Source organism: Eretmochelys imbricata, chromosome 6, assembly GCF_965152235.1.
Source record: "Eretmochelys imbricata isolate rEreImb1 chromosome 6, rEreImb1.hap1, whole genome shotgun sequence".
NCBI lineage: Eukaryota > Metazoa > Chordata > Testudines > Cheloniidae > Eretmochelys > Eretmochelys imbricata.
The window spans coordinates 67849559-68093351 of record NC_135577.1 but is presented as its reverse complement, the minus strand read 5'-3'; the positions used below and the strand labels follow the sequence as shown (position 1 = coordinate 68093351).

The following is a 243793-nucleotide window of genomic DNA, read 5'->3' as shown; positions in this document are numbered from 1 at the left end:
CTTATTTCACGCCTTAATTATGTCTCATGTGGGTTCCTATAATTGGTTTTGACAGATTCTCTAAATTAAAATGAAAGGATGCTTTAAAAATGTGTTTTTATGGGAATCTAGTTTGAAGAAATTATTCCTTTGGGAAATAAGAGGGTTTTAAACATCTCTTTAAAACAAGATTCTTGTTCTTTAAATACTGAAGCTAAAATCTGCAGTGTTTAGGCATCCAACACAAGTTTAATGTTTAATATAATCATATTGAAACCACGACAATCAGCAAAGTTAGGATCCATGCATTCTTTATTTTAATGATTAGACAAAGGAAAATTTGCAATAATCTATCAAAACTGTATCTTATCAAGAACTGGAAAGGTGTTTAAAAAACTTATTCACATTCAATTCAGATTATGTACAAACCAGTGTCTGTAAAAAAGAAAACAGCAAATGCTTGAGTGTAAAATAATCCAATTCTAGTTCATATTCCAGCATTCCCAATGACCAAACTTATGCTGTAAAACAAGATACTACCGTAGTGCAGACATGTTCCACAGTCTTCATTATACTGGTCTCAACAGCATAGCTGTCAAAAACAGTTTCCCCACCCCCTTTTATTTATTTATTTAAAGTTTTTTTGAGAAGTTTCCTAACACTTCTTCATCCGTCCTGAAATTCCACTCAGATGTAGTCCAGGATAATTCTTCCTCGCTGTGGCAATGGCAGAACGAGTTGCCATGTACAGTACCAGAGTCCAAACAACAAACACACGGTCTGCTTTTTACTCCAAGGAGGTTAGCCATTTTCAGCAGAGTTCAGCCCTTGAGTATTTGGCTTAAAATCAGGATTTGCTCCCAGGACAGTTTGAACATGGTGCTCTACACAAGCACATAGACCTCCAGACTCACCCTACACTGACTGCATCTGAATGCAGATACACCACAGTCAGAAGGAGCTTCCAGTTATTTATAGTAGCAGCATTCAGTATAGCCATGAAAATAATTCCCCCATTTACAAATATCTGTTATAACCATCTGCTCCGGACTAAATCTGAAAATAAAAGCAATGAGGAAGAAAACATATGGTATAAATCCAAGCAGACATTTTTAAGCACGCCTACAACTCAATGACGTTTTGGTTTAAGATATTTTGCAGATGAGTAGCCATTAAAAGAGAATAATCACTTATGAAAATTTGAAAAGTAGGGAAACTATCAGAGATGACAGAATTTAGTCTTGAAACCACAACACTTACTGGTTAATCAAATGTGATAGACATGTTTGGAACACAGAGGAGAAAGATCCACAGCTACTGGGATAACACAATAAGAGCTTCTGCAGACTAAGGTGTTGTCAACAGTGTTCTAATTTAGGAATCAATAACCCCCTCAAAGAGCTATAAAATATACCAGAAATCTCTGGATTATACAAAGTAGACCAGATTGAAATAATCCAACAACAAATTAGATTTGTATTTTTATGGAAGGCTAGAAGGGAAATTATGACAGGACTTAACTTCATACTTGTGCATTAAACTCCCAAATGCCAAGAAATGCAGAATGAACACTATTCTTAATTAACCCTTCTGGACCAAGTACTGAAGTGGTCTAGCATCACAAGATCGTATTCAGCACGTGTGCTACCGTACTTCAGTGTAAAAGGGCAAATCAAGGAAAGAGTTTCAATCTTACTTTTGTATCTCCAGGCTTTAGCAAGTGTACTCAAGGCTTAATGTTATTATATTGGTGTATAATCTCCACCACAACCTTCTGTAACATAGCTAGAAGTTAAAACTCCAGGATGGCAGAATTTTAGGCAGTGGAAGACTCGAAATTTAAATGTTTTGAAGATTCTGAGTTGTTCTTTAAGGGCCAGATTCAACACTCACTGAAGTAAATGGAAAGGTTCCTATTTACTTCAAACAGGCATTAGATTAGGCCTTAAGGGAGTCAGAGTTCCAGCAGGGACTATTTCAAACAAAAGATAACCTCTGCATTTTACTAATAACTCTGTTAACTGAGACTTGGCTCAGATGTACAAATTGATGACAGTGATACCAACTTTTGGCAATCCTTTTCTATATAAAAACGACAAGCAATAGTTAGAATGCCCAACCAAAAAAAAACAGCTGAATTTCTCAGAGATTAATGCTGATGAAAGGATCAAGCAACAACAGTAAAGAACACTCAAACTGCAGAAAACTTTGTACTAAAAATCCCATTTAAATGAAGTTCCACTCAAGTAATATCTGGGACAGTGAACTAGTCCTTACAATTACACAGGCAGTTCTGACCTAGACAGCCAGAATGAGGTACCGAGATGTGGTTACTTTATTAATGCTATCCATAATGAATTCAACAGGCAAATGCAGCCACTACCTAGAATGCAAATACTTTCAGATTAGAAGAGTGTGCGCACCTTATTTGATGTAACTGCCCTGATTTGCAGATGCCAACATTCTGTGGCTAGTAGAGGTCACACTGAGCAATATACAGAAGTTCCCAGGACATTAAAGATGAGGCAGTTAAAGAAAGCAAAGCGTTCTTGGTATGCAACACAAATGCAAACACCTCACCATATTACCTAGTACTCAAACAACAACTTGAGAATGTGCATGAAGTCTCAGTCCTACTACTACTCCATGTTTCTGAAGTTGAGCTCTTTCTGGAGGGGAAAAAGTTTGCTTCAGAGGCTCTGTTTATACTGGTTTTGTCCATTAGGTGTTTAGAAAGGACTCCAATATTAAACTTATGTAAGCTGCAATGCCATCAACAGTCAGACCTTTCCATTCACCCTATGCTTCATTGAGGTCAGCTGCACCAAAACCAGACTCTTCGCTTGCACAAAAAGTTTTTCTCCAATCTCATCCTCCCAAAAATGTCCTATTCTAAAAAAACGTTCACCAAACACCAAATCATGTTAGTTTTAAATAAACAACAACAACAAAACAAATTAAGGTGGGGTTATTAAGTTTAGTTTCAATTTTTCACTTTGTATAAAGGCAAACAACCCATGGGCCTCCTTTCAGCTCTTCTGGGACTCTCTTCTCCCTCAAGCTTCTCCAGGTTTTGCCAATCTCCTATTCCATCACGCCTCATTATAACTGGGAAAAAAGGCCATACTTTTTATTCCCAGGCAACACTAAGTGATGGCTCACTTGACTAATGAATATTCATTTATTAATACATTATATAAAATAAAATCACTCAGTGTTAGGTGTTAGCCTGAAATAAGCTTGAGCGGCTGATCCTAAAGCTTAACATGTAACAGAGAAGTCAACTGAATGTTACTTAGGAAAAACATTGCCCTTCATTTTAATTTGCTGTAATCCAGAGCCTTTCAACTATATGTTTTTGGAGAGAAAGGTTTGAAGGAAATAGCGGAATGCTACTAAAAATAACCCTCCATTTCTCTACACCTGACAACAGAAGGTTAAAATCCTGGAATGCTTTGGACAGAGATGCTGCTGCAAATGTCTGCCTATTTCATATGCCCAAAGATCCAGTGACGGAGAACGGGAACTTAGAGCAATGCAGTCCAGTGTGGCAAATGGCCATCTAAAGGCAGAGTTTGAATTGATGTTATTCTAGCAAAGATTAGCGAGACGACAAAAATAAATCCAGAAATTGTCATGTAATTTTAGTAAAGAAAATTTTAGAGTATTAGTCCTCCAACTTTTTATAAGGATCCATGTTAGGACCTCATGATTGACTTGTTCCAAACTATTCAGTCCAATCCTTGGTAGCTACATAAGAAATTGGCGGCAGCAGTACAGGATGCACGCTCTATGCTTGAGAATGCAAAGCGTTAGTAAATTTGAGTACAGGCTATTGTTCCAGTGTGAAAATAAGCTTTTAGATTTATCAAAACCAAGTAAACTTAGGCACAGAGGCTATTAAGGGGTGGAACTCTCTTTAGGAGAGACTATTCTTTCTCCTTCGGTCCCATTGCTGCAATACCTGGCCCTTTCCTACTGACCCAAAGTGGGGTCAGGACTCAACTGGTGAAAAACATTGCTTTAAAGGTTTATTTTGGATTGACTCTCTTCAAATGGTTTACATGTCAAATCAAACAACTTTGCTAACTTCTTTTGTTTAATCTCATGGCAGTCCTGAGTGCCTTCAGCGTTGGGAAAATATCAACCTGTACCCAGGGCTCACGTTGCTGGTAGAAGCATTAGCAACTTTTACACAGGTGGTCCTTATTACATGTTTACAATTCAGAAATTGCTTGTGACTTAATGGCATCCAAGTTAGTCCATCAATTGAGAAAAAACCCTTTTTACACAGAAGAATCATATGCTACCCAGTGCAGTAGCTCAGGAAAACATGGGAGGAAGTTGCAATGATTCAGGCCAGAAATCTTGAGCATTGAACTTCACTGTCATGTGAGGACCAAGTAAAAAATCCCTTTTTCCTCCCAGATTTTCTAGAGTCAATATAAACGTCCGTAGAATATCAACTTCAAGTGTGCTAGATATAAAACTGATGGAATGCTAGCTGGTCCATAAAGGGCTGCACCAAGTTATCTGTGGCAAAGTAGAAAACGAGCCCAAAGGTTATGGAGATTGGAAGAGCTGGTAAAGCCTTCTTAAAGATGGCAAGAAGCAGTAGAGTAAGGCACAGACCCTGGAAAGAAGGACAAGGAGACGTTACATGGTAAAACTCATGACAGCAAAAATATGTATTACAGAACACATCAAGATGAACGGCGCACAAAAGGGTTGGTAAATTACATTTTTTGCTTTTCCACACTGAGTGCTATTAATGTCAGGATTAACACTTACTACGCAAAGTAACTCACTAATGAGCCCACTCAGTAAAGCGCTGAAGCATATATTTAAAATCCCACTGAAATCAATAGGACATAAACATGAACTTAAGTGCTGTGCTGAATTGAAGCTTAAGTGACTGATCCTGCTCCAACTGAAATCCACAGCAAAACTTGCAGTTTAAGTCCATGATGGTAAGATCAGGCACTGAATAACCAATATGCAAAATCCCAAAGGAAAATATACAACAGCAGCCCCCTTGGCCACTGAAGAATGCACTGAAATATCACCACCACCACCACATTACATTATACTCACAATTAGTATAGCTACAAAACAGGCTAAAGTTGTGTTCCAGTCTCCACTTGCTGTTGCTGAGGCCTTGCCAACCAGAACACTGTAGAAAATGAAATCTCCTAAACCAAGCTTTACTCCCCCTGCAATGGTAAAAATATGGAAGCGTTACATAAAGACCCAAAACAACTCCCACAGCAAATGACTTCCATTGCACGTATCAGACAGAATAATCCAAGGAACCCAAACGAAATTAGCAGATTCTTCTTGACCCTCCTGCTGCAGAGCTGTTCCAGTCTCCAATACACATGAATATGTCATGTTGCAGTTTGTCAGTACACTTCATTGTATCAAGTTATAAACAGATTAACTGTCACAAATCAAACACAAGAGACATTTTTTTTACACATACCCCCTTTTTAGAATTAAGTTAGCAAGGAGTCAAAATGGGACGCTTGGAATCAATGAGAAGTAGAATTTTTTCAGAAGCTGTTTTAAAGCAACAAGGGAAGAAGCACTTATCTGCATGACTATCTCTTCCAGATAAACACGGACATCAGAAAATGGAATTTAAAAGGGAAAAATGAATAGAATACTCAAACATAAAATGTTTTGGGAAAAACGGATAGCCAAAACGCAGTTCACAGAGTTCTACAATGTAGCTGATTTCATCTTTCGTACAGAGGTGTGGCTAGGTCCCAACAGAGTACTCCATTTTGACACAAACGGGTCATTTCTAACATTTCTAGAGTAAAAAGGAGGACCTCTGCCCATTTGCTCCACTTTATGCAAATCAGAGGAGGTCTTCAGACTCCTAATAATTGCCAACGTGACTCTGAATTGAGCAAGTTTGGATGTTCCTGTTATTTTTGTTATAGATCTAAGCCACTTTCAGTTGTTTCATTTTACAGCAACATTTTGCCAAAAGACTATTGCTATTATCTGGCCTAGTGGGCAGATGAGTCACTTGTCATTTTGGAGTTTCCACTTACATACCTTCCAGCTTACATATTACCAACACCCAGCAAAACATTCCAGTGACCTCTTGTGTCTTCTACAGAATCCTTATTCTGATAGCTCTGAAAGGCTCTTTGTGTAATTATGATGCATCTTTCAGATTAAATGGATGTTTGTGGTTCTGCAGTACGTGGACCCTTCAAAAGTGCATGAGCCAATGTGCTCGTTTTTATGGTAATTACCACCTTGGCAGGGACTTTAGTAGCATAATATCCAATTAACAGCATTTCTGTAAAACAGAAGTAAAGAAGATTTCCTGTATATTTGTTCCACTACATAAGGCTCAGACAGCGCCATAGCTTTTTCAAAGCCTCTAAGTCAAGGCTGTCAAACACCCGGATGGTGGGCAAGATCCAGCCCCTTGGATACTCTCATCTAGCCCACAGCTCCCTTTCTCACAACAGTGCAATCCAGCTCTAGGCTCGTTCTGCAGGAACCAAGGGAGAGCTGGTGATTGAATGGGCACCTGCTGAAGAGAAAGAGCTGAGGAGTGGGCTTATGCCTGATTGGCCACATGCAAGGAAGCCCCAGCCCCTTCCACCTCTCCTCTGCATTCCTCCTCCTGCTATGGCAGCTGCCTCTGCATCTTCTGCCACCAGGACTGAGGCCCGTTGCTTCTGAACTTCCCTTGCCCCTCAAATTGTTTCTGTTCATCCTGGCCTAGTGGGAAGGGCCCCAGAGCTCTGCTACCCCAGATGAGGCACAGAAATCTAGGACTCCTCTTCTCCACAGCAGCTCCTCTCTCCTTCTCTCTTCTCCCTGTCTTTGTCCCCTTCTTCCCTCGCCCTCTCCTCATCTTTCCGTCAGGGTTCCTGATAACCCCATCAAGCCCTGCAGCACCAGGTTTATGGGAGTGGGTCCTCCTCTTCCCACCATGTTTTTCTTGCCACTGCTGCCTCCACCAACCAACCCAGCCGTCTGTTACTTTTCAGACAAGGGGAAAGGAAGAATTAACGTAGCTAAACAGATGCACTCTACAGTCAGAGGAGGCTGGAAAACATGCTCCTTAGCGGTGAGGTTTGTTTCTCTGGCCCACAAACCCCAAGTCAAAGTACACTTTGGCCCTCACCTCAGACTTAGTTTGACCCTCCTACTCTAAGTTAGAATTATTGGGTTTTTCTAGAGAGGTCCTCAACAGTTCCCTTCTGAACTCAAAGGAGTCCCCATATCTTAACCATTCCCCACATTTATTTTTCAGCCTAGGTCTACACTGAACAATTAGATCAACCTAGCTACATCGCTCAGGGCTGTGAAAAATTTTGCACACTGTGTGACGTAGACAGGTTGACCTAACTCCCCCGTGTAGACGCAGCTGGGTCAACAGAACAATTCTTCCATCAACCTATCTGCTGCCTGGATGGATTATCTACATCGAAGGAAAAACCCCTTCCATAAAGGTAGGAAGGGTCTACACTAGAGCGGCACAGCTGCAGCGCCATAGCTGTGCTGCTGTAGTGTAGACATACTTCATTCGTATGAGGCTATGACCATTAGCTGGATGAAACGCTCTGCATCCCATCTGATCTTTGATTTGCAAGGTGGTTCCCCGTTTTGCAGGGACTCAGCATGGTTGCCCCTGAGCCTCTGCTAGCACAGGAACGGGGTGTGACTGTACATCCCTTCCACTCAGTTCTTGTCCATGTTCACTAGAAATTTCCTGTGAATCTGGGAGGACTGCAGCTCAGGCTGCAACAAGTGTGGGGAGAAAACTCCTAGTCTGCCTTTAGACAGACAGTCCCATGAAGGACAGACTCCAGAAACCCTTTTCTTTACTACCTCTTAAACCTCTACAGTGGTTTCAGCTCTTTCAAACAGAGAGAGACAGTCCCAAAACCACAGGGTTTGTAGTAAATCAAGATTACTGGCGAGGGGAGGGGAGGGAAGGGGAGGGGAAAAGAGATCGATTAAAACAAAAGAAACAGTCTGCATAAAATAGCTAGTCTTCAACCAGGCAAAAGCCAACTTAGGTCACTACTGGAAATCAGAAGCACCTTACACTTCTCATCTCCCTGGAGTCCCTCAGTACCACCGCTCAGGTTACTCTGATCTGTTCACTGTGATCTTCCCTAAGACTTAACCATTATGTGTTTCCTAAATTCATTCAGGATCATGTTCACTACTTTGGACCAACTCTTTTGGTTCTTGTTTATCCTGTAAGAACTTTTACCGTTTGAAGCCTTTTGAACATGTACACACACAATAGTCTCCCAGCCCCACTCCAACGTCTCATTTACAAAGATAGTTTCCCATACTCCTAAAGGCCATGCTTTCACATGCTGATTGTCTTGACTGGAGATGCCAATCTAACCCTAACTAAATCTGTCTTTAAAGAGACAGGTTGTTTTGTTTTATAAGTCACCCTTCACTTTATTGTACTCTATCAGCTATGAAGCACTTTCAAATTAACACTGATCTGTCACAGAAGATACCAAGCTAGAGGCCAAGTGAAGCACTGCATGGCAGCACATTCCAATCTCACTAGATTACCAGGCTCCAAGAATATTAACAACTTTTTTTTTTTTAACTCCTGGTGGAAAGGTTCATTGTTAAAACTAAAAAGTCATTTTGGAAACAACTTCCGAATATCTAAAACATCTAGAATTGCAGCTACTATTCAAAATTTAATTTCTCATCATATTGAGGTCTAATTTAATGGAAAAGGAAGTATTTGAAAACTAAAAGAATTATGCAGAGTTAGGACTAGCAGTTGTCCTGATCTCAGTTCTAAAGGGCTTTCAAGAGACAGCTGTAGAAGGAAATTAATGCCTTACCGTTACTTATCACTGACTACAGTGATTAATAATCCAAGCTCCAGAGACACATGCTAAACTTTAAGGGAAAAATTCAGTAGGAACCTTACTGCATGGATCCAGTACAGAATTTGTTTACTTACCTTTATTAGCAAAGTGACATTAAAAAAAAATACTTACAACATCCCAACTTACTCTTAAAAAACACAAAACTAGTGGGTTGCAGTAACAGACTGTATCACGGCTTGCTCTGCACAGTGATCACTGCATGCTAAAACAATTCTCTCTCAAGTCAAGTTGTGTTGAACAGTAACTTGATGAAAAGGGGAGTGTTGAGAATGCTGTCTTACCATGCTGAGATATTAAACATTTAAATACTGTTGCAGTGTATTAAACGCTCAGTGATCAGTGCAATGGCTACAAAGCTACTGCCACACAACGTGAATTTCCCAACATACTTCTAACAAGTTATTGCTGGCTGACAAGTATGACCAGCAGCACTGTAAATATGCTACTAGAACTACTGATTGTAGAAATAGAGGGAGGAAGACACACATCTTGGAACAATTTGTTATTTTCTTCATTTAAAATACCCACATGGGCAGGGAGAAAAAGTGCCTACAGCTGGGACAGGAGTCTAACACTTACTTTAAATAACAATCCATTCAGAAAACTATAACTGTCTACCAACACAGCCAGTCTACACATAAAAGAATTAGGTCAGTTGTTAAAAGACTAAAAATACACTCCACCCCACTCCCAAGATCCCTGTGCCCCTAAGTGTCCTTCCCAAAAGCTCTGGCAAAGAAAGAGGCTTTGCAGTTCACTCTGAAGGTCAACAGAGATTTGGGTTATTTTGGAGAAATGCAGGCAGTAAACTCCAAAGATGCGGTTATGAAATACACCCTACTAACATCCTACCACTTTCAACAAGTGCCTTCACAACTATGGCAGTAACGCACGGGGGGAGTCTGCCAGACAGGCAGGTCTGAAAATGCTTAGTGCTCTACAGGTCCAACACCACCTTAAATTCCACCTGGAAACGAAAAGCCTGCCTGTGCAGATCCCTGACTCCTGATGTTATGTGCTCACAGCGAGACACTGCATTTAACAAGCAGGCTGCTACAGGGGGAAAAAACAAAAACCAAGCAAGCTGCAACATCCTGCATTGAACTTTGGTTTCTAATTAGACTTAACATTGAGTTTTGTGCAGAGTGTACTACGGTATTCTAATCTTGAGGTGACGAAAGGCATGGATCGCCGTTGCAAGGTCTGTATCCAAATGGATGATCATCTCTGACCATCAGCAGACTGAAAAAAGCCATTCAGGTCATTACTGTTAAATGACAGTTTAAGCAGATAGGGAGCTAACACAGTTGATCAATAGCAAAATAAGAACAATTATCTCAATATCTCCCCTCTGCAGCGTCTCAAACGAAAACGAACAAAGACACCTAAATGGAGCTCCATCCAGTCCTGTGAAGGTCATCAGGTGGATCAACATGTCCTCATCATTAGGGACTTTTCAGCCCGTCCTTGCAATACAGCGTACTATGTAAGTAACATATGAATGAACAGACACATTATCTTTAGCTGACTGAAAACCAAATGTACATTTATTCAGTCTTGGAACAATACTTACTCTCTTCTGGGTCCTCGCTGGCTTGGGAGTTACTAGGGAGAGCCTGAACAGCAGCCCGGGATTCAGGAGTTGATTCAAGTGGCCCTATTCGGGTATCCCTTTGTTGCTCCCATTCCGGATTGAAACCTCCGTCATCCATGTCAGCATCTTCATTCTGAGTCTGGTTCGGTGCGGCTCAAGGGAAGAAAACAATAGTATAAAACCTATTTCAAAAGTGTTTCTCATACAAAGACACTCCTGTTAATACAGTCAGACACATGGGGTAACTGTCCTCCTCTAGTCGGCACTGGTGAGACCTCAGCTGAAGTACTGTGTCCAAGGTCAGGTGCCACACTTTAGGAAAGATATGGACAAATTGGAGAGAGTCCAGAGGAAAGCAACAAAAATGATGATGAAAAAATGATGAAAGAATGGCCATAGTGGGGCAGACCAGTATCCTGTCTTCTAACAGTGGCTGATGCCAGATGTGTTAGAGGAAATGAACAGAACAGGGCAATTTATCAAGTAATCCAGTTCCATCTTCGGTGGTCAGAGGTTTAGGGACACCCAGAGCACGGGGTTGCATCCCTGACAATCTTGGCTAACAGCCATTGACGGATTTATTCTCCGTGAATTTGCCTAATTCTTTACTAAGCCCAGTTCTACTTTTGGCCTTCATAACATCCCCTAGCAGCAAGTTCCTATGTTGTGTGAAGAACACTTCCTTATGTTAGTTTTAAAACTGCTGCCTATTAATTTCATTGGGTGACCCCTGGGTCTTATGCTACGTGAAGGAATAAATAACACTGTCATTCATTTTCTCCACACCAGTTAAAATTTTACAGACCTCTATCATATCCCCGCTTAGTTATCCCTTTTCTGAACTAAAAAGTTCCAGTTTTTTTAATCTCTCCTCAGATGGAAACTAATAATTTTTGCTGCCTTTCTCTGTACTTTTTCCAATGTAATATATCTTTTTTAAGATGGAGTGACGTGAATGGCAGGCAGTATTCAACGTGTGGGCATACCATGGATTTATATAGTGACATTAAGATATTTTCTGTCTTATTATCTATCCCTTTTCTAATGGTTCCAAACATTTTGTTTGCTTTTTTGACTGCTGCTTCACATTGAACTGATGTTTTTAGAGAACTATCTACAATGACTCCAAGATTTCTTTCTTGAGTGGTAACAGCTGAGTTAGACTCAGTCATTTTATATGTATAGTTGGTATTGTGTTTTCCAGTGTGGATTACTCTGCACTTATCAACAGTGAATTTCATCTGCCATTTTTGTTGCCCAGTCACCCAGTTTTGTGCAATCCCTTTGTAACTCTTCTCAGTCAGCTTTGGACTTAACTATTCTGAGTAAATTTGTATCATCTGCAAATGTTGCCACCTCACTGTTTACCCCTTTTCCAGATCATTTATGAATATGTTGAAAAGAACTGGTTGCAGTTCAGATCCTTGGGGGCAGTCCGCTATTTACTGTGAAAACTGATAATTTATTCTTACTCTTTGTTTCCTATCTTTTAACCAGTTACAGTGAGATTGTTGATGCAATATGAGGTTACAGCAAAATGTCATCCCATTATATCATGATCTGACATGACAACATGAGGACATTTTGTCAGCAGAATGTCTTTGACTCTCTCCAGTGAGACAACAGCTCTATACCACATGCTCACTGGATGGGAGCCCTTAGAAAAGGGAAGAAAGCAGAACCACTCAGTGTTGTACAGAAATCTGTGAATGGACTATCAGGAAACCTGATCAAATCCTGCCCTTTCAATGTGGCCTTATTCTTTAAACTCTCATTTTATAAACTTTGCCTTTCCCTGCACATGGATGTTGCCTTACCACAACTATCCTCTGCACTGAACTGAGCTCAGTCAGTACAGGAACTCCTCACTTAACATTGTAGTTATGGTCCTGAAAAATGCAACTTTAAGCGAAACGATGTTAAGCGAATCCAATTTCCCCATAAGATAATGTAAATGAGGAGGTTAGATTCCAGGGAAATTTTTTTCACCAGACAGAAGACTGTATACCTTTTTTATATATATATATATATATATATATACATACACACACACACACACACACACACAGAGTATAAGTTTTAAACAATTTAATACTGGTACACAGTGATGATGATTATGAAGTTTGGTTGAGGTGGAGGAGTCAGAGGGTGGGATATTTCCCAGGGAATGCCTTAGTGTTAAATGATGAACTAGCAATTGGCTGAGCCCTCAAGGGTTAACTCTCACACTCTACAAGGCAGCAGGAAAGGAGGGAGGGCAGACAGAGAGAGACAGAGACACACACCCTGTGTGTGTTTGAGAGATAGAGATGTGCATTTCCCCTTTAATTATGAAGAGTGGGGTCAGAAGTACACTGCCTTGTTAATTAGATCAGGAAGCTGAGAGGGACCACAGCTGCTGCTGCCTAAGGCAGCAGCTCCCTCATCCGTGTGTCCCCCCCTGCTCTATGGAAGATGGGGTAAGCAGGGTGCAGGAGCTGGGGGGGAGAGGGACACCTTGACATTAGCCTCCCTCTTCTTCCCCTCCCCCCCCACGGCAAGCAGGAGTCTCGGGGAGCAGCTCCAAGACAGGGGGCAGGAGCAGCACATGGCAGTGGGGGGAGGGACAGCTGAACTACGGCAATTGATAGCCTGCTGAGCAGCTGCTGCACAGGGAATTCAAGGGAGCAGGGAGCTGATAGGGGTCTGCCGATCCACCCTGGTTCCAAGCCCCCACCAGCTAGCTACAACGGGCTGCTCTCCCTGCAAGCAGTGGACAAAGCAGGCGGCTGCCAAACGGCATTATAAGGGAGCATTGCACAGCTTTAAACGAGCAGGTTCCCTAATTGATCAGCAAGGTAACCATGTTAACCGGGACAACTTTAAGTGAAGAGTTCCTGTACTTGTTGAGACAAGTCTCTTAAATAGAAACCAAGAGTTCCATAATAATGAATAGCTGCAAGAATATTAATTGCATATTAACTGAACATCATTTGCAGTCAAGACAGATTATTTCTAGTGGGGCTTTCACTCTTAGGGAGTGGAGAACCATTTGTTGCCCGGTCTGTGCAAAAAGTGTGTTTAAAAAGCTCCATCTGAAAGCAGGGACAGTTCTCTGTGAAGATGTTCTATAGTAAGAAAACATGCAAAAGAAATCCTCACCTTGTTTATCGTAAGTGGAGCTTTTGGAAGCTTTCCGTTGGGCTTCCGGGTCTTCCTCAGCCATGTTCACTAGCCATATCATCGTTGCTATTGAAGAAAACACGCTGGTCAATATGTGCCAGCAGACAAACTCTGGTCTCAGCATTGGGCTATCGTTTCTCTACTACCTTTTTTGCTGCAACTATCTTCTGTCACAGGCAGTTTTACTTCCTTTTAAACTACTTAAAGGCATACTAATAGATGGGATTAAGTCAGTTTCAGCTACAACACATCTTCTAGATCTGACTGGATACAGACTGGTCATAATAAATGTTATAAAAATGGTAAGTTGCAGCTGCCTTAGAGATACAGTTTCCTTTTAAGAGTACACATTGAAAAACTGAACTGAACTGATGATTCTCCTCCTACTCTCCTTTACAGAAGCAACCAGATTTTCATTTGGAAGTAGAATGACTGGTATTGAAGTAGCACCAGTTTACACAGGCAGTGCTGGTAACTGAATCTATAGAAGTTATTTTTCTTTTTAAAAGGCTTGTCACTTCTTCTATTCTTTTACAATTCAATTGTATTCAATTTAAGTTGTTTATTTTAAGTTCAAGTTTGTTGTTTCCCAGCCCTAACTTCCACTTCTTGGGCATACAGAAGGGCCGAGCCAGCTATTGGCGGATGTTACTAGTACAACAGAACTAAGATGCATCCGATGACGTGAGCTGTAGCTCACGAAAGCTTATGCTCAAATAAATTGGTTAGTCTCTAAGGTGCCACAAGTACTCCTTTTCTTTTTGCGACTACAGACTAACACAGCTGCTACTCTGAGAACTAAGATTGACAGATAAGTCAACCCTCACTCCACCCAACTCTCTCCCCCCACCACACTTCTCTCCTAAGCAGCCAAATGGAGTCTACAACATAAGACATTTCTACTGTGCTTGACATTTTAATAAGTTTTCTGAATCAACATGATATTTGCTAGGTTTTCAGGACATCATAGTATCTCAAAGCTAGTATGTATGGAAAATGTCAGTGGTGGATACCCTAACAAATCAGATCTCCAAGTAACAATCTGTCTGATGAGTTGGACATCACCACATTCACCCACCCTTCTATATCTGAGATGGCAATACCTAGGTAATAAACTGCATTTATCCTGTACTTCTGGCCAGCTTTTAAAACACTGATCTTTAATGTCGATTTTTTTTATTTTGGATAAAAACATGGCAATTCCTCTTAAACAACTAGAGTCTTCCATTCAATGTCAAAGTATTTTGGATTTTTTATAGCTTGCCTTCTATAGAGCCTTTCAGATGATCTCAAACAGTCCCCCGTCGTCTCCCCCCCCCCGGGCACAAAACAAGCCTCACAACTCCCCTGCGAGATAGGTATTGGCCCCATTTTATACAAGACAACTGAGGCAGGGGGATGATCAGATAGCGAGTTAATGTCAGAGCTAGGAAAAAGACAACTCCTGACTCCCTGTCATCCCACAAGACCACAGTCCCTCTCCCAATTGTAAGGTCTTACCCAGTCAGCTTTCTTGTAGTGTTAAAATATGTAAGCAGTTTAACCAGATGTTCTGAATTTATCCAGTCTGAATGAACAGTGCTTAAAAAGCTCTATACACTCCCAGTAGCCAGAAATCAATATGCAAGATAAGCAGGAATCCCCAATAGTGAGCTCCATGGATGATGCCCTGGTGAGAAGACCAGTTGCTGGTAAGGGAGAGGAAGCTGGCATTACCATAGTGGACCTCACTAGGGGGCTCAGGTTTTTTTAATCAGTTTCCGGCTGCTGGGTACCTGATTAGTCTAAAATATGGCTGCTGGAAGGGAGAAATAACTCTCTTTCCACTATCTGAGAGACTCTTAGCTGCTGGAGGTGAAAGTGTGTGTCTGGTACTTTATCTTCACCTGGCATTTTAGTTTCAGTTCTCCTCCTCTTTCATCCCAGAGTTTTCCTGAGCAGCAGCAAAGTAAAATTGGTTGATTCTTGACAATTTCACTGCTGCTCCCAGGATTACCAACAGCAGCAGTGAAACTGATCAGATTTGTGCTAGTTTTACATTGCTGCTGCTTACTAGAGCTGGGCAAATAACTGATTTTTTTTTGGTTCTACTTGAGCCAAATCTAAAAATTTGGAAAAAACGTTGGTGAATTTCAACCCAAAAAGGTCTTGTTTCCAGGCATTTTTAAAGGCCAGATTCACAAAACTGCCAGAGGTAGTTGTGGTCCTTACCTTATAACTTTTAGCTCAATGGTTAAGACATTCACCCAGTATGGGGGGGACCTGGGCTCAATTCCCCCATTTGCCTGATATGGAGCCAGGACTTGAACTTGTGTCTTCCCCCACTCTGAGGAGAGTGCCTGGAACATCCTGAGACAGGTCTCTCTCCTATTGAAGCTATCCCACTTTGTATAAAATACTTGAATAGTTATTGGAACATAGAGAGAAAGTAAGAACCACTCTATAGCTCAGTGGTTAGGGCACTCACCTGGGACGTGGGAAACCCAAGTTCAAATCTTTGCTCCAATGCATAATTATGTATACAAGGTAGAACAGTTTCAACAGGAGAGACTGAGAAAGATCATAACACAATATCCCAGAATACACCAAAATATATGTGATTAGATGGGGGGATGAGGAGAGACCCAAGTTCAAGTCCCTGCTCCATATCAGCTGGGGGACGGATTGAACTAGGTCTCCCACTTACTGGGTGAGTGCTCTAAACACTGAACTAAAAGTTACAAGGTGGGCACACCCCACATATACTTTGTGAATATAGCCTAAACATGTTTTTGGGTTAAAACTAGTCTGCAGATTTGTGTCAAAATTGCAAATAATTTCAGGTCGACAAACTATGAGCAACACCAGAAGCAGACACACACAGAGAACACAGAAACAGTTCACATTTAATAAGGTATTCCTTGCAACCATAAGCTAGAAACATAATTTTTAAAAGTCTGAAGAAAATTGGTTTCTTGCAGGAATACATGGGATAGGATCCCCTCGCTCTGTGGTGAGTAGATTGTTTAAGCCCTGCAAATGGATATATATTTCTAAACAGAAACAAAGCCTATCCTAAGCATGCTACAGTCACATTCTACTGATGCTGTTTTGGCCAGACCAAGATCCTTTACCATTTTTTACCATTTTAATTTAAAAAGAACAATGTGTGCTGTTTTTATCTTGGAATATCTTATAAAGAACATATTTCAGGTTTCTGAGTAAATAGCAAATTAAGAATTGAGGCCCAAGGAAATGAAATGTGATCTCCAGCTGCACATGCAACAGAACATATTAAAGCAAAGGAAGCCAATGGGATGATTACATCTCCTTTCCTCAAGGTCAGGCAAGAGATTACAAATCTAAAAGCTTTAACGAAACATACTTACAGGAATAAATAAGTGCTGGGAAGAGTGTTTCATTTCTCTCTTGAGCTGTTTCAACCAACATACGAAGAGGACCTTTAGGACATAGGACAGCAACCAGATCTGCAGGGGAGAGCACACAGAAAAGATCCTGTACTACAGTATTACAGACTTGGTTTGTAAAAAGTTTTTATGTGAGAGTGGCTGCAGGGATATGGTAATGGGATACCCTCTAAGATGCTGCCTGGAATATAGACCAGGTTAATGAGTTTGTCCCAGTCCTGTTTTCAGTGATAAGATACAAGTCCAGTGGATGTAGATATTGATGGTAAATAGAGTTGATAGTTTATTATATCTAAATTATGTGGCAGGGACCCACCCCCCGTCAAGCCCTCTCCCCTATTCACTATATCCCTCAATTCTACTGCCACTTTTAATGTCTGGCATACAGCAGTGTCAGTGCATGCCGCACACTTGCTCACTGTAGGAGGTGCAAGAGTGGAAGACTGACTGGTCAGAGGTCTGGGCCTTTGGCATAAACACATATGTTTTCCATGTTTAACTTCTATGATATGCAAGTGCATGGTTCTCTTTGGTTCCTTCATGTTCCCCAGGGTCTGTTGCGCTCCATCCATTTTAGGTACTTACATGATCCCCCCCCCCCCCCATCACTGCAGTAATTGAGTGCTTCTTTAATGTATTTATCCCCACACCACCCCTATGAAGCAGGGCGTTATTATTATTCCTGCTTCACAGACTGAGAATTTATGCACACATGCTGAGTGACATGCCCTTGGTCACACAGAAACTCTGTGGAATTGAACCCAGGGAACTGAGTCCCAAAACAGCGCCATAAACCACTGAGCCATCCCTGCTGGCTCCAGTCATCAGGGCACACAGGGAGAAGAGCCCTACTCCCAAGAACTTTAGGAGTAAAGACACTTATAACTCTGTGGCCAGCTGGACTTAAACCCTGCAGCAGGGCTCCCTGGTTTCTCCAAGAAACTGGAAATTATGGCAAATTCAGATAAACTCAAATATTGGAAATTTTAATAAATTAAATAAGAATGCAAATACAGTGGAGTTGCATCTTACGCGGGGGTTAGGTTCTAAAGTCAGCGTGTAAGGCTAAAATAGTGTATAATCAAAATTACCCTTGAAAATCCCTTAAATCGCCCATAAAGTACAGTATACTGTACATGGTTTTGTGTATACAACCCTGTACAGTAATATGTATAAATGTATAATGTATACAGTAATGCACAATGTATAAGAGTACATATGCAAAATATAATTTTACAGTACTGTATTTTTAATTACAGGGGGGTAATTACAGGGGGTCACTGGGACTTGATGTCGAGCCAGGTGACAGAGAGCTTGGGTGACGGAGAGCGAGTCGTAGACGAAGTGGTTGGCTCTGGTTCAGCTCAAGAAGTTGATTGCGTTGACTCATCTGATGCTGGTTGTTTTTCCTTGAAAAAACATGGTGATCGGCAACTGTCGCTGTTGTTTTTTGAGCTGCTCATACATTTCTTGATACAGTCTCAAATCGTCCGTAATACAACGTGTGATTTTGAGGCTGTGTTCCATAGAGGGATCGTATTCAAACATTAAATCATTCTTCATTGACAGATGCAGCTTCACCAGTAGTCTGCACGTTTTTGAGGTTGAAGAGGTTCCTAAAATTGTTAAGCCAACCTTGGCTGGCTTTGAATTCCTTCTCATCAGAAGGCTGTCCCTCTTCGGCGGGAGGTTTGAACAGCGCGTAGAGGCTAAGAGCCTTTTCTTGCAACATGTTGGCATCGATTGGCACACATTTACGGTTCATGTCTTCCAGCCATAAGTTTAATGCCTTTTCAGTCTTCATTAAAGTCTTATCATGCACCTGGCTCATCACTTGAGCAGTTATTGGAGCATTTGATGCCACAGCTTGATGAATTTCTCTCTCTAATCTTGATGGCATGGATGCTAGATTCATTGCAGCCATATTTACATGCCACGTTGGAGACTGACATACCGTCTCTCAGTAAGTCCAGCACAGCCAGCTTTTCCTCCAGCGTTGGAACAGATCGCTGTTTCTTCAGTTGAGCACCAGATGAAGTAGTTGGCTTGCGTTTAGGGGCCATGTTGTATGAAAAATACGTATCTTTAAACTCTAGAATCACACTCAGCACGGCGAGATGCTCACACTCTGAGAGGCACGCGGGAACTGAGACAGACTGAGGGAACAGCAGATTCACATCTACTATCTCACCCTCACTCTGGGGCATACGCTCATTGAGCGGAATGGTGGGCAGAATCGCCTGCACTATTTACAGGTATCTTGTTATGTTTCTTTTTTTTTTTTGCCGAGAGCATATAGTTGAATTTGCGTAAGTTAAATACGCATATGATGCGACTCACCTGTACACTAATTAACATATCTGGAGCTATTCTGACATTACTTTTGACGAGATATTACTTTTTCATGCTGTCCCCAAACTGTTGTTTTTCAGCATGCTGTATATTTTTAAACTCAGACCATGTAGTTTCATCACAGAAGCTGGTAGAGGCACGCTTGGGGTTTTGATGACTGGGTAGTAAACAATACAGCATCTGACAATTTTGGCAACCAGGAAGCAGCTGAAGCTTTGTGTACTGGGGAGGTTGTGAATTCCTCTCCCTCCCTTGTAGGCAGGGATGGGTGTAACTTCAAATTTGAAGCAGGATTTCATTCCAAATTCCTCATTCCACACCCTTGCTGCCCCACTGCACTCCATCACAATACCTATGGAATATCCACCTCAGCATTTGGGGATAAGCACTCAGTCTTGAGGTTTCTGCTAAAATTATAATAAACTGACAACTCTGAAACCTAATGATGACATTGTTGATGTTTGGATTGTTAACAGTCCATTGCGTACACATTGTAAAACATCTGGTAGATCAATAAAGAAAGGTTAATCACTTTATGATAACGGGAGTCCTTTGAGATGCATGGTCCCTATGGCTATTCACTGCTCCCACAACCAGAAATTCTTCATTAGCAGTGTCTGTTGGTCCACACCAATGCACTGTGTCTCCTCGTGCTGCAAAGAGAGGGTGTGAGGGGTGGGGCAAACCAACTGCCTCTCCAATTCCGACTCTGCTGTGAATCACGTGAGAATCCAAAGCAGAAGGGAAGGAAGGTGGATTGTGAATACCCATAGGAACCACACATTTCAAAGAACTCCTGTTACTATAATGTAAGTAACTTCCCTTTCTTTGAGTGCTAGTCTCTATGGGTATTCACTATGAGTGACTCCCAAGCAATGCCTATTGAGAAGGCAAGTGCGAGGAAGAGCTTTGCACCATGGGTGGTGCGCAATGAAGGCTGCGGGAGGCTAAGCCTCCCCAAACCTCACGCCACTGGGGGAGGAGGAATGGTGGATTTGGGGCCCCCAGAAAAACTGCCCCACCCCACCACAGCCCTGGGATCAGGGCAGGGGCACAGACCTTTTTTGCTCTCACAGCCACAACAGGGAGAAGGAGGGGGGTGAAGCAGTGAGTGGGGGCAGGGCCTCGCGGGGGGAGAGAAGAGGCAGAGTGGGGGCAGGGCTGCAGGTGGAAGGGGCAGAATAGGGGAAGGGGTCCAGACTCTCAGCCCCAGCCAGAGCCAAGAGCTGTGTGCAGTACCAGCCAAGGCTGAGAGCTTGACTTCAGCTGGGGACGAGCTCTTAGCCCCCATCCTCATAGCTCTGACTGAGCCCCAACCCAACCCACCCCACCCCCTGGTCAGGGCTGTGGGGGGGCTGAGAGCAGCAAGCGGGGGTGTGGCCTTGGAGGAAAGAGGCAGGGCTGGGGGCGAGCCTCTCCAAGGGGAAGCTTCAACCGCCACCCACGCTTTGCACCACAGTTAGCAAGATTGGAGAAACGAAGGAAGCCTCCTCAGCTGAGGCTTGAATCAGGGAATAGTGCCTGGTAACATGCCAACAGAGCCAATCTGCCAGTCTATAGGTTTCCAAGAGTGGGACTCCTTGAAAGGATGCCACCGAGGCAGCTTGCACTCTGGTAGAGTGAGCCCTGACAGACTGGGAAGGAGGGACTACTGCCCTCTCACAGCAGAGAAAGATTCAGAATGGATTTCCAGCTGTGAGTCCCTGGAAAGACATCGCCTCTCCCTTCATCCTCTCAGATATGGAGACAAATAGTCATGGAGATCTTCTAGAGTGCTTTGTCCTATCCAGACTGCATGCCCCCAGGGCTCCAGCATTCCATTTCCTGCCTCTATATTCTCTAGGTCTTCAGTTAAAAAGAAAAAAGAAGTGAAGTGGAGTGTCCAGTTCAAATGAAAGTCAGATGGAACCTCAAGGATGAATTCGCAGTCCAGTCTGAGGGATACTCTGTCCCTGTGAAAGACAATATAAGGCAAGGGCCCTGAGGGCCCCTAAGCTCAACTACTCTCTTGGCTGAGGTGATGCTGTGAGGATGGCTACCTTCATTGATAAAAGTAAGAGGCAGCACGAAGCCAAGAGTTCAAAGGGCAGTTTCATGAATTGGGAAAGCTGTAGGTTCAGGTTCCAAAACAGAGTAGGTCTTGATACCAGTGGGAACATTCTGACGGTGCCTTTTAAGAACTTGACTGTTGTGGAATGGGTGAAAACCCTCTACCAGAGGGTAAAAGGCATTGATAGCTGCTAAACAAACCCTTAATTTACTAATGGATAGGCCTGTGACTTCCAATGAGAGGAGACAGTCCAGGATAAGAGGAATGCCAGATTCCTCTAGAAGCAAATTGCGCCTGACACCACAGGGAGAACCACTCCCACTTGGCAGTGTAACACTTTCCCACAGAAGGTTTTTTGCTTTTGGAAACGATGAACAGGACTTTCTTCAAGCAGGATCTCTCTAATTCTGTCATCCATCCAAAAACAAGGCTGTCAGGTGAAGGGCTGCCAGTTTGGGATACCTGGTGCCGCCCTTGTTCTGTGATCATAGGTCTGGAAATGGGTACAGGTGACTGCATGGGTGGGAGGCCACCTGTAGGGCCATAGAGAACCAGAACTGCTGGGGCTGGTCTTTTGGAGGACTCATGTTAGGAACGGAATGGGAAGGAAGGTGTGCATCTACAGGTCTGACCAGTGCATAAGGAATGCATCCTCTCTGGAGCAGTTCTGTGAGCATCCAGAGAGCAATAAGTTGAGCACCTTCTGTTGTCCTGGGTTGCAAAAAGTTGGAAGATGGGGATCCCCAATGGGAAAAGATTCATTGGGTGACAGACAGGTAGAGCTCCCACTTGTGAAAATGCCTGCTGAGGCTATCTGCTAGGGAATTCATTACCCCAGGCAGATGCACTGCAGAGGATGATCTGGTGCTGGATGCACCAGTTTCAGAGGTGTACCACCTCCCTGCAGAGCGATGCAAACCTTGATCCTCTCTGTGTGTTTATATACTAAGCAGTGGTCACACTGTCTGATCTTACCTGGACCCGAATGGATTGAATGAAGGGGAGGAATTGTTTGCATGCTTCGTGGACTGCTTGAAGCTTGAGTCGGTTGACCTGGTGTATGCACTTTTAAGAAGTCCAGGAGCCCTGAGCTATCTGGTCACCCAGGTATGCCACCCCAGCCTCAGAGGGACACATCTGTCACGGTGTCTTTGTGGGTGGGGCAGAAGCAAAGGGAAACCCCATCACACACAAACACTCTCTCTCTCTATTCCCATCAGCTGAGAGATATCCAGACACTGGGAGGAAGCGCGACTCTCTTATCCAAGGAATCTCTTTGGGACAGACCTTACTCAGCCAAACTTGGAGCCTGCATAGGTGAAGCCTGGTGAAAGGGGTCACATGGACGCATGCAGCCACGTGGCCTAGAAGTACCAAGCAAGATCAGACTGCCATCTGAGGACCGAGACAGATTGGCTACCAAGCTCTCATTGCAAAGAATCTGTACTGTGGCTACACATGAGTCTACGACCGCTACAATAATATCTATAGTCATTATGGGTGTTAAAGTGGACACTCCTGTATTTACTTGAAGTTCCAAGGAGTGGCATATGTATAGCAGGGCAGCAATTGCTATTCGTACTCCTGATATGATTGCCCAGCCAGTGACATAGACTCACAGGGTTGGTGCTATAGCCCCAGCTTTGGAACAGTCGGTTTGGATTCTCTAAAGTAACATTACAATTTAAGAGAATAGGTAAGTGGAGCGTACAGAGGTATTGTATAGAACGTGCAAGTCTCACACAGGCTGCCAACCTGCCTGCTCCCCCTTGAACAAGAGAAAGCATGAATATTTATATATGGAGAGTTTGAAAAAACTAGGATTATTAATCTTGGAAAAAAGGAGTATTTGCAAGGATTTGACTAAGGTATTCAAAGTGATGAGCAGCATAATGAAATATGAGCAGCCCCCTTTTTCATCAAGTCCTCTGGTTCTTGTACATGGGACAATGAATGAAACTAAAAGAAGTAAATATAAAATCAAAGGAAGTCACTGAACCAGACATATCAATAAAGGTGGTCATAAGAGTATAGCAGTAGGAATACACTACCGACCACTTGACCAGGATGGGCATTGTATTATGCTCAGGGAGATTATAAAGGCTACATAAAAAGAAAAGCCAATAATAATGGGGGATTTCAACTATCCCCATATTGACTGGGAACACATCACCTTGGGATGGGATGCAGAGATAAAATCTCTGGACATCATTAATGACTGCTTCTTGGAGCAGTTAGTCCTAGACCCCTCAAGGGGAGGGGCAATTCTTCATTTAGTCCTAATAGAGCACAAGATCTAGTCCAAGAGGTGAATATAGCTGAACTGCTCAGTAACAGCCATCATAATGTAATTGAAGATAACATCCTCATGGGGGGCGGGGGGAGAGAAGAAACCCATCACAGTCGCTTTTAACTTCAAAGAAGGGGAATTACATAAAAATGAGGAAGCTAGTTAAACGGAAATTAAAAGGAACAGTCACAAGAGTGAAATGTCTGCAAACAGCATGGAAATTTAAAACATCAGAATAGAGACTCAAACTAAATGTATACCCCAAATAAAAAAAACCAAACAAACTGAAAGAGGACCAAAAAAAAAGTCACCATGGCTAAACAGCAGAATAAAAGAGGTGGTTTAGAGACATCCTTTAAAATTAGAAGACACATCCTACTGAAAACAGAAAGGAACATAAATTCTGGCAAGTCAAGTGTAAAAATATAATTATGCAGGCCAAAAAAATTTTAAAGAGCAACTACCAAAAAGACATAAAAACTAACAGCACAATTTTTTTTGAAAAGCAGCAGAAGCAGGAAGCCTGACAGAAAAATCAGTGCAGCCACTGGACGATCAAGGTGCCAAAGCAGCACTTCAGGAAGACAAGACCGTTGCAGAGAATCTAAATCAATTCTTTGCACCAGTTTTCACTGCAGAGGACATGAAGGAGATTCCCATACCTGAGCCGCTCTTTTTTAGGTGACAAATCTGAGTAACTGTCCTAGTCTGAGGTGTCAATAGAAGAGGTTTTGAAACAAACTGATAAATTAAATAGTAGTAAGTCACCAGGACCAGAATGTATTCACCCAAGAGTTCTGAAGGAACTCAAATATGAAATTGCAGAACTACTACCTGTGGTATGTAACCTATTGCTTAAATCAGTTTCTATACCAGATGACTGGAAGAAAGCTAATGTAACACCAATTTAAAAAAAACCAAAAACTCCAGGGGTGATCCTGGCAATGACATGCCATTAAGCCTAACTTCAGCACAAGGCCAATTGTTTGAAACTAAAATAAAAAACAGAATTATCAGACACCTAGATGAACTTGATTTGTTGGGGAAGAGTCAACACAGCTTCTGTAAAGGGAAATCATGCCTAACCAAAATATTAGAATTATTTGAGGGAGTTCAAAGCATGCGGACAAGGGTGATTCAGTTGATTAGTGTACATGGACTTTCAGGTTTCAGAGTAGCAGCCATGTTAGTCTGTATCCGCAAAAAGAAAAGGAGTACTTGTGGACTTTCAGAAAGCCTTTAACAAGTACCCTCACCAAAGGCTCTTAAGCAAAATAAGAAGTCAGGGGATAAGAGGGAAGGTCCTCTCATGTATCAGTAACTGGTTAAAAAATAGGAAACAAAGGGTAGGAATAAATTATCAGTTTTCACAATGGAGAGAAGTAAACACCGGGTCACCCAAGGATCTATGCTGGGACCTGTGCTATCCAACTTATTCATATATGATCTGGAAAAGAGGATAGGATATAAAATTACTGAAGATAGTTAAATCCAAAGCTGATTGAGAAGAGTTACAAAGGGATCTATCTAAACTGGGTGACTGAGCAACAAAATGGCGGATAAAATTCAATGTTGCTAGGAGCAAAGTAATGCACAATGGAAAAAATAATCCCAACTATACACACAAAGCGATAAGAACCATTAGCAAAGGGATCGATAAGATGACAAAATATCATAATGCCACTATCTAAATCCATAGTATGCCCACACCTTGAATACTGTGTGCATTTCTGGTCACCCCATCTCAAAAAAGATATATTAGAATTGAAAAAGATACAGAGAAGGGCAAAATCAATGATGAGAAGTATGGAACAGCTTCCATCTGAGGAGAGATTAAAAAGACTGGGACTGTTCACTTTACAGAAGAGAAGAGTAAGGAGGGAGATGACAGAGGTCTATAAAATCATGACTGGTGTGGAGAAAGTGAATAGGGAAGTGTTATTTACCCCTTCACATAACACAAGAACCAGGGGCACCCAATAAAATTAACAGGCAGCAGTTTTAAAACAAACATAAGGAAGTACTTCTTCACACAATGCAGTCATCCTTTGGAACTCATTGTTATGGGATGTTGTGAGGGTCAAAAGTACAACCGGGTTCAAAAAAGAATTAGATAAGCATCTGATAACCGTGGAATTCACCCCTACCAGGTTGAAAATAGTCCAAATGTGGTGACCTTCAGGTCACGCTGTGAAGCCTGTGTTCCTTGGGCTAGCACTCAGGGAAGGATAAGGTGCTCCGAGTGTGGGGTTTCTTTGGGGAATCCGAGGGGTGGGGATTATTATTATTATTGGGTAACTGCCTATTTTATATTGGACAGGAATTGCTGCTGTTTGTTATTGTTATGGAGTGTATTTCACATGGATGGGACAGTCTTGTCTAAACATCTATGTTTAAAGTGAAATAAATGAAATCTTATGACTACTAACCCTTGGGTTCATGCCAGCTGTGATACAAGGGCTTAATAAGCAGTTGACCTATGAAAGCCAAGGAAGACTCTCCCTACCTCATTCATAAACTGGGTCAACCAGCTAGTGCTATGTGCATAAGGAACATTTTCACCTTCTTCTGAGGCATCAGATACCTAAGGACAATACTGGCCTAAGATGGACAAAGGGCCAATCAAGTCTGATTAATCCTGTATTTCTACAAATATGGAGAAAAAAAACAAACCAGACGCTCACCTTTCCTGCTATCAGGGAATTTCAGACTCTGTGTCCATCTGCAGTTAAAATTCACTTCTGCGCTTCCAAATTAATTCAAACTCTTTATGAGCAAGTTTGCACTGATACTCCTCTTTGCTATAAGAAATTTCGATTATACACTAGGAGCTAGATTATACACAAACACATGCTTGCGCTAGCTCTTGTCTTGGTCACGTGAGTATCAATAGAAGTGTAGCATGGCTAGCGGAGGTATGGCTGAGCCACGCCAAGTACAAACACACCCAAAACCAGGGGTTAGGTACTCAGCACAGCTCAGCCTCTGTTGCCACGATCCATGCTACCACCGCTTCATTGCTACTTATTCTCGCGCTAGCTCTCATCAAGCTAGCGTGAGCATGTGTACACAAGCAGGGGAAATCATACTCCTAGCTTGTCATGTAGACGTAACCTTAGCTATTCTGGCCTATTATGTAAACCAAATCAGTCTTTGAGACACATCTGCCCTTATAGCAAGATCATGAATAGCATAAAATACAGAGTACCATTCCTACTGAAGGGTTTCAGTGCCCTTTAAAAGTGTATGATAACTGTCTGAGACAGGTTATGTGATCTCTAGATATAGTTTATTGCAGCCTTCTCTGGGATGAAACAGAATATGTGATAATCTAGAAAAGGAAATGAGTACTATAGCAATTTGAACTGTGGGAGAGTGTTTAACCATGCCATGACTAGATCCTCCTGTGTGAAGGGACTTTTCCCTAAGGAAAACTCCTAGAGGAATTTCTGAGATTACCCCCTTCTTGTCAGGAGATGGATTGGCCCCCTTGGTATTTGGAGGACCCTAGGGAGGCCACAGCTACCCACGTCAAGCCCTTGTACCCAGGATGTGGCTCCAGCTTCCCAAGGAACTGCTTCACTCTGGAAATGCAATAGCTCCCAAGGGCCCTTGAGGGAGTGGGAGACACAAGAGTTATTTTCAATGAGACCAGAAGGAGGACTACAATATGGGTCACATGCCTATCCTCTCCTCCCTTGTACTACCCCAATTCCAATCCCATCTGCACTTCCTGCACACCCGGAGAGGGCCCCTCATAAGGTCCAGGGTATGTGGACAGAGACAGTATTGCAGAGGCACTCAGAGGTAACAGCCATTTGAGGGGGACTTACCCATGGGTTAGATGTAAGGGAACACAGTCTGGTCCCTGGAATTTGAGTAAGACATTGCAGCAAAACCCTTGCCCTGCCTGTGTTTGGACCCTGGGTTTTATGTCTGGTCAAACAGATGGAAGAAGTGAAAGTAGGAAGAGGGCATGCCATCATCATTGCTGGTATTATGCTTTTTTCAGGATCTTACCATATACTGAAATCACAGCTAGGATAAGCCATGCAGTCCATTCAGGAAGGTATTTAATGAATACCAGCGCCATGAGAGCACTGATCATAATGAGATATGCTTGCTGGAGCCGGAGCGGGCCTTTCCAGTGAATGCAGATCATTCCCACCACACCAAAGTTCCAGATCATGAGCGCGAGTGTGATGTAGTCCATGGCAACGTTATAGGTTTTAAAAACCTCACTAAAACATTTAAGAAAAGGAGATTAGATAAAGAAAACAGGCAACTGTTTCTCTAAAGCAATGGCAAAAAACAAAGAAGGCAAACTTGAGAATTAGATTTTAAAACTCTACACTCCATGTATTTTAACAAACAAAGTTGTTCTTTTATTAGATCTTAATTAGATCTGACAATGACTCAAAGAAACAGTTTGCTTTTTGAGGAAGAGCTAGTTTTACAGGGTGTGTTTCATTTAAACTATTTCAGGTTTACTAATTCAGTTTTCTGCAGTACAATCCTCCATTGACCCTCGTTTCCTTCTCAGTCACAGATCAAAAAGCTGCCAGCACAGGACATCAATGCAAAGTAGTTACCTTGATTAACCTATAGATGGTCCTCCATTTTGTAAGTAAAATTTCCAAAAAATAATTTCCTGGCATACAAATGGCTCTGTTAGTTACCTGCATGGAATGTCAACTAGACACATAGCACCACTGTGTCAACCATGCAAGGGAAGGAGGATGTAGTGTGAATGCTTCAGCTGATCAGACATTGTCCTGGGCCCTAATGAACTGATTTTTTTAAACTAAAGAGAACAAAATATTCTGTGAAATAAATATATCTAAGAAATTTAAAGTTATGACGGCTCTCCAGGAATATAAGCCTGGGGTTCTTCATTCATTTTTGTCCTATTAGATGAAATCATAGTGCTAACTCAGGGGTAAGAAATGCATGCTGACTGTAACAGAGTGTTTGGGGTCTGCATCACCATTATAGCTGCCCACCGTTCCTAGAAAGTAAAAATCTCCCTTTGAGGATGGAGCTATGTTTCTCAATCAGATATGAGAGATTACTGAATACAATGAATGGAAAAACTACTTCGCAGGGAACAAGTGTATTTTCTCCAAGTCATAGGTAACTTCCACTGGCCTGTGAAAAATCAGTGCTTGAGCTTGCTGAACGGCCATTCCTGATGAGGTGGTGAAGTGCTGCTTCAGGATTTGACTTACAAGACAAGTACAAAGCCTTGAAACACAGGTCTATTCTGCTGTAGATGCAAGCGCATAACTTTCATTAGATATAATAGAAGTGTGTATCGGTGACAGAACAGATTCCTTTCAGTAGATTAAGTCTTTGAGACTGTTCCCAAATAAATACCCTTTGCATGGCTGACCCTTACCAATTACCACGGTGACATGAGGACAACTGTTTATGTATGCTTATGGTGAAGAGACAAAGATTGGCTGGAAGGCAAATTCTGAAGTTGAAACTCTTGTAGACTTACCCCAAGTAGATGAATGAGAAAAAGAAAAGCAGCAATAGAGAAGAAATGATAAGCCAGCCATGGATCACCTGAAAGAGAAAGACACAACAATAAACATCTCCATTTCAAACTGGACATTTTAAAGTTAATTACATCTTTATCAAAAATGCCTTTTTAAGGTTCAATTTCATAAGCAGAAGATATAGTAATATCTGAGCCAGTTTTCAGAGTACCACTCACAGCCCCCAGCCATATTAATATCTTGTGGTTAGAGCAAGGGAATGAGATTCAGAAGTCTTTGGCTCCATACCATACTCTATACTGATACATTGATTTTTGGCTAGTCCCTTGACTTCTGTGCCTGAGTTTACTCATCTATAAAATGGGGCACTACTTAACCAACCATTGTAAATTGCTTTGGAATCCTTGAATAAAAGGTGCTCTATAAGTGCAAAGTATTTTTAGCATATTAACTTACAGCACTTTGATAATGTTGGCTTGATGTCAAAGCAGAATATACTGCATTGTAAAATACATGGAAAACATCTATTAATTTTTCTATTATTTAAAGAAATGAACAGCCCAGTTTCCAAATCAATAGCAGAATCTATGTGTAACCTTATGGATGAAGTACAATGTTAAAGTGTTATATTTATGAATTCTAGCATATTAAAATCAACTAGAATTAGCATAAGGCATCACGTAAGGAATGAATGAATAACGAATGTAAGCACCTTTTTATTGCATATGAAGAGCAAATACTAACACACCTAATAGTGTGATCTATACACATCACACAATTTGATAGCAAAATACATCACCATGTATATCAAGATGACAACCGTGTTTTGAGATTAAAGTCTAGCAAGACATACATGAATTTTACAAAAAAAAGTTACATTAGAAAATATCATCAAACCTTGTTTTAAGGAGTGAGCATACTTTGGGACAAGTCCTTCATACTAATGTCCCAGACTAAAAACAAAGATTGAAGAGAATTTGGAAAGCCCTCTAACTATGATCATGTCTGAACTGACAGGCTGCAAGATGACAAAATGCTAGATTTCCTAAGTACCCGATTACAAAAAACAAAGCTCTGAAATGCTACATCAAACTGGAAGAAAATCATCCAAAACCCAGGGAAAAAAGCAATAGAAGATATCTTTCAAAAACAACGGAAGGAGGGGAACGGACAATCTCTTCAGAAAAACAGATTCCTAGAATTGTAAGTCAAAAACTCCAACCTGTTAAAGACTTTGGGCAAGTTCTGGCCTTAAGAAGAGTACCTTTGAGGTGCAATGAGGTATGAAAAATGTGAAATATAAAGAAATATTTTTTTCTTCTAGACAAGGAACCTCACACACAAGCTAAGACATGGACCCCACAACTAGTTTAAAGTTCTTTATAGATAAAGAAGTCAGAAGCAGTAATTTAGTACTTGCTTGAACTGGTTAAAATGGCACAAGGAATCCTACCTGTGTTGAAGCCAGATTCAGAGCAGAATTTACTATTCAAAACAACTATACATCCAAGAGAACTCAATCTTTCTGATCTGGAGTTTTGTTTTTCCTCCTTATTTCCCTCCTTGCAAATGGTTTATATTGGATTTTAAACATTTTTAAAAACAATAAAAACTTATGAAATTTAATGTTTTACCTTGTAGAGATTATTTCTGTTTCACTAGTATTTATTTGACTTACATGAAACAGCAACAACCTTCTAACAAACAAAAGAGTGTCAAGTTTCATATAGGTTTTAAATGTATTTTCTTAAGTGTGTTCAGAGTCCTCTGCAGGATCTCTTCCACTTTCTATCTCTTCCTCTGGGCCATCCTTCATGATGTATCCCAGTTTACAAAAAAACCTCAATGTAACAAGACTTGTTGGCAAGCCTGGGTAACCTCACAGGTTAGCCTCTCTCTATATCTGACAGAGCCGTCTCAAAAAATAAAGGATGCGCAGCTTTCTCCTTTGCATTAAACATTCGGTTTTTAAATGCTGTTGGCAGGGAAGACGTCAAATTTCTGTCACCAACAACTGTTACAAGGAGAAGAACTCTGAAGCTGGGGATCAGCTTTACAAATAATGTGTAAGGCTACACATATATTCTGATAGAGTGAAAGACTGGATTTTGTTTTTAAAAACAAAATCTTTTCAGGTCACTTTGATGGACAAGATGACATAACTTTATGGTTAAATGAAAGACATATTAGCAATAAGAAAACCCCAAAGAAAACTGTCCTACTGCCTAGGAAGAGAAGAGACCTAGCAGTCCAGTGTGCCTGAATACTAATGTCCCATTCTAGCAAAGAGCAGATCTGCTCTACTGAACAAATGCCAAAAAGTGCATAACTAAGGGAGCGGTTCTCAACCAGTGGTACACAGAGGTCTTCTAGGGGGTACATCAATTAACCTAGATATTTGTCTAGTTTTACAACAGGCTACATAAAAAGCACTAGTGAAGTCAGTACAAACTAAAATTTCATACAATGACTTGTTTATACTGCCCTATATACTATACACTGAAATGTACGTATAATACTTATATTCCAATTGATTTATTTTATAATTATATGGTAAAAAGGAGAAAGCAAGCAATTTTTCAGTAATAGTGCACTGAGACACTTTTGTATTTTTAATGTCTGATTTTGTAAGCAAGTAGTTTTTAAGTGAGGTGAAACTTGGGGGTATGCAGGACAAATCAGACTCCTGAAGGGGATATAGTAGTCTGGAAAGGTTGAGAGCCACTGCTCTAACGCCCCAATCCTGCAATACTTACATGTGCTTAACTACCGTGAGTAGCCTCACTGATACCTAACTGAAACAATTTGGTGTATCACACCACTTTCCACACCAGTAATGTGTGTTCTTCACATTACATGGCTTTTCAAATATTAAATCATTTTCAAAACCACCTGTCCTTTTCTCATAGAAGTTTCTCAACACACTACATGTGAAAGATAAGTGTTATCCAAAATATTTCGTAACATGTCATGGCAAGTTTCTAGACTTCTGATTAAAACATTTCCACGTCTCACCTGACAATGACTCCTAACTGATTTGTTGGTACAGAGTCAGCTTGCCTGCTAAAAACCTGAATAAAAGGGACTTGCCACGGTTTGCAAAATACAGGGAATTAAATCTGGAGCTCTGGCAGTAAAAGAATTTGCTTAGACAGACTAAAAATATGGGGGAATTAAGGCAAAAATAAAAATACATGAAAGAATAAGAGAAACTACTCAGACAAGCTGAGAAGGCTTGATTTCTGGTGGTTAGAGTTAGAATCTGAAATCACGACCAGCTCTACTATTGATTTGCTCTGTAACCTCATGTAAGACGCTTCACATTTGGGCCTCAATTACTCCAGTTGGAAAATTGGGACAATACTTTCCCTACCTCAAAGGCATTTTCCCAGACATAATGCCTGAATGATAGGCACTACAAATGAGCAAAGTAGATAGCATACTGCCACCACTTGGGATGTCAAATATTCTTTTGCTAAAAGTTTGTTTCTGTTCACTGAAATGTAAACCAACAGTGATTCTCTACATACCCAGCAGAAAATCAGATTTATGTTCAGCAACTGGGTGCCTGGATTTTTCAGCACTTCAGTGCAGCGGCTTGGAGATACTGTGTTAGCTTCATTAAAATTCAAAAAGTTCAACATTTTTCATGAAGTAAGCATGAAAATAAATACAATCACTACCAAAGCTCCAATATTTATTTTGTCATTGAATTTAGTTTTATGCAGTCTACATATTCACTTTCTGATGTGCCAAAGATCTTTGTAATGACAGTGCACAACTGCACTGTAGAAATGATCAAGGGGAAGCTAGAGGTTTTGGCAGCTTGGTAAGCACAGGTGAGGCTTCTGGCATCTGGAGAGGCCCAAAGGACAGTTTGGGATTGCGGGTTTAAGCACATCAGTTGGCCAGTTCTACTAAAATGATCAGCAGTGAATTAATTTAAATATCTATTTTAAACCATCATTGTTTGGGGTATTAATTCAATACCCCATTGTGATAAATGGGGAAGTTAACACCTCATAAATCTTTTTCCAGAGTGTCTGCAGACTCAGGCAGATGTCATTGCATCCATCACAATGTGGTGACATTTTCAAAAGGCTTTTTTTCATTGCATCCATGCAGGTTAGAAACTCCCCTCAAAAATCTAAGAAGCTGGAACTAAATTTTGAGGCAAGTTTGATAGCAAATTATGTGACTGTAAAACACATATATTCAAGGGTCTGACTAAAAAAGACAGTATATCATTTTGTTATTCCACATCCTGCTTTATTAAGCATTAAAGGAAAAAAACACAATCACTGGGCCAAAAGTAGCCCACACCCACAGCTTTAACATGGAGCTTTGACATATGGAGACTGTAAGTTCTAGCAAGTTGATGCAACCCTCATCTAGATTAAGTTTGAGCTCCCATCAATAATACCATTATGTATTTTTGAGTCCTGATCTCAGGTGACATACTGTCACACACAAACATTGCTGTTGAAGTGCATTTTATTATTGGCAATGCCAAGATCATGCCTTGTCCACTTTTACTCCATGAAAGACTATGTACTATCTGATCCAATAAATTGTCCATTCCCCCCCAATATGGGGAACAAGGCTCCAAAAACTAAAGCAGCGAACATCCAACTGGTGCTGCCAGTTTAGTTAATCATGATTGCTCTTTCCCTGATAATACATTTTAGTAAATAAAAGAAGGTTAACAGAACTAATTACCAAGGTTAACATTTGTGCTCACCTTATAGCACCTGTATTTGTAAAGCACAACCAGGAGTATGGTCATGACAATGATGACACTGATCATGATGGCAGCATTGAGAATAGAGTTCAGAGCTCTCTGTCCCACGGTGTCTGTGTCTTCAGTGAACGGAGTGTAGATACTACAATACAGACCAAAAAAAGAAATGAAATTCCAATACATATTCCACATAAAAGTTTTCTAGATAAAAGCTCAGGATTAATATGTAGATATTTAAAGCCAATTTCCCTCTTGACATCTCAGTACTTATCTTTCAAATCAAAGTTACAAAAGTGAGAGTTATTTTCTGCTTAGTAAGAGAGCAACCAACATTTAAAAACTATTTTATTTATAGCAGCAGTTCTCAAACTGTAGGTTGTGACCCCAAAGTGGGTTGTGACCCCATTTTAATGAGATCACCAGGGCTGGCGTTAGACTTGCTGGGACCCGGGGCCAAAGCCCTCAGGCTTCAGACTTGTGTGGTAGGGCTCAGGTTACAGGCCCCCCACCTGGGGGCTGAGCCCTTGGGCTTCAGCTTTGGTCCCCCCACCCAGGGCAGTGGGGTTCGGGTAGGCTCAGGTTTCAGTCCCAACTCCTTGGGTCGCGTAGTAATTTTTGTTGTCAGAAGGGGGTCGCATGCAATGAAGTTTCAGAACTTCTGATTTATAGCATGCAAGTAAATGTGAATTAGGTCACACTAAATACATTTGAGCCTTTGTACATACACCATCTAGTGGATATTCAATAAAACGCAACCTGAAGATAAAAATGAGTAGTGCAGGGGAGGAATTAGATTTTCTGTTCTGTGGGAAATTCCACGAGTTTAAAAAACACCTGTTCCAAAAACAGAATAAAACCAAAATTTTAAGACTTCCTAAATCAATGTAATTCAAAAACAGTAATTTCAGATCAATGTTTCATTCTGATCTTAACATTTTAAAAAATTGAATTTTTTTGCAATATCTATTTTGAAGCCACAAACCAAACATGTTCTGACATTATCAAAAAGTTGTGTGTCAGTTTTTTTCCTCCAAAAATGCATTTTTGTTAAATTCAACATGTTTCCACAAAATGTTTCTCCATTGGACAATGCAGATCTGTTGAAATTGAAAAATTTAGTTGGAAAATTTCTTGACAGCTCTTGCTAACGTATTTATTTCTTTGTCAACAAGCAACATAAACAAACCCGAACCCTGCATACATATTGATGTTCTTTAAGCTCTCATTTTTCACCACTAAGGAAGCTTTAATTTTTAATGGAGTGCAACTTTCATGGCCTGTGCTCAGAATTAAGTCCATATCACGTAAACATCACACAAGAGGCACAAACTATTCAGTTAAAGGCCAAGATTCAGACGAAAGCAATGGTGAACAAATTATCTTGAGAGAGATGCTTCTACAAGGGAGACTTGAAATTATTGGCAAAGCTGCAAAGAGAAACTTCCGGTTTCATCGTGGTAAGTCCTTTAACTTATGCAAGCACAAGAAAAATTGGGTTGATCTGATAGGAAAAACCAGTCTGGATCAGTCTCCAGGCTGACAGGAGCTGGGAACAATGTTGAAAGTAGGGCTGCTGGACTCCAGAAGGACCAGCATCAAACCAGGGCTTGAGGAAAGTTCATTGTATAACATAGGCACTTGAAGATGCGCAGACACATAGTAAAGGAAAGGATCCCCAGCAGATCCAAACCAACAAAGACAATAAAAAAAAAAATTAGAAGATTTGATACATACAGCTGTCCATCCTTGCGTGTATAAAAGCTGACAGACTTGATGGTTGCAACAACTACCACCATGCAAAGTGTGACAGGTGCAAAGAGCATAATCACATGCTTTGCCCCATATTTCAATGTCAACTCCTCATCTTCTTCGTCCTGTTCCACCACTTGCTGCATGCTATTCTGTGGCTGCCCATTAGTCTCTGATTCAGGGTTGTCATTGCGCCTTCGCTCGCTATTATCATGGCGTCGCCTCTCGCTGTTGTCATTCTGCAAGATAAGTAATCCCATTTCCATAAGCATCTATTTGCCACGTGTTCTGTATGCTACGCCAAGGAGGCTGTGGAGTGGGGAATATACACTGTACTATTGACTGTCATATAGTTTCAGCAGCAAGGACCTAAACAACAGCATTTACAATACACTGCATGAAAACTGTGGATAGAATGGAAGTATATAAAGTAGGGCTGTCAAGCAATTAAAAAAAATTAATCATGATTAATCGCTCTGTTAAACAATAATAGAATACCATTTATTTAAATATTTTTGGATTTTTCTATATTTTCAAATATATTGATTTCAATTACAACACAGAATACAAAGTCTACAGTGCTCACCGTATATTTATTTTTGATGAAATATTTGTGCTGTAAAAAAAAAAATTAGTATTTTTCAATTCACCTCATACAAGTACTGTAATGCAATCTCTTAATCATGAAAGTTGAATTTACAAATGTATAATTAGGTACAAAAAAATAACTGCATTCAAAAATAAAACAATGTAAAACTTTAGAGCCTACGAGTTCACTCAGTCCTACTTTTGTTCAGCTAATCATTCAGACAAACAAGTTTGGTTACATTTTGCAGGAGATAATGCTGCCCGCTTGTTGTTTACGTCACCTGAAAATGAGAACAGGCGTTCTCATGGCATTGTTGTAGCCAGCGTTGCAAGATATTTATGTGCCAGATGCGCAAAAGATTCATATGTCCCTTCATCTTCAACCACCATTCCAGAGGACATGTGTCCATGCTGAAGACGGGTTCCACTCGATAACGACCCAAAGCAGTGCAGACCGACGCATGTTCACTTTCATCATCTGAGTCAGATACCACCTGCAGAAGGTTGATTTTCTTTTTTGATGTCTCAGGTTCTGTAGTTTCCACATCAAAGTGTTGCTCTTTTAAGATTTCTGAAAGCATACTCCACACCTTGTCCCTCTCAGATTTTGGAAGGAGTTTCAGATTCTTAAACCTTGGATTGAGTGCTGTAGCTATCTTTAGAAATCTCACATCGGTACCTTCTTTGCGTTTTGTCAAATCTGAAGTGAAAGTGTTCTTAAAATGAACAATATGTGCTGGGGTCATCATCCAAGACTGCTATAATATGAAATACATGCCAGAATAAGGGTAAAACAGAACAGAAGACATACTATTCATCCCCAATGTCTATTCATCCCCAATGAGTTCAGTCAAAATTTAATGAACGCTTTTTTTTTTTTTTTTTTTAAATGAGCGTCATCAGCATGGAAGCATGTCCCCTGGAATGGTAGCCAAAGCATGAAGTGCCATACAAATGTTTAGCATATCTAGCACGTAAACGTTGCTATGCTGGCTACAAAAGTGCCATACAAATGGCTGCTCACACTTTCAGGTGACTTTGTAAATAAGAAGCTGGCAGCATTATCTCCTGTAAATGTAAACAAACTTGTCTGCAAGGTGAATTTGATTTAGATCACTAGTCAGGAAGACTCAATTTAATCATGGATTTCTACTTAAAAGTGCATTCTTGTTTGTTGTTATAACCTTAATACATATTCTTCACAACTCAAGAGATAGATGTAGGTTTCATTTGTAGAAGATATACACTATACATTTTTGAAGTGATTTATTCTGAAAACTTTTCAGATTAGTGTTATAGCTATATCAGAAAACGAATGATTGTTTGGTTATTTCATTTACCAAAGGTAATTGAAGCAGACATTTATGAAGTCATTGGGAGGTGAACTATCTCCAATTCTACAGGTTAATTATTAATATTTGGAGGATTTTCTTGTCATGCTGTATTAGGAGGAGAACATCACCAGACAGACATTTAAATTGTTTTAACTAAAATAACGTTATGTATTCCGGATTATTTTCTTCAACAGCGAACATATAATATTTTAACAAAACAAGCATATGAATTTTTGAATTTAGTTAAACATTCAAGTTTTTTAAATCAGGTTTGTTTTTGTTAAAATTGTTTTTAAACTAAAATAGTTAAATGAATTTTTTTTAAACATAAACCAAAAATTAAATGGACTATGTCAGCCAGGTCAACATGAGAAACTTAAAATATTGGCTTCTGCAGCTAACTCAGTCGTCTTCACCTTCATTTTCCCATTTGTTCATAATCTGGAAAAGAAAAACAAGCTTTCCTGCTTTTTCAAGTCCCAAACGGTTTCTCAATTTGGAATGAAATAGTCCAAAGGAAGAAAATATTCTTTCTACACCAGCAGAAGAAGCTACTGCTGTTAAAAGTGAGATTATCACTTCAACAGTCTCTGAATCCAAGTGCTTAAGTGACTTCTACCAGTTCACTTCTTTAAAACATCATCAGCAAACATATATTTCTTGAATGGTTCTTACTCCCAAACTGGGTCTCCTTTACGGCCTGCCGCCATTATAGGTTTTCCCTTCTCGTGAGAGAATGGTATGGTAGGTCTCAAATCAATGACGGATACACTCAGAAAGACCTCAAGACTTCTGGAATATGCTGCTCAGACAGTTTCACTTATGTTTCTACTGTCTGTCCCTCCCTTCTCACATTTATCTCCAGACCTCCTCCTCCTCCAGATTAATTCCGTCCCCAACAATCTTCTATTCATTGAACTTTTTGAAACTTTGCACTTTTAGAGAGAGGTAAGGGATTGACTCTGTGTACACAAATATTCAGAGGGACAATTGGGTTGAGGTCTGTTATTTCTCACCTCTATATATTAGTTATTTTAAAACATTTTTGCTGTTAACAAGCATGTTATCTCTGCAAAACTAAGTATCCACAGTTTGAGAACTGCAAAACTAAGCATCTCTGATGGTATCTTCTAGACTGAGCACTGAGTTCCATTTCGTAGATAGAAAGATTAACCTAAATAATCTATACAGAAGCCCCTGCAACTCCGTAAAATTGGGTCCCTAATCCATGAACTACTGGAACTCATTTACAAAACTTTTCTTAAACATTACATGAATATATTGTCTCATACTATAGAATTAGAATTTATAATCCCTATTCCATGATGAGATATCTTTGAGCTGTAATGTATCTTAATTAAAGCTATCTTTAGATAGGTTTTTTCCTCAAAAAGCATTTTATCAAAAAAATCCAATTTAAATAATAAAAATCCAATTTTTAAAAATTTTTTTTAAAAAAAAGTCATTGATTTTTATCCACCCTGCTTGTTTGTGTTAGCGACTGGCTGAATAAGGAGCAGGACTGAGTAGACTTGTAGGCTCTACAGTTTTACATTTGTTTTGTTTTTTAATTCACTTATGTAACAAAAAAAATCTACACTTGTAAATTGCACTTTCACAATAAAGAGATTGCATTATGGTACTTGTATCAGGTGAACAGAAAAATACTATTTCTTTTATCATTTTACAGTGAAAATATCTGTAATAAAAATATAAAGTGAGCACTGTACGCTTTGTATTCTGTATTGTAATTTAAATCAATATATTTGAAAATGTAGAAAAGCATCCAAAAATAGTTAATAAATTTCAACTGGTATTCTATTGTTTAAGAGTGTGATTAATTGTGATTAAATTTTTTAAACGTGATTAATTTTTTTGAGTTAACTGAGTGAGTGAACTGCGATTAATCCACAACGCTAATATAAAGCAATATTAGGAACTCTAAAACAAGACAAGTTGTTAAAATTGATGTTGCTTTTGTCCAACAGCATGGATGTGTCTTCTACATAAACTGAAATTACACAAATTGAAGGGCCTATTTTTTTTCCTTGAGTGGAGATACTGTCGAGGCATGAGCATCTGAAAGCAGATGTTAGCGCAAAGTTTGTAACAATTGTAACTTCTTACACAGTTATTGAAGATGGTGATAATGTGACATTTATGACACTTGTTGCATGAAAGCCCCATGAAAATTATTCTGAAACCAATCTTCATGCGGTTCACATTCACTACACTACACTGAGCAATTTCTACCATTATTAAAGCTGGAAAAAACTCTACAAATTGGTCTGGCATTGCATTTCCACAGTTTTACAAGCAAGAAAACTGACATGAGTTTTTAAAAACTCGGATAATTCTCACATTTTTAAAATTAAAAAGACAATTCCCATGCGGAACAAACAAACTTGTGGCGTGAGTATATCAATTTTTCCTCCCTACAAAAAGGGATTTAGTTTAGATCAGCAGTCCTCAAATTTTATAACACCCTTTCCCTAACAGACCTTTCCATAACTAGACCATCCCTGACAGGTGTTTGTCTCACCTGCTCTTAAAAACCTCCAATGACAGAGATTCCCCAACCTCCCTAGGCAATTTGTTCCAGTGCTTAAGCACCCTAACAGGAAGTTTTCCCTAATAACCAACCTAAATCTCCCCTGCTGAAATTTAAGCCAATTGCTTCTTGCTCATCCTCAGAAGTTAATGAGAACAATTTTTCACCCTCCTCCTTGTAATAACCTTATATGTACTTGAAAACTTATGTCCCCACTCAGTCCTCTCTTCCAGACTAAACAAACATTTTTTTTCAATCTTTCCTCACAAGTCATGTTTTCTAAACCTTTATTCATTTTTGCTGCTGTTCTCTGGATTTTCTCCAGTTTGTCCACATAATGGGGCACCCAGAACTGGATGCAATACTCCAGCTGAGGCCTAATCAGTGCGGAGTAGAATGGAAGAATTTTTTTGTGTCTTGCTTACAACACTCCTGCTAATATACCCCAGAGTGATGGTTTTTTTGTTTTTTTTTGCAACAGTGTTACACTGTTGACTCATATGTAGCTTGTGATCCGCTATGGCCCCCAGATCCCTTTCTGCAGTACTCCTTCCTAGGCAGTCACTTCCCATTTTGCATGTGTGTAACTCATTGTTCCTTCCTAAGTGGAGTACTTTGCATTTGTCCTTATTGAATTTCAGCCTATTTACTTCAGACCATTTCTCCAGATCATTCTGAATTTTAATCCTATCCTCCAAAGCACCTGCAACCCCTCCCAGCTTGGTATCGTCCACAAACTTTATAAGTGTACTCTCTGCCATTATCTAAATCACTGACGAAAATATTGAACAGAACTGGATCCAGAACTGATCCCTGGGGGACCCCACTCATTATGCCCTTCCAGCATGACTGTGAACCACTGATAACTACTCTCTGGGAACGGTTTTCCAACCAGTTATGCACCTACCTTATAGTAGCTCCATCTAGGTTGTATTTCCCTAGTTTGTTTATGATAAGGACATGTGAGACAGTAGCAAAAGCCTTACTACAGTCAAGATATACTACATCTACTGATTTCCTCCTATACCCAAGGTTTGTTATCCTGTCAAAGAAAGCTATTAGGTTGGTTTGACACAATTTGCTCTTGACAAATCCATGTTAACTGTTACTTATCACCTTATTATCTTCTAGGTGTTTGCAAGCTGACTGCCTGATGAAGTAGTTTCTTACTTACAGCATTGCTCAGGTGGTTGTCAGGGAAGTTTTCTGTCAGCTGCCCATGCTGGAACTGAGGTAGGTGTGCAGACAGCTCTGTCATTGGGACAGCTCTGTGTAAACCAATTATTGCTACACAAAACAGAACTTTCCTCTTGAGACACTGCAAGGAAAAGCAGATGTGTTAAGATTCCATATTCACCAACTCTTTTTAAAAAAAAAATTCATAACTCATGTAGATCAAGGATAACCATTTCCCCTTCTTCTCTTTGGTGATGTACAACCATGCTACATTTTCATGAAAATCTACCCGATGGGGATTTCCCAGCACAAAAATAAAAAATTATCAGAAAAGTTAGTCAGCCATGAGAGTAAACAAAAGAAGTGCCAAGTTTAGGATTCTATAAATTATTGAGAAAGAAGATAAATTCTTTATCCCACCTTGAGCAATTATGCAAACATTCATTGCACATTTGTTCAAAATGTAAACGATATACTTCTATTTTTAATTAGACTGCAGAACATCCTCCTATAACTTTCCTTAGCCTCATTACCTCACACCATACCCCACAGCCAAGTAATGGTAAACCAGATGCAGGATTCTTCTCTCTTGGCTCACTCATTCTCAGGTTGGAGATCTCTCAGCTTCTGGGTACAAGTTTATAGTTTTAAATCTTGACATTTGAAAAACTGAAGTTTGACGTATAGCATTTAGTATCTTTAATGCTCTGGCAGTTGCCTGGAGTTACACAGAACAATACTTCCATTCAATTACTAAGCACAAAAACCTTCAGCAGGCCTTCAAGTATTAAGGCATATTCACACCCACTAATGGATATCACTTGGGCAAATTTATTCAAACGTGCCATGCATAATATACGTGATAGCCCCAGTTATTACTTAAAAACTATGCAAGCTCTAATGTAAAAACAATAAGATACATATGAATGAATCTCTCCCCCTCCCCTCCCACTTCCCCACCCAACAGCTAAGTACGTGAAGCAGAAAACACGACTGTAAAAGCCAGGACACAGGAAAATAATTCAGTGCGAGTTTTAGAGAAAACCAAGTGACAAACGTGGGGGTGCTGTTTAATAAATAATATTGTATCTGGATCTCTCACTAGCTGAGTGTTTCCATACCATACATGGAAATTGATATTTCTCCCTAGAGGTCTGTCTGGGTAGCAGAGTCTATCCACCTCAGGAAAGAGACAGGAAACTCTTTCTAATAATGACTTCCACTTAATGGGCATTAAGAGACAATGCCAGAGTGATCAGCTCTAATGGCTCCAGCCTGCTCTAGTAACATAAGTGGTAAGTCCATCTAAGGTAGAAGTCAACAACCAGTCGATCACTACTGACTGGTCGATCCTAGAGGATCTCCCAGTGTGTGGAGCCACATGCTCCCTGCCCCAAGGGGCGCACTGGCCCCTTCCGGGAGCGGTGTGGGCCCGGGTTGCCGGAAAGCTGCCTTAGCCTCGCTGCGCCCACTGCTGACTGGGAGCCGTCAGAGGTAAGTGCTGCCCAGCGGGAGGCCGCACCCAAACCCCCATCCCTGAGCCCCCTCCCAGAGCCAGCACCCCAACCCCCAGCCCCTTCCTGGAGCCCCCTCCCAGAGCAAGCACCCCAAACCCATTCCTGCACCCCAACACTCTACTCCAGCCCTGATCCCCCTCCCAGAGCCAGCACCCCATACCCCCTTCTGTACCTCCTCCCAGAGCCAGCACCCCAAGTGCATTCCTGCACCCCAACCCCCAATCCCTTCCTAGAACCAGCATCCCATACCCCTCCAGCACCCCAACACCCTGCCCCCTCCCAGAGCCAGCACCCTGTGCCCCCTCCTGAACCGCAACACTCTGCTCCAGCCCTGATCCCCCTCCCAGAGCCAGCACGCTCTCCTGCACCCCAACCCGCTGTCCTGACCCCCCTCCCAGAGCCAGCACCCTGTACCCTGTCCTGCATCCCAACACACGGCCCCAGCCTGGAGCCCCCTTCTGCACCCAAACTCCCTCCTAGAGCTTGCACCCCAAACCCTCTCCTGAACCCCAACTCCCAGGCTCAACCCAGAGCCACCTCCCACACTGCGAACTTCTCGACCCCAGCCCAGAGCCCGCACCCCCTCCTGAACCCCAACTCCCTACCCCAGCCCTGTGAGAGTGAGTGAGGGGGGCAGGGATATGGAGTGACCGGGGCAAGGCTTTGGGGACAGGGCGGGGCAGATCCTGGGTTGCCCTTAGATTCAAAAAGTGATCTTGGGCATAAAAAGTTTGGAGACCACTGCACTAAGGCTATGTCTACACTAGTACTTTTGTCAGTAAAACTTTTATGAAGGTGGGGGGGAGGTTTTATGAAAAATACACCCTCCTGAGTGACAAGTTTCACTGACAGAAATGCTGGTGTGGACAGTGCTATGTCAGCGGGAGACGCTCTCCCACTGACACTGCTACCGCCGCTCGCTGGTGATGGTTGAATTATGCCAACAGGAGAGCTCTCTCCCATCAGCATAGAGCAGCTACACGGGAGACCTTAGAGGCGCAGCTGCAGTGGTACAGTTCTGTCGCTGTAAGGTCTCTAGTGTAGACGTAGCCTAACTGAGGCTTGGTCTACATTGGGAACTTAGCGTAGCATAGCTGCGTCTCTCAGGGGTGTGAATGTTCCATGCTCCTGAGAGGTGCAGCTATGCAGACCTAACCCCCAGCATAGACAGAGCTAGGTTGTTGGAAGAATTTGTCCATTAACCTAACTACCACCACTCAGCGAGGTGGATTAACTATAAGGACAGGAGAACCCCTCCCTCCCATCAGCAATGGTAGTGTCTAGCTGTGCCACGGTAGCTTTTTAAATGGAGACAAACCCTAATGTGCACCTAGGCTCCTGGTTTTAAAATCTTTTCCTCAAGGGTCATCTCTCCACTACAAAATTATGTCAACCTACGTTATGGCAGCATACAGTCCCCGCACTTATTACATCGTTTGTGCGTGTCCACCCTACCCTCCTTGTGTCAGCGGTGCGCATCCTCACCAGGAGTGCTTGTATCAATGCAGAGTGCAATGCACCCTGGGCAGCTATCCCACTGTGCAATCGCATCACCATCCAGCACAGGATGTTTTGGGAAGTTTCTGCAATGCCTCTTGGGAAAAATGAGTCATGCAGGGGTGAATGGGAGCATGGATTCAAATTCCCATAATGCAGTGTTCTTCAGCCCATAATATTTAGTGCCTCTCTTCAAAAATCCCTGCAAATCCCCACGTCCCTCCTTGCTGTTTACCATCTGTGACAGAAGCATGGATCCTACACAGCTCTGCACTATTGTGATGAGCTTTGCAAGAATGGGCCGCCTGATCCTGCAGTATTTGCAGAGCTGCAAGAACAGGACGATTCCCTGGAGGCTAGATTTCTGTGGGATATAGAAAGAAACAATTCAAGGTTGTTAGCAGCATTCAGGGAGCAGCTGCAAATGGTTGAGTGTTGGTTCTGGGCTCAAGAAACAAGCACTGACTGGTGGGATCGCATTGGCATGCAAGTTTGGGATGACAAGCAGAGGCTACAGAACTTTTGGACACGCAAGGCCACATTCCTGGATTTGCATGCCGAACTTGCCCTAGCCCTTCAGCACAGGGAGACCAAAATGAGAGCCGCACTAATAGCTGAGAAGCAAGTAGTGATTGCACTGTGGAAACTTGCAATGCTGATTGCTATTGGTCAGCTGGAAATCAATTTGGAGTTGGGATACACGGGGGCTGTTTTGATGCAAGTGTACAGGGCCATTAAGCGCCTGCTACAGAGGACTGTGACTCTGGGCAATCTGCAGGACATAATGGATGGTTTTGCAGCAATGGGCTTCCTGAACTGCAGTGGGGCGACAGATGGCACACATATCCCTATATTAGCACCAGACCACCTTGCCACAGAGTGTATCAATAGAAAGGACTACTTTTCTATGGTTATGCAAGTGCTGGCGGATCACCAGGGATGCTTTACCAGCATCAGTGCGGCTGGTCAGGGAAGATGCATGACGTGAGCATATTTAAGAACACAGGGATGTTCAGAAAGAGGCAAGCAGGGACTTTCTTTCCCGACTGACAGATTACCATTGGGGATGTTGAAATGCCAATTGTGATCCTGGCAGACTCAGCCTACCCCTTTCCCCCATGGCTCATGAAGCCGTACACTGGTCACCTCAACAGCACCAAGGAACACTTCAACTACAGGCTCAACAGGTGCGGAATAACAGCTGAATGTACCTTTAGCCCAGAGGTGGGCAAACAATGGCCCGTGGGACCATTCTGCCCGGCCCCTGAGCTCCTGACCCAGGAGGCTAGCCCCCGGCCCCTCCCCCACTGTGTCCCCCCCACACACACACACAGCGCCACGCTGCTGAGCGGGTAGCACTCTCAGCAGCACTCTGGGCAGCGTATCTGGCTCCGGTTGGGCGGCGGCCAGATATGCTGCTCTGAGTGGCATGGTAAGGGGGCTGGGACCAGGGCATTGGATAAGGGGCAAGGGATCCCAGGGGGGCAGTCACGGGACAGGAGGCAGTTGGATGGGGCGGAGGTTCGGGGGGGGGCGGGGTGGTCAGGGGATGGGGAACAGGGGGCAGTTGGATAGGGCAGAGGTTCTGGGGGGAGCAGTCAGGGGACAGGGAGCGGGGGGAGTTGGGTCCGGGGGAGGGAGGGCGGTTGGGGCGAGGGTCTCGGGAGGGGGTAGTCAGGGGACAAGGAGCAGGGGGTGGAATGTGGGAGGGGCAGATAGGGGGCAGGGGCCAGGCTGTTTGGGGAGGCACAGCCTTCGCTACCCGGCCCTCCATACCATTTTATACCCCCATGTGGCCCTTGGGCCAAAAAGTTTGCCCACTCCTGCTTTAACCATTTGATGGTTCACTGGCATTGTCTACTTATGAGATTGGACCTCAGTGGAAAAAAAAATCCCAATGGCAATAGCGGCCTGATGCGTCCTGCATAACATCTTCGAAGCCAAGGTGGGAAGTTTCTGCTGGGGTAGAGGGCGGAGATGGAGCAGCTGTCTGCCGAATCTGAACAGCCAGATACAAGGGCTATAAGAAGAGCTCAATGAAGAGCTATATGGCTCAGTGAGGCTTTGAAAGACTGTTTTAATAGTGAGGCAGAGAGGTGTGTGCAGCTGTAGCATGCTCTGCCTGGCTTTGCTCTTTTGCTTACTGAAGTAATCGCTGAATGGCATGGGAAAGCGTCCTAGTGCAGTGGAAGAAATAAGGCAGCCCTCCCCAAAAGTCTTCGGCAAAGGATTTCAGACTACCCCCACTAAAGTTTAATCAAGATTTCTATTCAGGATTCACAGGACCTCCTGGTGCATGTAAACAAACTGCTCCACACAGCCCTATGCACCTAACTCTAGAGGGAAATGAAATGCAGATAGTAACTCTACCTCTCTTGATTGTTTCACTACCTCTTCTAACACAAGTAAAAAGAGTAAATCAACAGATTTGTCCTGCTACTTTGGGGGTTCCATCCCTGTAATTTCAAAGCAAACCAAGTACTTACCAGAGGTTCCTTCCTCTGCATCAGTGCTCGACTGTCGGGACTGGCTGGACTGCGGTGAAGTAAAACACATGTCCTGGCTCTCACAGCTGGATACCCCAGCTGCCTGTCCCCCCAGCTGCCTCTCCCCCATACTCTTCCTCCACTTCTTTGTCCACTTCCTCCTCCTTGCTGGTCATGGCAGGGGCCTGTGACTCGGGCTCCTCCTAAGCATCCACAGGGCTGTTGGAGGTGGTGGTGGGGTCTCTGCTTATGGCACGAAGCTCTTTGTAAAAGTGGCAGGTCTGTAGCTCTGCACCAGACCGATTGCTGGCCTCCCCTGCCTTTTGGTTCAAGTCTTTGGCTTTCACGTAGTACCGAGGCTGGTCCCTCTTGTAGCCCTTCCCCTACATGCCCCCAGGCAGTCTACTCATAGATGTAGAGGTTTCTACAGCTGGATTGGAGCTGTGCCTGCACAGCCTCTTCTCCCCACAGACCCAACCTAACTATGTAGTGCAGACCAGGCCTAACGCTTTGTTCAAGCTACTAAATAAAAATACTTGGTTTTAAGAAGGCTCTTGGTCAATATTACTGATCACAGGTTCCTGAAGGGAAGAAATGCACTTGGACCTGCTGGGCAATAAGAGGTTGATATAGCGTACTAAGTCCCAGTCTAACCATCGCAAGATTCCACCCCAAGACAGATAAGGGCAAAAGACCAAACATGAGATGGGGTGCACTCAGAAAGACCTGAACATCAACAATGATACAAAGCCGTGATGGCAACAGTGATACAAAATATCAAAGAAAAAGAAAAGAGTGGCAAGGAATCCATAATAAAAGGGCACCGTCTCATCTGGGTCAAACTCATAAAAATAATCTTTAATAAAATCTAAATCCACTACAAATGCTTCAAAAATTTTTAGCAACAAATGAAAATAAAATTGCTTTAAAAACCAATCAACATAACCTGAAATGAATCACTTGACTAGGTAAAGTGGTATAGGGTTTGAGTTTTGAGTAACACTGGTCTAACTTCTATAGGAAGAGGCGGCTGTATAGTGTGGATGGCCTCCACCCCAGTAAAAGAGGAAATCATCTCTTGGGAATAGGTTAGCTAGAAATGTCAGGAGGACATTAAATTGACAACAAAAGGGGAGGGTAAAAAGAGGGAAGATGTGATCGTTCACTGAGGATAAAATCAAGATGTCGAGAACAGCATTAATTAAGGAAACAAAGGGTAAGGAGAAAAGAAATTATTTAATTGCCTCAACACCAATACTAGGAACCTGGATAATAAACAAAAGGAATGGGAATTGCTCATTTATAAGCATAAATTTGATCTATTTGGTATTACTGAAACCCACTGGGATAATTTGCACTATTGGAATGTTAAAATCAATGGTTACAACCTATTTAGGAAGGACTGAGTGGACAAAAGAGGAGCAGGAGTGCCACTCTATGTCAAAAATGGCATTATCTGTTTCTGAGTCACTGATAACTCAGAAGAAAATTACCTTGAATGCTTATGGATCAATGTCCTAACACAACGAAGATGGGGTATTAGCTGGTGTCTGTTATAGAGCATCAAACCACACTAGGGAACAGGATGAACACTTCTATCTATAATGTGTAAAGAATAAAAGAGATGCATGATCATGGGGGACTTCAATTCCATGACTTGCTGGAGATCTCATGCTGCCAGTACTAAAACATCCTATTACAGATAACGTCCAACTAGTCTTGACGGGACAAAGGGAAACTGATCACAGAACTAAAAATTAATGGTAGCTTAGGTACAAATCTTCATGACTTGATCACATTTATAATGGGCAAACAGAATAAAGTCCAAACCAGTGGAACATATACTTGGTGCTTTAAAAGGGCCAGTTTCACAAAGCTGAAAGCAATTATGAGTGAAATCAGCTGGGAAAACGAATTTAATCAGAAAAATATGAATGATAATTGGGAATTGTTTAACAACACTTTAGTTGATGCCCAAAAAGCCGCAACTGAGGAAGGATATATAGGTTAAAAAACCCACCTGGTTTAAAGGGGAAGTGAAGGCAGCTATAAACTATATATAACAAATGGAAAAAAGGGACATTGACAGTAATGAATATAAATCAGAGGCAAGAAATTGTCGAAAATTTATAAGGGAAGCAAAGGGACACAAGGAGAAATTATGTCCAGAAGAGTTAGGACAATAAGAAGGAGTTTTCTAAATATATTAGGAAGAAAAAGAATCCTAACAATGTTACGGTTCATTACTCGCTGGAAACGGTAGAATAATGCAGAAAAGGCAGAAATATTTATTGAACATGCCTGTTCTGCATTTGGGGAAAAAACAAACAAAAACCAGATGATGTAGTCTCATCATACGATAACACGCTTTACATTCCACCAGTATTACTGGAGATTAACCAGTAGCTACTAAAGTCTAACATTTTTTTAAATCAGCAGGCTCAGATAGCCTGTATTTAAGTTTTAAAAGAGCAGGCTGAGAAGCTCACTGGACCATTAATGTTGATTTTCAATAAACCTTGGAACATTGGGGAAGTTCCAGAAGACTGGAAGTAAGCTAATATTGTGCCAATATTTAAATATAGTAAATAGGATGACCTGGGTAAGTATAGGCCTGTCAGTCTGACATTGATCACTGTCAAGATAATGGAGTGGCTGATATGGGACTTGATTGATAAAGAAATAAAACGGGGTAATATAACTAACCCTAATGAAGATGGGCTTATGGAAAATTGACCCTGTCAAACTAACTTGATATTTTTTGATGAGATTATAAATTTGACTGATAAAAGTAATGGTATTGATATAACAGACTTATTTCTGTAAGGCATTTGATTTGGTACTGCACAACATTTTGTTTAAAAAAAAATGATAACATTAACATGGCACACATTAAATGGATTAAAAACTGCCTGATAGCTCTCAAAATGTAATTATAAACAGGAAATCATCATTGACCAGGTGTGTTTCTAGTGGTGTCCCACAGCGACCTGCTCTTGGCCCTATGCTATTTAACATTTTTATTAATGACCTGGAAAAAATCACTGATACAATTTGCAGAAGATACAAAAATTGGGGGAGTGGTAAATAAGAAGAGGACAAGTCACTGATACAGAGTGATCTGAATTGCTAGGTAAACTGGGCACAAACAAACAAGATGTGGCTAAGTGTAAATGTATACATCTAGGAAGAAAGAACATAGGCCATACTTACAGGATGGGGGATTCCTTCCCGGGAAGCAGACACTCTAAAAAAGATTTAGGGATTATTGTGGATAATGAGCTGGACATGAGCTGCCAGTGCGACACTGTAGCCAAAACAGCTAATACAATCCTCAGATGTATAAATAGGGGAGTCTTGCGTAGGAAATTATGTTACCTCTATATTTGACACAAGTGTTGGATGTTAGGAAAAACTTTTTCACTAGGAAGGTAGTGAAGCACTGGAATGCGTTACCTCGGGAGGTGGTGGAATCTCCTTCCTTTGAGGTTTTTAAGGTCAGGCTTGACAAAGCCCTGGCTGGGATGATTTAGTTGGGAACTGGTCCTGCTTTGAGCAGGGGGTTGGACTAGATGACCTCCTGAGGTCCCTTCCAACCCTGATATTCTATGATTCTATGTGACTGCCTGCTGCCGAAATACTGTGTCCAGTTCTGGTGCCCACAATTCAAGAAGGATGTTGATGTATTGGAGACGGTTCAGAGAAGAGCCATGATATGACATACAGGATAAACTCAAGGAGTTCAGACTAACAGAGAGAAGGCTAAGGAGCGACCTGATCACAGCCCATAAGTACCTACGTGGGAAATTAGTATTGAATAATGGGTTCTTCAATCTAGTAGAGAAAGGTATAACATGATCCAATGGTTGGAAGTTGAAGCTATCCAAATTCAGACTCGAAATAAGTAGGGCCCTACCAAGCCACAGCCCATTTCGGTCAATTTCATGGTCATAAGATTTTAAAAATAGTCAATTTCACAGTTTCAGATGTTTACATGTGAAATTTCAAGGTATTATAACTGTGGGGGTTGTGACCCATAAGGGTGTCCTAAAGCTATTGTAGGCGGGAGGTCACAGCGTATGCAGGGTCATCACTTTTCGGGGAGCAGGGCTGGCCTTATTGGTGGGCAACCACCAGCCCCATGGTCAGGGGGTGCCGTGGTCTGTACCCTCCCCAGGCAGCCAAAGAACTCTTTAGGTCTTGAACATTGGGCCTGGAGTGGGTGAGGGGCAGGGCTTGGGACGTTTCAGCCAGGGCCTCATACCGCACATTGGGCTCCATCTGCTAGTCTTAGCAGGGCTGGGAAGGGACAGGACTTCCTCTTCCCCTGCAGGGGCTGCTCCCAGGTCAAATCCACCTCCAAGAACCTTCCCCAGCTGCAGCAGGGGACGAGGAAGTCCCATCGCTGCCCAGCCTGGCCATGATTAGCAGCTAGATAGGAGTCATTGGCTGGGGCACCCCCAGCTCTGCCCCTCTCCTACACTAGCCAGATTTCACGGTCCACAATGCATTTTTCATGGTTGTTAACTTGGTAGGGCCCTAGAAATAAGACTCTTTTTTAAAAAAAAAAAAAAAAAAGAGCAACTAACCATTGGAACAATTTACCAAGGGTTGTGGTGGATTCTCCATCACTCTCAATTTTTAAATCAAAATGGGGTGTTTTTCTAAAAGATATGCTTTAAGAATTATTCTGGGGAAGTTCTATGGCCCCTCTGTTATACAAGATGCCAGACTAGATAACAACAACAACGGTCCCTTCTGCCCTTGGAATCTATGACCCTAAAATTTCTGAAGCCAAAATATTACAGTACTGAGAAGAACCTAGAAGTGAATGAGTATAAGCAAACTGACTATTTTCCCCATCAAAATGAAAAAGGAAACAGAGCAGTGAGTTACAGTCATGGTAAATTTAATTTTAAAAACTTTACATTTAATCATCTAAGTTATTAGTAATGTGTAAACAAATGTGTTTCTTTCTAACACTATTAAGTCAAGTGTCTCTTTAAATTAGGAACAGAAAGGGAAGTGTACTTTACCCAACCAGAAGGCAATTGTTTTAATTACCAAACACTCCAGAGTCTATTACAAACTTCATAACAGGACATCATCTGTTTTAGCAGTATTGTATGTTCCTTCTAAATTTGACAAAGCAATTTTGCTATAGACATTTCAACCTGCAAACTTATCTTGTAAAAATATTTCTCAGTCTAAAAACCACAGAAAGGTAAACCTTGCATTATTTAACAAATTACTTGAACTGGGATTTTGTTTTAATTGCTAGCATAACCTCAGTGTTGATCTAGAAGTTAGAGATATTACTTTACCATCAGCAGCGGCCTGACAAGGGATTCTGAACAATGCTATCACCAGTAACATTTCCTGGCAGTTTCAGCCCTGGTGGTAAGATCAGTGGGTAGTCAGATGTGGTCAATACTCTCCCTTCTCCCACTATTCACAATGAAGGAACCTGCAGGACTGAATTGGCTATTGTCACTTAGAGGACAGTGAACATCTGATTATATGATCTGGTAACTTCAATAATCCCACGGTTTGGCCTACCATGGCACTTGCTGTGGCAGAATTCATTGGATTCTTAACCCTACACTGAAATAGCATCAAACAAGTCACCCAGTTTCACTCCTCCCTATAAATCAGTCTGCTCAATGCTTTAGTTTCTTGTATGTCCAATTCACTGTGATCCTCTTAACCCCACTTTAAAGTAATTGCCACAACATGCATCTAACAAATAAGTCATCCCTCGGAACAGTAATGCAATGTGGAATTCAGTTACATTGTTAGGGCTTCTTATTTCCTGAAGTTGCAGATATATAGCTAACAATGCTATGGAAGCAACGGTAGGATTCGGAACTACACATCACTGCTTGGTGACCTGTTGATTTAGAAGAGGCATAGACAGACTGCAAAGGAAGTCCTTTCAAAGGGGGTTTGTAACCATAAAGTAGTATCTGAGAGGTGCAATGCTTAGCAGAGGCCTCATTATCAGAAATGCTCAAAATCCCAACAATAAGACACTCTTCCTTGAGAGCCCAGTAGATCTGCCTCTGCAGCACTCCTCAGAATCAGAGGCAAGCACTAAACTCAGTTCCTCCAGGCACTGAGATCTGGATCTCTTTACTTTGATTGCAAAAGAAATCAGTGTTGACCAATAAGATGACAGTCCCACAGTTAACAAAACAGCTGTAGGATAAAGCTAAATTACAGGAAATACATAACCTAGATATGTCAATAATTAGTGTAATATAAATCCCTATATTAAAAGGACCCAGGAATCCCTACTACACTCTTCTTCAGGATAAATTCTGTTTCCATCAATGGCTATGGCCAATTGGTCAGCCACTTCACAAGCATTTGCTAGAAAGGAACCTCCTCTCTCCATCTAATCATTTTAATGTTGTCAGAATAGACTGTCACTGTGGTACTGGACAGTTTCACACTCCAAAAACGTCTTCATTTCTTACCACACATTCTAAATTTTGTTTCAAGAGCAAGCATAACTCAAACCTTCCATCAACCACACTACTAAACTGGCTTCTACATAGTAAAGCCCAGAAAACTACAGAATAAGAACTAAATACTTAGGTCTTGCATTAATGAATTAAAAGCTTCCCTCCAGTCTCAAGTCAGATGCTTAAAAGGTGGGAGCACCTTGGTTAGTCTCTAAGGTGCCACAAGTACTCCTTTTCTTTTTGCGAATACAGACTAACACGGCTGTTACTCTGAAAGCAGACATGATGCAACTTCAAGTAGCTGCTGCCCTGAAGAATTTTTATTGAAGTCTAAAGAAGATAAAAATAGATACATATGATTCTGCACCTAAAGTCAAACCCCTCCTGTACAAGCGATCCTTGCCAGAGCTTTTGTTTGTTTGACGTGTAAGAATATTTGGTGCAGGTTAAAGATGTCAGAGTTACGGCCTGGCTACAGGGGGGTGAGCGGCAGCAGCAGCGCCTCCAACCTGCCCAGCAGCGCCCCTCACCCCCTCAGATTGTAAAGCTCTTTGGGGGCAGGCACCATCTTTTTGTTCCGGCCTGGGCAGCGCCTGGCACAAGGGGGCCCCTGGGTCAGGGCTGGGCTCTGGCGCTCCGGTAACACAATCAACTCGGGTGTGGAGGAAGGAAGCACTTGGAGGAGGAGCCCGTGTCCGTCCCTTCAACCCCCTCCGCTCTGGCCGTGGGCCTCCTACCGGCCCTGCTGCCCCGGAACACAAGCAGGGACCGTCCGGGCGCCAGCCCCTCCCTAGGCCCTGCGGGGTCAGCGGCTCCCGGAGCCCAGCAGCGCTCAGCGAGCGGGGCCCAGGCCCGTACAAGGCGCACCCAGCCCGGGCTCCGGGGTCGGCGCAGCGCCGGGAGTCACAGGGGCCGGAGCCGCCCCCGCCGGGACTCACCCGAGACTCCAGGCCCCTCAGAGCACGCGGCCCCCTTCCCCCGCCACTCACCGCTGCTGGTTTCTTGTTTCCCTTCCGAGCGTCCGGCCCCAGCTGCTTCCGCCCCGGGCCCCGCCCCCACCCGATGACCTCACTTCCGCTTCCCGTGTAGCTGTTCCGGTGACCCCCGCGCCAGTAGCGGGGCGGGGTCCGGCGGCCAGAGGGCGAAGAGGGCGGGAATTGAGCGCGGCCTTTGCATTGACGCCAGCCCGCCAGAGCCCGCAGCCAGCGCAGGGGAGCGGCCGGAAGGACGCTGCGCACTTGTCGTGCTGGGTATGCGGTGCGGGAAAGGGGCTGGGGGCAGTCCCCGCAACTGTGGAGTCACCGTCCTGCCCTCCCGTCCCGTCCTGCAGCCCGCACAACCTCGGCGCCCCGTGCTGAGCTGCTCGGGGCGGGCGCGGGGAATGACTTAGGAGTTGCTGTGGCGGATGGTGATCACTCAGCCTGGAACTGCACCTCCGCGACCAGGAAAAAACTGAGCCATAGCAGCCGAGGAGAGGTGTAGCCCTGGCGTTGGAATAGAGCCTACATCACGGCAGAGCCTTTGTAAACTAGTTGAACCTTTTCCTCAAACAAGCACCTCCACGTGTCGTTATCTGCTAAACAACTTTAAATATTACAAAAAATGACAGGAAGGACTTGGCTTTCACAAGGTAGAGCGTAAAAAGAAAAGGAGCACTTGAGGCACCTTAGAGACTAACAAATTTATTTGAGCATAAGCTTTTGTGAGCTCACTTCAGCGGATGCATGAAAGCTTATGCTCAAATAAATTGGTTAGTCTCTAAGGTGCCCCAAGTACTCCTTTTCTTTTTGTGAATACAGACTAACACGGTTGCTACTCTGAAACCAGGTAGATCGTGATACTAAAAACCTAGGGTCGAAAAGAGTCTGTTCTTGAATAGGAAGGGCTTCTTATTCACCTCAATTTTAGAGAAAGCGATCACCTATTAACAAGGTGGAAGACTTTAGGCTCTTACATAGTATACAGTAAAAGTACTATGGTGGAGGCTCTTAGGAGATCTTGTCCTTAAGTCACTTGATGGTAACTTCTTTGCAATCCAGAAAACAAGGCTAGAAGTGTTCTAAAAATAACTAAGTTCATAGCAGGATGAAAAGGTAAAATAATTGGAAAGTGAGAAACCTCCCACAGCATGCACAGAAATTTCTCACCCTGAAATTCTTCAGGCTCATTATTGACATCAAGCAGCATGAAGTAGCATAGTCCAAGGAAAGCAGCCAAGTAAATTAAGAAAAAAAATAAACGCACAAAATCTTTGCACAAATCCAAGTTTGGCAGAAAACCAGAAAGTCTGCTGCAGATTCAGCTAATAGACCATATCCCATCTTCACATATGTCATTTCTGGTCTACTTACCCTAAATATGGGATCACTAAAAGTCATCCCACCCAACCCTTCATAAGAAAAAGGCCCAAATCACTCAAATGTTAGCATTCTGCCCTAGTTCCACTACACTGTCAAGGGAGCTGTCAAGACAAAAGAGATAAAGCAAGACCAGCTTTCCTCAGAGGAAGACAAGCTCAGGTAGGGGTTAAAAAAAATACCATTGACAAAAATTGGAAAGCATTGATCATCAGTTAGACTAGAACAATCTCCCACAGAACTGGGAAGCCTGTTTAAGATGTTCAGAATTGAAGTAAACAAAACACTCAATATAAGCAACAATCCTGCAATTACCAAGAGATGGACTAGGTCTTAAAATTATAGGAAGAAGCTGAGTGGACAAAATGTGTGAAACAGGCTATTGCCCAAGTTAGCTATTTTATCTGAAACTTTGCCTGAGTGTTACTCTGTCAGGCGAGTCTAGCTCTCAAATCAACTTTTCTTGGTGTTGCAGTTTTAGTAAACTAATATGAAAATTTTCACCTCTAGTAAGTTGCTATTGGGCCTTGAGCGTTGAGGTTGTGCATTGTGGGCCTGACGGGCTTCTCTGTTTGACCAGGGTAGTTGCATCTGTTCACAGTGTTCGAGTTAGGAGCTGCTAGAGGGTTTTCTTTGGATTGATATAGGCTACTGCCTCACAATCATCTTTGCTTTTTCTACCAAGGTAGGTTGGTTCAGTGGGGTACTCTGAATACAAAAAAGGTGTTTGGTAGTTGGTATGCCACAAGTTACAGTCTTCATGCTGCCTTTAAATAACCCATACAAAACAGACGGCCGTCTACATAGCTGCGTTCTTCATCTTCCTGTTGTAAATTAGTAGTAATGAGCTTGTCCTGTTTGATCAGTCACCAGGTGGAGGGAGGACTAGGGGAGGGGAATGTTTGAAGAACAGGGAGCCATTGCCCTATGACTCATCATCTGACTGACACTTAAAAATATTCCCCAAATTGAGGGGTATATCTCCTCACTTCAAGATTTTAATTTTTTTTAAATCAGTGTAAAAAAAATCTAAGCTTCATGTAAAGTCAGTAAGCCTGCTTTAGTAAGAATACAGTAATTGGGACTTTGTGGGGATGGAGGCAAATTCAGGTTTGAAAAGGACTAACTTACCTTATTATATTTGAAGGATGATCCTGAATTCCATTTTCAAAAAGCCGAAAACCCTATTTGAGATGGCTATACACCCTATAAAATAAATGGGATTTCTTTAAAATCTAGTATAGACACTTTAGACAATCTTGAATTTTACACTGGGAAGGATTCTGTATTTCTCTGTTTAACTGTCTAGTGCTGGGGGGTACAAATGGTTATCTAAATGAGAGAATTCAAATCAGACCACCACAAATTCCTTCAAACAAAACACTGTATTTTCAAACTGAAGTTAAGTGAACAACGCTGAGTAGCCACTATAAATCAGCCAAAATTAAATCAGACTTATACTTTGGTACATGTGTCAGCTTTCTATGGGGTCGTGTGGACATGCTGAGTGTTTTACAGTACAATAGTCAGTCATAAATTGTGAGACAAATTGAGTCAAACTGGTGCCTGTAAAAATAAGGCTAGTCAGTAAGGTTATCAACTAGGGCTGTCAAGTGATTAAAAAAATTAATTGCACGATTAATCATGCTGTTAAACAATAGAATACCATTCATTTAAATATTTTGGATGTTTTCTACATTTTCAAATATATTGATTTCAATTACAACACCGACTACGAAGCATACAGTGCTCACTTTATTTTTTATTACAAAAATTTGCGCTGTAAAAAAAAATGTTTCAGTTCACCTCATACAAGTACTGTAGTGCAATCTCTTTTTCATGAAAGTTGAACTTAAAAATGTACAAAAATAACTGCATTCAAAAATAAAACAAAATGTAAAACTTTAGAGCCTACAAGTCCACTCAGTCTTACTTCTTGTTCAGCCAATCGCACAGACAAAGACATTTGTTTACATTTGCTGGAGATAATGCTGCCTGCTTCTTGTTTACAGTGTCACCTAAAAGTGAGAACAGGCATTCGCATGGCACAGTTGTACCCTGTGTCGCAAGATATTTACGTGCCAGATGCGCTAAAGATTCATATGTCCCTTCATGCTTCAACCACCATTTCAGAGGACGTGTCCATGCTGATGACAGGTTCTGCTCGATAACGATCCAAAGCATTACAGACCAACATGTTCATCATCTGAGTCAGATGCCATCAGCAGAAGGCTGATTTTCTTTTTTGGTGGCATCAGAGTGTTGCTCTTTTAAGACTTCTGAAAGCAAGCTCCATACCTCGTCCCTCTCAGATTTTGGAAAGCGCTTCAGATTCTTAAACCTTGGGTCAAATGCTGTAGCTATCTTTAGAAATCTCACATTGGTACCTTCTTTGCATTTTGTCAAATCTGCAGTGAAAGTGTTCTTAAAACGAACAACATGTGCTGGGTCATCTGAGACTGCTATAACAAAATATATGGGAGAATTCGGGTAAAACAGCAGGAGGCATACAATTCTCCCCCAAGGAGTTCAGTCACAAATTTAATTAACGCATTATTTTTTTAAACGAGCATCATCAGCATGGAAACATGTCCTCTGGAATTGTGGCCAAAGCGTGAAGGGGCATATGAATGTTTAGCATATCTGGCACGTAAATACCTTGCAATGCCAACTACAAAAGTGCCATACAAAAACCTGTTTCACTTTTGGGTTACATTGTAAATAAGAAGCAGGCAGCATTATCTCCTGTAAATGTAAGCAAACTTGTTTATCTTAGCAATTGGCTGAACAAGACGTAGTACCAAGTGGGCTTGTAGGCGCTAAAGTTTTACATTGTTTTGTTTGAGTGCAGTTATTTTACAAAAAAAATTAGTAAGTTGCAGTTTCACGCTAGAGATTGCACTATAGTACTTGTATGAGGTGAACTGAAAAATATTATTTCTTTTATTATTTTTACAGTGCAAATATTTGTAATCAAAATAATATAAATTGAGCACTCTGCACTTTGTATTGTGTTGTAATTTAAATCAATATATTTGAAAATGTAGAAAGCATCCAAAAATATTAAATTTCAGTTGATATTCTGTTGTTTAACAGTGTGATTAAAACTGCAATCAATCAAGATTAATTTTTTAATCAAGATTAATTCTGAGTTAATCGTGTGAGTTAACTGCAATTCAACAGGCCTATTATCAACATGAAAACCAACACAGAGAAGACACCTTGTTGGACATTTCTGCTGCTCATATTACTGACACTTAGATTCCAAGGTGGTAGCCCCCTTAGCATTTCTTTACATTGACAGCTTTACAAGTCTGCCTGCTAAGTCATGACTTGCCCCATTTGACAGATCCTACCCCTTTATACACAAAGGTGAAATCCTGGCCCCCTTGAAGTCAATGGCAAAACTACCACTGACTTCAGTAAAGCCAGGATTTCACTTCAAGTGTCAACTACGTGGTCCAAAATTATGTCACCTAAAGTAAGTTGATAGCTGCATGAAAGTATCAAGTATTAATCTGTCTTTATGACACCTGTATACAAAGTTAAGTATTTTCCTTATCTGTAAAATGGAGAAGAGGGCCAAATTCATCCATGGTATTACTCTTGAAATTAATGGAGTTACAGCAGGGATGAATCTGACTCAGAGGTTAAGCAAGAGGCTTAAGGTTACTAAGGGAGCTGTGTCAGCAAAGGCTTTACAACAACTCAAGAGTTCCTGGCTGTAAGACCCTGAGCTCAGTCTATCAGACCATTCAAGATTACAAACAGAAAGGTATCCACCCTTATTTAAGCTATGAGAAATCCTTCTGGCCCTTACCTGTATCACGGTGAAACAGTGAACTACTTAAGGCATTTCTGAGGCAGAGTTCTAGTCCTCCCAGAGAAACTAGAGAGCAAACGCTACTAAATATGCTTAAGTGGCATATAGTGTCAGTTTCTCCCTTTTTAAAGAAAAGGTGGGGCACCATAAACATGAACCATTTCTAATCTCGCAATATTAAAAGCTTTCCCAAATCTTCATAGTTTAGTATCTCAACACTTGTGTCATAAATATAAAGGGAAGGGTAAACACTTTTAAATCCCTTCTGGCCAGAGGAAAAACCCTTTCACCTGTAAAGGGTTAAGAAGCTAAGATAACCTCGCTGGCACCTGACCAAAATGACCAATGAGGAGACAAGTTACTTTCAGAGCTGGAGGGGGGGGGGAACAAAGGGTCCTCTCTGTCTGTGTGATGCTTTTGCCGGGACCAGAGCAGGAATGCAGGTCAGAACTCCTGTAAAGAGTTAGTAAGCCATCTAGTTAGATATGCGTTAGATTCTGTTTTGTTTAAATGGCTGATAAAATAAGTTGTGCTGAATGGAATGTATATTCCTGTTTTTGTGTCTTTTTGTAACTTAAGGTTTTGCCTAGAAGGATTCTCTATGTTCTGAATCTGACTACTCTGTAAGGTATTTCCCTTCCTGATTTTACAGAGGTTTTTCTTTTACTTTTTCTTTAATTAAATTCTCTTTTAAGAACCTGATTGCTTTTTCATTGTTCTTAAGATCCAAGGGTTTGGGTCTGTGTTCACTTATGCAGATTGGTGAGGATTTTTATCAAGCCTTCCCCAGGAAAGGGGGTGTAGTGCTTGGGGGGATTTTTGGGGGGGGGGGGGTGTTTCCAAGTGGGCACTTCCCCTGTTATTTTTGTTAGGCACTTTGGTGGTGGCAGCATAAAGGTTCAAGGACAAAACATAAAAGTTTGAACCTTGGGGAAGTTTTAACCTAAGCTGGTAAAAATAAGCTTAGGGGGTCTTTCATGCAGGTCCCAATATCTGTACCCTAGAGTTCAGAGTGGGGAAGGAACCTTGACAACTTGCAGTTCACTGGAAGACATGAAAGCAAGCTAAAATCGTTCAGAAAAAGACTTAATACTCAATAGCTGTTTCATTCTGAGAAATTAAAAGTGTGAAGTTCTTTAGTGAAATGTAGTAACTCTGCTTACAGACACCTGAAAATTGGAAGCAGTAATTTACTAAAATACAAAATATTACCCCGAGTAAATGTTTGCCATCTCAATTTTTTTTAAATGAGGTTTTTATATCTCCTAATTTCATATGTTTAACTCCCATTAATGGGAATGTGAATATATCAAAAGAATAGGATCCCATCAGTGAGAACTTCTGTCCTCATTACGGCAACAAAAAAATGAGCTAGTATTGAACAGAATCACTGGTATTTCTAATTTTTTGTGTTTGGAGATGGTGGAAGAGGGATTAAGGAGGAAAAAAAGCCATAAATTAGCAACACAAAAGGAGACATTGTGACAGTATCAACTACCCCAAACCACAGACTTGACAAAGAATCTTCAACCCTGGATTCCAGATTGACCTAGGGGATTCAGCTACAGCTGTAAGGTCAGTAGAGAAGACATACTTGGGTAGCAGTGTCACACCTTCACTTATCCACATCAGACGTGTATCAGCTCCAGAAAGTCTTCAGGAGTGTAGACTCTACAATGTTGAAACAGTTACTAATGAACAGTGGGCTGAAGATGCCCAGCTGTAAGTATAATACAGCATCTGAAAGGAATGGCTCAGCTGTATAAAGTGGAATCTTTGAATACTTCAGGAATGATAGTGTAGTTCTTGTAAAGTAATCTCTTCAAAGAAACCATTTATCTGCCCAGTGCCATCAGACTGCTGCAATAAAAATCCAACAAAACAGGACCTTCCTTGTCATTTTATGTGCATTTTATGTGCTAAGCATCTTATTTGTGGTTCCCCTTTCATTTCATTATACGTACTAATGAAAAATGAAGGTTACTTGGAACCCAAGTTGAGAAGACTCTACACTGCCTGGTGGCACCTAACAGTAAACCCTCCTCCAAGAAGTGCCCCTTAGAACACGTGCACTGCCTTCTCCTTACATCAGCATTTCCAAACATTCCCAAAGAAAGGCTAATCTGAGCCTTATTTTTCTTAACATAGGAAACAAAAAAAATCTAGATGAACTCCTAACACTCTGATTTCAATTTTAATAATATGCAAGACCCATTCTAGCACCTGATGTAAGTAATGCAGATTCCCCTTTACTGGCATGAGGTTTTGGGGGAAACTGTAAATTTATTTTCTGATTGATGTGAAACTCATAATATGTTTGGTAAAAGCCTGGGATCAGGTCTCAGAACCACCTCATCTTTATGAAAATTTGTAAATGGCAAGTCAGCCATCAACCAGAAGGGTGAATGAATCGCACACCCTCATGTTATAGCAATAGGAGACCACTTTAATAGACAAATAAGGAACATTCCACCAGAAGCTCAAAAGGTAGCCTCATAAGCATAGACAAAAGTCAGATTAAGGAACTGTATCCCTTGGAGGATACATGTTAGAAAGTTTACAAATGGGTTATCTAAACAATGGTAGAAAGAGAGATCTACCATCAGCCAAAATATGATAAGCTGAAATAGCTGCCAGGTAAACTTTTGACGAATAAGGTGACCTTTCAGATTTTAAGTACATTAAATGTTTCAAAGTACAGGGTATGGAAGCAGAAACCGGAGAATCAGATTTTACCTGCATCTAAGCAACAAATCTAGACATTTTAAATGGTAACACTTTCTAGTAGATAGTTTTCTAGAATTAAGCAGTATATTCCGTACTAATGTGGATCATAACTATTCAAGACTAGTCAAAGTCTGATAGCCCAAACAGTCAGATGAAGAGAGACTAAGGATCGAGATGAACTATACTGCCCTGTTTCTGTGACAAGATATCCTGAGACAGAGGAAGACACATATAAAGACTGTCTGACACCTCAGCAAGTCTGTATACCACTGGGGAAATCAATATAGTTTTTGCCCTGTCCTGATTAATCTTCACCACTTTCTGAATTAATGGGGGGGGGGACATACAAAAGACCCCTTCCCCAATATAGAAAGAAGGCATCCGAGATGGACTCACTGTCCCTCCCCACTCTTGAACATAAGCGAGGACACTTTTTATTGATCCTTGTAGCAAACAGACCTACATCAAGCCAGACCCAACAGGAGAATGTCTTGTGCTACTTGATCCTTCAAGGACCACCTGTGAATCTGAAAACTGTCTCTGCTGAGACAATCTGCTAAGCACATTGCTCTCCTCTGCTAAATGCAGGATAGATATTCTGAAGAATGCACCCATCCCATAATCTGACAACTTTGGCATATAACTGGAAAGAATGAGGACCCCCTTTTTTGTCCATGTAAAACAGAGCGGTTGAATTGTCTGTCACTAACTGAACAACTTTTCCTTTTATACAAAGAAGGACAGATATGAGGGGCAAATGAATGGCTCTTAATTTCAAATACATCTATTGCAAGGTCTGTTCTTGAGAAATGCAGTAATCTCAGATTGTAAATTGACATTAATGGGCTCCCCATCCACTGTTTAATGCATCTGATGTTATAATGACCAGCGGCAAAGTGGGACTGAACAGATTGCCTCTGGGAACATTTGATCTCTCCATTTACCACCGTGGTGAATTTAGAACATCCTGAACCATGGGGACAGGACATTTTAAAGACTTTCCAGGTAAATTGTGTTGATTTGAGACATCCAATGCTGCATCAGTCTCATTCTGAGATGAGCAAATGGAGTTAGTTAAGTGGTAGCTGCCTTCAAACCCAAGAGATCCAGGAAGAGCATAACTTCCCAGGATTGGCAGGCTCAAATTAGCAAAACCACTTGCTCTACTTCTAGAAATACGTCCTCTGGAAGAAAAGCTTTCCCTGCTATTGAGAACCTATTTATAGAACCTATAAAAAGAATTCTCTGAGTTGGACAGAGATTTTATTTTTTGACATTTAGAAGCAGACCCAGAGCTGAAAAGAGGGACACAGTTAACATGATGTGAAGTGACAGATCCTTGCTTGCAGCAGCTTTTGGCAACCTATAATATGGGTAAACAAAAATACCCTGTTTTCTCATGTGCGCTGTTACCACAGAAAGGCACTTTGAAAACACACTTGGTGCTATGGTCCCAGTGGACAGGCACCTTGTACTGGAAATTGCATCCCACCACCATGAAACACAGGTAATTTCAATGACCATGTCAGGTAGAGATATGAAAGTAAGCATCCTTTAAAATAGAGAATGGCAAACCAATCCATAGGTGCAAACAAGAGAATTACAGAGGCCAGGGTTAACATACGAAATTGGAACTTCTAGATGCATCTGTCCATTTTTAATTTTAAGAAAATTGTACAGACATACACACCCATTTTTCTTCTGCACCAGTAAGTATCTTGAATAGAACCTCTGACCCCACAGATATTGGGAACCACCTTGACTGCTCCTATCTGGAGCAGTTTGTGTAGTTCTGTAAGTAGAATAGCCTCATGGCAGGGTTCTCTGAAAAGAGGAGGGTAGGGGGAACTGAAACAGGATAGTCTTTCAAACTGAATGACATAGCCTCTCAATTTCTAGTGCCCGTAAGTTGGATGTAATCAGTCTCCATTTGTTGATGAATTGGGCTAGCATTAAATTAAAAAGGACAGATGCTCACTGATTGGTCCACAATTCTCACATCAAATCTGAGGCCTGGTGTTCAAAGACGACAAAGAAAAGGGAGCAGATGTTTCATCTTAGGTCTGGATCTGAAAGACCTCTTTTTATGCTGGGTTTGAAATGAAGCTGGGGCTTGCTGTTGCTGACATCTCATATTTGAGGAAAAATAAGCAGACAATTGAGGGTAATATTGCTCCAATATCAAAAAGGTGTAGACTGTCCTTTCTGAGCCAGGGTTAAAGATCCAGAGAGTTAGCAGTGGATCTAATTTCCTTTAATTTCTCCAACAAGTTGTCAGTCTTATTGCTGAAAATATCTGCCTTTCAAAGGGGATGGTCTTTCACCTTAACTGTAGTGTTTGCAGCCAGAGAAGACGAAGGGAGTTAAGCATGCCTCCTCAAGTTAACTGTGGATGCAAGTGCTATGGTGAAAGAGTCTGAAACATCAAAAGATGCTCTGAGGGCATGCTTTCCCATGTTCTGTCCTACCAAAATAGAATTAAGCCAGCATTTTATCATCTGGCAAATCTTGGACAAAGAAAGCCAAGCTTTCCCACAAGTGGAATTGGTAATGGGTCACCACAATTAAACTCCCAAAAGCAGAGTGAGTTCTGCCAGACCTAAACCTATTACTGGCAGTACACAACCAGGAAATTTGGCACAGGACGCGTATGAAAGTAAGAAAATCCTTCAGGGGGAATCTGATACTGTTAGCCTATTTCCAAGAAAGCAGACAGACAGGAAGCAAGAGATAACCAGCCTTAGGCTGCAAAAGACTATCCAAGAATAGGAAACATCACCTTATTCGTGGACGTAGCACCAAGAATGTCAAAAACTCAATGAGTGGTTTTCCTCCACAGCCACAATGGAACTTTTGAGCATCCTCCGAAAGGGAGAAAGCAGAAGCTACACTCACGTGCTCATCAGGTGACAAATCACATTCAATATAGATATCCATTTGTTCCTGCTCAAAAAAAGGGAGTAGTCTCCTTATCCTCTTCTTCGGAAAGCATATCAGGTACAACTGTCGAAGCTGCCAATGGGTCCAGAGGAACTAGATCTGAGGACTGTTAACTGGATCCATATCAGATGAAACACCAACATCTCTCCATCCATAAATGATCCAAAAATTCATGAAGACCACAACTGCCAATCTCCAGTAGCGGAGATTCAGAAACACACAGGAGGAGCAAAAGGATCATGGGGCATGCCCCAGGATGAATCAGGTTTCTTAATTCTTCCTTTGTCCTCCTCTTAAGTAGGATCCAACCTCAGATCCATTATGAACCACACCAGAGACAGCAATGGAACCATATGGTGGAGAGAGATAAAAGGTAAGAAAGATCTCCCTAGAGATCCCATACGAGTCTTAGAAAGTGGTGGCATAGATAGATCTGGAGAAAGGAGAAAAGCAGAGGAAATTTAGTCTCTTTTCAGAAGCAGCAGATTGTTTCTTCATCACCAACTTCGTGTCAGATCTAAGGAACACTCAAACACAAGAAGGTGCACATCAGTCACCACTGTTAACATCCTCTTTGGATCTGAGGATAGTCCTGGAACAGGAGTGAAGGATGGAACTGGTGCCATAAGCCTGGAGAGTATCAGACCAGAGAAATACACAGGTCCACAACTTTGGACTTTGAAGTGGAACCCAGAACCGATTTGGGTTTCAAAATCAGAAGCACAGAGGCTGTGTCAGAATTGGGTGGCTCCAATAAGTTGGACATTTAGGATCTTGCACTGCTAACGCTAGCCACGTTCACCCTCAGCTTTTTCAGAACCAATACAGTTGGAACTGAGATGGCTCTAGGTTCCTTAGCAGGCAGTCAGCTCTTTTCTACCAACGGTGCCTTTGAAGCCTTGAAAGCTTTAGTCAAAGGATCAGGACCGACAAAGATCCCAGGACCGACAAAGATCCCAACAACCTGGAACCCTTACACAACTTAGCCTTGCTATATGGAAGTAACCAGAGCTGAAACAGGGTTCTTGGTCTTTGGATCCCATGAACCTTCAGAACAAGACAGTGTAAGCAGCAAGAGCTTCTTAAAGCAGCAGTTTTAGTCTGTTCCGCCAGTTCTTGCATGCTCTGGGTGTGAAAAATCTGGTAAGCAGTACACCCGAAAAGAGAGTAGGAAGGCAGCTGGGAATGAAGCACATCTCATGAAGCCCAGCTACTGCTTCTGCTGTTCCACCATCACTGGACCCAACCATATGTACTATCTAAAGGGCCTTACCAATTTCACGGTCATCGGATTTTAAAAATAATAAATTTCATGATTTCAGCTATTTAAATCTGAATTTTCAGTGTTGTAATTGTAGGGGTCCTAACCCAAAAAGTAGTTTTTGGGGGGGAGGAAGAGGAGGAGGATTGAAAGGTTATTGTAGAGGGGGTTGGGGTACTGCTATCCTTACTTCTGCGTTGCTGCTGTTGGTGGCACTGCCTTCAGAGCTGGCCAGCTGGAGTGTGGCGGCTGCTGGCCAGCTGGAGTGTGGCGGCTGCTGGCCAGGAACGCAGCTCTAAAGGCAGAACTGCTGCCAGCAGCAGCGCAGAACTAAGGATGACATGGTATGGTATGTTGCCACCCTTACTTCTGTGCCGCTGCTGGTGGGGCACTGTCTTCAGAGCTGGGCACCCAGCCAACAGCCACTGCTTTCCGGCTGCCCAGCTCAGTAAGGGTGGTAACACCGTGACCCCCCCAACCCCTAAAATAACCTTGCAACCCCCCTGCAACTTCCTTTTGGGTCAGGGCCCCCAATTTGAGAAACGCTGGTCTCCCCCATGAAATCTGTACAGTATAGAGTAAAAGCACACAAAAGACCAGATTTCACGGGGAAGACCAGGTTTCATAGTCCCTGACACGTTTTTCATGGCCGTGAATTTGGTAGTGTCCTAACTATCTATACGTAAAACTACCTTAATATTAAAAGCTATACTAAGAACTTCTGTCTGGTGCAGCAGTTGGAAGGAACTGAGGTGGTAGCGGGTGCAGTGCCCCCTTATATAGCCTCCCTCTCGGAAATGCTAAGGGAAGGGGTAGGAGGGGGCACATGTGTGCTCTAATAGGCACTACATTTGAAGAAGGTTCTACTGTTAGGCACCACCTGGTGGTGCAACACTCATCAGTGGGAATATGAACCTGATATTTCAAGGGAAATTGTGCTATATTTGTATATTGGTATTAATGCTGCTGGGTTATTCTCAGAATATTCAGAGCATCTGTATGGCTTTTTGTTTTTAAACCAAAGTTAAATTGTAGTGCTCTGCACAATGGGGCCCTGATCCATGACTAGGGCCCCTTATTGCTTCCAAAACAGATACATATTTTTCCTTTAATTTGTACCACAGTGAAATGTATCCCATAATAAGAACAAAAGTATTTTATGTGCTGTTATAGCACACCACACCAAATTTCCACCAAAGTTTATGGGACAGTTAACCAAAAGATCTCATGACCAATATATAGTTAATCCACTTCCTCACTGTACTGACATGTCAATAGTATGTATTCAACAAGCCCAAGTTTCCACATGTTCAGAGAATAAAATAATTCAGAATGGTCAGAGAATGTCAAATATGCATCAAAATAGTTTATGCGCTGTAGTCATGTTGGTCCCAAGATATTAGAGAGAGAAGGTGGGCAAGGTGAAGAAGAGCTCTGAGTAAGCTTGAAAGCTTGTCTCTCTCACCAACAGAAGTCAGTCCAATAAAAGATATTACCTCACCCACCTTGTCTCTCAAAATAGTTTACACAATCAACTGTAGCAACTCTTTTCTAACTGTATTTTGAAATAACCCTGTTCTTGTATGTTGAAAGAAAAAAACACTTAAGGAAGAGACATTCTATATTAAGAATTCTGCAGCGCTATTAGGGATTACTTTATTCTGAAATCCATTCCAGCAAATAGCATTTCTTCCTTTTCTGTATACTAGTGACGTCAATTCCATGTAATGCTTTGAGATTTAAAAAGCCTAGAAACATCAGAAATATAAGTTTTCAAACACTAACTGATTGTTTTAATAAATATGTTTACAGGAATCCAAGGGGAAAAGACTTAAGTTCATAAGCACAACACAACCATAACCAGAGAACATCCTAGAGGATATTGATCTTTGTATATTCACAAAAACTAGAATCATCCTCCTCTAAGTGGGTGGAAAACAGCTCAGTAAAACTAGTCTCAATGGTAAACCACATTAATAACTTAAGTAACATGTGCAACAAGAAACAGGCAACACTAGCATAAAAACTTTACAGTCAGTGTTGCATTCTGAAAGGGGGGGGGAATCAGTTATGAACCTGCAGATATCCAATCTTGTGCACTCACTACCAAACATACATGAGTGATATAAATTCTCAACTTCCTTAAAACCAATTTCCAAATAAATCACTAATCCAATAATTTACACACTTAAGTACTGTTTACCCAACTAATCCATATTTGCTTAACATTCCAATTTAAATTTTACCAAAGTCTTGTCCACCCAGATCTTCATTCAACTCAGTTTCTCTAGGAAGCAAGTGCACAAGCATTCATCAAATCCATTATCATTTAATAGGCAGGTATGTAGAGCAATCCTACTGGCTGAGTGCGTTCTGCTAAGCAGAGATCTAGCTTCAGTTTCATAATCTGTTGGGGTGTTGAGCAAAATACCAAGTGCGGAGAGCAGTTTGTGTCTCAGTGACATTTGCTTGGCATTAAAGATCAGTTCAACTTGCTCTGCTACAATATCATTAGGGACAGAGATGGGAAGACTGTATTAGAGGGAACAAATAAGGCCTTGAATTTTTAAGTTCAACCAGCTCTCCTTCCCCCCCTTCTCTCTTCACTCCCACCCTGGAGTTCATAGCATCAAATTTCATCAGCAACTGGAAGAGCCCACGAAGAAGGTGGTGGAGGAGGGGCAAAGGGTGCCATTGGGGTAGTATCAAGCGGCAGTCACACACGTTGAGCAAAAACTAGTCTGGAGGAGGTTGGAGTGTGCGTGGGTGTGCGCAAAAAACCAAAACCCAAACTAAACCACAACATAAAATAATATTAGATCTCAACCCAAATAAAGAAAAGCACACTTTAAACATACAAACTCAAAGGGATGAAAAAGGGCAAGTTAGGAGTCGGACCACATCTGCACTCTTCCGTTAAGCCCATATAGAGGAGTTAAAAAGCCTCTGTGGACATTTGTTCTGGTTCCTGTCCCGGAACAGATATGTTTAATAAAATGGCATGCTGTATGAAACTCCAAAAGAATTTGAGCCCCCAAATCAAATATATACATTTTTAATATTTGAAATATTTACATGGCGGAACCTTTACACGATCCCATTTGTTAAGAACAGTGTTTTCAAATGTCCTCTTAAGATGCAAGAATCTAATAACTCAAGGTCACAGTTATGCTTTCTAAACAGGTCAACCTGTATCCTTCAGTTAAATACAGTTACACAGATACTTGAACAGCTGTACTTAATTTGTTTGCTATTAAGAATTGTGTTTAAAAATTAAAAATGTTTGAGATTTTGTTTTGCTCCCTGGAAAACGTTCATCCTGCAATCAAGACGGCTCATCGCACATCATCAGTGCCTTTTTACCTGGGTATGAGATAAAAAATGCAGTGTACAGTACATCTCATCATTTATACCGCATCAGCTTGTTTATAAAAATCCCATACAGACAAGGCAGGAAAATATCACCCTCTTTCAATGACGATACAGACTGCTTACAGTACAAAAAATGAAGGAAAACAAAACCAGGGCTGGTTTGATAGTAGACATAAAAACAGACTTCTACATTGTTTGAAAAAGTATGATTTAGTTTTACAAACGGCTATGGTTAATTATATCCTTCAACCTTTTCTTTCCCAAAATGTCCTAAACTGGCATATTAATTTCTCTGCTAAATTCTAAAAAAAGGTGTTTTAAAAGTAATTTCTTAAAAATCAGATTTTTGGAGGTAGGAAGGGCTAGCAGAGAAGGGCTAAAATGAAATAATCGTGCACAAAACATCTGAGGTAAAAAAGCATTAAATAGTGCTCACTGAAGTCCTGTCGTCAACATAACAGAATAAGAAGCATCCTGCAATCTACTCCCTTTATGGGAAGGTTGAGCATCTGCAGGAGGGATTCTGGCCAGTTTCACAAGGAATTCTAAATTGGCAAACCACCACCATTTTTCCTGCAGGTTCACATACAATGAAAAGCTTAAGGCCACTCCTCTCCCTAAGTCAGATGGGGGGGACAAATCAACAGTCGCAGGCACGCTCACACGCATACTGTGAAAGCCAAGAAAGTCGCTCCATCCACTTATTCTATTTTTACAATTCTAATTTCAATCCTATTATGATCGTTCTTTAAATTAAACGGGGGAGGGGGGGAGAGGATGATACACTTTCAGTAAAATCAATTATCTTGGTCTGTATGATATAGTTCCACATTAAGTGCAAATGTTTTGCAAAACAAGGGAGTCTTTTTAATATTTACAAGGAACAGATTTGCCGAACAAGATCACCAGAGACTTGTACAGTAGCTGCATCTTATAAAACATACCAATAATTGTACCTGGTGAATTATAAAGAGAACCAATGCAGGATTCATATAACCATAACCGAGAGGGGGCAGAGTGGCCTCAACAGAGCAGAGGACAAATTTTTTTTTCACATTTTCTACATAAAAAAATACAGGTCTCACAAGTGTCTCCGAGGACAGAGAAAATTCAAAGTTCTTGAATGATGGAAAAGGAAAACAAAAACAAATGGAACCCTAAAAGCAAGGAGAGTGCTTTACTTCACTAGACCGATTTTCTTGGCTTCTGTTTCGTATATCAATAGCCTCCACATTTTGACTATAAACACTTCCGCTTCTTCATCTAGTACCTACAGGTGGGGGAAAAATATATATTAGGTTATGGTGGGTTTCTAGGTAGTGACACTACAGTTAAACTTAGCAGAAAGACTTATTACTTTGGTAGTGTTCATAGGAAAGAAACGTCTGGGGAGCAAAATAAATCGAGTTATAAAGTTATTTTCCATCATTAAGCAGCAATATTAAGTTGTTCCTGGAAAAAGTTGTATGTATTATTGTCAAATGGTGGGTGATATGATCCTAGTACGCAAAACTAAAAAGCTTTTGAATTTTTCAGTAATGCATTATATAAAGTTTAACGAGTATGGCTAGGGTCCTCTGATTTGCACAAGCAGATTGCAATCACTTCACATATTTTAGTTTGAAAGTGAAGTGAACCCAAGGTATCTTATTTCATTAAGTTGACTTCATGTCGTATGTACTTATTTTTATTATAACTCCAAGTAATCAGTGCTACATTTAGTCATCTAGGGAAGGCCATATTTTATTCACAAATTAGGGATAGGGCCAACTGAAACTCTGGATATGAACCCTAAAGTTTGGGAGGATGGGAGTGGAAGTGTCAAAAGTTCTGATCCATATCTAAACTTTGTGGCTGACTCCTATATCTTTAGGATGGGCCAAACCAAAATATATGTTTTTCTGAGCCTCCCTCTGAAATTTGGAAATGTTGTAATCTGGATCCAAATTTTGTGACTAAGGGTTCTCTCTGCAAGCTATACAAGCAGTGGCACAGATAGTTCGTATTGGAACCTCTCTTTCACACTGTGTGTTCTATCGCTATTAAATATCCGTGCATCATGGTCCCCAACCACTCCTTCCACCATCAACAGTTGTTTTACAGAATAGCAACTGAGCAATTTTAAGTTTCAGAAACATGACTGCATGACAACGATCCAACAGGCTGAACTGCAAAGCAGTGTTATCCTCTTATCCCATTCTCCAGCACAAGTGACCATGCAGCTATCCTCCCTAGCACAGAGATCTGCAATCTGGAGGTCACTGCCAGCTCTTCCTTTTTCCTACACAATATGCCCAAAACTCAAGCTTTCTTCTCTGTGTAAAGCATTAGTCCCAATCTGGGTACTACAGCCACCTGCGGTCTGGTCTTCCCCACATCCCACCTGCCCCCTTTTAATGTGAACAAAACACAGCCAGTAAGGTCAGAATCTGACCTCCCTATTGCTTCTTTGGATTCTTCCAGTGGATCTGTTTCACCACATCAAACCAAGTTTCTCAAAATCATCCCCTATGTAACTCTGCCCCTTCCTACTTACTCTCCCATGCATTTGTTGCCCCATTGCATCACCTTGATGCTGTTTGTCTGCTCCTCCAACTGCCTCATAATTTATTCCATGCTGCTCCCTATCCTTCCATAGGATGCCCTTCCTGAGGTGACTCACATGGCCACCACCCTCTCTTTTAAATCCCTTCTGAAGACTCACTTCTTCTGCAACACCTACAAGAAACTAGCTAAGTCATCTATTTATCTTTTCCTTTATCTATCTTATGAATGAACTGTTATTTATGTGGAAGGGGAAGACAATGTTGGGAGGGCATAGTGAAGCTTGCAGTTGCATTTGCTTCTCCCATCTCTGTAATGGAGCTGAACTGTAGGAGGTGGTTAGGGGTGGGGAATTTCATGTGTAACTTAAAAATCCCAAACTAAGATGCAACTGAAGATGTGATCCCTCCCATCCCCCAGTGATCACTTTGCTTGTATGCTGTACTTATGTCTTAACACAGCTTGCCCATCTAGAATCTACACAGGTAGAAACCATGTATTCCTCTATATTTAGAAAGTGCCTAGCATATTTTGGGCTCTATCACAATCTAAACAACAAACAGTATGAATTTTGCCTAGCATCAATACTGTTATTAGTTTAACAAACAAATATGAACTGCCTAGGTGCTTTCTCCAGGAGGAAGAAGTTGACTTGTGCATGCTTGACAAGATACCTTTTCCACCAAAGGAACAAAACCCTTCTCTCCAGTACCAAAGAAATTTGCAGTTTTAGATTTTACATATGTCAAATCATAAAGGCAAGGATGTGGAGCCAGTCTACTTGTAAGTGGACTGATTTGAGGTATGTAAAACCTAAAAGATGACTATTTTGGAAATGTACATCCATTTCCAGTTTCCTTCTGAACATTAAACATACTACACTATCCCAATTAAGAAAGTCCATCACCAATGACTGCATAATGCTATCATAGTGTATCAAACTTCATCCTAAGTTTGCTGTCAATTGCTATACCCAAACTGCTGCAGAGAAAGGGTCCATAACTGATGAATGCCGGCAGAGATTCAAAAAAATTCAAAGTTAGAAATTCTGAGTTTGTAATTATTAGCTTCTACATAATGTATACGAGGCAACAAAACCAACCCATCTGAATTGAAAGGTATGAATGGGCCAGGGGGAAGCATGAGGGGGGAAAAATAGAAGATAATTGATATTCAATTTCAGCTTACCATGGCAACATCGTCCAATATGCTCTGCGGTGAACTATGAGCCATAACCTGAAACAAATAAATGGTTTTCAGTCTACAAACTGAGAACCAAAGAACTGTACTCATACTAAAGATCTCTGAAAAATGAACCTAAATTTGAAATTGCTATAGCGAGCAGCCCACTGTTTCTCCACAGCAAGTTAAGAATTCTTAAAGACTGCATCTACTTTCACAGTAGTGTTAGTATCAAGGTCAACATGTGGGACAAGCACCAGCACTGACTAGCTCCAACAAGCCACAAGGGACTCATTCAACTAACTGCTCCTACACTTCGAGCCTGGCTGTGCTAATTTGGGGAGTGAGGGGGAGGGAATTCCCCCTCCTCCAACCTGGATCTGCTACTGGGAGAGGATAGGGGGAGAATAGTGAGTGGGTGGGTATCAATCATCCCCCATCACTTTGTTTTATTTGTTAGAGATTTGAATGGATTTATTTTAACATATCTGAAATTGTTTTTCAGAGCTCAAAGTCCTTTTCCAGGAAAGGGTGGCATTATATATAAAATTTAATAAAGTTTAAACAAATAAATTAAAACTTTGCTAAAATTAATACCTCCTGTCAGAACTGTGCTCCAGAAGCCAGGCTTTTATTTAAAAAAAAATAAATGTTTCTAGCCCTGTGGCTGTGAAGAAACCTTTTTAAAAAAAGTGAACCAAATGTAAAATCAGTCCAGTGGTCTCTGCCTGAATCTGCAAACAGCTTGTTCCAAAGCTGTTGCAAGTATCAACTGCCACATTCATTTCAATGATCTATTAATTTTGAAATCTAACTATGCAAATACCAATATCACCATGGTTAAATATTTCAAACACATTCATTTTATATCCACCTAACGTGCTTATTCCACACTCCCAAAGTGTCTCCCACATTCCTCTCAGATGTCAAAAGTCTTCTGAACCAAAAAAGCAAAACCTCCCGCTTCCCTCCAAGAACTTCTAATAGTTATGGATTTTCAATAAAACACTAAAAATTGAGACCTATGGGGCAAGGTAAAAAACTGAATTAAGTATGAAAGTGAACAGGGATAACATACTGATTATTAATTATATAAACATCTCTTTTTTAATTCATCTGAAGTTTCTGCAAAATCTCATCTGCTGCCCTGGAGGGTCTCACTACAGAAATCCAGTTAAGTGTGCACCAGACTGCAAAGAGCCTTGGATATATGCATACTACGAGTAAGTAAGTATTAAAGGAGCTGTCTTGTAATTGGGTACATGCACTAAATCAGTGTTGGCTGCTTGCTGCTGGTCAACATTGCAAACTGGTAGTATCGTCAAACGGTTATTCTCCGGCCATTGTCTTTTTAAACTGGAAAAAAACCCCAGATGTTTAGAAAGTTATTCGGAGGAAAATTATATTAACCTTTGAACAAACAAAATCAACTAGTGTGGCTTCTTCTTCACCAATATATTCTATTATTTTCTTGTTGATCCATGGTCTAATTCGACGTTCCATTAATGTCTGAAAAGGAAAGAGAACACCATTTACGTCAGACTTATCATCCTTACTGACCATCAGTAGTACCCAGAAGCCAGCTACTAACAGTGATGTAGAGGATCTAACACACAAATAGCTAGTGAAAGATCCAACATTATATAAATGTCAGATCAATATTTTAATTCAATTAATACCTGCCCAACACACATGCAGACCAGTTTTCTGCAAAAAAACTGGTTAGAACTTGTTAGAAATCAAAAGCTATTCCTTAGGGACCTTGTGACACAGTAAATTAAATGTCCCTAATTCTCACCTATGGTTTAAATCAAAAGTTTTGTAAGTTTCTAGTGGACTTTTGGTTCTATCATAAAACCATTCTGTAACTTGCATCATCAGCTGGGGAGAGGCCCAGGAGCTAAAATAAGCAGGCATGGCATGATGCAGAGTAGATGCTATCTGTGGACAGGAAGTACAGCATCAGCTGTCATGTTTGATTCGAGTCAGCGCTATTGATCTGACTCATGGTGACAAATGTTTTGTCTTTTAGTCAATACCATGGTGCATCACTTGGCAGATTATGCTTTCCGATCAAAATTAGCTTTATTTTTTTTAAATTACAGGAACGGTTACTCACTGAATCCACAATAGACCAATCAAGAGGATAAGCAAAGAGCTCTGGTTTGGCCGTGGGAATTTTCTCAATAAGACTCTTAATATGTTTGCGCTTTTCTTCTGTATTGACATTGCCCTTGGAGGAGCCTTTATCTTCTTCACCATAATCCAAGGGGACCAATTTCCTTTTCCGGGGCACATCATCACTGTCTTCATCCTCAAATTTATTGAACACACTGTCCACGGGGAGCTTCTTTCTCTTCACAGCATTGGGCTGGCTCGGACTATTGCAGGCACCTACAAAAAAGGCAGGAGAGAATAATAAAATATTTGCAATTTACTACTGAAGGTAGTTTTGTTTGTCTTCACAGTAAAATTCACACCCCTAAATAAGGAACAGGGATATAAAAATTGTTCTCTAGTGCTCAGAGCAGAGAAAATGGGAGTCAAGACTCTTGTTCTATTCTGGATTGTCACCAGTTTACTGTGCTGCTCTGGGAAAGTCAGCCTCTCTATCCCTTATTTTTCTGGTTTTTGTGTTATGAATAAATGTTTGCAAAGCATTTCAGACCAGAGCCTACTGAAGTCAATGAACAGATTTCAATGGGCTTTTGGTCTGATGCTTAAAATATCTTTTGTCAGAAGACCTGTAAGTGCAAAGTATTATCAGCTCACTAGCAGAGCACTCTTTAGGAAACCACTCATTTAGCATGCCAAACCTGTTTTCTTCTGCCCAGATTTTAGACAAATTAGATAATATTTTAAGATACCTGTGAGCAGGAAGAGCATCCTAGGTATTGGCAATTTAGCATATCAAGTTGCTCGGTTTTGCTCCCAAATCTACAATGTAATTTGGAAAATTGAATTGCTTCTCAACTTCCTATGTTTCTTCTCTCTCCAAACCCTCAAGGAAAATTTAAATGAAATGCCAACTTGCCCAATTTGAGGCTAAGTCCTATTTTAGGCCTATGCTCCTCTGGCTGTTGCTGATCAGGCGAGTTTTCATGAGGGATGATGATGCCACAGGGAGATTCATCACCAGGGGTGTTAGGGGTTGCATTGCCACTAGCAGATGAAACAGATGGGGCAGAGCTGATGGGTCGTAGGGTTGGTTTAAGGCAAGGCTTCTGTTCCGGTTCCTCCTCCTCTTCCTCTGGTTCTTCCTTTTTTTCCTCTTTTTCTGGCTTTTCCTCCTCTTCTTCCTCAGATTCTGGCTCCTGTTTAATTTGTGGCTGTCGGCGCCTTTCAGCCTCTTGTTCCATCTGCAAATAAACAGCCAATTAGAGAACATAAAAACCTCTCAAAACCAAAATTGTGCTATTTGGGAAAATTCTGATAAAGGACCTACTTAAATGTCCTGCCCTCTACCCCATGAAATGTGCACTATATAATCTGTTATTAAGGACTAAAATATACACAAACCCTACTACTGTCTTCATAATCGGATAATCCTGGTAAATCCAAATAATCTTTTAAACTCCATTTTATTTGGATTTTTAAAAAAATCCAGATTAACAATTTTATGATACTTACATAAAGACTGGAAACCAAAAAAGCTTTCCATATCTACATTTGGATGAACAAAGCATATATTACCACCAGATCAGCTATAAACCTCTAATTTATTAAATATGTACTCAAACATTTAACTTTGCCTAATACTATAAAGATATCTATGCATTTTCCTTTGTCAGACCAGTTGCTGCTTACCCTCTGGAGTTCTGCATCTGGATCCGGATGTCCTTCTGCCAGAAGGCGCTGCCTGATTTCTTCCAACTCTTCTTTCTCCCTCTTCCTATCTCGTTCATCTCCTTCCATTTCTTTTTCCCTATCTCGCAATCTCTTTTGAAGAGCACTACCCCTGAAGAAGATACAAACTTTGTGTTTAAAAGTTAAGATCTAATGAAAGCCATCTAAGACACAACTGCTTGCATTAATTTTTCCATTAAGTAAAACCACAAGATGTATAAGTGCACCTTGAACCCTCTTTTCTCATGATGGGAGATGCTAAAATGTCAATTCCCATTCTATACACACTCCAAAGAATCAGCATCATCATGCTCAGCAGATAATGAGACATGCTGAGAGACAAGTGCTCTTTCTGAAATCCTGAATGAAAAAATTATAGTTAGAGTGGGATCACTTATAAAGCTAGCAAAAGAATAGTAAGTGTTCTATAGACCTTAGTGAACCTGTACTTGATAAGAACTCCTCCCCATTTTAATTCATCAGTTAAGTTTTTTGGGTATTCCCATAAGAAGGATCCTCACCACCCAGACTTAAAATTTTTCTGAATGTAATTCACAGCCCTAGCATAAAGAGCAGAGAAATAAGTTTATATAAAGGTCCACTCTTCCCTTCCTTTCCCAGTTTTGGGACTACTTTGATGTCATGTTCTGCCTCACTTTAATGCAATACCTTCGTCCCTGTTAAAGGAGTGGGAAGGAGAGATGCTCCATGAATCAGTAAGTGTTACCCAGTTCCCTCATTTTTAATGTATGGACTCCATGAGGTAATCTAGGTTCTTATGATCCCTATCTCCAGAGTATTTGAGTGCCAAGTTCCCTGTACACTCATGCCTCTTATTTTCTACCAGTAACTATGACAATTTTATTACACAACTAGATAACGAGGATTGGATTATACCGCTTGGTTGCTTACTCAAACATACCTGTAATATTTTGGATCATCTCGGTCATCATCATAATCTTCTAAAAATTCTTTTAGCCGTTTGGCTTCTTTTGCCTGTAGCAAGTAGAGACATCAACATTACTGTAAAGGTTTTCTACTCCTTCCTCTCAGATAAAATATATCCAGTTTCATTCTATCCCTGTTTAAACTACTAAATACAGATTCTCCCTGCCAGCAGATGGAGAGCTTTTGGAGTGGCATCACCCCCCTCCTCCCATATAAGTGTGTGACAACTCACTAATGTTTGTCCATCTCTGACTGGTAGGATAAATGTCCCTCACTGGCAAGCACTGAAGTTCTCATTATCTAACATCTTGAAGCTTTTTCATATGGTCAATATTCTTGTGTCCTAAATAAGAAAACCACAATAGGGTTCTTCAAATAACCTCGTTAAAAGTCAGTTTAATGGATTTGAAAGTGTCAGTTTAAATGGGCACTATCAGTTCCATTTAGTCTTGAAATTTAGATTTTAAAAAAACCAAAAGTCTAATCAACATAAATAATTCTAATGAATAATTTTAGCTATAAATACTCCTTTGCAATGTGCTGCAGCATTGAGCTCATCCACGAGCCAAAACGTGACAGAGGAACAGAATCTTAACAAAACAAAAAAAACCCCAAAACCCTCATTCTGCAGAATCTGAACATGCCAAGCATATCACAGGAGTACATCCAGCAGACTAGATCTGACCTATGTCCTATATGTCAGAAAACAGACTACGTTTACACTGAAAACTTGACAGGTATGTTGGTCACAGCTGTAACATTTCATACTGAAGGTGCAATTCTCTGTAAGACAACTAGAGTATTTTGCAGCTGCCTGCCTCTCTCCCTGTTTTGCTTCTGCTAGACCAAGGCAAACAAGCTTTATTTTTCCAGGATCTCTCACCTAACGCTTCTGCTTTAGGTTTTAAAAGCCAACTATCACAATTATGTGGCTAGTTAGCTTTAAGCTATTGTATACAAAAATCCATGTGTTCTGTTGATGTAAGTAGGACAATAAAATTACAGTATATTTCACAGTAGCCCTTTATGTGACGAAAATTACAGAATCTGCCTCAGTTCTAATTCAGACACAGGAAAAAAAAATCAAATCCAATTGCAAATAGCAAATCTTACCATTTCCCTTCGTCTTTCTTCTTCCCTCTCAGATTCTTTTTCATATTCTCTAGTTTTCTTCCGTTCTCTGATCTCCCAGTTTTTAAGACGCTGCAATAAAAGTATATGAAATACTCTCCAATCTCATGAGCATTAAAAACAACTAAAAAACAAAACCAGTTTCTACACACTTAGAAATAATTAGGTCAAGATATACAAATTCGCTACTTCTAGTTTAAGCCCTTGGAAGAAATGGGCCAGAAATTCCCCTCCAGACGGATTTAATTTTGTAGAACATTGTGTTCTGAATAGTGTCATCCAGTGCCAAAGGGTTAGATATGGGGTTGGGAAAAAAGCGGACTGTTGTGCAGTAAGACAACCACCAAGAAACACACGATTAAAAAGAAGACATCAGAAGTGACTTTCCAAGGTAACTTGAAAGGTTTGAAGAGCAAATCGACTACAAAACTACCTCTTGATAAGCAGCTTCCTTCTCACGCAGTTTCCTTTCCAGCTTTCGCCGTTCATAGGCGTCCTCTTCATCTTCTTCTCGGTCCCTTTTCTTGTCCTTTTCTCGCTCACGCTCCCGTTCTCTCTCCCTTTCCCGCTCTCGTTCTCTCTCCCTTTCCCGCTCTCGTTCTCTCTCCCTTTCCCGCTCTCGTTCACGTTCTCTGTCTCTGCTTTTCTCTCTAAGGACAAGGACCAATATAGTTAAGCACACAACCAGATAGCTTATCTCCTCTACCAAACAAGAACAAACAAGTATTGGATGTAATTTCAAACACATAACACAGTATTGATACCTTCTCTCAGGGTGGATTTGATTTAAATCATTAGTCAGGAAGACTCGATTTAATCATGGATTTCTACATAAAAGTGCATTCTTGTTGGTTGTTATAACCTTAATACATATTCTTCACAACTCAGAGATAGAGGAGACCCAAACTGGGTCTCATCTACTGCCTGCTGCCATTATAGGTTTTCCCTTCTCGTGAGAGAATGATATGGTAGATCTCAAATCAATGAAGGACACACTCAGAAAGACCTCAAGACTTCTGGAATATACTATTCAGACAGTTTCACTTTTGTTTCTACCGCCTGTCCCTCCCTTCTCACATTTATCTCCAGACCTCTTCTCCTTGTCCAGATCTATTCTGCCCCCAACAATCGACTATTCATTGAACATTTGAAACTTTGCACTTTTAGAGAGAGGTAAGGGATTGATTCTGTGTACACAAATATTCAGAGGGACAACTGGGTTGAGGTCTGTTCTTTCTCACCTCTATATATTAGTTATTTATTTAAAATCATTTTTGGTGTTAACAAGCATGCTATCTCTGGAGACACGAATCCACAGTTTGAGAACTGCAAAACTAAGCATCTCTGATGGTATCTTCTAGACTGAGCACTGAGTTCCATTTGGTAGATAGAAAGATTAACCTAAATCTATACGGAAGCCCTTGCAACCCTATAAAATTGGGTCCCTAATCCATGAACTATTGGAACTCATTTACAAAACTTTTCTTAACATTACATGAATATATTGTCTCATACTATAGAATTAGTATTTATAATCCCTATTCCATGATGAGATAGTTTTAAGTAAGATACATTATAGCTCAAAGATATCTTTAGATCGGATTTTTTTGATAAAATGCTTTTTGAGGAAAAAACCTATTTTAAATTTTTTTTTTTTAAATCATTTATTTTTATCCACCCTGTCTTCTCTGGAGTTATTCCTCTTGTTATTGTACAGAATGATTAAATAAAGTGATGGTGTTGATTATGTAAATCTGTATTTAATTTTTGCTGTTTTTTTTAAACCTATTACAAACCTATTACTTAGTCAGCCCAACCATAAACACTGGGAATCACTAAGCACATATGGCAGTAGCTAGTATTCAAGGGTCAATGTTCTCTAGTAGTTTTCCACATACATGTCCCAAAGCTATTAGTCCCCTTTATTTTCCAGGCCATCGTTTTACAGTTTAAATAACTCTTAAGGTTTGTGCTACTTGCAGAAATCTCAGTTTGAACTGCAAGCTCAGTCCCTCATTCTTCAGGCTACCAGGAACAGAGGTATGTCAGGTTAATCTTGGTGACAGGGAGAGCAGGTCTTGCTGAGCAGAAGTTGGTTTCTTTTTATTTATTTATATTTATATATGAAACTTTCCCTTATCCTCTTAAGAGAGGGTATCACCTTGCTGCAGGATTATTACAGGGAGAGAAAAGGAACACCTCAGGACGGAGGGCAGATGCTCTGTCTGAAGAGGCATAAAGGGATCTTTGGTGGGGATATAGTGGGTGTAATGCAACCAGTTATGAAAAAAATAACCCTCAAACCTAGTCTGTATGAAAGACTCACATCCAGCTGCCTCACCCAGCCCTATAAGGATTCTTCTTTTCTTTCTCCCTACCCACCACAAAAGCAGAAGACAATAAGAAAGCCAGATAGTTGTGCAAGGTATGAAGGATCATCTTTCCATAACCCCCCCCCAAAAGTCAGACTGGACAAATGCCTTAGGTATGAATACTGCCCCGCTCTATTTTTTATATAGGACATAAAAAATAAGTTTACTTCTGGCCTGAAAAGCCTTGTATACAAAGCTTCAATCTTAAATGAATTTTAAGGGTATGTTACCACCTACTGAGAGATATTCACATTTATTATCTTTCACATTATTTTTAACCCTCGACTGCCCCATAAGCATTCAAATTCTGACACTCCGTAATACCTCTATCTGGCTCTACCTTCACAAGACAGGGGCCTCAAAAGCATTTAGTCAGTCCCTTAAATTTAAGGTGCAGACACTGAGTGTCAAGGCTAATATATGTACACCTCCTTGAAACAAACACTCTCCCCTCTTCCCATTTGGCTCACAACCTGCATACAGACTTTGCATCACCATGTTTAGCCACTAGCTTCCTTGCAGTTTAGCTCTTTTCATACTGCCAATTAGCTAGGATGACAGGTTGAGCAATAAGGCTTCACCTTTTGTGAGAACGGTCACATGCTTTGTGTGCTTTTGATGTACAAAATAAAAGTTTTTTAAAATCATATTTCCTATTCTACATGGACCTTTTTTTTAAACCTAGGATTGAGAGCTGTCTTTTTTCTAAGTGAAAAAACCCAACAATATATTGAACTATATTCACTTGCGTAACTAGAGTTCTATTTCAGCAACTCAAACTTTTATTTACCTTGATCTGCTTCGATCCTTGTTGCGGTCTGAGCTCCTTTCACGGTCTCTGTCACGGTCTCGATCCCGGTCTCTGTCTCGGTCTTTAGTCCGGTCACGATCCCTATCCCGCTCTCGTTCACGCTCCCGTTCTTTCTCCTTCTCTCGTTCACGCTCCCGTTCCCTCTCTCTTTCGCGCTCCCTCCTTTCTCGTTCACGCTCCCGTTCCCTCTCTCTTTCTCTCCGTTCTTTTTCAATTTCCTGTCTCTCTTTCTCTTTTTTGCCTTTTTCCTCCTCCAGTTTCTAAAAACCAACAAGAGAACTTTCACAGTTAATTCCATAATTGCAGGAATCTGATAATCCCGGCGCAACATGTAAGGCTGGTAATGGATGTACCAAAACCGCCAGTGATTTAACATTTAATGTATTAAATAGTTTGTTTGGAACTCATAAGTATGAAATCAAAATGCAACAATCACAAGACTAGATTTCGTGCAAAAGCATAGATCTACACAGACCAGCAATCTCCAACCTTGGATGGCAGGGTAGGGCTGGCCTTGGATTGTTGTATAATGACTGGGTGCACATACACCGTGCACTCCCAATCATGGTTCACAGCAGAGCCACAGACTCCACAGGTGCAATGAACCACTTGGGTACAAACAAAATGAACTTTTAGCTAACAAAATTCATTCTGCTCAGCTGGACAAACAGGATTCAGTTGATGCCCATTGGGACAGAGTTGTTTCCCCATGGTCTCAGCAGACCACGTCAACCCTATCTGAAAATTTGGGGTAAAGAAATTCATCCATTTGCACACTGGTGCACATGCCTCAACAGTGAGCAGGGAGCTGGACCCCTCCCACTTTGCCCTTCCTAAAGAGCTCTAACTCTTCACTGGTAAAAAGTGAATTCTGCCGAACGGAATCCTCAACTTTCATCCCTACATAATGGAAAGATTAAAAAAGGTTGGAAATCACTCATTTGAAATATAGAAACTAAAGGGTTATCTGCTACTGTTTTACTAAAATTGTATACAGTTGCAACGTTTCCATTTAAAAACAGTATCTATAACCAGAACTCCTATAAGACAATAGAAAATACATCAATAGAATGATAGATAAATCCATCCTTGGAAGCAATTGTTGTGTGTTAACTTACAGATGCTGTGCTAGGACATGGATCGCCAACACTGGATTAACTTTGCCTATAAGCTATGTTTCTGGGAGGAAGAGCAAGTACACGGTTCACAAAAATACCAAACAACAAAGACAGACCAAGATTGTCAGCCTGACAGATGCCAGAACCCCACATGGTTTTTACACATACTGAGCAGAAAAAACAGGTTTTATCCCCTTTGGCTCCACGTTTACCACCACTGAAAAGAAATTAAAAACCGAAACAATAAAATGTGCATTTTCTTTTCTTTTTTTCTTTCTTTAAACAATGCATTTAAGACAACTTTAAAAAGCAATCTTACCTGGTAAATATTCTTCTGTCATGTGCCCATGGACCAGAGAACTGACAAAGGGTTACAGAAATAAAGCTAATTCACAAGAGATCAATATATCCAGCCACCATACCACACTGTATTGATAGTAAAATACAGGCATGCTAGTGTTGGATACATTGAAATCACAAAAGGAAAAAGGGATTAAAAAAATGGTAGGAAACTGATACTATGAAAAAAACAAAACTTAAATTCTACCAAATAGAGGGGTGAAAACTTAGAAACTAAGTGAAATTCTTTTATAGATGTCTTAAAATGTAACAAACTAATACAGTAAGATGTTAGATTATGCTATGTCAACTTTCAAAATCAAACTTACCTCAATTTCATATACTTTTAAAGAAAAGTTTATATACTGAAATAGTTGATACTTACAGATTATTTTAGATGTTCCAATAGAAATTTCTTTGCCTGAATTCCTGGATTTCCCCTCAAATACTTTGTTCATAGCAAAAAATTGTCTCAGAGACATCTTTTCTCTGTACGAGTTTTGGTCTCTTATGACCTATTTTATAAATTTGGTTCCTTAAAAAATCCAATTAAAAAAAATGAACTGGTCTATCTAGTTCATATCAAAACCGCATTTAACCAACTGCTACCAGTGTAAACAAGAGAGTCTGAAGGGATAATGGGATGGAGAAAGCATCATAGATACACTGAAGTAATGAACAGAAAAGGGCAGGTAGAAGAATCATAAATCTTACCTTGAGCTCTCTTCAGACTCGTCCGTGCTGTAAATGGACGCCCCCTGCAAGGCTGATACCCTGACAGTCTGTGGTTATTGTTTTATAAACTCATACTAAAAACATGCAAAGGTTCACTGTGCTCATTAGCCAGCTGCTATGGATTCAACAGCCCTTTTAAATCATTCCACCCAATATATGCAATGGCCACTTATAATTAAAGTTGATTTTAAAAGTTAAGAAATCCAAAATATCCCCCCAATAAAATAGATCAAAGGCAGTAAAATGCCTGACAGCTTCTGAAACAGTGAAGCATATTTTAATTTTTTTAAACCACGTGATTTGTTTATATTTTGTACTAGTGACTTGATAGGGCCTGGAATTAAACACAACTCTGCTATGTCTCACCATTGACCAGTTTCGTATTTAATTACTGAAATTCACCAGAAGATCTCTTCTGGAATTCTTTTCTTTAGGCTTTCATTCCCAAATTGAGTGGAGAGGAAAATGCAGTATTTACATTGCCAGCAGTGTTCCTTTTGCTTTATGTTGATAAAGTTGTGTGAAAAAGTACAGCCCAACAACTGCACAAGGTAAAGCTGAATAACAGGGGGTACACTTCACCTTACTGCACCTTCAACCTTTTCATCAATGTCAACTTCAGGTATTCAGAAAAGTGTTTGCTCAAATTGTGAACACTGGTTAATACTTCAGTGGGTCATGGACCACCTCCACTCTTGCTGGGGAAAATTAATACTGCCTTATAAGCTAAACATTGAAATATATTACATGCACAGTTTGCATTTCACTATCCATTAGTACCACCTTCCAAACCAGAAACATTCATAAATGCACTGACATTAACAGAAACTTCTGTAGGTTGGAACCCTGAAGTGGGATTTGCTGTGCACAACATTTCCAAGCCAGTTACCCCTTTGCATATTTTTCTGAGGGGGCATCCATAAATATAATAAAAAACAGAAGCTCATACTTACATCCTATTCCATGTTACTTTCCAAGCTGAGAGTTTCATCTTGCATTAGTCACCATATGATCTCTATCATAATGGTGGGGGTCAATGAATAGATTAGCTTTATGGGAATTTACAATTCTTCCATGCATCTAAATTTTGGTAATTCTGGTAACCACTGACCTATTTTTAATTTTCCCCCACTCAACTTAGAACTATTAAAATAAAAAAGTCTTAAATTTAAAATTAAAGTTTCAGCTCTCCATAAAAAGTTTCCTTGGATTACGTTATAACTGTCTACAGAAACACACTCAAGTGTATGTCTTACATTGCAGCCTGTTTAGTCTTTAGTTATAAATATATCTAACTTAATGTATGTGTAGAAACTTAAGTTGTGTCTATCCATGATAAAGTGAGAAGACTGCAAAGCAATCAATAGCACCAAAAAGTCTTACAAATGCCAAGGACAACTTAACGTGGTATGTGTCTTTTGCTGGCTTTTAAATAGCTCTCTCTCTCTCCATATATATATATATTATACCTCATTATAAACAGTATTTTAAGTGATATTGTAATGTATTGGAAATTTTATAAAAGTGGGTTTTTTTGGGATTCTGTAAAAGCCTAATTTTGTATCAAGTGCAAAAACAAGAATACTACCTTGTGTGTGTCTCTGAATTTACTGATCTCTCTTGATATCAGGTCTCTTTTGTCTTCCTCCATTTCTATAGCATTTATATCCTCCTAAAAAACAAGGGGGACAGGAGGAAAAGCATTAAGAGCCATCTGTACATACACAGAAGAACAAGAGAAAAGTTTTTAAGGTTAGAAGTTTTGTACCAGTCTTGTAAGAGATAAATATACCCCTTCTGCAGTACCAAACCTGACAGTCTGATGTTAATGAGTGAAAAATCAGATGGACAAGAGTCACAAATCTGGCAACTAGCAGTAAACATAGTCATTGTCAAAGCCTACAATGTAAACGAACCTTGGTGATGAGTGGATAAGGTATCAGTGGGGCCACTGGAAATCTGCGGAAAATCTGCGGAAAAATCCACGGAGATTTTTTTTTTTAAAAATAGATTGCACACTACTCTGAAAAACAATGTTTTGTATGTTTGAACTATAAGCAATATTGTATTGCTGTGATCTTATTTTTTTGACTCAACAAAATTACAGAAGAACCTCGCTAATTCTCCCTTCACTGATCTTTTTCTCAGCAAAGATTTAACAGATGTTATAGTGAGGTCTCATATTAGTAAGACATCACAGAATTACAAAGCGTACTTCAGGACATTAGTACACTATAATAATTTCATCATCAAGAAGACTAAACTACACTTGTCAAAATAAGTGATCAATACATTGTGGTGAATAAATCTTGCTTCATTTACTCGCTAATTCGCAAAATTTAGTCATCTGTAATGGATCTCCTGGTAGTTAGTGCGAATTAGCGAGGTTCCCCCATGCTTGAAATTCAAAAACAGATTCCACTCACTCGCCACTCCTCCCACACACCCTCATCTCCCCCACATCATCCATCATTCCTTCATCCAGTGGAACTAGTGAAGGACTCAGCTGCTATCCGCAGCAGTTTTCTTCCCATCCCCTTCAGGGGGACAGAAGCCCCAGAACAAGCAGTTTTTTTTCATATGGCACCTGCCCCCATCTTCCTTTCCCGCCACCCACAGATTCTTCTCTTCCCCCTCCTTAAAAGTCAAAGGAGTGATGAACTTGGATCATCTCCCTGCTCCCTCCTGCACCCCCACAGGCCAAAGATGGTAGCCTCCAAGATTCTTGTTTTCCTACCCATCAGGGAGAGAAGACAAAGTGCAATTTCAAGCCAACAGCTGCTGTGTCTTTGGCAGAACATATTAATCTGCTCTGCTAGCTCAGACTGGTCTAAAACTAGATCATGCAGAAATAGCAGAGTTCCAAAAAGTACACTTAGCACTCAGTTTTTGCAAGATTATGGTGGCATGGCAATGTGATAGTATAGTCATCTGTCATTATCCATGACCATAAATAGCCACAGCACAATAAACATTTTACAGTCTTTTTTGTTTGCATAAAATACAGCCCACAGCATTAGACAATGACTTCATTCTTAGATTCTCATCCAAAAAGTTTTGCCCCAAAGAAAGGGTGAGGAAGGAAATCTAAATTCTCAACTCAGGACTCCTATACCTCCGGTTATTTTAGACTAAGAATGATGTGGGGATGATATACTCCCAGAGGGAGAGGTGTTGCTTCTTGCACTGCTCTTTCACACCCCATCAGCAGCTGAAGCTGCATTACTGCCTTGGAATGGGAATTATACAGTAGATTTAAGCAGGTAAAAATCTCAGTCCAACTAGATTCTGATTTCTTGCAACATTGGGTGGAGGTTGAGAGGTGTCAAGAGCCCATTTTCACATGGTTAGAGACTCAATTGCAAAAGGAAAGTCTTAGTTTGCTAATTGTAAATTCTTGGTTTTCCCCTCTTCTCCAGAGTTTATTTTAGTACACTGACAGGATCACCCATGAAGGAGGTTTGCATCAGAACACTTCTGCCAAACACTAGATTTTTCTTGTGTCACAAAGCATAGGAAAGCCAGCTGGTCAAACAGCCACACTAAAACATTTTTATAATAGTAAATTATAGTAAAAATAATAAAATTATAACATGCCTTTCATCCCTGGAGGATCCCAAAGCGTTTCAAAACTATACACATATACCACCACTGAAATGCACCCATCTCTGGGGTGTAAAGTAGCAACAATCAGCTGACTCATGGCATGCTATCGAACAGTGGGGAGAAGAGGAATTTTTGGCAAAGGACACCAGAGCAAACCACTACGCTTACAAAGTGTTCTGGGATCTTTAGCTGTTAACACAGAAAAGGCAAGACCTTGTTTTTTAAGGTCTCATCTGAAAGACCTATAGACACGCAATAAACTGCACTGAATTCAACGTATCTACCTCAGAGGGATGAAAGGCTGAGTCAAACCTGCCAGGATTCAAACCTGTAGTTCCAGGAAGTCTAGGTGCTCAGACCCCCTAAGCCATCCAGAGGGGATGGCATCTAAAACTGACTAGATTTCAATTTAATACATGAAACTGCTGCTGACATCAACGCTTGTCGATTTGTTTTCTCATCAGAAGTTTTGGGTTAAAGTATTTGCACAGGGTTTGCCCATTATATAAAGGTGAGTTGAAGAAAAATCTGTTTTGTCCAAAATCAAAACACATACGTCCTCCTTCTTTTCCTTTTTCTTCTTCCTGGGGTGAGAGTCAGATTCCTGGGAAGGGGCATTGAGCTCGCTGGAATATTCTCGTATTAATACTTCAATGGCCCCTTTAATTAACTGATCTCTTCTCTTTGTTTCCTCATCCAGTGCTTCATCATCATCATTTGTAGACTCTGGTCTGGAGTTCTAGGGAAAGTGGCAAATTTAGAGAAATCAGCAAACTGTCACACTAAATCCCACTCACGTGAGAGGAAGAATTTTGTCCCAAATGTTCATTTTTTATAATCCTGCTAGTGCCTCCACTGTGTTTACCAAAGTTTAAGAGCAGCTCTCAACTGCATCCTATTGCTCAGACCTCCTCACACCAGCAGTGCCAGAGAGGGACCGCATTCCAGGGTTTTACAAGTGGAACAGCTGTAGACTGCAACAGTAGGATTGTGATAAGACTGACAGATCAAGAGACAGAGGGAGCAAATGGAGTATAAACAGCTGTGGCCCCATTGTTGATCTACCATAGCTTCTGATTTCTCTCTCTCAGGAACTGTGGGCCACTTCAGTAGCTCACCTCTAACCCTTTTTTTTTTTGGAAGCCCATGAGACTATCATACAATAAAAATGTTTTCCTTTTCTAATTAACTTTAAAGCAGTGAGCTATGGGGAAAGAGCTATTTTAAAGCAACATTTCTAGAAAGAAAATATCCCTACCATACAAGAAGTTTCCTTATTGTTGATCATATATTTATCAACACTTTTTTCTCTTCTCCCAGTGGGGAAGCAGGACTAAGGGAAACTCTGGGAAAAATCTCCTTACACCAATGTTATATAGAAGTTTATGAATACTTTGGATAAAGAATATCTTGCCCATTTACTGGCCCCTCTCCCCCATTTTGTAAAAAAATGGAATCTCACCTGAGAATCCAGCTGGGTGTCCCATCAAGCGATAGGTGGTGGGTAAAAGAGGGATAGCGGGAGGGAGGGAAGGGTCTGATGGAGCAGCAGCTAAGAATGAGGGGGGAAGAAGGGTTTACTTGGAGCTGAAGGGGCTGCCAGGTCAAGGAGGAGTAGACTGAGAAGAGCTAGAAAGCAGTGACAGGGAATGGAGCTGAAGAGGTCCAGGGAGAAGAGGTGATCATGAAGAGGAGCTAATTAGATTAAAGTGTTGCTTGGTTTATCTCCCTCATATTAGAAATTAAGTGTTGCAATGTACATTAATACAAAAAAAAAAAAAATCAAGAAAATGAGTTCTGAGAAGAGCACTGCAACTTTCTGATCTGACAGTGGCCCTTGCATGCCATGGAAGACATGAAGGGGTTAATAAAAAGAACTGCAAGCACTTTGATAAACTTGTAATGCATTTACAATAACTCATACTCGTGTTTCAGTGGAGGTAGTATTTCATAACTTCTTACATCAATATTCCTCAGCAATTCACATTTCCTTCAACCACCAATAATGAGAACATACCAGGGTCTAATTTGTCTAGATCATTAGAAAGATGCCAGTCAAAACTATATGAAATCAGGGTGCAGAGCTTTTCTACATGGCGATCAACAGGTTACTAAAAGAATATATCCTAAAAAGAATTAGGAATTTTCACTATATATTAGTGATTAAATTTATTTTCATCAGAAAGCTTCACAATGTCACAACTGACCATCTCTGCCTTCCTACACAAAAAACCCCACAAAAATTCACAGAAAGCACAATCCTTCCTGTTCATGTCCTACAGCTGCACTACAGTCTTAAGGTTACTTACAATCCCAGTCGTAAAGCATAGAAGTTACAGCTGCTGCCAGAGGGGAAAAGGAAAGCTTTGACAGGAGTGAGTGCTCGAGTCAAACTTTCCTCCCTTAATCTAGGTTAGCAACTAGAGTACTTGTGCCATATGGATTTCACATGGTTAGCACTTTGTTGTTCTGAGCAATAGTCTTGTGACCCCCATATGCTAGACAGACAGTCAAATTATGTTAAAAACCTGAGGTCATATTTATGCCGTGGGTCTGACTGGACAAAAAGTATTCATATTTCCTGCATATTCTGTGTAGCTTTCTGAGCTACTACAAAACGCTGACTGCAAAAGTTTACCAACCTTTTTGTGTTCATTATCTATAAAATGAAACTGAAAAATCTACTTTGGCCAGCTAGAACTATGAACAGTTGTTGCTTCAAGGAGCGAGCGTCCATTGGTACATGCCTTTGCTTGGGGCAATTAGAGAAAAAGTGCAGGTATTTTAAATGAATGAACACGCTCTATTACCCTTGCTAAAGAGAAGCATTAGCAAAAAATGGGCTGCATTAATCTTTGGTATAACTACTAGTTTCAAGCAAGTTACACCAGTGATGAATTGGCCCAGTAAATGCAGCACACTAAACTACCCCAGAAAGACAATTAAATAATTAAACTAGAAAATTCAGAATGAGTTAGATGGACAGTGACCCTGGTTTGATCCCCAACAGGTGTTCCGTCAAGTCAAAGATGGGGGGGGAAAAATACCCCACATGCTTAATGTTATATCTGCTTGTGATCTGTTCACAGCCTTATAACAGCACAGAAATAAATCTACTTCTTGGTCTTGCATGAATTTTAAACAATTGTGAAGAGAAACTTAATTCAGCTGTAAGAGAAACTTAATTCAGCTCCCTCAGTCGGCTCATAAATTTTGTAACAAACATTTCTATAGGTCACTTTTTAAACAACATTCAAATCTTTAATTAAACATTAAGTTTCAGAACAGGTAAGGTACAGTATAATATGTATTACTCCTCTTTAGAATGGATATAAACTGAGAATCATAGTTTCAGGCCTGGCTGATATACAGTGATGCATCAATTTAAAGCTGTGATTTTGAACAAATTTAGTGCAACTTTGCATGGAGACACCCTTAAATCAATTTAAGCCTATCTTATAATTGTAAATGTAAATTTGTAAATGTACAAAAACAAGCTAAACTGACAAACAGTTGTTTGCATTGGTTAAATATGCAAATTTATGTGCAGACAAGCCCTAACGGTAAAATTCTCAAAAATGCTTAAGTAAATTAGGCTCCCAAGTCCCACAAACTTTCAAATGGGATTTAGGAGCCACAGTCTAGCCAAAGTCATGGAGTGAGTTAAGAGCTGAGACAGGAATAGAAACTAAGAGCCCTGGCTTCCAGACCTATTTAACTACTAGATAACCCTGTTCCGCCCCTCATTACATAGTGCAGGTCACACGTCGCATACCTACCCCATTGGAAGCCCTTTTCTTTGCTTTCCATTCATCTAGCTGAGCTTTTGTCTTGGCATCTACTTTAACTAGCAGCTTCTTCTCTCCAATCTGGAGGTCGTGTAGTAGTCTCAGTGCTCGTAGAGTGGATTCTGGTTCTTTGTACTCACAAAACCCGAAAGCTGGAGGTTGATGATCAAGATGAAAAAGCAAAAAAACCATGTCTTCAGGTAAATATTTAACAGCTTTTCCCTTACAGATCATTAAGTAAGTTACATATTGGGAACTTAGAACTAATAGGTTCTCAAACTTTTTAAAAATATTTCAGAAATATGCATCATAAAAGGGAAAATATTTACTCTGCAAATTTACAAAAACATTTCACTGCATTATTATGAAAGAATTACAAAATTTAAGATTTTGACCTTGTTCCTTTTTTGTAAAGATTTAACAGGAAAAATTGTCATAAGCAACTCAATTTAAATGCAAAATATTAGAGTTATATTAATTTGTCAGTATATACTTTAAAAGCTGTCTGATAATCAAAATAAATCAATCAATCTGATCAGGATGCCAAAAAGCAACACTTACCTTGAAGTTTTCCAGATGCTCCTTGCACTCTCTTCCAACTCAAAACCAAGCCACACTTCTTGAAGGCAAAATTAAGAAAAGAATGTTATCATTTAATAAATTTAACGGTTGCTCACACAATATATAAGCAAATGTACCATTCTGAGAAAGAATCAAAACAGTAAGGGTTAATTTTGCTAAAACTCTTCTGTATTCCTATTTGGTACTAGCTAAAAGAAAGCTATTCTGGTCAAACTGATTGTTTGCTTTAAACACAAGTCTAATGAACATGTCATTACTGCACCATTACAACTTCACCGCTTGTGAATTAATCCCACCACGTTTACAGTGATGACAGAATATTTACATTACACACCAGCTGAGGACGAAGTCTAACAAACCAATCACTACACTTACAGCTAGGAGCTGTCTTATAAGCATATCTGATGCCTTCTCAGAAATGTTGCCCACAAAGACAGTGGTAGTGGGACCGCTGTTTTCATCATTTTCTTTATTCTTTAGGCCCGGGTGCTCTTTTCTGGCTCCCAAGTGCTTTCCAACCATGGACACTGTGGTAGGAACTAAGACCTATGGAGGAAAAACAAGATGTCTGTATCTATTTTATAACCTACCAGAAAATGGTTTAGAGTCTTAAAACAAGGAAGAGTTGGAGATATAAAAGGTGTTTCACTACTAAGTTTCCAGCATAGCATGGTAATCGCAAGCCAATACAGCAGGACAGTAGTTTTAAGATTCTACACAGAATATAACAGATATTGCCTATTAGATTCAAAAGTATGAAATTGTTATTTTAAAATCATTGCTGGAAATGCAAGGCAGAAAGAGGTACATTTGTGCAAATAAATCACTTTTGGATAAGATGTTATGAGTCATCTTTAGCTCAGTACCTGCTCCAAAAATGAACAATGAGCCTGCCATCCTTTGATATATTTTGGTACACCTTAACATCTTATGAGAAACCGATTCTTAACAGTTATAACTGTAAATAGAAGATTAATTCTGGCTCAAAAACACACTTATAGCATCAAGTACCATGTCCTAATACTTCCAGATTTTACACAGAAACCAATGTTTTACTTTATCAATCCACACCCCTCCTCTACGATAGCCTCTTTTCTTGAATGTGAAGAAGAAATGGTTTTGGAACTGGAGAATATGTAGTTAGGTATGGGGCATTCATGTGTGTGCACATCTTCCAGTCATGTTATAAAGAGGGGTTTAAAAAAAGAAAATTCATTGTGTACATGTGCTTATTTCCTCCTCATCAATTCTTTAAGGCCAGGAGCAGAACCTTATTTCTTCCAGGATACTGAATAATGCATTTGTTCTAGCATCTTACTGCTATAAAATACATAATTTAGCATGAATATATTCCTCTTAGAGACATTAGGTTTTGGACTGATTTCTTCAGTAGATTCCACTTTTGCAAGATTTTAGAAACAGCAGTCCCATTAGTTTAGATGGAAAAACAGCTAGGAAATGGCTTTAATACCTAGAATGAACCCAGATTTTATAGTCAGAAAACAACCCTACCTGCCAGTAGGGATCCATGTGTATAGATAAAACCACTAAAAGCTGTTTTTCCCTCAAGGTTTCCCTAAGTCCTGAGCATCTTTCCCCTCCCACAGCATTGTAGCCAAAAAGGACTTGTCAGAACTTCCTCAGTAGCTTGTCAGCACTGACTCTTCTGGTCAGTTTTGGTGAGTGCATCCCCCAACACTGCTTCTATATGGGCTACGGAATACCTCATGGCACCCCGCAGGCCTATTGATCTGGTAAGCAAGAGACGAGCCAGCCAACCCTGGTGTTTTGCACGGCAGTGCAGAGTATTATCATGAGGCCATTTCTAAATTATTTCATTTGAGATATAAATAAAAGTTGAACTTTCTATTTTCAAACAATAGCTGTTTCAATTTCTTGCAGTTAGCAATTCCAGTTATGTCCTTTTAAAACCTTGCCCAAGTCAGAGTTTAATATATCAGTTAACATTTAACACCAAGCTTTTCCTTTCATGGTTGTGAATGTTAATGAATTGGGGGCAAATTACATATAGAGTAGTTTCAATCAATAAAGCATGTTTTGTGCACATTACTTTGCCTCTACTCCCAGTACTACTTACCGTTGGAGCAGGAGCCATAATGCCCATTGGTACAGGAATCATGGGGGTCCCTGAGGGAGACAGAGAGAATATATCAATGTTACCCACAAATACTCTAGAACAACAAAAACAGAATACACCTGAGCCAATCACGTATCATTGTATGCAAGGAAAAAGTAGCAAGTAACACTGGTATGCTACTGTGCAGACATGCCTGCAAATCAGAGAACAAATTCAGAGCAAATATGAAGTTCACAATGCATAGAATGGACTGTGCTCACTGTATGGATAGCCAGTCAACATTTTCCTATTGTTTCTGTTTATTCAGATCATACCATGGAACAACATGTATACTGCACAACATCCAAATCTTGCACTGAAAACAGAATTTATTTCCTCCTGGATATCTCTGATATTTTGTCATATCTTAGTTCTTTAAAAACATTAATGAATTTATGTTCACAATACCCCTGAACCACAAGACCATTCTCTCTCTTCATGAAGTTCCCTGGCTCATTCACCACACTTTCCAACCTCTCCAACAAACGAGGCCTTATAGACAACAGCCTCATTCTCCAGGCAGGGGGTCCGGGGGGGCGGGGGGGGGGGAGTATGTGGTCATATAATTAAAGACAGTATCATAATGCATTTGTACAAGAGGGCCAAATTAGGGTTGCATGGGCAACTTTAATTCAGGCATTTCCTAATTTGTGAGAGCTTGAGTTTGCAACCTTGATGTTCTTTTAACGTAGTAGATTACATAAGAAACCTTCAGTTTTTTAAAAACAAAAACTGAAAAACACAAAAACCAGTTAATCAGGTGAAACTATACGGATGCTTCTCTCCTCCTTCCTCGCCACCCCAAAAATGGGTCACTGGGAACTTTAAACCCGCAGCACCCCACTATTACCTGACCTAATGGAGTAACTGTAAGCAAAAGGTTGTTATCTCCGATGGCAGGTCCACAGAGAAGAAGGATGGAGACACTTGGCCAGTGAGTGCTAATCGTTAGACAGCAAAGTAGTATTAAGACTCCAGAACAAAGGATTCAGAATTCAGATTCTGTAGGGGACTGTTCTCTAGTGGTTACAGATCCAAGTTCTGCCCATCCTACCCACTCACTCATTTCCCAGATACACTCCCCTCCTCCTCTTGTCCTCATATCTTTCTCTTCTTCCTGCTTGCATTTTTGTACCCCCCTGCTCCTGTCCCTTTCTTCCCTTCCCAGTTCCTGCTCCATTTCCTCATCTGCTGCTATTTTCCTCCACCCACATTCCATGCCCCTCACCCTCAAATCCTCCCCACCCCCCACCAAATCCTGCTCCTAACCTCCCCCCCCAACTGCCCTGCATCTCCTCCCCCACACCCACTCCCATTCAGGTCAGGCTGCTTCCTCCTCCTCCTCCAAACTGCCTGGGCATCAGCAGAGGGAGCACAGAGAGGACAAGAGAGAAAGTCTGCTCGCTCTCAGATATAGTGCCTGGCACCACAATTGCCCCCTGCAGCCACAAAGACCAATTGCATGAAAAGTCTCTCTCAACATTTGAAGCCCTGGGATGGACCATGCACAGTCTACTCCTGGGGAAATTCTGTGCCCCCAAAATTAAAAATTATGTGCACAATATTTTAAAATTCTGCATATTTTATTTGTTAAAAACAATATAATCACACCACTTTCATTTATTTTGGTAATTTATTTTAGAATCTCTCTCAGTAAGTACATCCGCAACAATACAGACAACAAAAAAGATTCAGAAAGAGTTTTGACAAAGATTCCATACTAGGCATATTAGCACATCTATATGGTGCCACAAAGTGAATGGTAATACTAATATTTCCATGTATATCAAGCACAGAAGACTTTAAGGGTACGTCTACATAGCAAAAAACAAACAAACAAACAAACCACACACACACGGCTGGTCGGTGCCAGCTGACTCTGGCATATGGGGTTCAGGCTGTGGGGCTGTTTCAATACTGTGCAGACTTCCAGGCCCAGGCTGGAGCTGAGCTTTGGGACCCTTCAACCCTGCAGGGTCCTAGAGCCTGGTTCCAGCCCCAGTCTGGAAGTCTACACAGTGATGAAATAGCCCCGCAACCAAAGCTCTGCAAGCCCTGCTTGTGCCAGCCAATTCAGCCACAGGTTTTTCTTTGCTGTGTAAACATATAAAAAGGGCAGTACATCCTTAGGAGTAAAGTTAGACCGTGATTTGGCACAGCACTTAAATATGTGCATAAAGTTCAGCACCTGAGTTTCCCCAATTAAACTAGTGTTTTGCCAGATTGGGGCCTTCGTGAATGGCATGGCTAAGTAGTACTCAGCAAGTCACGTACAGTCACTGGTATGTACAGTCACTGGTCTAGAACTGAAATTGTTGAAGATAATAAGTTAGAAGGGCAATGGAAGTGGAAGATCCAGGACGGCAGTGGGGAGCACAGGCCACTGGCTGCACAGAGGTGGAGGATCACCCTGAAGCCTCCCCCTCCCCTAGACACAGACCTGACCCTGACACAGCACAAGAGTCGGGCCTGCTCCACCCTAAGGCCTTTTCTCTCCCCAGCTCCAGGCACTCTGCAATAGCGAGCAAGAGGAACAGAATCTTGCTCGCACCCCCAGCCCTGCTACCCAATCCAGGTGTGGGGTAAGCAGGCTCAGCCCAATCCAGCTGTGTGGTGATAGGGTTGTGTGTGGGGCAATCTGGATGCCAGCAGCTTGGTTGGGGGTCTGGAGGATTTCAATGCATGGGGCTTGCTGGGGGGTGCTGAGTGCAGTGGGAATGGGACTCTGCAGGTGGGGATCCAGGTGAAAGTGCTGGGGCTCAGCAATAGAAGGGGAAGCCTAGGTACTGGGGGAGTGGGGGTCCAGGTGCAGCTCATTGGGGCTCAGTGGGGTGGGGGTCTGGGTGCAAGGGGATTAGCGGAGTGATCCAGGTGCAGGGAGGGTGGGGCTTGGCAGGGGGTCTGGGTGTATCGGGGGCAGCTCCCCACACAGTGAACCCTCCCTCCACAGCTGGGGAGCGATGGGGACAGGAAGTGGGAGTGCTGAGCTTCCTGCAGCTGGGGGAGGTTCCCAGGGATGGGTCTGAGCCAGCCACTGGAGCAGCACATGCAGGGGAAGAGATGGCAATTTGTATCTCCCCAGGCTGCTCCCCATGCCCAAACCAGACGTGCCTACTTGGGACTGCTGCCCAGGATGGGCGCATGCATCAATTGTTCTTCAAGGAAAGAGTAAAATCTCCAGGGGACATTAATTCTGCACTTGCACAGAATTCCCTCAGGAGTAGCAGTCTGGTCAACTCAAAGGAGTTGTCTGTGTATGGAGTATACCCAACGCTGATAATCAAGACAATTTAGCTGCTAAACTAAGAAATCTATACTGAGCATACAGAAACTGTAATTTTTCAGATGCTTATAACTTGGTCATATTTAGGTGAATTTTCATAGGTAGAGCAAAAATTCACATTCCTGACACCATGACGAGACACACACACACACACCCCCTTGCCAAAATTTCACCCCGTGTCCCATTGTAAAGTATGAAGGTGCTAGCGCTTGTCATTGAATCAGTTGTAAGATTTTTTTTAAATGCACAAAATAACCTTTTCCCCACAAACTTGTTTCCAGAAACCACCAAACTGTTTTAGTTGAAACTCTCCAAAAAAAAAAAAAAAATTCACCCAGAGGTAGACACTCGGCATAGGAAATTTCAGCCCAAACAGTTAAAGTCTGGCAAAACAACTGAAAACAAGGTCTTGTACAGAAAAGTATACGGCAATCTTAACTACAAGTGTCACTATTTGCCTGTAGTATTAGTCACAGAAGAGTAGAGAAGTGAGAAACCAGTGCCCCCTCTTTAGGGAAATAGGTGTTATCCCCACAGACTAGTACATTAGCGATGCAGATCATGCTTTCCAGTTGCAAGAAAGACTATGATATTTTCAAAATCCTTCTCTCTTCCTGTTTATATCCCATATGGATTGCTAGTACTGAAACAATTAATTTGTTTTGTATAAGGTCAGACTTTGGAAGAGGAAAGTTCTTCTTCCTCTTATGTGGTAATAAGGAAACCTTCAAATAACAGAAGCTTACATGTATCAAGCATATACACCAAACACTTTAGAATAGATTCTTTAAAATGCCATTGGGAAAGAAGAGAGATGGTACTCAGGTAATACTACAAAAAATATAGGCTTTATAAAGTCTTGCAATAGCACGGAAACATGTATACACACTCAGGACATAGTAATGGCAAACAGGGTTACAGTTTTAAATTTCACTACAAAGTTTTCAGTGGCAGAACATGTCTATTTAATCAAAGAAGTGCAGCTTTAGCAGAAAAAAGATAATAGCCTGTTGATCTCAAAAACTTCTATTTAAGTTTTAAATAACGTAATGCAAGAAGGGATTGGTGGGGGTGTGTGTGGTGGGGGAGAGGAGATGAATGTTTTTATATTCTACAAACCATTCCAGAATTACCCACTAGGACAAAACTGTGTTAACATTTATAGCCATATATGCAGTAGTTCAGCCACATGGCTTCTGAAAATATTTTACTCTACAAGACACCAGTGGATAACCCATACAGCCACACACAGGGTCAGCAAGGTATTTTCTGTAGCCCATATGCTGTGCAGCATTTTGCAGCAGTTTACTTAACTGCAACATAATACAACAGCTGCTCTCACCCTTCTCTCCTGCTCCACTAGCCTCCAACTACTCCCTGCTCCCAGCTACAGTGCAGAAAGAAGAATGTGCTGTTAGCCTGAAAAAGTAAAGCTTCTGTCTCTAGACTGAGGCTAGCCTGTGCACTGGGAATGCAAAGAAAGAATGAGCAATCAATATAAGAGAAACTAGAATGACAGCCCAATGATTAAGCACTAGGAGCAGAGGAAGAAGAGACACTGGAAGGGGAGTAGAATGGAAACAGAGGGAGAGATTTAAAAATGGAAGAAGGGAGACCGGGAAGTACAATATGTATAAGGAAACAACAATAGAAAATCAGAAGGAAAGGAATGAGAGAGAAATTTTAATGTTACAACAGACAGGTTTAGCAGAGGATTTTAACTTGCTTTTTGCATTAAATGTGCTTATGAGAGTCCAGTCAAAGCAAGTCCTCCCCCCCCCACAAAAAACAGGTCTAAAAATTAGGCATCATGAGGTACTAATAGGTGTGTCTTCACCATGTAACAATGCCAGAAAGGGCACACACATTCCCATATGAAGCAGTATTGGGATAGTTATCCATATAGCCTGCTGACATCCTGTTAAAATACAGAACAGGATATCTAAGTTGTATCTCTTGGAGGAGAAACATGGTCCACAGAGTTCTGTTTTATTTTAGGCAATTATATATGTTCTTAGAAAGTTATTCCAAACCAAAATGTGCAGCAAGTAATATCTTCAATCCCAGGGATCCACCTTGTTCCTTATGAAATCTCAGAACACTCCCCATGCCTCCAGAACATTTTGCTTGCTTAGAAAGTTAGAGACAGAAATAAACTCAGGGCTCCCAAGCTTCAATACAGAGAACAACAACTTCTTCTATGTTAGGGGATCTCATGGTCCCAAAAGTTGCCAACCTTGATAGGAAATATTTAGATTTGATAACAAGAATTAAAATAAAACCTGTATTTGTAAATTGGACTAGATTGTAAACTCCTTAAACTATAAGCCATGTCTTCACACAGTGCTTAGCATAAAAGAGCCCCATCTTGACTGGGGCCTCTTAGTATTACAGGCAGTCCTCGACTTTACGACGTTTAACTTACAACAAACGGCACTTACGACATTTCTGAATTGACACCCTGATTCGATTTACGACAATTGGTTTTGACTTTAAGACGCTTGGTCCCGCAATGGAGCGTATTGTGGTTCTGAGTTATGGCGTTTCGACTTACAACGCAATTTTCAGGAACCAATTGTGTCGTAAGTTTGAGGACTGCCTGTACTGTAATATAAACAACAAGGAAGGGTCCTCAGTGTGCAAATGAAACCATGGCCAAGGGACTGCTAATGGACTCTGTAGCCCTTCACCTATGGGTTCAAATTGAAAACAGGCTAGCAGCTACCAAAAGTTGCTGCTATATTTTCCTAGCACACATTCCCAGGGTATCCAAGTGCCTTCCATGGTGTTTGGGTTACCATCCCCAAAGGCTGTTACAGTAGCCTATTTGAAAAATGTTGAAAGCTGCAGTCCATTGCCAAATAGGTAGGTGTCATAAAACCCATCACCACAAACAAATGACGTTAGGAGCCAATCTCAATGGAGAGGATGAGGAATAATTAGACACAGAAACTGAGCTATTCTCACTCTAGAAGCTTTAATTTCTGTTCAGAGAAACATTGGGCATACCAGCAGGAAGCTTACTCATATTGTACATCTCTATGGATAAATAGGGTCTTCAACCTTAAAATACATGTATGCAATTGCGTAAGTGCAAGAGTGAATACAAAACGTTTAAAATTTAGTACAGGAAAAATTACTTAGTTCCGTAGTAGTTCTACTTGCTAACATCACTTACCAGGAGGTACAGGTGGAGGAAAACCAGGAAATTGTGGAGGTGGAATCCCAGGTGGAAGTGTTGGGATTCCCATAGGAGGGCGATTCAAGTGAGGTGGAAAAGACATTCTTGCAGCAGCAATCTGGGGTGGGGGGGGAGAAAAAAAAGATAGCCTCAAAACATCTATTCAAAGTGGAGTGAACTGACAATCACCATACTAACTCTGATTTTCGTCCTTCTAGGGACTGCCTGTTGAAATGCAAACTTTAGTTCATGTTTCCTTTCCCCAATTAAGCAATAACAAAGCAGTAGTGGAAGACTTATTTTCTAATAGTGCTGTTATTAAACATGAAAGTCTTGCCTTTTAGGATGGACTGATGCAAGAGATTAAGCTAATTCTTTATGCAAAACATTTCACAAAGAACTGTTCGTAGATAACGAGCTCAGAGAAAATACAATATGCCCACAGGAGATACTTTTCCAATATCTAAAATCAGAAATAAATTCAGAATAAAGTTTTGCAATAAGCCAACTAGCTCTCCTGCACAGATGAAGTAGTAATGCATTAGATGTTTGTGAATCAAGTTACAAAGGGTCAGAATCAGCTAAAAGCAATATCTATTAATGGGACAAACACAAGGAAAATTTCTAACTTCAAACACAGAGTTGATAAGCATGCAGAGGGTTCTCCAGTCTATTTTTAACTTGCCAGTTCCCATGTCTGTTGGTTCAACTTGGCTGGTAGCTGATGAGCTGAAGAGTCAGCATGCTACCTACCCATAATAAAGAACATTCTAAAATGCACTCACTATCTATATATACACTTACAAGAGACCACTTACAATTTGAAAAGTGCACACAGCTCCTACCAGAACAGAAGGGAGGCATATACTCTTAGTTTCAGCACCATCATAGCAATTATATTCACAACTATCTAAAAAGTAATCTAGCTTGTCATTCAAATATCTGGTCTTTACAGACGAAACTGGTGTTAAAAAAACAAACCAAAAAAACCCATATGCTCATCAGCCTTACTCAAGCAGATAACATGCACATACAGTCTCATACATTAATGCATCGGTAACTATTACCATGCAGATATCCTACCGTGAGCTTATATTCTTAAGTAAATGGGGTACCACTAAGTCAGAATGCCAGACTCAGCCACTATCCCTGAATCAACAGGGTTCCAATCCCTGCTGGAGGTGTTTTTTGTCCAGTTTTAAAAATGGGTTTCATTTAGCAAGAGCTGATTAGAGAGCGATAATTTGGGGAGGGAAGGTGCACCCCAAGTGCAGGAGCCAGAATGAGCAGGAAATAGGTCTGCATGTGGATGGTGCAAGAGCTAGATAGATGAGGAACAAAAACATTATCATTACCCCACTCGTGCTGGAGCAGGGAGGAGCAAGAAACGAGAGCCACTGGGCCTAGGAGTACTATACCTTCCATACATGGGAGCAAGCAGGAAACATGGTAGTGCTGTGATGTCAGCACTAAAAGCTAATACCACTATCCTACCATGATAACAGATAAAGAGAGACCTCGGTGTCTAGAGGAAGGAGTTACATGTGATTTTAGAATTCAGAACCAGGATTATTTTCAGAGTCTGGGAGAACTATGGAAATAAGCAGGCATGTACACCAGGGGCAGTGAGTCCAAGCATATTTGGTGGTGTTACTCCTGAGCTCACATCAAATATACCTCTAAGTAGGAGCAGAAAAAGCAGCTATTTTTTAAAGTTCAGTTCCTACTATTTAAAATGGAGCAATATGCAAGTTTAGCTTTTTTTTTTTTTTTTTTTTTAAGTTAGCCAATTAACAAAAGATTAAAGTAGAGACAATGTCCCTTTAACTGGCCCAAGGGCATCCAGCTCTTCCCACCAAAAGTAAAGGTAAAATGTATCTGATACAAGGCCTGAGGTGGAGGAGTAAACCAGGTAGCAAACAGAAGACTTCTCACATTTATGAGATCTAAGCTATACTTACATCACACAAAATAGACAAACTTTTCTACTGTTCAATATTTTTTAGCATGCCTCGCCTTTCTATGGCTCTCTTTTTGCTGTCCCTTTCACCATTAAGCTTTGAGAATCAAAAATCTACTGCCACACACAAGACAGTTTAAAGTAGCTGAAATACTAACATCTACAACTTTTGGGGTGGGAGAACGAGGAGATTCCCTTCTCCACCTAGGTATTTCTGTTGTGTACTTTCCTAACCAAAAGTCAAATGCACCCTGCCAAGCAATCACTCCCCGGGGTCCCAGGAAAGGAGAGATCTGAACAAAGGGACTCCTCCAAATGTGGATACATAAAGACAGTTTTGGGGAAGAATGGCAGGAAAGAACTATTGGACCCAGACTTGTTCCAAATGAGCTGGAGGCTCATATGTCCATATAGGCTAAGGTTTGTTTTTGATCAAAATCAAAGCAAAACCTAGCATTCAGTGGAATAACCTTTAGCCCTCAAGATGAATAAAAAAAAGAGTTGGTACAGAACGGACAGGGTTTACAACCTTTCACGTCTAGGCCTACAGTGAATAAAATGTGTTGCTATGTACACAGCTTGAAAAATTCACCAATTTAAACTTGTTTAAAAAAGGAACAAGTTTCTAGCCTTTGAAAAGATCTTACTAATGTGAATCAATTCAATGATATAGTCCTAAGTGAGTAGAGAGAGCTTCAGTACCTCTGCTATCCATAGCTTTCACATGCAACAGCAAAATTAAGTTAAAAGGAATAGGATATGTTTTTCTGCTGCTGTGTAAAATTCTCTTGGAAGAGTGAAACTGACAAAGATGTCAGTTTCATTCTCTGGCTATTAAGGAGAGCTCTGAAGAGCAGCAGTAGATACAGATATTGAAGCTATTCTCTGTGAAGGGAAGGTAGGGGAGAGACACCTTGTAGAAGCCAGGAGGTTGTTTTGGGTTTGTTTGTTTGTTTTGGGGGTGAGGGGGAGAGGCAGGAACCAGAAAGAAGAAGGAATTGATTAGCAGGATTTCTCCAATGACAATTAGTAAACTCATAGATAAGGGAGAGAAGAGGGCATGTGCTCCTTCTCCCTTCCATCAGTCAGAAGGGCCTTGGTGGTTCAAGCTAATCGCCAGGGTTGCCAACCCTCCTGGTTTCGCCGGGAGTCTCCTGGAATTACGCCCTATCTCCCGGAAGCTACTGAAGCCAAACTGGGAGATTTTAGGCACTGAAAGTCTGGTGGTGCAGTGGGGCTAAAGCAGACTCCCTGCCTGCCCTAGCTTCACGCCGCTTCCAAAAGTGGCTGGCACATCTCTGCAGCTCCTGGGCAGTTCTCCACGCGCTGCCCCTGCCCCGAGCACCAACTCCGCAGCTCCCATTGGCAGGAAACTGCAGCCAATGGGAGCTGTGGGGGTGGTGCTTGTGGGCACAGGAAGAGCCCCCAGCTCCCCCCAGGGGACGCAGAGACATGCCAGCCACTTCTGGGAGTAGCAGAGGACCAGGACAGGCAGGGAGTGTGCCTTAGTCCCGCTGCACCACCAACCGGGAGCCACCCAAGGTAAGCGCCTCCAGGCCAGAGCCTGCACTCCATACCCCCTCCTGCATCCACCCCTACCCCAGCCTGGAGCCCGATCCTTCACCGAAACGCCCTCCCAGAGCTTGCACCCTGCACTCCCTCCTGCACCCCACACCCTGCCCCAGGCTCAGTCCAGAGCCCCCTCCCACACTTCAAACCCCTCAGCCCCAGCCCAGATCCCACCCCCCACTCTAACTGCCTACCCCAGCCCAGTGAGAGTGAGTGAGGGTTGGGGAGAGCAAGCGATGGAGGGAGGGGGGGATGGTGTGAGTGGGGTGGGGCCTTAGGGAAGGGGCGGGGCATGGGGGAAGGGGTATTTGGGTTTGTGTGATTAGACAATTGGCAACCCTATTGGTCACCCACAAACCAAAGGCTAATACAGAAAGATATGAGCATCCAAGCACAGTCCAGAGAGAACACCCTCGTAGGCATCCTGGCAGTTGGGGTACGGAGCTTCTCACCAGGTGCTGCCCTTTCATACTGGCCAACAATTAGTAGGGTTAGCTTTCTAGATCTGATAAATTTTTCAAGCTCTGTCCACTCAATAGGTATATGGTAAACTTCAGATTTCTCCAGAGTTTTAAGAAAATGTGTGAAGTAATCACTTAAATGATATAGATATATTTTCACAAGTGAGAAGAGTTTACAAGTGTATATTATAGTTCTTGTTTTTATATTACCTTACGCAAAGTTACAGATGGCTTTCACTAATGCATTAACATAGTAGGACTTTAAATGAAACTGAGCCTACACAAAATGTGTCAGTGATTAGAGTTCAACACCTGGAGAATAGGTATCTAAAACACACAAGTCACCATCACAAGTGATGTCATTCCAAATACTGAAAAAACATGGAGTCTGTACTACTGTCTCATTATGAAGCACTTCCACTGCATCACACTTCCGGCATATTAGCAAGAAAGTGTGGAAAGCTTGCACTGCTGATGCCATGTTCACATTCTGTGGCTAAAGAAACTAAAATTTCAATTACTCAGAGTACTTCTAAACTTTAAATATATAGAATATATTTTTAATAATGGTGGGTGAACAGACAGGGCTGTAAGTAGATCATGAATTTCTCATTACTAGAATCAGTAATGTAATTAAAACAATCAAGGACATCTTTAATTTTTTATTATATTGGCAACTAAGCCTCCTTGCAGAAGTAACATCTCGATGACAATAACTTTGGACCCTATTAGCATTAGCCCCCAGAATAATTTTCCATTTGTTTTAATATTGGTCTTTTCAAAACCTGGTTGAGCAAAATGTGTAATTTCCTTTCCAAAGGTAACTAAAAGGTTGTTTTAAAAACCTATAAAAAACAGCATTCAGAAGTCTGTATTCCTCATGCAACAGTTAATTACAACACTGTTAAACTGAGGCTGCACTACACAAGGTGTTAGTAATATCAATTGTAGCACAGGAATTACAGAACCTTCAACTCTTGCGAGCTGTGTGAATAAGTGCTTATTTTTTTAAAATATATATTTGAAGGTAAAGATACATATTATGTTATCATAGTAGCGATGCTATGGTCAAGGCTCTTCTGACTATTTCCATTTTAACTCTGATTTTACCTCACCTCCAAAATTCCTCCAATACTGTCCTTTTTCATTTCAAAGTCTGTATATTTAGTCTACAGTAAGGAGATATTTTTGCCAAAACATGAGGCAAACAAGAAAACAGTTTCTGAAATAAGGGAATGCTGTTGGTGCAATTCACTTTTGGAAAATTCTTCTATTACTGTTTGGTTAACCAATCCCCAAAACAGCTTTGTCTAGATTAGAAATTTAAGCTTGGTTTGTTCAAATCTTAGGCAAAATCTGGTGCACATGCAGATATATTCCAATACTTATTTTAGTAGTGTTTTTTTGTCTGGAGTGGAATGCTTTATTGAAAGTCTAATTTTATATACAGCTGGTTGCAGAATTATGCTGGGTAGGCTTGTCAATTACATAATCAGAATTGCTCAAATTAAAAGGATGTTACAAATATTCTGCTGGTGATTTGAATACTATGTTACCTTGTATTTTGTTAAAAATGTGCAGTATTTTCACCACATCAGTGTTTTAAATACTTTCTAAAACAAGCAAAATTCCTAGGGTGAAAAACATTAGACAATTCTGACAGTACATGAGTCTTCAAAGGCTAGTCCTCCTAAGTAGTACCACACCCAAGAATGAATAAATGCCCATTTATATGTTGTCCTCAAATAATTTGTACATTTTTCATTTCACTTAACAGCACAGGTTTGCAAGAAAAATATCCAAAAAATTTCAGAACAGGATGACCTCTGGAAGAAGAAACAACTGAATAAGAAAATTGTTCCGGTCAGTATTGCCATTGAGTTCAATGTATGCAGAATCAGGGTCTAAATTAGGTCAATACAATCCTCATTATAGAATTTTAAGCTATTTTGAAGTAGAAAACAGCTAAAACTCCAGTTTGCCATCATTCTGAGGTTCTGTTATTGTATTCTTGGCACACTGGGATTTCGCTCAATACAGCTGCATAATTCAGGGGTGTGGATTTTTACCTTCTATGCACGCAAAGGCTGCCCAAGAGGCAGCACACTCAACCAAAATAGCAGACAGCCATTATCCTTCCCATTACTCTTCCCTGCATGCCCTGCCTCTCACTGCAACACACTTTACTGTTTAGCCCCCGATTCTGTAACTTCTTGTGCCCACACAAAGCTCCACTGTCAATGCAGGGGCTGCCTGTACCTCAATCCTGAGAATGGGAAGAGGATTCCTCAGCAACATGATTAGATCTCCGCTGTGTGGCCAGGGCTACGGCATCCAATGAGCCTCCTTTCTCAGGAAATCTTTAGAGAGGAGCATGAAGAACCAGAAAACTGTTTGCAAAGCAACTACTGCGGGGGTGTCTGACCCCCATAAAAAGTGCAAAAGATTATCATTTGGGCTTCTCTCTCTCAAGGCCTGACTGGGCCTAGAACCTAAACTTCCACACTTATTGCACTGCACTACACTAGTGGTGGTGGCTTATCTCGGGGTGGGCAAACTTTTTGGCCCAAGGGCCACATCTGGATGGGAAAATTGCACGCAGGGCCATGAATGTAAGGCTGGGTCAGGGGACTGGCGGCTCAGGGCAGGGGGTTGGGGTGCAGGATGAGGTGTGGAGTGCAGGAGGGGGCTCAAGGCAGGGGGTTGGGGTGCGGCAGGGGGTTCAGGGCAGGGGGTGTGGGCTCTGGGTAGCAGCAGCGTACAGCAGGGCTAAGGTAGGCTCCATACCTGCCCTGGCCCTGCGCTGCTCCTCTTCTGCACCACATCCCTGCGACCCCTAGAGGAAGGGGGGAGCAGTAGGCTCCACACACTACCCTCACCTGTGGGTACCTCCCCCAAAGTTCCCATTGGCTGCAATTCCCCGTTCCCAACCAATGGGAGCTGCAGGGGGCAGTGTCTGCAGGCAAGGGCAGCGCATTGAGCCCTCTGCCCCCTCTCCCCTAGGGGCCGCAGTGCCAGCAGCTTCCAGTGCAGCCACGGGGCTGGCAATCCCACGGGCCAGATCCATAGCCCTGACAGGCCAGATGCGGCCCATGGGCCATAGTTTGCCCACCCCAGCTTATCTTCACCTCACAAAGTGATGAAGACAGAGAGCATGCATGTGTGGAGGAAGTTGTTAGAGACTCCCCATTTTTAACTAAAATGAAGGGAAGACTATTCCCCTCTAACAGAGAAAGCTTCCATCTCTTTCTCAGAGCTTGTGTAGACATATCTGGGGAAATGAGAGTTGTTTAAAAATATTCTTATCAACACTTTTAAAACACTTGACTCCCTAGAATCAGGTTTAAAGTTTTGTTAATCACAACCAACTAACATATTTTTGAATATAATTGTCCTTGTCCATATTTCACATTTCAAAAATCACATTTCACATCATGTTAGTTAAAATGTTCTCTTGCAATACATTTTACCAGTGTAGACATGATCAAAACGAATACAGTTTAAAAGCAAAATAGCTCGTCTTGCTCAATCCTAGTGGGATCCACAGCCAGCTAGCATGTTCTTAAACACCATGGGTTTTGGCCAAAGTAGGCGCTAAGTCGCCTTCACTGACACATGTAACTACCACCACTCACTCACCACTGGACCTACACAGGGCTAGGCAGTGTGGACGAAGAGGTGCCCCCCCCATGGGGGGGATGGCTACGCTCCGCGTTTCCAAGCTAGAGTATGGCAGGTGGCCCCCACCCCTCAGCGAAGGGACGTCCCCGCCTCCTCCGCTCATAGGGCAGAGACTCTCCGCTTGCTGGGGGAGGGGGAGGGGATGCACCAATATACACCCCAGGGCGCGACTCGCCCCCACCCCCGGCGCTGGGCAGCCCCCTCGTAGTCCTCGGTGGAGGGGGCGGGTTCTCCCAGGAGGGGGAGCGGGGGGGGAGGGAATTCTCCCCGTCCCGCCGCCGGGGATTACGTCTCCTCCGCGGGCGGGTGGCTGGGCGCCGATGGCGGCTTCTCTCCCCACCTGCCCTCGGGACTCACCCTCCTTCCCTGAGGGGCAGGAGCCGCGTCCGGGGCACCGCCTCAGCCTCTCCCGCACACGTCAGCCGGGGATGGGGAAGGCCTGTCCCGCTCGCCGCCTCCGCCGGGCTTGGAGGCCTCTAGGCCGCGAACACACCGCACAGAACCAGGCGCGCCGCCGTGCTGTGCTGGGTGTCACGTGAGCCGCCCCTTCCGCCAGCGTCCCGGCCTGCACCGCGCCGCCCGATCATAGAGGCAGCCTGGGAGTTCTGATAGAAAGTCCGCGCTATACGCACAGAGACACAAAGCGCGTCTTACCATAGAGCGGTGATGTCTAGAAGGGCGTAGGGAGAAAAGGGTGTACGGCGCCATCTTTTCTGGGGGCAACCAGGAGCGGTAACCACTTGATTGACCCTTACTAGAGTCGCCATCTTGAGGTCAAGTGGCCGAGGCTGCTGGCGTCTCACCAGCCTAACACAAAAGCTTCACGGGGTAGGCATCCCCCTCCCCCCCCGAGCCATCGCGGCTCAGTGCAGCCGTACCCCATCCTCAGCCCTGGCATCGCCCCATTGCCCTCAAGGCCATGAGCCGCCCAGGACACACTGGTGTAACTTACAGTAGCTACTGTTGGTGGGGGCACACAGGGCGACCTGGGTGCCTGCCGCTGGCTTCCCTTGCCCGCAGCGAAAGCGCGTTAAATGACATTTAAAAATACAGAACGCTGCCCCTTCCCCAGACTACTCTCCCCTCTAGGCAATTACTGTGGTTACCAGGAAATTGCCAGTGGAAAGAGGAAGTCGCTGTGAGCGTGAAGGGGAGGAAAGAGCTTGTCTTGTGTAGACCATTAAAAGCTGGGCCACAGTAAGCGTAAGTTTGAGACTTTGTTTTACACAATAATTCAGCTCATGTCACATATATCAGAAAAGGCATAAGCTACCTCACTATTTCTTTTTTAAGCTTTCCATGGATTATAGACACAGTACATAAAGATAAGTCTTTGCAGGATCAGGGCCTAAAGATGGATGCATTAGTGTTTAGTAAAAAGAAAAGGAGTACTTGTGGCACCTTAGAGACTAACCAATTTATTTGAGCATGAGCTTTCGTGAGCTACAGCTCACTTCATCAGATGCATACCGTGGAAACTGCAGCAGACTTTATTTATACACAGAGAATATGAAACAATACCTCCTCCCACCCCACTGTCCTGCTGGTAATAGCTTAGTAGTGAGCCTAGCTGCTTTCTAAGGAGTTGACTCGGGTTTGATTCCTGGATCCCAATAAGGCAAGGAGGCATTTTCTAACAAATACCTACAGTAGTGCAACTGGTTAGTGTGTGTGTGGGGGGGGGGGGGGGAGTACTCCTGGGGTTGTGAGTTCAAGCCTCACTCAGAGCTTTGGTTTAGGTTGGACATTAGGAAAAACTTCCTAACTGTCGGAGTGGTTAAGCACTGGAATAAATTGTCTAGGGAGGTTGTGGAATCTCCATCACTGTGGACTTTTAAGAGCAGGTTGGACAAACACCTGTCCGGGATGGTCTAGATAATACTTAGTCCTGCCTTCAGTGTAGGGGACTGGACTAGATGATCTCTCAAGGTCCCTTCCAGTTCTGTGATTCTATGGCCAATCCAGTCCACCCACTTTCAAGTCAAGAGGGCAGTGTTCATAGCAAGTGTTGTATATACAACAGCTTAGTGCCTCAAGTCAAAGAGAGCAGAGGGTGCTCACACTACAAATGTACAGCTGCTTTGTAGTGGTCAGTTTACTCAATGTTGCAATAGTGAGAAGGGAGGCTCCAAGACAATTTTCAGGAGAGTATGGGACAATGTAATACAGACAAGTAATGAAGAGAGCAATGCGTGGGATAAAGTTACTGTCCTATGAAGAAATCTATTTAATATATTTTGTTACAAATACAATGCTGGAGAAATTTGCCAGATGTTCTAGATAAACAATAGCCTTCACAGAGAGCCTGCCAGTTTTTGTTGGCCTGCCTTGTAGAGGCTGAGACAATATTTCAGTTGCGATAGCACATTTACTCCTTGACTTCTGCTAACAAAATTGTCAATTGTGGCAGCGGGTTGGAACATTCAGCAATGAGGGACCAAACTGAGTCCACTAACTTGTTTCACACATACTCCTGAGCAACCAGCAGGCCAGTGAAAACATCAGTCTAGCACACCATTTCCCTTTAAGCTGTTTCCATTAGATTTGTATAAATTATTAGCAAAGAGAATGACAGATTTGCATATGTACAAGGATGAACAATTTTGGCAGTAGTACACTGTTTTATGAATACCTGACTCTTCTAGAAGTAACATTTCTTTATTATAGGCTGTTAACTTAAATAGGATAATACATAGATTAGCTACAGTTATTTCTCCATACAGTAGCTACAATTTATACTTCCCCATAACTAATAAATAAGGCTATGTTTTAGTCACAGGTATTTTTAGTAAAAGTCATGGATAGGTCACGGGCAGTAAACAAAAATTCATGGTCAATGACTTATCCATGACTTGTACTATATACCCTTGACTAAATCTTGGGTGCTCTGGGGCAGAGGGTGGCCCAGGGGTGGCACAGATGCTCTCGGGGGGAGATGGCCGGGGGCACCACAGGTGTTTGGGGCGGGGCAGCAGTGGACAGCCCAAGACCCGCGTTGATGCAGGGGGCAGTGGCCTGTGATCTGGTACCCCCACTGCTGCTGGGGGGAGCAAGTGTCAGTGCGTGGCCCGGGATCCCCGCTGGTGCTGGATGGGCGCTGCAATGAACCGAGACTGTCCCAGCAGCGAACAGTGTGGCTGGCCCCAGGCCAGATGCACTGGCTGCTGCAGAAGTCTCAGAGGTACCGGAAAGTCACGGAATCCGTGACCTCTGTGACAGACTTGCAGCCTTACTAATAAATATAAATGTAAAACAATTGCAGTATCTAGCACTATTAGTCATGAAAATGTTTTATGAACATTAATTTATCCATGCAGGAGACCTGAGAGGCAGACAAATCTTCATTTTACAGATGGGGAAAGCTGAAGAAGAAAGAGAGGCAGGATTGAGAAACGTAAAATTCCTGGCTCCCATCTCCTGTTCTCACATCACAGCTTGTTGCTTACTCCTTTTGAGACTATAGTCTTTCTGAAAAAAACAGTACCACTTCCAGAGATACTAATAATTCACAAGACAATTGTAATTTTTCCCCATTTTGAACCTTATTAAGAAATCCATAGTATTTTGGTACTTTGACTCACACAGACACCAGTTCACCCATTCATTATTAGGTATAGACATCTACCTATTGCGCTTTACTTTACCCTAAATATTTAGACACCAGACTCCACCCTCCCCCTTCCCAACTAGTCTCTCCAATCAAGAAATCATGTAAATTGTCCAAGTATAGAGATCAGCAACAACACTTCCTTCCCACATCCACCTGCTCACCCATTATTCCAATATTATAAAAATTATCTTTCTCAAACCTAGCCAAATATGTTGGCTAGTCAGAGACCCCACTTTCCAGATGCCAATCACATATTCGGTTTATCCCAATCCACTTTATGTTTACTTGCTATGGGCCCCAGAATACTTTGCTCAACACAGCCTAGTACATTACTTAGTTACAAAAGAAAAGAAAAGAGAGTTAACTTATCTGCAGAATGTATTGAATTTTTAATTCCATTTTTGAAATTGTGGTTGTTATACATATACTAGTATCTGTTATGTACATGGTGGGCAGCTATACAGAGTGCAGAGTTAAAGTGGTTTCTGAAATATGCAATGTAACATTTTCCAAATTTAAAGTCAGCTCTAGAACTCAAGTCCTTAGCTCTAAAATCCTTGAATTAAAGGGAAAGTCTTTGTTTTGGTGGTGAAATATAAGTGAATCCTTATGTTCTTTCTAAGCTGCAGCCAACAAAGGGTAGATTGCACTCTCTCACACACATTATAAATAAATAATTATTTACAACAATCATTAACTGTTTACAGTTAAAGCACATTTCCTTATTTGTAGCATAGATGTGACCTTGTGTGCTTCCAAAACATCCCTGAATTGTACTAAAGTCTTGGACACATCCAAGGCTTTAGCGTGATTCAAGAACACTGTTAAGGTCTCATGTGTTGCAACATGGACTCCTGACACAGTTCTGGTTATCATGCAGATGATCTCATAGGTGAGTTAGACATCACTGAAGCCAACCCATTTATGCAATTCAGTATCATCTGGATGATGTTTGTATATAATCAAACCAGGGAGGCTAATTAGCAGAGCACTTCTTAACTGCATTTGAGAGAGAGTAGGCTTTTCACAGACATGGATGCTGAAAGTGTTTGTGAACACCACTTTGAAGATGGAGAGTACGTCTCTTTCCAGTTGTGACTAAAGTTCACTACAAGAAGTGCAAAGGTAAGACAATCCATCTCTCTATGCAAACCAAGGATTAAAAATTGATCTGTGGTTAAGGCAAGGGACTGAGAGTTTGGGGACCAGGATTCTATTTTCCAGCTCTCCTGGAGCCTCTCTGTGGGACACTGGGCAAATCACTTACCCTATCTGTACCTCAGTTTGCTCATATGAAAAGTGGGAGGAATAACTACCTACCTACCTCATGACGGTGCTGAGGCTAAACTAGGTTTGCCAACCTTCTAATCGCACAAAACCGAACACCCTGTCCCGCCCCTTCCCTGTGGCCCTCCCCCTTGCTCACTACATTTCCCCTCGCTCACTGCATTTCGCCTCCCTCGGTGCCTTGCTCTCCCTCACCCTCTCTCACTTTCACTGGGCTGGGGCAGGGGTTTGGGGTGTGAAAGAGGGTGAGGGTGCGGGCTCTAACTGGGGGTGTGGGCTCCAGGGTGGAGTCAGAAATGAGGGGTTCAGAGTGCGGGAGGGGACTCTGGGACGGGGCAGGGAGTTGGGGTGCGGAAGGGCGTGAGGGCTCCAGCTGGGGGTGCGGGCTCTGGGGTGGGGTTGGGCATGAGGGGTTTGGGGTGCAGGAGGGGGATCCAGGTTGGGGGGTGAGGCTGAGGGATTTGGAATGTGGGAGGGGGCTGTGGGTTGAGGCAGGAGCTATGGGCTCTGGGCTAGGGGTGTGGGCTCTGGGCTGAGGCTGGGGATGAGGATGCAGGAGGGGCTACAGGTTTGGGGGAGTCTCAGGGCTGGGGCAGTGGGTTGGGGCATGGGCTTACCTTGGGCAGCTCCCGGTCAGTGGCACAGTGGGGCTAAGCAGGCTCCCTGCCTATCCTGGCTCTGTGCTGTGCCCCAGAAGTGTACAGCAGGTCCAGGTCCTACACAGGGGGTAGCAACCAATGGGAGTGCGGAGCCAATGCTTGGGCAGAGGCAATGTGCAGAGCCCAATGGCCCCCTGACCTAGGAGCCGGACCTGCTGGCCACTTCCAGGGCGCAGCACGGTGCCAGGACAGGTAGGGACTAGCCTGCCTTAGCCCTGCAGCACCGCTGACCGGACTTTTAATGGCCTGGTCGGCGGTGCTGACCAGAGCAGCCAGGGTCCCTTTTCGACCTGGCAATCCTTGGCTAAATTAATACAGATTTCTAAAATCTTTTGAAATGCTTGAGTTGAAAATGCTTTAAGAAAAAAAAAAGTGGAATGCATTAAAGAGGCCCAGTACCATGAAGATGGATAAGATATATCAGTTACTTTAGTAACATGCATGTTACCAGATTGCCAAAACTCAGCAACAGAGCTAGGCCCAACCACTTAGCAAGAGTTTCTTGTTCCCCACAAACACAAAGAAAGAGGGAAGAGTTCATTATTGAGAACATTCACATCACTGTTCAGCAGCCACTCTACTGAGAAGCATTGGCAGGCTCAGAGAGAACTGCATCCAGTGCTCCTCAGATGGTCATTAGGACAGAATCATAGGACTGGAAGGGATCTCGAGAGGTCTGCTAGTCCAGTCTCTTGCTCTCAAGGCGGGATTAATTATTATCTAGACCATCCCTGATGGATGTTTGTCTAACCTGCTTTTAAAAATCTCCAATGGTGGAGATTCCACAACCTCCGTAGGCAATTTATTCCAGTGCTTAACTCCTTGACAGCTAGGAAGTTTTTTCTAATGTCCAACCTAAACCATTCTTGCTGCAATTTAAGCCCATTGCTTCTTGTTCTATCCTCAGTGGTAAATTAGAACAATTTTTCTCCCTCCTCCTTGTAACAACCTTTTGTGTACTTAAAAACTGTTATTATTTCTCCTCTCACTCTTCTCTTCTCCAGAGTAAACAAATCCAATATTCCCTTATAGGTCATGTTCTCTAGACCTTTAATCATTTTTGTTGCTCTTCTCTGAACTTTCTCCAATTTATCTACGGGCATGGCTACACTTGCAGATGTAGAGTGCTGTGAGTTAAACCAGTCCTCAGAGAGTGCAGTAGAGAAAGCACTGCAGTGTGTTCACACTGTCAGCTGCAAGCGTACTGGCGTGGCCACACTTGCAGCGGCATTGGGGGCGGTGCATTATGGGCAGCTATCCCACAGAGCACCTTTTCCCATTCTGGCGCTGTGGCTTGTGGGAAGGGGGCGGAGGGGTGTGGGGCATTCTGGGTCCTGTCCCAACACCCAGTGATGCATCGGTTCGCATCCCAGCAATCCCTGTGCTTCCGACCACATTTGGCGCCATCTTTCAATGATTTTTATACTGCATGCTCTGTCTTCCCTTTCGGTCTGTGGGAATGGATCCCAAAGTGCTGAGGAATATGCTGATGGGTCTTGCCAGCATGCTGGGATGCGAACGGTCGACTTTTCCACTCCAAACTGGTTAGTGACCGATTGGTAGCTGTCTGGAGTTGCTGGCTTCCAGATTGCAATAGCCACCCGCTTCTCCATCATCAGAGCAGCTCTCAATCTTGTGTCCTTGCACCACAGAGTGGGGGCGAGCTCATCACACAGTCCCATGAAAGTGGCTTTTCTCATCCAAAAGTTCTGCAGCCACTGCTCGTCATCCCAGATTTGCATGACAATGTGATCCCACCACTCAGTGCTTGTTTCCCAAGCCCAAAAGCCGCATTCCATGGTGGTAAGCATGTCCGTGAATGCCACAAGCAATCTTGTGTCATATGCATTATACAAGTCGACATCTTCGTCAGACTCCTCACTGTCAGTTTGTAGCTTAAGGAGTAACTGGCTGGCTAAAATGCATGGTGATGGGGGTTGAGTGCAGTGGGTAAGGGTAGTAGTTTGCAGGGCTGGGTGGTGAAGCTACAGGTGTTGGAGGCAGCTGGTGGCGATAAGAACCTGGATGTTGGGGAAAGTGGATTGGAGGTGACATGGGGTCACAAGGGAAAGAGTTTTGGGACAAGGGCTGCAGGGCGGGGCAGGTGTGGAATTGCTCTGCCTACATTGCTACGAGCACCTGTATTGAGTCCGCTTGGCATTCCATAATGCTTAGCAGCCGCTCTGTGCTTGGGTGCGAGGGATCCGCATTCTGCTGGCAGACCCTCCTTTCACTCTCCCATCACTCCTGCGCTTTTTGATTTTCATTAAGGGTAATCATTACTTCATGCAGCATGTTCTCTTTGCTTCTACATGGCCGCTTCCTAATTCTTTGGAGTCTTTCGTCCTTTGATAACAAGGACGGCTGAGATCTCAAGGTTGCATCTGTAAAGCCAAAATGCAACACTTAACAGAGGCAGCATTGTTCACACCAGACAGAGCAATGATTCGCCCATACTTAAAGAGAAGCACAGTCTACACAATAGCAGAAATTGCCCATCCCAAAGCGAGCACACATACCTCACAGGAGCCCCAAAATGGTAAGTAAGCACAGGGGCAAGGAGGACTGATTGTTTCACGGCTGTACTGTGATTCTGTGCCTTGGGGAGAGCCAACAGCAGCAGGGGGCCCCTATACTGAACACTGTCCCCACATTTTCCACAGAAGTTCGTCCTGGAAGATATCTCGTTGCTGAGGGTGACCTGGGAAGCAAGGGAGGGTCTTCTGCCACAATGCAGCTTCTGCCCTGGTCCATATGCAGCTTGCCTGTGTGCAGCAATGGTCCCCCCGCTCCCCAAGACACAGTGATGCGGACATGTTAGCCTGACTGGGACAAGGAGCAAGTAGCTCTGCCAAGGAACCTATGCAAGACGTTTGCCCAGCTTCTGCATGAGACCTTTGAAGAGATCACTGAGGCCGATTACTGTGATGTGAGAGAGCACATCAACACCCTATTCCGCATCTAGGAATGCATGCAGCCCTAACCCTCCTCGCCCCAAGAGCCCGCACCGAACAACTTCCTTCCCAAAATAAAAGCCGCTTACCGGGCACCTCCTCTGGTGTTTGTTCTTCCCCAAGCACCAGCCGCTGCAACTGGCTACTTTCCTCCTGGCTTAAGAACAGCTCCTGGCTGCATGCATCTAGGGATGCCAGGCTGTCCTCCTCAGTATCCTTGCTCCTGCTTTCCTCCTCCTCCTGCCTTGTTGAATTGGGCTCTGAAGTGTCCATGGTGGTCTTCGGAGTGGAGGTGGGGTCACCCCCAAGTATTGCATCCAGCTCTTTGTAGAAACGGCAGGTTGTGGGGGCAGCACCGGAGTGGCGGTTTGCCTCACGGGCTTTGTGGTAGCCATTCTGCAGCTTCTTCCCTTTAACCCTGCACTGCTGTGCGTCCCGGTCATGGCCCCTTTCCATCATGTCCCTTGATGTCTGCCCGAAGGTATTGTAATTCCTACGGCTGGAGCGCAGCTGGGACTGAACAGCTTCCTGCCCCCAAACACTGATGAGATCCAGCACCTCGCCATTGCTCCATACTGGGGATCGCCTGGCGCTTGGAGGCATGGTCACCTGGAAAGATTTGCTGAGAGCACTCCATGCCTTGTTGAGCAAACAGGAAGGGGATTTTCAAAATTCCCAGAGCGTTTAAAGGTCTGACGGTTGGTCACCTGAGGGCAGGGCAGCAGAGTTCAAAGTGATGACCAGAGTGGCTAGAACTGGTATTGTGGGACACTTCTGGAGGCCGATCAGAGCGCATTAATAGACCAGGGCATCCACACTGGCCACACAGCGCTCCAGCCAGGGCACATCAAGCGTTATGCTTCTCGTCAAGGTGGATTACCAGGAATGTTCCAGCCGCAGAGTCTGGGTGCTCTACGTGCCTTCTCAGTGTGGATGTGTCATGAGTTAGGGTGCCTGGGGCTGCTTTAAAGCGCTCTAACTTGCAAGTGTAGTCATGCCCTGAATCTTTCCTGAAATGTGGCACCCTGAACGGGACACAATACTCCAGTTGAGGCCTAATCAGAGCGGAGTAGAGTGGAAGAATTACTTCTTGTGTGTTGCTTACAAGACCCCTACTAATACATCACAGAATGATGTTCACTTTTTTTGCAACAGTGTTATACTGTTGACTCATATTTAGTTTGTGATTCACTATACCCCCGGATCCCTTTCCGCAGTACTCCTTCTGACCCCCAGATCCATAGGCGCCGACTCCATGGGAGCTTCAGGGCTGGAGCACCCACAGGGAAAAAATGGTGGGTGCTGAGCACCCACTGGCAGTCCTCCTATCAGCTCCCTCCCATCTCCCTATGCCTTGTGCCCGCCGGCGGGCCCTGCAGATCAGCGCCTTCCCCTTCCTCCCCCCTCCCCGTGCCTCCCACCCACCACGAACAGCTGTTTCACAGTGTGCAGGAGGCTGAGCAGGGGAGTGGGGAGGAGCGAGGATGCGGCACGCTCAGGGGACGGGGCAGAACTGGGCGCAAAGAGGCAGGGTGGGGGTGGAACGGGGGCAGGAAGAGTCGGGGCATGGATGGGGCCTTGGGGAAAGGGGTGGAGTGGGGACGGGTCCTGGGGTCGAGCAGCCCCTGGGACTTTGAAAAGTTGGCGCCTGTGCCCAGATCCCTTTCTGCAGTACTCCTTCCTAGGCAGTCATTTCCCATTTTGTATGTGTGCAACTCATCGTTCCTTCCTAAGTCGAGTACTTTGCATTTGTCCTTATTGAATTTCATCCTTTTTATGTCAGACCATTTCTCCAGTTTGTCCAGATCATTTTGAATATTAACCCTATCCTCCAAAGCACTTGCAGCCCCCCTCCCATCTTGGTAACATAAGGGTCCATCTAGCCCAGTATGCTGTCTTCCGACAGTGGCCAATGCCAGGTGCCCCAGAGGGAATGAACAGAACAGATAATCATAGATTCATAGATATTTAGGTCAGAAGGGACCATTATGATCATCTAGTCTGAACTCCTGCACAACGCAGGCCACAGAATTTCACCCCCACTCCTGCAAAAAACTTCACACCTATATCTGTGCTATTGAAGTCCTCAAATAGTAGTTTAAAGACTTCAGGGAGCAGAGAATCCTCCAGCAAGTGACCCGTGCCCCATGTGACAGAGGAAGGCGAAAAACCTCCAGGGCCTCTTCCAATCTGCCCTGGAAGAAAATTCCTTCCTGACCCCAAATATGCCGATCAGCTAAACCCTGAGCATATGGGCAAGATTCACCAGCCAGATACTACAGAAAATTCTTTCCTGGGTAACTCAGATCCCACCCCATCTAATATCCCATCACAGGCCATTGGGCCTATTTACCATGAATATTTAATTACCAAAACCATGTTATCCCGTCATACCATCTCCTCCATAAACTTATCGAGTTTAATCTTAAAGCCAGATAGATCTTTTGCCCCCACTGCTTCCCTTGGAAGGCTATTCCAAAACTTCACTCCTCTGATGGTTAGAAACCTTCGTCTAATTTCTAGTCTAAATTTCCTGATGGCCAGTTTATATCCATTTGTTCTTGTGTCCACATTGGTACTGAACTTAAATAATTCCTCTCCCTCTCCGGTATTTATCCCTCTGATATATTTATAGAGAGCAATCCTATCTCCCCTCAACCTTCTTTTAGTTAGGCTAAACAAGCCAAGCTCCTTGAGTCTCCTTTCATAAAACAAATTTTCCATTCCTCGGATCATCCTAGTAGCCCTTCTCTGTACCTGTTCCAGTTTGAATTCATCCTTCTTAAACATGGGAGACCAGAACTGCACACAGTGTTCTAGGTGAGGTCTCACCAGTGCCTTGTATAACAGTACTAAAACCTCCTTATCCCTACTGGAAATACCTCTCCTGATGCATCCCAAGACCGCATTAGCTTTTTTCACGGCTATATCACATTGGCGGCTCATAGTCATCCTATGATCAACCAATACTCCAAGGTCCTTTTCCTCCTCCGTTACTTCTAATTGATGTGTCCCTAGTTTATAACTAAAATTCTTGTTATTAATCCCTAAATACATGACCTTACACTTCTCACTATTAAATTTCATCCTATTAGTATTACTCCAGTTTACAAGGTCACCCAGATCCTCCTGTAGGATATCCCTGTCCTTCTCTAAATTGGCAATACCTCCCAGCTTTGTATCATCCGCAAACTTCATTAGCACACTCCCACTTTTTGTGCCGAGGTCAGTAATAAAAAGATTAAATAAGATTGGTCCCAAAACCGATCCTTGAGGAACTCCACTGGTAACCTCCTTCCAGCCTGACAGTTCACCTTTCAGTAGGACCCGTTGTAGTCTCCCCTTTAACCAATTCCTTATCCACCTTTCAATTTTTCTATTGATCCCCATCTTATCCAATTTAACTAATAATTCCCATGTGGCACGGTATCAAACGCCTTACTGAAATCTAGGTAAATTAGATCCACTGTGTTTCCTTTGTCTAAAAAATCTGTTACTTTCTCAAAGAAGGAGATCAGGTTGATTTGGCACGATCTACCTTTTGTAAAACCATGTTGTATTTTGTCCCATTTACCATTGACTTCAATGTCCTTAACTACCTTCTCCTTCAAAATTTTTTCCAAGACCTTGCATACTACAGATGTCAAACTAACAGGCCTATAATTACCCGGATCACTTTTTTTCTCTTTCTTAAAAATAGGAACTATGTTAGCAATTCTCCAATCATACAGTACAACCCCTGAGTTTACAGATACATTAAAAATTCTTGCTAATGGGCTTGCAATTTCATGTGCCAATTCCTTTAATATTCTTGGATGAAGATTATCTGGGCCCCCCGATATAGTCCCATTAAGCTGTTTGAGTTTTGCTTCTACTTCAAATATGGTAATGTCTACCTCCATATCCTCATTCCCATTTGTCATGCTACCATTATCCCTAAGATCCTCTTTAGTCTTATTAAAGACTGAGGCAAAGTAATCGTTTAGATATTGGGCCATGCCTAGATTATCCTTGACCTCCACTCCATCCTCAGTGTTTAGTGGTCCCACTTCTTCTTTCTTTGTTTTCTTCTTATTTATATGGCTATAGAACCTTTTACTATTGGTTTTAGTTCCCTTTGCAAGGTCATCAAGTGATCCACCCCTGTCGCCCATTCCCAGTTTCTGACAAACAGTTTGTGGTATTGGCCACAAACTTTAGGAGCGTACTCTCTATGCCATATTATCTATATCATTGATGAAGATATTGAAGAGAACTGGACCCAGAACTGATCCCTGTACTTGATATGCCTTTCCAGCTTGACTGTGTAGCACTGATAAGTACTCTCTGGGAACAGTTTTCCAACCAGTTATGCACTCACCTTATAGTAGCTCCATTTAGGTTGTATTTCCCTAGTTTGTTTGTGAGGTCATGTGAAACAGTATCAAAAGCCTTACTAAAGTCAAGATATATCACATCTACTGCTTCCCCCCTATCCACAAGGCTTGTTACCCTGTCAAAGAAAGCTATTAGGTTGGTTTGACACAATTTGTTCTTTACAAATCCATGCTGACTGTTACTTATCACCTTATTATCTTCTGGGTGTCTGCAAATTGATTACTTAATTATTTGCTCCATTATCTTTCACAGTACTGAAGTTATGCTGACTAGTCTGTAATTCTCTGGGTTGTTCTTATTCCACTTTTTATATATTTACCCTTTTCCAGTCCTCTGAAAGCGCACCTATCTTCCATGACTTTTCAAAGATAATTGATAATGGCTCAGATATCTCCTCAGTCAGCTTCTTGAGTATTCTATAATGTATTTCATCAGGCCTTAGCGACTTGAAGACATCTAACTTGTCTAAGTATTTTTTAACTTGTTCTTTCCCTATTTTAGCCTCTTATCCTACCTCATTTTCACTGGCATTATATGTCCAAGCGCTACTAAACTTTTTGGTGAAAATTGAAACAAAAAAGTAATTTAGCACTTCTACCATTTCCATATTTTCTGTTATTGTTTCCTGCCACCCCTGAGTAATGGTCCTACCCTGTTCTTGGTCTTCCTCTTGCTTCTAATGTATTTGTAGAATTTGTTTTGTTACCTTTATGTCTCTAGTTAGTTTAATCTCGTTTTGTGCCTTGGCCTTTCTAATTTTTTCCTGCATGCTTGTGTTGTTTGTTTATATGCATCCTTTGTAATTTGACCTAGTTTCCACTTTTTGTAGGACTCCTTTTTGAGTTTCGGATAATTGAAGATCTCCTAGTTAAGCCAGGGTGATCTCTTGCCGGACGTCCTATCTTTCCTACACAGTGGAATACTTTGCTCTTGTACCCTAAATGATTTCTCTTTGAAAAACTGCCAACTGTCTTGAACTCTTTTCTCCCTTAGACTTGCTTCCCATGGCATCTTACCTACCAACTCACTGAGTTTGCTGAACTCTGCCTTCTTGAAATCCATTATCTTTATTGTGCTGTTTTCCCTCCTACCATTCCTTAGAATCATGAACTCTATGATTTTAAGAAAAGGAGTACTTTTGGCACCTTAGAGACTAACAAATTTATTTGAGCATAAGCTTTCGTGAGCTACAGCTCACTTCATTGGATGCAAACTCACGAAAGCTTATGCTCAAATAAATTTGTTAGTCTCTAAGGTGCCACAAGTACTCCTTTTCTTTTTGCGAATACAGACGAACAGGGCTGCTACTCTGAAATCTATCATTTTATGATCACTTTCACCCAAGCTGCCTTCCACTTTCAAATTCTCAAGCAGTTCCTCCCTCTTTGTCAAAATCAAATCTAGAAAAGTCTCTCCACCTTCTAGAGGACCTAATTATTTGCAAGAGCTCAAGATACTTGAGATGGTGGTGGAAAATGAGCTATAAGTTGCTTTCCCCCCATCCCAGTCAGTCCTGGAAATGAAAAGAAGGCAAGGCGAACTGTCAGTTTTCTCCACCTCTTGACCTGCCATGAGCGATAGGGTCGGATCTGAACTGGTGCCAATTTCCACTCCAGTTTTGCTGCTAGAGTGGGAGAGGAGGCTTTTGTGTGTGTTACTGAGTCATCAATGAGGATCCTGAAGGTATGTGCAATGCTCCACCTGCCATGGCATCATGCTTGTGCCCAAGACAGTGCATCAGCAGAAGAGGCTGTATCCTCCCGGCTCTGAGAGAGATGTGGGAGAAGCACCCAGGCCCCAGGGGCTTGTAAAAAGCCCAGCAGCAGCACACAGACTTCTGGATGTAACTCCCACGTGAAAACTGTGGTAACCCAACCTGAGAAGCTGTGGGAGGGACTCTTTCAGTGAAAAGGAGTACTTGTGGCACCTTAGAGACTAACCAATTTATTTGAGCATAAGCTTTCGTCGGATGCATACTGTGGAAACTGCAGAAGACATTATATACACAGAGACCATGAAACAATACCTCCTTCCACCCCACTCTCCTGCTGGTAATAGCTTATCTAAAGTGATCACTCTCCTTACAATGTGTATGATAATCAAGATATGCAAGGTAGCCTATTTCCCCTTGTTTTTTCCTACCCCCCCCCCCCGACTTTCTGGTTAAACTTGGATTTATGCTGGAAATGGCCCACCTTGATTATCATACAGATTGTAAGGAGAGTGGTCAGTTTGGATGAGCTATTACCAGCAGGAGAGTGAGTTTGTGTGTGTATGGGGGTGGGGGGTGAGAAAACCTGGATTTGTGCTGGAAATGGCCCACCTTGATTATCATGCACATTGTAGGGAGAGTGGTCACTTTGGATAAGCTATTACCAGCAGGAGAGTGAGTTTGTGTGTCTGTGTTTTGGGGGGGGGGGGTGAGAAAACCTGGATTTGTGCTGGAAATGGCCCGCCTTGATTATCATACACATTGTAAAGAGAGGTTTCAGAGTAACAGCCGTGTTAGTCTGTATTCGCAAAAAGAAAAGGAGTACTTGTGGCACCTTAGAGACTAACCAATTTATTTGAGCATGAGCTTTCGTGAGCTACAGCTCATGCTCAAATAAATTGGTTAGTCTCTAAGGTGCCACAAGTACTCCTTTTCTTTTTATTGTAAAGAGAGTGGTTACTTTGGATGGGCTATTACCAGCAGGAGAGTGAGTTTGTGTGTATATGGAGGGGGTGGGGGGGGGGCAGAGGGTGAGAAAACCTGGATTTGTGCTGGAAATGGCCCACCTTGATTTTCATACACATTGTAAAGAGAGTGATCACTTTAGATAAGCTATTACCAGCAGGAGAGTGGGGTGGGAGGAGGTATTGTTTCATGGTCTCTGTGTATATAATGTCTTCTGCAGTTTCCACAGTATGCATCCGATGAAGTGAGCTGTAGCTCACAAAAGCTTATGCTCAAATAAATTGGTTAGTCTCTAAGGTGCCACAAGTACTTCTTTTCTTTTTGCGAATACAGGCTAACAGGGCTCTTACTCTGAAATCTTTCAGTGAGTGATTACAAGAATAGGAGCGGGGAAATCACTAGTAGCATGAGAATAGGGTGGTGGCAAACCATCCCCCCCCAACAAAACGTCAGCACAGTCCCTACGATAAAGCTCCCCTCTCCCTACGTCACCAATCCACACGCTCAGCCCTGCGCAAGTCACCCTCCCACCCCGGCTTCACCCCACCGCCCCCAGCCACATTCTGTGGGCTGCGCGGAGCCGGCCTTGGAAACCACAACTCCCGGCCGCCTGTGCGCGCCGGCGGCGCCTCGTTCCGCGGTGCTCACCCTGGGACGTGCAGTCCGCCCGCGCCTCCCCAGGCATGAGGGCGCGGCGCGGCCGTACTACAACTCCCGGCGTGCCTCGGCGCCCTCTGCGCCTTTCTCCGCTCTCACCTTCCTGTCTTCGCGGCGAGAAAATAAGCCTGAAGTTCCCTGCGATCAGCTGATCCCCTCTGACAAGAAGGGAAGACGGAGGCGAGGAGCTGGGGAACTGGCACAAGCACCCTGCGGGGGCAGCCAGCCAGCCTGCCTGGTGGGGCTAACACAGCCATCCCGGGGGCTACACCTCAGCGTGGTGGGGGAGCAGGAGAGAGGCAGACTCCCCCCAGGCTGCTGAGAGGAGGAGGAGGAAGAGGCGGCCGAGATCTGACTCCTTAGTCACTAAGTACTGGAGGGAGGAAGAGGAGGAGGAGGAGGAAGGTGCCTGCTGTTTTGTAAACAATAGGGTGGTGGAGTCCCCTTCGGGGGGCCTTCTTTGTTTCTAGGCACAGTATACACCATCCCCCTTGCAAACCCGCCTGCCCGGTGATAGCGTTGCTGTTGTTTAACAGAAGGAATTACTGCTTTTTAAAAAAACTGTTAAAATGACAAAATGTTGTTTAGTCTGGTTTAAGGTAGGTGAATGGTGAAAGCATGAGCAGGCAAGCAGCCGATACTAAGGTTATTCAGTAAATGTAGAATTGTTTCAAGGAATGTGAAGTGACTAAAGAAAACATTTGTTTTAGCTCCAGGCAGAGTCTGTATTTGGAGTGATCAAGACACAAGTGTAAACAGCGCATAGGTGCAGTTTAACTCTCCTTGGCACCTCTCCCCCTGCCCTATCATTGATGATATTTTTTAATAAGTTATTGCTTTAAACAAGTGTTTAAAATGACCAAGAAAAAAATTGTTGGTTGTTTTGATTTATATTGCTTTACAAATATAATCAATCAGCTTCAATTTTTAAAAAGTTGTTTGTTTTTTACATACATTTTAAATGACAGGTTAGCTGACTTAGTCACGATAGGCTTTGTGTATGGGGTGGCAACTGTAAACAAGTTTAGTCAGACAAAGACTAGTTGATCTGCAATGTACATGTAGCAGCTATTGGTTTTAGTAGCCTTATTTTGGAAATACTGTGTGTGTGAGGGATGCAAACAAACATCAGTGTGGTTATAATAACTTAGATTTTGTATCCAGAATCACAGGGCTGAGCATACAAGGAGAATTTCTTCTTTGGGAAAGCAGATCAGGAAAGTCCCTGGAGTGCTGTGAACTCTGAGGGAGGAGCTTAACTGTGGGGTGAGACTGGTGAATTTTCTAGGGAGCCAATGCTGGACACTGTGCATTTCTAAGGTTATCTGCTTTCTTCATAAGATCATATGTTACTAATTAAAAGAAATCTTTTTCCCCCCTCGACTCTAGGTGTTCCAGGGAAACGTTTGAACCTGTCTGTTGAAATACCCCAGTCTGATTTCTCTACATCACTGAAACTACAGCTTCAAGTTAAGCAGAAAACCCTGTGGGTCAGCAATTGAAACAACCAACCTTGTTTAAGGTTATTTTAGAGAAAGAACACTTCATCTGCACTTTACTTATCATTAAACCTTTTTGGGGGGTAGAGGGAAAGAGAGATTCAATGTTCAGGCGGGTACAAATCTTTACAGCAGCAGTCGTTGCATTGTTTATAAAGTTAAGAATCCAAAGTCTTTTTTTGCAGCTTTTTGTCCTTGTGAAGACAGATTAATTTTACAACTGAAAGCTCTTGAAAACCTGTATATGTTTCCATTAAAAAAAAACAAAAACCCTGGTCAGATAAATACAACTTAAAAAAGCTGAAGATGAGTGCTCACGCTCCAACAGCCGAGAAGGGACTGAACACAGCGCTCCTGTGTCAGGAAAGCTATGATTGCAGTGGGAACGATGAAGCAGTCTTTGAGTGCGATGAGTGTGGGACCCTGCAATGCCAGTGCTGTGAAAAAGAGTTGCACAAGCAGGAAAGGCTGCGAAACCATGAACGTACCCGTATAAGACCTGGCCACATCCCTTACTGCGACAACTGCAAGGGTGCCAATGGGAATATAATGCACAACAATGCCACAGGATCCAGGCAGAGGGCAGCAATGAGGTGCCAGATGTGCAAAACAAACCTATGCGTGGAGTGTCAGAAGAGGATGCATGCTGGGGGAAACAAAAGAAAACACCCAATTACCATGTACCATGGTAGCAAATCCCAAGAGGAAGAGGAGGAAGGGATGGATGAGGAGACCAAAAGAAGGAGGATGGCAGAAAAGGTTGCTAGTTTCCTCCTGGTGGATGAAACAGAAGAGATTCAGGTAAGAACTATTGTATCTTTTGAACAGACAAGATATTTTAGTTTCTGTGTTACCCACACTTCTTGATAGTTCTGTTAGACTAAAGAATTCTTCAAGTGGAGTCTAAGTAGTCAGACACTTGAATCATAAAACAGCAGTAATGATGAAATTTGGATAATCTGCTCTTGGTGCTAAATTAGCATCCTTGGCCAAAGCAGACTCCTCGTTTTTGCTGATAGTGCTCAGGAATTTTCTTACATGCCTAGCATATGAAAATAGTTATCATCCAAGAAGGGAATCCTCTCCTGCTGAGGTTGTCAAAAGATAAGCCCTTTGCACAGCAGAAGTCTTCTCTGGGAGAGATCATGTGATAATGAGCAGAGCTGTGAGAAGAACTGGGTGGACTAATGGAGAACAGATCAAGATAAGCTCTTAGCTCAGAATGACCACTGCAGGAGACCCTATTTTACCATCACCCTGATTAGTGTATAATAAATACTACTACCAGGCATGAGGGGCAGCATGGGAGAAAGCACAAAGGTACTGTTTTGAAAATTATCAGAGAGGTAGCTGTGTTAGTCTGGATCTGTAAAAGCGGCAAAGAGTCCTGTGGCACCTTATAGACTAGACTAACAGACGTATTGGAGCATAAGCTTTCGTGGGTGAATACCCACTTCGTCGGATGCATGGGTATTCACCCACGAAAGCTTATGCTCCAATAAGTCTCTTAGTCTACAGGACTCTTTGCCTGTTTTGAAAATGTAACCAGTGGATGATGGAGGCTGGCATCAGAGGTGGGTGACGGACTGATTGGCAAGAGGAGTCAACATCATCTCTCACTATATAGAAATACTCTGAAAAGCCTTGAAAGTGGCTTATATGTGATGCAATAGAGAAGTGAGAGCCAGTGGAAGGGTTCAAAGGCAGGGGGTGACCTAGACAGAGTGATGAGCTAGGAAAATGACCTATCCAGTAGTATTTAACATGGATAGGAGTGGGGCAAAACTGAGTTTGTTAAGGCTAAAGAAAAGGATGTTGCAGTAGTTGAGACATGAGATGAGAGTTTTAGTTGTACGGATGGTTACAAGAGGCCATATCTTTGAGATGTTCTGCAGAAAGAATCTGAAAGATTTAGATGTAGCCTGAATGTGAGGACTTAGAGAGAGGTCTGAGTCAAAAATCATTTCCAGGTTACAGGTCTGAGTGACCGGCAGGGTGGTGGGGGTATCCACAGGGATCAAGAAAGAAGGTAGTCTCCCTTCCCCACAAGCCCTTCCCACTAAGCGCTCTCTTTTAGCCACAGTGAGGTTGAGCTGACTGCTAGATATCCATGATGGCACGTAAGAGACAGGCTGAGATTTTATTTTTAACAGGTGCTCCCTGTAAACATCCTCAGAACTTGCTCATTATCTTCAAAACTCTCCTTTGTCATGAAACCTACAAAAAACTTAGCAATGGTTATACTGCTGGTGTGCTGAGTCCACTGCTTATCATGCTGACCAATCCTGTCTTATTGTTTCTTCCCTATCTGTATCCATCTGTTGTGTCTTGTCTTATACTTAGATTATAAGCCCCTTTGGGCAGGGACCATCTTTTTGTTCTGTGTTTATACAGCGGTTAGCACAATGGGGTTCTGGGCTCTAAGTACGGTTCCTAGGCACTATGGTACTACAAATAATAGGTTAGCTTTACTAAACTATTCATCTTACCTCTTATAGTAGCTTTGGCCTAAGAATCACAGAGAACTGATATAATGGGTGGTTCTTACCACAGAGTGTGAATTCAATCCTTTGGTGTAATCTCACCATCAGTAGCAGGTGGGATAATATCAGTTTGTCCAAGACTATAATTATGTAATGTACACGCTTAGGTAGAGTAAGTAGCCTCCTGGGCTCCAGGTGATCATGGAGATGGATCATGCAAGTGCTGGAGGAACCAACTAGGGGCAGAGCTCTTCTTGACCTGCTGTTCACAAACCGGGAAGAATTAGTAGGCGAAGGAAAAGTGTATGGGAACCTGGGAGGCGGTGACCATGAGATGGTAGAGTTTAGGATCCTGACACAGGGAAGAAAGGAGAGCAGCAGAATACAGACCCTGGACTTTGACTCCCTCAGGGAACTGATGGGCAGGATCCCCTGGGAGAATGACATGAGAGGGAAAGAAGTCCAGGAGAGCTGGCTGCATTTTAAAGAATCCTTATTGAGGTTACAGGGACAAACCATCCCGATGTGTAGAAAGAATAGTAAATATGGCAGGCAAGCAGCTTGGTTTAACAGTGAAATCCTTGCTGATCTTAAACACAAAAAGGAAGCTTACAAGAAGTGGAAGATTGGACAAATGACCAGGGAAGAGTATAAAAATATTGCTCGGGCATGCAGGAGTGAAATCAGGAAGGCCAAATCACACCTGGAGTTGCAGCTAGCAAGAGATGTTAAGAGTAACAAGAAGGGTTTCTTCAGGTATGTTAGCAACAAGAAGAAAGTCAAGGAAAGTGTGGGCCTCTTAGTGAATGAGGGAGGCAACCTAGTGACAGAGGATGTGGAAAAAGCTAATGTACTCAATGCTTTTTGCCTCTGTCTTCATGAACAAGGTCAGCTCCCAGACTGCTGCACTGGGCAGCACAGCGTGGGGAGGAGGTGACCAGCCCTGTGTGGAGAAAGAAGTGGTTCGGGACTATTTAGAAAAGCTGGACGAGCACAAGTCCATGGGGCCGGATGCGCTGCATCCGAGAGTGCTAAAGGAATTGGCGGATGTGATTGCAGAGCCATTGGCCATTATCTTTGAAAATTCATGGCAATCGGGGGAAGTCCCGGATGACTGGAAAAAGGCTAATGTAGTGCCCATTTTTAAAAAAGGGAAGAAAGAGGATCTTGGGAACTATAGGCCAGTGAGCCTCACCTCAGTCCCTGGAAAAATCATGGAGCAGGCCCTCAAGGAATCAATTCTGAAGCACTTAGAGGAGAGGATAGTGATCAGGAACAGTCAGCATGGATTCACCAAGGGCAAGTCATGCCTGACTAATCTAATTGCCTTCTATGATGAGATAACTGGCTCTGTGGATGAGGGGAAAGCAGTGGACGTGTTTTTCCTTGACTTTAGCAAAGCTTTTGACATGGTCTCCCACAGTATTCTTGTCAGCAAGTTAAAGAAGTATGGGATGGATGAATGGACTATAAGGTGGATAGAAAGTTGGCGAGATTGTCGGGCTCAACGGGTAGTGATCAATGGCTCCATGTCTAGTTGGCAGCCGGTATCAAGTGGAGTGCCCCAAGGGTCAGTCCTGGGGCCGGTTTTGTTCAGTATCTTCATAAATGATCTGGAGGATGGTGTGGATTGCACCCTCAGCAAGTTTGCAGATAACACTAAACTGGGAGGAGAGGAAGATACCCTGGAGGGTAGGGATAGGATACAGAGGGACCTAGACAAATTGGAGGATTGGGCCAAAAGAAATCTTCTGAGGTTCAACAAGGACAAGTGCAGAGTCTGCACTTAGGACGGAAGAATCCCATGCATCGCTACGGACTAGGGATTGAATGGCTAGGCAGCAGTTCTGCAGAACAGGACCTAGGGGTTACAGTGGACGAGAAGCTAGATATGAGTCAGCAGTGTGCCCTTGTTGCCAAGAAGGCCAGTGGCATTTTGGGATATATAAGTAGGGGCATTGCCAGCAGATCGAGGGACGTGATCGTTCCCCTCTCTTCGACACTGGTGAGGCCTCATCTGGAGTACTGTGTCCAGTTTTGGGCCCCACATTACAAGAAGGATGTGGAAAAATTGGAAAGAGTCCAGCAGAGGGCAATAAAAATGATTAGGGTACTGGAACACATGATTTATGAGGAGAGGCTGGGGAACTGGGATTGTTTAGTCTGCGGAAGAGAAGAATGAGGGGGGATTTGATAGCTGCTTTCAACTACCTGAAAGGGGGTTCCAAAGAGGATGGATCTAGACTGTTCTCAGTGGTAGCAGATGACAGAACAAGGAGTAATGGTCTCAAGTTGCAGTGGGGGAGGTTTAGGTTGGATATTAGGAAAAACTTTTTCACTAGGAGGGTGGTGAAACGCTGGAATGCATTACCTAGGGAGGTGGTAGAATCTCCTTCCTTAGAAGTTTTTAAGGTCAGGCTTGACAAAGCCCTGGCTGGGATGATTTAGTTGGGGATTGGTCCTGCTTTGAGCAGGGGGTTGGACTAGATGACCTTGTGAGGTCCCTTCCAACCCTGATATTCTATGATTCTATGGTTGATCACGTGCATTCTGCCTTCTGTAGCATGAGGTGACTGACTTATGAACCTAGAGCAGCAGTCATAAGAGACAGCTAGGCCTCTTGTTTTCAGTCAAAGTGGGGCAAGGAAAAAAGCTTTGTTGCTAGAGTTTCTTAACAAACAGAGGAAGAAAGCTTCCTGCAGCGAGTTACAAGGGCCTAGGTTCCTGGAAGCCACAATGTTAAATGGAGAAAGGAGGGTCCACTTATTGTTGATTCTCTCAGCTGAAACTCCTACAGCAACCAACATCTCCCTCTCCAATGTAAGAATTTTACTTTCCTTGTTAACAGAGGAATTTTACTTTCCTTGTTTACTATATCCTTGTTTCCACCTCCTGAGTTCAGCCCCATGCTTGAGTTTCTCTGTAACCCCTGTAGTGAGAGACCTTTTGTCAACTGTTGCTCAAGGGTGTGGAATTGAGCTTCTTCCTGCTAAACGCTGCACAGGATATATATACTGCTCCATGGAAACACTAAAGAAAGTTTAGATGCCCTGGATGACTGCTGAACATAGAAGATGGAAAGGAAACTACATCCTGTACTTGACCCAAGGATGGCCCATTAAAGATGATCTGGTTGGTCATTTTATGCAACTGTTGGGCAATAGGTTGCTCTGCTGTTGGGGTCTAATGTTCCCTCTAATTTAAAAGTTACATGCACTATTGATGGAAAGCTGCTTTAAGGAGCATTGCTTAGCTGCTTCACTCCCTGAATAGTCCTGAAAATACTTTATTACTTGCTGGATTGAGCCAGGTCAGAGTCCAGAGGTGAAAGGATAGAAAGTCATGGGACACATTTTCCTAAAGAGGAAATCCTTAGCAATCAAAACAAACTAACAAAATGACTTCTGTCTTTGGAGAAGATCTCATCTCTGTGTTTTACTGCTTGCCTCTGTGTGTGGAGAAGCATTTGTGTGGCAAATGCTCCCAGTTTCTGTAACATCTTCCCCCCGCATCTGCTGATGTGGGAATATTTTGATGACGCTGTCAGCCTGAGCTTTTTCCCCAGGACTTTTCCCTGCTTTCCTGTAGCCTTAAGTGCCACAGTGGGGCCTTTGCAGCAGACTTCTAAAAGGAGGCAGAGTTGTGGCACCAATCAGATGCAGGGCTTGCACAGAGGTTCCCAACTCTTAGGGGTGGGGTCTCTTGTTTGCATGGTCTGAAACTGGGGCTTCCATGTCCCTGGCATCCGTTTCACCTGTTTTCCCCTCTCTCCCTCCCCCCCCCATTCGATTTAGGAAGCTTTTCTTTCCTATGTATCTTTGTGAATTTGTTTCTCCCCAGCTTCTATGAACGTCTCAGCTCTCAGTCCCTGTCATTTCCTCCCCAGCACTTCCTCATCTTTCTCCTACTCCTTTTCCAGTTCCCTCTCCCCCACTTGGTTGGCTTTCTGTTCTCCCAGTGCAAAGAATGGTAGCAACTGAAAAGTGTTGACAGATACAGTGCTCCCTCAAAAAGAAAAGGAGGACGTGTGGCACCTTAGAGACTAACCAATTTATTGGAGCATGAGCTTTTGTGAGCTACAGCTCAGGTGAGCTACAGCTGTAGTTGTAGCTCAGCTGTAGCTCACGAAAGCTCATGCTCCAATAAATTGGTTAGTCTCTAAGGTGCCACACGTACTCCTTTTCTTTTTGCGAATACAGACTAACACGGCTGTTACTCTGAAACCTGCTCCTACAAAGCAGCTCTTCACTCTCTACCTCCCGGGTCTGTAAGCATTTTGGAGAACATTAGGATACTTTTTTCTTAGAAGTGCAAGAGGAGTCATACAAAACTCAGCAGAATACATAACTCTGACAGTGGTCCCCAGCCTGACTCCTGGCTGATTTGAAAAATAATTCTTGGAAAGCATTGTATCATCACTTTTCTCCCTATGGCTTGCTTGTTCTACCTTTCCCCTGGGCAACTGGCTTCTTCTTGCCTGCAGTGAGAGTGCAGGTTCCCTTTCCTGCTTCTTGCCGTTCACCACTGCATGTGTGGTCACACTTCTGCCCTCTTGCTGAACTAGGCACAGCTCTGAAAATAGGGTGTAGGCTACTTAGTATTTGCTTGTCCCTTAGTCTCAGGATGGTTTTTCAAAACCTAGCTAAACTAGGATTATTGGCAGATATGCTGATGCCTTCCCGATGCTTACCAAAGGGCTCTTTGTAGGGTTCCAGTGGAAGCAGAAGACAGGCAGTCAGAACAAGTAGAGGCTTGAAGAGAAGCCATGGGAGGCAGTCTGGTAATCTCCTGACCGCTTTTCTCCTCTCATGCAGTCTCTCTTGGCCTTTCCCACAGCTGTACTCCCCTGTTCCAGCCGGGGCCAGTCAGGGTATGTCTACACAGCAATGTAAACCTAGACCCCTTTGTGTCCACACAACAGTTGTGCTAACCTAGGGTCCCAGGACCCTGCAAGGCTGGAAAGTCTGAGCCTGTGTTAAGCTGGGATCTAAGGTCTGAGCTCTATTGCTTTCATATGTGCACACAGCTCCGGTTTGATTCGGGTCACAGATGTATCCCAGAGTTCCTTGGGCAATTTACTTAATCCTCTCTATGCTGACAATCTGTGGTACAGTCTCTTGCACTGTATTGCAAAATGAAGCCACACATCTCTTTCCAAATGGCAGCAGCTTAGGTCAGCGTTAGCCCATTGTCTGCTGAGCACTGGTCTGGAAGAGCCTTATCAGAGAGCCTACAGGGTTTTCAGTGGAGACTGCAAAAAGCTTCTGATCGAAGAGAGCTGCTTTCTGGTCACAAGAGCACAGCCCAGGTGCCTCAGTGCATACAGCCCCAGGGAGGGCCTGGGAGCAAGGGCCAGAGAGCGGAGAGGGGACTAAGCAGCTGCCCTGCAGGAAGAAGGAGCAGCATGACTGGGGGAGGATGACCCCCAATACCTTGGCTGCTCCCCTTCCCTGCACATCCCCACTCTGCTCTTTGCCCCTGACCCTGCTCTTCCTGGGGCTGCATGTGCAGAGGTGCCTGGGACACGTGCACTATCAGGGAGGCGAGTGGGAGTCAGCCCCAAAACCTCCCCGCAGCCTCCTGTTGCAGCTGCTCCGTTTCCTCCTCGCTGCTGAGCAGAGCTGGCCTAGAGCAGGGAGCAAAGCTGATGGGTGGGAGACAGCTCCCGACTGCCAGAATGTTGGGGGTCACCCCTCCCACAGCTTTGAGTCAGGAACTCTGCTGCTCTCCCTGCCTGCAGGACAGCTGCTGGTTCCCCACTCCACTCTGTGGCCTTTGCTCCTGGGCCTTCCTTGCCCGCCCTGGGGCTGCGTGTGAAGGGGCACACGGGCACTGTGAGGGTGGTGAGTTGGAGCCAGGCCCACAGGTTCTGGGGTGTAGTGGGGGCAGGGATAAAGGATCCTGGGAGAGTGCTGGAATACACTGTATCCCAAGCCCTGGGGATGCACTTCACTGCTCCAGAGCTGGCAGGGGCCAGGCTGAGGTGGGTGTGTGTGGTTTTTTTCCTCTGAAACCTACCTTTTATGTCAAACTTCAACACACACGCACACAAATAAATAAAAAAACAACCAACTAAAACCACCTTCATGGAACATCCCATTTTAAAAATTAAGAATTGCCAAGCTCCATTTGAATAGTCTGACAGCCCTGGAGCCTGATGGCCTAATTATCCTCAGGACAGGAGCACGTGGGCATTTTCCTGCCAGTGTGACTCAGCCTAGAGGTGAAGAGCCCAATTCTCATATTAGATGGGTTTCAGAGTAACAGCCGTGTTAGTCTGTATTCACGAAAAGAAAAGGAGTACTTGTGGCACATTAGAGACTAACCAATTTATTTGAGCATAAGCTTTCGTGAGCTACAGCTCACTTCATCGGATGCATACCGTGGAAAGTTTAGAAGATCTTATTATATACACACAAAGCATGAAAAAATACCTCCTCCCACCCCACTCTTATCCTGGTAATAGCTTATCTAAAGTGATCACTCTCCTTACAATGTGTATGATAATCAAGTTGGGCCATTTCCAGCACAAATCCAGGTTTTCTCACCCCCACCCCCCACACACACAGACTCACTCTCCTGCTGGTAATAGCTTATCTAAAGTGACCACTCTCCCTACAATGTGTATGATAATCAAGGTGGGCCATTTCCAACACAAATCCAGGTTTTCTTCTACTGACAGCCACGAGAGGAGCTAATTATGCAGTCCATGAGCTCCATATGGACACCTGTGTCCCATCAATAGCACCCATCACGGTTAGGAAAAAGGGGGGCAGCAGAGTTTTCCCACAGTACAACACATTTGTAAGTCTGGTGTGTCGACATGGGAAGGGGTGTGCTAGATGCTCTGGGCTAGGGTTACTTTGATTCAAGTCTGTGCACTGCAGTGTGGATGCCAGAGCCCTTGATTTGAGCACGCGTCAGAAAATCATAGATTCATAGATACTAAGGTCAGAAGGGACCCTTACGATCATCTAATCTGACCTCCTGCACAACGCGGGCCACAGAATCTCACCTACCCACTCCTGCGAAAAACCTCACCTATGTCTGAGCTATTGAAGTCCTCAAATCGTGGTTTAAAGACTTCAAGGAGCAGAGAATCCTCCAGCCAGTGACCCGTGCCCCATGCTACAGAAGAAGGTGAAAAACCTCCAGGGCCTCTTCCAATCTGCCCTGGAGGAAAATTCCTTCCCGACCCCAAATATGGCGATCAGCTAAACCCTGAGCATATGGGCAAGATTCACCAGCCAGATACTACAGAAAATTCTTTCCTGGGTAACTCAGATCCCACCCCATCTAACACCCCTTATCTTAGGGTTAAAATGCAGTGTACATACTCAAGCCCAGGGTTCCCTGACATGGGTCAGCTGACGTGAGTCCCACTAACCCTAGGCTTACATTGCTGTGTAGACGTACCCTCAGAGGCAGGTACAGGAGCAGCCCTTGGAGCTCAGTGCCTCCCACTGCTTTTTTCTCACTGTTGGCTGAGTAGCTTGGTGGTCATATGAAACTGGAACTGTCATATTCCTCCTAGTGAGATCTTGACTCCCTGCCTTCCCCCTCCCCCATCCTATTTCACACTTTCCCATTGGGCACAAAGGGGATTAGATTAAGAGAGAGTTTATGATGCAGCATGTAGAAAATATTCTTTAAATACAACCCCATCAAAGGCCCTTGCATAAGATGTTTCTGCGCCACAATGAAGTTAAACTTTGTTAGTATGGAGGGAGTGTTGTCTAGTAATTAGTAAAGATGTCTAGGAGTCAGGATCACTGGATGCTATTCTTGGCTCTGTTACTGACTTACTGTCCATTGGGCAAATCACTTCAGTTGCCTGTGACTCCCTGTCTGTATTAGTAAAATGGGGGTGATAATACCTGTTTTTCTCACAGCACACTGGGAGGCCAAATTAATGTCTGAGAAGGACTCTGAATACTACGAGCAAAAAGAATGAGGAGTACTTGTGGCACCTTAGAGACTAACAAATTTATTTGGGCATAAGCTTTCATGGGCTAAAACCCACTTCATCGGGTGCATGCAGTGGAAAATACAGTAGGAAGAGATATATATATATATACACACAGAGAGAGAACATGAAAAAATGGGTGTTGCCATCCCAACTGTAAGGAGACCAATTAATTAAGGTGGGCTATTATCAGCAGGAGAAAAAAAAACCTTTTGTAGTGATAATCAGGATGGCCCATTTCCAACAGTTGACAAGAAGGTGTGAGTAACAGTAGGGGGGAAAATAAGCATGGGGAAATAGTTTTACTTTGTGTAATGACCCATCCACTCCCAGTCTTTATACAAGCCTAATTTAATAGTATCCAGTTTGCAAATTAATTCCAATTCAGCAGTTTCTCATTGGAGTCTGTTTCTGAAGTTTTTTTGTTGTAGTATTGTGACTTTTAGATCTGTAATCGAGTGATTGGGGAGATTGAAGTGTTTTCGAACTAACCCAGGAACCTATCCTTGCAACAAAGCCTGTTGCCAACTCTGTCCACATATCTATTCATGGGGCACCATCATAGGACCTAATCACATCAGCCACGCTATCAGAGGCTCGCTCACCTGCACATCTACCAATGTGATATATGCCATCATGTGCCAGCAATGCCCCTCTGCCATGTGCATTGGCCAAACCGGACAGTCTCTATGTAAAAGAATAAATGGATACAAATCAGATGTCAAGAATGATAACATTCAAAAACCAGTCGGAGAACCCTTCAACATGAAAGCTTATGCTCAAATAAATTTGTTAGTCTCTAAGGTGCCAGAAGTACTCCTCGTTCTTTTTGCTGATACAGAGTAACATGGCTACCAGTCTGAAATCTGAATACTGTGAGTACAAAGTATTATTAACATTCCTGCTCCATTCTTGACAGCTGTTCTGAAAAATAAATAATCTGGTTGGATTCCTCACAGAGCAGAGGAAGTATTCATTGTTCTCAGATTAGCACAAAAATAAAAAAGAGTGCTCCACCTAGGGGATCAGTTACAAGGGGATCTATCTACCTTGCTTTCAGAAGTTGTTAGAAAGCTCGTTAGCTGTTTTGTACCACCCAGCTGCCCCTTATGGATGTAACCTCCCTGGTAATTGCTTGGTTCCCAATTACTATCCTGTCTCAGGGTAATGGGTCCTCTTTACAGTTTTTCCCCACAATATGCCTGGTGTGCCTCAAGACCTTTGAAATTGGATTCATAGTCTCCATTGCTTGCCCAAAGTTTGTAAAAAAGGTTTTGTCACTCCTGCCTTCTTGCCTTTCATGGGCAAGAGCCCAACAGTCTCATGTTCCATGCGTGGGCAGCCTGTACTTTTCAATAATAATGTTATGTTATTTTTTTAAATGCCCAGCTGCGCCAATCAGGATTACATTGTGCTAGGAGCTGTACAAACACACGTGAAGCTACTGCCTCCACCCTGAACAATTTTCATTCTAAGAATAAAGATGGTCCTGATTCTCTCCCATTCTCTCTTTACACCATTCCATAGGCAAATAGAGGGTACAGTGGCCTCCCCTTAGGGAATACCCTCAGCGTAAAGGGGCTTCCCTGGTGGAACAGTCCTATGCAAAGGGATAGCTCAGTGGTTTGAGCATTGGCTTGCTAAACCCAGGGTTGTGAGTTCAACCCTTGAGGGGGGCATTTAGGGATCTGGGGCAAAAATTGGGGATTGGTCCTGCTTCAAGCAGGGGGTTGGACTAGATGACCTCCTGAGGTCCCTTCCAACCCTAACCTTCTATGAATCTATGAAAACTCCTTGCAGCCCCTAGCACAAGGGGAGAGTTAATGGTGGGAAGGGGCATGGCTGGAGTGAGCTGTGTGTTAAGGGGCTTATTCCTTCACCCATTTACTTCCCTGGTCCTTCTCACATGAACAGAGAGCAACAATACCCGAAGTCCAAAGGTGCAAACAATTCTATGTTTATTGGGGTGAACTTCCAGCAAGCATGATTCCAGTTTCCTTCCTTAGTATCCTCCTTCCCAGCTCTGACATCACAGAGCTTTACACCTGTTCCCATTCCTGCCCTTAGCAAAACATTATTCCAATTTCCTTACCCCCATTCCCTGTTCCTATTTCCCCAGTTAGCAAAACATGATTCCAGTTTCCTTACCCCCATTCCCTGTTCCCATCTCCCCCACCCGCATGCCCACACCCACCCACTCACTTCCTGATTGACTGCAGACTATATAGTAAAACTTGACTTCTGCTTTGCTATACCTTAACCAGTCATGTTCCTGAAATTTAACTAACCAATCCTAACGTTGTAACATGACTATGTACGCAATTATATCCCACCACCTTAATTAGTTTACACCCAGCAAAATTAATTATACAGCAGACAGAAACAATCACAGAACCAGACAGAGATTATACAGACAAACAATAGCAAAGTGGGAACTATAATGACAAAACAATACAGAAGTGAGGATTTCACATCCCAGCTATTGATAAGTGAGTTCTTGCCAGACAGGATGCTATCAAACTAAGTTTCCTTTTACATTTTCTAGGCACTTCCCTTTCTCTGGAGGTGATAGGCACTATCAGGACGGGATTGTATCCTAACAGCCCAATAGCACCTTATTTCAATGTGACTAGTTTGGAATGTGAGGATGTGACCGTTCGCTTCCCAGCTTATGGCTGCATCTGTTGCTTAGCCAAAGGCCTTAGCCTAAGAACAGGGCCTCAGACTGTCACAGTAAGAGAAGGCCCTTACATTGGCAGGCAGTGATTTTGATTCTCTTTTGTACCTCTATAACTAGCCAAGTGGTAAGAATACACCTAAATTCTTAGACTATAGGCCTTTACAGACAGGCCTGAATATCTATATCCTAACACTGTGCTTTGACTATTCTGGGCTGACAGTGGCCCATAGGCAGCTGTGGGGGCCACATATAGAATTCTAGAGGCACAAAGTTGATTTAAAGCCTCTTTTGTTCCCTTCCCTCCCCACTGCCTGGGCTCTCTCTCAGAATTAGGGCCTATGATGGTATAAGGCCTTGTTCCTGCAAACACTTGTGCCCATGGTTACCTATCTTTGTTAGTCCTGTTGAAGTCTATGAGACTACTTAGGGTACTATAAAATTAAATGTGCAGAAGTGTTTTCAGTATCAGGGCGTAATTCACTATGAAAAATTAGATTTTAATTGTAAGTAAGGAATACTTGATTTTATAAATTAACTACTTTGCATAACCCTTTTGGAAAGACTTTTCACATTAGCAAAAATCTCATGACAAGAAAGAAGAAATATTAGATAAACTGAGTAGGAAACCAAATCTACAGGTTACCTTTTAGACTAAACGCTCAGCTTTGATCCTTCTGGACCACTTGTCACACTGCCTGCTAAGAATGGAATCTCTGGTCTCTGAGGCATTTGAAAGCTGGAAAGGAGTGGTGGAAACAGGGTTGAATTAAGGCAGTCTGAGTCCCTAGGCGCACCATAACATAGAGGCCCCACTGTGGCCCCATCCGCATTCCATGGTCCTGCATTCCACTTGGAGTTGCATGGCAGAGGGAGGGCTCCCTCCCCTTGTAGAGAATCCCTTTCTCCTGGAGTGACAACAGGGACTTTCCCCTGCTCCCCTCCACTGAGGGGCAGTGAGGACACCAACAGGAGTCCCCTCTGGAGGTGTAGGGGCAGGAGTATGGGGTCCCCCAGTAACTATCCCAACAGCTGAGGTGCATTGGGGTTGGTGGGTGGGCTTACTGTGCTTGTCTCATGGCACAGTTTCCTCCGTTGGGTGGTACTGGTGGGGCTTCCCAAAGCGCTGAGATGCATGGAGTAGTTCACACCTCTCAGAGCCATTCTTTCAATTTGCAGAACCAGACAGATATCATTCCGTCTGTTATGCTCTGTTCATATTTTCAGACTTTAATTCACAACCATATGGCCTAGATTTTGGGGTTTTTTTTTCCCCAAGGAAAGCTGAGATTCTGATTTCATTCCCTGATTCCAGGAGCTGGCATTTTAGGCCTGGGTCTGTAGTGCTTCAGCCTTAATCCAGCCCTGGATGGAGCCCCATAGTTTGAATAATTTAAAACTGAAATGGCCAAAACATTAGTATCACAGCGAGCCATGTTGCCTTGGGAGAGATGGACTGGATTTCTTTGATTTCCAACTTCTATGATTTAAATGCTAACCCTTTCTGAGATTCGCTGCTTAAAAATTCCTGACTTCTGCATTTCAGAAGTTCAGTGCTGTCTGTTATGGAGGCACTGGTTGAGACCACACAATTAAAATTGCAACTGCTGTTCCATTATAAAGCTTAATTTGACTCTTTCCCACTCTGACTTTAGTTGAAAGAGCCATGTGGTCTGAATTTATGTAGGTATTACCAGTTTTAAAAATGATTTTTAGAAGTGTAGAAATAGAATGTTTTGTATTGCATAACTTTAAAAAAAACCCAGTAATTTTCAGAATGAAAGAAGTCCTTTTGTGATTCATTTATTTTTGCTCTTTTTTTTCTAGACATTGATTTATTGCAGATATTTGAAAACTGATACATATGACACATATTTGAACACACTGCCAGGAATCTTGTCATTTATTTTTCCATTGATTTCTGGGGGTTTTTTTGTTTTGTTTTTTAAATATACACTTCTAAGCGATGCAGTGGTTGTATGTTGGGGGATTTTGTGGTCTATTGGTTGTCAAACAAGTCTGTTGAATGATAGATATGATGATTTATACGTTTGGCATCTAAAACTATAGATTACCAACACTTTTAAGTTTTAGTCACCAGAAATGCTGGGCCAAAATGAACCCAGTCAAAGAGTAGGATTTAAAAAGCAACAGTCAATACAATTCAAACTAACAGAATTCCAAACTTCAGTTCAAGACTATCAATACAACACTACCTGAATATCATATGAAGCATTGTTGATTTTTTGAATTGTGTATGGCTTATGAACAGGAAGGCTTTGTACAACCTTTGCATGAATAAGAGTAAGACATAAAAGGTCCTATGCACAGTTCTGAGAGGAGAAAGTTCTGTGAAAAATGGATAAGACTAATTTAGATGTAGTAGTCATTGTGAGTGTTTTGTCTGTGGGTCAGAGTTGAGGTTGTTTGGGTGCCAGTCATTGAGAATGTTTTCATTTTATGGGTTTTGTACATGAATTTTAACATGTATTGTTAATGAATGAGATTGGTTTCAAGAAATTCATGGATAGGAGGTTCATCTTAGGAGTCTTGGGCTATCTTTTTACCTTCTCCCTGATCCCATCAGTTCATATGGCCCATAAATCTGTGAAAAGATATATGTTGACTTCAGTGGGCTTTGGATCAGGCCCTTTATTGGGTAAAGTTCAAAACAGTGTACTTAACTTCCAGACAAGTTAACATCCAAGTTTTTTGACAGTCTATGTTTCGTGTCCTGAGGATGATCAAGAGAAGTTATGTTAATAGTTCTCTTGCCTTTTTGATGGCTTTGCTTTTATTATTGCTCAAGTCTCATGTTATTAGATTAGGTGTTATAAATTTCTGAGTATATAATTCCCTCTACAAGTGACAAGTGAGCCAAACATGAACCACATTAGCACTATGGATCTTTGTCCCAGTCTGATGGCTGATCCACACAGAAGGATAAGAGTCTACTGATCCTATCAGCTACAGAAGTGATCCCTTTAACTGTAGTGGTAGAGTTTCATGCTTTTAGTGCTGAAGGTTCCACATTCAAACCCATTAACAACCCACTCAGGGGATGTCATCAAAAGTGCATGTTAGAGAGGGGCTTTTATGTAAGTATATGACAATTATTAACACAAATGCAAATAATCATAAATATCTATACCGAAAATAAGACTAAACATGGTTATAACCTGTGATATGGGGAATAAGATACGATTTCTTTTTATTAGAGGTAGAAGAGTGTGTTTATCAGTTATGATCTCTAAGTATAATAAAGCTGTAAATTAATCTCCAATGGCAAAAGGGAAGAAAGAGCACTATGGGCAGGGGGACTAGGGCTAAGGAAAAGGCCACACTTTTTAGACAGGCTTGTGCAGTTCTTTCTCTGAAATCAGATGTTGCAGTGTCATTTATGGGTGTGGTTTTGTTCCCCCCGCCCCGTGTCCCCTGATATTGTCACTTTAGAGGTGTGGTGTTATGCAGCATGAGAAATTTACACAGCTGTGTTTGTGGTAGATGGGCTGCCACCACCTAGGCCTTGGCATCAACACCAGGAGATGCTGTTGCTCACCCTGGCAGATCTGTACCTCTTTAGGACTTTCCCTCACCCCCCGAAAAAAGGGGAGCAAGCAAGCATTTGAGTTCTAGATCTTCATTGCTTTCAGTTGGGATGAAGCTTAACAATTGTCATTGGCTGGCATAAATGGACCAAATCTGGGAGGGGAAATTGGTGAGCCAGTTGCTGTGGCTGGATTTTACACAGTTGTGTTGTATTCTCTAGGGATGCCCAAGTGTATTCAGTGCATTGGAAAGAGGTGAAACAGTTCAGTGTTCAGGTCACTAGCATGGTGTAATTTTAGAAGAGTGCGTGCTGAACAGTAACATTGGAGCTATGCAGATTCATATCACATTAATGCCCCTGCCCAGTGCTTAATTTGTTAGGAAAGCTGGGGCTCACTGCCCCTACCCAGTGAGGGCCTGGTCCAGGATCAGGCCCCTAATGAATTACAAACCTGTTGCTGGGAATTCTGTATGGAGCTGGCCTCCTCTCCCTCTCTTTATTGCCTTCATGCTGCCAACATTGCTGATCCTCCCCCAGACCCAGACCCAGACATCCCAGACCAGACATCTTGACCCCATGTAACCAAAGACACTGAAATATCCCCACTTGGTTGCCCAGCCAATAGTTAAGCAATTGTTTTAACAAAGCTGTTGCCCATCTGGCCTCCAGAGAGTGCCGAGGCCATAATAGTCAGGCACTATGGTTAGTGCTAGCTTCTGGGGCAGAGGGAGGGAGGGGTTAAGGACAGATTATTTTTTCTTTAAAGACTGGCGTCCTCGGAAAAGGGCTGGAGTAGGAAACCTAGCAGATGTTTTTAAAGAGCGAGGCTTCTGCATTGAGCCTTACAGAGGCAATTGTCTTAATCAGTCACAATATACTTGAGCATTTGAAGCTGTCCCTTAAACACACAGCTGTCAAAAAGAGGCACACTCCTGCCCCCAGCTAAAACCCGGGTGTGCCTTCGTCCTTCCCACTCTGTCCCTGGAAAGCCTGATAACTCCATGTAAAGGCGTGGATGAGAAGGAGAGGCGCTTCTGGATGGTTTCCTTCCTTCCCTCATGCTGTGAGGCTGCCTGTAACTAACCTGGCCCCATACTCTATAATTTCTCCTTCTGAATGCTGTTCCAAGCCTTTCCCTCGAACACAGACTCTCTTTATTTTAATGTACAGTCTACATCTTGCTCACAGATTTCACCATAGCAGGGTGGGGCTTTAGAACCTGAATCAGTGATCTAAGAATAAACCTATTCAAAGAATCCATTGACTGCCTCCTGACCTCTGTGGATCTTGTGTTCTGAGATGTTCCAACCATACTGGCCTGCAGGGGTGGGGAGTTTTGGGACACACTTGTGAGAGAAGTAGCATATGGGAAGAAATCTTTTCTCTTCCTTTTCCTTGGAGATGACCCAGGCCTCCAGAAGTTAGTGGCCAGTAGAAGGGAAATCCAGCCCTTCGCTATTGAAGGGAACTCCATGGGAGGAGTGAAGGGGGGAATGAACTGAATTTAATCCCTCTCAGTAAGTGTTTTTATTTTGCTCTTCTTGTGACACAAATTGTCTTGAGCAAACACCTATTGAAGGAAGGATGCCTTGTCCCTATGTGAACACACATGGTAAAATACAAACTTCAGGAGGACAAAAACTTTGAACTCTAAAGCACTGTTATTTTCCAATTAAAATTAGGATTTAAGGTGAGTCTGCCTTGTCTATCTGATCGTCTCTTTTATCTGAACCCCATTGTTGTGCTATCTGAACAGAAGTGTCTCACAATCTGCCATTAAATAGTATGACAAGTCTCACTTATCCTAAGTAAAAGCCCCGGAAACCAGAATGTATTGAAGGCCAGGTGATGTGTTTTTTGTTTTGTTTTGTTTTGTTTTTCAAACTTTTGTGGCTTAAAAAAAAAAAGGCCTAATCAAGTATATGACAAGGTGGAATATCCGGTCTGTCTTGCAGTTTTGAAAAGCTTGCTTTAAAAATTGCTTTAATCCACTTCAGAAGTGTGGATCTAAATCTCTGGCTTTTTTTTTTTTTCTTTCTACTCATCCCATAAGATGTATTGCTCCGGGAGGTGAGAAATTGCTCTGGGGGGCTTGGAGAATTGGTGATAGGATATGGAGGAGCTGTCATTTGGCCACTGATGATGGAGGGCAAGAGCACCTACATGACTTAGAAGCCTGGGTCCCATTAAAAGTCAATGGGACTTAAGCTCCTACAACACTTTGGTGTTTTTGAAAATTTTGCCTGGGACTCCTATATGTTTGTAAGGTTTATAAAGGACCTAAATGGAAGTTGCTCGTCCTCACGAACCCTGTGAGCCCTGAAGCCAGCTCTGTTTTTAGTGTTGTCTTCTCTAGTTTCCCATCTATAATGTTGTAATTTTCTTATTTTGGAAGGTGATGAATGAAGAAGACTTTATTAAGAAACTGGACTGCAAGCCTGACCAACACTTGAAGGTGGTGTCCATCTTTGGGAACACTGGGGATGGCAAGTCACACACCCTTAACCACACTTTCTTCTATGGTCATGAGGTCTTTAAGACATCACCAGCTCAAGAATCCTGCACAGTCGGTGTATGGGCAGCCTATGACCCAGTCTGCAAAGTGGTGGTGATTGACACAGAAGGTCTGCTTGGAGCCACAGTAAACGTGAGCCAGAGAACGCGGCTGCTTCTGAAGGTCCTGGCCATTTCTGACCTTGTGATCTACCGTACGCATGCTGACAGACTCCACAATGACCTCTTCAAATTCCTTGGGGATGCTTCAGAGGCCTACCTGAAACATTTCACTAAGGAGCTGAAGGCAACCACAGCCCGCTGTGGCTTGGATGTTCCTTTGTCCACTCTGGGTCCTGCAGTCATTATCTTCCATGAGACTGTGCACACCAAGCTATTGGGCTCCGGTGAGTAGAGAGAAAGAAACAGTGAATCAAAATATAGCTAAATGTTATTTGTTAATTGGACTGCCATGTGGAAGATCTGGGTGAAAGTCTGGTCTTGCTCATGTTTCAGGCTGGCAGAGGGTCTGCAGAGGCAGCATGCTATGCTCTGATGGTGGAGTGAGGGATTTAAGTCACAGGGTAGCAACCCAGTTAGCCAGTTAATGATCAACACTGATTAGTCCTGAAGGGAGACTTCTGTGATCCTCCTCAACATAGGACAGTGACTGTGGCATTGGACCATGAGAATGGGTAATAGAGCAAGGCAAGGTGAAAGTGGGGACCCTAACATTATAATAGGGATGTAGAGGACTCTGTCACAAAAATAAATGAAACAGATCATACTTACAGAACTAAATGGGTAAGAGGTATGAAATGGACTTGTTTATAAACCTGCACCCTTCCCTGGGCACTGGGATTTCTGGGGATTGGTACCATTCCTAGGCAGGCATTAATTCTAGGAAACAGACTGAATGTGTAGTCGCCAATGGCTGGTGGGTTGTCCTGCTTCTTCCTATGGGAGTCGCTCAAAATATGCAATATTGCCAGTAGGTTTTCCTTCAATGCCTTACACGATGTCAGCACCACTATGTTGTCATTTCTCACCACTGTCTGTTTCCTTCTTCAGCATTTTAACTTGGTTCATTGCATGCCAGACTAAGCATATTTAAGTCATAGTGCTTGTTTACACATCTATGAGTGAAATCCTAGCTCCATTGAAGTCAGTGGGCGTTTTGTGATTTACTTCAAAGGGACCAGAAGTTCACCTACTCTTTCAAAGTGTACACTAAAGCCTCTTTTGGCTTTGCCCACCCCTACCACGCTCTAATATGTTGCGGGGAGCCCTGGTCAGTACACCTGGCTACATCAGTGCAGATGGGGTTTAGCGTCCTTCTGTTTGTGTACATCCAGAAGTGCCCTGCTGTGCAAGACCACAGCAACTCCCTGCAGGCCCACAACATTGTTGCTGGCTTCTTCAGGGTGGGTGTTTGCTGACCACAAGGCGCTCAGCAAAATAGAAAAAAACAAGGAACTCAGCCCAGCATCTCCCTACAGTTATTTTTCAGAATGTATTTTTAAGCAACAAAGTGGCTATACAAAAATGGCATCACCTTCTCACCTTGGTAGGTAAATGTAGAACAAATAAGGAAGCAGGATTTCACACAGCATGTAATTAGCTGCTGGAATTTACTGCCTCAGGAGGTCAGAGTCAAATGCTGTAGCTGGTTAATTTTATGACCAATAATGTCAGTTGTAGTTATATGCACAACGGCAGGGTAATAAAAACATATACTTCAGAGCATCAGCTGATCTCTGTGGAAGCCAGAAGGGAATCCACCTCCCTAACACACACCGTATGCAGCAACGCACAGTTGTCCAGCTTGATGGACAATGTTGGGATGTCTGAGTTGTGTTTTTTTAAAAGGGGTAGGGATTTGCCTTCTTATGAAGCATACACCATATGCCATTGCTGGAAGCATGTTCTAGGAGTTGGTAGACTGTTGGTCTGACCTGAAATTGCTAATTCTGTGTTGCTTGTTTTTTCTGGGTGAGAGTAGACCTAGACACTCCCTTTCCTGCCATAGGGTCTGCATGTAGAAAGAACGTATAAGGAGTGGTGGGAATGAAGGCACTAACACTAAACCTTTCATGGTATGGCCTAGTGGCCCGGAGCCAGGAACTGCTGAGTTCTATCACACTTTAGCATAAAGTTTGTTTTTTTATGTCAGATATGTCAAATTGGCCTCTAATTTTGGGTGCCCAGTTTTAAGACCAGTAAGCCCAGATTTTCAGAGATGCTGACCACCCACAGTTCCCACTGATTTCAGTTTTAGCTGTGCTAAGCAGCTCTCAACTTCGGTTGTAGGGGGCTAACACTGTATCCAAAACAGAGGCGACTTTTGAAAATGTTTCATTCTGCCCATGTGTCAAATGGGGAATACTTGTTTATCTGCATCACAGAAGAGTGGTGAGGAGTAGTTAGGAATGTGAATATAGCACTTTGCGTTGTTAAAGCACTTCCTGGTTGTTAAATAGTGTTATGCTAAACCAGCAGTTGTTAATACACCTGTTACTGCTTTTGAATGGGTTTAGATCACCCCTCCGAGGCACCTGAAAAACTCATCCAGGATCGCTTCCGGAAACTGAGCCGCTTTCCCGAAGCCTTCAGCTCAATCCACTACAAGGGAACGAGGACTTACAATCCCCCCACAGACTTCTCGGGACTTAGGAGAGCTGTGGAGTACCAGCTGGAGAACAATACCACCCGTTCCCCACGACAACCTGGGGTTATCTTCAAAGCACTGAAAGTAAGTCATTTGCTGAAGAGTGTGGCTCACCAGCGGTTGGGGAAGAGTCTCCCGGGGTCCTTATTCATGTCTGTCGCACCATTTCCAAGTATCATGTACCCTAATAAAGTTCCACACAAAGCTCTAATGCAGAATTGCAGATATCTGGAGAAAAGGAAAGTCTTCAATGTATCTCATATAGACGGTTGAATGGGCTGGGTGGATCTATCCTGGGGGAAGACAGCAGGACAGGGGGAAAATAAAGAAGAATGGAGGGAGACCCACTGAGGAAGCAGATGGAAAGGTTAAAGGAGAACCAGAAAAGCAAAATCTCAAACCCACACCTGGGAGAAAGCTGATTGGGGGAGGAAAGCGTGATAAACTTTATTGCAAGTGACAAACAGTTCATGGAGGATATTTATAAAGATGCTCATGGATCTGGCCAGGAGGAGGTTATCAGTAACTTTCTTAAGAGCAGCATCAGTACTGTAATAAGGGTAGAAACTGAATTCAGCTCGAAAAGAGATGACTAATGGGGATAGGATAGAGGTCTATAAAATCATGAATGGTGTGGAGAAAGTGAATAAGGGAGTAGGTTTTTTTTATTCCTTCAAATAACATAAGAATCGGGGTCATCCAATGAAATTAATAGGCAGCAGGTTTAAAACAAATGAAAGGAAGTATTTCTTCATGCAACACACACAACCTATGAAACTTCTTGACAGGGAATGCTGTGAAGGCCACAACTATAGCGTGGTTCAAAAAAGAAAAGTTCATGGAGGATAGGTCCATCAGTGGCCATTAGCCAAGATAGTCAGGGATACAATCCCATGTTCTAGGTGTCCCTAGTCTCTGATTGTCAGAAGCTGTGAGTGGACAACAGGGGGTGGATCACTTGCTGATTGTCTGTTCTGTTCATTCCCTCTGGAGCACCTGGCATTGACCACTGTCAGAAGACAGGATACTGAGCTAGATGGACCATTGGTCTAACCCAGTTCCTAGGTTCTGATTGCCAGGGATCTGAGAGGTGAGGAAATAAAGGCACTGGGTACAGACAGTATACTGAAGGAGCTGGGAGGCAAAGGGAAGGAGGGAGATGTGGCAGTATCTGGAGAAGCAAGTGAGATCAAGGGAGAGATTGTTAGGATTAGAGATACAGTAGCATACTTGAGGGCTGATGGAAAGGAGCTGGAGGGGTGGAAGAGAGGCTGAAGACCTCTCTAATATATCTATTATATTATCACCATAATACCAGTGGGCTTCCTAAGTATTTAAAAATAAAAATAACAATCACTCTCTCTCTGTAGGAGAAAGAGCATGATTATTTTCTATGTATGTATGCTTGTGATGAACTTGGTTCTCCCTCAAAAAGTTGAAGAAAAGAGTTTTTTGCATCTGGTTCTGAAAATGGTTATTCCTGTGTCCACTATTATTTCCTGAGGGAGGGAGTTCCCTGATCTGGATCTGGCTTCTGTGAAAGTTCTGTCCCCTGCACTCATACGCTGCCTCCTGTTGGTGGGCATTTTAATTGCTCCAGGGGAATGTAGCTGTCATGGGAGGTCATGGTTGGGAAGGGAAAGGTTAGTTGTCAGGTGGTTAGGGGCAGCCTCAGAGAGGGCTGTGAATATCAGAACACGTGACTTGAACTGGACTCTGTATTCAGTGGATAGTCACTGCAGATAGCGGAATGCTGGGATGATGTGTTCACAATGATCTGTGTTACTAAGCAGACTGACTGCTGTATTTTGAGCCAGTTGGAGCTTTTTCAGGGTATGTCGCTTTGTTTCTAGATATGAGTTGCAATAATCAACTCTGGAGGTCACCAATGTGGGAATCACTGTCCAGGTTTGTATCTGATAGGGTGTAGAGCAGTCTATGAGCCACTAAAATGGGTATTTTTTGGCACCATAGCTATGTGACCATCCAGTAGCTTCGAGGAGTCCAAAAGAACCCGAAGGCTGTGATCTGACTGAACAATCTGAGAGCAGATGTTCACAATTGAGGGAGTTGTTACCTCTATAACAAGTCCTTTAGAGCTCTTCCCTCTCTTTCTCAGCATTGCCTCAATTCTTCTCTGGGTTCAGACTTAGCCAATTGCTCTTCATCCTGGCGCTGATTTCAGCTAGGCATTGGGAAAGCTGGAAGCCAGTACTATTTACATTTGACATAAAGGAGACATACAAGCTGGGTATAATCCAGGTGGTGCTGGCATTACAGTCTGTATTGTTTCACCAGCTCTGCCACTGGCTTCCTATAGATGTTGAATAATATGGGAAAGGAAGGGACCATTGCCCATAAGAATGGCCCTACTGGGTCAGACCAAAGGTCCATCTAGCCCAGTATCCCGTCTTCCGACAGTGGCCAGTGTGCTAGGTGCCCCAGAGGGAATAAACAGAACAGGTAATCATCAAGTGATCCATCCCCTGTCACTCATTCCCAGCTTCTGGCAAACAGAGGCTGGGGACACCTAGAATATGGAGTTGTATCCCTGACTATCTTGGCTAATAGCCATTGATGGATCTATCCTCCATGAATTTATCTAGTTCTTTTTTGAACCCTGTTATGGTCTTGGCCTTCACAACATCCTCTGGCAAGGAGTTCCACAGGTTCACTGTGCATTGTGTGAAGAAATACTTCCTTTTATTTGTTTTAAACCTGTTGTCTATTAATTTCATTTGGTGACCCCTAGTTCTTGTGTTATGAGAAGTAGTAAACAATACTTCCTTATGTACGTTTTCTACATCAGTCACGATTTTATAGACCTCAATCATATCTCCCCTTAGCCATCTCTTTTCCAAGCTGAAAAGTCCCAGTCTTATTCATCTCTCCTCATACGGAATCAGTTCCATACTACTAATCATTTTTGTTACCCTTTTCTGAACCTTTTCCAATTCCAATATATCTTTTTTGAGATGGGGCAACCACATCTGCACACATTATTCAAGATGTGGCGTACCATGGATTTATATAGAGGAAAGATATATTTTCTGTCCTATTATCTATCCCTTTCTTAATTATTCCCAGCATTCTGTTTGCTTTTTTGACTGCCGCTGCACATTGAGTGGATGTTTTCAGAGAACTATCCACAATGACTCCAAGATCTTTCTTGAGTGGTAACAGCTAATTTAGACCCCATCATTTTATATGTATAGTTGGGATTATGCTTTCCAATGTGCATTACTTTGCATTTATCAACATTAAATTTCATCTGCCATTTTGTTACCCAGTCACCCAGTTTTGAGAGATCCTTTTGTAGCTCTTTGCAGTCTGCCTCTGCCTTAACTATCTTTAGTAATTTTGTATCATCTGCAAATTTTGCCACCTCACTGTTTACCCCTTTTTTCCAGATCATTTATGAATATGTTGAATAGGACTGGTCCCAGAACACACCTCTGGGGGACACCACTATTTACTTCTCTCCATTTTTAAAATTGACCATTTATACCTACCCTTTGTTTCCTATCTTTTAACCAGTTACTAATCCATGAGAGCACCTTCCCTCTTATCCCGTGGCAGCTTACTTTGCATAAGAGCCTTTGTCAAAGGCTTTCTGAAAATCTAAGTACACACTATCCACTGGATCCCCTTGGTCCACATGCTTGTTGACCCCCTCAAAGAATTCTAGTAGATTGGTGAGGCTTGATTTCCCTTTACTAAAACCATGTTAACTCTTCCTCAACAAATTGTGTTCATCTGTATGTCTGACAGTATTGTTCTTTACTACAGTTTCAACCAGTTTGCCTGGTATTGAAGTCAGGCTTCCAGGCCTGTAATTGCCGGGATCATCTCTGGAGCCCTTTTTAAAAATTGGCATCACATTAGCTATCCTCCAGTCACTTGGTACAGAAGCTGATTTAAATGATAGGTTACAGACTACAGTTAGTAGTTCTGCAATTTCACATTTGAGTTCCTTCAGAAGTCTTGGGTGAATACCATCTCGTCCTGGTGACTTATTGCTGTTTAATTTATCAGTTTGTTCCAAAACCTCCTCTAATGACACCTCAATCTGGGACAGTTCCTCAGATCTGTCACCTAAAAAGAATGGCTCAGGTTTGGGAATCTCCCTCACATCCTCAGCCGTGAAGACCTATGCAAAGAATTCATTTAGTTTCCCTGCAATGGCCTTATCATCCTTGAGTGCTCCTTTAGCACCTCGATTGTCCAGGGGCCCCACTGGTTGTTTAGCCGGCTTCCTGCTTCTGATGTACTTAAAAAAAAAATTGCTATTACTTTTTGAGTCTTTGGCAGCCATCTAGCTTCAGTTGGAGAAGGACCTGAGATATTTTAATCCAGGGTGTTAGTTAACCCCCGCAGTTTTTTGGATTTGAGCCAGGATTATTTGATGACTGGGTGAACCAAATGCCACAGAGAGGTCAGAGCAAGATGAATATGGGTGTACTTTCAATGTCTTATGGACAGGAGGTGATCATACACCAGAAATATAAGTGCTGTCTCTATGCCATGTTCTGGCCTGAAGCCTGATTGAGAGGAATCCAGGAGACTGGCGAGCTGACAGATGGTACCGGAGGCTCTTTTTTGCTAGCTTCTTGATGAGTTTGCAATTCCATAAGCCAAGGGGATACCAGGATGGCAGCTGCCATATTGAAAGGAACAGGCTGGAGCAGGGTGGGCAAACTTTTTGGCCCGAGGGCCACATCAGGGTGTGAAACTGTATGGAGGGCCGGGTAGGGAAGGCTGTGCCTCCCCAAACAGCCTGGCCCCCACCCCCTATCTGAACCCTCCCACTTCCCACCGCCTGATTGCCCCCCTCAGAACTCTCCCCATCCAACCCTCCCCGTTCCTTGTCCCCTGACTGCCCCCTCCCAGGACCCCCACTCCTAACCGCCCCCTGGGACCCCATCCCCTATCTAACCCCCCCGTTCTCTTTCCCCTGCCCCCCCCCCAACCTCTGCCCTATCCAACTGCCCTCTGCTCCCTGTCCCTTGACTACCCCCCGGGACCCCCTGCCCCATATCCAACCTCCCAGCCCTCGTCCCCTTACCATGCTGCTCAGAGTGGCAGGTCTGGCAGCCGCGCCGCCCAGCTGGAGCCAGACACACTGCCATGCTGCCCTGCATGAGCACACAGTCCCGCTGCCCAGAGCGATGCTCACGTGGCGGCATGGCTGCACAGCAGGGGGGACAGTGAGGGGGCTAGCCTCCCAGGCCAGGAGCTCAGGGGCCGGGCAGGACAGTCCCACGGGCCGGATGTGGCCCATGGGCCGTAGTTTGCCCACCTCTGGGCTAGAGGGAGCTTAGGTAAGGAGGAACAATTTAACTTGCCCTTCCCACCCTGGAGTAACATTACTAAACATTTAACAGAAGAACATAAAAATGGCCATACTGGGTCGGCACATTGGTCCATCTAGCCCAGTAACCTGTCTTCCGACAGTGGCCAGTGCCAGATGCTTTTAAGAGAATGAACAGAACAGAGCAATCATTGATTGAGCCATTGCCTGTTGTCCAGTCCGAGCTTCTAGCATACAGAGTACAATGGATGATACCAAGATGGGAGGGGTTGCAAGTGCTTTGGAGGATAGGATTATAATTCAAAATGATCTGGACAAACTGGAGAAATGGTCTGAAGTAAACAGGATGAAATTCAATAAGGACAAATGCAAAGTATTCCACTTAGGAAGGAACAATCCATTGCACACATACAAAATGGGAAATGACTGCCTAGGAAGGAGTATTGCGGAAAGGGATCTGGGGGTCATAGTGGACCACAAGCTAAATATGAGTCAACAGTGTAACACTGATGCAAAAAATGTGAACATCATTCTGAGATGTATTAGCAGGAGTGTGGTAAGCAAGACACGAGAAATAATTCTTCTGCTCTACTCTGCGCTGATTAGGCCTCAACTGGATTATTGTGTCTCGTTCTGGGCGCCACATTTCAGGAAAGATGTGGACAAATTGGAGAAAGTCCAAAGAAGAGCAACAAAAATGATTAAAGGTCTAGAAAACATGACCTATGAAGCAAGATTGAAAAAATTGGGTTTGTTTAGTCTGGAGAAGAGAAGACTGAGAGGGGACATGATAACAGTTTTCAAGTACATAAAAAGTTGTTACAAGGAGGAGGGAGAAGAATTGTTCTTCTTAACCTCCAAGAATAGGACAAGAAGCAATGGGCTTAAATTGCAGCAAGGGAAGTTTAGGTTGGACATTAGGAAAAACTTCGTAACTGTCAGGATGGTTAAGCACTGGAATAAATTGCCTAGGGAGGTTGTGGAATCTCCATCATTGGAGATTTTTAAGAATATGTTAGATAAACATCTGTCAGGGATGATCTAGATAATACCGAGTCCTGCCCTGAGTGCAAGGGACTGGACTAGATGACCTCTCAAGGTCCCTTCCAGTCCTATAAGTCTATGATTCTAGCAGGCAGAGGTTTAGGGACACCCAGAGCATGAGGTTGCATACCTGACCATCCTGGCTAATAGCCATTGATGGACCTATCCTCCATGATCTTATACAAAAAAATTTTTTAAGCCCAGTTATACTTTTGGCCTTCATAACATCCCTTGAAAGACTTGTTTTACCAAAGCAAATGGACAGATTAACAGTATGGTACTTGTCTTTTCCAAAATGCCTCACAAAGTAAAATATTTGAGGAGTTTTAATTATATTATTATTTTACTTTGTGCATAGTCACCCAAGGGACCATCAGGAATTGATTGCCTGGTAGAGACTGATATATACATAAAAGTCAAACAATATTATATTAAAGAATGTGGTAACTCTTTAAAGTAGTAGCATGATATTTAGTTCATTTGTTCAGCTCTTCAGTATTATCATGACGGGCTCCAGGAAAACCTTATATAGATAGAGTTGCCTATTAGACATGATGTTTAGTTCAGGCTTCATGGCAAACAAAGCCTGTAAAAATGAAACTTTTAAAATAACATTATTCTGCCTCTTTAAAGCATTAAATGTAGCTTTTTAAATACTTTATAATACAGGTATAAGAACTAGGGTTGGACCCTGAAGGTCATTGTTAGCAGCGGTAGGCACGTTATAAATGCCCAAGACAGACACAGTTCAACCATTTTGGTACAATGGAGAGATCTATGTTGTTACCAGGGTAACTGGTCTCCAGGCAGTCACCTAGACATAGATTTGCAGCAGATGTTTTCCTCAGTGTCCCTACAAGAGAAAGTATTTTCTTGCCTTTCTTCTCTAGATAAAGAAAGATCTGACCCTTGGGATCAGTGAAGATCAGGAACATAGCTCCACCGGGGCAGTGCATAGTTCTGAGTATCTAATGGGGAAGGGGTGTGGGCAGAGTCTGTTATTTTGCTTTGTTGGTTTTTTAGTAAAAGAAGAAAAGTGATTTCTTTTGAAGAGAAGAATATCAACCTCTTCACCATTCCTGCAGCACGTGTGCTGTGGTGGTTTGTTTTTCTCACGTATTTAAGGGCTAATGCCACATTTGGTTTATGGTGCTGCCAGTTCACATCCAGCCCACATCAGTAATCAAAAGGCTGACATTTGAGAGCCACTTAGTGGTTTGTGTGGAATGTGTTTGGTCACAGTCCAGGGGCTGGTCTACACTGGCAATGCTAAAACGCTAAAAAATGCTAGAGCACTTTAACATGGCTTGTGTGGTTGCAGCGCAGTGCTGGGAGAGAGCTTTCCCAGTGCTCTAAAAAAACCACCTCCATGAGGGACATAGCTACCAGCGCTGTCTACACTGATGCTTTACAGCGCTGAAACTTGCTGCTCTCAGGGGGGTGTTTTTTCACACCCTGAGCGAGAAAGTTGCAGTGCTGTAAATTGCCAGTGTAGACAAGCCCCAGGTCCCAGTGGAGACGTCTCCATCACAGAAGCTACCATCACAACTGGCCCTAATTATCATGCTTGTTTGCAGTCTGAGCTCAAAAGCCAAGGACTGAATGGACCATGGAGAGCGAGCTCCCTTTTCATCTCATATGTGCTCGCTGCAGAATAGGATTGAGGCACTTTGACAAAGCCCCAGGAGGGAAACTTTCACTATTTCACCATCACTAAAAGGTTCCCAATGTCCTTAATTAATGCTAGTTAATCTAAGTCACCTAGCTCAAACCTTGCATGGTGTGTTGAGTATGTAGGACCAAATGTTGTTTCCTTTGGTGTGGAATCCAAAACCCTTTTTATCCAGCTATTTATTCTGTGCAGCCTTCTTCCTCCAACCCCTTCTGCCCTATCATAGAAGTTAGAGATGGAAAAAACCCTTGAGATCATCCATTCCATCTCCCTGACAAGTGCAAGATTGTTGATCTTGTTTGGTCTGTATTAGAGGGAAGGCAGGGGGGATTATAGTTTTCCTTTGTAGCTCATACCCATATGGTTTCCTGGTCAGTGAACCATGATTTGTTAGCTACACAGCCCAGTTGGCCCTCTCCCAGAGAGGAACCCATGGAGTGTCCATGAGAAGCCTCCCAGGATGTCCATGAAGATGTGTACCTTTCCAGAAGGCTGTCACTGGCCTGGTGAATCAATGTCCTTGTTGCTCTGAATTCCTCAGCAATTTCTCTCACTTGGTCTGACAGGCATTGAGCGATCGGTTCAGCGGTGAGATCCCCGATGACCAGATGGCTCACAGCTCCTTCTTTCCGGATGAGTATTTCACCTGTTCTACTATATGCCTCAGCTGTGGGTAAGTAGGCAAGAAATACACCCTCATCCCTCTGGGAGACCGTACTGTCAAGATCTGCAGCATCAGAATGCACTGTCATTGTGAGGTCACAAGTACTCTGGAGAAGCATCATCAGCATAGGTGGTGACATCAGTGTGATAACTCCTTAGTCTGAATACAGAAGTTGTATGTTTCCCCTGACACCAGAACCCATTTGAACTCCCTGAAAAGCAGTTCAAGGTGTGTGCTGTGGGGGGTGCTGTCTCTGTGTCCCAGCTAGGTAATAGGGTCTCCTTTCCATTTATCAGCAATACCCTACTTGAATTGCAGGACAAGGGTCAAAAAACTGTGGCTGAATTGCGGACAAGCCATGGAAAATTGAGGAAAAGTAATAATGGACCATATTATTTGCAGTAATAAAGCCCATTATTACTTTTTCAGTGATTTTCCATTGTCGGCCCTTGGGGCTGAGAGTGGCCACCCGGGGCTCCCGTATCAAAATTGCCGTCGAAACCTAATATTGTGGAATCCGCAATATCGCAAGTTAAGTATCAGTGTAATCTCTTTTTGCCCACATCGCTTCCGTAGTGTTCATAAACATGTCGTCTCAGAACTGGCAAGTCCCTCAAAGGGCAGACTGTGAAATGAGTGGTCTACAAGAATCCCTTGAAGTCAGAAATAATTGCCCTGTGAGACTTTCTGTCATATTCATGACATAAACATCACCAAAACATACATCCACCCAGTCTTGGACTGTGACCTATGGCCTGTGACTAGAAGCCACACCCACTGGGGCTGATGAGATTTTGCATACTAACCAGTCAGATGCCTCAGAACTTGAGTGCAAGTCCTGTCTAAGGAAAGCCCAAGTGGTGTGGGAAGTGGTGCTGGTAATTCAGTAGGTTGCAGTCATCCCTCTGAGTCTGTACTGAGCTGTATCAACATGGTGCTATGGAAGATTGTGCTGCTGGAAGTTCTGTCTATCAAATAAGATGTAAAACTAGGTTCCCTGTCTTTTGTGGTCATTAAAGATTCTCTAGCTCTTCTTTGTGAGAGGTGGGATGTTAGTTCTCATGTCTTGGCCAAATTCCGAACTTGGTTAGTTCCATCTAGATTCCCTCTGCAGCTTCTGTTGGATACAGTGTTCACTTCCTGTACTAAATTGCTGTATAACGTTGCTGTGAAACCACTGCTTACTCCACTCCATGGTGGCTGCATTTCAATGGCTATACAAACATAAGATATTGAATAAAACCTAGTTTTAGTTCTGGCAACTTAGCTGACCTTATATCGAGATCTGTCCTGTATCAGTGACTCTCTAGCCTGCTCACTGTTTGCTTCTGAACTCCAGGTGTGGCTGTAAGAACAGCATGAACCATGCGAAAGAAGGAGTTCCTCATGAAGCCAAGAGCCGATGCAGATACTCCCACCAGTACGATAACAGAGTCTATACCTGCAAGGTAAGCAGAACCCTAGGGACGGGGTCCAGTACCTGGAGAGGGAGAAGTGTTACTCACATGTGCCTGTGGTCTTGCTCCTCTTTTCTGTTGAAGACTCGTGGCAACAAGATTCCTGTCGATCTTTAACAGTTCTTTGGTAATTGTTCTGTTTGCCGGCAGCCCAGTTGCACTGCTTGCGTGTTTTGCTGGCTGAATCACCGAGGGCTGCACTGCTGCCATTTCCCAGGACAGGTTAAGCATTAGATGTTGCTCTTCAGTCTCAGTACAGTGAATGGATAAGCCTCTGAATTGCTCTCCTTATTTCCTTCCCTCCACCCCTAATGTTGATTTTTTTGTGGGGAGTGTATGTAACTCAAAGGTCACGTGGAGGAGCCTGGAGGTTACTTCACCCACAGCCATATTTTTATTGTTGATTAGACAAATGGCATCATTTGGGTCATAATGCACAAAAATTCCGTTATCAATGATGGGGTCCATCATGTGGCCCCTTTAGCAAACCATCTCCACAAACACACACCAGATAAGGCCCTTAAACCCACTCGTGACCAAACAGTCACATGGGACTCAGTGTCTGGGGTACCAAAACATGTGATTCTAATCAAACACTCCTGTTCCAGGCCTGTTACGAGCGTGGGAAGGAGGTCAATGTGGTGCCAAAAACATCTGCTTCCACTGATTCCCCTTGGATGGGCCTTGCCAAGTACGCCTGGTCAGGGTGAGTACTTTCTGCTCTCCCTTTCCTTTCCTTTGCCAGCTCCTTTGGGCCTCCAGCCCCTTGCTAGGTAACCAGTTCTCCTTGTTCCTCACTGCAGGTATGTGATTGAGTGCCCCAACTGTGGAGTGGTGTACCGCAGCCGGCAGTACTGGTTTGGGAACCAAGATCCTGTGGACACAGTGGTGAGGACAGAAATTGAGCACGTCTGGCCAGGAGTAAGTCTTGTTGGGGTGCTTTGGAGATGTGGGTGGTTTCTTTCTTTCTTTCTTTCTTTCTTTCTTTCTTTCTTTCTTTCTTTCTTTCTTTCTTTCTTTCTTTCTTTTTTTTTTTGCATAATGGCAGAAAAAATGGACTGACTCTCGCTATGGCAGCTGCCCCTGCTGCTTGAAGTATGGAGCCTCTTCGAGGATGGGCATCCTCAGAGCAAGAGGCAACCAAGTTTTGCCCAAATGGACATTAAAAATTGGATTGGACAGATCACGATATTGCAGTGGTCCCCAAGAGATGAGTCAGAAAACCTAACAGGTCTTTCCCATCTCTGATTAATAAGTAAATGATTTCTACATTTTTATAGTGGGCTTTCATCCCAAAATGCTCCTTACACACATCCCCTCTGAAATACAGCCATCTGCCGCACAGCATGCTGAACAACCGTGGGAATAAGGGACATATGAGCAAACCTCTTACTCTTACGGAAAGTGCCATGGGATATTCAATATCCACATGAGACAGGAGTCGGGACAGGACCTTGTTTTTTAAGGTCCCACTGAAAGTCTTGCACACAGTAAATTGAACAGTGCTCAGCCTACCTTGGAAGGATAAAGAAGTTGGTTGACTTTATCAACATTTGGACTCCTAGTGTGAATGTTTAAACCATTAAAACATCCCCTCTCTCTAAAAAAGATGGGAGTGTGATTCTTCCAGGTGGTGTTCTCCATTTTAACAGCAGCAGTGGACGGGCATTTGCTCCAAGAAGCATCTGCTCAGGAGAAGTAAACGTTTCCTTCTCTGTTTTTCCATTTTCATGTAAATCCCCATTGTGTTATAGACAGATGGATTTCTGAAAGACAACAACAATGCAGCTCAGCGCCTGTTGGATGGGATGAATTTCATGGCACAGTCTGTGTCTGAGCTCAGCCTGGGACCCACAAAAGCTGTGACCTCTTGGCTGACGGACCAGATTGCCCCTGCCTACTGGAGACCCAACTCTCAAATCCTGGTATGTAGCAGCTGCCGTGCTTTCATGCTGTTGAGGGAAACTGCTCCCTTTGCTGAGCTGAACATAACCCTTCCTCCACACCTTCTCCAAAAAATAAAATGACAAAGTAACCAGTTAAAAAAAATCTGATAGATTTCAGGTGCCTCGTCTACTGTGGATTGCAAACTGCAGTTCACCCACCTCCGGCAGCTCTTCAGAGCCAACGGCAGGGACCTTGCTATTCACGTTCTTGGCTTGGCCTGAGAAAGATCATGTCAGATGCCTTCTTCCCTGGATGTGCAATTTGTCCCCTTATTATTCCACTGACCCTTTCTGCTTCTTCCAGTTTGACCCATTCCCACCATCAACGCTGCTGATAAAAATACTGGCTCCCACATACTTGCTCTTGAGTATAAAGAATCAAAGTTGAAGTCCTGGCCTCCCATTTTTGCGTTTCCACTTTTGCAAGTGCAACCAATTTGTACAAAATATGAAGCTGGATATGAATACTTGGCCCTTACAATTCAATTAGAGAGAGACTTCCAACTCCTTTGAGAAAGCATATAAAAGGAATTGGGCAGATGACTAAACTGGAAATGACCATCTTATCTTTGTTTTCCAAAACCTTCAAGTGTTCACAGGTCAACTGCCCAGTGCTGTAGGCACCCAAGAAAGCATAGGTGTAACAATTCATGGCTGTAACCACAGGGTTCACGGTAATGCTGCTGGCCTAGCCACAGCATGCTTGTCTTCCCACGGGTCCCTTCTTTGGGTATGAAGTCATTGAGCCAGAAGGACAATGCTGGCACCACCCTAAGTGGAGTCTATGCCCAAGACACTTCAGAGAAAGACATCAAAAAGTCTCTGCAGTGCAAGTACAGATCAGTTAACTGTGAGACTTACAATACTTTCCCCACTCATGCAGGATCCAGTCACTTTCATAGGTGCCACGGTCCCTGCCATCTCGTGATCCAGCTCTCGGACGCTTTTCTAATTGGAGATAATTAGGAAAATCAAACTGATAGTTTTTCTTTCTGGTTTGTCTTGTTCAGAATTGCAACAAGTGTGGCACGTCCTTTAAAGATAATGATACGAAACATCACTGCCGGGCCTGCGGGGAGGGCTTCTGCGATAGCTGCTCTTCCAAGACCCGCCCCGTCCCTGAGCGGGGCTGGGGACCGGCGCCAGTGAGAGTGTGTGACAACTGCCATGACAGCAGGGGCATCCGGTTAGGTAATGCTGACCTGACTGTGCTCGTTCTGGGAATGGAGGGAAGTTCTCCACCTTCCTGTCAGCATTAACCATATGTTGTGTCTGAAATCTTACCACTGATTTTCTATCAAAAGCCCCATTCTAGGGCAGATAGGGAAGTTGGCTGATCCAACCTGCCAACTGATGCCCTTGTAATGGGTGTAGATGGTGCCATTCTTTTGGGTACACACCACCTCAGAGCAGGATTTGAAATCATGTTTGTGAATGCTTCTGGTGGGGAAAGCAGATGAACTCTGAGAGACCCTTTTTACTGCAAATACCATTCACAAGAAATTACTGAAAAATCTGATCTCTTGGAGGAATTATTTCTAAATTGGACTTTATCCCAATATCCCAGAAGGCAACATCTCCTGCTGGTGGGGAGATAGCATCCCTCTGCACTGGTCTTGAGTAGACTGTGTCTTGTCCACGTGGGTGGAGGAAAAGCGTAACAGTGAAGGTCATGCAAATTTCCCCAGGGAAGGCACGGAGGGTGTGAAATAAAGGCTGACTGGTGTTTGGCTACACTGGGATGCCAGAGAGCCCCAGGCCTATGCTACGGGTGCTGCACCTAACCAACCAAGTTACCTTGGTTTAACATTAGTTTCTCTGATAATACAAATTAACTGAGACTTGGCAGGAACTGTGGCTTGCGTTTTGAACCGTAACTCTTCTGTCATGCAGATGTGCCCGAGTCACAGACAGAGGAGGAAGGTGGGACACTGATCGCCAGGAAGGTCGGTGAGGCAGTGCAGAACACTCTTGGAGCTGTGGTAACTGCCATAGACATCCCACTAGGTGGGTGCTCTTTGCTTCCAATTGTTTTTCTATCTAAGAACATGTTGGTTGCGTATGTCAGAGCTGTTTGTTAAACTTCAGTGCTTGAAATGAGCTGGCATGGCACACTGACACGTCTTGTCTCAGGGGGCCAGTGTAGCTCGAGGGTCCCCCTTCTGACTTCTGCTCCTGCTGGGCCATGGGCCCTGCCAAGCTCTCTCCCTATGTTTCCTCTACTTTCTCAGCATTTTTTTTTCCAGTTTACGCCTCCTCACTTCTATTCTCTCCACAGTGCAGCATCACAGATCCTTGAGTTCTGAGTGTCACTTCTTCCTGATACGCCAGTAGGGTTATTGCAGTGATCTGCCAGACTGAGTTTCCTAGGCTGTACTTAAAAAATCGTGGCCAAACTATGAGACATTTTATCAGGTATTTTAGCAGTTCTGAGTGCCAGCAGCTGCATTTGACATAATTGGGATCTACGGGTGCTCGGCACTTCTGCAAATCAGGACCAAGACATTTAAACATCCAGTAACTGGGAGGATGGTTCCTAATGCTGAACTTAGTACAATGACAGTGTGCTGGTTGTTAGTGCACTGGGTACCAGCCCAGGTGCCGCAGCAGGTACCTGGGTTTAAATGTTGTTCCACAGCTGAACTGCTGTTTGTTCTGCTGACCAAACCCCCACAGGAGGTAGACAGCAGTAGAGGGTTATGAATTGCATTAACCACTCATCAGACCTTCTCTCCATCGCTCTGTCTGGAATTTAATAAAGCTGGCAGATCTTTTATTATCTAATAAAATGGAAGCAGGAATGAAGCTGCCAGATGTTGGTGTTACCACCATTGTACATGTACCTGAAAGAAGAAAAGGAGGACTTGTGGCACCTCGGAGACTAACCAATTTATTTGAGCATAAGCATTGAGCTACAGCTCAATGAAGTGAGCTGTAGCTCACAAAAGCTTATGCTCAAATAAATTGGTTAGTCTCTGAGGTGCCACAAGTCCTCCTTTTCTTTTTGCGGATACAGACTAACACGGCTCCTACTCTGATACCTGAAAGAGTGATGGTTAGATTGTTTTGACCACCCAGCTGAACCACAATGGACAGAAGATAAGGCAGAGAAAGCCAAAGTTCTCTGAACGAGTCATGGCCGGAGGAGGTGTCCACCTCCACTTACCCTGGATGGCCTTCTGCAAAAAATGGCAAAAAAAAATAGCAACGTGGGGCTGTGCTTTTTTCCCAGCCCAGAATCTCTGCCTTTCTTGGCATAATACTCTGATTGTGGGATCATTCCAGTCATTCAGAGAGATTTGATCACCCTGTTCTCTTGAGGAGCCAAGACTAGAGGTTAAGAATAATAGCTGCCCTACTTCCACATGTGAAGTACAAGAAGCCCATGACATTGTGGGCTGTATGGTCCCCCGAGATCTATTAGATCTACTTAACTTGATATGCCAGACTGAATAAGATTTAATGCAGGAATTTTCATGTTTAGGTCACTGGTCCAAATCTAGCCAAGGTCAGTAGTCACCAAGTGTAGTAAGCCACTGATACTATTTTGTGCCTGATGGATGGAGTTCTCAGTCTGGTTACTAGTAGACAAGCATCCACATCATGTGCTATAAATTGGTATCCTGGATGGCAGTCTTAGTACAAAGGCTAGGATTGAGAGAGACTTGGAGACTGATCTGCTATCTGGCCCCTGACTTGGTCAGGGTTGAATGTGGAGGGGAAGCTTCCAGTGCATGTTGTGCCTATTGGATTTCATTCTCTAGGGCTACCAAACCAGCTCTAACTAATTATTAATTATTATTATTATTATTTATTAAACAGTGGCGTAGTGGTGGTAGGGTCCCCATTAAAACAATGCCATTGAATTGTACAGGGGCACAATATGAAAGATTTGGAATAGCCTGAACTACTAGCAGATGCCTGCTAGAATGAAGTGTTCTGTGGGCAGATCTTAACAGTTTCCATAATGAGCTCCTTGAAAAGGCACAGACATGGCTGGTATCCTTGGGTCCTTCCCCTCCTCTGCCTTAGCAAAGAACAGGAGACATTCTAATTGCTGTGGTTCTTTCTCATCCTTTGTAGGGCTCGTGAAAGATGCTGCTAGACCTGCTTACTGGGTGCCGGATCATGAAATCCTGCACTGCCACAACTGCCAGAAGGAGTTCAACATCAAGCTCTCTAAACACCACTGTCGAGCCTGTGGCCAGGGATTCTGTGATGAATGTTCAAGCGAGCGCCGAGCGGTCCCTTCCCGTGGATGGGATCATCCAGTGCGAGTCTGTTTTAACTGCAATAAGAAACCTGGTGATCTTTAACCCCAGCTTCCTGTCTGGGTCCTTCACGATTCCTTAGGTTCTCAGGGTTAGAAAAAAATATTTGGTCTCCCTTTCACCTTTAGCAGCTAGAGTGCATGTTTCTGATCTCTGGCCTGCTCTCATGTTCTACCCGTCTTGGAATGCTGGGACATGAGCTCAAGTGAGTAAACTGGACCTTCAGGTTTTAATTGTAAACTGATTGGGGAAGAGGGGAGCTCATGTAAATGAGCAACCCAAAATCCAGTGTATTTTATTCCAGTTTAAACATCTATATCTATATAATTTAGTATGTTAAGGATACCGGTGGCTAGTGAAGTTTTGAATATTTCTAGTTCAAATAAGAGATGCAGCTGGACCCTGCTGTATTGGGTTGAATTCATAGCCACTGCAGTGCCTTCTAATTCTTCTCTTGAAGCATTTTGCTCATCACATGGTCCTATTGTAAAGGTTTAGACCCTTTGCTGCCAAGAGGGTCCAAGGCTCCCCAAACATAGATGCATGAATTGCATCTGATAACGGGAGGGTCCCTGCCTCTGGAGGCTCCACCTGCTGGCACTAAAGGGTTTGCAAAATCTATTTGAATTGTGGTCACAAATGCTAGTCTGGCAGGTCATGGGACTGCAGTGCAGGCGAGTGGAGGTGAACCTAGCACCATGGCAGACACCAAGCTAGAGTTGTTGAAAGGAAAACAAATGATATGGAAAATGCTAGGGCATCTGTGGTAGAAGCCATTTCCATGTCAGCACAAGATCACAAGGTAGCAGGGCCTCGCTCTTCTTGACCACATTCCCATGCGCTTGGATTTCTTTCAGGAGGACTTTAACTGCTTTATGAGGTTTGTCAGAAACTAAGAGGCTTGTGACCAGAACGAGGCAAGTGCCAGTTTTCTGGAAGATTGCATGACCTGCAGTCTAGTGTTTGCTAGGCTTACTAAAGTTTTAAAGGGTCTCCAAATCCATGGTGCCACCAATGGTCTTTCAGATGGCTGCATAGAAACGGCACAGATTTGACTGTGATCTTTCTTATAAAAACAACAACCAACCAACCAAACCTACAGATCCAGCTGGAAAACAGGAATCTCTTCTCAGCTCCTAGCAAGTGGCACTCACTGGACTTTACCCTTCCATAAAGGTCTGCATTGAACCACTGAATTTATCAGCAATGAGCAAACCACTGCGCTCAACTGATATGCTCCCTTTCTGTGGATTTTGGCTCTCATGACAAGAAATAAAGAGACCATCATGAACTGAACTTTTGGCTTATGTAGACAAGGGATGCTCCCATGGAGGGGACTTGTCTCCAATTGTAGTGGCTGGAGTTTGACATGATACTCTGAAACTGATTTAGTCCTACCTGCTGTGTAGCTCAATGATTGACACCCTCTGTTAGGACTATATTATTAAATTAGCTGCTATAAAAGACTAGACCTTCTGAACAAGTGTGCTGGCTTTGGCCTTTTAACTAATAGTTCTTGCTCTCACCCCCAAAGGAACCTGTTTGCAAAGTGACTGCCCCAGGCATCTATTCCCAGACAAGCTGAAATGGAATGTGTGGGAGGAAACCTTCCCTGCTGGTTAAACTTCCAGAGACGAACTTGTATTTTGTAATCAAAGGCTGTCATAAGCTGATAGTCACCTGGAAGGGAGTGGGGGATAGGAGTGGGTAACAGTCCTGTCTTAGAAAAGACTTTTTACAGCATAGCTCTGCACTTTGAGTTGTTTATTTTTGAATCGGTGATGGACAATACAATTAATATTTGTTGTTGGTTTGAAGGCCGTGCCCTATGTGGCTTCCATGCATGTAGCTTCACTTCCATGTTAATGCACAAAGAGAAACCATCCATGACATTCCTTGTATAAAATCTTCACTTCAGAATCTCCGTGTCATTGACTTGTCAGAATGTTGTCCTGCCACAGGCAGATGCCTCAGTCCATTTAAGACAAAGTGATGTCTATGCACACACATTGTGGTGGTATCCAAGTGCTTCTTAGGACATGGAGTCCAATCCCAACTGACAGTTCTAGTGCTCTGGGGTGTTGGGACCATGCTGAGATCTTGTCAGCAAAGCAAGAGCCCTTTTGTTGTGCTTACCTGAAATGGGGTTGATGTCGGGGGAAATGTTGTAGCTGAGCATCAGTAAAATAAAGAAGAGGGCAATAGGTAACCCTAAATAAGGTAGCAACAGGAAAGGTAAGAGACTCGGCTAAGGCCATGTCTACACAGGAAAGTTGCTCTGGTTTAACTAACATCTCTTTTCAAACCAGTTTAAATTCCCGTGAGGACTCTTATTTCAGTTAACTGGCTTATTTCAGTTTAATTTAAAGCTGTTCCTAATCCATTTAAACTAATGTGAAATAAACCAGTTTTATACCAGAATAAGAGTGTCTACATGGGGGTTTGCATCAGTTTAACTAGATTGGGTTAAATTCACACCTTAGGTTATACTGGTGCAACTTTCCCAGATAGACAAGGGGCTTGGCTGCACTTGCGAGTTACAGCGCAATAAAGGAACCCCGGGCGCACTAGCTCACTACCCGTCCACACTGGCAAGGCACGTGGAGCGGTCTGACTCCGCGGCTACAGTGCTGCGGGTACTCCACCTCGGCGAGTGGAATAACGTTTGCTGCGCCCCCGCTGGAGCGTCGCAGCGCTAGTGTGAACGAGGTGTAGCTTTACTGCGCCCTGATCAGCCTCCGGAAATGTCCCATAATCCTCCTGAGTCAAGTGGCCACTCTTGTCATTGTTTTTGAATCGCTGCAGGAATGCGAATATGCCCTTTGAAAGCTCCGTTTCTGACAGCCGGCTGCTTATCAGCTCCGAGACAAAGCAACCATTACTGTGGAATGCTGTGGGGGGGGGGTCTGCTCCTGTCAGAACTTAGAAGACAGCATGCTGACATGCTCTCAGGCCCCCCAAAACCCACTCTCTCTCCCTCCACATACACACAACACACTCCCTGTCACACTCCACCCCACCCCCCCTTTGAAAAGTACATTGCAGCCACTTGCATGCTGGGATAGCTGCCCACAATGCACTGCTCCCGATGCCGCTGCAAGTGCCACAAATGTGGCCATGCCAGTATGCTTGAAGCTGTCAGTGTGGATAGATTGTAGCACTTTCCCTACTGCCCTCTACGAAAGCTGGTTTAACTCAAAGCGCTCTACATCTGCAAGTGTAGCCATGCCCAAGGCCTAAGTTTTAATGTACTGTGCTTTGTTCTATGCTATATAGGAACTCCACACTTAACGTTGTAGTTATGTTGCTGAAAAATGCAACTTTAAGTGAAACGATGTTAAACGAATCCAATTTCCCCATAAGACTTAATGTAAATGAGGGGGTTAGGGTTCCAGGGAAATTTTTTCACCAGACAAAAGACTATATTTTATATTTATATATATATACACACACACACAGTATAAGTTTTAAACAAACAGTTTAATACTGGTACACAGCGATGATGATTGTGGAGCTTGGTTGAGGTGGAGAAGTCAGAGGGTGGGATATTTCCCAGGGAATGCCTTACTGCTAAATGATGAACTAGCAATTGGCTGAGCCCTCAAGGGTTAACTCTCACACTCTACAAGGCAGCAGGAAAGGAGGGAGGGCAGACAGAGACACACACCCTGTGTGTGTTTGAGAGATAGAGATGTGCATTTCCCCTTTAAGTATGAAGAGTGGGGTCAGAAGTACACTGCCTTGTTAATTAGATCAGCAAACTGAGACCATCCCGCCCCTGCTCTATGGAAGATGGGGTAAGCAGGGTGCAGGAACAGGGGGGAGGGGGTCACCCTGACATTGGCCAAACTCTTCTTCCCCTCCCCCCCACAGCAAGCGGGAGTCTCAGGGAGCAGCTCCAAGGCAGAGGGCAGGAGCAGCACATGGCAGTGGGGAGAGGGACAGCTGAACTGCTGGCAACTGATAGCTTGCTGGGCAGCTGCTGCACATGGAACTTTGGGGAGCAGGGAGCTGACAGGGGGTCTGCTGGTCCACCCTGGTTCCAAGCCCCCACCAGCTAGCTGCAACGGGCTGCTCTCCCCGCAAGCAGTGGACAAAGCAGGCGGCTGCCAAACGACTTTAGAAGGGAGCATTGCACAGCTTTAAATGAGCATGTTCCCTAATTGATCAGCAATGTAACCATGTTAACCTGGGTGACTTTAAGTGAGTTCCTGTACTGCTCTAAGCTGTCTACTGTGGGCCCTCCCCTCTCCCTGTTCTGACAGCATCACGTATCAGGAGTGTGGGGAGAACAGAGCCTAGTCAGACTTTTTCTTTAGACCCTTCCCTGTTCCAAAAGGAGAGTCAAATTCAAGATCCTGCTCTCATGTTGGAATACAGTCCCCATGAGAAAGCCAGGGGTTCCTCGTGGGCTCAGCACTAGCTGCTGGTTGAGAGCCTTGTTCATCTCCTAGTGAAATCAATGGAAGGATTCATGTTGACTTAAATGGGCGTTGGATCAGGCACTTAAAGGAGATAAATATGCCTAGAATGTGCGTATTAACTGAGCCCAGCAGGAGCTGGGATTACCAGATTTCTATGCTTGAGGCATTAGTGTTTCATAAGAAAATGACTTTGAACAAGCTCCTCTCCCTTGAACTTGGACAATGCTCTGTATTTCTGCAGCAGCATTAACTAACTGGGAAAACAATCTGAAAAATGAGTGTTACCTGCTTAATGCTTCAGAGTGTTAAGCAGGTAACACGGCAGCATCCAGGACAGGAAGTGGAAACCCCATTTTGAAGACATGGGTTTTTACTAGGAAAAGGACCCGAAAAACTCATTTTTGCTCATTATTATTATTTATTTGTATTACCATAACAATTTAGGAGCCTTAGCCATGGACTAGAATCCGATTGGGCCAGGCACTGTAAAACAGACACTCCCACAGCATCTAAATGGAGTGACTCTTGCAAAAGTCCACCTCCAAGCATCAGTAGCCTTTCCTGAGCTCTGGAAAAGCCCAAACTGGAGGTTGCTTCATGATGTCAACCTGGAAGAGGTCTAGTAGTTGAATGAAGTTCACTTGGGAGATGGGGAAAACACTTATTATTGGAACTGAGGAATGAAACATCACTGGATTAAAAGCAAAACCTTATTTCCCTGTTAAATGAAAAATGCCATTCTCTTTCAGTACATTTCCAACAGACTAGTTTGTGGGTTTTGTAGATTACTGATTAGTGAGTCACAGTTAAAATCTTGTAAATCAAGGTGGGAGTTTGGCCTTTGCACCAACTTTCACAGTTCACTGTAATGGTAATGTTTCAGTGGCTGCAGTGAACACTTGTCTTGGCAAGATTATTAATTTCAGTCTGTCCGAGATGTGACAAGATCATAGAATCATAGAATATCAGGGTAGGAAGGGACCTCAGGAGGTCATCTAGTCCAACCCCCTGCTCAAAGCAGGACCAATCCCCAATTAAATCATCCCAGCCAGGGCTTTGTCAAGCCTGACCTTAAAAACTTCTAAGGAAGGAGATTCTACCACCTCCCTAGGTAACGCATTCCAGTGTTTCACCACCCTCCCAGTGAAAAAGTTTTTCCTAATATCCAACCTAAATCTCCCCCACTGCAACTTGAGACCATTACTCCTTGTCCTGTCCTCTTCTACCACTAAGAATAGTCTAGAACCATCCTCTCTGGAACCACCTCTCAGGTAGTTGAAAGCAGCTATCAAATCCCCCCTCGTTCTTCTCTTCTGCAGACTAAACAATCCCAGTTCCCTCAGCCTCTCCTCATAAGTCATGTGTTCCAGACCCCTAATCATTTTTGTTGCCCTTCGCTGGACTCTCTCCAATTTATCCACATCCTTCTTGTAGTGTGGGGCCCAAAACTGGACACAGTACTCCAGATGAGGCCTCACCAATGTCGAATAGAGGGGAACGATCACGTCCCTCTATCTGCTCGCTATGCCCCTACTTATACATCCCAAAATGCCATTGGCCTTCTTGGCAACAAGGGCACACTGCTGACTCATATCTAGCTTCTCGTCCACTGTAACCCCTAGGTCCTTTTCCGCAGAACTGCTGCCTAGCCATTCGGTCCCTAGTCTGTAGCTGGGCATTGGGTTCTTCCGTCCTAAGTGCAGGACCCTGCACTTATCCTTATTGAACCTCATCAGATTTCTTTTGGCCCAATCCTCCAATTTTTCTAGGTCCCTCTGTATCCTATCCCTGCCCTCCAGCGTATCTACCACTCCTCCTAGTTTAGTATCATCCGCAAATTTGCTGAGAGTGCAATCCACACCATCCTCCAGATCATTTATGAAGATATTGAACAAAACCGGCCCCAGGACCGACCCCTGGGGCACTCCACTTGACACCGGCTGCCAACTAGACATGGAGCCATTGATCACTACCCATTGAGCCCGACAAGATAACAGACTGTTTTGATTTACAGAATGAAGTAGTCTGTGTTCGATAGTATTTTTTTGCCAGAAAAGTGATGGCAGATTCACAGTGGATCAAGAAACCTCTACATCTTTTCTACCAAATGTGGAAAAAAAATTGATTAAAATAAGAATCGTGAATTGACATGCAAATATGCCTGACAGTTTGCTCAAGTGTGAAAATAATTCTTTACACAAGGTGTACAGTAAGCAGCTCAGATTTCAGGAAGAGGAAACGTAGATGATTTTATTCTTTGCTCAGACTTGTTTACTTCAAATGAGCTGACTGTGTCAGTTACATGTAAAGTGGTGTAAGTTCCTCTGAATAGACGGATGGATTTTCCTCTCCAATTTTGAGCCAGACACAGTAGGAGGTTTATCTGTTACTATAAATTTGTTCACTTTCAGATGGCCCCACACTGTGGAAATCTTTGGGCCAAATTCAGAAGCAACAGAAGGTATATATATAGCACACGGTGACTATAGACTACTAGAACTTAGACAACCAGAGGGTGGAAGAGCAGGGTTGTGACAGGAAAAGCATCTAGCAGGAGAATATGAAAGAAAAGGAACTTCTGTCTTTGACCCTCCTGTTTTGTGCTTTTCCTGCTATAACCTCACCCTTCCGCTGTCCTTGTGGACTGTGAGTTATATTCTCTCCAGTTTACTCACTTGTAACTGACACCCCCTGATTTGTCACTCCTGCATTGGGTCTTTTGTCCGTGGTCTGGAAAACAAGACAATCCCTCCCCTGACCATGGTCTCAAAACTACTCTGTGCTTTTTTTTATATTATTCCTTGATCCATAGCTCCGCCATGCCCCACAACAACTAGAAACCACCCATCTGCCTGCTACCGCATCCCCTAGAGCCCCAGCTGGAGCCCTGGGAGACTGACCAGTTCCCAAGATGTTATGAATGGGATTAACCTGAGTACTAACAGCATGAAAGCTTTTGGGTTTTCCACCTGGTCATACAGAGAACTAACTGTGGCTCTTTTACTGTAGTTCCCTTACCTCTAGCCAGCCTGCTAGAGTTTAAGTGCTGGCCTCTCATTTTTGTCTATTGAACATCTTCCCTTTTTCATGTGTAATCGGACAACCTATGCTTTCAATGACTGTAACAGCAGCTAGTGTAGCTACATGCAAGTATCTGGAGTTAAGTCTCTGTCAGAAGCAATTTGGCCCAGATCCTCAAAGATGCTTAGGTACCTTAATTCCTGTTGATTTCAATGGGAGTTAGGCACCTAAACACCTTTCAGGATCTGGAACTTTGGTAGCAATAGATTTGTCCTTTAATAGATTAAAAGGGATTGATTGGCTTTTCATTTTGATGGGGGGTGGGTCCCCCTTTCCTCTCACTGTTTTACTTTACAAAAAGTGAAAGTAAGGTGGGAGAATTAGATTTGAAAATTTTTCATTGAAAAAAAATTCATGAAAAATTACAGAAATGGGAGAAAATATATATCAAGGATGGCCAAACTTACTGACCATCTGAGCTGCATACAATAATCTTTGGAAGTTCAAGAGCCAGGCACACCTACCAGGGCTCAGGGCTTTAGCCCTTCAGTGGAGTGGTGTGGCTAGGGTCTTCTGCCCAGTGGGGAGGGGGATCTCGGGGCTTCAGCCACACAGGAGGCACTTGCCAGGGTTTCGGACTTCAGCCCTGCTTCTCCTAAAGGCCCTAGACCCAGCAGGTGTGCCCCATAGGGCTAAAGCCCCAAGCCCAGGCAGGCACCTCCTGCAGGACTGAAGCCCCTAGTCCCACCACAGGGCAGAAGCCCTGAGCGCCCCCCCCCCCCGAGAGTATGGTAGGTGAAAAATGGGGTGGGGGGTGGAGCATGTGGCTCCCAAGCCGTGGTTTGGCCACCCATGATATATATAGTTTGTAATTTTCCACAAAAGTGGAAAGGTCCTTATCCTTTGCTAATCAGTTTGTGCAGGGCCACAGCCATTGACACCCAACTGCTACTGCTAAGGGCTTAAGAAATGAAGGTTGCTGAGTAGTTAGCACAAAGTTACAGCAGGTGGAGCTAAAAATGATTGAAAGCATCAGTTTTCAAATGAAATCAAAATGTAAAACAGCTGCCTGGCTTCAGGGAGGAAGCTGCCTGTGAAAGGTACTATTGGGTAGAGCAGGGCAATGCCAATTGTATATTTTACATTTTTAAAAAAATACTAAAGAAAGGGGAGGGGTCTTGCTTTCCTGCTGTTGCCAAAATCAAATAGACTATTCATTTCAATCCATGTTACATTTTTCAGCAATAGCAAAACACTCAGATTCTATTACAGAACGAGAGGGTATCATACCATGCATATGCATATGAAAATTACAATCTTTCCCCCAAACATCTCTGCTTATTACAGAAAACTATCCTGACTCGTGTATTTTGTTAGTCACCGAGCATAAGCCACATAATGCATTTTGGGACTATTCAAGTTCTTCACAGTGGAAAGACTTCAGCTGAGATCTCAGCAATGCCAGAACATAGGAAAATTACTGTAGTCAAGCCTTGCAAATCAACAATTCATGTGACAGGAAGTTAATGTAAGTTAACAACATGGCAGCTGCCAAAGAGCAAGATCAGTTATTGTAACTAAGCAATGAAGTGTATTTAGTTTTCTGACTTTTACCATCTGTTGAAATGACCACAACCAGTGTGAACAATTCCCTTACAAAAATCCAAGTATATGCTGTAACAGTAACATCTCCAATGTAATAAATCATTTGATCACTGCATTGAATTACAGATTAAGTCACTAATTAATGTAGTTTATATATTGCATAAATAAAAATGTATCCGAAAGCTCTGCTGTTGCAAAGCTGGGCTTGTAGAATTCAGCTTCCTTTAGAAATCACAGTTTCACTGGAGTTAAATAAGTTCCCCCCCACCCCACTTTTAATTGTGGAAATTTCCTTTGGGAGGCTTAGGAACCTGATTTCTATTACTTCCACATGGGTGTTAAATTCTTCCATTTCTACTCTGGAAAGCAGTTCTAAAGCATCAGACTGGACTTCTTAATGGGAAGCAGTAGTATCTAAAGGGTGGCTGTCAGAAAAACATCACAACTGTTCATAGCTACAGTGATGATACAACAGTGACAGATAGCGTGCACAGCTGTGGTCTACTGCAGTGGCCCCCAAGCTTTCTTGTGGGAATAGCATATTGCTTCTCGGCGGCATTTTAGTGGCGGGGTGTCCTGCGGGTGCACAAAAATGCCCCGGCAGGCACCATGGCGCCCGTAGGCACCGCATTGGGGACCCCTGGTCTACTGGTTGGAACACAGTCAGGAGACCTGCGGTCTGTCAAACTCGGCCTCTGACTGACTTGTCCACACCTTGAAAACATCACTTAATCTCTCTGTAACAGGAGGATAATAATTTTGTGAAGTGCTTTCAAATCCATGGCTGGAAAAGGCAATCTAGAGGAAGTAAATTGTGCTGTTAGCAGATAGGTCTGGATCCTGCAAATACTGATGTAGGTGCTTAACTTTAGGCATAAGAGTAGGCACATTGACTTCAATCTGACTACTCACACGCTTGAAGTGATGTACATACACAAGTGCTTGCAGGACTCAACCTGAAATGGCACCCACCCCTGCTGAACAAGAACACCATTTACTCAAAGGGCCATGTTATGAACTTTTGTTTTTAAAAATTCATTTTCATTAGCAAATCTTTAGTTAAACAGTGGTATTCAAACTAGCCCCTGCAATTGCTCTTACTTTGCAAGATCTACATGTGGAGCAATGAATGAATGTGAAAGGCCAGGAAGCCTAAACTGATGTTGGATTCATTCCTAGGGCACAAATACATTTTCAGCAGGAGATGAGGGCACTCAGCATTTTACAGGATTGGGCCTACGGTTCATAGTCACGAACATAATAGCAGAGCCACTGACGTAAATGAGAGTTTTGTCACTGGCTTTTGTGCAGCCAGGACTTTTCTCCATGGTTCTGCGGTTGTGGGCAGAGAATGAAGGAAAAGCAGCCAGGGAGAAATACTGCAGCAGTTGCACTCAGTAGGAGCAATACCCACCTTGTCATTCCTGTAACTTCTAGTTTTGGGGCTGCCATTTTTCAGTGTTCCCTGTATGACTTGTGGAGCTCAATGCTAAAAGAGAAATCTCATTCAAGAGCAGAGAGAAGTGACTAATAAGAGGATCGTATGCTGCTTTCAGTACCTCATGGCACGCACACTAACATGTTTCATTAAGGTAACAAAGATGGACTCATTCTCTGCTGAAATGAAGCTATAACCATAAGGAGAACAACTGGGTGTCTGTAAGGTTCTTTACTTCAGTAAGCCTAGAGGGGCTCTTCTCAGAACTTCTGCTCGATTCCTGTATCCATGCAGTCCCAACCCCCAACAAACGTCAGCTACAGTGCTGTCCGACCATGGCTTGCCCCTGGATTAGGCCCAACTTCTTCCCCTCACTCACTGGGAAACTCTGCTCTTGTTGCTTGGAGCATGTCCATATACTGGCATTGGATAGCAGCCAGCTGGGAAGGACCCCACCACAAAAGACGTTGAGTTGTGCTTTCTTTGGAGGGTAGAGGGAAGCAGGGAGCAAACAATTGCTGCTGGTCCTTTAACAGGGAGGGAGGAAGCAGCTGGAGCCACTGCTGTTTCTAAAGGAAGGGGAAGGAGCAGAGTGACCTCTTGGAGCAGACAGAAGAATGAAGGGCCCAGCTATAGGAGGGGAAAGCAGAGGGGATAGCAGTAGCCACAGCCAGCAAAAAGTAAGTGCAGGTGGTAGGTTTAATTGTGGCTAGGGAGAGAGGATAGACTTGCCTGGAGATAACCTTGATTTATTAATATTACCATAGCACCTAGGAGCCCCAGTCTTGCACCATATTGGGCTAGGTGCTGTACAAACACAAAACACAAAGACGGCCGCTGGCCCAAAGAGCTTACAATTTAAGTACAATACAAAAGATAATGCACAGATACAGACAGACAAGGGAACACAAGGATACAATGAGACATTGGCCACCATGATAGGCTATGGTCTCAGCACATCAGCAGCCTAACTACTGGCAAGTTTTTTGCAGGCATCATGGCAAAGGAGGGTTTCTAAGACCAGCGTGAAGTAGCTTTGAGGATGTTTACAGGAAGCCGCTCCAGAGCGTGAGAGGCAGCAGGTAGAAAGCATGAAAGTGCATGTGTGAAAAGTGGGCAATGGAGATTGGCATGACACCGGGCCAATCAGAGGTGAGCACTAACGGCTCGATAGCAATGAGAGATGATTGGTAGGGGTAGGCATAGAAAATGAAGGGCCTTGAAAGTGAAGACAAGCCGCTTGTTTGATGCGGTCTCAGAACCTATATAAAATAGAATGCAACAGGGAAGGAGGAGCCAGTGTAGAGATGCAAAGGGAGGGGTGACATGGTCAAAGCAACAGGCAAGGAAAAGTATCTTTGCAGCAGCATTCTGAACGGTAATGAGAGGGGCAAGACTGCACTGGTCAAGCCAGAGAGAAGAATGTTTCAGTAATAATACACAATATGAAAGCCTGGACAAGAGTTTTATCTGTGTGAATGGATAGAAAAGGTTGTACCTGAGAGGAGATGTGTGGAAAGAATCTGCAGGATTTAGATGTAGGCTGGATATGAAGACCTAGAGAGGCTACCTACAGGCCAGAATGACAGGCAGGGTGATGGTGATATCCATGGGAATTGAGAAAGGGAGTAGTGGGAAGGGAAGATTTAGAGTTCTGTTTTAGCCATGTTGAGCTTGAGCTGATCACTAAACTTCCATTAGGCAAATGAAGAGCGTCACTTGAAGTTAGAAGTTTGTGGTTTTGGTAGCATGGCAGTGCAGGTATTTTTCATGAGGGCTAATAGGCTTAGTCCTTGGACAAACAGGTGTTGGGGAAATTAAGCTCTCTTTCTCAGTCTTCCTCATTACGAGTAGAGCCCTGCGCAGATATAAAATTTGAATTAGCATCCATCTGCGATCCACAAAAGTGGTCTGTGGATATCTGCGGATTTGCAGGGCTTTACAAATGAGTGAGTGAACAAGCATGCCTTCTGACTAGCAGAGACCGAACTTGAATGACTTCAGGTCCAGTCTGGGCATTTCCTGCTAGACCACAGTCCCTCTGCTGGGACATCAGGGCAGAGGAAGTAGATTATTTTGATATTGGAGTAGCAGGGCACTGGGACCTTTCCTTTCTAGCTGCCTTACCTACTGGCTGCTTCAAGACCCAGCTACTGCTGCTCAAAAGAGGTTATTCTAGTGCCCTTAGCCACTGCCTGCACACTTGGTCACATCTTGTTCCCCTGCACCCCAACCCTTCCTTTGCACCCCCATCACAAGCTTAATTAGAAGCCTTAGCTAGAGGGACTTTGGCAGGGGGTGGGGATGAATGTGTGTGCAGGGGCTCATCATGAATGCTTAGCTCATGGAAACAGCAGGCACAGCAACTAAGTTTCTTGCAATTTAATGGGCTTTGCCTGAAGGGGAGTGAAGAAAGCACTAGGAAAAAAAACAAGATGCCTTCCTGCCACACTCGTTTTAGCTGGTGTTCCCACATCAATGGTACACAAATATTACAGAATCCGTATCCTATCCAGGATGAGGATCTTGACTAGAGCTGGGAGAACAGTAAGGAAGGGGGTTCTAAATGTACTGCTTTAAATTCAAGAATGAATTTTGATTCAATGGAATTCATAACCCCGTTTGTTTTGCTTTCTATGAATGTTCAAGCAGCTCAGGGGATACTAGCAGAAATGCCTGTACAAAAGACATTTTTAACTTCAAATACTCCAAACACCAATTCTCAATTGAACAGTAGATGGTAACAGTCACCATTTGTACCAAGTTGTACTGGATATGGAAATCACTTATCCAGTCCAACTGAAAAACAGAAACAAACAATCTAAATGACTTAAGGATATAACCAAACAAAGCATGAATTGAAAACTGCAAATATTCTCAACAAACAGCCACAAGCAGGCCAAGAATTAGTAACTGGAGGAATTAGCCTAGTTGTTTGTTCTGTAAAGTTAATTTGAGAATTTTTCAGTCCGTATGCAAAAACATTACAAACAGGGAAGACCTCTATGTATATTATTCACTGGCATTTGTTCAGACACAATACTCCCACTAAGTGACTTTTTTTCCAGTAAAGGAAGCATTCTCCTTAATGTTTCACTGTTCTAGCAGGGACAGAGTTTTGCATTTCAGCAATAAGTGGTGGTGTGGATAAGAAATCTGAAGACAAAGATCCAATGGCATAGAAAAAAGAGGGGACAGCATGCTGTGTTGGGAGAATGCAGAGAGCATCAGAGAAAGGAGATGGGGAGTAGAAAGAGGGGGGCTCAGAGAGGCAAAGTGGCTAGGTCTAGAAAGACACTACACAAAATATCAGTGAGTATGGAGCCCTGTGGGATGAAGAGAACTCCGTATATTAAATACATTCACTGTAATCTCTGAGGTTGCTTGTGTTCCTGGAAGCCTGACTGTTCCAGTTTTAACCAAATTTCTGTCAGGTATTAGACAGCAACCTTACTTCCTGGTCTGTCTGGGGTGCTCTCCTCCCATTCGCTTTTCATTTATCTCCCTTATTGGAGAGACAGTAGAACAGTTAACTTTTTCTATGCAACTTTTGCCAATGAGTTTCAGCTACTGGCTGAAAGTCAGATCCCACAAATGATCCTTCCTTCCAAACTCACAGCTGAATTCTGTATGAGCAGTTCATCACTTTTATTTACAACTGCCTGGTAGTTTTAGAGCAGATACAGTAGAAATTTGCTGAACCTGCTGGGCAAAGTTCAAAACTCCACACACAAAGCAGGCACACAACTTGAGTCAGTGCAATGGTGACAATAAGAGGCCACACTTAACAGCTGTCTCTTGAGACACCCAGGGGGGCTGGAAGATCTGTATCCCTGGTCTAGGGACAACATGGATTATCTGAGTTGTACGAGAAATGGTAGAGATCCTGCTTGACTGCCATGAGCAGGCCAGGAACTCCTCGGCTGCCTCCGAGTCTCGAAGAGAACACCACACTGGGGATGGAGTCCCTGGACGATGGGTGTGGAGAGGGAATCATTCTGAGCAGATGGGCATCTTGGAGACCCCAAATTCTTGTGTAGCAATCCTGACCAACTGGGGAGGAAAAAAGCACTACAAATCAGGACAAGGAAATGCTTCCACACAAATGATCATAACCAGCTTTGAAAAATTCTGATCCCAGAAGAGAAAAAACGTATTTAACACACTAACAAAAGAACCATTGCCCATCTCCATCCATGCAGGGAAAAAACCCTGAGCTCCTCCAAAAAGGAAGAACATCACTCAAATATTTTACTCTACATAGGGTGGGATGGATAAAAATAACTGTAGGCAAGAGCTCAAACAAAATCAGGCAACACAGAGCTTAGTACGTCACTATCCAAAGCAGTATCCCAATTGCTAGGTTCTTTATTATCCATCATAATGAGAAAAAAAAGAAGCTCTTACCATAATTGTGCTGCTTACAGAGAATTCAAGAAAATGAGAACAAATTCAGGAATATCTTGGTGTTTCTATACCCCCTGTAAAGGGGTTCCCTTCACTGCAACAGCACCTCCTGGTGGCCAGGCATAGTGTATCAGCTGTCGTTTGGTGTGGCACCCCCTAACGACATGCACTCTGTCACGACAGCGGTGCGTCTTCCCATAACCCAGCCCTCTGGCCAGGTCACAATATTTATGTCTGCCCCTTTTGGGGTAACAGAGTACAACCAAACTGTAGTCCAATTACCTTATTGTAGTCTTCTGTCTCTAGGCTCTGTTGTCCTTAAACCCCTTACTGCAGGTGGTTTCACCCTATCTTTCTCGGTGGCTAGTAGGGGAACCCAGGCCCTCCCTCTACTATGGGCTCAAACCCAGAGAACTTGTAAGCTGGCAGCCAAGGCATACTCTCTCAGACTCTTTGCTGCCTCCCTAGACTGCTTCCTACCTCTTCTATCCCCCCACAGAGTGACTGCTGGCTCTCTCCCTGAACCCCCTTTCTGCCACAAACCTCCTAGCATTATAATCACAACCCAGCCCTTCCTCAGTGGGGCTTCATTATCAATTAAGCCTGGCTCTCTCTCTTGCAGGTGCTGACAAGTATCTTAACTGACTTCTCAGGCCCACATTAATCCCTTCAGAACCTATGTGGGGGTACACATCCCATCACATGCCCCTTCATCCTACTGTTTCCTTTGGATATCAAAGAAAAGACCCAATATACTCCTGTTATTTAATATGACTTACCAGGATGTCTATCCTTCCATGTAAAATAGTTACCCTTTTTATGGCCTCATGAAGAGGTTTAGCACTGTTTTCCTTTACTTCTAAATCGAACACTTGCCACTTTCTCTCCCATTTTGTCTTCCAATGTCTTTCCTAACTTCTGACTGAGAAATCCTACTGACTGGAGCATATCTTTTGAAACCCTCATCCATCCTCATAATTAAAATGCATCCAAATAATTTTTGTTTTGAGTTACGCACTTGTGGTTTATTATTCTGTTCCCAAAGCCAGAAAGGAATGAATGCCCACGTAATTTCCAATAGCCTATCTCTACAAATGCCCCACATACCTGGGTGTAGAGAACCAAACATACATGCACTACAGAAAAGCTGACACACCTGCTGTGACAAGCCCTTCCTTCTCATTTATTTGCAGAGGGAGAGTAGCATATTCGTTATGATGGCCCTCGTACTGTTTCACACACTTCACTGCTCTCAGATCCCATAGCTTTATCTGCAAGTGGAAATGGTAATAGAAGAGAGGACATTTTAGTGAAGCGGGGCAATTTTTGACAGTTTTTGCTGGTGATAGAGAGAGAAAGGAGTAGACACCCAAAGTTTTACAAACTTCCAAGTGAATTCCTTCAGTTTTGGAATTACCACCTAGCTACAAGTGGACACCATTATTTGAAGCACTGGTTTAGGATACTGCCTGTGAGAAACCACTTATAGAAAGGCTCGTTCCATTTGTTTTACTGCAGGCAACTTGTCTAGTGGATTGAGCAAAGGACTGAGTTTTAATTTTGCTCTGCCACAGAATAGTTGGGTGGCCTTGGGGAAGTCACTCAACCCCCCATCTTGGGTCAGGGAATCCCAGTAGAATTCCAAGTTCTTGAATGAGCGTGTTGTGGCTATTCCAGTTGTGGAAGTAGATAAAGGGAATTTGCATGCAGGCCTCTATATTGAGCAGGAGTCAGGCTAACTCTAGCTTTAATAATGCGAGATTTGTAGCAGCGGGGATAGTGCAAAGTGAGTGGAAAACAACTGTGAAAGAGGCTGTTGTGACCTTGTATTAGATAAGACTAGAATGCAGACTATAAGAGAAATGGTAAGAAAAATAAGAGATCATGAAGGAATATGTATAAACAATCTGCAGTTGTTGCTTATTATTGTCTGTAATAAAGGTATAAATACTTGCTCTAATTGTTTATCTGGGAGAGACCTGCGTAGGTGGGGGAAACCCTCTGTCCTAGTGCACTCTCTCCCTCTGTGCAATTGCTTGAGGTAATAAAGTGTATCTGATTTGCTGCACCCAACCTGAGAGTGAGAACTGTTTTTCTCCAACACAGCGCTCCGTGCTTATGCACCAGTTGGAGAAGACAAAGGCCATGTCTAAACTAGCAAGCTTATAGCAGCACAGCTGTTTCGGTGCAGCTGAGCTGCTGTACAATCACTCATGTAGCTGCTCTATGCCGATGGAAGAGAGCTCTCTCGTGGACATAATTAAACCACTTCAATGAGCGGTGGTAGCTATGTCGGCAAGAGAGTGTCTCCCACTGACGTAGCGCTGACCACACCAGCGCTTCTGTCAGTGTAACATATATTGCTCAGAGGGGTGTTTTTTTCACACCTCAGAGTGACAAAGGTTATACCAACAAAAGTGCTAGTGTAGACATAGCCAAACTCCAAGTATCTCAGAAACACGAGTAAAGAGCGGAGAATACACACATCTACAAATCGTTCACAACTTCCTTCTGACCAATCAGTGAGCTGGAAAGCTTTGAGAGATTGGGTAGGGGACAAAGAAGAATTAACACACTTCCTAAAGACAGTGGCATCCTCTTTCAGGTCTGGGGTGGGACTTTGGCAATGGCCAATAGAACATATGAGACACTATCTAGCTTTCCATAAAAAGAAACTCTACCTTTCCAGCCATGTCCGCTGCCATAAGATAGTACTCAGCTTGGAGAAGGCGAACAGATGTGACTGCTGAGTCATGGAAAAGACGGACAGCTTTCCAGCTGTGACCCCTCCGGCTGCGCTGACGAATGTCAATGCTGAAAACCTCCCCTGAACGGCAGCCATTGTACAGCACTGGAGTCTAGACGAACCAGAACATGCAGGGCGATGAGTCTTGTAACATTTAACAGTATCAAACAGGTTTCTCTAGTCAGTTGTTGTGGCCACTTTCGTAGGAAGGGTTCAAGTAATAAGATACCCCTTTACTGTAGTGCCAGAATAATATCACCGTACATGGAGGATGACAAGAACCAGAATTGCATAGTCACGTTGTAAAACATTGCAACCAACTTAGGACTTTCATTCTGCTTTCAAATATTTAGCAGTAAAAAAGCAATGGAAACTTGGTCTTGTGGTTAGATCGGGGAAGGGGAGTTGAGTCTCTTAAGTTCTAGTTCCACCTTTGCAACTAACTTTGACTGAGCAAGTCATTTAACCTCTCTGTCCTTACTTTCCCCATCTGTAAAATGGGAACAATACTGATACTTAGTGTGTGTGAAGTGCTTTAAGATGCATTATGACTGCAAAGCCTTATTATAATTCCTTGCATTTGTTGTTTCACTTTCTTTTTAATCCTTTTCTATTTAGCAAAATTGATTCCCCCCCATCCCACCCCACATTTCCAATGGAGCTTGAAATCAGCGTAGCTTATTTTTGTTGCTTTTCCATGGGCAGCCACATCATCAAGTGTCAACTTCATTACTGAGCAGCTACTGAATCCACAACAAAAAGGAGTCACAGTGAGTATAGGGCTGCTGGTTCCACAAAATCAGCAATGCGTAACATATCCCTAAGAAATCAAAGACCCATGTCCCTTTCTACCTGGGTGGCAAACTGTTGTGCCAGTACATCACTGCTTGTTCCAAATGTCTGCCGGTGACCAGTCATTGCATTGGTCACAAGGACTCGCCGCATCAGACCTAAGAAAGACAAAACAAACACATGGCCATCATTTGGGCAATACAGCTTGGAGGCAATGATGATGCAAATCTTTCCTCTTGAGAAGTAGTACAAATACACTCCTGCTTACCTGTGCTGAAGCAGTTATCAGCCTGGGGGTTCAGGCACCAAGCACAAGACCAGGCAGTGGAGATCTTGAAGCTGCACAGCATTCCAGGCTGATCTCCTACGGGTGGCAACAGGGACGAGAACAAACTGTGAAGCCCTCAGGCACCACAAGGAGATGTGGGAGGAAGCTTCAAGTTAACTATGCCCCTAGAAAATTTCACCAGGCCGCTGTACCTCTTACAACTTTCAGGGTTTCTGCTTCCAGTGCACTAAACCACCCAATTACAGGCGTGCTGCTACCCACCCTGTTCTTCTGGAAACAAAAGGTTGCTCCACCAGATGCTTGAGTGATTGCCGAAGAACACTGCCAATAGAACTACTCTGTAGTCAAAGGCAGGACTCTGGGGGAAGGGAGGGAAGACTGAAAGAAATAGCTACATAATGCACCCACATTCTCAAGGTTTATAAAAACCGGGTATACATAGTGCTTTAATACAACTGCATTGGAACAAGGACACCATTTCGCCTTCCCCAGGAGCCAAAGCCTATCTACGCCCCTGCCTCTCCCCTTGATGGAGAATTCATAAGGATTTTCAGAAAGTAGCATGTTGGGCACTGAAATTATGTTTATGTGGGGGGAAGGAATGGGGGAGAAGTGAGGAAGGGTCTTGTTTGGACAAAGCTTTGAACATGCTACACTGGCCCCCCCATCTGCTGAATGAGCAAAGTTTAACTATATAGCAACAAGCGAGATTTGTACTGTGTTCCCTCAACTCCCAACCCAGTTCAAAACCAACCCACTGACAGTTCCTAAGTTTTCAGTTTTTATTCACTTCACACAAGTATGTTAAGACCAAGCCCTCAGCTTGGGGTTAGAGATGCCACTGTAGGTGTCTTATGTATCTGAAGGCAGTGATTTCCAAAATTAGCTTAGAACAGTGGTCCACAAACTGTGGGGCATGACCCCTCTAAGGGGACACAGTGGGGCAAGCCCCCACAGGAGGCAGGGAGGGAGCACTAACCAGCCCCACTCTGCCCCCTGCTTGGCTCTGGCCCTGCCCTCTACCGCAGCTGCAGCTCAGGTGCCGGCTGCAGCCCTGTTCCTGGCCACAGCTCCAGCCTCAGCCCCCGACCATGGCTCCTGACCACAGTTCAGGGTGCGTGTCTGCGCATGGAGAGGTTCCATTACGGGTAAGGACGGGGCACAATGGAAAAAGTTTGGGGACCACTGCCCTAGAACTACTTTTGTCATACTGGTAAAGCATCCTGCAGTCTTCAAACAGCAACCCTTCCTGTTAGCACTAACTCTGTGACTGTTTTTAAAAAGCCTCTGGAAATAACTCCTGTATTTTCATCCCATCAAGGTGCTTTACATGTTTGTATTCATCAGACACTTCTTTGGTGTAAATTTAACAGTGGCCAAACTTGCACAGGACACAAAAATTAGAGATGTAGCAAAATTACACAATGACACTACAAAGAGACCTGGAGAAAGCAGCATAGTGAGGACTTAAGTCAACTAAGGGAGATTCCACCCTTATGAAAAGGAACAGCACAAATACAACATAGGGGAATGTAGCCAAACCCACCAAATTAAAGCCGATTTATTTTAACCATCTCTCTTTAATATTCATATGTTTTCATGTGATTGAACACTATACACAGTGCCTGTCATGGGCTGGGAGATCAGTATTGGGAGAGGAGCAGAGGGACTTACAAGAGGACTGCCATCTCAAATAGTCCCATCAATAAACGTATGTGAACAATTACTGTGGGCAAAGGTCATACCTGGGAGAACAACTGTGCACTGGTTCACTCCATTTGAAAGGACCAGATAGTTTGAGTGAGCACCTTTTGGGCTATCTATCTATCTAGGTTCTATGCATTAAGGCAGGCCAAAATAACTTACATAGGGAAAATTCCAAATAAATATTTACTTTATAGGTGAGTACATTTTCTGCCAAGTACCATACAGTTAATATCTGATGCCATAAGCTATCCTTGTTAACTAGTTCCTAAAGTTATTACTATCCAAATCAGTTCTTGGGCTTCACTACACAGTGTTAATATTCATTCTTGTGATGCTTACAAAACCACTCGAAGTATTAGAGAATGAAAATACAGAAGTCATCCCTCATTTAGGCCCTGTTCAGACTACAACTTCTAACCAGAACAGAAAGGTATTCTACCTGGGTTAGAGTTGCTGAATAAGGATGCTGGAAGCAGACTGGCACAGCCTGGAGTTTCTGCAATCCCCATGAGGCACAACTTGCTGGAGGCTGTTAAAGAAAAGCAAGATTTCTCCCAGAAGTGGCACATGTTGCATAGAATTACTCGGGGCGGGGGGGGAAGCGGGAGGAGAGGAGGAGGAGAGAGAGAGATGCCTCTGAAACACTGGTACACATAATATCCTGTCCTTCAACAGTGCCTCTTAGATTAACTTTAAAGTGATTTACAGTCACTAATGAATTAAGCCTCATCACACCCTTCTCTCATAGGACTTAGAGAACAAGATCTGCAATTCTGTGATTCTAGTTTTAATATTTAACGTTACCCAACAGGGAAGGAGAGCGGGAGGAATAATAAAATCTTTCCTGGTCTTTCCAGTCATAAAATAATATCATCCACTTCTAGAACTTTGGAGAGTGAAGACATAAAAAATAACCTTTTACCAACTACTTTGGGTCTGTCTTCCCCAGTGCATACATTTTTTTAAAATTGGGTTGTATCACATTGCCCTCTGGAGGTAGTAACAGGTATGGGCAGGATTTAAACTAATTTTTCCAGATCAGTGTGATGAAATTATGATCAGATAGATGGGGGAGAACGAAAACTCCAGGCCTGCTGCAGTGCAGGTCTGAAACATGACTCTGAAAAGTCCTCTTCCTCTCCCTGTAGTATGACCATGACACTCTGCTCCCTCACTCTATCCACTGGCTTCTTGCCATTGTCTGAATCATTTTTTTGAACTCTTTGTTCTCCCTTTCAAGGGTCTTCAGAATCCAACACTTGCCTACATCTCCCCTTGTTTGCTAATACTCCAGCACACACCCTTTGTCTGCCAACAATCTCACCTCCATGCTCCTTTCACATTCTCCCATTTGTGCCCCTGCACCTTCCACGCAAGCCTCCGTCAGTACAGATGCACATCTTTTGTGTAAGCATTCTGCCACTAACCTCTAATCAGACATTCCCCATTGCCAATCCCAAACCTAACACCCTGATGGGTTCACAAAAGAAAAAAACACTTTTCCTACCCCAGCCCATTATTTTGTCATTTCTGCTATTTCCTCTCTATACCCAAAAGTGATTTGATGTAATTTATTCATTGCGTTAACTCTGAAGGTTAGGTTGTAAGATACTTGTCTTTTGCCTTACTATATATCTGAATGCTGCCATGTGTACTTATGACTTAACAGCATAGTTTCTTTCAACTTTAGGGCTTCTCTGGTTATTTTCCAGTGAACCATTAAGCCCTTTTGAGACCAGTACTTGGGATTTCTTGTTGATAAGTGGCTGTCAGTCAACCCGTGGAACTCTTTGCCAGAGGATGTTGTGAAGGCCAAGACTATAACAGGGTTCAAAACAGAACTAGATAGTTCCTGGAAGATAGGTCCACCAATGTCTATTAGCCAGGATGGGCAGGGATGGTGTCCCAAGCCTCTGTCTGCCAGAGGCTGGGAATGGGCGACAGGGGACAGATCACTTGATGATTACCTGTTCTGTTCATTCCCTCTGAAACACCTGGAATTGGCCACTGTCGGAAGACAGGATACTGGGCTAGATGGACCTTTGGTCTGACCCAGTGTGGCCGTTCTTATGTTCTGTTTTGTGAAGCAATTTGTTGTCTTGTGGAAGCAAGCCTGAAGCTTTATTTATTTATTTTAAAAAAGGATATAAAACGTGAGAATCTTGATGAGTCAGCGATGCCCAGCACACAGAATTCACCTACAAACAAAAGCAAGACAGACCAATACTTGCCGTCTCCTGTTTAATTCAGAAAAGTGAATTTTCAAACATTCCACATAAGCCTGAAAAACTGAGCACACCCCCTTAGTATACTGGAGAATGCCAAGAACATCCTGGAAAAAAACTAGTGATGACTAGGCCCAATAAAGAGAGACAGGCATTTCAGCCTCTTGCTAACACTTGCATGAAGTAGAAAAAGGTCAGTACCCAAAAAAAACCTCCCCAAACCTGGATGGGTCCATTCAGCACATCTCTTAACTAAGACAGGTCTTCTCCATGGAACTGGGCACCTACAGGTTGTCGTATTTTGTCCTAAAAGTTCTTCCCATTCAAAGAGAGGCATGGGTTTTTTTTTTGTTTTGTTTTTTTGTTTTTTTTCTTTCTTAAGAAGAAACAGAGCAAACAAATCAGCAGTAGAATTAATCCCTCAAGACCTCTCTTTTCAAGTGATGCCAAGAGTAATTCTGTGGTAATATACTGCTCATGAAAGGTACTGGACTGACTGCTTTGTAACACCGTTCTCCAAAAGCAATTCAGGAGTATCAGAGCTCAGGTCTCTGTGGATTCTACATTTACTCAATCCCTTATTGCTGGATTCTTCCATTCTCTCTTCCTTCCCCCTGCCCTGCCCTTCCCTCCCCCATTCCTCATTTCCACTCACACATCCCATGTTACAACATTTTGAGAGTTCCAGAACAGTAGGAAATCCTTCTGGATGAGGAGCCAGTGGAAGAATGGTACCTTGCGGTTTGTGAAGTAGAGGTTGTCATACATCTCCACTGTGAGAGAGTCCTTCCCTAAGCCACTGAGGTTGATGATACCATATTTACACCCTCCATGCTCTACATCATTCACAGTGAATATCCGCTCACAAGCTGTGTCTGCCTGCAAAAGAAGTGCATCACTGTGGGCAATTAAACTAGACCTGGCTTTAGGTTGTCTGCTTGGGTCCCCAATGAGAAATCTATTAACTGTGCTTTCCCACCACCACCTGATTGCAGTTCAGCACCACAGACACTGCATGTGTGTGGCCATCTGCATTCTAGAGAAATTCACTAGAAAAACATTTAAGATACACCATTTTCCACTTCAACACCTGACAATAATGAATGCTGTCTCTTATTGGCTGAGTTCTGGGATGGCACTGTGGACAGATCTTGCTGTCATGTGGAACCATAATCAGTAAGTACAGGCTCCAGCTTATAAATGGGGCTCCGCATAAAGAATTTTCATTCAGTGTAAACGTAGACTTTTCTGTCATTTGAAAGCCTCCTTCCCCTACTGGATCAGATTGGTGCCCTTGCAATCAAAGTGCTGGTCTTGAGTTCCAGATTTTTCTCTCATTTAAACCAGTGGAAATTTTCAGTACCCCCACTGGCTTCAACAGCTTTCACTTACATGGACCAGATCAGCAGAGAGCTTCCAAGGCAGCCTCTGTAAGATGTCTGCCCCTAAAAGCTGCTTCACACCACAGCATCAGTCATAGCAGGAGCCATGGAGTAGGGTAAGTTCAGGGCTTCTCAGCCTGCTTCTCCTCACTCCCATCTACATAGCCAGAACTCAGTGTGGGTGAGCTTCCCAGGTAGCCTCTGCTATCAGAAGTTCTCCCCCAACCCACAAAAACCCCCTTCAGATCCAGAGACTCGTGATGTCGCTCTTAACATCTACACAGACTTTTTGGACTATAAAATCTGCTCTATTCACAGACTTAACTCTTTCACCCCCATTCACTCCATCAATCTCATTCTTTTCCCTTTCTCCTCCCTCCCTTGTTATACTCCATTACCCACCAACCTCTCCTCCTCTCTCATCAGCAGAGCTTGACAATTATCTTCATGACCTTTCCTCCCACCCTTCACCTGGCTCTGTCTTTGCAGACTGTAAGCTCTTCAGGCTAGGTGTTAAGAAAGCACCCAGCACATTTTGGGCACTACTACAATATAAATAATATGTAATTGAGAGCAATATTTGACACAAGGATTTATTCATTCCACCAAAAGAGTGGAAAACAGTCAGTGCAGACTGCTTAAAGGAGAATGGTCACAAGGAAAAGACACCATATTCATACTTAGCTAGTCCCAGAGCTCCCCAAGTCTGGAATACCTTCTGTATGGGAGGAGAAACTGCCAATACAATCTGCTACAAAGAAAAGCACTTACCAGTGTATATAACCTATATGTTGGGTCATTACAAATCCCAGAGCTCACAAGAAAATAACTATAGCCAAGTGCTCTCTAGCCTTAAAAATTGAAGTGCCCATAACATACCACTATTAGTTTAAAATTGTTGGTTCCAGTAACTGAGGAATCTGGGCTCCGAATCTCTACCTTCCTCCTTTGCATGCAGTTCACCTTTAATTCGTGGACCAATCTATAAATGAAAACATGTTTAACTATGCGGATATTTAATGCCAATGAAAGGAATTCTGGGTAAAAGGCATTGAGATGCTTCTTTATCTCAGCAGGTTAGGCAACAGGTAAACAGCCCAGGGAGCTGGCAGGTTGCAGCCCCACCAACGTATAGCACGAGCAACCTTCAGATCCCAAGACTCATGAGGTCACCAATAAATAATCTTTGGGGCCCCCCATCTGTATGTACACCAGCCTTGTCACGCCACTGCAATTTCCCAATCAGCTTCAACAGCAGAAGACAGGTTGCTGGCATCTGCTGACACACTGTCTACAGTAGCACTCTCACTTGGACGATTGAAGCCACACAAGTTAAGGAAAAGAGAAATTTCCTGTAGACTAGGTCTGTTAAAGTGTATTTACATAAGGGAAAACTCCACAATATGCTTATAAAGTGCAGGAGAGTATATGTTAAGGATGGGAAATTTCACACTCAAACTATTCAAAACCTGATGATCAGAAAATATTTTCTTGCATCTGAATTCTTGTCATTTTAGGGAAGACTTGCTGAGCCATTCTGTAGGCACGTGCAGTATAAAATGTAATGGAAAAGCTACACAGAAAACAACAGGATGTCTTGAGAAAAAGGCAGCGTAGACTTTTGTGTCTATTACTGATGCTTCCCCAGCTCTGTCCCTTACTGGAACAACAAGGTACGCTACGAGATTAATGGCAAAGAAACGTTAGCAGTAGGACTTTATAGGGTGAAAAAGGGATTTGAAATTATCTTACCTGCAATAATTGGTGGAGCTGAGTAACCCTAACTGCCTCTTGCGTAAGACAAGTGATGAGTTCAATCCAGCTCTGGATGTTTTCTATTAAAAAAGAACAAATGAAAGCGTGCAGTTATGTGCTGCATAGGATCAAAAGCAGCCCATGGTCCCTTCATGTCTGGGATATTTGGGGAACAATTTATCCCTAAGCCCTTGTATTTACAAGCTGTTTTTCAAAGAAGAACAAAGCACTTCCCATCTTTTTTTTTTTTTTTTTTAAAAAGTCAAAATATGCATTCTGAGGTAGAAAACAAATTAGAAAAGTCTCTGGCTGCTTCCAAACACAAAACTAACTGAATGCCCTTCAGTTTACTGAATTCCTCATAGTATTAAGCAAAAATTGGATAACTATGTGACTATCTCATCTTGAGGTTCGAAATCCATGAACCATTTTCACTACAAAATAATGTCTCAAGTTCTTATTTTAAATCAAAAACTCTGAAATACAATATGGCCACCTACTGCTGCCATAGAAACTTTAGCTTTGGCATTTCCTTTTTTATTTTAACTGTGCAACCTTAATGTTGCAATAACCGAGCTTTTCCATTTGTCATTTTACAGTTGGGCTTTCAGTGCTCATGAAAGCAAAAGACTGAACAGTAGACAGAGCTGGAGCAAGGCAAAGCATACCAGGTTTTTACAATCCATTTTGTAGTCTGAACATAGACTGAAAGTCACTTTTTAATCAAATAGGTAGCTGGGGCCTGACTTTCAGTGGCGCTGAGCACCCACAGCTCCCATTGAGATTAATAGGACCTGCAAGTGCACAGCGCCTGTGAAAACTAGCCCACTGATGTAGTCACTTTTTTAATGGAGGCATCGGTAGGCACAGCGAAGAAAGCATATCCTGGCCCCAAATGATAGTATTTACTCTCTCTCAGAGAATTCATTTGTTCTGAAAACTTAAAAATGAATCAGTTAAAGAATTAAAATTAAACTAAAAATGGGCTCTTTAAGAAGTTTCGCACCTTGTGTCAGATTTTTTTTTTTTTGCCCCATGATCTCAGTAACAGGACACCATAGAAACATCAAACTTCCCATAACTTACTAAAATCTTGTCCCCAAGCTACATCTGAATAAGTGTTAAGGATTAATCATAATTTTTCTTGTTATTCTTCATAGAAGTTTTTTTCAGCAGATGCTAAAGGACACAATGTTCTACTATAAAGAATTCTACAACAACTGGAAAAAATGACTATTAATCCTTTAAAAAAAAAATGCATAGGCATGAGGTTTTAATGAGTTTTATCAGTGAACTGTTTGAAGACTCTGTGACAGGGAAGAATTAAGGTTTTAAGCTTAACCTTAACTGTGAATTTCCTGACTTTATCATACTTGGTTTTGAGATAATTACCTCATCCCTGTACTGTATTTTACCCTAAATTACTCATTATGTAGTCTCAACCATAACTCCATCTTAACATAGCTTTTGTTGGGGGTATGGACAAATGTTTGAACATTTGACCTTGAACAGCAAGCATTAAAGGTGATTATATCAAAGTTGAAACTGGAGGGTTTTATAACCTGTAGCCCATCCTGGTGTCTTGGGTCACAGCACAGTAAAGTTTAAATGACATTTCAGAGACAGGACCCACCTTCTTTTGCTTTTCCTCCTCTTCTAACAGCTTCAGTCTCTTGCACTCCATCTCCTTGTACTGGAGGCTCTCTTTGGTGAGAGGGTTGTAGTTATTATGCCCAGGGAGCAGTCGGAAATAGCGGTTCTTTTCAGGGTCATAGTAAAATCCTGGTAGTTCTATAAAGAGTATTTACCAAACAAAATCAGATTGAGAACAAACTTTTTCTATTGTCCTTTGACCTCACCCAATTCCAGAGTAGCAGCCAAGAGACCGTCACTTTGGGGATTCCAATCAAAAAGAACATGGAAACTTCTGCTTCCAGACTGGCAGGTCACAAATGGGGAGAGGTATTGATTACATTAATGGCCACCTCAGCAAAAGCCAGACCATGCTCCTACTATCTGCAGAAGAAATGTCATTACAGGGATATGGAGAGGGAGACCAGCAGTAATGGAGATTAAATTCAGCAAATAGAAATGGGGAAACACAGGGAAAGGTGCTCCAGAACAAAGACATGGCCATTCTTCTTGAACATAAATGAGTCACACTGCTGACAAAAAAATTTTTTTTAGGATATCCCAAACACCAAGAACAATGGACAACTGATCATTGACCAAACATAAAAGCAGCAATCCCCTTCCCCAGGACAAACACCCTTGCCTAATTACACTTCCCAAATCAAACGCTTAGATACCTACAATCCACGAGACATTTCAATTGTGGACTGGGCTGGCTCACTCAGGGTACGTCTACACAGCAAAGAAAAACCCGCAGCTGGCCCGTGCCAGCCGACTTGGGCTCACGGGGCTTTGGCTGTAGGGCTGTTTCATTGCTGTGTAGACTTCTGGGCTCAGATTGGAGCCCGAGCTCTGGAATCCTCCCATCCTACAGGGAGGTGTTGTATTGTTGTATTTTCTTTGTCTATTTAACATAACTCTTTCAATAACGTAACTTTTAGAAGATCTCTGCCAAAGATGGCTATGGATATTAGAGAGGCGAAGTAAACTATGACAGGATCGTCTGTCTTCATGCACCCAATATTTAGGTGCTGATTTTTGGCCCCTGAACACAATGGTCCCTTACCAGGCACTGGAGAGCTATGACATACTTCGGAAGAGGATCCACTATTGCTGGTGTCTGCATTCAGTGAGTTCCATGGTTCCTCTTGTTCACACCTAACAATAATGCACTGTTATGTTCAGCTTGCAAAACTGTCTTGAAAATTTATTAGCCCAGACGCAAGATCTCCTCACACACCTTTTCTATGAAGATTATTCTAATGAAAAAGCTATTTTGCTTTGCTAAAAACAATGATTTTCCCTAGGTGAGTAGAATTTGGCAAGGCTGTTAAGTACATTTTGTATACACAGCATATGTACACAGAATGAACATATAATGTGAAAATAGTAATATTTCATTTTCATCTTCAAGGTACTGTATAAACATTAAAAGGTCACCATCATCTTAAAATCTAGTCAATTTTACCTGAAACTACTTTTAATGGGCTTTTTTAGTACAACTGCCCTGAATTTTCTTGTCAATTTTTGTGATTTGCTCTCTTCCTGCCTCCATGTTGTTATGTAAAAGATCCACACAAATAACAGGGGAAAACACTGTCTCTACAGTGAAACTGACACCATGGGTGAAACCCTGGTCCTGCTGAAGTCAGTGTGAGTTCTGTCTTCAATGGGGCCAGGATTTCACCCAAAGTGTTTTGAAATGCACAAAGTAAACAAACTGAAGAAAATTACTTCTTTATTTCAATTACAGTGAGCTTAGCTATTTCTTGCAATAACAGTAGGTATAAGACTTTAAAAACAGAAGTAAGCTATTTTAAGTTGAGGAGGTCCATACTTTAGGTTGAATTTCCCTGGGTTATTTTCTTAAGATTCTATTTAAAATTATATGCATAATGTGTTACTAGTTCTCAGTGTTTCTGTTCATACTAAGCTCTGTAATGGATCTTATATCCTGTCATTCTGAAAGCAGTAGGTCAAGTTGGTTTAGAGGCTGCACGATTTAGTGTTCTGAGAACAGGATTAGGAGCAAGGAACTTCTTAGTTCTAATCCTGGCTCCACGCACTGGCTTTCTGTGTGGGATTGAACTAGTTACTTAAAGGACAACAATTAACATACAAAAAATCACTTCAATCTGAAAGCCTTTTTTAAACCTGTTTCCCCCATATAGTCGGAGTGAGGGTCCAAATCCTGCAAACACTTAAACATATATATAACTTTCCATGTGAGTAGTCCCAATAAAATCAATGGTCCACAATGTTTTCAGAATTAAAGCCTTAGTCAGTTTCCCCTACTATTTGTGTGAGTATCTCATAGCAATAGGGGAGAGAAAAAAATTTAATGCCACAAAAAATTATCAGAAAGACTCACAAAGGCAGGTGTAATATGTAAACTACTTTTTATTGTAAAAAATGGGCTAGACCTCAAGATAAAAGAATCCCTATAAACTTTATCTCAGTTTCCCAATCTGTAAAAAATGAGAAATAATATGTACCTATTTTACAGTAAACATTAACAAAACAAATTAAGAAATACAAAAAACAAAAACAAACAAAAAAACCCCCAAGCCCCCAACCTTCCTTCCCCCAAACTACCTTTGTGAAAGGTCTTAAAATCTACAGCTAAAGTATTAAACTGTGTACACTTGCCTTTCAGTAAAGCTACAGTGGTTGTGTCTTCTGTAGTGGTTGGGATGGTAGGTTTGTCTGCGACTGCTCCACCCCTCCTTTTCTTTACTTCTCCAATTGTTTCTCTTCATGCCCGTCACTAAAACACACAGATACATATACAATCAGAATTTCCATTCCAATTGTCTAGAAGGGTTCAACACACAGGGTATTCTCTTAATACATCATTTTCCTCATATTTCAAATTTGTCTTGACCCACTGCTGGTCAAAACAAAAGAGACAGTGAAGTGAAGGAAGAAACGTATTTTAGGATGAACACAGAGAGAATACAAAGGCCACATACTTGTAATATAAGTAGAGAAAGAACAACAGCTTGAATAATTTAAAAATGAGATTGGACTAAATACTGGAGACAATACAGTATGCAGTAATCCTTATTTGGCCCATAGGAGAGCAATATAATGACGTAATATATGTTTTCCTCTAATTTCTATGTATGTTTATGTATGAATGCCCAGGTACCTAGAATTTTTATGGCCCAAATTCAAGCCTGGTGTAAAAAACTGTAAATCAATGGAAATACGCTTGCTAACATCAGGGCTGAATTTGGCTCTATGGAGACAATATGATGGCAGCAATAATATTCTTCCCTGCCAAAGTAAAAACTGTGGTGAGTTCAGTGCAATGCTTTAGATTATAACATCACACACTTTTTTGGGTGTCAAGTCTCTTTCTGTAAGCAATTAAGATATCAGATTGATGGGAGAAAAAATATCAGTTTTACAAAAACAACTTATTTGCCTGAGTTTTAGTTAACTTTTGGATGACCTATTTGTCAAGCTTGGGTTGTACTGAATATTTTTTTAAATTTAAATTCTGGTTATCTACACGAATATAATACCTGTTTTGTTTTTGAGTATTTTACTCTTGCAGCATGATGACAGAGATGACATTTACATCACAGTAACAATACACATAACACCCAGCAATTCAAAATCAGGAGCGGTGTCCCATTATGCTAGGTGATGCATGGACACCTACAACAAAATGGTCACTACAGGGTTTCATGAACAACTCCCCCCACCGCCCCATGCCCAATAACATGAGTCAGGCTACAGTGCTTGCTGGATTTCCTGAACACAGAGCAGCCAGATGACGGGCTCTGCTTTTTTATCTGCTCTTCACCAACCTGCTTCTGAGAATCTCCCTCCTGTACCTTCATGCTGAGGACCAGGTCCCTGCTGAACTGAGACTCCCCCCACCCCCGCCAGTAGCCCCAGAGGAGTCAGGACCCTGACCACGTGCCCCCTGCCCGGGGTCCCCACCCACCGCCCCAGGGCTCGCTGCCCGGCGGAATCATGCAGGAGCGAAGCCCGCACGGGGTGGGGGGAGCCCGGCTCCCGCCCGTCAGAAACCCACCTCTTTGGGCCTACCGCTCCCGGTCGCCACACGTGAAAACGGCCCCGCCTCCTGCACTCGGTCCCGCCTCCTTGCCGCTCCCAGCCCGCTCACTGGTTCAACTGTCTCTTGTTGGAGGCTTCTGATTGGTTCTTAACAGTATCTATCATATGACATACTGTTCGCCCTGCCAGGGGAGCAAAGGGTCAGGCCTCAGATGATCACTCGCTGAGGCGTGGCGGGGGGGTCGTGTCATGTCACGTGACGGTAGAAGAACGCCGCGGGCTGCATCGGGCTGGTGTACGCAGGAACGGGTTGGGGATTCTGGGCTGCGCGTGCGTAGTTGTAATGGTTGGGGAAGGTGCCGGTGACATCGCCTGTGACTGCTTGTCGCGCCGCCGGCCCGACTTGCGGCTCCACCGCAGCCGGGGCAGGGTCTCCGGGGCCCGCTCGTTTGTCTGCTCTCGGCGGAGGTGGCCCGGCCGCACCGGCTGTGCGGTTAGGGCCGGTTTTGTGGGTACCTGCCCCTGGGTAACTGATTCCCCGGCTCGTTTCCCCCGGCAGCCGCTGAGGTGGCGATGAGAAGTTCCAGCCGCTCCTCGCCCTCCGCCCGGATTGGACTAGCCCGAGGTCCCTGGCTCCCAGCCGGTCAGGAGTCTGCGCTCCTGCCGCTTGTCCCCGACCCACCACTCCCCGGAGGTTCGGATCAGGGTTTGGATGTGGGCTTGCTACGGGGTATTAATGGCCTCCTGTAGGCACACGCATACCGCTGTTTTGTAGGTTTGCTAGCTTAAGTTCAAAGGAGAAACTGAATTAGTAGAACAACTTCACTTCTACAGTGTTTTTTGTTTACACTGAACATTCCTGCTTCTGGGAGCCACAATAGCAAATATTTATGAGCAGTATAATATGCATAAATAGTTTAACATGCGTTTAGTGTTTTTATAAGTACAATGTTATGTAATAAACAACATGTGATACCTAGTTATTGGTGTGGTTTGCCTATTTTATAAGGAAATAGAGCAGCTCAAAATATGTAAGAAGACTTAGCAACTAAGCATATAAAAGCCATCTGAGAGATGCAAATTCTACTAAAAAGAAAAGGAGTACTTACAGCACCTTAGAGACTAACAAATTTATTTGAGCATAAGCTTTCGTGGGCTACTTCATCAGATACATGTAGCCCACGAAAGTTTATGCTCAAATAAATTGGTTAGTCTCTAAGGTGCCACAAGTACTCCTGTTCTTTTTGCAGATACAGACTAAGATGGCTGCCACTCTGAAACAAATTCTACTGTAATTCCATTGGCAAGAACCTACCCAGTGTGTCATGTACATTACGACTGTTAGATTATCTTGTTTACCAGCAGTTAATCTTGCTGTTAGAGATCAACAGTAAGTCCCTCCTCTTAAGCCCCAGAGAACTCAGCAGTTCCCACAGCCTCAAGCTACGATTTGTTCCACAAGGACTCCCTCAAAACCTATACACTGTATATAGTTTATTAATGTTAAAAGTTATGTTAGTCTTTTATTGTAAGTCAGGTTTGTGCCTCAAATTCCTTTTCATCTGGTAGTTTATTCAACTGCATGAGGAATTTCAGTTGGGGCTTTAGGGGGAGAATTGAGTTCTATTCAATGCTCTTCTGCTGACTTGCTGTGTTACCTTGTGCCAGTCACTTACACTCAATGTCCGTTTTGACCTTGTGAAATGCGGACAGTAATATCCACTTTACAGGGGTGTTGTGAGGTCAAATTCACTTTGAGAGCCTTGATCCTTCTATCCTTGGATAGAAATGCAGAATATTGTTCACTGAAGCACTCTAGGAGGTTCCAGTAACATTTTGGTATAAATACACCTGAAGTGAGGCTAGTGTTCTCTGATGGAATTGGGGAAAGTTTTACGAAAGAAAAGACAGGTAAGTACAGGGAAAGAAATGGGTGTTTTCTCACTGAAACACAGCTTCTACTGAGAGATTTGGAAGTGACACCTGACACCATGGAGACACAAAAGTTCACATGTACTCCTCCAGCACCAGTAAGGCAAGCTACAGGTGTTATTTTAAAAAATGAGCAATCCTCCTATACAAAGGAATTGAGGACCCTGAGCAAAAACCAGAGGTTTGGAAACTATGCAAGCTGTCATGGCTTCAATGCCCTCTGAAATTCCTTGTCTAAAATACATGAGAGCAGTAAGTACAAGTAAGTAGATTAAAGGAAAACCCACTTTGAAATGTAAATGTAATTAAATGTCACATTCTCTCTCCCCAAAATTAATTAAAAACTTAGAACCTCATTTTCTTTAACAATTTAACATGGATAGGAAGGAAACCACACCTTTCTGTCAAGACAGATTGTTCCAGGAGGGTCATTTTCTAGTCCTTTCTTGCGTTCCTGAATAAAATAGAAGAATTGCAAATAAAGTCTGGGCGGGACAGCTGGAGGACCATAACATAGTAATTGGAGATGAAAAGGTGGCAAGGGTACAGGACAGTCCTGGGCAGCAAAAGGCAGGCAGAAGGGGGGCAGGACAGGAGGTAAGGAGAGAGGGGTCAAGAGGCAACCATAAGCAGCAGGAGGTTAGGACAATGGTGGGTAGGGAATAGGGGAAGGTTGTAGAGGCAGGTTGCAAAGATAAATGGCCAGCAGATGGCAGGAAGCATAGGGACTGGATTGAGAAGGGGTGGTCAGCCTGAGGCCCTTGGGACTCCTAAGAATTGGCCTTGAGAACGAGCGTGTTATGAAGAAAAATATATTTTATTACTAACTGAAAATGTGTTCCCTGCAAACTATTTTTCAGGAAGGGATGAGTGAAGAGCAAAGCAGGCTCTGAGCTCCTGCTCCTTTAAGAACAGAGAAAGCAGAGGGTTGGAGCCATACAACCTTCTCAAGATTGGGAGGGGATTGGGGGCCAACCAACCATACAGCAGCTGATATAGGAGGCGCTGGGGCATCCAGGAGAGAGAATGAGTGGTGGCAGGAACCCTACAAAAACACGTAGAGTGCCTGTCATAAATATAAAGGGAAGGGTAAACCTCTTTAAAATCCCTCCTGGCCAGAGGAAAAACCCTTTCACCTGTAAAAGGTTAAGAAGCTAGGATAACCTCGCTGGCACCTCACCAAAACGACCAATAAGGAGACAAGATACTTTCAAAAGCTGCAACAAGAAAAGGAGTACTTGTGGCACCTTAGAGACTAACCAATTTATTTGAGCATAAGCTTTTGTGAGCTACAGCTCACTTCGTCGGATGCATCTGAAACCTTTCAAAAGCTGGGGGGAGGGAGAAACAAAGCCTCTCTCTCTGTCTGTGTGATGCTTTTGCCCAGGACAGAACAGGAATGGAGTCTTAGAACTTAGTAAGTAATCTAGCTAGATATGCGTTAGATTCTGATTCCTTTAAATGGCTGAGAAAATAAAATAAGCTGTGCTGAATGGAATGTAGATTCCTGTTTTTGTGTCTTTTTGTAACTTAAGGTTTTGCCTAGAGGGATTCTCTATGTTTTGAATCTAATTACCCTGTAAGGTATTTACCATCCTGATTTTACAGAGGTGATTCTTTTTACTTTTTCTTCTATTAAAATTTTTCTTTTAAGAATCTGATTGCTTTTTCATTGTTCTTAAGATCCAAGGGTTTGGGTCTGTGTTCACCTATGCAAATTGGTGAGGATTTTTATCAAGCCTTCCCTAGGAAAGGGGGTATAAGGGTTGGGAGGATTTGGGGGGGAAAGATGTTTCCAAACGGACTCTTTCCCAATAATATACTGGTTAGACGTTTGGTGGTGGCAGCGATAAAGTCCAAGGGCAAAAGGTAAAATAGTTTGTACCTTGGGGAAGTTTTAACCTAAGCTAGTAAAAGTAAGCTTAGGAAGTTTTCATGCAGGTCCCCACATCTGTACCCTAGAGTTCAGAGTGGGGAAGGAACCTTGACAGTGCCCCTACTGTAATAGATCTTAGAAAGATTGTGTGGCCTTAGTCACTGACTTTAATTGATTTGCGGGGATTTTAGGGGTGGGGTGGATTTCCTGAGAAGCATGGTGGTTGGGGAGAGAAGAAGGGAGAGATTTGGGTGCTAGGTTATGTTTTTGGGATTGCTGGGATCGTGTTAAAGGAGGGAGGCTGAGTTCCTTAGGGCTGGTTGGAGGGAGGCAAGGGGTGGGTATTCCTGGGAAAGAAATAGTTTACTTCAGGAATTGTGAGTGAAGGTGATGGTTTCACAGGGGATGGATGGGGAAAGAAGGCAGAGCTGGGCATGTTTCTGTAGGATGGTGTGATTGGATGTGTATTCCGCACAGGTCCTGAGGGGGTTAATGTGGGTCTGAGAGGTCAATTAACATACCTGGGGGGTGGGGGGAGACAGCCAGGATTAATTGGTAATCCCCGGTGGGGAGCTGGATGGTAAGTATAGAGTCTGGAAGTTGGCTGTGGAAAGAGAATCTAGTCGCCCTCTATGGGATAGAAGAGGTAGGAAGTGGTCTGGGAGTCAGTAAGGAGTCTGAAGAAGTAGACCTTAGCCGCTAGCTATAGGGTGTCTGGGCTGGAAGGAGTGGAGGGAGGGCCTAGGTCTCCTACCAGCTACTGTGGCAGGAGGGGTGAAGTCTCGTGGATAAGGGGTGTAAGGACCACAAATCCCAGCGACAGAGGGAAGAGCTGCTATGAAGTTATTGGACTGTTGCTGGGTTGGGCTCTCTGTGTCCTGGAAGGGATGGACTCTAAAGTGTGACCTTGCTGGAAGCCCAAGTTGCAGGAAGAGAGACCACTGCAGAATGGAGTGGCTATTAGTGGGGGGACATCATATGGGGAGACAGCTGCTATGCCATGTCTGGCCATATGGAAGTGCTCCTGCAGTCAGTGAGCCCTTTTATAGAATCCCATTTTATATATATTTTATAGAATATCAGGGTTGGAAGGGACAAAAGCAGGGCTCTTAAAAAAAGTTATCCACTGCTTCACTCTCCAGACCCAGCTTCAACTGCTTAAAATCTAGTTTGGCACGGGGAACATGAGTGGGGAGTTGCTGTTACAGATTGCTCAATTTCTAAAGAATTTAAGGCAGAGTGAGAAGGGGGGTGGGGAGAATGGCAACTTTAAACTGTCCATCCCCTCCTACCTGTGGCTCTTTGAAATTTTGAAATAATCCTTTTGGTACGTGGCTCGAGGTGGTTGGACAACACAGGATTATTGGAAGGTGAGCAACAGAGGGACAGATCAGCAAGAGGGCACTAGTAGGAAACATACAGTTGAGAGCTAGGGCACTGGCAGGCAGGTGGGCAAGGAGAGGCAATCCTCAGGGGGGTAAGGTGTCAGGAAGAGCCAAGGACGGCAATCAGTCAGCAGGGTGCTAAGGTAGCAGCAGCAGAACAACAGGAGGAAGGAAATGTAACTGGTGGCTTCTTCATATAGTCTCTTGCTTAAAACAAACAACAAAAAAAACCTTTCTTAACCTGTAGTTGTTTGTTTCTGCACAACTGGCTTTTTTGCCTTCCTCTCTTCATCCAGGGTGTGGAGGTTCCAAACTGAATGTTAGAAAACAGGAATGGTCAGGTAAGGTCTCCACCTGGGCCTCTCCAAAATATTGTCAGGGTTACAATAAAACACAAACCCCTCACTTAAGAAAACTGGGAAATGCTAAGTTAGGATCCCCCTCGCAAAAGGCCAAAACTAGATTTTTGCCGTTCCCAAAAGTTTAATTTAGAAAACTCAAACGTTGGGGAAACCAGGAAATCCACTTACTTGTTCTGTCGAATGTTTTGTCCCCATTTTTCTTACTTAGCCTTCACAGGCTTGTTAAACAAGGGAAAATGTGCTGCTCGGGAAGTGCGTGTGGCATGAGAGCGGTTCTAAGGGGCTGTTCTTCCAGGATTCAACCCTTGGTTCGGTGACTTGTGCTTTAACTTTTAAGTACCTAGCACTAAAAGTGACTCAGAGCAAGGCCTGTGGGGATGCAGATGGTTGGAAAATTCCCAAGAGGCTGTGATAGGTTACCTGTTTTTTGTTTTTTTGTGGGTTTTTTTGTTTGACCTGCTGCTGCCTGCAGAGCTGGGCCCTCAGTCAGCTGCCACCACTCTCCAGCCGCCCAGCTCTGAAGGCAACAGCTCAGAAGTAAGGGTGGCATCATGGGCAGTGGATGGAGCCCCCCGTTGGGGAGGCTAGCCCCAGCTCCGCTCCTTCTGCCTGCCCCTTTCCCCAGAGCAGGAGCTCCAAGTCTGCCCCCATCCTTGGCCGGAGGATTGCCGAGCTGGCCGGAGCCCCGAGACAGCCCCTCAGCTGCCCAGAGGAGCCCCCAGCCAGCTGCAGCCTCAAGCTCCCCTGCCCAGAGTCCCGGGCCAGCTGCAGCCACACCGCGTTTCCCCTCCCCAGACTCCAAGCCGCCTGGAGAAAAGCATGCAACCCCTTTCTCCCAAAGACGCTTTTGTTATGCCCCAAGCAGGTTCCGGGACGTCTGAGGTGAGTACCTCCTCAGCCACCCTGGAAACTGCATGGGGCATAATAAATCAAAAACTTCCCCCCAAAATCCTACAACCGGGGGTCCGGAGGCTGCGGAAGCCTCCCCTGGCCTATTATACCCACCACCCATGGGTGGAATGGTATGATATTGCCACCCTTACTTCTGCACTGCTGCTGGCACGGTGCTGCCTTCAGAGCTGAGTGCCCAGCCAACAGTTGCTGCTCTCCAGCTGCCCAGCTCGGAAGGCAGCGCATAAATAAGGGTGGCAATACCGCCACCCCCCTAAAATAACCTTGCAACCCCCTTCCCCCGCCACACCTTCTTGTGTCAGGACCCTCAATTTGAGAAACGTTTGTCTCCCCATGAAATCTGTATAGTATAAGGTAAAAGCACACACACACACCAGATTTCACAGGGGGAGACCAGATTTCACGGTCTGTGACATGTTTTTCATGGCCATGAATTTGGTAGGGCCCTAGTTACTGAATTCTGGTTTATATCCTCCTGCATTAGCTTGTGAAGGCAGGAATTGCCACAAAACATCAATAGCTGGATTATGATAGCATACACTAACAATCATGATCCTCCACTTGTTGCATTCATGTGGCATCTGAGAACTTGTACTTCCAGTACATAGGTTTCTGCCTGTCAAGTTAGAGGTGTAGCTTCCCTAGACATGCCAGGGAATCAGTCTATAAACTCTGGTTTCAGAGTAGCAGCCGTGTTAGTCTGTATTCGCAAAAAGAAAAGGAGTACTAGTGGCACCTTAGAGACTAACTCCGATGAAGTGAGCTGTAGCTCACGAAAGCTTATGCTCAAATAAATTGGTTAGTCTCTAAGGTGCCACAACTACTCCTTTTCTTTCTATAAACACTGGAACAGACCTGATTCCATCCAGTGGAGGGCAGTAGTGCACTTACAAAAACACACTGCAAGATCTGCAGCGTATTTCTTTTGGAGTATTCTTGTAACCAGCTTTGTGCCCGTATTGCAATTCTATAATAATCAATTTAATATTTTAATGTGTATTTATTTGTATTTAAGTCCCAGATGATGCTGAAGATGCTTAGAGAAGATCAACTGAAGGTGTTTGAAGAAGCCTGCTCTGTATCCTGCAATATCAACTTCATCTCCACTGAAGGAAGGAGGTTCCCAAATACACCAGAAAGATGGAGAGTAACATGAACTTTCACAGTAAAGTCTTTTACGTGTTATAACAGTTTGTAAAATAAGACGTGGTGTATGCAATGTGATGACTGTGTTAATGCAACATTACAGTGCTGCTCCACTCTGAGAAGTGATTCCTTGATAATTGCATTGTGGGTTCTATACATATTGGCTCTCAATATTTTTCATATCAAATGTGTTTAATAATGTGTGTGTATGTATAATATAATATATAGTTTTAATCTACTAGCCTTAGTAATTCACAATTCAAATTGGACTCAGTCAGCCTAGCTTCTTTCCTTGACATTCATTGTAAGCACTGAAAGATGGTCCGTAAGTAAAACTTTGCCCTCTGCTGCCCCTTTGCAGTCCTACTGTGTGTGAGATTAGTCAGGTGTAAATGATTTGGGCTTAATACACTGTTCTGCTGAGGATGCATAAAGAGAAATGGAATCAAGCTCATTGGTTGATTCTGCAGAGCTAGCAGGAGTAAAAAGTAGTAAAAATTTTAGTTTAGATTAAAACTTTCAAAAACATTTAAGTCCCATTTTGAAAAGTAACATTTGCATTTAGAAGCCCATTGAAAGTCAATGGGACTTAGATTCTTAAGTGCCTTAGTCACTTCTGAAAATGGGACTAAGGCCTTGCCTACACTGCCACTTTACAGTGCTGCAACTTTCTCGCTCAGGGGTGTGAAAAAACTCTCCCCCCTCACCCCGAGCCCTGCAAGTTTCAGCGCTGTAAAGTGGCAGTGCAGACAGTGCACCAGCGCTGGGAGCCATGCTCCCAGCACTGGTAGCTACTCCCCTCATGGAGGTGGTTTTTTTACAGCGCTGGGAGAGCTCTCTCCCAGCGCTGGTGCCGCAGCTACACAACCATATTAAAGCACTGCCATGTCAGAGCTTTAACGTTGCTAGTGAAGACATACCCTTAGTTTCCAAAGTGACTTAGGTGCTTTGAAAATGGCTTGTATTTAGTTTTAAGGATGCTGATGTCAATGATCATTCTTATATCTTGTTCCATAGTCTTAGTCCAAATCCAGTGAAAATTCTGTCTCCTCCCGAACCTGCCCTATGGATTGATAGTATCACTGCTCTGGTGGAAGGAAGCTGTTGTGGAAGGTCATGGAAGCGGAAGTGATCCCATGGATAGCTGAGAATGTCAGGACAGAGAATTTGAGTTGGACTCTGTATTCAGTGGGGAGCTAATACAGAGTGAAATACTGGGATGATGTGGTCATGGAGAGGCTATAGGGAAACACCCTCACCACAAAAAAGTGTGCCATGATCTGCAGATGGTTGGTATCTTGTTATAAGTAATATCCTTTGAGGAAAAGACTTTGCTGGATGCCACTATTTTTTTTTCTCTCTCTCCCCTCCCCCCACCCCCTTCCTGCTGAGTCATTGCATCAGTTTACAGATTCTTAATGCAGTGTTTGCTGGAAGGTTATCCTGAACTGCAACATATTTATGAAAGGCGTGATGAAAAGTGGAAAGAACTGGCCAGTATCCCAGAGGAAACATTTTGCCCTAGATGTAATATTATTGTCAGCTACTTCAGCCCCTTCTTAGTCTCCCTCAGGTGTGAAGTTGAACCTTCATGCACCTGGAAAATATTTCCCTTCTATTGAGCAATACCAGAGGGCAGGGCCTTGGAGGTTGATTTTCTATTGGAGTAGCAATCAATGGCATGGAGTCTGGTTATCTTCGTAGGCAACTTGTTTACTTACAAAATATACAACATTCTTTGAACAGAGGGGGTCGCATATGGTATGTAGGCAAGATCCCTCTTTCAGGACTCTTAGCCCCAAACCAGTGCTTGCTTCCCAGGAAACAACTCTGTATCAAGAATTAACTCTAATTAGAGATATGAACACAGAGTATGAACTCTGTTGCTATTTGTAACAGCTCCTCCCCAAAGAAACTGTATGACAAAACTGACAATAATATAGCGTTTCTTCAGACCCTGTACCCTGTTCCCATGTGAAGAAAACAAATTTGTAAGATTATGTGGAAGAGTGATATCTAGTTACTCCTGCCATAACAATATCTAATGTTGGACACAGGACAGCCTCCCCTTCTGTTGGCTGGAGATTTATGTTGTTGAATCTCCTGTATCTGAGTGCTCTGTGTCTGAAGAAAAAGGGAGGTGCAAGGTTTTATGAAGTATGCAGGCCACTGTTGTGACAACTGGACCTACATATTTATCCAAATTATGAGCTCAACTGTAAAAACTATGTAAAAGTTCATAAGATCTTACAATAACCTATAATAACAAATGTTGATGGGAAAAGGTCTGATAGGGAGACAGAATAACTAGATTAGTCTAAACAAAAAAGACCAAGTTGATATGATTCAAGGACTGTGTTGAGATTCTACTTGCTAAAAGCAAGAAATGTGGAGCCAGAAGTTAATGAACTTATACTGGGCTTAATTGTTGAACAAAATAATGAGGGATGGGCTATTCCACCCCCTTTTTAGTTCCTTAAAATAAATGTTTTTGTGGGGAAAGAACAAAAAGAACAGAGTGAAAGAACAGATGGAGACTACTGGAGTGAGCTTCACCATCTTGGCTGCCACCCGCACTGTCTCCTGGGCCCACCTCTTCTTTGCCTTTGTACTGAGGGATGTCCTGACCTGAGAGAGGGACCCAGATTACATCACCACCCTGCTGGCCCCAGCTCAATCCCAAACACCACCAGGGATGAGCAGTTATTATTACCTTTAATACTAAAAGACTGTCAAATAAGGGGGCTTTTCCTTCTAAGATTGGACTTTAGCAGCAGCAATGACTCCAGCCCATTTCAACTAATTTCTCTCTTCCTCAAAAGGACCATTATTACCATCTTTAATGCAATCTAGAAGACTGTCAAACAGGGAGTTTTTCCTTCTAAAAAACTGTCTGCAGCTAAAGATAAAGGGAACAAGGGCTGCTGTTTAAAATCAAAGCCCTATTTAACACTTTACATTTCAAATGCTTAGGCTGTTTTTCATTTTCCTCTGTATCTTTCAGAAAAGGTTAAATGATGTTTAATGGTGTATTTGCCATGGTGCTAAGCAGGCTGAGGTCTCTGTATGCCAGTCCCCAGTCTTTGTTTCCAGTTTGATGTTGGACAGTGACTGGGTTATGTTAACACCTTTAGCTCAGTTATTCCATCTAAATTTATACAACACAACTCTCAAATTTTCTCCTGTTAGAACAAAAAAGACTGGTTGTGGGAGCTTTCCAGTCACTTAAAATACCTAGAGTGTTTTTCATTTGAGGCCTTTCAGGAGTACTATGCTGAAGGAAAAGGGGTCAGAGCAGGGAGGGTTAATGTGGGAAAGTAGGTGGTTCTTTATCAACAATATCAACATATGAAGAGGCTACATGTGGGTGTTTTGGCTTATTTGTTGGGGTGTGGGAGAATGTAAGAGGGAATTAAAACAAACAATGTCAGGCTCCAGTGGCCAGAGTGTGCCCATGAGGATGAGATTGCAAGGTTGGGTTCTGTGTCTATGAAACTGTAAAACTTACTTAAAAAATTGTACATGGGATGTGCCCTGCCCAGCTCCCTCTTGTCTATCAAAAGCTGTGAAATAATCAGGTTGGGGGGAGAAAGACTCAGGTTTACATTACATATGTATATTGGCACAGCTGTGCCGCTGTAGCACGTCTGGTGAAGATGGTTTAAACTGATGGGAGAGACTCTCCCATTAGCTTAATAAGTCCACCTCCACAAGAGGTGGTAACTATGTTGGCGGGAGAAGCTCTCCCACCAACATAACGCTGTCTACACAGTGTGTTAAGGTCAGTATAGTGATATCGAAGTAAGTATATAGTGTAGACCAAGCCTCAGACTTATTTGGAAGCAGTAAACTGTTTTGGAAGGAACTAGTAGATGAATCAAACTTGTAAACTAACTAATCTCTACAAAGAATGTATATGTTGCCCCTATTCTTAGTAAAGTCTAGTGAGAAGGTCTTCAGGAGTAGAAAAGAGACTGAAACTGGATGCCTATGTTATGGAGCTGAGAGACAGTTCTAGTCTTTCATATTTAAAATACTGGTAGCTACATAACTTCCTGGTATATAGGTTCCAAAAAACTTTGACTTTGGACTTGATTGGATGGAAATTAAAGGAATAGGTAAAAGCTATTAAAAATGACTTAGAGTTGGTTGAGTTATCATTCCCCACAAGAAAGTACTTTCTAATTAGGAACTGGAAATCTATCCAAGTCCCCAGGAAAGAACTGCTAAGGTAACTGGCTGTAGGATCTAAATGGCATACTCTGTGCTATGACCTTGTGGGGGATCAGGAAGGATGACAGATGGAGTACGCTGTATGAAATGGCTGAGAGCTTCCAGAGGCTACCAGACCATGGGGTATAAAATGGATTAATTACCTGACAAGATGTAATTGATTTTTCTTCCTAGATAACAACTGAGTGTAAATTGACTAATAGCCATGTACTCATTTTCTTTATAAAACATACCTGATTTTATAAAGAACACAGAACAAGATAAAGGAGAGGGGGAAAGTATAATGCAATTGTGTCAACTGGTGGAGCATCCTCACCCTGAATACTGAATTAAGGTTTTGTTACCTCTGGTCAAAATGACACACGAGAAAGAGAAAATAAACAAGCGATTCAGTGCAATATACTGTTCATGTGTGTAGTTAGGGGCAAGGAGAACTTTCATATGAGGAGAAATTAAGAAAATTGTATTTTATTTGGGGATAAAAGATCATATTAGAATATGACAGAGGTATATAGAATAGTTCCCATCATGCAAGAGCAAGGAGGCTCAACAAAACTGAGATGATAAATGGATGTTATTGTTTATGTACTGCAGCACTCTAGATGCTCTGTGTCAAACAAATGACTGCTTTGTTCCTGAGCTGAAGAACTGACCATTTAAGACCCTCATTCTGCAATTGGATCCATGTGGGCAAACCTTTATGCCTGGCTGGAGCCTCATTGTGTTCACTGGCACTTGGCATGGGCATGAGGATCCATCCATGCAGGATCAAGGCCAATCCTATAAAATGCTGACTAGACCTGGCTTTAAAAATGTTTGTTTAAATTTGGGATTTTTTTTTCTTTTGGTGGAAATCTGAAAACAAACAAAAAAGCTTCAGCCAAAATGTGAAATGCTGCTGTGATGCTTCATGGGAGCCGCAGTCTGGATAGTTCATGCTCCCATTCTCCTCTGTAGGCTGCACATCAGGAGAGACATAGTCCATCTGGGCAGCATGGCTCATAGAAGAGAATGAGGACACCAGGAAACTGAATTTTCATGAGGCATGGCAACAGCATTTCCAGAAGTGTGCACAAATGATGAAGTGACTTGGTATGACGTTTTTCATGATTTACTTTTGGGCTGTTATGCAACCTGTGTGTGGGTCTCTTCCCCCCCAACCCCCCATGTCCCCAAAACAGATCATTTTTGAAAATTCAAAATGAAATAAGAAAAAAAAATCAACTTTTGAGCTCTTTTTTCTTTTTTCTTTTCTCATCCTGAATAGAACTCAGAACCCACACAGACTGGTCAGTGTGCCTCACGGAACAGGTTTCTGAAGGTGGAGAGTGGGCTTTAGAATTTTCATTGGGAAGCTCTCCAATGCATGAAGGTACCATGAAAGGGGGAACGAAGTAAGGAGCAGATAGAGACAGGTGTGTCTAGCTTCTTAATTGTTAGACTTGTTTTCTGTGTACTGCTCCTTTAAATTTCTAGTTATCTGCCTGGGCAGTTGCCATTTTGTGGCTTAGAATTACCGCAACATAGAACAACAGAGATGGACACTGGTTTCTCTTATGGAGCCTTTACTCTTGTTCTTTCTTGGTTTTTGTTTCGGTATGAAAGATTCATTCACTCTCAGTATATGATCTGAAAAACGACAAAAAAGACAGAGGGAAGTCTGGAAAATGGGAAGTAGAAGCTTGTGTGGGAGCCAGTGAGATCAGAGGTATGCTGAAGGTGGGGGCAGTATTATGAAGAACTTTCAAAGTCTGAGAAGCATGTAAGCTGCATAGAATTCTACAGGAAGCCAGTGGAGAAAATCAAAAAGATGTGGTCAGAGGAAGCTTATTTAGATTTATAATTATTAAAGAGTGCCTATCTGAGGCTCTGGGCTCCCTAATACTTATACAATATAATGAAAACCTAGCAACCCTGAAATCATTCAACCAGGAACTCAGCCAGCCCCCTGTAGAAACTCCTTTTATTTGCTTCCCATGATGATAAATGGGTGGAAAGGAAACATTTTTTTTAATTCAACAGATCTTTTGGAGCTATATTATCATGGGGCACTATTGATGCAAATAATTGTAGACCTCAGTCCAGCAGATCACCTAAGCACATGCATAATTTTAATGATGTGAGTAACCCCTCTTATCTCAATGCAGCTACTCTGGTCTCTTAATGTTATTTCATGCTTACATTCTGTGATGGATCAGGGCTTTAGCCCCCAAGACTAGCTATTCGTATCTGGATAGCAATGGCATCTACTGCTATGCTAGTTGGAGTGAAATATGTATGGCTATCACTGCTTCACAGCAAAAGCAGACCACCAGATGGAGTCAGGAAGAAATGTTTCCACCATGGTATAATAATGCACAATTAAGCTTTTATGCTTTCTTCTGAAGCCTCAGGATTTGCTCACTTTAGGAGACAAGATGCCAGGCTAGATGGACCATTTTGCTCCTCTATGGTGACTTGTATTTGTGACCATATATGGTTATTTGACTAATGGCATCTGAATATATATTTCAATGTGCAGACACAGATCCCATAATTCAGAAAGCTGCTCTAGTGAGTAAACATCAAGTGAAGGATTAATCTTTATTTGTGAGGAATCCATTCTAGCAAGAAATTAAACTCCTTCATCCAAAGGAGGGGGGTTATTATTGGTGTGGTGTGAAGAAGAATCTGCTTTGTTTGTTGGTAGGTTTTATAGTCCTATCTTAGGCTTTTAAGCAACAGCCTAGTATACTCTTTTCACATGATTGTTTTCCTCTCTGCAGTCTGTGTCAGCTAGTGGCCAGGTCCAGCCCTGCTTAGCTTTTAAAATTAAATGAATAAGCCCAACTACAGTTGAACCAGTTTTCCCCTGTACCTTCACGCAAGTGCTGCCCAGAGGGTGGGGCAAAAGGGCAAATCCATGGAACAATATGATTATTGGATGAAACATATCCACTGTGTACAACCCAAATGTACATATATGAATTCAAAAGACAATATAATGCTGAAAAGGGGAAAATGCTTATAATATTGTGACAGACTCCATGTAAACATGAGAGGTCTTGCTGCAGCATTGAAGGCACTCCAGCTTAAATAAACTCATATTGAGTTTTATTAAGTGGGTGGGCTACAATTGTAAATATAAATAACTCACACACAGGGAATAAGACTAAAGAGGGTTTATATTTTGGTAGAAATAAGCAACGGTACAAAATGATTTGTCTCCCTGACCAGTCTGTCAGTGGACTTCTCAGTTCCAGTCATAGCAGATGGAAAATTCAACAAGCTGCAGACATTTAGTAGCATTGTATGATGCAGATATGGTGGAGTGCAAGAATCACAAGCAGTGAAACCACTAGTGAAGAGACCAAGGGAATTCCACAAACTTTGGTAGAACTGAAGGAAAAACTCAGCTTGCCTGCAGACTTATGCAACAAAGTGGACTATTCATTTAAACAGTTAACATTTTTAAAAATCATTTTACTGGACACTTTCTGGTTTAAGACCCTACAAGCCATTGTTGAAAGTCGTTTACTTCAAGACTCTGAGCTTACACTTGATGATGAATCAAGGCTGATGAAATCACTTCTAAGTGCACTGGAGGGCCTTTGAGAATCTTGGCCTCTGTTTTTTGACAAGTCAAAATTTGTAGCAGCTGGTCTGGGCCTTGAGCAAGATTTCAGAAAGAAAAGAGGAAAACATTCCATGATGAAGACAGGACCACTGCATGTGGCCAGGAAAATCAAGAAACTGAGTTCAAAGTTGATGTTTTTTACGTTGCTCTAGATGTGCTTATATGCAAAATTACAAGAAGATCTGAAACAACTGAAAAAATCAGCAGCATATCTTCACTTATTTGGAGCCTGACAACAAATGATGCCAAGTACAGTATCTCAAAAGTTCAAACTATCAAAATGCTACCCAATAGATTTGATGGAAGATGATTCTGTTGAAGAAACTCACCTTTTAAAATAAGCTGAGAGAGTGACTATTTGAAAAAGTGATTTTAATTAAGTTGTTAAACAAGACTTACTAAAAAGGACTGCAGAATATTTCCCCACAGATCTGCATTGCTCTAAGGATTTTTGTCTCCCAAGAGGAGTGATCCTTTAGCAAATTAGCCTTGCTGCTGCTTTTTTTTTTTTTTTTAAAGCCTCCAATCTACCGTGGGTAAATAGCGTGTATTGGCCTTGGTGATGCTGTCGATAGAGTACAATCTTGCAAGGAGCCTAAATTATAACTCATTTGATGCTCTCTTTTTGTTTTTGTAAAGATAACGTGGTGTGATTTCTTTTGTGATAATAAATCAGCTTTAAAGTTTTCAATAGCATTCTTTTTATATTCTTTCATCTCCAGGGTGACTTTTCTGGAAAGGGGGCAGAGGTAGCCTCTGTTAAGCTGTCCTACAGTGGCTCAAGAACCTGAGTACCAAACTCAGGGCAGACTGTTAAGAGGCAGGGCACAGACCCCAAAGTAGCTGTGAGGTGTAGACTTAGAGTTCACCAACCAATTATCAAGTGTAAACTCCTCAAGAACTACAACAGTCTTAATGTGGAGTCATAGATAGACCAGAGTACCCAAGGGGACTATCTTGCCACCCAGGTAGGCTTGCCTTTGTGACAGATGATCCCTTATACCAAAAATCACAACAGTATTCAGGTTACTCCCAGTACCAAAGGACCAGTCACTTACCTTAGGTCAATTACACCTTAGATTTCACACCAAAGACAATGGCTGTGACCAATCCTGTAATAAACTATCTAAAGATTTTATTAACTCAGAAAAGGAAATGAGTTATTTATAACGTTAAAGCAGGTAAACATATATATGAACAAATGAGTTTCTATCTAAGTAATAGAAGCTTCTCTGATAAGCAAGCTCTATATGTCCTTTAGGGCTAAGGCAGGCCAAGCACTGGGGATCTTTTGCTTATGCTTAGTAATTCTTGCCCCTTAAAGCCCAAGTAGCATAAAAGATACAGTTCCTCCTTGTTAGGGCTTTTTATTTCTCTCTGCCCTGCCCCCTTCTGCTTCCAGTTGCCAATTCAGCTGTTGGGAGGAATTCAGTTGCATATCTCTTCTTCATGGAGGGTGACGTGAGGAGGGGACACAATCTGTCTTCTGATGTTCCACAATGGTTCGTCTGGTATTAATGGGCCTTCTTTTGTTGGTATAGAGAATACCTCTTGTTGGAAACTAGAATTTCACACTTGTTAATGCTTCTCTCATGTCTGATTTACAGTTACAGAGCAAACACTTAAATATTACCTTAAAACATGGGATACAGGTATAAGTGAGATGATGAAATGCTTGTAAATTGCTGCATGCCTTAAAGTCTAAACACATTTTTATAACTATTGATAACTGATGCCTATTTTAACAGTACTAACACACAGGTGAGCCAGACTGGCTCTAGCTATGTATTTGTCAGTGTTCAAGAGTTTTGGCATGAGCTGGCCCCTGATCTGCCAATGTCACAGCCTCAGTTTCAGATTTTGCTTCATGCCCCCAGAAACCTCTGTGCAGCTGTGCCTTCAGGGATCCAGCTATTGGCACTTTAATTGAGGCTTCCTGTGACTTCCATTATGTATAAGTGAATTGCAGGAAGAATACATTTGAAATATCATTCTTGTCGTTTGGGATACCATTAATTTAAAAATGTTTAGCCCAATGGTCAGGTGACAAGTAGGTTAGAGGGTTATTGTTTTGAACAGTGCCACTACTCACCTAGAGATAAAAGACAAACTCTTTTCAGTGGCTACAGGGGGCACTTGTAAGCTAGCTACGATGATCTGTAGTTCTGAAAGAGAATGCTAGCTCTTTCTTCTGTAAAGTCATGTGGAATCCCATGTAGATGAAACTAATCAGATAACTGTTTTCCAGGTAAAAGGGAAATGTATGCCCTGTACCTAACTGTCATATATCATGCAGCAGTAGCTAGCCACTCCATTCTTAAATTTGCAGCTAATTTTGTCTTTGAAAGCAAATTAACTTAATTTCATAACCAGATTTCTTCACTTAAGATCAGATATAGTCCATTCTAAATCTGAAGCTTTAGAACAAATGAGTTGCCCAAGTGTGTTTTTTAAATCCCAAACCCACTCAGAGAACAATCTTTGAGTAAAAAATAAGTTTTGGGTTTTTTTGCATTCATGGAAGCTCCTTAACTTAAAGAACTGAGACTTTAGACTTTATTGATCATGTTTGCACTATATTAGTATTCCTGCATCACTGATTAGACTCCATGTCCTCTCCCAGCATGGACTGGGTTTAGTTTAAAATCTGGAAGCGCTGTTTTCTGGGCAGTTCCTAAGCTGTTCCAGAGCCCTAGTCTGAACCATAGTGGGGATGTCCTCAGAACAGCATCTTGTGTTAACTCCAAGCTTCTGAATCAGTGTTATTAAGAGTTTTGCATGCACAACTGCCATTTTGGCTTGACACCAAGTATAAAAAAAGTTCAGCCAAAGTAATCTGTGACTGAAAAAGAGGACTTTAAAATAAAATAACCATTATAATCATAACTATTGACTTGCTACTGTAGTTCAGCTTTACATGTAGAGAAGATACCTTTCTCTATATTAAAAATGGCTTTTATGGAGCATGTCTGTACCAATACATGTAAGTATTGCTAATCTGGATGCAGGACTGGTTTCAGAGGTAACGTTAAACATGTCTTGGATGGTTAGCCACAACAAATCCTGGATCTTGGTAGGGGGTTAGACTAGATGACCCTTGCGGTCCCTTCTAAGCCTATGATTCTATTGTGTGCTCTTCAATAAGAGAAGCAGTTAAAGACGTGCATTGAAGAAAACCATTGAGGGTCTTTGAAATCTTTACCCATTCTAAGACCAGTTGGAGCTATCAGGGCAGCAGTGACCCCACCAGTTTAAGAAAAATAACTCTCCTGAATCTGTGGATCTTCCCAAGAGCAGGGATTGAATTGGGCCAGTGCAGGGTGGCTTGGTGAGCTGGTATTTTATGTTCAAAAATTTAAACTCTCTCTCTCTTTGTGTGTGTGTTAAAGTTAAGGTTTTAGCCCTTTGGGTTGTGAAGGAAAGCTTCAACACGAGCCAGACTTATACAGAGAAGAGATGTCTGCAGACAGCATGAAACAGGAGCACCAAGAGTACAAATTGGTATACCATTAATTTATAATAATTATTAATAATATATTAAGTTCCTAACAATTTTTAGGGGACAAACCCCAACCAAGAAAATCCCTTTGTAATAGAATCACTGCTGGGCTTGTGGTCACTGCTGGGTCCCTGCTTGGGTGGGTGCATAAGACAAAGGATTTTATTTGGCTATCACCCCTCTCAGGGATATTACCTGCAGCAGTCTGTCCCAGCAACAAGAAGGCAAATTGACACAATTGTCCGGCATCAAGCCTCTCTTCCATGAGGGTGGCTCTGGCAGATAGCAGTCTCTCCAGTCATTCTTGATCCCAGCCAGGCTTCTCTCATGAAGTGAGAGCTTGAGGTCTCCCACCCAGCCAGCATCCATCTGTGCTGGGCTCTCCTCCTGGTAACCCCTCCCACAAGCCTGACACCTATTGCAGGTGTAGTAGAGTTGGGCTGATTTTGCTCACAGCAGCTCATTAAGCCCTGCTCTTGGACCACTTTAGCCTAGTACTTTTAAAGGAGGTGATAGTTGGGGACTAGCAAAGCTGATAGCACCCTTTTAACTCTCAAGTGTCCCTGTGTAGTGCTTAGGGTTGTAGTCCTATTCATTCAGCAAGCATTAGCAAAGAGCTGCACTTCTGCTGTACCATGCTGTGCATATTTAATAATTCACTACAGGTCAGGAGCAGAGCTAGAACCCACACTTCAGCATGAAAAGCACAGGCCTCTACCTCTTTAGCTAAACTCCTTCAGCTGTAAGTAGCAAGCTCTTATTCTCTTTGGGGCCAACCACTAGGAGACATGTTCACACATCCTTAGGCTATTTGTTACACATACAACCGCTAATTCTGCCTCCTCTGATACCAGTAGCAGAGCTTGGTGTAGTTTAACACTGGGTACATCTACAGTGCACAAAACCACCCAAAGCCCCAAAATCTGCAAGTGAGTCTCAGAACCCTGGTCAATTGACCTGGGTTTCCATAACGTGGCTGAAAATAAGTGTAGACATTCCTGCTTGGGCCAGAGTCCAGGCTGTGAGTCTCACTCTCAGATTTTTGGGTGTTTTTTTGGCAGTGTAGATGTATCCAGTGTTAAATTACAATGTCAAGCTCGGCTCCTGGCTTCAGAGGAGGCAGTATCTGAAGCACCTTTTGCATAAAATCAAGAGCAAGAGTAGACTTCATGGAGTGTCTGGCATTTCTCCCTTCTTGGGGTAAAAACCCTGCTAGCAGTAGGGTTTGTGTTTTCATTTTTTAGATTTTATTAATTTTTCTTCTTCTTGTTCTAGGTAGATTTGTTTCAGGGGATTGGCTTGTGATGGAGTATACAAATCCCACGCTGGCCATACACAGTGCAAGTCTGTCTACCCAGGCTGGATCATGATTTAAATCAAGTGGAGAGCCTTGATTTTAAATCATTGATTTTAATCAACTTTTCCATTTGTACTTTTATTTTCTAAAGAGAGGTGCATTCTCATTGATTGATTGTAACCATTAAAACATGTTGACTTACAACTAAATAGAGCCTTTACACAAAATTTGGTACATCTTTTTGCTACCTAGGAGGGTATGCTATAAACATATACATTTATTTAAGCAATTATATACCTTAATATGGTCAGAGTCTTATTAATTGTACATTTTTAGTGTGTTATTTTGCTTATTTAGTAGATAATAGATAATTTTTGCTCATGATTTATGTCAAGATGCATTAGGATGGTAACTGGAATTTACCACAAAACAGCATATTAATTTATTTTTATTAAACAAAACAAGTCCTTAATACAATACATAATCTATTGTGCCATAACTGTAAAGCTTGACCTCACAAATTAGATGTTTTTTTTCTCTGATTCTTTCTTTATATAAAAAAGCAGCCTTTAACTCTTTTTTTTTTATATAGTGGCTCATGGATTCAGCATATTTATTTTATTTAAATGTTTTAAGAGATTATAATAAGTTTAGGCCTTACCATATTTTGTGTTAAACTCATTTAAAATGAAATCTGAGTTTATTTTTAAGAAAAAAACTTATCATAATTTAAATAATAAAAAATCCAATTTAAATACAATTCAACTTTTTTGACAACCCTGCCCCCCCCCCAAGTTTTATCTATCCTGCTCCCAGATGGAGTATAGAAATACCTGAAGAGGACACAGACTGAAGCCCTTTCTGTACCCACTTGAAGATAAATTGTGTCCTCTTCACTCACCCAGCAAGTCCCATTGAAGTAAATGGGTGAACAGATTTTGGCTCAGATTTCTGTTCTGTTCAGGTTCTTATTGCCCTTATCACATAGAATCTCATCACTGTAGAGTGAAAGTTCCTTCAAAATTCTTTCTTCCCATGTGTCTCAACTCTGAATGAGAGGGGCCACTTTTAAGGATGAGTTGACAGTTCTATCACCAATGCCTATTTAGACCTCGGGGCCTTTCTTGAAACAGCCACCAAGAATGTAAATTAGAACAAATGGGATAGTGGTTTCTATTTTGCTGAAAACTTGTCCACTGGGAACTGGAATGAGAGTGTCAAATTCATTCGTTCAAGTGTTTCTTTCGGAAATTAAATGCTGTAGCATAGATCCTCGTACTTCAAACAAATTAACAAAGTAGGGTGCACATGGTTCAATAGAAACATCAAATTTTGCTGGTGTGCACCTTTGTTTGTGTAAGATCTACAATAAATATAATTTGCCTGTTTCAGTTTTTTAGAATAATTCGGTCCACTTTGCTCAGCTGGCGGAACCCAACCCCCAATGTCAGAAAGACTGCTTGGTGTATGGAAGGCGGTCACAGCACTACAAGCCCCCCTCCTCCCGCTGTTTTGCCAGCCATAATAACACGTACAAAGGGACAGGGCTGGCCAGAGATTGGGGAGGCAAGGGCATCAGGGAGATACACTAATGGAGGGCCTGAAAGAACTGGAAAGACAGCTCCTGTTGACTTCAGTAAGATTTGCGTCAAGCTCTGCCTCTCAAAAGGGAGTTTAAAACTGGTCTCCTTTGACTGAAGCAATGATAGTGCTCCAAGGGTTGGGATGCAAATTGCACTTTCCTACTCCTGCAGGGATAAATCAAGCCCACTGAATTAAAAAAGAAACACAAATGAAATAAGAAAATATAATAGACTATGTAACTTTTAAATATTCTGGGCCAAATTTGAAATGGAGCTATATACATGTAAATGAGGGCAGAATTAGGCCCTCTGTGTTATTTTTGGCTATAACAACTTGATAGTGTCCTTTTAATGTCCCCATTCTCCATGATGTTGCTGGGCAAATTATAGGGTTTCACTTTTCTGGCCTTTGCATCACATTTCATCCCAAGCCACCATACCACTTGCTTGCCTATAGAAGACTATTCTTTACATGTTTTACTCACATCTCTTTGCTCATTGACAGTGATCTGGATCAGTTATTGCAGCTGGCTTTTTGTCAAGCTATTCCACTCTGCCCCCCTACCCATCTGTTACTGGAGTCAGTGTATAGATGGGGGGGAAAGAGTGGGAATTTGGTCTGTATTAGCTGTGACAACAGTAATGGCCTACCAGATTTCCAAAACTCTCAAGTGAGTAATAGCAGCTACGTTAATGCCTGACGCGAATGACTGAGAACTTGGTTCAGTTTCTATACCCTGATACAAGGACCATCCCTGGAACTATGAACGCTTAAGCAGAAACCAGCCAATTGTAAAGAATATTTGTCTATAGACATTTGGGCTGTTAAACGATTTCTGTGCAACTTTGGGGATGATTGCTTTGATTGTATATTTTTCTAATCTCTGTCTTTTGAGATGGGAAGTAATGGAGTATGAAAATATTTTGATGTCTGAAAAAAAATATTCGCTCCACTTGATATTATGGATAGATAGTTTTACCATAAGTTAAGTCTTTACCATAGTTAAAGCTGAAATATGTCTTCCATTATCAACTTGATTTTAACCCACCCTCTAACTTTTCGAAACCAAAACCAAACTCCCCGACACTTGGAATGTCATAACTGGAAAATGGTTTGATCTAGAAACTCCAGACTTGTTTTAATTTTTCATGACTAGTACTGATGCCTTTGACTAGGTTTTTGGGAAGTGGGATGTACAAACTTGCTGCGCACTTATGAAGAGTGTTTTAAATACTGCAAGCTGGCTTGTTTGAAATTTAAGAAACTCCCTATCAGACAAATAAATGCCCCTTATATTCTGCATCAGTTATAATGTATGTTTAATAAATCCTACATAATAAATCCCACATGAACCAAGGCATCTACAATTGACCTATCCTTAAAGATCATCTGATGCTTCATGGAAAATTGTAACTACTATTTTTATATATAAACTATTCTACCTATTATATAATGTTTTCTGTCCTCCTCCTCCCTGTGTTTTTCATGACTAAGAACTTGGGCATGAAAACAATACTTTATGCTTAAGTGTTTCTCTGATCCTGTTGCTTATTCCTCAAGTGAAGTGTCATCATAATCGTCTCTCAAATCCAAATTGCTGCAGTACAAATGACTAAAACGTCACAAATAGAATTATGACTTCAGCTGGGGAGAAAACAGCAGGAGCAGATAAACCATTAAAAGCGAAAGACTTGCTTTCAAGCAAATGTCTCTATTGTAGTAAACCAGAGTGGGAACAAAAACTAATAGTGAAGTTGATGTAGAATTAGTTCTAAATGTTTTTCAAGACTTTCCTGGTAGGGTATCAACTGCCTTTTAATGTTTTTTATCCTACCAGTGGAACCACTGATGCTTCTAGATGCAGTGATAAGGTAGTCCCAAGGTTACCAACCTGGCTTCAAAGATTAAATGACATTCTGTGTGTATGTACAATATATATTACATAAAAAAGTTAAAACGTTGAGGTTGCAAAGTCAAGTGCTCAGAAGTTAGGAAATGCCAGAGTTAAGGTTGCCTGTGCAATCTTAATTCAGCCTCCTTGTGAATATGCTTTATGATAGTCTTTGATTACATGATCACATGTTATGAAAAGTGCTATATAAAAGCTAGGTATTATTTTTCCCTCTTTCATGCTGCCTGGACACTAGCAGGGTGAACACTGAGAGCACAGGAGTGACAGTTGCCCTGCTCTCAGTTCTGGTATCTGGCACCACATTGATCCTTTGCTGTTGGGAACAGAGAGAGGACAGAAAGTCCTACTCATCCACATAGGCCCTAGGACCATGCCCATTGCAGATGGACTCTTTGGATGTGTTAGTTGCCAGACTCTACCAAGTCTGTGCAAACAGAGATTTTTTTCAAAGGCTTATAACTTAGCCAAATGTGGTGCTTTGTTTCTGACCCCAGGGCAACCCCTCTGCTAAATTTCAAGCCCTTGCTCCAAAGCATGAAGGAATTGGAGCTTCTCAACAAAACGGTTGTAAAATTTATTTTAATGAGGGGAAAACAACCTATTTTTTCCCTATCTCTTTCTTGGAAATGGCTGAACCATTTTTGCCAAAACTTTCAAAAAAGACAAAAACAAAAAATTCACCCCAGGCAGACGCCTTACATGGGAAATGAACTGTAGCCTGAATGGCTGAAGTTTGGCAAAGCTCTAAGCAAAGGAAAATAGGGTTTTATAGGTGTCAGGCAGCACCTGTGCCACCTATAATCCCTGTGTGTGTTTGTATCTTACATATATAAAAATACACAGAAACACAGGAATCCCTTCATCCACTGTTGTCTTTCCTGAGCTGAAGTATGACAGCTTCAGTTTACACGAGTTAGAGGAAGTGAAGAATACTGTATCTAACTGAAATTGCAGGGGGAATTTTAGGCAGTCAACATTTTGTACGAAGCCTCATATGAAAGGTGGCACAGTGCCCCCTTAACACTAACTGCTTACTCAATGGGGAAAAGTACTATCCACAACAGCTCTTCACTGAGAAGTGAATCCAGTCAGGTGGACTGACAGACACTTATCTTAACTTGTACCTCCCGCATAACAGAGGAGGCTTGTGAGGGCCGTTGTATTGTTGGAAACTGCACCGGCTCATGAGGTGCTCTCTGGTAACAAGAAAAGGAGAACTTGTGGCACCTTAGAGACTAACAAATTTATTAGAGCATAAGCTTTCGTGAGCTACAGCTCACTTCATCAGATGCATGCAGTGGAAAATATAGTGGGCAGATTTTATATACACAGATAACTTGAAACAATGGGTGTTACCATACAGACTGTAACAAGAGTGACCAGGAAAGGTGAGCTATTACCAGCAGGAGAGTAGGGGGGACCTTTTGTAGTGATAATCAAGGTGGGCCATTTCCAGCACTTTACAAGAACAGTAGGAGAGGAAATAAACAAGGAGAAATAGTTTTACTTTGTGTAATGACACATCTGCTCCCAGTCTTTATTCGAGCCTAAGTTAATTGTATCCAGTTTGCAAATTAATTCCAATTCAGCAGTCTCTTATTGGAGTCTGTTTTTGAAGTTTTTTTGTTGAAGAATTGCCACTTTTAGATCTGTAATCGAGTGACCAAAGAGATTGAAGTGTTCTCCGACTGGTTTTTGAATGTTACAATTCTTAACGTCTGATTTGTGTCTATTTATTCTCTGTCCAGTTTGGCCAAACTCCTTCCGTTTCCTAAAAAGAAAAGGAGTACTAGTGGCACCTTAGGGTTGTCTACACTACGAAATTAGGTCAAATTTATAGAAGTTGTTTTTTTAGAAATCAGTTTTATATATTTGAGTGTGTGTGTCCTCACAGAAAATGCTCTAAGTGCATTAACTTGGCGGAGTGCTTCCACAGTACCGAGGCTAGAGTCAACTTCTGGAGCGTTGCTCTGTGGGTAACTATCCCACAGTTCCCGCAGTCTCCGCTGCTCATTGGAATTCTGGGTTGAGATCCCAATGCCTGATGGGGCTAAAACATTGTCGCGGGTGGTTCTGGGTACATATCGTCAGGCCCCCGTTCCCTCCCTCCCTCCGTGAAAGCAAGGGCAGACAATCATTTCGCGCCTTTTTTCCTGAGTTACCTGTGCAGATGCCATACCACGGCAAGCATGGAACCCGCTCAGCTCACTGTCACCGTATGTCTCCTGGGTGCTGGCAGACGCGGTTCTGCATTGCTACACAGCGGCAGCAACCCATTGCCTTGTGGCAGCAGATGGTGCAATAGGACTGGTAGCCGTCATCGTCATGTCCGAGGTGCTCCTGGTCGCCTGTGTGAGGTCGATCAGGAGCGCCTGGGCAGACATGGGTGTAGGGACTAAATTTGGAGTGACTTGATCAAGTCATTCTCTTTAGTCCTGCAGTCAGTCCTATTAAACCATCTTATGGTGAGCAGGCAGGTGTTACGGATTGCAAGCAGTCCTATTGCATCATCTTCTGCCGGGCAGGCAAGAGATGTGGATGGCATGCAGTCCTTCTGCACCATCTACTGCCAGCCAAAGATGTAAAAGATAGATGGAGTGTATCAAAACAAGAAATAGACCAGATTTGTTTTGTACTCATTTGCAAACCCCTCCCCCCCGGGGACTCATTCCTCTAGGTCACACTGCAGTCACTCACAGAGAAGGTGCAGCGAGGTAAATCTAGCCATGTATCAATCAGAGGCCAGACTAACCTCCTTGTTCCAATAAGAACAATAATTTAGGTGCACCATTTCTTATTGGAACCCTCTGTGAAGTCCTGCCTGAAATACTCCTTGATGTAAAACCACCCCCTTTGTTGATTTTAGCTCCCTGTAAGCCAACCCTGCAAGCCGTGTCGTCAGTCGCCCCTCCCTGCGTCAGAGCAACAGCAAACAATCGTGCATCTGAGTTGAGAGTGCGGTCCAGAGCAGTCACAATGGAGCACTCTGGGATAGCTCCCGGAGGCCAATACCGTCGAATTGTGTCCACAGTACCCCAAATTCGACCCGGCAAGGCCGATTTAAGCGCTAATCCACTTGTCAGGGGTGGAGTAAGGAAATCAATTTTAAGAGCCTTCAAATCTTTAAGTTGAAATAAAGGGCTTCATCGTGTGGACAGGTTCAGGTTTACATCGATTTAAAGCTGCTAAATTCGACCTAAAGTCCTAGTGTAGACCAGGGCTTAGAGACTAACCAGTTTATTAGTTTTGCATTGCTCAAAATGCCTTTCAAGAACCACTAGGGGGAGATGAAGCATCAGGTTAGGCTGTGATTAATCTGCTGAGTGCGATTCCAAGGTTGTTTGACATGTTACTATTGCCTCCTCACTTTCCTAACTTCAGGGCAAGGAAGTTATAACAAAAGTTATAATTGATCAAAGGCAATATTTGGTAATATGGAACAGTAAAGAGGAGAGATGAAATTAAACAGGGGTGTCTATGACATTAGAGATTCTTTGGACATAGCTATTTGCTGTGTATAATCCATGTTAACTTTTAACTCCACCACACCAATATATGATGTGTATATCCAGAGAAGCTAGCAGATAAATTAACCAGTTCATATACAAAGTGACACAAAAAACCTTCATGCATGCAAGTCCTGCCTTTGTTTACTCGTTTGCTTTTTCAGTATGTTTTTATTAAGGTCACTTTTTCAAGAAGAAACACCATATATGGGCCAAATTCTGCTCTCAGGTACCCTGATGTAAATCTGCAGTAATTCTTCTGAAGTCAGGATTTCCTAGCTCTCAGTGTTGGCTGTACACTACGCCCCCTCTCTCTCTGGGGATGAATTTTATATAAACATGGAAATCTGCATTGAAATTGAAAACTCCACTGATATAATGTGTGGGGGTTTTAAAACCCAACTACACATATATCATTGTAAATGCAGATAGCTCTGTTGGTTTCAGTGCAAGTTAGAGTTTGATCCTGGGAGGTGCTGAGCACCCTGACCTTCCACTGAATCCAAAAACTCAGCACCTTGCAAGACTGAGCCCTTTCTCTAGATTTAGTTGGTATCACAATCTGGCCTGCAAAGCTTTTGGTCTTTCAATTGTTATAGCTTAAATTTTCAAGTTTAGGAGCCTAAAGCTAGCTATCTAAATCTATATTTAGGCAATCAAGAAATAAGAGGTCCGATTTTTCAAATGTGCTGAACACCCACAGTCCCACTAAGATCAAACGATGCTGTGGGTGCTCAGGTTTTTTTTTTTTTTTTTTTTGTAAATCAGACCTCTTATTTAGCTGCTTAAGTAAATATTAGGAGCCGAACTTGAGACTTCTAAATTTGAAAATATTGGTTTATCTTCAGGACTGATATTCCCAATCTTTGTAAACTCTCATACAGATAGAGATGATACTCTGTGTTATTGCAAAATTATCACTATCATGTACAAACTGGTCTAGTTATATATAATTCTTTACTGTTATTAATCAACTATCTATTTAAAGGTAAATTAGAAATCCATATCTGAACACCCCAAATCTTTAAGACAAAAATTAGGATCCTGATGTGATCTTTGATGCTGATTCCTACCTCTATAATGGACTGAACCAAAATCCTGATCTAACCACTCCCACACTTTGGATCTTTATGTAGATCGAAACTTTGTGAATTGGACCCATCTCCAGTTTACATATTTTTCCTTGTGTGTTTTAAGCCTGTACCCAGTAATATTTTTAGACTAAGAGTTAAATACTTTTTAAAAGCAAGAATTTAAAGATGAAACAAATATCTCTGCATGGGATGAAATAGTTCCGTTTCGTATTAAAAGTCTTGTACAGGGGATTGAGGCTACATGGAGCCTGGATCCACCAAAACTTTGTTCCCTCCACCTGCAAAAATATTCCCCCTCAGTTTGTGCCATGAATGGTGGTCATCAGAATCACATATCTTCCTCTGGGATGTATTGTGGCATGACTCAAGAAGTTATGGGCTGCACTGTGGACCCAGAAGGATGCCCTTTGTCCTCTTCGGATCCGGTGTCTGTGGTAAATGGCCATCTTGCAGCAATCAAACAATACATTGACTCATCCCTCCTTTTTTCAAGGTCTCCTACAGTCATGGGCCCTTGCTTTTAAGGGGTCCTGCCTTATTCTACTGCCACAGTGGAATTTTTGATTAAAATCATGACACAGTTTCAGGAATGGAATGATAGAACTAAACCTGCTCCAGTACCCTATCTCTCATCTGTTCCACAGTCGTGGCACACCACCACTTCCTGAATTGTTCTTCTGTCCTGTCTCACCTCATCCCTGCCTGGTCCCCAGGGCTAACACCCGTCTTCTCATTTAGGTCCTAGTCCAGCAATGTATTTGAGCACATACCTAACTTTAAACAAGTGACTAGTCCTGCTGACTACCCATATGCATGTGTAAATATCTCTTCTGAACTGGGGCCTTATACCCTTAACTCCTATTTTTGAAAACAGTATAGTTCCTATGTTTCTCCCACATGCCTTAGAAATGCCTATAAATAAAATAAAGACCTTAGGAAAGTTGTTTAAAAATATGGTGGTTTCCTCATTGGGCCATTAGTCTGTCACCCTCCCGCTTTTCACCACCTTGCAGAGCATGAAAATAACATTTTGCTGCTTGTGCAGACATGCAGGTCAGAGTTCATTTACATGCTCAGTAGTATTAGGATTCCACACAATAACCACCTATTCCACCAGCATTCTGAATACTGTGCTAGCTGAGAAAACCCAGGCGTGGGTGTCCCCAGTACCACAGCATCTATTGGAATATAACATGGTTACATTTGAATTTGGAATACAAGTGGAATTCTCATGTCCTATAAAAGTAGGGAACGAGTGACTGAGGGAAACAGCTGCATGGCTCTGGCATGGCAATTTGCATACTGACCCTTGGTGTGTAACCTCAGTGCTCCAGAAGTTGGAATCCATTTCAGGAGGTGGGCATTTATTTACCCGGGAAAAGTGTGAGCTGTTGAATTATTCCAAGTGTATAAATAGAGTGAGAGAGTCGGCTGCTTGTCTGACCCCAGTGCAGACTTAATTAGCACGTGCCTTTCACCTGCAGCAAATGTAAGTACAGTAAATCCCAGGCTGTATTTTTGATTTTATCCTTCCCCCTTTTCTCAAAATGGACTTGACCAATGCATCTGTCTGGGAGAGCAACCAGGGGTGATCATGGTTGCCTGAAGGGATTAATGTTACATAGAGAGAGAAAAGGCTATTAATAAAAAGTATTCAAGAAGAATGACCTGAAGGTTAGGAGATAGTGGGAAGCACTGTAGGCCCAGTGCGGGCAGCAAAGCATACAGCTCAGTTTCATTTCTTGCTGTCATTTCTAAACGTTTGAAGAGTGGGCAAGATGCAACTGTAGGGCTTGATCCTGTAGCCATTGTGTGCAGAGAACTCCCAGAAGCTTGGCACATGTCGCAGCTGCAGCATTGGGATCCAAATGCTGGTATTTTGCAGAGAGGATGACAAAGCCCTTAAGGAGGGGACAATCTCCTTCAGGAAAACTGTGTGATAAAACAGACTATTTTGTAGTGCTCCAGCTTGCACAAAAGCAGTCATGGTATTGTCTTCATAAATATTTTTATTTACATCTAAATTGTTCTAACACCTTTGAGTCCTAGTGCCTAAGTTCTATTGTCATACACCAGAAGGGAGGAAAGGGTGTGCTGTGCATGAGTGGGACATACTTTTGCCCTTCTCTGACCCTATTACACCATTTATGATGATTACAAAAGTGAGGGGTTAGCACTTGACCAATCCCTGGCCCCACCCCTCCAAATGGCATGCTTTTGCCCACTAAAAAGACCCTAAACTTTTGACACCCCTGATCTTAGGCCCTGAGAAATCTTAGGTGTTCTGAGGTATAATCAGAAATAGTTTGTTGGCATCTTTTCTGATTTTGAAGATGGCTGGTGCACCCTTTCAAATATAGTGGTTGAAATGCCCGCGGGTTGGCTCTGTCCTTCAGCAAAATGGAAAAGGATGAAAGCAGCCATTGAAAGGAATAAGAAGATGGAGAGCATGTTGGGGTGATGGAGATTGTGAGCCTTACGTGAAGATGGTGTGCTTGGACTATCACTTCACCCTGAAATACTGGGTGGTAACAATTCTTTTCTGTCTTGCTTGAGTGAGCCCTTTGGGACTTGGGTTACACACCTGGTATTGAAACTAGTGATACTTATGGTGTTCTAGAGGAAAGAATATATGATTCTTGGTCATACCAGCAAATATCTTGACTGGAGCCACTGGAGCCTGCCTAGCCTCATAGATCCCAGGCCCTATCTGTGGTATCGGGACGATACACATCTGATTCTCCTCTCATTGATGCTGGTGTAAATCAGGAGCACTAGTATCTCCACTGAAGTCAATGGCACTTTGCTGATGTAAAACCAGAGTGAGAGGAGAATCAGGCCCTATATGTACGCCTAGTGTGTCCCTTACCTGGCAGCCTTACACGGAGTCACACAAGGATGCTACAACAGAGCTGTACATGTAGCCTCACAAGCAGCATGGTTAGTAGCAAAAATAGTCCTGTTCCCTGCAGCAAGCAGAGTCCCATCAGCCGCCGCCTTCACTCAGAATTACCTAATAGTCTTTGAGAGGTATTTTTCCGCTCTCTTCTACTGAAGCAGTGCCGTATAGTGAAGTGAGGAAATGACCAGCAGCTGAGAATACTGAAGTTCTTATACTGTTTTGACACTAAGGGCCTTGTCTTCATTAGGGAAATTTATGCAAGGTGGCCACAGAGGTACAAGTCCCTAAAGTAGACACGCTGCACAGGCGTAATTGCACAACTCTGACCTAAACTAATCTAATTTACACCTGGTCTATACTTAAAACCTAGGTTGACATAGCTATGTTGCTCAGGGGTGTGAAAAATTTGCGCCTCTGAGCACCATTGCTATGCCATCTTAACCCCTGGTGTAGACGCAGCTATGTTGACAGAAAAATGCTTCCACCAACCTAGCTACCATCGCTCAGGGAGGTGGAGTTCCTACAGCAATAGAAAAACCCCTTCAGTTGGTGTAGGCTGCATCTACGTTATGGGCTTATGCTGACACAGCTATGGAGCTGTAGCTATGTTGCTATCATCCGTGTCATGTAGATGTGGCCTTATCCTGGTAAATTATCAGGATAAATCCTGTGTTGCACCAGCCCAGCATGTCTACATTAGGGGTTTGCACTGGTCTAACAACACCACTGCAAATTTCCTTAATGCTAGACAGGCTCAAACTTAGACTGTGTCTACCTTTAAACTGCTACAGCTGGCTGAAAAATAGAAAAAGAATTTTGTGAAATTTGTTGGAAGTTGATTCAATTTTGCAGGATTTGAGACAAAACATTTATTTCAAAAACATTCCAGAATATCTTTTTTGGGAAATAATTTTTTTAAATCCCTCTTCCTCCTCTCTTTGACAATAAAATGCAAAGCAAAAATATTAATAATGTCCAGGTGTCCTTCACCCCACACTTTTTCATTTGTTTTTGACAAAAATGTATATTTTGATTGGATAGTTTTTTGGAAAAATTTAGACTAGCTGTAGCAGAACATGAAGCTAGTAATATTTCAGTCCTATATATACTACAAAAATAAACATTTTGGACCACAGTATAACATGGCTGTTTTCCTTGCTTGTGTTAACGGAAAAAAAATAATAAACAAGCGGCAGACTGGAAAAAAATGGTGGTGTTTTCTCAAGCTCTGCCCACGACGTAAGGCTTCAACCGCCATCACTTCCACCCACTCATGATGCCAAATGAAATATCAGTCTCAACAAATTGAGCATGTCTTCATAACATCTTCATCATCACTCTCCTTTCTTATATGCAGTGATATTGATGCTTATTTCAGAGTTAACACCCCATTGAGATGAAAGGGCCAATTTATACTTCTGAGAGCTATTGTTTAAACCTGCTTGCACATTCAGACCATGTCTATGCTACAGGGACTATAGCTGCATAGCTGGTGCTGTAACTACACCAGCATAACCATGTAGCATAGATGCAGACTGGAGCAACAAGAAGGGTTTTTTCCCAGTGTGGTAGGAAATTCACCTCCTTGAGCAGTGATAGTTAGGTTTATGGAAGCATTCTTACATTTACCTAGCTGTGTCTACACTGGGGGTTAGGTTGGCATAGCTGTGGCACTCAGGGGTGTGGGTTTTTCGCACTTGTGAGAGCCATAGCTATGTTGACCTAAGTTTTAAGTGTAGGTCAGGTCTCAGAATTTATCTTCACAAACACAAGGGCTAAATAACTTATTTAAAAATTAAATAATAATAATAATTAATAATACCCGGCTTTAAATAGAGCTTTTCAGCAGTAGATCTCAAAGTGCTTCACAGAGGTGGTCAGTAAATTTACCAGGATCCTATGACTGCAGAGGTGTTAAGGGGGTCACTCTACCTTGAAAGGTCCATTGCAATATGTGCGCTCTGCTTATGCTAAACAATCTGTTCCACCTTGCATGTTGCTGTGACACTGAAAGTACCTTTCCCAGACCTGAAGAAGAGTTCTGTGTGACTCAAAAGCTTGTCTCTCTCGCGAACAGAATTTGGTTCAATTAGAGATATCACCTCAACCACCTTGTCTCTCTACCAAGGTTAAAGCATGGTTACCTAACATGGTTATGAAATGTACTTTTCTATTCACACAGGCAAACGGAAGTCATGTTATAATATTCTTGGGCCACAACCATGTTTAAAAAGAGTTACAGCTGCATATAGGTAGTGTCTCAGGCTCCACCTACATCACAGTTGTAATTAGACTTGTCAGAATTTAATTTGTATCTTTTATCATATCAATGGATAATATCGATGTTTATTTCTAAGCATTTTTTATTTGTATTGTTTTACATTTTCACAATTATGGGGAAAGGATGGGGGGGTTAGATGATAATTATTTAATGACAGTAGGTGTTGAGATTCAAAAAGTTAAAGCTTTATAACCCTTAACACAGAAATTGTCAACAGCACATGTCAAAATATTCAAAGTACATATCTTTAAATTGAACATTAATAAGTTCTCAAACAGCATTTTTCTTTTCCTATCTGTATATTTTGATTACTGTTGATGGAAATATTTTTTTCAGTGAAGTGACTGTTTACCAACATTTACTGATAAAAATACAATCCTTCCAGCTACAATGGTGGCAGGAGACCAGGTTGCCTCATGTCTACCCCGTGACCTTATTAAAATCTAATTAAAAATTATAGGGAAGACAGAACCTAACTGTAATCCTGGACAGTGTAAATCTTTTGCCTGGAGATGAGAACACAATTAAATCCCCATCTATACTACAAATTTGATCATGTTTATATCTCAGTCAGAGAACAAATGTGGTCCCCTGATTTGGTTATTGCTGTGCCGTAGACAGGGTCTTCTTTACCTATCTCAGAGGGGTGATATGAAGATTTATTAGTTAATGCTGAAGATGGAAAGCACAAGGTATTATAATCTGATAGTACTACACCACTCCATTTACTACTGTAAAGTTTCTGTGTTCTTATAAGACAGTTTGGAATAATTTAGTTTTCCCAAGTGTGACTCTTTGCATATCTTATTCGTAAAGGTGTTCCTACCAATCATTTATAAAAATACCTCAACTTTAGCAGGGCATGCTGAATACACCAGTGGCCAGGCTAAGAGGGGCATTCAATGCATTATTAAAGTGGAGATAGACTTGAACCAGAACCGGAGATCTGAGACATCCCTCCTCTCCCCAGGCTTTGGGAAACTTCAGCCTGAGATCTGAATTCAGATGTGAACTTTGCAGCACTTTCTCAGCTTTATTTGAACAACCCATTTTTAAACTAAAGGGACCTAAATCTGATCCTCCTGGGGTGGATGTAAATCAGGAGTAACTAAGTTGGAGAACCAGTGGGGTGATATTGGCATAAAACTATGTGAGATTAGAATCAGGCCTCATGTGTGTTGAATAAATCTTGCTAGACTACAGGCATTCAACACATGTTGTTACAATGGAGGGAATTTTGCCTTTTAAAGAAAAGATTGCAGGTCACCTTTTGAGAATGTGACTCCTGAAGTAGTAAAGAATGAATCCTTGGTGCTGATTATACTTCATCCATGCAGCTCTGCAGTTACCCTTGTTCTGCTGACTATATAAGATTTGGGTGATGTGTTTGTAGAGGGTGTTGAGTATGGAACTTTGACACTCTGATATCTTTCTCTCTTTGAGTTAACTGAACTACTGGTGGAGATCAAAGAAAATGGGGAGGAGGACTGACAAGGAACAGTGCATGCAAGATGTCTGCAGAGCTTTAAATAAATAAAAAGGGGTTAAGATCCTCAATCAGTTACAGAATATCTGTAGACATGGGGCCCTGTTTTGCAAACACAGAGCTGCACCTAAAGTTGAGAACTTCCATGCATGGAGCACTCTTACAGGCTTAGGTCCTTACAAAGCACTGTCCATATCAAATCCACATATTACAAATATAATTGTGTGCTACTGATCACACCTTAGATTGTTACAGCTGAAATAATGTTTTAGCTCTAGTAGCTTTTTTCCATTTTTATCTATTAGTTTGCCTTTTGCATTTTCTTCAGCCTGAAAAATTAAACAGGCAGGTCAGTTTCACTTCAGTTTCTAGTTGACTTCACTTTCCAGTTCTCAAGCAGTTGTCTTTATGTTCCCAACTTTGCTGGGGAGCGTATAAGTAAAAATCTCAACAAACTCCATTAAAACTCAAAAAAGAGAGAAAAATAAGGAATCTATTTCAAAAGGGTGAAACTCACCCATGATGCACTGCACTCTCAGAAAAAAGTAGGCCCTGCATATACGCAGTGCAGGGTGATCAGGAGCCCATGTGTCCCCTACGCTACACAGAAAGGAGCACTGCACTGGCCCCATGGAGACCAGTGCAGAGAAGTCTGAAATGGGGGTAGGTCAGAGGAGTAGTCACAGGAGTCAATAGTCCAGTGGCTGCTACGGCCCCATCACCTATGCAACCGGTATGGAGGACCTACAGCTGCTGTTCTGCGGCAGGGGTGGGACGTGTTGCTCATCAGCCCTGATTTGAAGGGGTGGGTTTCTCCTCTTCAAGCCCTTCACATTCCGTCCACATAGAACCTGAATACTCAGGCTTTGTAGTGGGTAGAACAAGATTTTATTAAAAAAAAACAATGCAACAAACCCAACCTGCTCCTCCCACCCCTGCATCACCACCAAGTTTTGCTGAGGGTCTTGTGCAGCATGCATGAGTTTTACCCTACACGAATAGATTCATTATTTTTTTCTCTCTTTCTTAAGTTTTAATGCAGTTTGTTTAGGTTTTTATTTGTTCCCTGTACTGCTGGGGAGCATATACCTACCTACTTTATAACATTAAATATTTTAAAAGCATTTCCATCTTCTAGCAATCTCCCAGCTGTGATTTAGGTGGCTTTGAGTGATGTCATCAGCTCTTAAGTGGGGATCATAGAACCCTGAATTCAGGACTTGGTGGGTTAATAAATGAGAAAATGTGTGTATTTTGGTCTTGATTCTCCACTGACACTGCAAATCGGCAGTAACAACTGATCAGTGGAGTCACACTGGTATAAAACCAATGTTCGTGAGAGAAGACTGGGTCCCAAAAATTTCATTCACATGTAATCAGTTAATGATGAAGGTTGTGTGTGTGCTAATGGGAATAAAATTGGAATCCATGATAGTGTGATGTAAAGGTTTTATGAGCATGAGTTTGTGGTAGTCACATTACTCACACGAAGTGAAGCCACAAGTAAATTGTTTAGGTCATTTCAAACACAGGTCTATAAAACCTATCTCCCACACCATACCATCATGTATTTTTATGACATTACACGTTACTAGACAATCTATTTTAGAAATGTTTTAGAGTTAAAACATTATTGCTACAATTTTTATCTCCTGCCAGTAAAGCCTGATGCCTTAGTTACTATGGGCCAGATTCTCCATTTCTCTGGTATTGCAAAGTTGCCCTCAAGCTGCATACAGAGATCCTTGAGTGGCATAACACTATTGTAGTTACTCCTATGCCACGCCCTTCTTCTGACCATTGGCATATGGCAGCGGTGGCCAAATGTACTGACTCTCTGAGCTGCACAAAACAATCTTTAGAAGTTCGCAAGCTGGGGCACACCTGCCGGGGCTTGGGGCTTCAGCCCTGCAGCAGGTTGGTGGAGCTAGGTGATTCTGCCCTGCGGGGACGGGGTCTCAGGGCTTCAGCCCCATCTGTTGCGCCTGCTGAGGCTCAGGACTTCCGCCCCGTGGGAGGCACCTGCCAGGTCTCGGAACTCCACCCCAGTAGGAAGGAGGGTCTCGGGGCTTCAGCCCCGTGGGTCGCGCCTGCTGAGCCTTGGGGCTTCAGCCCTGCAAGAGGCACCTGCTGGGGCTTGGGGCTCCAGCTCAGTCGGAAGGGAGGTCTTGGGGCTTCACCCCTGCAGAGTGCACCTGTTGGGGCTTCAGCCCCATTCCTGGGAAACCCTGAGTCCTGGCAGGTGTGCCCTGTGCGGGTGAAGCCCTGACACCTGGTGGGCAGAAGCCCCAAGCTCCACCACCCTGCCGCAGGGCGGAAGCCCTGAGTGCCCCTCCCCCCCTAAGTCTGATAGGTGGAGAATGGGGGGCTCTGCAAGCTGCACTTTAATTGTAAAAGAGCCGCGGCTTGGCTACCCCTTGCATATGGGGAATGGTAGGGGAAAAGAGGGTGCGTCAAGGGTTTTTCTTATGCCCAGATGATGGTTGGCTGCTGTAACAGCCCAGATGGTTGGGATTGATGGCAGCTAGTATAAATTAGAGGCTGGGACTGGCCTAGCATCTGAATGGCCTAAGGATCAGGGGAGCACCAAGATAGTTTCAAACTTTGCAACTTCTTCCCTACCCAGCGTCACCAAGAGCTTATTGCCCACAGGTCATGCGCCCCCCATGAGTCCAACTGTACAGGGCCCAAACAGACTCATTAAACTTCTAAAGATGACCTAAACCAGCTTTTGTATACTTTAAAAATGTCATCATTTACAGTACACTATCATAGGACTTACCATTGTTTGGAGTGAGTGTTGGTGTCTCCCCTTCCCAGTGGCATCAATCTCCAACTTCTACCAATGCAGGGCTAGGAGATATTGGGCTTATTTTCTTTTATATAGAGAAAAATTGTCTGTTGTCCATCCTGGGCCTCAGGCCAATACATTAAATATATTAAAATTAGGTTAAAACTAGAAGAAGAATCAAAATAGATCAATATATTCCTCATATCTGTAGGATGGGTGGGCTGTAGGTCTGGAAGCAAAGTTGTAACTTTGTGGGAGGAAGTACTACATTTTGGGAAGAGAAAGACAAAACATTTCTGGAGCAGGTTTGTTTAACTCAGTGGTTCTCAACCAGGTGTATGCGTATCCCTGGGGTATGTAGAGGTCTTCAAGGGGTACATTAACTCATCTAGATATTTGCCTAGTTTTACAACAGGCTACATAAAGCACTCGCAAAGTTGGTACAAACTAAAATTTCATACAGTGACTTGTTTATGCTGCTCTATATACTATACACTGAAATGTAAGTACAATATTTATATTCCAGTTGATTTATTTTATAATAATATGGTAAAAATAAGAAAGTAAGCAAATTTTCAGTTATAGTGTGCTGTGTCACTTTTTTGTATTTTTATGTCTGATTTTATAAGCAAATCTTTTTTAAAAGAGACATAACTTGGGGGTACGCAAGACAAATCAGAATTCTGAAAGGGGTACAGTAATCTGGAAAGGTTGAGAGACATTTTAAGTAAAATAACAGCTGTCTGAAGTTGCTCAGGGACTGGGAATGTTACAATAAATTCTGCGGAGATGGATTAGGGAGCACAATACAACTGAGGCAGTGAAAGGACACAATAAGTTCTTTATGCACATAGCTTTGCAATTTATCCCATGGTTATAAAATGTATCATGGTGCTGCAGTTTACCACATGGTGCTGCAGTTTACCTTCATGCATCTGGTACCCAGTGTTCCCTCTACTTTTTCCCGTGCATGTGCAGAATGAATTTTGTTATGTGCACCAATATGGAGGTGATGTATGACACATCACCTCCATATTGGTGCACATAACAAAATTCATGTGTTGGGGGTGGGGCTAAGGGGTTTGGAATATGGGAGGGGGCTCACGGCTGGGTTAGAGGTTTGGAGTGCAGAAAGTGTGGGGAAAGGACTCCGGCTGGGGTGCAGGCTCTGGGGTGGGGCTGAGGATGAGGGGCTCAGGGCTTTGGCAGAGGGTTGGGGTGCGGGGTGTGGACTCCAGCTGGGGGTGCGGGCTCTGGAGTGGGGCCAGGGATGACGAGTTTGGGGTGCAGGCTTCCCCAGGGCTACAGAAGGGAGAGCAGACTCCCACCAGCTCTCTCTCCGTGCAGCAACACCTGGGCTGGCGGGAAGAGGTGCCTCTCCCTCCTGTGGCGCTTAATAGGACTGTTGCGCGGCCGTGTGGCGTAGAGGGAATTTAGTGGTACGCATCGGTTTATAAAAATAAATGTTATATAACCAAAGCTATGCCCATCTAGTGATAATTGTGACCTTTCTGTGTGGCAGTTCATGGCCAGTAAGAATTTTTCTGTGGCAGTGGAGATAGAACCAATATTCTCCTATCATTTGACCTAAAGGAGAATGTCTGTCAGCAAGATAAAGCCTATGACACACAGTTAAGCAGTTCTGATGCCCTCTAGCATAGGTCATTGGTACCTGAACATGTTATTCTGTTCATTTCTCCCTTTCTCTCATGGAGTATGTCACCCATGCGTTTACAAAAAGTTTGCAGTTGACTTTTTCTGTGGCCAACAGGAAAGTGTCAAACATGAGGATCCTAAGTCACATCCAGTGCCACCTGGGCCATTATTATATTAAATACTATTATAAGAAGCTTTGGCCTCTTTGGCCCCTTTCTTAATTCAGCCCTCTGTTCCAGAAGTGCTGCTGTCTCAAACCTCTTTTGACACCCGAACAGATCACAAAACACTGATACTTCCAACTGTCTGGGTTCTGAATGATTGAAATCAAAGGGCCACGATCCTTATTCTCCTCTCCCTTATACTGGCTTTACACCAGTATAATTTAATTGACTTCACTTGAGTTTCTCTAGATATTTATTGGTGTGACGAGAGAAGAATCAGGCCTATGTTTCCTTATTTGTGGTTAGGGGATGCCTGAAGGAAGGGAGATCTTTGAGAGGTAGAGAAATGTTGTAAGGCAAAGCCTGCACTAATATCAAACAGGAAGAAACTTCTTAGGTCTGAGTCTGAACTTGATTATACTAGATTAACGCTGGTGTAACTTCACTGATTTCAGTGGAGTTACTTCTGATTTACAGTGGTGTGAGATCAGAATTAGCCACGTCTCGAGCGTCACCTCATGCTGGATAATTCATTTGCAAACTCTTTTAATTAGTCACAGGTAAACTCTGACTTCCTGGAGTTGGTGCCTCTCCCAGAAATGGACTCTTAACTACAGCTGTATCTGTTCCAGAACTCTTGACTCCAAGTTCCTCTGCTACCATGCAAGTAGGTGTCATATGAAACATAGGTTAAAATCCTTCCCCCTCCCTCTCTCCATGCTGAAAGATCAAAGGCCCAGGTCTCAACATGCTAGACAAGACAATCACTTCAGAAGTTGCTTTGTGGGAAAAACAGAAAACAGGCAGGCAGGCAGTTTGGCCACTGTGCATTATGTAACCAGTGCACTGGCTGCAGGAGCTGGATGACTGACATTGAGAAATTCCTAGGGGAGGGGGAGAGGGTGCTGCCCTGGAGTCACTGTAAGCGCCAGCAGTTCCAAGCAACCTGAAGGGGAAAGTGGCTTTCGGTAAAAGGAAACAAATTGGGAATAATAACAATAAAGCTGGAAAATCTGCTGCAGTACCAAATGTCAGTACACATGTCATTTATTTTCCTGATGAAATGGCATGCATCCAATCCTTGCACATGAACAAGGGGGCATGCCATTTGGGAAATGAAAGGCAGCCACAGCAATACAAAAAGACAATGTATTTTCCCTCATTCCTTTCTCTCGATTTCTTGACATTAAAAGCCAGATAACTCCAAAGAGTCTTGTGCTCCTCATCCTAAATCCCTAAATCTAGTTCGGTATGGTGACAGCCCCTTGGATGTGTTACTGCCCCTTTAAGACCTGCTCTCTTCCAGTTCCACAGAAAGGGAGTGACCTCTGGGCTTTGACAGCTCCCCTAATAACTAGTCCAGCCCAGGCTCCGCCCACAGCGCCGGATTGGGCAGCGGGCCGGTATCCCATCTTCTGATTGGCTGGGCGCTTCCCCTAAGCGAACCTTTAGAACTCTGAGACACAATATTCTGTTACATTGTAGCAAAATGGCGACTGTCATTCACAACCCCCTGAAAGCGTAAGTAGGAATCAAAAATGTACATATTCCGCGTGGTTTAAATATGAAAAAAGGCGCCTTTCCGATGCTGCTGCCTGCCTGAGCCCGGTGCCTCCAGCCTCCCAGCTGATCTCTCCTCCCTCCCTCTTTCCTTTCTGAGCTCCTCTCTTTTTGTGCAACACACACAGACGTCTTGCGCTGAAATTAACAAGAAGAAATTGTTACATTTGTGTTGTGATTAATTGGCTGGCCGGGAGGAAGAGAGATTTGAGTTCTGAAGGGGAGGATGGCAGCGGGGTTTCTTGCAGCTCTTGGGGCTGCGTGGATCTTGGAAAGAGCAAGATCCTGCAGGACCCCTGAGGGGGGGCTCGCACTTGACAGAGTCCCGAGCCTGACGTCCGGGCAGGCTCCCCGGCTACCAACCCCGTGTCCAAGGGAGAGGGATCAGTCCTGGGAATCGGAGGCATAATTATCGGTTTTGCAGTGCTCCGACAGCAATTCGGAGTTTTCTTTTGCAAACCTTCTTGGAGTTGGGATGACTTGAAAAGGGGGAAAGAATCAGCCCCAGCGTTTGCTGGCTCTGTAGCAAAGGGGGTTGCACTGCTCGTTTCCTAGCAGGGCAGCAGGGCAGCAGGGGCATTGCAATTACACTTCGGTTTGTGTGCGAGGAAGAGAGAAGCCGGACTTGCGTGAAATGAATGACTCGGGGTCACTGATGGTTGATTTTTAGGCAGGAAGTCTAGAGAGCTCTTTGCGTACGGGAGGTTTTCGCTTTTAAAAGTGGCAACGAGAGTTGATTGTGTTTCCATCTTTGGATGGACACACTGATTACCGAAATCTGCCCGGATGTAAGGGCAGAATTTGGCCAACTGTTTGCGAGGCGATATAGGAAGAGAGGAAGGGGGCAGGTGCCTCTGCTACAGAAATGTGCTGGGTTCTCCGGTCTTGAATTAAGGCAGATGTAAGAGGGGCACACAGTCATCTTTCGTTGGATCAGGTCCCTCATTTCCTCATGCTCCGCTGCACACACCGTTAATCCCGCAAGGCAGTAGGAAGAGTGGGATTTGGCACCGTATGTGGGGAGAGAAGGGGCTGTCTCAACCTTTTAAAATGACTTCTGTGCTAGGGGGCAGCTCTTGCTAATAATGCAAGATGCTCATAATGCAAGAAAGCAGAGTACCTGGTGGAGACACTTCATCTGTACTTTCTAGTCACACCGAGTGGGCGCTTTTATCCGTTTGAGTTTTTAGAGATGTAATGCAGACTTTGAGCTGCGTCCTTTCAATTAAACTCGCTCCGATTGGAGTTGGAAAAATACTTGGAGTTTTTTTTTCCCAGGGATTCCTGCTGCTGTCTCTGTGCTGTGCAGCAATCTGGAGGGAAGGAAAGCTTTACACTGGGAGGGGGCACACAGCTGGCATATTTACATCACTCTTTCTCCATCTTGGCATCAAACGTTTTCTTACATTAAATATTCTTTCATTTAGCAAATTGTAAAAAATCTGTTGAGAAGGGGGAAGTGCCGTTAGAACAGTGTTATCAAAGGAGTAGATGTCTTTTGGAAAAAAAGAAGACCACCCCCGGTGAATATATATGGATTATACAATGTTCCACCAATCAGCGTGCATATTTTATAGTTGTCCCAGTGAGAACAACTTATTAACATTCTCTCCACACCCCACCCCCCCGCATTCTGCTGCTTTAATCATTTTATTTTTCAATTTAAAAAATAAATATGTTAGATCCTTCATTGTTGCCAGTTTAACTGCATGGAAACAATATAGGTAACTATACAATAGGTTTTGTTATATGTGTAGAGAGACAAGGTGGGGGGAAGTAATATCTTTTATTGGACCAACTTCTGTCCTGCTTGTGTGTTGTGTGAAATGCCGTGTATATTTGTGTGACTATGTAAATATTAATAACAAAGGAGGTTGCTTTTCTTTCGGGAAAGTCGTTCGTTTGGTGCTGGAAGGTGAGCTTCCCAGGCATCCGATCAGTCTCGTGTCGCGTGGCGCCGGATGGTGTGTGTGTGTGAGAGTGTGTGAGCGCGGAGAGCGAAGGGAAGCTTGATTCTACTCTTGCTTACATGGGTGCAAATGAGGAGTAACTCCACATGGTGGTAAGCCCGTGTGAGAGTGTCGAGGACGGGAGAAAGAGGGGAGGGGATTTGAACGTGGGCTAGCCCTTTCTGAACGACGTTATGATGTATTGTGTTAGCGGTTCACTTTTTGTAATTGGGGTACATGTACCATTCACACCTGTGATTTATATCTCCGTACTAAATCCTGCCTCGTTTGTACTTATAGTTAAATTCTTTCGAAGCCCAGTCCTGTTCCCAGTGAAGTCAATGGGAGCAGGAGCAGGTCTGTTATAATTAGCCCCCTATTCCTCCCCCTCCCTCTGGGGTGAGAAGAGAGGAAACAATAGACCTCAAGTGCAGGGTTTGCTTTTCTCTGTGAGCCTTTTAAAGTACCAATGCTGGGTAGGGGAAACAGGACTGTTACTGGCTGGCTGACACCATCTGTCTTTTTTTTTTTTTTTTGGAACAACTTGTTTAATAAAACATTCTATTTCCATTTATTCTTACAACTTGCTGATCAGGAAACAATACACAAGTAAATAAATTATGCAAGGGATAAATTAGGACAAAAGCATTAAGACACATAATGGGGGGCGAGGGGGGGGGGGAGGGAAGGATGCATTGCACAGTGTTTTATCCTCATGTGTCCTTCCTGACAATGAAAGGGAGCTGAATGACATTTGCATTTCCTCTGTCTGCGTTTTGATTGTGTCTCAAAAAAAAGAAAAAAGACACGCCCCCTAGAGAAACTGGCCATATAAAGGTTTCGCTCTGATGGGGGACAATGTAGATCCTATATAGATTGAAATACTAGCTCAGGTATTGTGAAATGCCCTGTGTGTTTTTGTTTATTTATGTATGTATGTAGAATATTCTTTTCGCTCCAGTATATAGACACTTACATTGCTCTGTTTATACTATACTAGTTCTCATGGGATAATATTTTCCAGTGTACCTGAATATCTGGTGTAAATACATGACATTGCATAGCTCAGGGCTGGGTCCCTTTATAATGACCAGTGACTCTTTACATTACCATTGCCTCTTTCTCTGTCTACTCTCCTTTTTCCATTGCTTGATCACTTTGGATGTCTCCATCTCTTCTCTGTCCTCCTCTCCTCTATTTGCTTCTCTGATCCAATCAACCTGACATGACTCCCATTGTTTCTGCCATTTAACACCTTGTTGTTTGCCAACATGGTGCTACAGGCAGAAATATTGCAGGTCTGAGTTCATCAGATCATAAAGAGAAGGCAGCAGGTGTCTGGATAAACACATTGTCCTGGCTCAACAAAACAGTCATATTCAGAAACCATCAGTGGATAGTGGTGTGTTTTAAATTCAGGTTTTTTTAAGCAGCCTTCTGTTGTGTGTCTACATCTCTCTATATTTTTTCCTATCTCATTCTCTGCTTTTAAGGCACACATCTTATTCTAATAGATATGAGATGCATGGATGTATGGAAGGCGGAAATATTGTAGAATAACACTTTAAATCACTTAAAATGTCATTCAGCTGTCTCAATGTGCTTTACAAACACTAACAATTAAACTCACAACACCTCTGTGAAGTGCTGTTATCTCCATTGTACAGAAGGGTAAACTGAGGCAAAGTGCGCTTAAGAAACTTCCCAAGTTCACACAGCAAGTCTGTGCTAGAGCTAGAGCTCAGAAAACTTGACTTCCATTCCTTTGTGTTCTCTCCACATTCTGATGTACATATGGTGCCATAATGTATTTAATGTAATTAAGATCTTGTCATTTAAAAAGTCTTATTCAGAAGCAGAGCTGATTTTTTTTCTCCACTATCTTTACTCCAACAGCTGAATTTTATTTCAGATGATCAATTAAACACATTAACTGGTGCATATGTTAACTGAGCTGCTGCCTTTTTTGCTTGAGACTTGCTCACACTGTAATTCTGGATCTGTATCTCCCAAAGAGCAGTGATTTCCTTTGGATAGCATGAACTCAGAATAGCAATGCCAATGCATACTCTCCCCTTCCACTGCTCAGCTCAAGACCTAGAGAGCCTACCACTGGGATGACGGGGTAGTTCAGTTTCTGTTGTTGGGGATAATTCATTCGCCTGCTGAGGATATTCTTATAATGGATTTTGTGATATGGAAACTTGTTAGTGAGGAACTGATCTGGAATCACAAACCTATTTCATACAGGCCACAGAACAGCTCTTGGATGACAATTACTTTTGGTCACTTACGACTTTGGATTGAATTCAACTTGTGACTGAGAGCTGAAGGGCTCTGTATCCCATTATCATTCCTTGAATCAACCCAAAATTGTGATTCAGTGCGGATGAGGTCCAATTTCTTGCATGTTGTTGCATAGCCATCTGGTTGCTAGTTTTAAATATTAAAATGAAAGCATAGTGCACAGCGCTCCTTTCAGCAGGTGTTAACCATACAAAAGGCTGGACAGTTGGATAGAAAGTTCATGCTTCAGTTTTTACAAGTTAAATGAAGGTGATTTGAATGGGGCTGGGGAAGGCAGAATTGCATTTTGATGGCAAGGTGGTTGTGTTCATAAAATCACTTGATCAAAATCTCTAAGAGTCTTGTGTGGCTTCTGTCGTGTTCGAAGTCAGTTAAAAACAGAAACATGCCCAAGTGTGACGTCTTTCAGGCTGAAGCTGCCATTCTTGCTGCAATGCTTTCTACCATACCGCAGCTCTGGCCTTCTGATAACATGATAGATGAATGTAGCTGCGATGTGTATGGGGAAACATGGGAATAAAAAGAAAGCGGGTTAGAGGATAAACAAAAAAAGCCCTGATATGAAAACCCAAGGATATGCTGGGTTCATGTGGGAGACCTGATAAATGATAGAGTTATGGCATTTTCTTTGGTTGCATGAGTGACTTGTGCACGATTGCTTGTTGTAGTGCTTTTGTAATTTGTTTTGCTGGCATTCCAGTCTTTCACAGTCTGTCAGGTTGTATGGATGGATGGAGCTGGCATCATAAAATTATCACTGAAAAAAGCTTTTTAAAGCCTGTTACTTGTGGTGTTCATGCATTTGAAAACAATGGGTGATATGGGAGGTAGAGTGGGTAAGAGGAGCTAATGCCCTGGACTTGTTGGGTGTGAGAAAATGTCAGAGTTAGGGGTTCATTTTCAGAGTGCACTTACTGGAGTACTTGTGCTCGGGGGGGCAATGATCTTCATTTTCATTGTGCTAGGTGCCAGGGCTGTGATCGCCTTCTGCAATCTGTCAGCAATGCCTGGGTACATGGTGGTACCACCAGACAGCACGGTGTGGGCGTACAGGTCTTTACGGATAGCCACATCGCACTTCATGATGGAGTTGAAGGTAGTTTCATGGATGCCACAGGATTCCATACCCCAGAAAGGTGGCTGGAAGAGGGCTTCTGGGCACCTGAACCTCTTATTGCCAGTGGTGATCACCTGACCATCAGGGAGCTCATAGCTCTTCTCCAGGGAAGAGCTAGAGGCAGTGGTGGCCATCTCCTGTTCGAAGTCCAGGGCAACGTAGCACAGCTTTTCCTTGATGTCACGCATGATTTCCCTTTCGGCTGCGGTGGAGTAGATCCACAACAACTGTTAAATTGGCTTAAAATGATAAAAGTTTACTATAGCCTATACAATGACCCAGAAGACTAAGGAGAACGGCATTCTGTCTTCACTCTGAGCCCTGGTTAGCAGCAACAACAGTAATGTATCTAATTTCCCATGTGTGGTGTTGAAAATATATGCTCCCCAACCTTAAAATCCAGTGAGCGTTGTATTCTGAGGTTGCTTTCAAATTAACGTTTTGTCCATCTTGCAAATCTGGCCTCTGCAATTAATGACAATTGGCTGTCCCAGGGGAAGGCAGAAATGATATAGCTCCAGGCTTCTCTCAGCAGGAAATAAACTGCCTTAGGATAGCCCCATCTCACACCATTTGCTGGGAATGTTTTTTTTTATTCACTTAGGTTCAGCTCTGACTATTTGCCTAATAAATCTGTTTTATCAGGCTTGATCCTTATTCTGTGCTCATCACCCTGGTATCTGAATGTCTGTATGTGCAGTTGCCTTGGGCAAGAAGCAACTCTGTATTTTAGGGGCTTGAAGGG

General features: G+C 42.8%; 5 protein-coding genes and 2 long non-coding RNA genes across 18 annotated transcripts in view; 4 read left to right on the top strand and 3 right to left on the bottom strand.

Annotated features, from left to right (window-relative positions):
* Positions 1 to 273: 273 nt before the first annotated feature.
* On the bottom strand, positions 274 to 54386 carry PSEN1 (presenilin 1). 4 transcript variants are annotated; one of them, XM_077818764.1, is made up of 11 exons: positions 54340 to 54386; positions 41382 to 41525; positions 35720 to 35973; positions 33986 to 34127; positions 29244 to 29311; positions 27761 to 27981; positions 17010 to 17108; positions 13621 to 13707; positions 10459 to 10632; positions 5074 to 5192; positions 274 to 4612 (listed from the first exon to the last, which is right to left on the bottom strand). In XM_077818764.1, the coding sequence occupies exons 2-11, from the start codon at positions 41463 to 41465 to the stop codon at positions 4457 to 4459; spliced, it is 1404 nt and encodes a 467-aa protein (XP_077674890.1). In that variant the 5' UTR covers positions 41466 to 41525; positions 54340 to 54386; the 3' UTR covers positions 274 to 4456. The 4 variants fall into 4 exon arrangements, with proteins under 4 accessions (XP_077674890.1, XP_077674891.1, XP_077674893.1 ...); XM_077818765.1 differs by lacking the exon at positions 54340 to 54386 and adding an exon at positions 54289 to 54336; XM_077818767.1 differs by lacking the exon at positions 54340 to 54386 and adding an exon at positions 50097 to 50108.
* A 15111-nt stretch (positions 54387 to 69497) lies between these two features.
* Positions 69498 to 109652, bottom strand: RBM25 (RNA binding motif protein 25). 2 transcript variants are annotated; one of them, XM_077818761.1, is made up of 19 exons: positions 109462 to 109652; positions 101431 to 101551; positions 94931 to 94980; positions 93208 to 93378; positions 92812 to 92869; positions 92242 to 92402; positions 89019 to 89201; positions 86773 to 86826; positions 86445 to 86528; positions 82644 to 82924; positions 79915 to 80131; positions 79464 to 79553; positions 78325 to 78398; positions 77364 to 77514; positions 76591 to 76915; positions 75676 to 75950; positions 74967 to 75065; positions 73563 to 73610; positions 69498 to 71100 (listed from the first exon to the last, which is right to left on the bottom strand). In XM_077818761.1, the coding sequence occupies exons 2-19, from the start codon at positions 101534 to 101536 to the stop codon at positions 71008 to 71010; spliced, it is 2520 nt and encodes an 839-aa protein (XP_077674887.1). In that variant the 5' UTR covers positions 101537 to 101551; positions 109462 to 109652; the 3' UTR covers positions 69498 to 71007. The 2 variants fall into 2 exon arrangements, with proteins under 2 accessions (XP_077674887.1, XP_077674888.1); XM_077818762.1 differs by lacking the exon at positions 86773 to 86826.
* A 178-nt stretch (positions 109653 to 109830) lies between these two features.
* LOC144266754 (uncharacterized) lies at positions 109831 to 117791 on the top strand. Its single transcript, XR_013346497.1, has 3 exons — positions 109831 to 110307; positions 112422 to 113839; positions 117324 to 117791. It is a non-coding gene; the product is annotated as an uncharacterized LOC144266754 (long non-coding RNA).
* Positions 117792 to 125443: 7652 nt separating this feature from the next.
* On the top strand, positions 125444 to 166944 carry ZFYVE1 (zinc finger FYVE-type containing 1). Its single transcript, XM_077818760.1, has 12 exons — positions 125444 to 125730; positions 126715 to 127625; positions 145896 to 146400; positions 148531 to 148745; positions 157255 to 157361; positions 158692 to 158800; positions 159418 to 159515; positions 159613 to 159730; positions 160564 to 160734; positions 161766 to 161946; positions 162649 to 162762; positions 164839 to 166944. Exons 2-12 carry the CDS (start codon positions 127131 to 127133, stop codon positions 165069 to 165071), a joined length of 2346 nt encoding a protein of 781 aa, XP_077674886.1. The 5' UTR covers positions 125444 to 125730; positions 126715 to 127130; the 3' UTR covers positions 165072 to 166944.
* A 12194-nt stretch (positions 166945 to 179138) lies between these two features.
* On the bottom strand, positions 179139 to 196614 carry DCAF4 (DDB1 and CUL4 associated factor 4). Of its 2 annotated transcripts, none has more exons than XM_077818758.1 (14): positions 196498 to 196614; positions 195099 to 195216; positions 193516 to 193607; positions 192451 to 192608; positions 190815 to 190897; positions 189942 to 190044; positions 188416 to 188559; positions 187604 to 187653; positions 185895 to 185974; positions 183728 to 183823; positions 183520 to 183617; positions 182603 to 182779; positions 181078 to 181192; positions 179139 to 179567 (listed from the first exon to the last, which is right to left on the bottom strand). In XM_077818758.1, exons 2-14 carry the CDS (start codon positions 195206 to 195208, stop codon positions 179353 to 179355), a joined length of 1521 nt encoding a protein of 506 aa, XP_077674884.1. In that variant the 5' UTR covers positions 195209 to 195216; positions 196498 to 196614; the 3' UTR covers positions 179139 to 179352. The 2 variants fall into 2 exon arrangements, with proteins under 2 accessions (XP_077674884.1, XP_077674885.1); XM_077818759.1 differs by lacking the exon at positions 196498 to 196614 and adding an exon at positions 196268 to 196394.
* Positions 196615 to 207589: 10975 nt separating this feature from the next.
* Positions 207590 to 212698, top strand: LOC144265781 (uncharacterized). The gene is made up of 3 exons (XR_013346362.1): positions 207590 to 209419; positions 209595 to 209742; positions 212666 to 212698. It is a non-coding gene; the product is annotated as an uncharacterized LOC144265781 (long non-coding RNA).
* Positions 212699 to 237603: 24905 nt separating this feature from the next.
* Positions 237604 to 243793, top strand: part of DPF3 (double PHD fingers 3) — a 221991-nt gene continuing 215801 nt past the window's right edge. For 6 of the 7 annotated variants that reach the window (XR_013346358.1, XR_013346361.1, XR_013346360.1 and 3 more), the window contains exon 1: positions 237604 to 237636. Coding sequence is in view for 2 of the 7 variants with exons in the window: in XM_077818754.1 (XP_077674880.1) it covers positions 237605 to 237636 (32 nt within the window). In the remaining 5 variants the exon portion in view is untranslated. The remainder of the gene's footprint in view (positions 237637 to 243793) is intronic. The other variant, XM_077818755.1, reaches the window with a different exon arrangement.

Coding starts and splice junctions, on each gene's coding strand:
- PSEN1 (XM_077818763.1), bottom strand. CDS start 46,904: ATGCAGAGGAAGGAACCTCTG. Junction 13,708..17,009: donor CCCAGCACTTATTTATTCCT/GTAAGTATGTTT, acceptor TTTCTTCAATAG/CAACGATGATATGGCTAGTG. Junction 4,613..5,073: donor GTTTTGTAGCTATACTAATT/GTGAGTATAATG, acceptor CCTTCTTTCCAG/GGTCTGTGCCTTACTCTACT.
- RBM25 (XM_077818761.1), bottom strand. CDS start 101,536: ATGTCTTTTCCACCTCACTTGAATCGCCCTCCTATGGGAATCCCAACA. Junction 77,515..78,324: donor GATGATCCAAAATATTACAG/GTATGTTTGAGT, acceptor TATCTTCTTCAG/GGGTAGTGCTCTTCAAAAGA. Junction 73,611..74,966: donor TTGATTTTGTTTGTTCAAAG/GTTAATATAATT, acceptor TATTTGTTTCAG/GTTATGGCTCATAGTTCACC.
- ZFYVE1 (XM_077818760.1), top strand. CDS start 127,131: ATGAGTGCTCACGCTCCAACAGCCGAGAAGGGACTGAACACAGCGCTC. Junction 127,626..145,895: donor ATGAAACAGAAGAGATTCAG/GTAAGAACTATT, acceptor TTATTTTGGAAG/GTGATGAATGAAGAAGACTT. Junction 160,735..161,765: donor GACCCAACTCTCAAATCCTG/GTATGTAGCAGC, acceptor TGTCTTGTTCAG/AATTGCAACAAGTGTGGCAC.
- DCAF4 (XM_077818758.1), bottom strand. CDS start 195,208: ATGAAGAGAAACAATTGGAGAAGTAAAGAAAAGGAGGGGTGGAGCAGT. Junction 192,609..193,515: donor TCATAGCTCTCCAGTGCCTG/GTAAGGGACCAT, acceptor TACTCTTTATAG/AACTACCAGGATTTTACTAT. Junction 183,824..185,894: donor ATTCAGCAACTCTAACCCAG/GTAGAATACCTT, acceptor TGCCACCCGTAG/GAGATCAGCCTGGAATGCTG.